A 288,358-nucleotide genomic window follows, 5' to 3' on the forward strand; every position below is an offset into this window, starting at 1 on the left:
GTAGAATAAACTATTAAAACAATGCACTTATTTTGCAGCCAGATTGTGGAGTATTTCATGCATAGCTGTTTTTGATTGCCTTCATTTTCTACCCACTCCATACAATCAAAGGTAAGGTACCTAAAATAGTTTAAAGCAGGTTACAGCTATATAAATGTCCTACAATTATGTTCTTTTAGTTTTCGAATTACTTTTTTTTGTCAGAATTATAGTACATTGTGTCACCAGTACAGTTAAAGAGCTATCAAGAGACATTCATATCACTCATATTATTTGATTGAGCCGTACAAAGCAAACACTGAATTAAGCAAATACAAAGAGAGATGAGAAGTGATGGGACATATTTTGTGGGATTAGTGGCTCCCTACTTTTTAAAAAACAGTTTTTCGTTCTTTTGGTGACGTCATATTGAAGATACATTGATCTTTTGATTACCCCCCTCCTGGGGGAATGGGGTCTTCCTTTAATAACAAAAAATAATATTGTGCCTACACTAGGGGGCACATTTACTAAGCTCAAGTGAAGGATTCGAAGTAAAAAAACTTTGAATTTCGAAGTTTTTTTTGGGTACTTCAATCATCGAATTGGCTACTTCGACCTTCGACTACGACTTTGATTCGTACGATTCGAACTAAAAAACGTTCGACTATTCGACCATTCGATAGTCGAAGTACTGTCTCTTTAAAAAAAAAACTTCGACCACCTACTTCGCCACTTAAAACCTACCGAGCACCAATGTTAGCCTATGGGGACCTTCCCCATAAGCTTTCTCACCAATTTCTGATCGAAGGAAAATCATTCGATCGATGGATTAAAATCCTTCAAATCGTTCGATCGAACAATTTTTCGTTCGATCGAAGTATTTGCGGTAAATCCTTCGACTTCGATATTCTTAGTCGAAGGATTTTACTTCGATGGTTGAATATCGAGGGTTAATTAATATTTGACCCTTAGTAAATGGGTCTCTAGGTGTAACCCAATCCCTTATGAATTAGTACGATGGTGGCAATAGATGATACATTATAATCTACTACACATAGAGGGAATAATGTCACTTTCTCCTAGTCTGTGCTTCTTCCAGTATTCTGTGGTTTTATTTAGACTAGTAATGCCTCACTTTTGGGTCAGCTGAGAATGACCAACCTACCGAATACAGGACGTGCATAGAAACTTCCCAGACATTTAGGGTTGCTGGCACTCAAAGAGCACTTTTGAGCAGAAAGCCTAATATTAGCAGTCTAAAACTACTGAAACCACAAAAAATAGAACATTAAAGTACATTACAAAAGTGCTTATAGGAGCCCATTTTTGGATTTAGCTTACCTTTAGAAGGGTGATTCAAATTCAAGTTAACTGTTCATATATTATAGAATGGCCAATTCTAAGCAATATTTTAAATTATTTGCCTTCTTCGTCGGACTCTTTCCAGCTTTCAAATGTGTGTCACTGACCCCATATAATAACAAATGCTCTGTAAGGCATTATATTAAGGGGGTTATTTACTAAACCTCAAAATTTATCTGGTCGAGATTTTTGGGACAAAAACTCGAATTTTTTTCCTTCAAGATTTATTATACTGAAAAAAGCCTGAATCCGAAAATCTGCCATCTCAGACCTGTCGAGGTCCTGTATAAGTCAATGGGAGAGGCACCTATCTCAATTTGAAGTTATCGTGGTCTGTACTGGGTTTAGCCCAAAACTCCAATAAATTTGGGGTTTTCAGACATAAATCCCCAAAAAATCGAGTGATTCTGGAAAAAAATCAGAAAAAAATTACAATTCAGGTTTTCCCTCGATCTTATTGTTTTTTTCTCTCGATCTGATTTATTTGAGTTATAATATTTATATCGCTCTCTACATCATACTAAAATGTTATTGAAATGTGAACAACAACTTTAAGAAAGGATCAGCAGCCTTCCTTCAGCATCTCCTCATTGTTTTACTCACTTTCTTTGCTCCTCTCAGTAGTGTTTTTATTCTTGTATTACTCCATAATCCATAATGTAGGCTATGTACAGCAGGGTCAGACTTTATCTAGCCTAGGAAAACAAAGCACACAGACTCTTATTCATAAGTTCACTGGAATCATAATTTATTACTATTATTGCTAGGGCCATTATGATAAATTGAAATATATTTTTGCAAGTAGAAATACATTGAAAATGCAAGAGATGATCAGCCTAAAGCAAATGTGGGTTTATCACAATCAGTGTGTTTGCATTACAGTATTTTATTCATGTGATAATCATCACAATCAGTGTGTTTGCATTATTTTATTCATGTGATAATCATCATAATCAGTGCTGAATGTTACTTAAGGCTGTTTGTATGCCGTTCTTGTGCTTTTACAGGTCACAATAACAATAAGCCAACCCTGCTGGTGTATGAGGAACAAAATATGTTATAGTTACACCAAGTCAATTAATGAGTTAAGGATTTGATATAGATTTACAAGTGACTATGATAAAATGCAGCACTGCTGTTTTGTAATAAAGATTTTATATTATTAACGTGTCTGCTCATGGGTCATGTTACCTAGAGGAAAACTATACATTGCAGATCTCTATAAAAATATGTTGCATAAAACAGCCTACATGTAAAACCCTGCTTCATAAATAAAAAAAATTCATTAAAATAGTAGTACACACCATTGGGTAATCCTAAATAGAGAATTGCTGCCCCCTGGGGCCATACAATTCACGGTGCACACAAACAAAACAAGGGCACACATAAAGTACGTTAGGTCACATGAGCCAATTACTGGACAAAGTTTCGCCTTTTGCTTCCACGTGTCTTATTGGTATAGTTAGAGCTGCAGTATTTCTGGTCAGGTGAGGCAGCACACAGAATATCATAAAATGGTGGCTCAAGGTAAAGATGTAAAAAAACACTTAGGGGTTATTTATTAAGCTCTGAATACCCGAAATCCGAAAAATTTGGATTTTTCGGACCTTAAAAAAAATCTGCATTTTTCGGGATTTAAGTCCAATGGTATGAAAATTCCAAATCCGAAAACCCGGCATCTCAAAGCTCTTTGGGTCCTGTATTAGTCAATGGGGTCCCAGTGTCTGCGCTGCTGTCAGTACTGATATCCAGGGCCAAGGCAACCCGGAAGCCCTCTTCGCCCCCTTGCGCGCAGGACTTCGAGTGTGCATGCGCACACGGCCGGAAGTGCGCATGCGTGCACGTCAGGAACTGCGTGTGGCATAAATTATAATGGATAAATAATCCTCCATGTTTGTTATGGGGTCCAAAGTAAGGTATTTTTGTTAATGAGGAGCAGGGACAGGTTGCTGGCCAATGGATTGCTGTAGCAATGCAAAACATACTTGTAAAGAAAGGACAAGGTTGGTTTTAATAGCATAAAAATCTCAACAATTACTGATCTACCTAGTCACTATGGAAAGACTCTAAAGACCCAAACCCAGCCAAAAGAAGGACATGCCTATGCTACACTTGAGTTCCTCATGGAGATTTTTCAATACACCTTATTGTTGCCCTTACAAAATTTGTCATTGGTTATTGTGTTAGTCAGTGTACTTTGTTTTACTCTAGGGTGATATGCTTTGCAAAGTTATAAAGCCAACATGAAACAGATGCTCTTCATTATAAGACCTATTGCCAACATTTCTCTGTATTGTTGAGGTGAGGTTGATGTGAATGTCTCCCATTGAAGAAATTGAGTTAGGCAGAGAGAATGGCTAAATAATAAGCAGCAGGGAGGAAAAGCTGTTTTTCCTTTTATTTTTCTTTGTCTCCTTCTTTTCTTTCATGTACCAACCATTTTGTATTCACACTCAAACATCTACAGCTTTCTCTTTCTCTATTAAATGTAAGAAAGAACATAATGCATAATAGTTTTGAGCTTCTGCTTTATGGTTTTGAAATGGAAAATCAAAATGATCTACTGCTAACCATTGATGCTATGATAGCATCAATGGTTAGCAGTAGATCATTTTGATTTTCCAATTCCAGCATTTCATTTAAACCACCACTGAGGTCCCTTGGCCAGATGAAACCATTCTAGGTATTTCTATGTTCCCCCCACCTCACCCTACCCATGGGTTTAGTTAATACGACCATAATATGAAAAAGCTAAGCCCAAAATGACATTATATAGTTTAGCATTTTATTTTTTTAAATTTAGTTTGTCTTGAGCATAGGAATATAAAAACAAGTCTATGTACCACCCAATAAAAAGGTATGGTCTCCTTCTAAAGAAAGCAGTTTTAAAGAAAAAACACATATTCAGGTAATTCTGAAATTGGGCTGGGAAAATGCTCGGTGATAAAGAATAATGGTAATTATAGCCAAAATGCAAAATTAAAGATTGAATGCTCTATTGATGGCGGCACTTACTGAAATCATGCCCATTCATATCATTATGTTTTCTGATGCAAATTCTTTAATAAAGGTTTATATTAACAATGTTATCACAATTTGCATAATTAAAAAGCTGATTGTAGAGTCCCTAGGCTTGATAAGTTGACTGCAATATAAAAAGAGGGCAAACTAATTAATTCAATTTGATTTGAAGTTAATAAATCCTCCATTGTATAATAAAAGGGGGAAATAGCATGGGCTTTATTTATTGTGACTGCTTTTTAATGTGCCAACTTATTTGTTCATTTTGTAAATTATGGTCATTTCATGTATTTATTTAGAACTATAATTGAATATGAAATCATTTCATGAATACAATGAAGTTGTTCTGTATATATTTGTGCAACATTTCAAGTAGACATGTTTTACAGAATCAAGTGCCTGGCTGGCAACATTTGGAAGCAGCTCCCGTTCTCTGACTCGAGGTGGATGTATTGGGTGTTCAGAGATCTATTATCCAGATTGCTTAGATTTAGGGGGTTCATAAAGAGATTTACTGCAATCCCACCCATTTCCATACAGTCCATTTTAAACAAAGAAATCAAAATGTTAAAAATTGCTTTTTTTGTGAGGCAAAATTATCCAATTGGGTTTATTAAAAGTTTAATGTATATAAGGTTTAATATTTTTTAGCAGACTTATGGTGATCTAAATTACAGAAAGGTTCCGTATCAAGAAAACTCCATGTCCCAACCATTCCAGATAGTAGGTCCTGTACCTGTATTAATAATTTGCAGTGATTACTTTTCTAGTGCACATTGCTTCTGTTACTGCCTAATACTACATTTATACTATTGTATGACTGTAGTGGGTATCTGAATCAGGCAACTAGGCGTGCTCTTTCCCCTGTACTACATGTGCTTTGCTGCTATCTATGGAAAGCACTTTTTGTGATCCAGATTGGTAGTGCATGCCCAGTGACAAAATTAGAAGAAGGGACACTGTCATAGGAAAAAAATGTTTTTTTCAAAATGCATCAGTTAATAGTGCTGCTCCAGCAGAATTCTGCACTGAAATCCATTTCTCAAAAGAGCAAACTGGTTTTTTTCATATTTAATTTTGAAATCTGACATGGGGCTAGACATATTGTCAGTTTCCCAGCTGCCCCAGTCATGTGACTTGTGCTCTGATAAACTTCAGTCATTCTTTACTGCTGTACTGCAGCTCCATAACACAAGATAACAGCTCCCTGGTAGATAGGAGAACAGCACTCAATAGTAAAATCCAGGTCCCATTGCAACACATTCAGTTTCATTGAGTAGGAGAAAGCAGTTCCATCCTAAAGTGCTGGCTCTTTCTGAAAGCACATGACCAAGTAAAATGACTTGAGATGGCTGCCTACACTCCAATATTACAACTAAAAAAAATACACTTGCTGGTTCAGGAATTCAATTTAATATTGTAGAGTGAATTATTTGCAGTGTAAATAGTGTAATTTAGAAATAAAAACGACATCATAAAAATCATGACAGAATCCCTTTAATGGTTCTCATCAGTTGCGGACCAAGCAGCTGAGTAGTATAATTCTGTAACACTACTCATGTCCATCACAATTATGTGGGAGCTGGTCCTGAGGGGAAAAATAAAGGTAAACATACATTTTTGCATTAGACAGTGCCCAAGCATTGCATGGTTTGTTTCTTCTGTAGTTCAAGTGAGGTCTCTTGAGTTTCAGTGCCTACCCTTCATTTCCATTTCCAACTTAAAAAAAATTAATGAAACCCAAAACATTGTTGCGATCATGCCAGATTAGAATAAAGGTGGTTTTATATAATTTGATGGGAGTACTGCAATAATCTATATGTGATTGTGGAGAGCACAATATATTGCATGCACCCAAAGATACATTTTCATCCATTGAACCAGTGCCAGAATTATTTTATTATTTTCATTTTCAGAAATGTCTTGGTCATACTTGCACTCCATATTTAGAATATTTAGTTAAATCGTACATCACACATCCCACCGAGCAGTGAACACTTCAAGCTAAAACAGGATTTCTACTGTATGCGTATTACCATTAAATGAGTATCATTAATCTCAACTGTAGTCAATGGGACATTTTTTTTCTTTACAATTAACTGAAAATGTATGAGCCAATAAGGCAGATGCTAAATTCTAGCTTCATTACATGGCTATTTACCTTCAAAAAATAATTTAAATGATTTAAAACAGAGCCTTTCAGAACAAGGGTATTTAATACGATTTAAAATTAATCATCATCGCCTACTTCATTTCACAACATAAGGACATATACAACTATATTTTCCATTTTTTGAACTTAAATTAAATATCATGATGTTAGTACTGACACAGAAGAAATTATTAGTATTTTAGAGTATTTTGAGATGCATATGTTACCGTTCTCTCTAAGCCCACATATATCAGCAGCTTTAAACGATACACAAACTGCACCCTACTGGAATAAATATTGCTTTAAAATGCTTTATTTTTAGATTTCATCTCATACAATTCCAGTTGAAGTGCTCACAATGCAGAATGGAGAAAATTGCTTTCATTCTATTCTGCTTCTTGTTCATTTCAGTAAATACCATGCCGTCTCACTTAAAAGGAGAACTGCAACTAAAGTTTGTGGTGATCTTTAAAGAAATTAGAATGAACTCTAGCACTTGTGTAAAGTCAGAAATATCTGTTATTTATGTAGCCACTGTGCTAGGTATTCTTGGTGCTGGCAGCTCAGTGGTTAATTTAACATGCAGAAGGCTTTTTCATTTTTTTTTTTTTTATACACCCCATACTGAGCTCTGGAGAGATGCAACAGCTTCCTCAAAGTCACTGCCGTCACATAAATTCTGTACACCAGGGACAGGTCCAATTGCACTTTTGGGAGTCAGGAAAGAATTCCCCCCACCCCTACGCAAAACAGAAAGGCTGCTATGAGGGTTTTTTTCACATTTCAATGAACCAACTCAAGATCTAAAAAAGTTGAGCTTGATGAGTTTTGTTCTTTTGTAACTTCATCTAATATGTATGTTTGTTACTACACTACTATGTACTCCATACCCTACCTTTTTGTATTGTAAACTGTTGATCATAAAAAGTGGTTAATACACCCAGGGGGCTGATTTATCAACGCTGGGCAAATTTGCCCATGGGCTGTTACCTATAGCAACCAATCAGTGACTAGCTTTTTTAAGCCAGCTGCAAGAAGAACAATGAATGCAGCAATCTGATTGGTTGCTATAGGTAACAGCCCATGGGCAAATTTGCCCAGTGTTGATAAATCAGCCCCCTTGAGTATAGATGTGCTTTGCCCCAGTATCTCTCAGAAATATGGTTTGCATTTGTGTTTTCCTTCCTTGTTCACGTTGGTTGTTGACCTTCAACAAGTGCCAAAAGACGACCAAGCAAGTCTCTTAAAGGCCAATTCATTAAAGGGGAACTAAAGTATAAAATAGAATAATGCTAGAAATGCTGCATTTTGTATATTAAACATAAACTTACTGCACCAGAAGCCTAATTAAACAAATGATTTATGTTTTCAAAGTTGGCCACAGGGGGTCATTGTCTTGTAACTTTGTTAAACATCTTTGCAAGACTAAGACTATGCACATGCTCAGTGTGTTCTGGGCTTCAGTTGGGAGGTTAAGCTTAGGGATCATCATAAATTATCAAAAAAGCACAAGTCAAATAATTTCTGCCATAGAAGTCAATACAACAAGACTGATTTATAAACAGAATATACAGACTGCACTGGGTCTGCGGATACAAATCTCTACACAGTCGCTGGCTGCTCTACAGGGAAACAAACAAAGCTGCTTGCGTTCTGGGAAGAAAAGTAAGGGGGCCTCCCCCTGCCATTTGATAGGATGATTGTTTCCAAGTATATTGGAGATAGATTTATTTTTCACTAAAGAAAGTCAAAATGGGATTTTATTTTTTTGCCTTTATATCCCCTTTAAGTGACATTCAAGTAGTTTAGCAAAAATTTTCAGAATTGCCTGACCACATTGCTCCATAGTACTGTGTCTTTCTAAGCAACATTGCATGCTGGACACTTGACACTAATTAAATGATGTATTAGGGATATACCCAGGCCATAGGTTGGTTCAGGGTTCAGCTAATTCCAAGTGTCCTTTACAAGATTCAGATTAAGTTGAGTCCTGAGTATTCAGCCAAACCAAATATGAAGTAATGTCATGTTACCTAAAAGTGCTGGAAAAATGTGCCCCTTTTTGGTTCAGAGATGATGCAGTTTTGTGCTTAAATGCGATGACAGTGGCGGAACTATCGGGGGAGCAGGGGGTGTGAGTGGGCCAGGGGCCGCACCCCCTCAGGGCCCCCTGGCAGCGCTGCACGCCACTAAATTCACCCTGGGAGCGTGCCGTATGGAGTGGGCGGGGCCCGGCTGCGCGTCACGCACCAGGGCCCCCCCTCTAGGAACGCTGCTGTGCGATGATGCTCATAAAAGTTCACTATCATCTAAATCTTGCAAAATGATGAATTCATAGAACCCTAGCAAATAGTGATGGGCGAATTTGCGCCGTTTCGCGGATTTCGCGCAAAATGGCGAAAAATTTGCGAAACTGCACCGCCATCTAGTTTTTGATGCCGGCGCCCGTTTTTGACGCTGGCACCCTTTTTTTTGACGCCCGTTTTGAAAAAAATTTTGACGGCGGGGAATTTTTTCTGGCAAATTTTCGCGGGCGTTTCGTGAATTTATTTGCTGGCGGCGAATCGTGCAAATTCGTCGCGAATTCGCGGCAAATATGAACATTTGGAGCAGATTACAGTGAAGCCCCAATGGGACACCAAGTGTCAGTAGAAAAGAACATTGCACAGTATAGCACCAAAACCCTACAACAATTCTGTCTGAATTAGTTTGGGAGCATAACATAGTAATCAAGCTATAATAAATATCACGAGTTCATGATCTGTAACCAGATTCTTTGTTTTATGGCAGAAGATTGTGGTCCCAAAACAGAAAATTTCTCAAAGTAAACTTACTGTACATATATTTTGAGAAAGGCGTTTAGAAACTCAGTACTCTTCTTCTAGCGATCTAAACAATTGTTGCTCAACCGCATTATGTTTATTTGTTACTGGACTATAAATCCCAGCATTAAAATATTATCAAGAGTTAAAGCATTAACATCCAGTGAAGATTCCACTTGGTCTGGCTCCATGTTATTTGATCCTGTAACTGGAGTTGGAGACATTAAACAATAGAATCCATATGCGAGATAACAGCAAGTTGATTTACAAGCTGGTAAGCAACATTTTCATTGGTGAATTACTTTGCATCTGTAATAAGATTTTTGGTCAGTTTTTTTAAAGAACTAATGGGTGCATAGGGACATTTTTATGAAGGGAGATGGATTTCTTTAAGTCTAAGTCTAGTTTTGCCAATATGTTGCATGTTTCTTCACAATAATATTAATCAGAAAACATGCAAGCCATGCAAGAGAAAATGAGAAAATGTATCAGTATATATTGATTCATTTTATTTATTTTTGTTTCATTATTTGAATGGAGTTCCCCTGTAAATAGGTGTTTTATGTTACTGCAGCTACCATTTGCTTTAATTATGGAAAAGCTGCATTTTTTTGGTACTTTGCTTTCTGTTTTGCCTGTAGAAAGCAGAGCTGAACTATCCAATAAAGATACTTGCAACATAAATCTAAACAGTTAATGCACCCACCAATCCATTACTTGGCAGTCATGCTATGCATCATGATTCATTTGTTCCTTTATCATCATGCGGGGAGAGTTCTCAATGTACAAATAAAGAAATAATAGTTGAACGTGGGCAGCGAATAAGAAACGTTTCAAACATTTCCTTTAGCCGACTGCAGACTCACAGTCACATGTCCAGTAAAATGTGTATTTTGTTTTCATCTGCTTGTAGATAAATTAAAAACATTTTCAGGACTATAGAGACAAATATTCTTATCCCATTGGCTGACATAAAAGCTTGAATGGTTATTACTCTCTTTACAATACTCCTAAGCAGCAAGAGGGTCAGAGGCAGAGCATAGAGCTCTTTCAAAGAACATGAATGGTTTAGCGTAATTAAAGGTTCAAAGAATGCTACATGTTTAGTAAACGATATAGCATTTACTGGTCATGTGTTTGAAAGCAAAGGTCTGATTGGTTGTTATGGGTTAATGGAACTGGGCAATTGTGTACCTTTTTTTATATTACTCCCATAAGACATTAATAGGGATAAGTAAGAAAAGGTACTACATCTGCGCAGGTGCAGTTACACATATCAGCCAATCAGCACACAACATCCGCTTGTTTAAAAGCAAATATCTAATTTGTTGCTCTGAGTTACTGCACTCGGGCAAATGTACAAGTTACATTGGAGTTTGCATCTCAACTTACATTGCATATATATCAGTAATCCAAGTATTCTTAATAGACTATATCAGTATTAACTAATCACCATGATTTTTTACTTACCATGCCACATTTTCCGCCAGAATTCCAGTGGCTGTGATCCAAACTGCATCTGCATCCGATATATCGTAATGAAATTGTGCAAGCAATTTTTTTGGGTGCTAGGTGCTACACCTATTGATGCTACCTGCTGTGGGAACCTTTTATTACTGCCATATTTAGGGTTCCAGTAGCTCCAGGGTTCCATAAGGTCAACAGGCATAATTTCTGCACAAAAAATGGAACAGACGCAATGGCTTAGTGCAACTATATGGAAGTGCAAAAAAATGTCTTTATTCAAGGGGTTATTTTTAAAAGTTAAAGTTTTCAATGGTAGTTTTCAGTAAAAATTTAATTTTTTGGTAAAAAAAAACCTTTTTATTTTTCAAGATTTATTATGCCACAAAGCTGGATAGCTTGAATTCAAAAATACTCCAGTTAAAGCCTGTAGCGGTCATGTAAAAGTCATGAGGTTTTTTGGCTGAAAACTCGATAAATTAGAGTATTACATTTCTTCACCCTCTTTACACTGATTCGATTCAAGTTTTTTCATAAATAAGACAACATTCGAGTTGTTAGTTTATTCGAGGCATAAAAAAGCCAAATAATTGGCATCAATAAGCACATTTGTGTTCTTTTTTTGCATGGCTGAACTTGTGGCTGCATTTCTAAATGACTCTTTTACGGACATGAACAAAGTTGATATTAAGCAGAAAGTGCAATTGCCCCCTAATCATGGTACGTTTTTAATCTTCTCCCCTGGTGATGGGAAAGTGACATTAGAAATCAGCAGAGAAGTTATAAATATGAATTTAAAACATTGGAAATGTCGGCAGCATTTAATTCCAGTAGCAGAAAATCCTACACTAGCAGCCACTGATAATGTTGTCTCCCTTAGCATCATCTAGTGACCAACATCTTGTTGCCGTTCATTTGTGGATTACTCATTCTGGATGTGCTTTTATCATTTTGCAGTGTATATGTTTTCATTCTGCATCTAGTGAAATCAATGTGGAGTCTGTAATTGCAAAAGTTTAATCATCTAGTACAGTCCCAGTTCAATATAATCTCTGGTCTAATCCTTTACTGAACACAACATCTAAGGGCTGCTTATCTGATATTCCATCTTGTAGGTTAAGCTTTATACCAATTAATTGAAGATAAAATGCCAATATTTAATACTACACACTGAAATGCAATACAGTTTCTAAACACATGACAAACCACTAACGTGTGTAACTGTACAAGTATGTATAGGATTAGTTATCTGGAAGATACAGTAAATACATATAACAGTATTTTCATAGTGTCTTTGTATACACTACCTTGTACTAAATAGCATACAGGGACATTACTACAGAGGAAGCAGATCCTGCCAGGGGGGCAGAAGTGTAGGGGGCCTAATTAATGAGCAATTTTAATATATCTTGGTAGATATGTATCAGTATTTTGGGCCTTAAATTGAATTTGCTATGGGGCCCAGTAACATCTAGTTACGCTACGGATAGTATAAAGAACATAAATGCATACTGGTGGAAAACCCCCTTTTCAGTGGTTCCATGAATGGTTCCATGAATGGGACATGTGCTGAACATACTTTTGCCTATTAGTCTACTTGAGGGATATGAGTTTTGTAGTTTCTTGCACTAATCAGGGCAAAAATTCAAAGGTATATACAAACCTGCCCCCCCCCCCTTAAGATGCAATCTTTGTTAGGCTTTGAGATAAGGAGCAGCTCATTTTGCAGAGGATTGGCAGTCACAGAAATACTTAAAGCTGAACGTTTCTTTGCATTGTAGTTTGTAGTTTCCTGTGGCTGCACTCCACTAAGTGTACTGACTACATGCCTCACGCCGGTGTGGGGATAATGTTCTCTTCCAAAGTGGTGCTGAACAAAGTGAGAATCTTGCCTCAGAAACCAGAAATTGTCTCTTCTAGTGCAGAGGGTGCAATTGCAAGAAACTGGCTACAGGATCGGGATCGGGTTCAGAGGGTGGTTGTTAATGGCACATTCTCTACTTGGAATAAGGTTCTTAGTGGGGTCCCTCAGGGCTCAGTATTGGGTCCACTTTTTCATTAATGAGGGGAGGGTATTGTAAGTAATGTATCAGTGTTTGCAGATGAAACAAAACCCAATTAATTCCATCCAGGATGTGGCATCTTTGCTGCAGGAGCTTGACAAACTGGCAATCTGGGTGGCTAAGTGGCAGATGAGATTCAATGTTGATAAATGTAAAGTCATGCACCAGAAATGTAAAAATATCCAATCCACTTATACCCTTAATGGGACTGAACTAGGCAAATCCATAATGAAAAAGGACCTTGGAGTCCCTCTGAGGAGTGGAGAGGCTTTTAAATGGGGTTTTAAGCAGTTAGGCAGGTTATACATAGACTTAAAAAGTTGAACTTGATGGACATGTGTCTTTTTTTCAACCTAACTTACTGTGATGCATCCCCCTCAACCTGCTCCAAGTTAAAGGGGTACAGGGCCGATCCTGCCATGAGACAAGGTGAGAACTTTACCTCAGGCAACATGGTGCGGGCAGTTTCCAGGGGCAGCAAAAAGACGCCTCTGGTAACTTTGAGAGCTGAATTTCCATATTATAATACAGAAATTCGGCTCTGCTTGTGCAGAGAGTGTAATGGCGATTAGTGCACTAGTGATGCAGCCCCTCCTGGTCCCGCTCCAACGCTAAACGTTGAAGTGCGGAGCGGGGGGGGTTGGCGTCAGTGGGGCTGCTGCTGTCTAAGGCATGAAACGCAGCTGAAGGGATGGCATCAGTAAGGATGTCTCAGGCAGCCTGGGCCCATGAAATCTGCTGTAAATGTGTGAAATGTGTGTTTCCAAAGAAGAATAAATTGGTTCCCCTCTTGCGCCTCTTCAGGCCTTCTTCTCTGCAACTGTACATACTCCTTTTAGGACATCACAGAGAACTACTTTTTCAGAACAAGGTACAGCAAAGAGAAGTGCTTATTATAGTTCAACCCTGTCATGTACTGTATGTGGCCAAATCTGCCCATGTAGCAGCTGCCTGAGTGTATGCAGCTTTAATGAATAAAGCTGCATAACAAAAACATTGAACCTTTTACTGACATTATTGCTAAAAGGATAATGATAGGATTTTGACAATGCTGCAGTGCTATCTCAAGGAACAGTTCCTAGGGGTGGCATTATTTTTTGATAGCAGTTCTAAACACTAACTGGAGTGCATTAAGTACTATGGCTGCTGTCATAGACATTGAGCAGCAACCTGATATTTTTACTGATGCATTAAATTGTGTTTTATGCTTCAATAGTATCTGGCTTTAGTAAAACAAAGCTATGCCTTTTATGTAGTGCTTCACATATGAATTCATCTTGTGCCACCTTGTGGCAGGTTCTGTAATCAGCAGGAATGTCTTGAACAGCACCCAAATGTAACATAATGCTGTTTGAGAAGGAACTGACAGATCATTGGTCAGATAGTCTACAATCATGGTAAGGCACATTTACCAACACTTCAAATAGACTACTATTTGGTCAGTAATCATATGCAATTTCCTATAAGTGTAGGAAGGTAAATACAGCTAAGAGATGGTCTTGTTTTAGAGTATGGATGGGGAGTTGTTTTCCTATCTAGGTCAAAGTATTCCCCTGATAGTTCAGTCACTTGTCAGGGGTGTTAGGGTTCCCTAGTCTGTAAAAAGGGAATTCACTATGTGCTTGCTGGAGGGTAGGGTTGGTGCCAGACAAGACTGAAGAACTCACTCTAGGAGTGAAGGGCAGGGTGATGGTAGCTAGTAGAGCAGCCGAATGCTCCAGCAAGGAGGCCAGAAGGGTTGGTACCCTGGTGTCACCTGCCAGTATACAGTAGGAATTTAAGAGTTAGGTGCAGTAATAAGAAATTCCTGGATTAAGGCATCACTGTGAGAATCTGCTAACGCTAGGACTAGTTCACCTATAAGTAAGTACTACCTCTAGGTGTCTGCACTGCTATGCCTGGGCAACATGATTAAGTGAATTACATTTTCTGAATCAGCAAAGTACCAAAGAGACTGTGTGACATATAGCAAAGAGCTATAATTTTGTGGCAAGAACCAATGGAGACCAAGTTATTGTGAAATCAAGTTCCACGTGTGAATACAGATTCGTTAACCCTTCCTCCACAAGTATAGCTAGGGCCTGTCTGAGTCCCATGTAACGCATCCTCTACAAGGAGTTGCAACTAGCCCAATTTGGGTAAGAACAAGGAAGGTACTAGGTACCAGTAAGCATACCTGTTAAATATGATAGATGGCTGAATGAATATATATCAACATGACTGATCATTATCTGCTCACATCACAAAATCAAATTCAGTATTAGGACTTTCTTTTAAATGTAAACACTTGGCAAAAAAAAGAAGCAACAGGGGTCTCTGCTTGTACATGGGGAGTGCAACATATGCCCTCTGGTGGTCATTTTGCATGTGAAATGTTAGAAACTGCTTGACTACAAAACAATAACTTGAAATCAGAATGTGTATGACACGTGCATACCTCCCTACGGTCCCATTTTTTGCAGGACAGTCCAAGGGGGAAATTTACTAAAGGGCGAAGTGGCTAACGAGTGACGTCACTTTGCCACTTCGCCGATTTACTAACGGGCGCTGGCATAAATTCACTAGTGAAGTAGACATATTCTAGCACTCAGTAACGTAACTAGAGGGGGGCGGGCCCTGGTGCATGACGCGCAGCCGGGCCCCCCTGCAATTTTCAGCCTGCATTTTAGTGGCGTGCGTGCTGCCGGGGGGCCCTGAGGAGGTGCGGGCCCTGACCCGCTCGCACCCCCTGCTCCCCCGGTAGTTCCGCCACTGCTAGCGCTACTTCGAACCCTAACACCAGACGAAGTTGCCCTCTGGCGATGGGACGTATCACGCTAATTCACTAACTTGCGGATTTTACTGAACGTTACCTCTTGTGCCAGACTTCGCCAGCTCAGCCCAGGCGAAGTGCAATAGAGTAGATAGGAGGATCTTCAAAAATAGTTACATTTTTTTCCCAAAGTCCCAAAAAACACTGGTGTCTTTTACATTTTTCAGGGTGATAGGCTGAAAAAGATCATTTTTTGGGGGTACCCTCCTTCCCCCCTACATTTCCTAACATATGGCACCTAAACTATACAGTGGGCACATGTGTAAGGCAATATAAGACCTCTATTTTATTTAATGAATGTTTCCCAGGCTTGTGTAGTGTAATGTAGTTTATGCTGCATATACGTCCATTGTACTTTAACTTGGCGCCGTATGCAAATGGGGCATCGCTAGCGTAACTTTGCTTTGCTTGACGAATTAACACTAGCGCAACTTCGCTGCCTTGCATCTCCCTGGGCGCATCTTCGGATTTTAGTGAATTTAAGTAGCCCTGGCAAAACTACGCCTGGCGAAGTGTGGAGAAGTGCGGCGAATCCGTCGTTATCATATTTTTGGAGCTTAGTGAATTTGCCCCCAAATTTGGACAGATCAGCCCACAGTCCTGGATTCTTATTAAAATATCCCGCATTTCTCTTTCATCTTCTGCACAGAAAAAAGGCCAGAAAAAGATACAATGCTTCTGAAACTTTTGGCTTATGGCAGAGAGTTCAGAATACTCAGCACCTGCACTTAGATACATTTGTAATTAATATGATAAGTAGTCCTTTTGGAGGAACTATGACTGCAAGAAGTGTGTTCAAACTTTATACAACCTGCCAAATTTTGTAATAGGTATTCCTCAAAAACCATCACTAACAACACACAGCTTCTAAAATTGTCTACTACGGATTCAAGAATTAAAAACCTCTTTGTTTGTTTCTCACATGTGCTGCATCCTGTGGATTCATCTGCATCTGCCATGAAGAGGAGATGGATGAAGATGGCAAAAGTCGCTCATTCCCACCGATTTCCCTAAACCACAGAGAATACAGCTGTACACCATCCTCCCCAAAAGTTCACCATTAGGTGACTAATAAATGCAAGTTACAACGTAAATGAGTGTTTCCTTTTTACGACACAGTTCCAAAATTTGATTCGATACAATTTTGCTCTTAATTTTTTTCTGCACTTGACCGTTAACCATTGAGACCTTAGCCAAGGGCCAAAAAGACAGTATAAACCTTATAAATAGTGATTAGCTTATAGGAAAATAAAAGCAAATGAAATGAGGAGTTTAAGAAATTGGATGAAAACTTGCAAACATTTATGAAGAAACTCTAGGAAAAAAATGAAACTTTATAATACTCCAATTAGCTATAAGGAATCATGGTTAGATGCAATAATGCTGGTATTGCCAACTACTAATATGCATTACCATAATCCTGGTTAACTGTAGCAACACCCCATGCCTTATAAACTGCATAAACTTTATCTGAAAATAGATAAATGGAATAGATATGATGTAGTAGCAGCTGCTCCCTTTCCTCCAATATTGTACTAAACTGTATAAATCACTGAGTGACCCTAAATGTGAAAGCCTATAGTGACAAACACAAAACACAGTTACTGAGTTGCCTCAATGCCTGTAACGCTATAGACAGTACACCAGGGGTGCCCAAAAGGTGGATCGGGATCTACCAGTAGAACTTTAGCTGGTGATCAGTAGATCTCAAGACACTGTCAACAAACAGCTTGTCTATATCACCCTCATATTTCATGATTTCAATTCAGATATTTATTATGTTAAGGTTACATAAGAATTAGTTGTTTGTTAAATATAACAATATACATTTTCTCATAAATCAATATATGCAAGTCGGACAGTGCTAACATTGATTTTATGGATGTAGATCAAAATGGGACAACATCACTAAAAGTACGCCTCACATTAGTAAAGTATGGGCACTCCTGCAGTATACAGTCATTGAGTGGACTGGATTATAACAAAGGGCATGTAGTGTTATACGCAGTATGGTATTATGGAGTGGCCCTAAATGTAAAAGAGCCTGAAGAGCTCCCACAGTGTGTAACTACTGAGTGGCCCTGATTGTGAGAGCATGTAAGGCTATACCCAGTATATAATCACTGAGTGACCCTATTGCAAAGGGCTGGCACTGTTGCAAACAGTACGATATTAGAGAGTTGACCTAAATGCATCAGGCACGTAGTTCTGTACACCTTATACAATTACTGGATAGCCCTGATTGTAAAGGCATAGTGTGGTGCTCTAAACCAGGGCAGCCATCAGGGGGGAGAGTTGTAGAGGGCCCAGAGGGTAAGGGGGCCCGGCCATGCCACACTTACTTGATTAGCTGGGCCCCCCATCTTTCTGAGAGCTGCTGACTTCGGGAAGGCATGGACGTTTAAGGGGCCCTGGCCACCAATTTTCTTATAATGGGGGGGGGCTGGCCACCAATTTTGGCCACCATTTTTTTTTCTCATGTGGGGTCCTAGCCACCAATATTTTTTAATGGGGGGCCCTGGCCACAAATGTTTTTTATGGGGGGCCTTGACCACCAATATCTTGCAATGGGTTTGCCATGCTATACACAGTGTGATATTATTGTGTACACATTATACAATCACTGGTTGGGCCTGATTGTTAGGACATGTCGTGCTATACACAGTATTTTTTACTGGGTGACCCTAATTGTAAGGTCCTGTGTATTATATACAGTATGATATTATTAAGTAGCTCTATAAAGATTGTACAATAACTGAATGGGCCTGGCTGTAAAGGGTTTGCCATGCTATACCCATTATGAAATTATTCAGTTAGCCTGCAACATTATACAATCATTGATTGGGCTGTATTATAAGGACATGTAGTGCTACACACAGTATACTTTCACTGAATGACCCTAATTGCAAGGTCTTGTGATATACAAAGCAAGATATTACTGAGTAGTTCCTAATAACCAGTCTGGTGTTACTATTATGGAATAACTAGTAGGTATAACTTGTAAGGTATCACTAGCATTAAGATACTACGTTTATGAAATCAGTATGATGTGTAACAATCCAGAAGGCAGCCCAGATTGTGACTGGCAACTGAAAAACCTGAGTATATTTAATCTTTCCTGCTATTTCAAGAACAACAATCCACATATTCTATCCCAACAATGAATATGCTTTAAAACCATACCTGGGATATAATTATTTCCTCTAAATCCATTGCTTAACCTCTGGGTGAAAGTGAAAAAGCGTCAGGACCAGAGACCTGTAACAAGATCTCCCCTCTCAGGGTGTGGCCAGCCTTGCAGGTAAGAGGTTAATTAGCTCAGCTGTGGCTTAATGGGAATCTGCATGATCCTGATCAAACCAGATATGGATAAAATTCCTTAGCCAATCTGAATCTGGAATACAGATCTGCAATCTGAACTGCCCCATGGGTATACTGTGGATACCTAGCTATTCACTAGCAGACTTACAGAGGCTTTCATCACCTACAACAAGGGAAATGCTCACAGTTAGCATGGAAGATAAACGGCTCTCTTACCAGACACCTCTGAGGATAACAACACTGAGGTTAGTGTGGAACAGGCTCTTCAGGTAATTGAGTAATTATTGCCTCCAGCTGAGTAGTGACCAGAGCCCGGCCAATCCGGCCAGGCGCCCTAGGCAACCTGGCTGGCCACGGCGCCAGCTGAATGTGCACTCGAGCATGCATGCGTGAAACTGAGTTGAGCACGCATGTGCCAAATGACGTGTGCGCATGCGTAGAAGAGCATTTACGCATAAACTAGCTGCAGCAGTCCGGGAGACACGGGACCGGACATGGGGTAGGCGACAGAGCAGGTATGTGCCTGGCACCCCCTCAGCTGTGCCCCCTATGCACGTGCCTACCCTGCCTCCCCCTATTTCCGGCCCTGGTAGTAACTGGCAATCACTGGACTTGCACAAGCCAGAAGGTTTTTTTTTATTTAAAACATGTATACATACACATATACACAAATATATAGTGTGGTATGTATATATAATGCAGTAGAAGAGTCTATAGAACCCATCTCAAAAATACAAAAAATCTTAAGATAAAATTAGACCAATGCGCCGCAGCCAGTATTCCTATAGATTCCTATGTAATGAAGCTGGCGCCTTTTAGTAGGCAGATTGGAAGGACATACCTGAGGGGGAATGTGGAACAGCCGCCTTCTCTGCGAGGGCTAGGGTAAAGATACACAGAACACCAGTGGCAGCCACAAAATGCCAAATTCCCTACCATAAACAATAGTGGTAGCCCGGCAAGCCAATATCACCACTTTCCATTACATAGCTGCGACCAGCAGCCGACACCAGTAGCCCATCACGCAAGCAGCAAGCAGATCCATTATCTGGTACAGTATCTTGCCTGTACCACTCAGTAGCCCCTTGTCCGGAAAACCTTAAAGTGATACTGACACTTGAAATTTTATTTTCAAAATATTAATCTACATTAAAAGTTACCTATAGGTCATGTTGATGTGTTTTTCTCTGATAGTTCTGCTTTTGCAGTTCCTAAGCCTGACTGTTTTCTCAACCTGACTGACCCTTCTTAACCTGTCAGTTAGAGTTTCTAATGCTAACAGACTACTACTGCACAAATATGGCAGCCCCCTCATAGAGGAACATGGGGGTAAAAAAGGTAATGTAAAAGCATCAGGCAAATACTTTTATGGCAAAATTATAAATAGCATTCAAAGATAATGTTATGATAGATACTAAAAAAGGTTATCTACTGATGTCAGTATCTCTTTAAAACCTGACTCCCCCTAATGGCCGACTTCTCATCGAGGCCCTAAGATTGGTTCAACAGAAAACAAGATAATTACTGCCTGAGGTCCAAGGCAGAAGACACCTGTGTAGGGGAGTGGGGAAGCTTTGAAGTTTTTGGGAGGGAATCAAGGAGAGGAGCATACCCATGCGTAGCTGATATGGCGATGGCCAGGGTAAATGTGCCCCCAGCTATGCCAATTTGTACTTTGGAGAATGGGAACAATATGTTTTTACAGCAGAGGAGTTCCACATGTACCTATACCATATACTAAGATGGCATAGGTACATAAACAATATTATGATTATATGGCAGGGTTCTGAGCTGTTATTGAAATAATTTGTTTCTACACTTGATACTAACTGATTTACCTTGTCCTTTACCATGAATTAGGAATTTTTAGACATTCACATTATTAGGGATGACCGTGGTTATATTTCTACCATGTTATTTCACAAAAAAACTGCTAGCAACAGTCTTCTCCTTTCTTAATCCATGCACCCTCCTAAATGCATTGCAGGCATTCCAAAGGGGCAATATTTGAGATTGAGACAAAATTGTTCCCTGGATGAGGACTTGAAAAGGGAAGTGTGTGACCTCTACTTGACATTTACAGCACAAGGCTACAGAGCTAGAACCCATTATAAAGCATACCAGTGGGCCCTGTCACAGATCAGGGACTAAGTACTACAAGCTCTGAGCAGGAACATTACTCGTTCACATTAAGCAGATAATAAAGACGCAAACAGAATAAGTATGACCTTTAACACTTAAGACCACACAATATGATCCATAAAAAGCAAACACTGGGATATCTTGTCTAAGGATCCTTTGGTTGGCCGCATGGTTAATTCTTATCCCTTATTCACTTATAGGAAAAACACCAGTATTGGGAACATGCTCACTGAAAGTCACTTTAGGAGGAGATCTGAAGGTAAGTGTTGTAAAAATCCAGGAAGTTATAGATGTGGCAATTGTGAGCAATGCACTTTCATTAAAAAATCCAATAAAAGTGCTGGAGGTGCTGGAGGGAAAATATGATGTGATTGGTGTAGCCGAAACATGGCTGATTGATTCACATGACAGGGCAGTTAATATCAGTGGCTATACTTTCTTTCGGAGGGACAGAGGCAATAGAAAAGGAGGAGGGGTATGTCTGTTTGTTAGGCAGGATTTAAAAGCTCATATAAAGGAGGAGGTTATTTTAGAAAATGAGGGTGCAGAAGTCTTGTAAAGAGTCCAGCAAATTAATTGTAGGAGTTTGCTATAGACCCCGTAATGTGAAGAGAAGGATGCTAAGCGCCTGATCCAAATAGAAAAGGCTGCTAATTTGGGTAAAGTAATGATAATGGGGGATTTTCATTAACCAGATATTGACTGGAGCAACAGCACTGCCAGGACAGTTAATGGGAACAAGTTTGTAAACTTGTTACATGACAATTTTATGGCACAAGTTGTTGAGGAGCCTACCAGAACAAATGCTATTCTGGATCTAGTGATCTCTAATGACCCAGAACATACGTAAATGTGCAAGTCATTGAACCCTTGAGAAATAGTGACCATAATGTTATATCATTTAATATCTGCTGCAAAAAAGAAATATATACTGTGGGGCATTAAGTTTTCAGCTAAAACACAGAACAGAAATGTTTGTCATTTAAAATGATATTAAATCATTACTCTTCTCAATTTATTCCCTTAAGGAGTAAATGTAGAAGCTCTAAGAATCACCCTATGTGGCTTAATATAGAAGGAAAGAAGTTAATAGGAAAGAAGAGAAAGGCATTTAAAAACAACAAGTCTGTTTGGACAGAAGCTGCATTTAATGAATATAAAAACTATAATAAATGTTGTAAATCAGCAATCCAGAAGGCAAAGAAAGGAAAAGAAGAGTGCATTGTGGCGGAGGCTAAGACTAACCCCAAAAAGTTTTTTAAATATATTAATAGTAAAAAGAAGCAGGTTGAGAGTGTTGCTCCATTACATAATGGTACTAGTATGGTTGTAACAGATACAGAAAAGGCAAATGTGCTAAATCAGTTCTTTTCTTCATTGTATACAATAGAGGAGTCTGATTTCCCAGGCTCACTTCATAGCTGCACTGATGGCTCAGTTCAATCTAGTCAGTGGCTGACTCAGGATATGATCCATAAAGCTTTAATAAAAAATAATGTAAACAAGGCTCCAGGGCCTGATGGCATACACCCCCAGGTTCTAAGAGAGCTTAGTTCAGTTTTAGACCAGCCCCTATTTCTGATTTTCTCAGATTCACTTTCATCTGGTATGTTACCTATGGATTGGAGAAAAGCTGATGTCATTCCATTATTTTAAAAGGGATTATGATCTCAGCCTGGCAATTATAGGCCTGTAAATTTGGCATCTGTGGTGGGCAAATTATTTGAAGGCTTGTTAAGGGATCACATTCAAAATTTTGTGAAGTCGTTTGCACGTGGTTAGGAAACTGGCTACAGGATCGGGTACAGAGGGTGGTTGTTAATGGGACATTCTCTACTTGGAGTAAGGTTCTTTGTGGGGTCCCTCAGGGCTCGGTATTGGGTCCACTTGAACTTGTTTATTAATGACTTAGGGGAGGGTATTGTAAGTAATGTATCAGTGTTTGCAGATGGCACCAAACTATCCAGCCCATTTAATTCCATCCAGGATGTGGCATCCTTGCAACACGATCTTGACAAACTGGCAATCTGAGCAGCTAAGTGGCAAATAAGATTCAATGTTGATAAATGTAAAGTCATGCACCTGGGATGTAAAAATATCCAAGCCACTTATACCCTTAATGGTACTGCACTAGGCAAATCCATTATGGAAAAGGATCTTGGAGTCCTTGTAGATGATAAACTTGGCTGTAGCAAGCAATGCCAGTCAGCAGCATCAAGGGCAAATAAGGTCTTGAGCTGTATTAAAAGGGGCATAGATTCATGACAGGAAGTGGTCATTCTTCCACTGTATAGAGCATTGGTAAAGCCCCATCTAGAATATGCCGTACCGTTTTGGTCTCCATCTCTCAAACAGGACATTACTGAATTAGAGAGGGTACAGAGAAGGGCAACTAAGCTGGTAAAAGGTATGGAAAATCTTAGCTATGAGGAAAGACTGGCCAAATTGGGAATGTTTAAGCTAGACAAGAGGCATTTAAGGGATGATATGATAACTATGTATAAATATATAAGGGGATCATATAATAATCTCTCTAATGCTTTATTTACCAGTAGCACAAGGTCACCCATTCCGATTAGAAGAAAAGTGTTTCCGCCTAAATATTCGGAAGGGGTTTTTTACAGAGAGCTGTGAAGATGTGGAATTCTCTCCCTGAATCAGTTGTACTGACTGATAAATTAGATAGCTTTAAGAAGGGGTTGGATGGCTTTTTAGCAAGTGAGGGAATACAGGGTTATGGGAGATAGCTCATAGTACAAGTTGATCCAGGGACTACTCCCTGGACTACTCCATTTTGGAGTCAGGAAGGAATTTTTCCCCCTCTGAGGCAAATTGGCTTCAGATGGGGTTTTTGCCTTCCTCTGGATCAACTGGCAGGTTGATGGACTTGATGGACTAGTGTCTTTTTTCTACCTAACTTACTATGTAACTATGCTACTTTTGGGCCTGACAAATTAAGGTTCAATATGAATCATTATACACGCTGTACAACCACTAATGGGCCGAATCTGAATCCTGCTGAAAAAGGCCGAATCCTGGCCGAGTCCCGAACCGAATCCTGGATTCGGTGCATCCCTAATTTAAAGAGAATACAGACAGTTCCTAACATCATTGCGCCCATGCCGAGCCCAGAGCACACTGACACCAAAAGCTCACACTCATTGCCTGTTTGTAGTTCCACTTTGCGTAAATTCTTCTTTGGATCTTAATACTTAAAACTCTCTATCTGAACTTTAACATAGAATCTGTTTTACCCCATGGAACCTTTTTATTAGACTTTTGTCAAACTTGCCAGCCCTGCCTGTTCCATTTACCCACTTTCCTGCTTTGTCTTACCTGCCTATGGCTAAAATGTGTAAACCAGTTTTCCAGTAACTATTAGGGTTGGACTGGCTGGAAAAAATTATGCTTGATGCCAATGTTATTAATAGGGAATATGCATAAAATTATAGGAATGCTGGCATTTTTTTCTAGAACAATTGGCAGCCCTAGTACCTATACTTTTCATGCCCCAGATCCTGCTTAAACCTCAGTCCACACTTTCAATCTTTGGGCCAATTTCCTTACAAGTAACATAGTAAAGGCATATATTAAGCAAATTAGCAAGCCCGCTGCTCCACAACCAGTCCTTGCACATGCTCTGTTAACAGCGGATTTCTTGAGCACAGGTCACATAGGGGCCTATTTATTATCCTGCGTAAAGCTAAATTAGCCGAAAAACTGTGTAAAAAGCTGTGTAAAATAAATGGCGAGTTTATCAAGCTGTGATATCTTTTACGCCACGGGAACTCCAGATTTACTTATAATTGCCTGCAAAATTAGGTTTTTTTTATTCATCCTATATGTCTCCTTTACTATCAATGAAGATGGCACAAACCATTTTAATCCACTAGATGGCAGCAAGGAAGTGTTCATTTCTTTGTGAATAAAAGTGGCAAGTGGTAGCTCCAAAATGATTGCACATAGAAGGAAATACTAAAATTGCTTCCTATAAATGCACTTCCCATAAAATGTGTTTCTGGAAATCAGGAGATATTTATTATGATGGAAGAAAGAACAGATGTGTAACTTGTCTGAGGGTTGTACATATACCAGAACCAAAAAAGCAATGCATCATATGCATTATATTGTCGTGGAAATTCACTTACCAGAACCCACTTGAGGAAAAAAAAAAGATTATTATTATCACATTAAATCACAAAGAGTCAGAACCCCAAACAAAGAAATCACAGAGTTTTTATAAACTTGGGAACCTTTGACATAAGAGCTTATGCCATAAAAAGGGTGTTATCATTGCAAGAGTATAAAGATATCTCTTCACAGCGCAGAAAAACAAAGAACTGCCCAAATAACCAATGAAATGGCTCTTGCTCAAGGTCAAGGAGATAATGACCAAGCTAGCTTGAGAAAAGAATCCATCCAAGTCAGGGGGCTCCCAGGGGAATCTACATAAACAGAATTGTATTTGTTCTCAATCTGATACATTTATGTAAGTATTTGACTTTTTGCTTCACTTACATTGCAGCCTTGATATTGAACAATCTCAGATTCTCATGCCTAATAAATATATTTAAAAACATGTTATAAAATGTTGTTACACATTTTAGTAAAATCTATTATGTCACAATATGTCTGCAATAACGATGAATATAAATGCAGGTATAACCCTATGGCCCCCATAGGAGACACCTAGTCCAATGCTGAAGGCATCACCAGGAACATAAGGCTTACCAGATACCCCCTGCAGCACTCCACTTTTTAGGGGTACCTGGTAAGCCTAATGTACCTGGTCTTGCTTCAGCATTGGACTGGGTGTCTGAGGCTCACCGGAGCCCTCTCAGGGGCTTCCTCACCCATTACTTACTCATAGGGATTGGGTCTAGGTTGATCAGCCCCACTGGGTTTTTCCTGGTGTCCTTCCCAGATGCTACATGCTTGTACCTATGGGCTGTGAAGAGCGGTTTGTGAGATAAGTATAGCCAATGCCTGGATGATGGTGATATTAATAGCACTGAGAGTGGTGCTGGCACATTGAGAAATACAGCAGTTCTGATTGACCGTAACGCTTTAAAATGTTGATATATTATCACATGTGATGCCAATATATATATATCATAATACACTCTCTGGTATTATCCCACAAAAGGGGTGGGGGATATATATTATCATCATTTTTGGAGTGTTGTGTTGAATGTAATACTTTGCACGTTAATAATGGGAGGCCTCCATCAGTTTTTAACCAATGATTTTTGTGGTTTAAAAAATAAAGCCAAGAGCACTAATAAAAATTATAGAATTTTTATTGGTAAACATTGGAGAATGACAATTTTTTGGATGCTGTTTCTTTGAACCAGTTGAAATGTTTTTTTTCTACAAAGGTTCCAACTAACAATGACACCAGTGCTGTGAGCATTCATATTTCTCAAACATTAAGGGTCAAAATGAAAATTAGAATTTTCTATTTTTTTTTTTTTTTGTCAAAACTCTCAAATTCGAATTGTGAATTATCCAAACTTGATTCTAGTTTTAAGTTGAATTTGAAATTATCATACTCTGGCCCTTTAAGAACTCAAATTCGACTATTTGCCACCTTAGACCTGCCGAATTGCTGTATAAGTCAATGGGAGAGGTCCAGGGATCAATTTGGTGATATTTGTAGCCTGACGTTCGAGTTTATTTTGGAGAAAAAAACTCAAATTGAGTTTTTTTTAATTTCGATTCAAGCTTTTCTAATTCTATTCAAATTCAATTCGGTTTTTTGGGTAGATTAAATTTGTCAGAGCTGAGAAAATTCGATTTTATTAATACATTTTGATTGGTCGAATTTCGAATTTATGGGAGTTTTTAAAAATCCATGATATTTCGAAATTTGACCCTTGATAAATGTGCCACTTTGGGGCAGATTTACTTAGCTCGAGTGAAGGATTAGAATAAAAAATACTTCGAATTTCAAAGTATTTTTTTGGCTACTTCGTCTATCGAATTGGCTAATTCAACCTTCGACTACGACTTCGATTCGAACTAAAAATCGTTCGACTATTCGACATTTCGATAGTCGAAGTACTGTCTCTTTAAAAAAAACTTCGACCACCTACTTCACCACCTAAAACCTATCGAGCACCAATTTTAGCCTATGGGGAAGGTCCCCATAGGCTTTCCTAGCTTTTTTTGATCGAAGGAAAATCGTTCGATTGATGGATTCAAATCGTTCGATTCGAAGGATTTAATTGTTTGACTGAACAATTTTTCCTTTGATCGTTCGATCGAAGGAAATTCGTTAAATCCTTCTACTTCGAGATTCAAAGTCGAAGGATTTTACTTAGGTGGTCGAATATCGAGGGTTAATTAACCCTCGATATGCGACCAATAGTAAATGTGCCCCTAAGTATACAGCTAAAAACTAAAAATGTATTTATTTGCAAGAGAGAATTCCTTTGACAGATTAGCATTTTAAGGGGCAACCATACTTTATATGTGTACGGTATATGCTTTGGCACTGTACCAATAGAAGACATCCTAAATTTGAATTATTTTCTTTTTAGTACAATTGCTCAACAATCAAGCTGGTGATAAATAAAGACAAGTCATGGGGCAACTTTGTCTCTAAGAGGAACTTCTTCATACAAACATATTCCAAAAAAGTATTTTGGTCTTTGCCTATTGCAAATGTAACCTGTATTCTGTGCCTTCTGCTTGATTGAGAGGCACAATCATGGGTACCATAGTGATAAGTAAGAAAAACATGCCGTGAGTGTATCTTGCATTTCCTTTTTGCACTTTTTTTGTATTTTTTGCACTAATGTACAGTTCACAAAGAAGATACAAATACAAAGTTAGTGAGCTAGGTTTAATTTGTTGTAGTAAGAAGATGTTTACATTTCGGTTGGTGTGCAGCTACAGAACCTAAGGACTTTGAGAACTCACAATTAAACCCATTGCAAAAGGTGTTACAGTGCCATTATTGAAAAAAACCCTTCCAATTAAATGAAACAACCAATACTATGTCTGTAAACACCAAAGAAATTAATCCAAAGGTTTTAAAAAAAAGAGATATTTGTCTGGTAAATCAATGGAAGCAGATTAAAGTCTATTTCAGCAACATAATCCTTTTTTTTTAAGCATCCTTTGAGTATTTTCCATATCGACCTGATTTTCCTTACACGTCTGTTTGCTTCCAGGCCATGTATCAATTCAATCTTTTATGTGCCGTCTCAAGCTCTTTATTCTCACTTTTGGTTTATTTATAACCCAAAACAATATGAAAATTATTCTAAACTCAATAATATCAACTCACCCATAGGAATATATTGATATTATAATAACAGCCTGTGCAAAATTACAGCTCATGCCTAGGAGGTCCTTTTACTCATTGTGACAATATTTTATTCATAGCAGCATTATTATGTTGATGGGAATATATGTAAGATGTAAAAAAAAAATCTAGAAATGCTATTGGACAAAAATCACAGGTTTAAACAATATGTGACAGTATTCGTCATTCTAGTAATTCCAGGTATTAGAATAACTGCATGTTTGTAATGGCCACTGTGTTATCCCACTTTTCTACACATTTTTGTTGAACATCATCATATATACTGATATTGATTAGAAGGCAACTGTAGTCTGTAGGTCCCTTCTTAGACATTGCTACTTTGTGAGAGCGTTTAAAATGATTCTGTCATCATTTTTATGATGTCGTTTTAAATACAAAAGTACACTTTGTACAATGCAAATTATTCATCCTATCATTTAAAAGTTTACTTTCGAACTAATAAATGTATATTTTGTAGCTTTAATAATGATTTATTGGCAGTTTATTAGGCATAACCTACCACAAAGAACGTTTTTAGCAGTGCACATGATTTCTGATTTGTTTTTTATGTACAGTGCTGAAACCTTCTTCAGACTTCAGGTAATTTGGGGCTAAATTTCACACTACCTCATACTGTATTTAAAGGGGAAGTAAAGTCTAAAAAAATAAGGCTAGAAATGTATTTTGTATACTAAACATAAACATGAAATTACTGCACCATAAGCCTAATTAAACAAATGATTTATGCTTTCAAAGTTGGCCATAGGGAGATCACCATCTTGTAACTTTGTTAACCATCTTTGCAAGACCAAGACTGTGCACATGCTCAGTGTGGTCTGGGCTGCTTAGGGATCTTCATAAATTATCAAAACAGCACAAGTCATATAATATCTGCCAGAAGCCGATTAATAATCAGAATATGCAGACTACACTGGGTCCTGTGTTGTCATGTAATCTAATATGGATTTTATAGTTTTTCCCCAAATAAATCCCCAAATAAAATCCCAGTTTATCTATTTAAATCTGGCTCCATGGTCTCTGTCCTTGCAGCTGGAGTTGGAAACAGTAAAAGGGGATGTAAAGTCAAAAATCCAATACAAATCTCTACACAGTCGTCGACTGCTCTACAGTCAACAAACAAAGCTGCTTGAGTTCTGCAGGGCTGGGAAGTAAGGCGGGGGCTCCCCCTGCTGTTCATGAGTATGATTGTTTCCCTGCCCAGCAGTTGGGGACCGTCTGACATTTCCTATCCATAGAAGTAAATGAAGGTGGACTTTCACTGCATACAGTCAGGTTTCTTATAAAAACTGTACACATTTTTTAATTAAGGTGTATTGGAGATCGGTTTCTTTTTCATTAAAGAAAGTAAAAATGGGATTTTATTTCTTGCCTTTACATGCCCTTTAATGACAGTACACGTGTAAGGGTATGAAGCCATGTTCTACAATATATTTGTATTTAATTACCTGTACTAGTCAGTAGGTGGCAGCAAAGGAAATGGAATAAGTACAATGCTATGTATAGTAATGAAAGTTTATATTCATTCACCTCTCAAAACGTGAATAAGGCTAATTTAGGGGAGTGATCTGAACCCCACAAGTGTGCTAGTGAACTGTAATTACAGGTTTGTGGTTGTATGAACAAGTTTGATTAATGCATCACAGATTATCTAAGGAGGTGGAGTCCTGAGAGGAACAGGAAGTGAGGTGTGGCTCCCTTCTACAGCACCTAAGGACAGTTTTGCAGTGGATGATCCAGGGTTTCCTGTCTGTGTGGTTTTGGCCGTGGAAAGACCTGTGGATCCAGAAGGAAGCATGGAAAGCTTGCTTAAAGCACCCAAGGAACTGTAAGCGCAGCCTTGCTGCATCATAGTGCATACCAGTGACATTTTGTATATAACAGTACATTGCTAGAGACATACTTCGCTGGGCTTGGAACTGCATACAGGGAAGCCTCGTGTAAAGAGAAGGACACATTACCTGTGGATTACAAATAGTATTGCGCAATACTTAAGGGTGCACCCCGAAGACAAAGACCGGGAAGGAACATTTAGGGGCAGCCAGGCTGCTTCGCGGACTGTGGGGGAATATTTAGCAGGAGCTAGTTTTAGGTTAGGCAGTATTACTGTTACTGTGTGATTTATACCTTGTTATCTGACTGTTTATACATGCCCAGTTATTTATCGTTTATTATTGTTCAGTAAACTTCACTGCTGGGTAAGAACCGTTGTCTGTGTGGCATCGTGTACCCTCTGAATCTGTGAGCCCACCCCTCGCCCCCGCTTTCACATGCATGCTGATGACAAAACAATGCTGGTCGTGTTGTTACAGTTTACACAAATTGATAAAGTAACCTTAAGAATGGTGCTTCACAGGCCCTTTATTTGGAAACCTCCAGGTCCCTAGCATCAGGGCCAGACTGGCCAGACAGGACACCGGGAAAAAACCTGGTGAGCCTCAGATCTTGTGGGCCCCACCATGCCAGACCTTCTCCCTGCCTGAACCTGTCACCACTGCCCTGAACCTCCTTTTCCTGGCCTGGTGGCGAAAGAAAAAAGGTACGCGTGCATGCGGGGCAGGCTGGAAGGTGGTTGCGGCAGGGGCTGGGAGCCCAGAGAGGTCTTTGCTTTAGGGGCTATGGGGGGTTTTCATGGAGGCAATGAAGAATATTGCCCATCACTAGCTGTGAGTAAGCACAAGTGTTGTATATTTATACCATAGTATGTTTTTTAGAAATTGCTATATATGGCACACTAGATACAGAAGGATGGGACTTATGAATTTTTATTAAGGTTATTAAGGAAAAAAACAAACAAACAAACAAACAGATGATCAATGAATAGCACAGTCCTCTGAAAAACACTATTTATCATGCTGTGTAAAACATCGCTGGTGATTTTGCCCATAGAAACCTTTGCTTTTGTTTTCTAATTTGTAGGTGCCTCATTAAATCTAATTGATTGGTTGCTATAGGCAACATCACAGGTAATGTTTTAATAGCCCTCCTTCCCCACCCGATGTCATCCATGTCATTGACTGCGTTATGTAGAAGTGTAGTTGGTGCTGGTGCTCTGTAAGTCATGTTGAAAGGATGGCACTTTTTGGTTATGTATTGCACAGGCATGGTTGTGTGCTCTGAAACTACTGATTTCCACTAATCCCATGGTTTTAAAAGGCACTCAATAAATCATTACTATTCATGTCACTATTTATGTTTATAAAATAGTTGATCCTGATACTTATATATATATATATATATCTGAAATTTCTCTTACAAATTGCATGGCACAGTGCACAAAAATTATAAGATATTACTGCAGTGACAATCAATTCTAGACTCCATAATTTTTTCTGTGCTTTACAGGAAAAGCTGTGAGCATGTTCTCTGCTACAAAATAACAAATTGATCCCTTTAGGGCATGAATAACGTTTTATATAAAAAGGCATCATTTTCATAAAAACCACCAATTAGCTGATAAAGTAGGGTTACCAGATCACTTGTAAATTCAGGGGCATGTCTAGAAAATTCACCTAGAGTGCCACATTGATTGTAATTTAAATGCAATCCAATGCAGCCCTGTAGCATGCATTTATTAAATGTGTCTCTGAATTTGGAAGTGATCTGTTAACCATATATAAAGGTTTTGTGGAAAAAAGAGAGCACATGAAAATATGTTAGGGCTGAACTGTGAGAGATATTGATAATTATGATCCATCCAAATGCTAGAGAGAGGCTGTCACACAAAGTGAATTGAACGGAAAGCCATATTTGCATCCTCTCAGTCCATCTTTACTATAGATACATTAATAAACATAACAACAATATTAAATAGGGATAAATGTGTACCATGTTTTGCTGTGCATTAATAGATTAGACAGATCTGATATACTTATTTATTAGGATTTATTTATTAGGATGCTACCTTACACAAACAGAGGCAATCTGAAGCAAACTCACTTGGGTTATAACTAAACCTCATTAGAAGCTGAAGGCAAGATAATGCCTAAACATATTTATGATTATCCAATTCCACTGAAAGTGCATTATTCTACATACATTTTTTGTGCCTGTTGTGAGTCATTTTTTTTTAACTTTATCCACATTTATATCTAATTAAACACATTGTCATAAAAAAAATATTCTCTGGTTTGGATTGTATTTATTTTATGAAAACAATAAACACATTTTAATAAATAATCCATTCTTATTTTTAGCCCCGATCTATGTATTTAATCCATATTTAGTCCAAATAAGGATCTTCTAAGGCGGGTATTTTACAATATGTTCCTGTATGTAAAGGAATATATAACCAGGCCCGGATTTGTGGAAAGGCCACCAAAGCCCGGGACTAGGGCGGCAGGATTTTAGGTGGTGACATGCTGCCTAACCACACACTACACTGGGGATTCACATGAGATACAATAGATTTTTTAATTTCCTGTGTGCAAATCCCCATTACTCCGGTTGATGAACAGCAGCAGGCCTAGGGGCGGCAACTAAGTAAATGCAGCCCTGTATACAGTATAACACTACATCTATGAAGGTAACCTATTGTTCCGAGCTAAGACATCTGTAGAAAGTTTCATAGCAGCCTGGGGTGGCCAGAAGGAGAAGGAAAGCCTGACAGAGAGAGACATGAGGGGGAGAGAGAACGAGACTAGGGAGCTGCAGGTGGGTCCAGAGAGCTGGAAGACACCATCAGAAGCAGTCCTTTGGATTGGGTTGGCACAGGAAAGCAAAATACTGTGCATGGAGAGAAAGAGATTGTGAGAGGAGTCCTGACTGGAGGAACAATTACCTGCAGGGGATCCCCGTCTGAGTATCCAAAGGGGCTTCTAGTCAAACTGCCCAAACTGTCCTGCTTGACTCACCTGAAGAGACCTGGAAGTGAGTATCATTATTTATAGTAAAAGAGCATTCACAGATTTAAGAGATTGTGTTTGAGATTGAGTTAATGGACTTTACATATTGAGTCAGACAGTTTGCTTCTGCAAAGTTAGTTAGTGAGACTTCACAAATCCTTTTCAAATATTTTGGTGATCCCTCACTCCACCTGTATTCAGGGTATCTCCAACAGAGTAGCAGCCCCGTCCAGCCACAAACCTTCCAAATCAGCTTCAAATAAACTCTGGAGACCCGCAGCAATTCAATGTGTCTTTATTTCACACAACATGTTTTGGATAAACATATCCTTCATCAGGTGTCACAAGCACCTGATGAAGGATATGTTTATCCGAAACATGTTGTGTGAAATAAAGACACATTTAATTGCTGTGTTTCTCCAGAGTTTATTTGAAGCTGATTTAGTTAGTGAGACCCTTATTGCCACCATGTTAGCAGTGTTGCTTGTATTAGCTGCCCTTTTCTTCTACGATGAAAAGTAATTTAGTTCACCAAAGTCTTTGTGTATTATTATTGTTCCTAGTGGGGCCACCCGTAGGTGCATTCTCTGATCCCACTAGGTGGAGGAACTGCTCTAATAAGTAGTAGGTACCCAGTATTTTCCAATACCACTGCAGAGTGGCTCAGGTTTGTCCTGTGCCATCAGGTAAGTGCCACACGTGGTGTGTAACGCCAACAGGGTTACACTTGCTTTACTGCTTTCTCCTCTGACCAGGTGCAACCACCCCAAGTCCATAGCTTAAAGGTACACACACCACGAATCACCAATTTCGGCAGTGCAAACAATATTTCTAAAAGCATTCAATCTTAATTTAAACATTCATTAAAAGACTCACTAGGGTTATATAAAGACTGTCTGGGTTGACCACAGACAGTTTTTTTTTAAAGGGGATCTTAACGTAAAATATTATATTGCAGGTACTGCTCATAAACTTAAAAATAAACATATTTGCAATGTACTTTAATTCGAAATTGTGTACCATTTTTAAAATAACTGATTCTGTGCAGCTGAATTCACTGTTCATCTCCTCCTCCTTCTAAAGTTGCGCACAGGAATCCTTCCCTGGCCGGCTTGAGCACTTGTCTGCATTCTAAAAGTGGGGTTGTTTCTCACTGAGATTAGTCTCAATGATAAATTAACAAATGAAACAACCTGCCCTTCATCATGTAGTCCAGCGCAGCAGTGTCCAATAGTTTTTTTTCTCTCCTGCTCGCAATTTCTAAATGAAGTACATTGCAAATATGTTTCTTTTAAGGTTTACAAGCAGTACATGCAATATTGTTTTTTTGTCTTTACATCATCCTTTAATGGATGTTGAAATAAAATTTGAAAGCTTTTAAGAACATTGATTGCGGTCTTCAAAGCTCCTGGGGTGCTCGGCCAAAAATTGGTGATTGGAAAATGGCTGAAAGATGAATCCTCCATAAGAAACTTGGCGAAATACTAAACTGATATCAAACCTTAATTTTCATATTTAAATTGTGATCTGTGAACAAGGTGCAGGTGCAGTTTTTTCAGAGCCAGTGGCACTTCACATGCTCAGTGTGCTCTAGGCTGCCATTTCTATAATCCATTAACGCATTAGCAGAAAGAAAAGATACATATGTCATTAAAGCTGATGCTTCAAACTGATTATTAATTCTGATGCATTGCTTTCTATGCTGGCAAGCTTGAATGAAGCATTTCATATTGTCTATATACTGTATATTGCACATTTGCCATAAGTTATGTAACTCACAGCAACCTAGTAAATGTGCTTTAAATCAGAAGAAAAGAAGATGGAGAGGACATATCATCACTGTTAAAGGGCTTTGGTGGCCTTATACTTGTATGGAAGTACAACATAAGGTTTGACAATTCTAGTAAAATGTTTGTTTTGCTTCGTCTCTCGTTTAATAAAAAAAAAAGCAACAACAATAAAGAAAACATAACCAGTTATGATTAGCAATAAAAAGAAAGAACATTATTTATCTTAGAGAATTATCACGTTCTTACTGCTGCTATATGTATTACAAAATGCTGCAAACGTAACACACTATTGCAAGTCCATGTTAATCTAACCTTGGCCTGCAGCTGAACGATATATTTGATGTATTCTACCTTTGAACAGAAATGACTCTATAAACCTGAGGAATCAAGGGGAAAAAAGCTGCACTGCCCATGATAAGCTTCATATCAGCAAGCTGAGAATTAAATGATTCAGAATATTTCAACACAAAATAGATACAGGAAGCATTATCAATTTTATGGCAGTATCATTTCGAGGAAGACATTTGCCACACTCTATCTAATTTAATAATGTGTCAGTTATAAGGAATGAGCTGCCTCTACTATTTAATTCTGAGAGCTTTTGCAAACCTATTTGTCCTTGATTATTATTACATGTCAATGAGAAATTCATAAATAGCAGAAGGGAGAAAAACTGAGATGTTTTGATAATCAATATTTAAGCAGAAGCAAGCGAGGTGGTTGTAAAATGAATCATTGGCTCTCTTTTCAGTTATTGGATTCATTACTGGTCTGTGGCTAGGCCAGTGCTAATACCTGTATCCCCTAACTTACATGACTTGTTCCCCATTCTTCCTGTCATCTGTTCTGGTTCCCTTGCCTGCCCAGAACCCTCTCCTTGGTTCTCTCTCTTTAAAGGGGACCCGTCAAGCAAAATGAACTTTAATTACACTATGTAAATTATTTGAATCTTGCTTCCTTCAGTCTCGGATTTCAAAATTATAGCAAGCAGGCAGCAGCCATTTTGTGCACAGTATTATTAAGGCAAGCCTTGCATTATCTCAGAATCTTGTTTGTGCACCAGAATGGGGGACCTGATGTCCATCCCCATGCCCTGGCTACACAATTAAACGGTGAAGAGAACGGGGGAATGTGTGGAGAGCAGTGACATCTAGGAAGTGCTGAATGGAAAGTGAAAGTAATTGTCTGCCCTTCTTCTATGCCCAGGGCATAGAGGAGGGGCAGACAATGTGATTGACAGCTGAGATTTTTAAATGCGCTTACAACAGCTAGGAATGCTTTAATAAAAATTAGAAATTGGATTTCATGTTTAATTTGAAAAGGACTTTTATTATATAGATGTTTGTGTCTGGGTGACAGGTCCACTTTAAAGCAGAAGGGAAGGCTTCGTGCACTTGAGGGTGCCAAATGATACCAGTTACCAGTGTATACCAGTGAGCACCACCGATCGATCCTCTTCCGGCTTCTTCTATCTGCAAATTGGCTAACATTCAACACCCCCAAGTGCACAAAGCCTTTCCTTCTCCTTTAAGACCTGGCGGCATCCGAGTAGCCAAGGGCTCCTCCTGACATGAAAGGCAGCTTTTAAATGCAGAAGTGTGAGCCATTAACGGAACCTTAGCATCTTTTCTGGTTTTTGGGATACCAAACATGAAAATTATAACCTAAAGCTTGGGTAAACATATGCATGTGTTTTGAGCTCATTTTTGAATATCTCCTAGGATGGTGCTTCATGGACTTTTAAAGTAAGAGGGGTTCACAAATTGTGGTAACTGCAAAGGAAAGGAATCTATTAGATTTTAACAGGATTCTACCCAAAGTTTGAAGGGAGCGTGTAAGGATATAAGAGACCAAAGTATCTGAGTTGAGTTACCTAAAGCCTTAACTATTTAGAGCTTTGAAAATTAGTAAGCCAATGTTAAATGAAGCCCTCCAGTGAGTACTGGAATACAATTACCATGTAACAACATTGCGGTTCTCTGGCATCCTGTATTATTTTTGGTCAGTGCAGAACTTTCTAAGCAAAGCCTTGCTAGATGCCATTGTAGTAATGGAACCAAGGCCAAGCGGAAACAAATGACTGGATTTATCTTGGTTTATACTCAGCAAGAATGTTTAATTCCTACAATATTCCTCATGTAGAAGAAATAGCATTTAGGGTTAGATGCCACCTGATATTTAAGAATTGAATAATAGGCCTCAGGTATACTCTACCTATTTCTATACCCATTTTCTGTTCTTCTTGACATTTTCTGATCACTCTGTCCACCTCTGTACTTTCGGTTTATATGGATTGAGTTTAAGATAGATACCACTCATCCACTTTTGCAGATAAGCTAGGCACGTGTTCTTTTAATGCAGACTGAAGAATAGCTATGTGCCATCTGCAAGGAAGTGATAACAATCCAAGATGCTGGATAATATAATATATATGAAGTGACAAGTGACATGTATATTACAAATAACACAGGGGAGAAGACAGGGTCTTGCGGTGCTTTGTTTGTTAGAGGTAATTTTGTAGAGAAATAAATTCCTGATAACATTTTTTATGAAATATGCCTATCAAAAAGAACTTCGCTAGCTGAATCAAATGCAACAAGAGAGTCCAGGAGAATCAGCATTCTCCTCATCATTCACAACATGTACCAGATATTGACATCCCTGTCATCAGCATTATGTGCTTTTCAGACCAAAGTCCTTATGTTACTTTGAAAGGATCATGGTAGAGAATTGTTTAAAGTACAGTTAAACCTTCCACACAAAGTTTTAATCAGTGAACAGCTTTTTTGAGTTATTTAAATACCTGCCACTCTGGTTGCTAAAAGGTTATTAGTATGGCTGCAGCATCTACTTAATCACTTAGGATTTCTTCTCTTTCTATAACCCACTCCGGCCGCTACCTCAGGAATTTGCTTTGGCTGTTGGCTACTGAAAATGCTCAGTTCTTCTCAGCTCATATCACTAAACAAACCCTCCAGTCTAGCAGCCAATGAAGAGTTGTCATTCCACATAAACTCTGCTCTAGCTTTCTGCTTTTTTTCTCTTCTGCTTTACTATTATGGGGCTCATTCCTAGCAAAACTGTTTTCAAAGTAAGTTCTGCCTGTGTAAGCCTGCATTTTTGATTGCATGAATCCTACAGTATAAATGTGCTCTTTGCAGTTGTAAATGTCACTGATGATGTGTCAGAGGGAAAATGGCCGCCGGGTGAAAGCTGCTATTTGTTTTAGGAAAATGTATTGACGCTGGCAGATGAAGGGGATGTATGCAGTACAAACAATGCCATTTAGGTGGGGAAGAGGTGCCCAACCTATATAGATAGTAGGAAAATATAGGCTTTACGTGTCCCGTCTAAATAGCTGTGTGAATGTCACTGGTTTTCAGACCTCACTGACATACCTCAAAGTTTGTCGAGGGTCTAGCCCATAATAGTTGTGTGTGTATATATATATATATGTGTGTGTGTTATGAAGCCAAGGAATTCAAATAAACATGGAGGGGAAATATCCTTCCCAGAGACCAATAAATAAGCACACACTGTAGCAGAGAGCACCAACAGGAATATCTGTTTAAAAATGATTTTCAGAGTCGGTTGGAGTGGACACCGAATGACGTGCACCTAACTACTAAATGGGAGATTTGAGTTCTTGGTGAGTGCTGGCTGAATTGTATTTTATCAATAAATAAGTAGTGATGGGCGAATTTGCGCCGTTTCGCTTCGCAAAACGGTGAAAAATTCGCGAAACTGCGCCGGCGTCTCGTTTTTGACGCCGGCGCCCGTTTTTGATGCCGGCGCCCGTTTTTTCTACGCCGGCGTCCATTTCTTCGGAAAAAATTTTTTTGACGCCGGTGAATTTTTGCCGCAAATTTATTTGCTGGCGGCGAAACGCGCAAATTCGCACCTGGCGAATAAATTCACCCATCACTATAAATAAGCAACAATGCTCTTCCCTATGGTCCTGTTTATTGGAAGACTATGTAGTTGTTTAGTAGTGCTGCACGGTGGCCTGTGCTTTCATGCAAGGTCATATGATGTATACCTTATTAATCTAGCATAAAAATGGCATTCCTTTGCTACAGGCTTTGCTTAGTCTGTCGATTTTCCCGAATTAATGTTCTGTTCAGTTGTGGTTGCAACTGTCTCATCTGCCATGTCACAATGGCACAATATTGGCCTAGGAGAAAGGGGGATCCTCTGATGGATGATGATACTGCCTGTTTATCAAGTTTTAGAAAAACTTTCATGCTTCAGGTCAAGTATCCCCCTTTCAGCTTTTAATCACACATTATGGTCATTACTCTGTATTCCAATATGTTTGGCTGCTGAGACCAGGTAGAACAGCAAAGCTCACAATAAACAATGATGCTTTTGTATCTGCTTCTGGCAGTGTCTGGAAGGCAAGCTTACTGGACTGGACTGCCAACAAACCTTTTGATCTGGTGAGCCTGGGAAACAATTGGGGAAGGAATGTTCCTGTAAAACTACAATTTACAATAATTTAGCTCCCCATTTGTATTTCTGTACACAGTCACTTCCTGGGGAAACCATGCATGGGTCAACACTCCAGAGAAGAAAGTCCTCGGAGGTCCACAGGTCTTTGTCACTACTGTGGCAACAATAACATTTTGTTGCAGCCTTGCTTTGACTTTAGACCACTCCCATGACTGGTTAGTTAAGAGTACCTTCTAGGTAACCAAAATACCCCTCGTTCTTTCCAAAATGGATCTGCGTACTTAACGCTTACAAACAGCTAATTTGCATTAAATTGCATTTCTGACAATGTCATAAAAGTGGTTTTCTTAATCTTAGGAAACAATTTTCCTCCACCTCCTCCAATCTTAGGAAACAACATAATTAGGTGGAACTTTGTCAGTGGGCTGAGTTTGCTAAGGATAATCTTATTCATGAAAGTATTCTCCTTGTCTATGGCCTTCATCCATCTGTCCTTCCTCCCATGTCTGTGAAAGTTAATGTACCCACTGCTGAATCCATCAATCCAAATTTCAAAGTCATCTGGCCAGAAGTTCACCAAGCTAAGTCTGTCTGCTTTTGCTGCTAGCAAACATTGTTGTGCATTCCCTCCTTTGCAAGTCAGGCTTGTAATTGGTTGTCTACTAAACAAATTGCTCAAATGCAAAGCATTTTTATTGCAGTAAACTGTGCCTATCATTCAATACTCCTTGGAGATGGATTATAAGAGGAAGCCTGGAGATGTGACATACTGTGGTTGAAGCAGAGTGCACTAAGACTGTGTTTATTAAACATATTTTGAATTTGTAGCACCAAGCTAGCTTTGGCATTCTGGACCTGCTGAAGCCCTTCTTGTGCAGTTGTATTGACTACATTGTGGATTGATATGTATTGATATACTTACCATCTGCTACTGACCTTTTGGCAGTTCTACAGCTGCCTTTTATTTCTGGCCTCTTTTATGGACACTGAAACTTGCCATCTAATATGTTTTAACTATATCTTAAGGTTTACTTAGCTGTTCACCTTGCTGTCCAAAAGTAGCTGCTTGTGCATCTTTACCTCAGGGTCTGATTCTGTTGCTGCTGTATACACTTGACCACAGACACCATTTAGGGCAATGGCACGCACAGGATATCTGTGGGTACATGTGGGTGACAAACCTTCCGAGAATACTTTGTTATTTTGAAACATTATAATGAAAGCATGTACTTTACATGCTGTGATCCTGAGTGGATTTGAGAAAATCCTTTATTATGCATTGTCTTGTGGTGTTTCTAATCCAGATCGGAAAGTATTTTAAAGAGATTTGTCTCTTGCCATTGTAAGGTCTCTAAGGGTTATTGACAGAAACAGCTGGGAGAACCTTGCAAGGAGTTTGTAAACCCCCCAAAAATAATCACTTTTAAATCCATAAGCAAATCGTGACAATGATGCTTCGTTGATTTGAAGGAACAAAGAGCATACCTTCAAAACACATCCAGTCTTCTTTAATTTTAGATAAATACATGTATAGTTTTCTTATATTTAACGAAAGCCAAGCTGCACATCGTACCATGTTTTGTTGATGCAGGACATTGTATTTTGTATCATGACTCACTAAGCAAAATGGTGACAGGTCTTAAAAGTATCTGTGATTCGGTAACCATAAAGTGATGACACATGGTTGTAGTAATGAGTTGTAGGAGAACGCCTTTGTGTTTACATTTGTGAAGGCCCAACACCCAAGTGAATCTGAACCCTAATTTGCCTATAGAAATCAAGGCAACGAAGGGCCAAATCCTGCTGAAAAAGGGCAAATCCCTAACGAATACTGGATTTTGTGCACCCTTATTTACATTTAACATACATCTATTATTTATTTATTTATTAATAATAGGATTCCATCTATCGATAGAAGTCTACAACACAACAGATTTTTTTCCGTAAGATCTGTGTGACCCACAATGCACTTTGCCTCAGCTTGTGTCAAACTGCAGGTTTAGTCAACAGCCCTTATCTATCACCTGCTCATGGTGTCCTACTCTTGCATTTGATATGGCAGCAAAGCAACCACAGGTGTAAGATGTAGTATCAGATAGATGCAGATGCTAATGAAATGACTCCCTGTACTTTCACTTATCTGAAAGTAACAAGCTCTCCTGTGTGCCGATATATTACATTTGTTCATTAAACCATCTGTAAACCACACGTTTTGTTAATTGTTGTTATCTTTATTGTTTTTATGAGACCATTGAAGGTCTTCAGTCACCAAAATGTGATACTTTATCTACGAGTAAGAACATTTTCAAACTTGGGATTTTATAATGGTCAGTTCCTGTTTCTTCAAGTCACCAGCCATTGTGTAGAACTCTGAAACATACAGAATTCATAAAACCATATAAAATGAAGCAAATATATTTTCTTTTGGGATCAGTAACATAAAACATCAGAAAGCATTCATGTACTATTAATAACTATGTTCACCTAGTCTGCACTTCGGAAAATAGTAGTAGTTTCAAAATAAAATTTGAATAGTGCCGAAAATAAATAATCTGCCAATACTGTACAGAAATAGTTTAAAAGTCTGGTTCATGATGTTACCAGCCTATTAAATTATACCACTTGTTTATTTTTTTAATTTCCAGGAATAAATATATTGTTATGCCATTTGAACCTGAACAGCAGCGTGGAAGCAAAATATCGATACATTATGACAATTATGTTCCACAAACAAAAATGCTATTTTAATTAACAGTATCCTGTATGTGTGAGTGTGTGTTTGTATAGAGCTGTGTGTGTGTGTAATAACTGAACAATTCCAAGTTACATCATTTTGGGTAATTGCAATAGGATTGCATTTGTGGTGGCATAGATTAGTTGTACTGTACATTATTTTGGCAACAGCAATTTATTTTGGTGTCACTGTTAGTGCTCCACAGTTAAGATATGACATTCTTTAAGAGGCTAATAAATTGCTTTTCTAACATAAAGTCATGTCTCTGTTCTGCGATCACTACGATGTTAAACTTTACAAAAAGAGCAGAGGAGAGGAGAGTAAATTGCTTTTTGCTTGTGCTATTATTCCACAGGGATTTGGTGAAAACATTTACTCCAGTCTGAAAGGATTTGAAGTCATTTAACTAACCATCAAACATGCAGAATGAATAAGTGTGCTGGCCCGTTTAAACTCCCCAATAATTAACACCATGGAAGTCAGTAAATCGAATGCTTCCGGAAAAGTTTTCAGCTGATTTAGAAGAATAAAGGAATTTCAAGGTGTGCGTGCGACTTGATGAAATGTTGAAGGAATAAATGGAATCGTCCTCTTTATCCAATAAAGAAGTAGAAATGTCCGTTTCACTTCTCTTTAAATTACAGCAGGTGCAAAGTCTCCTCTTTTTTTGGCCTATTTGATAATGTGTTTAATTGTCCATCTTTGACCTGTACAGCTCCGAAGGATTACATCAATGCCACCTTTGCTTTTACTTTCAACTTCTAAACATCGTCCTGTGCCTCTGTTCATTATTGCTCCATTCTGCAATTAAAAATGGAAATTTAGCAATTACTCTTATGAGACCTTATATTGTTTGAATTTTTTTTTAATTTGCTAGGCCTAGTTTTTGAGAGGAGAAATGTTGCCTTATATCAGCTGCTTTGAAAAGATATTCTCTAAAATACAACAGACTGGCCAGAAATTCTCCTTTGAAATAGAACCAAGGCCAGAAGCAACATATCAGATTTTATTGGTCATAATAACAATCCTGTTTCTGAAGCCAACACATCAGATAATTAGTGATTTATTCGGCAGGCGCAAATTCACAGTTGAATGAATTCGTGAAATTGCCGCAAAAAATTCATCGGCGAACAGTTAGTTAAAATATATTTGATGCCGGCAATTTTTCTCCGTTTCTTGAATTTCGCAGGAAATACGCAAATTTTTTGGCGAAGCGAAACAAGAGAAATTCACCCATCACTACAGATAATATTTTTTATCAGAAATAGGTTTTAGATAAAACAAGAAGTTGCACAAAGTGAACTTAACCCATTTATGAAAGCCACAAGTGCAATGGTGAATGGCTCATTATTCAACATCTTTTAGTGGCATTTGTTTGGCATCCATATGAGAAAACCAACACCAACAATTTGTAATAATGCCGAGGTGTACCTGTGAACTTTGTATAAACAAAAAAACATAAATCAACAAATAGTTTGGACAAACAGTAAAACAGAAGATTTTTCTATGCTATGCTATTATTCATCAAACAGCTTATGAATTGGTAAAACAAAATAAATGTAAAAATAAAAGGGAGGAGAGCGCATTAAAGGAATTGTTCAGTATAAAAACAAAAACTGGGTAAATAGATAGGCTTTGCAAAATAAAAAATGCTTCTAATATATTTAGTTAGCCAAAAATGTAACCTATAAAGGCTGGAGTGACTGAATGCCCAATGTTATAGCCAGAACACTACTTTGTGCTTTGCAGCTGTCTTGGTTTCCAAGTTTTTTTTTGTTTACCCAGTTTTTATTTTTACAATGAACTGTTCCTTTAAGGAAACGATAAATGATATCTGCCTGCTTACCTGTATAAAACTCCAGCGTTTTTGGAGCGTGCTTTTCATCTTATCACAATCCGTAAGTTGGGGGAATTTGCTGATCTTATCATCTACTACACAGCGTGTATCGTGCAAAAGATTTGTGCTCCCAAGAGTCCCCAGTTGTAAATATCCTTCTTTTGTATATCTTCCAAGCTAGAAATAAGTGCCACCAATCAGTTTATGCTTGTAATAATTTATGGTATAAAGAATAACACCAATGAAGATCAGCAGGAAATATTTATTTAACTGTAGAATAATTATTCATTGATCATCAGGTATATAATGTACAACTTTGTACATCTTTAAAAAGTCTACGTGTGTTGGTATTTTTGACATGGAAACTACTACGTGGTAAACAAATGCCTATAGGTTCACAATTACAAATTGATTTTTTTCCGCGCTGGTTCAAATGGTAACTAGTGTAGAAGTGTAGTTTACCAAATCAAAAGCTTGCACCATGGATCTGCATTGCATTTGAAACTTAGAAGTAGATTTAAGGAGTTATACAGGTGTGGGATCCGTTATCCCATAGACTCCATTTTATCCAAATAATGCAATTAAAAATTATTTATTTTTTCTCTGAAATAATAAAACAGTACATTGTTCTTGACCCAAACTAAGATATAAGAATACTTATTGGAAGCAAAACCAGCCTATTGGGTTTATTTAACGTTTATAATATTTTCTAGTAGACTGGGGGGCACATTTACTAAGCTCGAGTGAAGAATTCAAATGATAAAAAATTCGAATTTCAAAGTATTTTTTGGGTAAGTCAACCATCGAATGGGTCAAATTCGATCGAATTTGATTGAATCGAATGATTCGAATGATTTGAAGTAAAAATCATTCGACCAATTGACCATTCAATAGTCGAAGTACTGTCTCTTTAAAAAATACTTCGACTTCATACTTCGTCACTTTAAACCTACCGGGGTTCAATGTTAGCCTATGGGGACCTTCCCCAGCACTTTTCTAACATTTTTTTAATCGAAGAAAAACCTTTTACCGATCGCTTAAAATCATTCGAATCGTTCAATTCGAAGGATTTTATCTTCGATCAATCAAAGCATTTGCACTAAATCCGTCGAATTCGAGGGTTTATTAACTCTTGAAATTCGACCCTTGATAAATCTGCCCCTTAAGGTATGCAGATCCAAATTACGGAATTATCCGATATCCGCAAAACCCCAGATCCCAAGCATTCTGAATAACAGGTCACATACCTGTATAATAAAATACCTGTATAATAAATTTGCCCTGGAGCAGTATCCCGTAGCAACCAATCAGCGAGTAGCATTTACTGGTCACCAGCTTTAAAGCATTATTTGCTATGGGTTACTGCTCCTGGGAAAACTTAGTGGGGCTCATTTATAAACTTTGCGCAGGGCTGATTGGTTTGCACGGAGAATATGTTTGCCCTGTTATTGTGAATGTGTATAGGAGCTTTTGAAATATGTCCAAAATTGCAAATGGAGTTTGAATTATGCCACAACTTTGGTGGCGGAGAAAATATTCACAAACAGTTTTGCAAATTGTAAGTTACTGTCAACGCTATTTTCTTGCACAACAAAGTGGGCACACTCATGCAAACACCCGTCTCATTTGCAAGCCATTTGCGAAAATGTATTCACAATGTGAATTTGCAAAAACTGGAAAGACGGAAAAAGTGTTCAGGAAAAAGCATGTGCAGTACAAGCATTTGTGAATAAATATGCACTGCACAAACTTTATAAATGCCCCCAAGTGCCTTTATATTACATAAGGGGGATAGTGACAAATGTGTTAACCTGAATGGTACTGATGCTTTCACTAAATCTACAATACTGGATCTGCCACAAAAGGTTCAGCTCAATAATGAACCAAATGCTAATTTACATATGCACATTTAAGAAACCAGTAAACATAAAATTGTTGCATTCAGTTTGTCGAGAGCTTTAATGTTACACGATGCCGATTTAATGCTGGCATAATAATAATAACTATAATAGCAATGATAATAGTTTTAGTGTGATGGATGTTTTAGATGAGCATTTGTATTGTTGATGTGGAACTATAAAAAAATTAAAGCAAGGAAAAAAGCAAACGCACATGGAAATAGTTAAAACCCTAAATGTTGCTGCTTTTCCTGTTTCATAAAAATGTTGCAAAGTTATATTTTTTATTGAATGAATAAATCTGCTGCAGATGTGTTTGATAATTAGGTCTGATGCTAAAAATGCAAGGATAATATCACTTGAGTGATTTTATGAATGTTTGTACTTGATAAACAAGCCCCTTAGCTACACAGTTACCACAAGCTCATTATTCTAGAATTACCAAGTCTATTACTGTTCAATTGTGTAAATCTTCATCATTTTCTATATGTCGGTAAAACTGATGAACTGTAAACGATAAAACTAATAAAAAAAGATAGCAAACCTGAGGCCCCCATCCGTGGCATGGGTACATAATAGCTGTATGATTTTCTGGTGGGCCTTGGTCTAGACAAACATCTTTTGCTTTGTTGTTCCGGAGCTGTGGAGAGAAGGATCTCATTAAGGTTATGTATTTTGACATTGTAGGTGTGGGCCACTGGCCAGTGAAAAATGTCTTTGCAATGGGATAACATTATTTCCCTGCTCCGGTTTAGAGAAGATGAACTGATATCAAAATACAGGCATGGGATCCATTATCCAGAAACCTGTTATCCAGAAAGCCTTAAATTACAGAAGGGCTGTCTACCATAGACTCCATTTTAAAAATTATTCCCTTTTTCAACTGGAAAGATCCAGAAAACTACAGGTCCTGAGCATTCAGAATAACAGGTTCCATAATTGGACTGTACAGGTATAGGATTTTTTATCTGGAAAAAAGTTTGCCATCATCTAGTAACCCACAGTAACCATGATGAGTGTTTTCAAACAGCTGACGAGTAAACTCTACCTGTTGATTGTTGGTTGCCATGGGTTAACAGACAAGCAACACATTTTAGTCTGTTTATTATGTAAACCTTTTTGCATAATTGTGTAATATTGTATATGCAGCTATTAATATGCTCTTAAATAGAATTCTCTTCCAAAACGTCAACAAACTTAAATGAAAAGTTTTAAAACAAATTTTTAAAAGCACTAATAATGCCTCATTTTAATAATTTAAGAAAAACTATGGCAGCAGTTTTCCTTTCAAACATTATTAAAAGGGCATGGGCATAGCATGGTATATACTTCATTTTACTGTGTGTTATTTTACTAAATTGGGGTGGGAGAAATAATCAAGGAAAGTTATTATTACTACAGAATAGGCACCATGTTATCTTTAGTGAATAACAAAGTGAACATGTTATTGCACACTTGGACACTATTGACACTTTGCTTCCATACATGCTGCTCACAATTTGTATACATTCAACTTTCACTTATAAACTGTGTGCAACACAAAGTACAGGGCACACAAAGGGAGCCATTGAATTTACACCTACCTTAGTATGCAGAGCCTATGCAATAGAGATATAGAAATATAGTATTATATACATTAATAGTTGTTCCTGCATTGTGATTTACATCAAAGAATGTACCTAAGTGTAGGTAAGCAGCTGGAGGGGACTTATATTGGCAATGATATGATGCTGCCAGCTAACAGCAAACAATCAGTATCAACAACCTTCTCTAAGTTGTAACATACAATGAATGCCATTACCATTAAAAAAACAAAAATAAACACATATTTATAGGTATAATAACAAAAATAGAAGACGTTGTTATAATCAGTATCTTCATTACCTCCCCATATGCAACAGTATTATTGTAGCGTCTCATTTCTGGATAAACATTGTCAAGGTACCACTGGAAATTCTTGCATTTCAAGCTCTTTCTCAGTGCAATCCTTTCTGATACATCTCCGATATCAATCCCTGGATTCTGAAAGAGTTACATTAGAGGTGAACTATGATTAAAATAAAAATGGAATATAAGTTTCATCCCATGAAAAAATACGTTTTAAATATAATGAATTAAAGATCAATCATAAATATTTACTGGCCACTGCTCCTCCTGCTTGAGCCACAGTAGGGAGTGTAGCTTGAGCTTGTTTATTGATATTCATGTCTTTCTCTCTTGTCTGTATTCCCCAGCCCACCCCCATGATCCAGCTGTATGCAGGATCATTGTCCATTGTGCCTTGTTCAAGCTATCAATGTATTTTGTTATTGTTCTCGAGTTCTAGTTCCTGTCCTGATCCTAAGTTCTTGTTCCTGTGTAGTTTTTATTATGAAATTACATTGTATACATTTCAAATAATTCATCTACAATTTCACATTTTATTCTTGAACCAATAAATGTATTTTTTGCTGTAATATTGGTGTGTAGGCAGCCATCTCAGGTCATCATGTCTGATCCTGTACTTTCAGAAAGAGCCAGCACTTCACCATGGAACTGCTTTCCGATAAGCTATTGTTTCTCTTACTCAATGTAACTGGAGTCCTGATTTGGGATTTTTATTATTGTGTGCTCATATTTACCACTTGGTGGGACATGGGAGCATGTTTAGCAATGCAGGTGTCAGGTAGCTGTTATCTAATTACCTTCCCATTGTTCTGCTGATGGGCTTATGGAGGGGGGAAGGGATAGAATGATATCACATGCAGTGCAGTCAGTTTTAAAAATGAAATATAAAAACTTCTGTTTTCTGTTTTGAAAATCGATTTCAGTGCAGAATTTCGCTAGAGCAGTACTATTAACTCATGCATTTTGAAAAAAAACCACGTTTTCCTGTAGCAGAATCATGACATTCAGTTTATACACAGTATATTTATATATTATATAGCACTGTACCTCCATTGGTAAATTCCATGCAATATACACATGTGATTTGTAATCGTCCATCCAGACTTCAGCTACCCGTAATGCATTTCTTTTGGTGTAGAAATCCAGGTTATTAATGTACGGTTTCCGCTTACGTTCAATGTGAGCAACCCTGGAACATGGAAGAACCTCCATGCTTCCACCACATAACCATACCTATAGCAAGACAGAAAATGACATAATGTTAGTGGAGGGGTTCCCAATAAGTCATGAAGTCATTTTTAATGAAATGTTTGTTTCTGTTATACTGTACTTTGGATTTCTTGGAACAAACTATTATGGGTACAGGTATTAGGAATTATCCAGAATGCTCATCACCTGGGGTTTTCCAGACAAGTGGTCATTCCATAATTTGGATCTATTTATTATAAGATTAAACAGGTGTTTTCCCAAAATTCTTCAAAAGTTTTTTTTAAAATAACTATAAAGGTTAATTGGAAATTGTACTCAGAGTAACATACTGTATGAGTCTGGCTGTTAATTATAGCAATAGGTAAACAAAAGGCAGTTAAAGCAACTAAATTAAACAGTGGTTATTCCTCCACTGTTAATGTTATTTTTTTTTATAATTTATAATATTGCTTAGTTTAGAAAAGAGCACATCTACATCTACAGTATATACAGGGAGGCGCATTTATCAAACTTCCATAAAATCACCCAATCACAATTTATTATTAAAATCAAGTCGGACGAATTGAAAACTCTAATTGAATTTGAATGGAATTTTTTTTAAAAATTCAAATCTAATTTGGATAACCCCATAGTCGAATTTGAGAGTTTTGACTATAAAAAAAGTTTGAAAATTAGATTTCAAATTCTAATTTTCAATCCGACCCTTGATAAATCTACCCCATAATGTCTGCTTAAACTGACAATCTACTTGATACTATGCTGTAAACATCAGTCACAAAAGATTTTCTATCATTTCAACGAAAAATAACATGAACCCTCAGTGGCAAATTTACTTAGCTCCGAATTTGCGCCAGCGTTGCCTTAGACGCACTTCGCCAGAGCTGCGCAAATTCACTAAGATCCGAAGTTGCGCACAAGTTACTGATCATTTGCGAAGTTGTGCTAACGATGTTACGATCAGCGATTTGAACTATGCTAGTGATCGGAAATTTGCATACGCCGTGCAGTTAAAGTACAATGGCCGTATATGCAGCAGCAAACACATTACACTACACAAGGCCAGGGAACCTTAATAAATGTTTTCTAATGCCCTACACATGTGCCCACTGTATAGTTTAGGTGCCATATGTTATCAAATGTAAGGGGGAAGGAGGGTGCCCTAAAAACAAATATGCTCTTTTTCAGCCTATCACCCTTAAAAAAGCAAAAAGCACCAGCGTTTTTTGGGAAAATTTAAACTTTTTTTGGAGCAATCCCTATCTATACTATTGCACTTTGCCTGGTCTAAGGTGGCGAAGTAAAGTCTGGCGCAAGAGGTAACGAAAATTCGCAACTTAGTGAATTAGTGTAGTTACTGTACGTCCCTTCTCCAGAGTGCAACTTCGCCTGGCCTAAGGGTGCGAAGTAGCGCTTGAGTAGGTCCACTTCGCTAGCGAATTTACGCCAGCCTTAGCCACATTGCCCTTTAGTAAATTTGCCCCTCAGTGTTGTTTGGAGAATTTTTTTTTCTTTTTTGGCCTAAGGGTGCGAAGTAGCGCTTGAGTAGGTCCACTTCGCTAGCGAATTTACACCAGCCTTAGCCACATCGCCCTTTAGTAAATTTGCCCCTCAGTGTTGTTTGGAGAATTTTATAAAGAATCATTTTTTACCCTTTTCAATAAATATATCCCCCTCCCAAGTTTCTCTTATTTTTATGCAAACATTAGGATAAAGTACCAAATCCAAGCCTTCAATCCTGAAAACTGCATCAGCTTAAAAATATTGTTACCTGTTCTTTTGTATCACACGATTTAAAGGTTTCCGATTTAGTCTCTACAGTATCTCTGGATTTGGCCAAGAATGAATCCTACAAAAAGTGTTGGTATTAGGTTGAATCCAGGATTTACTGCATCTCTATCATTGAGGAAGAGACTGTTATATAGAGGCCCTGTCATCTCAGGGGTCATAGAGAATGAGTTAATTATAAAACAAATTTAGATGAATAATTCTGTCTCATTTAATGATCAATCTAGAGAAATATTCCTCAGACTATGAGTCCAGTATCCCTTGTGAGACTCACTTGAATTTGTTGAGGTTTAAGAGCACATCTTGGTCTCCAAATATTGGAGTAGCTTCTGCTACTGCTACATCTTCATAAAGCTTGTCTAAAGTAATCTTCTACACCAAAATGTTCAGAGTAGAAAGGTGAGTAGTATAGAAATTTGAAAAAGTTGGATGCTTTAATTTTAGGATTAGCCAATAAAATATGCTTTCAAAAATGTAGGTAATCGATGATTTTTAAGCGGGAAAAATAGGTCAACTTAATAATAAAGGGAAATAATAAGTTTGTTGACTTATAAAATGTTGATGGATTTTACATTCAGTGAGCAATTTCCTTCTGTTTTGAAGGTTGCAACGAATAACCATTCATATGCAAAGCAGCATGGTGTTGCTTATGGCTGAATTATTCATTAAGACTTGAAAATTGCCTTTTCGTAATATTAGGAAGACATTTATTTTATCAAACTGTGCCGTGCCATGAGAAAATCAAAGTTTAAAGTATGCTTGTATTATTCATCAAAGCCACTAGCTTATTTTACCCATAGATACTAACCAATCGCCCCTATGAGGATTACAGAATTTGATACATATATTCTCTTGCAGTTCACAGCCTCATAAATCACATACTGTATTGGGTATGAAGAGATCACAAGGAGGGGCAACAGATTTGCCATTTTAGGGTGAAGGGTGGGGAACACAGATCCAGGCCCTGATTTGTGGTGAGGCCTCAAAGGCCAGGGCCTGGTGGCAAAATTTTAGGGGTGCATCCTAAAGTGCATTGGGAACGCAGAGTTCACAGCTCTTTGGCGTATGCACGGGCACTCAAAGGCGGTGTGGGGGGGGGTGCGTTTGGACAGTGGGCACTAGGACCACGAGACCTTGGATGCCTCAAAGGAAATCTGGCCCTGCACAGTTCTACATTGATGTATATGGAACAAACTGGGTGGGAGCTGTTCTAGCACAGGTGGGGGAGCAGTATAGGAAGGAAAGGCAAGTTGCAGTTATATTGGATTCAGTTATTATAAAAATGAATAGGCCAATCTGTTGTAAGGAATCTACATGCTGAACTGTCTGCTGCTTGCCTGGAACTAAAATTCAACATTTGGTGGAATGAGGGGGCAGGTTAATGACAGGGGCTTGGGAAGAGCCAGTGGTATCTGTAAACACTGGTACCAATAACAATGTTAGAGGAAATGGGTAAGTTCTCAAGAATGATCTTAAAAACAGGGTAAAAATCTGAAGGTGAGATATGACCTATGGCACATGTTACACTAGGAAGGCAGCGGGAGAAGCTTCAGATGGGATTTTTCACTTTCCTTTGGATCAGCTAGCAGTTAGGCATATAAAGAAAAGGTTGAATTTGATGTGTGTTTATTGTTTCTGGGGGACTGGATTATCAAATACCACCAGGTCTGGACTAAGATTCAAAATAGCAATTTACAGCAGCCCCTCTGGCATTTGCCAGAACCCACAGATTGCCAGTCCGGGCCTGGATACCACACATATTTGTTATCACTGTGATTGCCCACTACATATGAAACACAGAATGTCCATATTCTGCAGATGATATTAGGTACTGGGAAGTGCAAACATATTGGGGGTCATTTATAAAGTTTGTGCAGCGCATATTTATTCACAAATGATTGTATTGCCCATGTTTTTTCCTGAACGCTAATATATTGCATTGCTCTGCCCGTCTTCCCAGTTTTTGCGAATTCACATTGTGAATAAATTTTCGTAAATGGCTTGCAAATGAGACGGTGTTTGCGTGAGTATGCCCACTGTGTGCGGTTGTTGTGCGCAAAAATAGCATTGATAATAACTTAAATTTGCAATTTACGAAACTGGTTTGCGAATATTTTCTCCACCACCAAAGTTGTGGCGTAATTCAAACGCAGAGTGTGCACATAATATTCGCAATTTGCATTTTTTTGCCATATTTAAAAAGCTCTTATAGATTTTTGCAGTTTGAAAACAAATTCACAATTCTGCACACTCTTATTCAGCTTTATAAATGTAACCACGCCCAGGGCAAATATGTACACTGTGTGAATCAATCTGACTTGAGCCCCAATATTTTATAAAAACTTGATAGATAAAACAGGAAAACTGTACTGCCGAGTACAGAAATAACGGACTACCATTTTAGTAATTTCATTTTGTGAGATATTGTCAAGAAAACATATTAGAGGGAAAGTGGATGACCGAGTAATTAGTAATCAGCAGTAAAATGTAGAAATGGTGGATTACTTATAGGTAAAATAGACTTTTTATAAATTACTTAAATCCATTATTCTGCCATAATTCATAAATAAAACCAAAGACTGTGTTTTTATGTCATGGTGCTGTAGAAATGATCCTGATACACAAAAAAGCAGCATTTGTCAAACTAAAGCTATGATTATAAAGATCTTAGCTCTGACAAGGCATTTGACCTTTTCTTCTTGCATTTGATGTCTTAGACCTGCTTGTAAAACTGTAGCTTTCAGGTATCTGTCACAAAAAAGAATGCAGCAGGATGAGAAGAGAGATTGACAAATGTTCTTGCAAGAGGTCAGGTAATTAGCTATTATTTATTATGACTTCTTTCATTATTGCGAAGAAAATCTGTATAAAATTGAATTCTGACATGTCGTGTCACGCCAGGACATAAATAATGATGTGCCAAGAACTTCATCAACTACATCAGATGTTTTTCAACTCAAAAGCAGTATTAGAGATGACTCATGTTCCAGTGTTTTTGTCTACTGAAACTTTACATCAGACAGGAATGTCTGCTAGCTTTTATTTTGGAAAGTCTACAGGTTGCATATTTTTGGTTTTAAAAAAATTAGATAACCTTTCCGAAAAACTGGAAAAAACAAAACCTTATCTGGGGAATCCCCAGATAATTTTTTTTTTTTACCAGTTTTTCTGTTTACATTTTTGGACTGCCTCTCCAGGTTGCAGTGGTGAACTTAAATAATGGGAGCACTTCAAACAGAGGTTGCATTAAGTATGACATGTCAGTGGACATTTCTATTCAGCAACCTTCCAATAAAATCAGACAAAAGACACCTTAATAACAAAGCATTCCATGAAAATACTTTTTTTTTACTGAAAGGGATACTGTCAATAGAGTTATAATTTTGACTCACTGTACCAGTTACATGAACACTTGTACCACCATACCAGGGGAACAGTAAATAAATTGTTCATTTTCGGGATATTGTCATACTTGTCACACAATAAATGCAATTAAATCATCATACATTAAAAAAAAAAAAATCAACAGCAAATTAAAGTACTGCCCCACCACTGTACATGTTAACAATTGGGGAAATGTTGTTCACATTCTTCAGTTTGTAGGTACCGTTCTCTGTAAAATGTTCACAGTGCCAATTCATTTAAATACTGCACTCAATGATTTAAAGTGAATATGTATGTTTAAATAGTTTTTAATCATGTTTGCAATGTTATGGGGTTATTTACTAAAATGTATCTCATTTTTTATTAAAAAAAAAAAACCATGACCAAACTCCCATGCCTGCTTTTAGCTTATTTACTAATAAAAAAAACTTGATTCAATCGGATCATGGAAAACTCCATAAAATCACTTCAATTTTAAGGCTTTTTCCTGAATTGCTTAAATTTATCGGGCATTTTTGCCAAATCGCTCAAATGTTTCAAATTGACTTATACAGGACTTTGACAGATCTGAGATGGCGGATTTTTGGATTCAAGTTTTTTGCAGGATCGGGGTGTAAAATTCAAGGTATTTTTTGGGTTTTAATAAATAACACCCTTAAGTTGGCCATAGACGAAAAACGATCGTATGAATCTCCGTTTCATACGAGTTTCGGGCCGTGTGTGGAGTGTCCTGACATTTGTTGTGCCAAGGCGATCGGTCGTTCAGACGATCGGACAGGTTAGAAAATTTCTGTCACCTGCCAATAATATCTCTGCTTATATTTCCGATCTGACGATATCAGTGAGGGACTGTCACCAGCTTTTGTTGGACATAACCTTCGTACGATTGCTGTCACGGTCACAACATCATCTGATCTGTTCTTTTACTACTTTATTTGATCTGAATGGTTAGTGGCAGGTCAGGAGATGGCACCAAATGATTGTTCCTCCGATATGAAGGTAAATCTGTATGTCTATGGCCAGCTTCAGAGTTTAAGTTTTGCTTAAAAACATTACACTACATTGTACTACCTCTTCAGTGCCAATGACATTGCCTCCAGCACAGAGCTCACTGTTGGGTATATAGATGACTTTTCTGAAATGAAATATTGTAAGGTCATAAGCACTGATTCCAGTTCAAAAACTCTATATTTACTCTATATCTATTCTATATTTACAATAACGATTCACAAGTTATGAGTGGTTATAACAAGATAAGTTGGAAGACTTCAAAGGAAGTTACCGGATTGAAAGAGTCAAGGCAGGAAGAAGGGGACTAGCGAAGAGGGTTTGAGTTAGAAGTGGAAATCTTATTGTGGATGGACTTTGTCTTGAGCAGAGTCTATGTGATTCAGTGATTCTGCTGAGGATGAATTTACAGTGCAGAAAGTATCGAATTTTCACTCCGCATCACTGGCTTGGATTTATTTTAAAATGCCTGAATTAATTTTGCAACAAGCAAAGCCTAACTTTTTTAAACAAACACTAGATAAAATAAAGCACTATGTGACTTTCAACATCCATTTGAGAAGTAAAGTGCATTAGGAAATGAATCTTCTATTTTATACTGAATGTTGTGACAAAAAGTTATGTGAAGGTCCTGCAATGTCACACAAAAAAAACTTGTTGTGACAATGTGATGCTGTGCATTGGTTGGATTTTTAAGGTAATTTATTAGAATCATTCATAGCCTGAAGATGCTCTTGTTCCTTAGTCTGTAGAAGACACATAGTAACATTTTAGGCAACTTTTCATTTTTTTTAACCTTATGTTTGCTTATTTCACTTTGAAACTTTTAAACCTTGCTATTATGTTTTTGAGAATCCTATCCTGCAGCACACTGACAATAAAATGTCTCATCTTCCAATCAAAGAACAATTAAGTGTGTTTGAGCATGACCCAAGTCATGTCTTGGGCTGTTTGATAGACAGTAGCTCCCAACAAAACCTTTACAAGAGCAGACCACACATTTTTCATTCCAGTTTTTCTTTTAGCATTAAACTGTACTTCAGTTTCCACAATCATTATCACTATTGCATAATACAGCATTTATCTTTTGTGTGTGTATGTATAACTCAATTTGTAAAGCTCTGTTAGGGAGCCACAGTAAAGTGCATAAAAGTACAATATATAAAAGTACACACACCAAGGACAAGTCACATAATAAATAAAATAAACATACACAGAGCTTAAGCACTATGTAGTAAGATACACAGTAGAAAGGAGTTCCCTGGCCGCAGAGCTTACAGGCTAAGTGGGTGGGTGGCTAACATACAGACACAAATTGGAGGGGAAAAGTGCACCAGGTAAAGGCATTGTCCAATAAGTAAGAGGACTAGACTAATGTTCTAGTGCATCAAAAAGTAGAATATTATGCCCATATGCAATAAAAGTCACTTAGTTTGCCCAGAAGCATTAACCCATAACAACCAATAAGATGTTTGCTTTTAAACAAGCAACCAGTAAATGCTACCTGCTGATTGGTTTCTATTGGTTACTTCTCCTGGGCAAAAGTGCTTTTTATTACATAGCCCCCATACTTTATATTGTTGAAGAGATTAGGACAGCACTCCTTACTGAGGAATTCAGGAATGGAATTACAAAGGTAAGGAGGAGCAAAATAGAAAGGTTAAAAATGAGAGGTGGAAGTAGATGTAGATGGTGTGAAAAGAAGGTGGCTCTGAGAGAGCCGGAGGAAACGGCCAGGAACACACTGTTGAACAAGTGAAGAAATGCAGTGAGGAGCAGAGGAGTGAAGGGCTTTGAATGTCAGCAGAAGCATTTTATATGACAGTCTTTGCTTAAGGATGCTAAGGATTTTAATTGGGGTTGGACAGGTTCCCTCTTAGAACAGATTAGTAGGATCCTAGTAGCAGAATTTAAGATTGATTGGAGGTGAGAGAGATGGGAGTCATGAAGACCAGTTAGTAGGAGATTGCAAAAGTCTAAACGGTATAGGATAAGGGCATCGATTAGTGTTTTGGTTATTAATTGTGAAAGACAGTGGCATATCTTGGCTATATTGCGGAGGTAGAAGCGGAAGGTTTTAGCAGTAGTATTAATATTATTAGAGAAAGAAAGAGACTAGTCAAAGATGACCCACAGGCACCATGCTGCATTAACCGGTTAATGGCCATGCCATCAATAGTAATGGTGAAAGGAAGAGATGGGCTAGGTTTAGGTGGGAAGACCATCAGCTCAGTTTTAACCAGGTTGAGCTTGAGGTGGCATTGGTTCATCCAGGAGAAGATAGTTAGTAGGCAGTTTGTGATCTGGGTCTGAAAGTCAGTGGTAAGTGCAGGAGTGTCTTAATATATCTAGATATCATCGGCATACAGGTGATATTTAAGACCAAATGAAGATATAAGGTCTCCAAAAGAGAGATTGTACAAGGAGAACAACAGAGGGCCAAGTACAGACCCCTTAGGCACTTCTCACTAAGCTGAACCAGAGGAGAGGATTTGTTAGCAAAAGTAATAGAGAAGGAGCAGTTAGAAAGGTAGGAATGCAGCTCAATCCTAGATACCAAGCAAATGGGGAATTTGCATTAGAATAGCATGGTCAACAGTATCGAAAGCAGAAGATAAGTCGAGGAGAATGAGAATAGAGTAATGTCCTTTGGCCTTAGCAGTCTGGAGATCATTTGCAACTCTACATAAGGCGGTCTCAGTGGAGTGTGCAAGTCAAAAGCCAGAGTGCATAGGGTCAAGCAGATTATTGGTGCAGAAAAAGTCACTAATATGAGAAAAGATAGCGGTAAGAGAGATAGGGCGGTAGCTAGACAAACAAGATGGGTCAACTGTAGCCTTTTTCAGAATGGGCTTGACACATGCATGTTTAAACAACAAGGGGAAAGTACCAGAATTTTGCGAGGAATAAAATATATGAGTAAGTGTTGGAGTAAGGACAGGAGCACTCAGTTTTAGTAGTGGTGATGGCATGGGATCAAGTGAGCAAGTTGTTGATGGAGAGGACAGGAGAAGCTTTCAGACTTCAGACTCAGTTATAGGATCAAAAGGGTTGAAAAGGAAAAGAGGGGATTTAGGAAGGTTAAGAATATATATATATATATATATATATATATATATAAATAATTGTGAAGAGGACCAGCACTCCGTTTCCAAAACTCAATAATTTATTGTAATATCACAGTGCCTCCAACGTTTCAGACCACTTATATATATATATATATATATATATATATATATATATATATATATATATATATATATATATATATATATATATATATATATATATATATATATATATATATATATATATATATATATATATATATATACACACACATACAGTATATATATATGAACGATGATGGCAATACCTTTTTCATAGGAAGAGACAGTGTAACATCAAGTAGGACTATACCTCTGTTTTATTCAGAGCAGGGTGCTTTTTTAATTATTCCGTTTAGCAGTGTTGTCTAGCTGATAGCCCTGATGTGTGGCCCCCACATGAAAGTCTGCCTGCTGTGACTGCTTGTGTAAAATTTAAAGGTATCAGTACTGAGATTAACTGGCCCCTGCTTTGTTTACACCTCAAATTCAGACTGTAATCTCCCTGCACTGTGCACACCTGTAATCCCCCTGCATTGTTTACATATCTATTGTTCATGCCCCTAAATCCCTGTACTGTTCCAACCTCATACCCAGACTGAAAGTGCCCACATTGTTCACCTGTTCAAACCTCATACAAACTGCTGTAGGGGCACCAGCACTGTGTATGTAGTATAGTATGAACTGTTCATCTTGGACCTGATAGGTTTTCCCAGTCTCCTGCTCTATTCTGCCTTCTCTATGTTCCCTGTATGTACCATACTCTGCCTTCCCTCTGCTCCATTTGTGTGACATACTCTGCCTTTCCTATTCTCCCTGTGTGTGCCATACTTTGCCATACTTTGCCTGCCCTGTGTGTGTGCCCTACTCTGCATACCCTATGCTCCCTGTATGTGCCATCATTTGCCTGCCTTGTGCTCCCTGTGTGTGCAATACTCTGCCTGCCCTATGCTCCCTGTGGGATGTGAGCCTGGTAGGGTTTCTTCTGTTAGCATTTGGATATTGCTGTTAAGGGCCCCTAAGGTGTTTAATCATGTGCTGGGGAGGAGGCCTATGGACTTCAGAGTTTTACTATGACTTAAAATGAGTGATATCCCTGCAGTGAGCACCAACCATTTGGTTTTTTGGTGTGCTACCACCGTTAATATTCACATGGTCTTAAAAATTCTTGTGATAACAGGGGTGTGGTTTAAAGTGGGTGTGGTTTAAAAACAGGGAGTGGTCAACACTGGCTTCCATTATTGGCCCTCCACCACGTAAAATCATGGCCCTCGGTACCACAGAAATTGGACAGCAATGCCATACTGCATGCAAACAAACAAAGTTCTTACTTTTGAAACCACACAGAGTGATCCACTGATCCACTGGCAGTATGAATATTTAAAAAACCTGCTTATTCTATAAGCAATAGAGTAAAAGAAAACTGAATATAAACATATAAGTGTTGTGGCACAGAATCATCCCTAGAGGAAAGCTGTCTCTCCCAGAATGCTCTGAGAAACAGCATGGAAAACACATGGACTGTGTTCACTAAGGTTAAAAAGTCAGTTAAGGTTTTGGAATAAATTAATAATTAATCATCATCTATGAGCTAAGGAAAGAAGACTGTGCGTAAACTATTTACTCTATTGCTTTGAGGCACTATAGAATAAGCAGGTTTTTGAAGGAACTTATCTCACCCATTATTCTTGAACACAGACCTGTATATGTGAGTAATTTGGAGTTTATGGGTATTTGTAGTAAGTTTCATTCTTAAAAAATGCTGGAATTCTTGTTCTTGTTTTGACAACATACTGTTATTAGCCATAAAGAACTGTATAGAGGAATATATCTGATTAGAAATCAAATATACACATTAAATATTATATTCTCTAATGATCTGAATTGTATTTAAAACGTTCTAGTTTTCTAGTTTTAATGAACAGTTACATCTATCACTTTACTGCATAATCAACATGTTTGTTTCTTATTGCTCTGCACAATGCACTGGTGTGGAACTTGATTAACCCGGACAAATGACTTTTGATGCTTCCTGATTACATTGTGCTGATGCTTTCTTCTCTTCTCAAATCATTTACATCCTTCCTAGAACTAATAAACTTTGGCTGACCCGAATATTCAAATATGCATTAGATTGCCAATCAAAAACATTCCACTCCAATGGATATATTGCTCATCATTATGTTGGCCTTTTGTGAGGAATATTTAATAAAAGCTCTTTAACGGGTAAAAAAGAGTGTATTTCATCTAGTTTAACGATGCACACAAAGGTGAGCGGTTTTGATATTGTTTATCCATAAAACTGGATAAAAGAAGGTCAGAGGAACCTATTGCACAAATGACTCAGAGAGCCTTTGTCCAAAACAGAATTAAAATTAATACATTGCTTATAGTTTTTCCTTTACCATTAAAGGAAAACTATACCCCCAAAATGAATACTTAAGCAACAGATAGTTTATATCAAATTGAATGACATATTAAAGAATCTTACCAAACTGGAATATATATTTACATAAATATTGCCCTTTTACATCTCTTGCCTTGAACCACCATTTCGTGACTCTATCTGTGCTGCCTCAGAGATCACCTGACCAGAAATACTACAACACTAACTGTAACAGGAAGAAGTGAGGAAGCAAAAGACAGAACTCTGTCTGTTAATTGGCTCATGTGACCTTATATGTGGTTTGCATGTGTGCACAGTGAATCTTACGATCTCAGGGGGCGGCCCTTGTTTTTTAAAATGGCAATTTTCTATTTATGATTACCCAATGACACATACTACTAAAAAAGTATATTATTATGATAATGGTTCATTTACATGAAGCAGGGTTATACACATGAGCTGTTTTACTCAGTATCTTTTAATAGAGACCTACATTGTTTGGGGGGTATAGTTTTCCTTTAATGCAGCGGTCCCTATAGCAATTACAGGTATGGGATCTGTTATCTGAAAACTTGGAAAAAATCAAGAAAGCTCAGAATTATTGGAAGACAGCTCTCCTAGATACAGTTTTATATCAAATAATTCAATTTTTTTTCTCTATAATGATAACACAATACCTTGTACAGGTATGGGACCTGTTATCCAGAATGCTCGGGACCTGGGGTTTTCAGGATAACGGATCTTTCCAATATTCCAATGTGGAATATGTTAAATATTTTTTACATATGAATGTACATATTTAATAAGGTTGTTTTTATAGAGCTCTACATCTATAATAAACACTGTATATTTAGGAGACATTATAATGTATCCACAAGGTAATTGGATGCACCTGCATGTGAAATATTTTTTTTGAACCTTAATTGAAATGTTCTCCCACTGTATACAGTTCTATGAAGAAGGGCAACGCTGCATAATATTTTCAGCAGAACAACACGTTATTTATTGATTTAATAATTATAACAACCTACTAATACAGTTCACACACTGCAGTTTTATTATTTCAATAAGGCCCATTGAGTCTGAAATTGCGTGCTTATACCTTGTATTCATCCTAACATCTTTGACATTAAACTAAAATTGGATTTTTTTTTTTACTGTATATATTGCAAATAGAGTACTTTATAGTTGTTAAAGCTTTTATTATATGCAGATACTAATTACCATGATCAAGTAAACATTTAATTTATTTCTAAATGCATAATTTGTAAATTGTAAATTTAGCAATCCACAGAATACTCTAATAAGAGTATGCATTTATCCAGGAGGTGGTCAAATTAAAACTATTCAGTACAGGCATAGGATTTATTGACCAGAAATCCATTATCCAGAAAGCTCCAATTTTTAAAAATTATTTCCTTTTTCTCTGTAATAATAAAACAGTACCTTGTACTTGATACTAATATGTTATTAATCCTTAATGGAGGCAAACAATCCTATTGGGTTTAATTAATGTTTAAATTATTTTTATCAGACTTAAGTTATGGAGATCCAAATTATACAAAGACCCCTTATTCAGAAAACCCCAAATCCCTAGACATCAGCTGATTCTAGGTATCAGCTAAAAGTGTATTTGTTTACTGTAAGGAGCATAAGGTTTTGCCCCAAAGCTAGAAAAAATATTTATTAAGTTATCTGATTAACTAAAAGAAATACATTTCCAAATAAGCACAGTAATCTTCAGCACTCTCTTGGTATACTGTTCCTTTGAGTAGTATTACGCACTCCAAAAGATCCCCTATTGTACAGACATGTGGAGTATGTTGGCCCTTGCTACTTGTTAATAAAAACAATAGGGAAAGGTATGAACTGAGCTTAGTTTGGTGCAGCTGGTTAAATTTCTGCACTTTACTTGTCAACCATATACAATGAATATAGACAGTAATTTAAATACAGTATGCATTCATCTACATATATAACAAATAAACATTGAACATTGATTAATCAAACATCAGTTGAGATACAGTATATACTATAGAAAGGACAAAGACATAATTTAAGTAATGAGGATTCATATGATGGTGAATCATAGTGATGGGCTAATTTGCGGTGAATTCCCGTGATTCACCGCCGGTGAATAAATTTGCAAAGCCGGCACAAAAATTTGCCGGGGTCCAAAAAAAATGGATGCCAGCAAATGTGCGCCAGCTTAAATAAGCACGGACATCGGCATAAAAAGCGGACCGTTTCGACATTTCGCAAATTTTTCGCGGCAAAGTCGCAAATTATTCGGCAAAGCGAAATGACACAGATTCGCCCATCACTAATCATACCCAAATAAAGCAAAAGATATTTACTTCAGAATCTTTTTTTTGCACTCAAATGGATCAGAAAACTGTCCACTTCTTCTGATCATGAATATTCTATTAAGTGAAGTATTATGACTGTGCAAATCAGTTGAAAAACAGTCAAGTGCAATGTACTGGCAGTTAATTCTCCTCAGTAACAAAGCTGTTCATATCCATATTGTACTGCTTTTGTTCATGAAAAACTTTGATTAAGTTCTCAGCAATTGAGCCGTGTTGATTCTTATGGGAAAATAGATCATCTTGCACAAAGAGTTTGAAAACATCTACATAATTAACATTTTGATTCAGTGGAGCGCCATTACAACAGTCCTGTGATTTTTGAGCTCATAAACAACATCTCAGATAATTGTTTTAATACTTTTAAAATGAATTTTAAATTGTGTGGTACAGGTTAGCAAAGCTCTATAATGTTCCATATTTTTATCATGCATAGTTTAAAGTGAAAATCAAGTTTAAACTGTATCCCCAACAATCATGCTCACGGATGGTAATAATGAAGAAAGAGTTCAGCAGTACAAGTACTGAACTGAAGCATCAGTGAGGGGTGCACCCTAGCAGAAGGTTGCAGAAAGTTTCTGTGAGCAGTGGCACACTTTCATTTCAGAAGGTTCTAATGGCTGTAATACCAATATTTTTAGCCATAGATACTGTCAATACACTAGACCTCAGAACTCCATAGTCTAAGGATCAAGCTTTATTAGACTGACACTATATACAGGTTTAGGAACGTTAACCATAATGCATGGGATCTAGTGTTTTTGGCATAAGGGATCTTTCTGTAATTAGGATCACCATACCTTATATCTGCTAAAAAACATTCAAACGTTAAACAAACCAACTAGGATTGTTTTGCTACTAGGGATGGGCGAAATTTTTTTTCGCTGTGGAAATGACGCTCATAGACATGTATGGCGTTGTGCGACAAAAAAAAAGATGCATGTAAAAAAGAATTTGCCGCGTGACAACATTTTTTTGTCGCCCATAGACTTTCTTTCTGAGGAGAAAGACCATACCTGCTTTTCTCTTTATTTGGCATGACCTCTTCCAAAGAAACATTCAGCATTATGGGCTTTTAAGTAATCTGTAGGACTGTGTTTAGAGGGGCGGGGGATGGGAGAGCAAGCATTACAGATACGTTCCCTCTAATCCAATTGTTCCTTAAAGTTGTATAATGAGAGTGCTGGGATAATTTGCTTAGTTCAGTATATGATATAAGCCACACACCCATGCACCAGGCTGATTTTAGTTGCAACACATGGATGAGCTGCATTTTTTGTTTATTGGTTCCAACGTTTCAGTTCCACACTGGAACTTTCATCACGGATCACTTTCGCGAGTAAGTGTGAAAACAAAACTATATTCAGTAACTACATTCTAATGAAAAAACTAAGAAAATATGGGATTGTTAAACTAAAAAGAACAGACAACATGTATTTTACAGGATGAGTTGTTTTTGATTTGACATGGAGCACAGGAAAATTGAGCCACCCAGTGCCAGGCCAAGTTAAAAGTGTGCCCAATGCAACCTTTGCTTAATCATACACACATCCTGCCCCCCTCGGGTGTGTGGTGATGATCCTATACCTAACCATAATCCTATAGGATCCTGAACTAGGGGTAGGCAGACAGAAGAGTTATGTACCTAGGGCCCCCATCCTTGTATCCTAGGTATGCCTTTACTGCCTACCCCTAGTTCTAGCCCTGGTATCACCACATTCTGCAGGAAAGCACTGCAGGCCAGTTTATTATTTCCTTACCCCTGCCTGGAGTAAAGGTTAGTGTCAAACCCAAACCCCAGAGCAGTGACTGGATTCCTATCTAGGTGTGCTGTTCTGCATATAACAGTCACCTTTGGCTTTGGGCCTGGTCCTCAGCTACTCAGGTGCCCTCGGGATTTACCGCATGAGAGTCCAGTACTCCATAGGGGCAGGGAAGGGCGACAAAGTATACTCTGGGAAAGGAGCTGGTAAGGTTTGAGCTAGACATAGTCAGACAGGCCGGGTCAGAACCAGATAACAGAACCAAAATCATGACACAAACTCAAGGTCAGGAACAAGCCGTAGTCAGAACCAGGAATAAACACAATAAAAGGGGTAAGCTTCCCACGTGCAGTACATACTGTATGGTGTTTGTGCGACTCTCTTTAAAGAATATATCTGCATTGTATTGACGTGTGCCGACCGTCTAGGAAGCTCTGCAGCACCAAAGCAGGCACATCATAGGAAAGGTGAGAGGTGTGTATCTACATACAGAACCAGGAAGTCACACAGGAGCAGTTAGCAGGAGTGTAAGGCAACAATTACAGGGAACAAGGCACCTACAACCAAGCACACTTGACCTTTACTTCAAGTCTGAATTTGTTTTGAGATGACCATATTTTTAGTACTCTATTGAAGAATGTGGAAAAAGAACGTTAACATTCTCTAGACTAGAATGCTTGCAAGAATTTGGCATTCTGTGTGATTATGTGTTATCCAGATGTCTTTAATATACTTCATATTTCAATTTTATGCATAGCACTGTGTCTTTGTTCTACAATCTTTACAGAATATGGCTCAGTGTGTCACACGGAAGTGCAGTAATAAGAAATGGGAAAGTATTTTTGGCTCTTGTAATTTTTACTGTGACTTAAATTATATCACAGCTTGCATCCATATGTGCTGAAGTGAGAACCTCTGATAATCTTGGAGATTTAAAAAGACATACAATATCATTCTGCTGAAATGTATAGGGCAATGGTAAAATCTACTAGCTTCCAAGTAATATATTCGAAAACATCATATCTCAGCTTTTTCATTTGGTTCCTAAACTGTTGAATGATCATTTTTACATTTACTATAAAAACAGTTTTGTGTTGTTTTTTTTCATGAAGAGTTTGATGTGCTTGAAGATGTAATATACAATTTCCCTTTAAAAGCCTAATTAGTTCACAACAATATTTTTTTTTTACTGTATATTTGTTAAATGGGAATCTAGGACCGCAGTGAAGATGGTGGCATTGCACTCAGAGAGAAAAATAGCCTGGGCTGGTGCATTTTTTAAAGGAAATAAGTGCCAGCCCGGGGTAAAAAGTGAGAGTTTATATTCTCTAAGGAGTTGATTTATTCACTATTTTGCAGCTTTCAAATGGGGACCACTGACCCCAACAGCCCATAAACTATTGCTCTGTAAGCATACAGGCTACAAGAGGGGAGGGCACTCACTTCTAAGAAAATAAATACAATTTTATTGTTGTTCTTATCTTTTATTAATTATCTTTCTTTTCAGACCCTTTGCGTAAAATATGGCAGTCTTTCCACTCAAACCACTACATGGTTATAGGTCATTTAAACCCTAGCAACTAGATAGCTGATGAAATTCCTAGGGAACTGGATAACAAAAAAAAGCTAATTAAAATAAAACCACAAATAATAAAAAGTGAAGACCATTTCCAAATTGTCGCAGAATATTACCGTCTAGATCATACTAAAAGTTAATTTAGGCAAACAATGCTTTTAAGTTACATAAATGTTTAGCCTCTAGAGTAATTCTATTTATACAGGTGAGATGATTTTGAGATGGTCATATGTGCAAAGGTTATGCAACCTCTAAATTAAAGAAGAGAATCAGCCAGAATGTTCACATTTTAAGAAACAGGGGCATTTTGACCACACCCAGCCCAGAATATGTCCCAGTTTACCAAAGCATACAACCATTCCCTGCACAGCTCTTTTACTTTTCTCTTCTTTATGTCCAGTTTAAACATGACACAACTTAAAGAGTTAGTACCTATTAATACAAGGGTTAGATTCATCAGAACCACCAGGTTATCAGCACTCACAGACTATGATGGATCTGCAGAGAGATCTTAGTAGCTTCTAGGTTATTCTAAAACAACTGGTCGTGCTGAGTAATCAGCTAAGTAATCACTGAAGATGTTTCACTACTCATCCGAGCAGCTTCTTCAGTTCAACTGACTGGTATGGGAAGTTTTCGGCATATAAACTCTTCCACTAATCCAATCACAATGGCAATTGTAACATTTCAGAGAGGTGACATCTGAAACTCACAGAGGTTTTTGCTTTGTAGTTACTGTGATAGAATTACCAAGGTATCATGCAACTCCTAGAAACAGGTGTTATTTGTGAGAGTTGCATGAATATATATGTGAAGTGTTCTTAAATGCCGGGGTAAAGATGTTAGAACAGCATTGCATATAGCAGACAAATTGTGTTGATGGCCATCTCTGTTAAGGGATGGTTTCTCCACCTTGACATGAATGACCTCTTTCACGCCTCATTCAAACCAGCGGCCCTCTTATCCAAGATTTGGACATTGTTATCTTCAAAGGAGTGTACCTTGTCTTTTAGATGTTGAATGACAGCTGAGTCTTACCCTGTAGAGTTCACCCTCCTATACTGAGCCATTAGCTTGGTGAAAAATTGTTTTGTCTCCCCAATGTATAGGTATGCACTCCTTGCTACACTGGACGGTGTATACTACATTGCTTTATTTTTCTTTAGGTGTTGGATCCTTTGGGTGTACCAGTTTTTGTCTCAGTGGGGCTCATTTATAAAGAGTGGGCAAATTTGCACCTGGGCAGTAAACCAGGGCAACCAATCAGATAATTGCTTTCACTGTTCAACCTGCAGCTGGCTGATAAAAGCTAATCACTGATTGGTCGCTATGGGTTACTGCCCAGGTGCAAATTTGCCCACTGTTTATAAATGAGCCCACAGTGTGTTGCTAAATTTGAAAATGCCCAGTCTGAGTAGCAACATGCTTTCAAAGCTCCTCTGAGATGTTTACACTCATTGTCTTTGTGTTGTCACACTTTCCTCAATGTGGTCACATGGTGCAATACATACGTCCATTAGATGCGCACCTAGAAGCTCACCAAGATGCAGGATTAGGCTAGTGTGTATAGTAAAATCCAAATGTATTGATTATTCCATTAAAATCATTATGTGGACACACATAAAGCAGGCAGAGGAGAGCATGGCTAGATGCGTTTCGTGTTAGTCATTTCCTCAGAAGCCCATTTAATGGAATAATCAATAAATTTAGATTTTACTATATACACTAGCCTAATCCTGCATCTTGGTGAGCTTCTAGGTGTGCATCCAATGGACGTATGTATTGCACCATGTGACCTGAGTGATTGGGGCTCTACCAGCTGTTGATTAAGCGCTCCCCAGTCTCCTGGTAATGGACTCTCTTTCATTGTGTTCTATTCTTTTTCCTCCTGTGGTGCAGAGTTATAATGACACCCAGCTTGTGTTCCAGTGGATGGTGGGAATCAAACAACAAATATTGATCCATATGAGTGGGTTTCCTGTATACTTCCATTTTCAAGTTACCCCCCTCTTGGATGGATATCAAACAGTCAAAAAAGGTTTTCGAAAAAGTTTGTTTTCGTGGACATCTTCCCCTGTGAACTTGATGGTATTGTCCTCTAAGTTAATGTGTTCTGTAAAGGCCACAACTTAATTTGATCTGCTTTTAACCCAAGTGTCATCTACATACCTGAAAAAGTAGCTTCTGAATCCACAGCTAGACATGAAATTCTGGTAAGCTAAGCCATATGCAAGCCATATGCAGCAGTACACAACCTCTATAACCTTGGCCAGCCAGCCAGCCAAATGTGCTGAAGTACTCTGTTTTTTTATGAACAAGTAAGACAAACAAGACTGTTGTGGGGAGTGCAGTGTTGTGGTTCAGGAGAGGTGTCACTCCAGGGGTTATGACAAATACATGGCCTTCATTCTTCCAGAATGTTCACTCTGGACATGAAAAGAGATTAATTTAGACACTGCATGTCCACAACTGAACTTATGCAGTCACTTAAACAAATATTTCAAGTTTTTGACATGCTGGGGAAAACTAACAACATCCTAGCTTAGTGCACTCATTTTCAGTGTCCATGGTCACAAAAAAAGGAATTTCCATAATATTATATCAAAAATTTTGTCATGGGATATATTTGAAATATATGAAAGATTGTCATTCCATTACGAATACCGGATGAAGAAACAAAGACTCTTAACTTCTCGTTTTTATTTTTCGTAACAGAATTTTTATTGAGTTTTTATTTTCCAGAATTACAATCTATGCATATTAAAGGGTGGTTCACCTTCAAACAACTAGTTGTTTTCAGAACAACGAAATAATGACTTTTTCCAATGACTTTCTATTTTCTATGTGTCACTGTTTTTCTAATATTGAAGTGTAAAGTGTAATTTCTCTCCTTCTGAAGCAGCTCTGGGAGGGAGGTCGCCGTCCCTGTAAACTGTTCTAAATGGATACATTTAATTGATACATTTCTTATCTTTGTCCCTGCTGAGCAGAATCTCTGGGTTTCATTACAGGCAGCTGCTAGAATTGATACAATAGTTGCTAATACTCCAGAGATGCTGCTGAGAAATGTATGAACTCAATGTTGTAAATGTATAACAGTTTAGAGTCTGCACCTGAATTACTGAGCTACTCAAACACCACAGGCAGGAACATTCAACTTTATACTTAGATTTTGGAAAAACAGTAAAAAATAAATAATGGAAAGTAATTGAAAAAAGTCTTTATTTCTGGGGAACAATCTGAAAACAACCGAAGTGAAAAACTGTTTAAAAGGTGAACAACCTCTTTAACACTGCATAATAAAAGGTCCAGTTTTGTAATTAAGGATTTTATAGCACAATGAGCCTATCAAGCAGATACATAGTCCTTACAATGTTTCAGTAATGGAAGCATCGGTGAATCTGGAGATCTTGAAACATAAATAAACAAAGTAAATGTAGAGTTATGTATAACTTTGCTTGAAGAGGTAGGATTAGAGAACAAAACTGAATGGAGCAAGCTGTTTTAGCTATTGGCTTAAACTGATGGATGGCTATTTGCTGTATACTGCGATGTGAAATTACAAGGAATCCTCCGGCACGAAAACCTACATATCTTGCTGATGAATTTCAAGTGGGATTATAACCTTACACACAATTTTCATTATACTGTATTTCATTAAGAGATGAATTTAATCCAAAATGATATCCATACATTTGTCAATGAACATGGGAAAGCCACCACAAATCATTAATAAATATGTTCTGCATGGCTAAACATGTTTGTAAGAAAGTATATTGCTTCTGAGCAGACATTTTCTCGGAATACAGAGAGAAGGGCATTCTAATGAAAACTGATTCAGACTACTGACATTTGAGGCAACATACAAAAAAAAAATCGATATATATATATATATATATATATAACAGCAGGCTAGCAAGGGTGAATGATTATGGGAGTTAGTATGAATCATTTGGTGCCATACTTCTAAATGACTCACATTTATTGCAGGTAAAAAACATTGTGCTGCCATTATTATTTCCTTCAAGTTTTCAGAAACATAAATGCATGCATTCATCAGGATAAATAAAACTAGAATGAATTGACCCTAAAGTGAGAAGAAAACAATATCATCAATCTTGGCTACTAATGCACAAGCAGAAATGTCTTTAACATACACAATTGAATTTCCATAAAAAGATATACTGTAGTAGTTCCAAATATAGCAATTCTTCTGGAAGGGGCTGTAACTGTTATGATTTATACCGTGCTCCATTGTACCTACACAGACCAAAGCTGCCATTGTAATGGTTGTGGTGGTATTATAAAGAGGGTAAATCACGAATCAACTAACAAAATGTATTTAACATTTTTCTTTGGACCACATTTATGAAGTTGTGTGAAATGTTTACACAAAAGCAATAACTGTACTTACTCCTGATTCCACACAATTCTAAAATCAACAGGCAGAATTTATTGCAAAGTTTAAAGTGGTGTCATATTTACACTAATTCAATCAAATCAAAATTCAATAAAAAACCTGGTGAAATCCATTAAAATGAGTAGAAGAAATTCAAAATACGACAAAGTATGGTCCGATTGGCAGGCATTCCGCAACCCAACTCAAATGTCTACCCCCTGATCGCAAAGTTGTTATCTAGGTGTAAAACAACACTATTTAGTACTATATAACAAAAGTGGACATACCTGATGACCTTGTTGACATTAAGGACCATTGTGTTTTGACCTTATTCCTATGGGTTTCCAGTATTCCAATTGACCCACTGGACCTGCATAATAGGACATTACTACTGTTGCCTCAACCTTTGTTTTATTCTTTATCTCGGATTATAGTGTTTTCTATGACCTGAATTGTAACTCTGATACAAGTATATTGTACAAAGATGCACAAAGTTGTAAAGAAAAGACCAATATTGTATAAATGCCTTTATTATATGCAAAATTGCTGCTTGAAATTAAGAGAAGTTATAAAAAAAAAATGAGTGGAAGAAATTCTTCTTCTCTTGTAGGTGGTGTAGAAAGTTGTCCAAGTGTATACTTATTTTGGCACAGCAACATTTTATACTTAGGGGGTTATTTACTAAACCTTGATTTTTTCTGGACAAGGTTATTGGGCAAAAACTCAAATTTTTAGAGGAAAGAAACCTTTAATTTTTCAAAATTTATTATACCCTGAAGCTGCTAAAAGTCCGAATCCAAAAATCCGCCATCTCAATCATGTCGAGGTCATGTAAAAGTCAATTGCAGATAGCAAAAATATAGATATTTTCCCATTTAAAGTATGTTTCTGCTCATCCAGCATCTTCAAATAAACTACCAAAAAATAAAGTATGCCTTGGTAGTCTGTTTGGTGCCATTTCTGGCATATGGTGTGAAAATTACCCTATTATATTTCTGTAACTGCACTATGGAGCAATTTAAGCAAGCTGATGTGGGAACCGTGGAGCTACCACCTGGTCCAAGACTAGATTACCATGAAGGCCCAGTAGGGCCCAATCCTCCTCCTGGCTTAGTCTCCCTGAGACTAACTTGGGGCTGGGGATCTGTGAATTTTCCTCCTCTGACTCCAGCTGCACATAGTATTCATGTACAGTGTTGAAATGACAATTTCTCAACTGAATTTACTGAAATGCAGGTGTGTGCAGTAGTGGAATGCATTGGGGTTACAACAAGGAATGGTGGGGGCCACTATGTGTATGTTCTGATGCATCCAGTACTTCTGTATTTTTGTAAAATTGGCATGGTATGTGGGGGTGCGGCCATTTCTTTTTTGCCAAGCTACACATAGCAGATCATTATTCCTCTACTTTTTTTAATTCCGCCATACTAATCCATGTGCCAAAAATGTCTTCATTGTCTGTTTTTAAGTCACTATTAAGGGAGAATGAAAATAAATCTTAACATGTGACCTCCAAACCCCGGTTTATATGGTTTATATTTTATCCAGAGGCCTTTATAGCGATGCGCTTCCCTCTGTAACTGACGATTTACTGGCCGCAAAATAACTACTGTATGTAATTCCCTTACTTTGCCTTCGTTAAAGCACATGAACATCTGTAAAACCTGTAATAGAGCTAGTCTAGTGATGGGTGAATCTGACCCATTTTGTGTCGCAGAAAATACGCAAAATGGCAAAAACTCGATGTAATGCATTGAAGTCTAGGGCCAACAAATTTTTTTTGATGCGCAAGGAGGCACAACAAAGTTTTTTCTCCCATTGGAAACCTTTCATTGTCCTTTACACATATTTAATAAGAAATTGGTAACAATCAATGCAGAACACAATGGAACTGATATGAACTGAATAAAAAGATTAATTGATTAAGCAAAAAAACATTAGGGAACTAGACGTGTCCCTCTTGTTGGCGTATAAACTGGGTAGTACTGAGAGACAAGTTTTGAGCCAACATAATTTCCATGTTGATAAACGGATTGAGCAGTATTATACTTTTACATCCAAGCTGTGCTCTGAAACTGCAAAATAGTGAATGTGCTATTAAAATGAATGGAGCTTTAACATACTGCAGTAACTGGTACTCTGTGACATCTCGAGGCCCATCTATATATTTTGCATTTTTTTATGGAGTTGACTTTGCAACAGATAAAACCCACCATTACATCTCTCATTTCATTGGGCATGGTATTTAAATGAGCTGCAGTCTGTGTCCGTTCTGGATCAGGCAAAAAAATGTTCTGTTAAATAGAAAATTTACATCAATTAAGTTCATTGGTTCAGTGCAAATGGCTTGCTATATATTTTACTCTAATGAACACTGCTATGTAGAATAATTCAGTCTGGAACATGTAATAAAAAGCAATAAAATGTGGTAACTTCTCATCTACAGTCTAAGGAGTATTCAAAATGTGCATTAAATCTAAGTCCAAATGCTTAAAACCCTATAAAAAAGCAACATTAACTAGAGGAATAAATCTCTCATCCCATGGATGCAGTATTAAATATAAGTATTGTTCTGGGATTTGTGGACAATTTTCTTCAGCTAGCCCTGACTGGTTTTTACTGAAACATCAGAAGGAAGCCATTCACTTTTAATCAAGACAGATGGGAAAATTGGCTTAAGTATGCTGCAGCAGACTGCACTTCTCCTAAAGACAATAAAATGATCTAGACCGCAGAAAGGCTTCAAGTCAAATGCCAAAAAGCCCAACACTGGTGATGTTTTCACAACGTGAAGAGTTAAGATAAATTTAGCCTTATTGATATTGTAGGTGAGCTGCATTCATCTTCGATTTGAGTCCCATCATTGCATTTCATGCTTCCTTTCTAAAAATATAAAGATGCCATCACAGTCAATCGATTTTTCAAAGTCCAGTTATTTTAGATGAGCAATGCAATTTCTTGCTGTTCTGCTCTTTTTTGAAATACAGGCAATATTTTGATTGTCAAAAATACATTTTGAATACATATAACAATTCAGATTGCGCTTTGTATATTTACAGGCTTTTATAATGAACCAATTATGGAAGCTGTGGTTTTTTTTGACTGATGGGGGAGGTGAGTCTTAATTTGTTAATGATATGACAATCACATTATCCATATCCTTAGCACCTGAGTGGAGGTATTTTAACAAAATAACCATAATTAGAAAAATATAGCCCTAACATAATTTTTTAAACACATTCTTTTTCAAACCCAATAGAAAATCACAGGTGTACTTGCTAATGTGCAACTTATAAGGATTTCTTTCTATATAGAGTACAGGCGATGAGTGATTTTTTCACCAGCTATGGATTCATGGCAAAATTCCATATTTCGCCATTTCAAATTTTATGGTGAAACTGCTGCAAAAATTTGCCACAACAAAGAAGTCTCAAAGGCAAAACAGTCGCCATAAGAAAAAGCACCCATTGACTTTAATTCATTTGGACAAAAAAGTCACCATAAGAAAAAGCACCCATTGACTTTAATTCATTTAGACAAAAAAGTCACCATAAGAAAAAACTCCCATTGACTTTAATGCATTTGGAGTGAAAAAAATTGTGGCCCGTGTAAAAGAAATGTTGACGCCCATTGACTTCAATGCATTTTCGCAAATTTTTCGCCGATTCGAGAATTTTTTTGCAGTTTCACAAATTTTTAGGTGAAGAAAAACGGGACAGATTCACTCATCACTATTGGCATTGTATTCCCTAATGTGTCTGTACGTGCTGTGATGTGTAGTAGGGCCATATTTATGTATTGAATGCAATGTATCTAAACCAATATAAATATTGCATTTTTGCAAAATTTAGTAGAGGTATGGGATCAGTTCCCATACCATCAGATCCAAACTAAGATATATTTAATCCTTATTGTAGGCAAAACCAGCCTATTTGATTTACATTTTCTAGTAGACTTACGGTATCAATACCCAAATTACAGAAAGATCAGTTATCCGGTAAACCCCAGTTCCTGAGCATTCTGGATACCAGGTCTCTGGATACCAGGTCTCATAAGTGTATGGGCTTGGTGGGTATGGGACTACTGGTCTCAGTTCTTACTTACCTGGACACCATCTGGTTATACTATGTATGCTTGACACATCAGCATTTAAATTGGCAGTTGTTCAGGGTTCTTGATTACTAAATTTATTAGTATTCCATAAAATAAGAAGTAGCTGAGCATGTTCTAAAATGGAATAGCATCTCTTTCCTCTGAGAATCTAGTGAACAGTCTTGAAAAATTAGCAGAAGGTAAGCTATATACAGTTGTTATATCATGTGGTGTGAACTATGTGCTCAACATCTCATTGGTAGACCACTTTACTATCACTGTCTAAACCATGTTATGAATGCAAAACTCTGGGCTACAATTATTTTATTTTATTTTAAGCTCCTATTTCTATATGTTAAGGTACCAGAGTGGTGCTTTTATTTGAGCTTCTGCTATACTCTGTATTCAATAGCTTGGTGTTTTCCTAAATAAAAAGAAGTAGAAGACTGAATAAAAAGCCTGATGAACATTTAATTGTTTGGCAAAGACTTATCTTTTTCTTCTGTCTCCAACATTTTCTTATCTAGGCTGTCAGATAATTGGCCATGGGCCAGGGATTCTCATTCATAGCAAGTCCTAGTGATTATACATAGAACTAAATGTAAGATACTGAGCACTCAGTACACACTACATGTGTTTTAATCTTCTGCTTACTGTTCAGCAAAGTCTCAGAGGAGAGAGATGCTATTTAATTTTAGAATGTGCTCGACTAATGTAAATGTGAGATGGATTATATAAGCAGTAACTGTATTCACATGTGTGCAGCGATGTCGAACCTAATCACTTAATGGCAGTAGCTCTTATAATAATGAGTTAAAGGGAAAATTCACCATACCAGATACCACTCAGAATGATATTATATTATAATAGTCAGAGACAGGTTTCACTTCGGCCTTTGATTAAATGAAAGATGAATAGAGAGAGAACAGAAATAAATTTAAAAAGAAAATACATTTTTCGTGGTGAAACGTGGTGACATATGACAATTATAAATAAGACCTGCTGCATACTTGTTTAGATTGCATCCATCTACAATACAGGTATAGGATCCTTATCCAGAAAACTCTGAATTACGGAAAGGCGGTCTCCCATAGACTCCATTTTTATTCAAATAATTACAATTCTAAAACATTAGTTCCTTTTTCCTTGTAGTAATGAGTGCCTTGTACTTGATTCCAACTAAGATGTGATAAAGCCTTATTGAACGCAAAACATACCTACTGGTATTGTAAATAGGTAACATTTCTAGGGGGTTGCATGCTATTTGTTATGCATAAACAACTGATGGGGCTGCAAAACATCAAAAGCCACCTCTTCTGGAGGAGTGCTTTTCCCAGGCCAAAGGTGGATAAGAAAGCCCAGATGTCTGGCCTTAGTAGGCAATAGGATTTTAGGGTAATTGTATTATACTGCTCATATCTATAAGCAGTAACCAAAACTTTATTCCAACATTGGGTTTAATTAATTTGAAATGATTGATTATAGACTTAAGGTATGGAGATCAAGCCCTTATCCAGAAAACCCCAGGTCCCAAGAATTCTGGATAACAAGGTCCCACCTTCTCTACTGTAAAGGGTAATGCAAGGTTGGACTTGACTTTTAAGCATTTGCAGTGAAAACCAAGATTCAGATTAGTATTACAGATGTAGGTTATTTAAATTACTACTGACTACAAATTACATATAATTTATTGTAGTGGAGTTTATTCAGTTGTGCTCCAGAGAACACCCACCCTCCCATTTTTTGTTTGGGATAAATAAACCTCTGGTTTATGGTAAAGTTAATGCATATATGCTGACAAGTTATGCTATAACCAGCTTCTTTTATTACTTGTGTATGTGCAATCTTGGTACATCTGATCAGGGTTGGACTGGCGACCAGGGAGACACCAGGAAAAAACCCAGTTGGCCCCCGGCCCAGAGCTGCGATTTTACCACCTGTAAAATGAAGAGCACACAAGCACACATGCTCGAAGGCATGGGGGGGGCAGTGCGCTCGCATGTGGTGATGCCCACGTGCTTGACGGTACACCAGGGGGGTTCAGAGGGTGGCCCTGGACAGCAGTCCCGGTGGGTCCCGGGCCTCCCAGTCTGACCCTGCATCTGATAACTATTGCATGCATCATTGCTTTTTGTACATGAGTGTCCAGACACAGGACATCAAGTAACTACTTGTGGTAAAGGTAAGGATGGTTTATTTCCATATGTGTGTGGCTGTGCCAAACAGGTAAAGTCTAATCACAATGCCAATAGTGCTAATTACTGAGCTGTGTGCTCCAGATGTTTTGACAGCTGCAAAGGGCTGCTGGGAAGCCATGACAAATTTAGAATGATTGCAGAAAAAATCACCCAATTGATAAAGAAATACTCCAGTGTTCAGTGTTTTAAATGCAAAAATGGTGCTATATCGTATATGTATAATTAGAAAAACATGCTTCTTAATTTTATCATTTGATATTTCTAAATACGTTCACCATCATGAATTTTTTTGAAGTGGACAGACAGCAGAGGAATGTACTATGGTATGCCAAACTGCCTTTGTATAATCAGAAATTCAGAACATGGAATCAAAATGTTGGCACATTCCGCCAACCCTTTCAGCTGTTACTCTGCTTGTAAAAGAATTTCTAATGATAAAACCTGTCACACCAGTAATATGTAAGTGCTAAATGTTAAAAGGCATTCGGGGTTTCAGCACCCAGTCACTGTCACTATGATCTCTAGCTTGACAGTTCCATAGCACTAACTATTTAAATTTATCTTTATTCTTTGTATCATAAAAAGCCTCTCTTGGCAGTTTTAAATAATCATGTCTGTTTTATAAGGCTATTTCCAGCAACACTGATTATTTATGCCATGCAAATTCAAAAAAATACAAATACTTACATACTATATTCTATCGGGGTTACTTACTAAAACTCAAGGTTTTTATTAAAACAAAGTAGACCAAACTCCAATACACAAATTGAAATCGTATTCATAATTCTTCTTGAAAAAACACCACCACAACAAAATCAAGCGTCAATTACAATAGTACGACTTCATCGAATTGTCTCTGCAAAAAAATGTATCAGATTATAGGACAAAAATCCAGACTTTATTGGATTATCCAGCACAGACACAACTTCAGGGACATCTGCCATTGATTTCTACATGACCTCAACAGGTTTGTGATGGAGTATTTTCGAATTTTTAGCAGCTTTGGGGTATAATCAATATCTAAAAATTTGAGTTTTTTTCCTTAAAATATTCAAGGTTTTCCCCTTAAATAAAGTAACCAGTTAAATGTGACATTTAATGAATGGGCCCCTATATGTGTGTGTGTGTGCATGGACATCATGTGAGCCTAAAGGCATAGTTCAATTTTAGATTTTAAGTATGATTTAGACTTTTAGTATGATGTAGACAGATATTCTGAGACAAGTTAGAAATTGGTATTTTTTAATTTGTATGTTTTTTTTTCAGTTATTTATCTTTTTGTTCAGTTTGGTATTTTAGCAGCTATCTGACATCTCTGCTCTAGTACAATAGGTATTTGGTCAGCACTTGTACCTTCCCATTCACTTCAATCTAGTCCCACAGTTTCCACCTCCAACTTGTTTGCCAAACTTTGCGTCATAGACATCACCATTCATGGATTTATTTTCTTTAAAACGTCTTTATTAAGACATGGGCTCTGACCCAAACAATTGACTGTTTGGGTCAGAGCCCATGTCTCAATGAAGGCATTTTAAAGAAAAGAAATCCATGAATGGTGCTGTCTATGATACAAAGTTTGGCAAACTCTGCCACTAGTAATTAAGTGGCATCAGGATCAAATACACACAGATGACAAGCATATTTAAATTTTCAACCACTATACAATCATATGATTCGATGAAACTCCCTTGATGGCAAGTGGTGCAGCTACTCTTAACCTGAAGTGGCAAATGTTTGAGCTGTCACCCTGAATGTACAGAACAATAAAATATGTCCATTTATGTGGATGTAAATAGAAGTCAACATATGTAAGAATATTACATTGTCACTTTTAAAAACAACATATGACCTGCCTACATTTATTGGGTCTAGGATGGTAAACTCCACTGTAAGCCACTTGGTTTACAATCTATCTCTGCAGAAATCTAACATCCATTCTTCTAATGCAAGGTTGCCCATGCTAGATTAGTGTAGGGTCCACTTTTAATGATGTTATTGCATTAGGGTCTCCCACCTCAGGTGTTATACTGCCATGGAAAATGCAACATCATTACATTAAACCGAGAGACAAAACATATCGCTTTATTGATCTAACTATTGATCCTGATCTAACTTTTGGGTACATTGCAGTGCTATCCAACTTTGTACATGTAGTGGGTAAAATCTTTCTTATACCACATGCTTAAAGGCCAGAATCTACTAAAATTATGATAAAAAAAAAAAAAAAACATGCTGCGACTTGCCTAGAAATGTAAATTCCACTGATCTCCAATGAACTGATGTGACTTTTGTACATTAATTGGTTACTAACTATTTATATGAGCGTGTTTTTTTAGAGAAACTTCAACCCATAGTTCCTGGGACCCAATCACTTGCAGGGTCGATTTTCTTTATAGTTATAGTTGTGTTTCAGTGATGTGATTGGTGAAAAAATATATATCCAACAAGCTCAACATTTTGTCCTAGCAAAACTTGTCCTACTTACCTCTTAGTTGATCATTTGTGGAGCTTGGACTAAAATTTTGGCAATAATCAATTATTTTTATGGGGATCCCTATATTAATAACTTGAATGAGGCCCCAATGTTTGATGGTTGCCCTGCTCACAGGCCTCCCTTTGGACTACCCTGTTGTAATGTATTGCAGCTCTTTCCCATGTCCCCAGCTTTCTGTAGAGTGACTTATTCCTAAATCCTTGTAATGAAAAACCCTAAAAGGTGCTTGTAAACTGCTGGAAAAAGAACATAATATTTTAGGGACAGAACCCCAGACTGGTGCCATTTTAGGTGAAATGGAGATAACTGTGTTCCTTATTTCAAACAGATAGCTGCAAATTTTCTAGAAGAAAACCAGTGTTACATGCCCAAAAGCTTGGAACAGAAATGAAACATAGTTTTACATTAACATCTGTTTAATGGCAAAATGACCTTGACGCTTAGAAATTATAGGCTCTTTTATCCCTTGGCTACAATACAGTGAAACATTTTTGTCCAAACAATAAAAGGAATGCTAAAGGCCCACTATTAATTCAAATTCAGTGGCACGGTAGTAATATAAGGTTACAGGAATTTCATTTTCATAAGAAGACATATTTTCTTCAGAAATTAGCTTTCTGAGAAAGGGTGCCTGTCCTATAATTAAGGCAAATATAAAGAACCATTAGAACCTTTCATGGCAGATCATGATTATCAAATCATTTTAGAAATGCCAGGTACAGTACGATTACACAATAAGAATTTAAAGTGAATTAAATAGAAAGTATTAACTTATTTTAGTGAGAGTCAATGAAACAACTCTTTACATATGAATTATAATATAATGAAATTTCTTAACTCTAAGCTGTAAAAGCACATACGTTTACAGTTCACCATCATAATATAAAACATGGTATGCAAATATAGCTTATATCTCTCACATTTAAGCAAATTTATATGCAATATTCCAAACATAGATTTGTTACACTGTGAAATAATACTGTTATAATTGTCTTGTTCTTTTTAGTCCATAAGCAATTGCTAAACTATAACATCCAGTATCATTTGGCTGCTAAAGTCAAAGTCACAGAAACTAAACACCAGATAATAGAGTATTTTTTTCCTCTATTGTGGGATTGGGGCATAGCACACCAAACCCTACAAAACACCAAATAATGATTTTCAGGTGACGGTTTATCATGTTGGATTTGCATCTCCTTCTATCTCTCCAGGTAGTGTGTTCGAGACCTGGTTGGCCATCCCAATTTCTGCTCAGTCTAAAGGTATTTCTTTTTGGTGCCAATTTGTAACATTGATTTTAGAAAAATGCCTCTATTTTGGCGGAAAATGGTGGCTCAGTAGGAGTAGCTGCTACAACAAGCTGTTGATGTCTTTTGTGCCCTAATACTGGAATGTTTTATTAAACCCTTTCCTTGTGGGTCAAATGGTGGTGGCTCTTTTTCTGCTATTTTGGAATTGAGTACAGTATATGGATATTTAATTTAAGAACATTGTGGTCATTCACTAGTGAAATTTGTAGATTATTTTGAAAACTGAAATGGTCTTTCATAATAGTACTATTTCAAACATTATATTGCTTTTAGTTGTCAAATGTTGCCCTTTATTCATTTAGATTCACATTGTTTCTATGATGATTTTCATTCATCCATGAGATACAGTATCTAGTAGAAATAAGTCTAAAGCAACTGGCCTTTGAGTGCTTACTAAATCTCAAACAATTGAATTTTGGAAATTAATTATAATTTGTGAGTTTTAGCACAATAAGGCATGCAACAATCCAGTCCCATACAGTGTAATGATGCATTTATGGGTCTTAATAATACAAAAAAATACCTTTTATTAAGACTTTACTTCTGTCATCTTGTGGACCTTTCTCAAGACTAACAGACAAGAATCAATAAACTCTCTAATTCTAATTCTAAAAGAATACTAGGTGAAGGAGAAGTTAGATGCTAAGTATAATCAATCTAGAAATATCAGAGCTACTTAGAAAAGCAGTGTAAATTTCCAGTTAGGATAGTAGAAGGTTAGTACCCTTGTCAAAGTGTTTAGAAAAACTTCTGCAGCAATGCCAATCCACTGCAAATAAGACTAGGCTGTACTGGCAGCTCACAAAAAACTCCAAAAAGTAGGAAACACTCTACTGTCAATCACAATGGAAAGAATGTTGTTAGCAATAAGTACTTCTATCATTTGGTTTATAGAAGGTTTCTCTGTATCTATAGCAATACACAGAGACAAACGTAAATTTCTGATTTGTCCCCTTTAGACCAAGCCATCAGCTTATCTGCCCATTTATGGGGCCGTAAAAGGGGCTAATCTGACTGATACCTGGTCAAAATCATCAAGATAACAATCAGGCAGGTTTAAAAATCCCTTTGGATGAGGAGTGCATTGTCATGCTGATGTTGTCTTCAGACTTGCTGAATTTTTTGTGTGTATGGATGCTAGGTTTTCATTTGGAGGGGTTGAACTTGATGGACTTTGTCTTTTTTCAACCCAATTTAATTATTTAACTACTATGTAACTATACAACAGTCTCTGTAGATCCCAACAGTCTATGTAGACCCCAATGTTGGCCCTAGGAAATCAGCCCAATTTAGCCTAGCCTAGTGTGACCAAATCAGGCCTGCTTAGCCAAACAGTCGGATAGATTCAGTTGTTTTCCAGGAATGACAGAAAGAAAAATGGTAACAAGTTTTATTTGTTTTTTTTTCAAGCTCATTTTCCTTGTACAATTCAATGAATAGGACTTGTATTGACCATACTGTTTGCCTATTGTTTTAAAAAAACAAAAAAAACATGGGTTTGTTCTTTCTTGAGCTAAAATGGGCAATCAGGGAGACTGAAGCTGCTCAATGTCTGGTGATAATGAGGCAGATAATTGGATTACCAATGCACTGATAATACCCCCGCATAATGGACAAAACACAGAGTAACTTCAGATTCCCTGTTTGCACTATTTATCTTGAGAAATAACAATAAAATACATTTTTCAGGATTAGCAAAAGGCAAAATGTATGTTCAACACTGGAACTGAAACAGCTTATTTTGACATATATATGAGATTTTGAGTGTCTCTAATCGGGCCTCAATACTATGTGACATAGAGGAATGAAGGTAGAAGGAAATCAGATGTCTGCTTTCAGACTAGGGACCAGTAAATATTACCTGCTTATTGTACCTTTTGTTACACATCCCTTTTAAGTGTGTTTTTATTTTTCAAGATTATGTAGCCTAATAAGAAAAAGTGCAAACATTTCCACTGTTTCCACAATTATTCCACCACTAAGAGGAAAAAAATAATTTGTTAGAGAAGGAATTAACTTATCTAATTAAATTGTACAGACAGAAAAAAGGGACAATGGAAAAAAAAGTGTTTGCCTAGCTATAAACATTCTTTTTCTAAGATCTTGCCATCAACAAAGAATTAGCAGAAATAATGCAATCAAAGAAGTTTTAATGTCTTCATTGATTAAATAAATCTCCAAGAGGCAGATCAAATGCAGATAATTAACCATGCGAAACACTAGTTAGAAGTAATCAGAAAATGCTTTCCCAAGGCAGTTTACATTCGCAACTGATGATAACGTGCACAGCTAATCACAAAGGTCATAATGATTTTATTATTAACTCTTAAAGGAACAGTTCCGTGTAAAAATAAAAACTGGGTAAATAGACAGGCTGTGCAAAATGAAAAATGTTTCTAATATAGTTAGCCAAAAATGTAATGTATAAAGGCTGGAGTGACTGGATGTCTAACATAACAGAACACTACTTCCTGTTTTTCAGCTCTCTAACTCTGAGTTAGTCAGTGACTTGAATGGAGCCACATGGGACACAACCACGGGGCACATTTACTTAGCTCGAGTGAAGGATTAGAAGGAAAAATACTTAGAATTTCGAAGTATTTTTTTGGCTACTTCGACCTTCGACTATGACTTCGAATAGAACGATTCGAACTAAAAATCGTTCGACTATTCGACCATTCGATAGCCGAAGTACTGTCTCTTTAAAAAAAACTTCGACCACCTACTTCGCCACCTAAAACCTACCGAGCACCAATATTAGCCTATGGGGAAGGTCCGATCGAACAAATTGCAGTAAATCCTTCGACTTCTATATTCAAAGTTGAAGGATTTAACTTTGATTGTCGAATATTGAGGGTTTATTAAACCTCGATATTCGACCCATAGTAAATGTGCCCCTAACTGTTCAGTGAGTTTGCAATTTATCCTCAGCATTCAGCTCAGATTCAAAAGCAACAGATATGAACCATGTGCCCCCCCTCAAGTCTCTGATTGGTTACTGCCTGGTAACCAGGGTAACCAGTCAGTGGAAACCAAGAGAGCTGAAAAGCAGGAAGTAGTGTTCTGGCTATTATGTTAGACATCCAGTCACTCCAGCCTTTATAAATTACATTTTTGGCTAACTAGTTATAGTGAAAACATTGTTTATTTTGCACAACCTATCTATTTACCCAGTTTTTATATTTATACTGAACAATTCCTTTAAACCTGCTTACAAAAAGAAAGTGTTACAACTAGCAAAAAACATCAGGGCGAATTTACTAAAACAGTGCATTGTACAAAGTTCAAAAAAACAGGTGCAAATTGTTATATTTTCTCTCCACAATGCATAATTATGGAGGGGCAATGATTTGAGTCTGATTTAATTGAGCAGTGGTAAGTACAGGGCAGCATGAATCTAGGATGTGGGTCTCCTCTTGCACATCCCTTACTTTTAAGGTCCAAGCAGGAGGCACTGCACCTTTTGCATTAACTTTCAATAGTTGTTAATTTAAAAAAAACACACATTTTTCGTGATTTTTGCATTTGGAGTTTAGTAAATAACCCCCTATGTGTTTTTAAAATTGCTACAGAGCCCATGTCTAATATCTAAATCTGTATATTGATCAGAATTTCTAAAATTGATATGACTGAAACTTTGTTAGATATGAATATTTTTGTATAAAACCATTGCATATGAAACGTTGAACGCTATTATATTTTTGAATCAAAATGATTTAGTTTCCTTTCAGATTCTATTTTGAATTACATTCATAATCTTGCTTAAATTGAAAATGAAATATTGCTCTAATAGGTATGACATATAACAGAGCGATTTCTTTTTTAACATATTCATGTGAATGAGCCAGTAATTTCCAGCACTGTATAACAACGACCTACACACAAGGAACACGTTTTTTAACATTGGTAATTTTTATTGAGCGGTAACTGCTCAGTAAAAAAAAATAAACACACAATGATTTGCCAATTTCTGCTGAGCTCTAACCCCTCATAGAACACAATGGTGTTCAACATATTCTTCTGCTTTGTTAAAACACTTTCCTGACATCAGAAAAGTATTAATAAATGTGAAAAAATTATTCAGGATCCACCAGTGTGAATTACAAAAAAAATTGCCTCACAATGGTTTAATACACATAAAAAAGTGACTTTTAAATTATTTACTGTATAGTACTTTCAAGACTGTACCTGCTGATATCCTAGACTAATATATGCTGTTATTCCAAGTACATTTGTTTTATTTTAGTTATCCAAGCAATGCTCACATACACATAGCGTTGCCACCCGGCTGGTATTTTACCGGCCTAGCTGGTAAAATACCTGCTAAGGCCGGGGCAGGTATTACAAATTTACCGGCAATGTAGCTGCCGGTAAATTTGTAATACCCCTTCTACCCGCCTTCTGACCATTGTGAAGTGGCTCCACCCCCTTTTACACCATGACCCGCCCCCTTTATGTCACAGCCTGTCCTTTTACATCACAGAGTACAGCAAAGGAATTCCAACGGCACACAGGACTGTGAGAAATCTTCAAAAATGTATTTCAATGCGGAGTGCGATGCAACGTTTCGGGGAGTAGAACCCCTTTGTCAAGCAAACCCATGACAAAGGGGTTCTACTCCCGAAACGTTGCATCGCACTCCGCATTGAAATACATTTTTGAAGATTTCTCACAGTTCTGTGTGCCGTTGGAATTCCTTTGCTGTACTCTGTTGTGGGGCTGCCGAACCTCTGCCAGTGAGCACCAGGCATATTGCTGTTATCTGTTGGGTGTGCGGGATCCTGCTTTGTTCCTAGCTTTTACATCACAGACCATCCCTTTTGTTCCCGTTCCCACCACGGGCTGGTGGAAATTTTATGAAAAGGTCGCAACCCTACATTCAACATTAGCTAAAAGAGAAATTTTCCTACGCATCTCCTTTTTGGCCATGGGACCTCCAGGCCCCCTCTGAGCCAGCAGCTATCAATTGTTGTTAGGGGGTGTATAATAATGTTCTGGGTGAATGATGGCCCCCACAGTGAGCACAGCCATTTTTTTGGTGCTACCACCAAGTTGGTCTTAAAAGTGGTAACATGGGTGTGGTTTAAAGTGGGTGTGGTTTAAAGCAGGGAGTGGCCAACACTGGCTTCCATTATCGGCCCTCCACCACACAAAACAGAAAAATTCAGTACGACAGTAGTTGGACGGCACTGATCTATGGTATTTGGATTTTCCTTATCTGTAACCTTTGTAACTTATCAGTTATTAGTGATGTAAGAAGTTGTCCATATAAAGCTGGTAACAAATGATGATTCTTTTAAGCTGTTTGTTAGACATTACAATTGTTGTGTGTTAAGCTGGCCATAGATGCAAAGATAAAGTTGTAAGAATCTTTGTTTTGTATGATATTCAGATCATGTGTGGGTAGTCCCCACATTTTTGTGCCATGGCGATCAATTGTTTAGTCGATCAGACAGGTTAGAAGACCAATGGAAAAAATGCTTAGAATTGTCCCTTCTATAACATACCAAAAATTAACTTAACAGTGAACCATTTCTATTATTTTACTTTTTACTTAAGGTGGGGCAGGTGATACACTTCACTTTAATAAATGTACTGCCTTTTCTACTTTCTACAATTAGTGGCAAAAAGAAGTACTAGAGCAGTGCCATACGATCCCATTAACACTGTAGAATTAAGCTCAACAAAAGATAATTGAACTTGGTGACAGAGGTTCTGAGAATTCAATCTCTGTGTAATAAAACATGAAAAGTTAAAAGACTAATTACATTGTCTTTAAGTCACTGCATTCAGATTCACATGCAGTAAATGTACAGAATTTACAGTAATGGCATATATTGCTAATTGCAATGCACACAAGCAAATTTTAAATGCACCATTAATTGTATGTTAAACTTCACTTTACAATTCTATAAAGACACCCAAACCATACAGTAAAATTCTTTACAGTTACATTTACTGTGCCTGTTGCAAGATTATTGCTCAGCTTCTCAGATTTAAAAATGTACTTTAGTACTTTCCCACTTACATTTTAAACCCCTGGGAGCTTAGCACCTGTACTGAGTTATAAATGAAGGCATAAGAAAGAATATATAAATGAATGTACTAGATAAAGTATAATGGCTTACTGCAACGTACATTTCACTGTGGCATGCTAGGAAGCCTCAGGAAGTTTTTTACGTTTTTATCAGCTGTCTTGGTTTTAAAAGTTTGAAAATGGCTTTGATGGGTGCAAGACATTTTCTATATGCTTACTACATCATCAAGCTCTTGCTCAAAGAGCATTCAGTGTAACAAATAATTGGTTAATTTGTGGAACACCAATGTAAAATGCATCACGTTTTTGCGCATCTTCATATGTTTGTACTAAAATACAGCAGAATTATGGGATGAAACAGGCAATCAGTTGCATTACCATTACAAAATCTGTGTATTTTGACATTTTGTCCCATAACATTTGAAGGCACTGTAGGCTTAGAATTCTTTAACATTCTGACATTAATATTTATAAGCTATCGAGCAATGTGAGAATACTAATGGAGAAGAAGCATGCAACATAGACATCTAATATTCTCCCAGCAGACACTCCTTATACAGAATCTTGTTACTCTGGCTGCCATAGAGAACTTTGAAGTTTATAAGCAGCTAGTCAGGGGCAGATTATATAGGTCATTTGAGCCATAACTTTCGGCCCATTACTCTAAAGGGCCATAGGAGAACATGCAATAACTACAACAAAATTATTCCAAAATCATGTGACACAAGAGAGAAAATAAGACCATGTATACATTGATGCAACTTTGCAGTTTGAGAGAAAGAGAGTGAAAGAGCACAAGCTAACTAGCAAACAAATTCAGCTATTCAGCTGTTATATCATATTTAGTTGGGCCTCCACAATCACTTGAATGTGGTAAACATATGATTTTTTGAAGTAGTTGTTGCTGAAACTATTTTCTGGTCCTCCAAAAATTCTGTATCTTTAATACACTACAAGATTAACTACATACAACCTAAAATTACTGATATTACTTAAAGAGGGGAAACAGTAGTTTTTTTCAAAAAAAATCCCCCGGCCAGCACTAGGCTACCCAGTGGCGTAACTAGACGTTACTGGGCCCAACAGCAAATTAATTTTAGGGCCCCAAACATATCCAGAGGTTGTCCTGTTTTACCAAAATGTATTGAAATTCTATATGAATTTGAGCCTCATGGGGCCCCCCTATACCTCCTGGGCCCCCTGCATCCGCAGGGTCTGCTTCCTCTGTAGTTATGCCCCTGAGGTAACCCACACTGGGAGGGAGCTCCCAGTACGAGTGGCCATGTTGGGGCACAGGCATGTGTATAATGAGTGAATGCCAACTTGCTTATTATGCACATGCACTATGTACAACACGGCCACTCCCACTGGGAACTCCCTGGCTGGCAGGGGTGAATTTTTTTAAAAAAAAACTACTGTTACCCCCCAACTGGAGTGTGTGCTCTATTAGCCTGCACCTTTGGTTGGGGATAATATTTTTGCCCAACAGGTGCTACGAATGTAGTAGAGAATTGTAGAATTATATCAAAATTACTTTATGAATACAACATTTTGATATAAAAAAGTAATTTATTTTACAAAAATAAAAAAATAAGAAAAAGAAAAGTTGCCAAACCTTAATACCAAGCTCAATATTCTCTCCCCCATATACATCCATTCCTGGATCTAGAAGACCAATTTCTCCAAAGAATTGTCTGTCCACCACAAAAGAGCATCCGATCATTGCTGGTGTCCTGTATCAAATGATTAACAAAACAAATAAATGTAAACAGTATTATAACCCAGTGTAAATATTAATGTATTTATGTTTATCTCTTAAGGGTGTGGTGTATATCATAATACTCGCTAAAAGTAAAAATGAGCCATGAGGCCTTAAAAACGCAATATGCATGTAAAATGTACAATGTAATAATCTAATGAAGAACATTACATTTTTAAGAATTTCAGGACATATTGCACTGTAGAATATTAGTTTTCAGACTTCCTTTGGTTCATAAAAAGGTTGTAAATATTTTTGTAAGCCTGTCTACAAAAATGTTAAAGAACAACTGAAACTAAAGGGCATATTTTTATGTGAAAGAGTACTTTCGACTGTTCATAAATATTTAAAATGCCATGTAATTTCAGAAAAGCGGATCAAACTAAAATCTTGTATAAATTCAGAATGTGGTCTTTAGGTTTTGAAGTTCTTTTTGAAGAGGGCAAGCAGGGTTTAACAAAAGAAAACAAACTATTTCACTGAAGTGACTTGTTTTAACATCAAAACAGAATTTACTGTGAATACAATTTTGACATGAAGTGATGTTGAGACATTCCGGGTTTTTACTGTACGAGTATCACTTTCAAACCTGGAGGTATTCTCACATTTGGAAAGTCGACTCTTGCCCCCAACCAATGAAGCTGTTATGGTACGATTCTCACAGCTGAAAACACTTTTTCATTTATGATTCAACCTATAAGTTGTTTACCCTACCTAAGTCTAATGTCATTGCAGCAGCTTCTGGAAAAGGGAGGTCAGAGTGTGATACTGGTTAATAAGGGGAAACTGGGGGAAACAATATTTTAATAGTGAGAATAGTACCAGGAACATTTTTAAAATGTTCTACCTTATGTACAGTAAGTGAAATGTTTTTATATTTTTATAGCATTTACCTCAGTTTTACAAAGTACTACTCCACTGAGACTCTGATATTCCAGCAAGAGTGAATAATTCCATGCCTCAAATGCTTTCCACCCCAAAAGGCAGGGCTATATTTATAAATAGGCAATTGGGGACCCATATATAGGGTGGTGCAGAGCTAACTGGTTCTTCAGCTTCATGTACTGTACTGTACTATGCATGTGCCAGAAGCCAAAGTTGGTGGTAAACGAAATACAGCCTTGCCAAAGGGGTACCCTTTGTTTCACACACTGACTTTTCATTGAACATGTAGCAGTCTAGATCCACCATAAAATACAAGTCTGAAATGCACAATTGTCAAAAAGAATTCATAGCAGATAGAGTCCTTTATCTCACATAGCCCAAACTACGATCCAGGTGCTGTTTAAAGGTAAATAATTCATTGCTGTAACTTTTTTTTTACAGTTTTTAGAATATTTTAAATAATGTATTCATGAGCGCCTGAACACTTTTTGCCTGGCTGAAACCAACAGTCACTGACAGATTTCATCTGGTATAAATGATTAATTTCAGACTGACTTTGCTATGCACAATTAAAAAAAAACAGAATGGGAGTTGTTTACAGTAGGAAAAAATATTAGGATAGGGAAGTATACAAATAAACTATTTATAATAGAAGGATTTGAAGTAAAAATCGTTCGACTATTCGACCATTCGATAGTCGAAGTACTGTCTCTTTAAAAAAAACTTCGACCCCCTAGTTCGCCATCTAAAAGCTACCGAAGTCAATGTTAGCCTATGGGGAAGGTCCCCATAGGCTTGGCTAACTTTTTTTGATTGAAGGATATTCCTTCGATCGTTGGATTTAAATCCTTCGAATCGTTCGATTCGAAGGATTTAATCATTCGATCGAAGGAATAATCCTTCGATCGTTCGATCATGCTATCTGCGCTAAATCCTTCGACTTCGATATTCGAAGTCGAAGGGTTTTAGTTCCTAGTCGAATATCGAGGGTTAATTAACCCTCGATATTCGACCCTTAGTGAATCGGCCCCTTAGAAAAATGCTGTAGAAGGTCCCCATAGGCTAACATAGCACTTCGGCGGCTTTAATTTGGCAAAGTATTGAAGTCGAAGTTTTTTATAAAGAGACAGTACCGTATATACTCAAGTATAAGCCGAGCTTTTCAGCATCCAAAATGTGCTGAAAAAGTCTACCTCGGCTTATACTCGAGTCAGCTGAGATTGCAGTCACTTTTAATCATTCCTATACCAATAGTTCGCTTGGGGAGAGACTGCAATATCACACAGCGCCCTCTGTTGGTTATATGAAAGAATAACAGTGCACCCTTTGTTGGTTATATGAAAGAATAACAGTGACTGCAATATCACACAGCGCCATCTGTTGGTTATATGAAAGAATAACAGTGACTGCAATATCACACAGCACCCTCTGTTGGTTATATGAAAGAATAACAGTGCGCCCTCTGTTGGTTATATGAAAGAATAACAGTGACTGCAATATCACACAGCGCCATCTGTTGGTTATATGAAAGAATAACAATGACTGCAATATCACACAGTGCCCTCTGTTGGTTATAGGAAAGAATAACAGTGACTGCAATATCACACAGCACCCTCTGTTGGTTATATGAAAGAATAATAGTGACTGCAATATCACACAGCGCCCTCTGTTGGTTATATGAAAGATTAACAGTGATGGCAATATCACACAGCACCCTCTGCACATGGTAGTGGGACAGTGGGACAATGCACACAGTAATCCGTTTGGCAATTCTCTGTCACCATCAACTTTGCAAAGAAGTCTGGTTGATCGCTGGGGGGGTCGCTTTGGCGGAATGTGTGCTGCTGGAAAACAGGGCTGTAGTTGTGTTTAGGCTTATACTCGAGTCAATAAGTTTTCCCAGTTTTCGTAGGTAAAATTAGGTACCTCGGCTTATACTCGGGTCGGCTTATACTCGAGTATATACGGTACTTAGATTATCGAATGGTCGAATAGAACGATTTTTACTTCTAATCAAAGTCGAAGTAAATTCGAAGTCGTAGTATCCTATTCAATGGTCGAAGTATCCAAAAATTACTTTGAATTTCGAATTTTTTTACTTCGAAAATTCCCTGGAATTCACTTTGACCCATAATGTTGAAATAATATATTTCTGTGATAAATAACGTAAAATGCAGCAAGCCAGTGGAGATATGCAGTGTGCATCTTGGATAACCAACCTAATCAGAAATGTTCTCTTCTTTAGGATTGGAGCCACTAACCTCTTAACATCAATTATTCCATTTTCCAAAAAAATTAAAACAAGTAAAGTGTATATTTAGTTAGATGTGTATAGAAATGGTCTTTACTGTCTGAACTTGTATTACAGTGGGTGGACTCCCAAATGAATGTTCACAGCTTACATTTTAAAGTGGGATTCTAAAAGTTCAATCAGAATTAATGAATCATTAGATTAGATAAGCTACATACAGGGAGGCAGATTTCAAATCTAGACTATATACTCTTGCCAGAACTATGTTTACTTCCCGATTAAGATGTGATCGCTCAAATCAAATGACTTTGACTAGCTTACTGTGTGAAGACATCTATACTTACTGTGGCTCTGTGTTGCTAATGCTTGCACTTGTTTACAAACTCCACTTGGCATGAAAAACATTAATTTGCAACTTCAGACATTGTGAAAGACAAAGAGTCCATTTACTTGCAAATATCACTGCTTAGAAATGTTTCCAAGACTGCAGCCAAGCACTGTGCAGTAGTCAATAAGTATGATATAAATGTTTCAGATATTTTCTTTTGTCATATAGATATGGCTTATATCTTTGATCCAGTTTTTCCATATTGTGATCTCCTGGAGGCTCCATACAGTTACATTTAATGATGTAGCTGATCAAATGTAATGGGACACAATTTATCATTGTAGCTTTGTTTCCTTTACCTAACTGCTAACCATTATACTACTTCCTCTTGTTAATCCTGTAGTGAATAAACAACAGGCTTCCAACTGATCATTTCATATTTTATAAATATAACTATAAATGTTGCTAGAATTCCAACCATTAGGCACAGCAGGGATATGGGGTTTTGTAAGGCATCCTTTTGAATACTTGGAATAAGTCTTCCATCATCAAGCATAAAACCCACTATAATAATGTATTTAAAACATGACTTTGCCATACATAATCTATTAGTTTCATAGTATTTTTTTTACAAGTACAACATGAAACTAACTGGGGATGGGAACTATTTGTCAGGCTCCCTCCAGTGATTACAATTCCTGAATTTATTACCTGTTTGAATTCTCCTTATCTCTGAAAAATTCAGTGGCCAAGTAGAACAAAAACTCAGAATTTACTAAATTGTGTATGTACATCTCCTGATGCAGATTCTGTATACGCTTGGCATCTGTAACCAGGCTGCATCTTGGCACTCTTCTTAATTCACTGTCTCCTATGCTAACAAAACCTTATCTCCAGTTCCACTTAATGTGGGGGTGCCGCAAAGCTCTGTACTTGGTCCACTGTTGTTCTCTCTGTACTCTGTCTTTGGGAGATCTCATCCGATCATTTGGCTTTAATTATCATCTGTATGCTGATGATACCCAAATATATTTATCCACCCCTTCATTAACAGCTGAAAGAGAGGCTCAAATCTCTAACTGCCTCCTAGCTATCTCAACTTGGATGAACCAGCGCCACCTCAAACTCAACCTAACAATAACTGAACTAATCATCTTTCCACCTAAGCCTGGTCCTACTCCCCTTTTTACTATCTCTATTGATGGCATGCTCATTAACCCTGTCAACTCAGCAAGCTGTCTGGGGGTAATCTTTGACTCCTCTCTCTCCTCTCTGATCACATCAACACCACTGTCAAAACCTGTCACTTTTTTTTTTACGCAATATTGCCAAAATCCGTCCCTTCCTTTCACCTGCTACGGCTTCCTATAAAAAAAAGAATAACTTATAAACTCCTCTTCATAACCTTCCACGCCCTTCATTCCTCTGCACCTAACTACATCTCATCTCTTGTTTCTAGCTGAAACCTCCGCTCCTCTCAGAGCAACAGATTGGTTGTTGCCCCCACTACTGCTGTTTCCCATATCAAACCCTTCTCTCTTGCTACTCCTTATATTTGGAATGCCATTCCTGAATCTCTGTGGAGAGAATCCTCCTTCAGTGTTTTTAAAACGAAACTCAAAGACTACCTCTGGGAGCACCTGGATAACACCTGAACTGGGAACTGGCACTTATATAACAGTGTAACAAACTGAAACCTACAGCACCTTAATACCCCTCTGAATTGTGTCTGTATGTTACCCTCCCATTTAGACTGCAAGCCCTATGGGGTAGGGTCCTCTAGGGTCCTTTTGATTCCTTGAAACTGAGCACTTAATCTTTATTGTAATTATATTTTATATTTATCTGAATTGTATTTTTAATAATGCACCTGTTGTAACGTTTTACTTCAATGACCCCTTGTTTGTTACTACTAATTTATTGTTTTGCTGTACAGTGCTTTGCCCTCAAGGAGTGCTATACAAATAAAAATATACATACATACATACATAAATACATACATACATACATGATCCTGGGCACCAGGCTAAAATGGCCATTGGGAAAAGGTTGAAGCTTGGTGTTTTTACTGTATACCCAAACTGGTGCATTTTTCAGTGAAGAGGGGTACAGGGCTGGACAACATGGTCAGGGATTGTAATCAACAGGCAATGGCTTACAAAAAAGCACATCCAATGAGTTTTCCTTTTCTGCACATGCCCATGGTCTTCTCTTCTGTGCTTCTCTGTCAATCACCTAAGCTTAGGGGCCAACTCACAAAATACTGTATATAAAGACTGTACATTAAAAGTCATGATGCAAGGATGATTAGTTATTAGTTCCGATTCTCATTACATGGCAACTCAGAATCCAGTGCAATTTGCATTTGAATATCATAATCAGCCCTGCCATTTCAGCTTCTATGACAGGCAAACCTAATTTTCTGCTTTGATGATTTAAAACAATCCCTTAGCTCAGAGCACACTAAGCATATATGTGTCATTGACACTCCTATCAAGATGCAAGATGGGGAGATCCTGTGCACAATTTCAAAGACCTGGATCACAAGGCTGCTGAACCTTCAAGCTGGTACAGTAAGTTCAGTATATAAAATATAGCATTTTTAGCCGTGTACAATTTTTAGGGTTTAGTTGTCTTTTAATTTTTACTGGTGTTTTACTTGTGTTATAAAATGTAATACTTACTTGCAAAAAAAAAACATGTCTTCAAATCAAGTATACATTTTTCATTTATAATTTGATCAAGATTGGCAGTTTTGGTACTGTCCCATCATCCAAAGTACTGCAGATCAATTGCAAAATTAATCTTAGTGAATGCATGCACTTGGTACATTTGAAGGTGTATCATGAATTCCATGGCCCTGGGTCATTCCTGGATATTCAGTACAGTGGGCCCACAAATAGTACTAGCCGATTCTGAAATACAGGTATGGGGCCTGTCATCCAGAATGCTCCGGACCTGGGGTTTTCCGGATAAGGGATCCATCATAATTTGGAGCTTAAGTCTACTAGAAAATCATGTAAACATGAATTAAACCCAATAGGCTGGTTTTGATTCTGATAAGGATTATTTGTATCTTAGTGCGGATCAAGTACAATGTACTGTTTTATTATTACAGAGGAAAAGGAAATAATTATTTAAAATTTGGATTATTTGAATAATATGGAGTCTATGTGATACAGCCATTCCGTCATTTAGAGTTTTCTGGATAACAGGGTTCCGGATAATCGATCCCATACCTGTACAGGGATTACCTTCAGTGCTGATTTTGCCACTTGATAGCAGCATGCATTACACCAAATGACTTCCTATATGTATATTGACTTTGACCAGATTCTCTCAATAACACTAGCAAAAAAAGCAAATTGCTGAGGTACTGGATAACATATTTTTTCATACAGCACCAAAGCCTTAAATGACTGCCATATTCTTGTAATATATTCTTTAAATAGTTCCAAACTGGATCTACAAAGTATTTAATAAATAATTGTTTTTAAACACAGGTTTAAATTGTAGCATACAGCAGTACTCTGGAAAAAGATACTGAATATAATAAAACTGTTGCCAATTTAGACTTATTTTTTCAAAAAACAGCAGTAATTAAGAATGAGCAATGGAGTGCACAGATATGACTAACTTGGAACACTGTATTAAATAAACTTCAGGACTCATTTGCAAGATGAGCGGTCATACTAAATATTTTGAGACAGGTCACAACACAATTTCGAGACTAACTACATGCTGTTAAGATCCTAATTAACAATATAGCTAATATAATTACAGCAAAGTTATGCTCTCCGATGCATTATAAATCGGTTGAGTTGCTATCTTGTGTGGTGAATTTTAAATTCAACCAATAGAAACCATGCATTACAATTTCTTACTGCAGAAATGTAACAGCTAACATGGGCTACACACATTTTGTATTTATTGCATGTGAAATCCATTCTCACTGATTCTTAAACCTTTCGATTTGGTACAATAATTTGAAAATATTCTTCGTAAAGTAGCAAATGGTGCAATGAAAAACTCATACTCTATTATCCTAATCTGTTTGAAGATGTAAAAGGAGGCCTTTGAGCTCAGTTTATTACTGAATGTTAGCCATAAATCTCATTTATGACACCACTGGCTTTCACTTTTAGCAATAATGCAGCTTTTGAAATTAAATTATAATTTTCATATACGAGAACATTTTTTTCTGTTGCTAAGCAGTAGTGAAACACATTCAGAGACAAACTAACAAACAAGTTCTGATATCAATGCCCACACTACCATACAATGAAAAAAGATCAAATGAGGTAAATATATATATCAATATTAAAGTACTTTCACTATAAATGACTGAATAGTTTTAGAATTTGCAAGACTTATTTCAAAACTAACATGACATAACTGACAAACATTGATTAACACATTCATGCAATGAGCCAGTGCAAAATGCTGTGTATAATGTGAACACAGTATTATTAGAGAGGGGTTTCTTCCTATGCCTGTTTTGTTGAAGGTGGTGATTTTCATGCTACAGCTTGCTTAGCAATAGTGGTTCCCCTGTTGCCTTGCCAGATACTGGTGGTATCCCCACATCTAAAGACAGGGTACCCAGGAGGGTGGTCACTGCTTGGGGCCTTGCTTAAACCTATTACTGGTGGTTCTGCCTGCCTTCCCACTTGAAACATGAGAACCCACAATGGTGGCTCTGCCTATAGCACGGGTGGTTCCAAAATCTGCTCCTGTTCTAGTTTCTACTCCTGCAGACCCCAGAAGGTGACCCCTTTCCAGCACATTTAAAAAAAGCTTTTAGGATCTTGTAATGCTCTATGTGATGACAAAGATACTTTAAGGTTAGTACCAGAGGTTCCTGGTGAATTTGTGTTTATCTGTCTTTTTTGATACTTTCTTTGCTACTTCTGCTTTGCCGTGTCTAAGAATCATTGCCTTGCCTCATCTGTATTTTATTCCTGCTCCAGTCTTCCCTGTTTGATGCCCCCCCCCCCCAAGTTTCCTGCTTTAGTATGCCCTATGCTATGCTTACTCTGCCCCACTCCAGTCTGTTCGTAGTTTCTTCTTTGAGCCCAAACTACCATTTGCTTTGAAGACTTACCCCTTTCCCCAATCTGAGTATCATGGATTTCCCCCAGTCCCCAAAATCCACTTCAGAAATCCCTTAAAGGAGACATGTAGGAAAAATGAAAAAACTCTAATTTTGTAGGCAATTATAAGTAATATATGGTGTTGCTTTTACATGGTGCTAAAAATCTATATTATCGCCCCTTTATTGGAGCTCCCTGTCCGTGTCAAATGAGGGGTAGGCGTGCCCTAACAGTCCCTGCCAGAAGTATAGTAGGAGAGGGACAGCCAATTACAGCCCTGCAGTCACACAAGCACAGACAGGCTTCAGTTCCCTATCAGGTCCTAATTGGTTTCTGTCCTACAGTGCAGTGAGCTGAGAGCTGCCAGCTCCCCTGCACAGCCTGGGAATTCAGAGAGTAGGAAGTGGAAGAGAAGGGAAGGATTATTAGGGTTTTGCAGAAATATTCACTAAATCAGTCTGAAACACTACTTTTTTAAGCACAATTTTTTTATATTTAAATGACTATAAGGCACTGGTACATTCTTATTTTTTACACAATATGTCTCCTTTAAAAAGGCATATAATAAAATATTCGGGAAAAAAAACTGTTTTACTTTTTGTTTGAAAAGAGTAAAATATATTTTTTAAAAATCTAGCTCAGAAGTAAATAATTTACTGCTAAAATCATAAAATAAAGATTGAAAAAAAAATTGAAAAGTAATTTGCTAAAGTCATCTTTCCTTACATGGACATTCTCTTCCATTCTTCTATCAAATGTGTTTAAACTATAAATATAAATCTTTTAACACATGTTTAATAAGTGCGAACCTTAATGCTGTGCTGTCCTCAAATATCCTACAATTATACTTCCACTATTCTCTCTGTATTTAACACAAAGTACTGTAAAACTTAAGAAATATCATCCTGAACACCTCAATAATTACTGTACATTTTTGCATACAGATGGAAAACTTTTTAACTATACATGTCTGTCCATGGAATTTATTTTCAAGAGATAATTTATACACTTTTTATTTAAAATATTAACATTAATTTTATGAATTGTTGTACTTTGGTGCACTGTGTGACTGTGTGATATATGTAACTGGGCCACATATCTAGTAACTTAGTTTGTGACTGAGCCAATAGGAATATAAAGTTTGCTTTACTTTCCCTATTTTAGTACGACAGATTAATCTGCTTGTAATAAAACTGACCTTACTGTTTGCTTGTATTAGGGAAATAGGACTGTAAGCTTCATTGGAGCAGAGACTAGTGACAATTTATACAATTTCTCTATACAGCACTGCATAATCTGATGGACCTACATAAATAATTACAAAAGATTCTAATTTGAGGTACAGTCAGCAAGCAACATAAGTTCAAAGCAATGGTGTGAAGATTTAGAGCTGAAGTGTGCATTACAATCATGAGTAAATCATGATTTACTTAACAAAGTTCAGTACTTTAGGTACTGTAAATCTCACAACCTAATATTTATAATCTATTTACCAGGACCAAGACTATTCCCCTTCTAACTCATCAGAAAGTAAAGTGAATAATTCCACCCACCAGTGGCCTCCTCCATCTATCCTGACCCCTCTCACCCTCTATGCACCTGCCTTCTTTCTCCACACTTCTCTTATTTAGCCAGGGTTTACATCATACCCTCCCTAGTGAAGGGACCCTCGTGGTTAACTTGGTTTTTCCACTGGAGCTTAAAAGAGGAGAGGCAGCCTTGGCAGCTGCTGGTGCCCTAACATTATCAAAACCTGTTAGGGGTTTTGATAACCCTGGTTGCAAGAGCCACAGCACTAAGCACATAATGTCCATAAGTGTTCTGGTAGCAAGGCAGCATTGTCCCTACTGTCCATGGGATGAGTGGCAAGAACTGCATCTGCCGGGGCTCCATGAATGACACGACAAGAATGGGGAAGTGGGGATGAAATCATTCCTGCCCCTCCTGAATAGACTGCTGCTGAATTCAGTCACTGCTGTATCCATTCAGAAAGAACCTGTGTTTGCAGCCTCTCATCCATGTGGCAGGGTAAAACATGGTAGCTTGCATCTGTGTATTGCACACTGGCCCATGATAGACAACTGACCGCTAAAATCTGTCCCAAGCTTTGGAAAGCCTTCTATTTAAGCATAATGTATATACAGTACTGAGCACATTAGTTTTTGCATAAACAAAAAAGCAATATCAAAAGACTACCTATATTACAATTTTTAATTCTAATTCTGTCTGTTTTTGAAGACACCGTCTTCCATACACCTTCAGCAAATAAAATATATTTAACATATTTAGCAACTTTAAATGTTTGTTATCTTTTTCTTGTACCCCCACTGTGTACTTAATATTGTAATGCAGCATCACATATACTGTAGATGTTCTACATCTTTTTATATCAGCTCCTAGCCAAGATTGTTATAATGGTTTACCTTGTAAGAACCTATGTAGTTTCTTGGAAATTAGGATTACATTTGAAATAGTTATATCTGATATGTGGTTGCCCACAGTTTCACTGAGGTCTTGCAAATAGGTTGTACTGAAAGCAAAAACATGACCATAATTGGCACCCATGATAGGCACTTAATGCTGGAACCAATTCAGGAAAACAATTAGCTTCAAAGAAAGTGTATGAGTAAGCGAACAGCATGAGAACAAAGTGGGAGGATGAAATCCCAGTCTTTTCGAGACACAGAGAGAACATCCAGATTACTCTACAGAGGCACCATTCATGTCCTATGGGAAAATTGTTGATGGTGTTATGTTTTCAGCACAACTAAGTTTCTATTGCAAAAATATGAATATAGTTACAAGGAACACTGAAGAGGATTCATAAGCTTCACAACAGCCCATACAGTGCCTTTAAAAAAACTTAAGACCCTTGACCAATTCTCTCATTTTACTGAATACTGCAATTTACTGTAATCCAAAATGAGTATTTTGAAAAATAATGGATAGTCTTAAAACATAGACATAAACACATGGTGGCATACAATTCCCTGATGGCCAATGGTGTAGAGTTTTGGGGAAAACAATTTAATAAAAGTAAAATTTTCCTGATTTCGTCCTTCTCCTCTAGTTTGGGTTTGCATTTTTCTGTATAGTCAGTATTGCAAATGTGCTTCTAGATTTTTCCACCAGGTTCCCAGTGTTAGGATTTTCTTATTCACAGTTTTGCTAGAATTCATACTAGTGGGACACACTAAAATGTGCCGGCCATGTATAGCAACCAAACCTGTAATTAAAAATAGCACACACAATTGGTTCCAAAAAAATGTGATGCTGGTGAACATTCTAAGGAAAATACTTGTATGCATGTATATGTAGTGGTATTTAAATTACAAGATGACAGATATTAATGATGCTTAATTTTCTCTGATGAGATGCACCTGCAAGGTTAATGGTAAAAAAAAGGCCAAATATTTGTTTTATTCAATTTTGCTCAGTATTGTGCAATGTCACTTTCTAGCCAAAGTTTCCTCTCAGACGTAATTAGTATGTTTTTGAAATTAGTGTACTAATAAAAGCCATGAAAAGTAATGAGCCTAAGCCATAGTAACAAGCAGGAGATCGATGGCAGAATTCAGTGCCAGGCATGTACTGCATGAGCTAAACATTATACATAAATAGGGAAGTAGACAAAATGCTAATAGATATACCTGAAGCAAAAATAATTCTGTTTTTAAATAAATCATAAGTCAAAGAAACTTTTGAATACAGGACAATTCTGTGGACCCACTGGAAAAACTTTTCTCTTTGTGTACAAATATTGGCTTTTTATCGTTTATAGCAGTTGGACAAATATTGCCTATAGCTGCCATTCATTTTTTAAAACAGGGAATTATTTATAGATGTTTGTTAATTGGCTGGGGCTTAAAAGCTCCTTGCTTTTTCACTGTAGCCCCTGAGTTAAAGGAAAGGGCACCATGGTCTTATTACTCAGTCACATTGTCTGCTGGAAGACTTGATTTTAAATGCTCTGCAAATTTAAAATGCTAATAGATAGTGTAGAAAGATAGTTATTCACAGGTGTTTGTTTGTTGGCTGGGGCTTAAAATCTGCCTGCTTTCTCACTAGAGTGCCTGAGTTAAGGGTAAGTGCACGGTCTTGTTACTCAGTCACACTGGTTACTGGGGGACTTGATTTTAAAGGCACTACAAACTTATATTCTCACAAACAGTGTAGGACTCACGTACGATGAGGGGCCTTGGCGTGACACGTGAGCTTACATAGTTTGGCCAAAGTGTGGTACTAACATCTCATGTTTTTTAATAATTATTTTTAAAAGCAAACCATGCGCTGGGAATTTTTCTCTTTTTTTTTTGATTACATTTTTAGGCCCTGCTTAAAAGTGTCATATTTTTGCACAACAACATTCCAATTTTCTTATATGGAATTTGCACTGCTACAAAAAATAAATGCTGGCTGAAATACTAAATATATATTTTATAAACCTGCACTATATTTGATCCAAATGACTATGTGGAATTATCCTTGGTGTGTCGTCATCGTGGGGATATCCAGATTTTTTAAAGACTGGCACCTAAGCATTTTAGATTCTTATGGTTGTGCGATCCTACTCGTTGGAACTATATATATATATATATATATATATATATATACTGTCGGTTCAGTGGACGCACTCCTTCCGGATTTGTTTCAATTGATGTTGGTGCGTTGGTCAAAGTGTAATACAATTCAGTAAGCAGGACCCGCACTCGTTCAAATTCAGTGAAATAAAAGTGTCTTTATTCACAGGTTCATTTTCCAACGTTTCGGTCCTCACTGGGACCTTTTTCATCCTTGAAAAAGGTCCCAGTGAGGACCGAAACGTTGGAAAATGAACCTGTGAATAAAGACACTTTTATTTCACTGAATTTGAACGAGTGCGGATCCTGCTTACTGAATTATATATATATATATATATATATATATATATATATATATATATATATATATATATTCAGTATGTAAATTTAATTAGCAGAACCAACAAAATAACACACAAAAGCATTAAATGCGTAAAAAAACAACACAGTTTACATATATATTTCAGATTTTATTTGATAAAAATGAATAAACTGTAGTTGCTTTAGTTCTGAGGGTTTAGAACTTGAGCACACCTTTATTTTGCTCCCTTTTCATGAACGCATACTTAATTACAGTACCAAGTGTTTTTTTCTCTGTGACCTAGCATATCTTGAAAAGCTATTTGGGAAAATTCATTTTCAAGTTTTCTTGCAAGAATAGCAGAGTAACTTTGAGCAGCTGTTGTTTGTAAGTTGGAGAGAGGCCACTCAACTATTGAATTCTAACAAAATGCAGCTGCCAGGTATTTCACATCTATAACAACTCAGTTATTTTATTGCCATCAAAAATATCTTACCTCAGCTGTCAAGATAATCGACTGTGTTAGGGAAGCTATTACTGTTTTGCCTGTTTCATATACAGTTTAATTTGATTGAATCCATTTTGTAAAGCTCAGAATACTGGCACTCATATTCTTATCTATTCTTTTTAATTATCTGTCTATTTAAAATGTGTATAATATCCTAATATCATATTGTATTGACACATTATATTTTTATTTTCACACTGAACAATTCCTTTAAAGAAATTATGGTACGCCATGTAATATGTGAAACAATTAAGTTGCAATTGGTTAAAAGAAAACTATATGGGCAAAAGGTTGCAAAAATAATTATTATTGGTGTATGCTATAAACCGCCTCGTATGAGTGTCGAGTATGAAGCCCAGCTACTCTTGCAGATACAAGCGGCTTCACAGCTGGGTCAAGTTGTTGCTATGGGTGACTTTATTAATTATCCAGACATTGACTGGGGTAATGGGGTTGCTAAGACAGAAAAAGCTAGTAGGTTTGTAAATATGCGGAATGACAACATTTTATTCCAGCTCATTGAAGAAACTATTAGGAATAACTCTCTTTTGGACCTTGTAATAACTAATAATACAGAACTCATCTCTAACATTTGTGTGGGTGAGCATTTAGGGAATAGTGATCATAAAGTGGTCTCCTTTGAGATTCTGTTGCAGAAGCAATTCTATAAGGAAGTAACTAAAACACTAAATTTCAGACTTGCAAACTTTGACAGTATAAGGGCATCTCTGCAACATATTAAGTGGGAAATGCTTTTCACAGGGTTAAACACGGAACAAAAATGGGAAGTCTTTAAAATGCTGCTTAATAAATAAACTTGTCAGTATATTCCCCTTGTAAGCAACGTCGTTGCAAAGCAAAACCTTTTTGGTTCAAAAGAAGCGTTGGTGTTGAGGTTGGTAAGAAAAGACGTGTTTTTAAGGCTTTCAAGTTAGCTGGGACAGCTGAATCATTTATAAGGTACAAGGTAGCCAATAAATCATGCAAAGAAGCTATAAGGCAAGTAAAATTGATATAGAAAAGGATATTGCAGCAAGCAGTAAAAAAAATCCAAAATTATTTTTTAAATATGTTAATAGTAAAAAAAATGAAGCAGGAAGGGATGGGACCCTTACTATCAGAGGGGGGGTCAGCTGGTTGATGAAAACAAAATAAAAGCGCAAATTCTGAACTCATATTTTTCATCTGTCTACACAAGTGAGGAACCCGTAAGTGAAGGTTTCCTTCTTAATAGTGCCAATTCTCGTAATACAACTAATGATTCATGGTTCACACATGAGGAAATTCAAAAGAGACTAGAACATGTTAAGATTAACAAAGGTCCGGGGCCAGATGGTATTCATCCCAGGGTAATTAGCAAGCTTAGCTCTGTGATTGCCAAACCTCTTTACTTAATTTTTCAGGATTCATTGAGCTCTGGCATAGTGCAGAGAGACTGGCGGATTGCTAATGTAGTGCCTCTCTTCAAAAAAAGGATCCCGTTCTTAGCCTCAAAACTATAGGCCAGTTAGTCTGTCAGTGGTAGGAAAGCTTTTTGAAGGGTTAATAAAGGATAAGATACTGGACTTCATAGCAAATCATAATACTATGAGTTTGTGCCAGCATGGTTTTATGCGTAATAGATCTTGTCAGACTAACTTAAGTTCTTTTTATGAGAAGGTAAATAGAGACCTCAATTCTGGGATGCTAAAGCATTTGATACAGTGCCACAAAAAAGGTTACTGGTTAAATTAAGGAATGTTGGCCTGGAACATAGTATTTGTACCTGGATAGAGAACTGGCTAAAAGATAGACTACAAAGAGTGGTGGTAAATGGAACATTTTCTAATTGGACCAGTGTTGTTAGTGGAGTACCGCAGGGCTCTGTACTAGGTCCCTTGCTTTTCAACTTGTTTATTAATGACCTGGAGGTGGGCATTGAAAGTACTGTTTCTATTTTTGCAGATGATACTAAATTGTGCAGAACTATAGGTTCCATGCAGGATGCTGCCACTTTGCAAAGTGATTTGTCTAAACTGGAAAACTGGGCAGCAAACTGGAAAATGAGGTTCAATGTTGATAAATGCAAGGTTATGCACTTTGGCAAAAATAATATAAATGCAAGTTATACACTAAATGGCAATGTGTTGGGAGTTTCCTTAAATGAAAAGGATCTAGGGGTCTTTGTAGATAACACGTTGTCTAATTCTGGGCAGTGTCATTCTGTGGCTACTAAAGCAAATAAAGTTCTGTCTTGCATAAAAAGGGCATCAACTCCAGGGATGAAAACATAATTATGCCTCTTTATAGGTCCCTGGTGAGGCCTCATGTGGAGTATGCAGTTCAGTTTTGGACTCCAGTCCTTAAGAGGGATATAAAAGTGCTGGAGAGAGTGCAGAGACATGCAACTAAATTGGTTAGGGGGATGGAAGACTTAAATTTTGCGGGTAGATTGTCAAGGTTGGGGTTGTTTTCTCTGGAAAAAAGGTGCTAGCGAGGGGACATGATTACACTTTACAAGTACATTAGAGGACATTATAGACAAATAGCAGGGGACCTTTTTACCCATAAAGTGGATCACCGTACCAGAGGCCAGCCCTTTAGACTAGAAGTAAAGAACTTTCATTTGAAGCAACATAGGGGGTTCTTCGGGTGATGTTGTGATGGCTGATTCAGTTAATGCCTTTAAGAATGGCTTGGATGATTTTTTGGACAGACATACTATCAAAGGCTATTGTGATACTAAACTCTATAGTTAGTATAGGTATGGGTTTATAGAATTTATGTAAAAGTAGGGAGGGGTGTGTGTATGGATGCTGGGTTTTCATTTGGAGGGGTTGAACTTGATGGACTTTTGTCTTTTTTCAACCCAATTTAACTATGTAACTATGTAACTATATCTCCAAACAATGTAGGTCTCTTTAAAAATACTGCATAAAACAGCTCATATCTAAAAGCCTTCTTCATGTAGATAAACAATTTTCATAACAATATTCTTTTTTTATAGTATGCACCATTGGGTAATCCTAAATATCAAATTGTCATTTTAAGAACTAAGGGCCACCCCCATGGATCCTATGATTCATGGTGCACACAAACAAGCCAAACAAACCATACTTGTTAGGTCACATGAGCCAATTAACAGACAAAGTTCTGTCTTTGCTCCCACATGTCTTTCTGTTACAGTTAAAGTTGCATTATTTCAAGTCAGGTGATTACAGAGATCGTCACAAAATGGTGGTTCAAGGTATGAGATGTAAAAGGGCAATATTTACTTAAAGGGGTTGTTCACCTTCAACCGAATACAGACCTATTCGACCCAAAAAAACTTTCTTTTGAATTTGGAAGTTTTTTCAATTCAAAATTCGACCCTTGATAAATATGCCCCATAGTTGATACATTTTTCAGCAGCATCTCTGAAGTATTAGCAACTATTACAGTATATCAAATATGAGGCAGATTTATTAAGGGTCAAATTGAAAATTCTAATTCAAGTTTTCATTTTTTTTATGGTCAAAACTCTGAAATCCGAATTGTGAATTATCCAAACTTGATTCGAATTTTAATTTTGAGATTTATTAAACTATGGCCCTTTAAAATTTTGAATTCGACTATTCGCCACCTAAGACTTGCTGAGTTCATGTAAAGTCAATGGAAGAAGTCCAGGGACCAATTTGGACACTTACTAGCCTTCCTGACATTCAAGATTTTTTCAGAGAAAAAAACTTAAATCAAGTTTAATTTTACTGGATTCAAATTCGATTTGAATTTTCGAGTCGGTAAAATTTATGCGAGTTTTAGATATTCCATTTTTTTTTTATTAAATAACCCTCTAATCAAATTTCTATTATGTTCATATCTAATAGAGTTAAAAACTCTCATGAATTCAACCTTTGATAAATGTGCCTCTAAATGTATTATTTAAGAACAGTTTTACAGGGTTGGCGACCCCCCCATCCCAGAGCTGCTTGAGAAGGTAAAAAATTAAACTTTACACTTCAATATTAGAAATTAGATAGTAATTGGAAAAATCTTTATTTCTGGTAAACTATCTGAAACTAACTGAATTGAAAAAGTGTTAAAAGGTTTACAATCCTTTAATATTCCAATTAATATGATATAAACTATCTGTTTTCATCTTTATTTATTTGCAGGGGGGATTCATTTGAATTTACTAATAGACACAAAAACATATACATTGTCAAATATATATACATTGTATGAATCATGGAGAGATTATTATTGATAAATTCAAAACTAATCCTTACAGTTATGGCCAAATAAACATGGATTAACCTTACAGACATTTCTGTATTTCTAATATGATTCTAATATCTAATATTAAAGGAGCATGTGCCAATATTCCTACATAAAACTGGTCAGATTATCAACACTCAAACACATTAAAATATATATGCATTTTGACAGAGGCATATTTATCAAAAATTTAAAGGGCATATTTATCAAGGGTCGAAATTTGAATTGAAAAAACTTCGAAATTCAAATTCAAAAAGACCAACCGAAATTAAGTCGATGTTTTTTATATGTCAAATAGGTCCATTTTCGATCAAATAGGTCCGTATTCGGTGGAATTTGAATTGTACGAAAATGTCACGACCGGCACCCAATACCAGAACAAGTGCCAAATACCCTGGTCTCGGCTCGGCTTCACCAGTAGTGTGACCACCGTTGGGCTTCGGGAGGAGCCCTCAGCTTACTTGGGTGCCACCTGGCCTTACGAGGGGTACAAGGCGAGTTTGTTCTGGCTAGGGGGCATGGCTGTTAGCAGAGTCTTTTTGGGCCGAAGGTCACGGTACAAAGGATTAGGCAGAATCGTAGTCAGGCAGGCTGGGTCGAGGCCGGCAGATAGCAAGGATCGTCAAACAGGCAAAGGGTCAAAACCGGGTGATCAATCAAGGGGTTAAACAGAAGATTTGTCGTAAGCAGGCAAGGGTCAGGATCCAGAAGTCAGAATAATCAAAATAGCCAGGCAGGGGTCACAACAAGAATCAAACAGGTTCAGAAGATAGCAGACAAAATAGCACAAGGCTCAGGAGCACCAGGAAATACAATCCTATCACGGGCACTGAATAAACACAGAAGTCCCTTTAAATACTTTTCAAATTTCGCACCACTGCGCGCTGACGTCATCACGTCAGTGCGCATGCGATACAAATCAAGACCCAGTGCGCGCCCCTAAAGGAACCGGCGCCTGCAGAGAAGCAGCAACTCGACGCGGCGGTTGTCCCTTCCGTCCCCCCACTAGACTACCAGGGTAGTACACAAAAAATAGCTTGAAATTCAAATTTTTTATTTCATTCGAAAATTCACCTCAACCTTTGATACATCTGCCCCACTTGATTGTGTCAAACTATGAAAAAACAACTTGAACACAGCCATATCATATTCTACCCATCATTTTCAATGAGTCAAAATTGGCATTGAAAATTAGCTTGAATTTTGAATGAACTGGAAAACTTTTATATAGCTAATTAACTAGCATACTAACATAGCTAGGTTCTTTTAACATTTAACATTCAGAAACTCCAACTTGAAGAAAACCTTGAAAAGCAGTAAAAACTTGACCTTGATTGTTAATAAAAATGCCTCAGAGAGTGCTGTCATTTACTGTATTTTGTCTTGAAGATTTTTTGACCTCTAACACCACAGCACTACTTATTTAATAATGGTTTTAGATTGCCTTTACATTATATGAAAAGTTTAATTTGCAAGTGGTTTCAGAGAGCTGAAATAGCTGAAATTAGGTTGGAAAGACTATTTCTCTGACCATATGGTATGAATTTACATTTACCTCATTGTTGCCACTGATGCCTGTAAATAATTGTCATGAACATTCAAAAAAAAAAAAAAAGAAATAACAGTACAAACAATTCTTTTATGGCTTGCTTTTATTTTGTAATAATAAGACATTGCCTTACTCTTGGGGGCCGATTCATGAAGCTCGAGTGAAGGATTCGAATGAAAAAAACTTCGAATTTCGAAGTATTTTTTGGGTACTTCGACCATCGAATTGGTTAAATTCGATCGAATTCGATCGAATTCGAACGATTCGAACGATTCGAAGTAAAAATCGTTCGACTATTCGACCATTCGATAATCGAAGTACTGTCTCTTTAAAAAATACTTCGACCACCTACTTCGGTAGATAAAACCTACCGAAGTCAATGTTAGCCTATGGGGAAGGTCCCCATAGGCTTGCCTGTGATTTTTTGATCGAAGGATTTTCCTTCGATCGTTGGATTAAAATCCTTCGAATCGTTCGATTCGAAGGATTTAATCATTCGATCGAACGAAAAATCCTTCGATCGATCGATCGCAGGATTTGCGCAAAATCGTTCGACTTCAATATTCGAAGTCGAACGATTTTAGTTCCCAGTCGAATATCGAGGGTTAATTAACCCTCGATATTCGACTCTTGATGAATCGGCCCCTTGATGTTGTCTAAACCAGCATAAATCCACATTGTTAACGAAACAATCATTTTAGATTATTGTAATGGTTAACTGTTTGTATTCAAGGAAAGGTGGATTCATTAATCAACCTCAGTGAATCTATTCACTATGTTTTTTCACCAGGCAGGTGCTCATTTTAGGAAAAAAATGTATTGTCCCTGGGATAAAAAATAGCACAGCAATATGGCTGTTATACTTACCTTTCCACAGTTGCTGTAGCAACAAATTACACAGAATATTCTACTCTTCTCCATAAGCTAAACAAAATAGTTTATGGGAAATAATGTAAAATGGTGCACAGTGCTCTGCTAGTCATCTCCGAACACTAGTTTTCTGGTTGCGGGTCTAGAACTCAAAGAAACTGGCTTCTAGTTTTGCGGTAATTCGAGTTCATTTGAGGTAAAAAAAAACCTCTAACATTGACCTTTGATAAATCAGCTCCTTAAAGGAGAAGGAAAGCTATGGAGGCATTTTATTGCCAATAGATTAGCTGCAATAGTTCAAGCTAGGATGCTATATTTATTCTGTAGAATGTTTTACTATACCTGAGTAAAAAGCTCTAGAAACTCTCTGTTTGTTTAGGAGCTGCAGTATTAACATGGTGTGACATCACTTCCTGCCTGAGTCTCTCCCTGCTCTGGGCTCAGATTACAGCAGAGAAGGGAGGGGGGGGAGAGGAGCAAACTGAGCATGCTCTTGCCCAGGGCAATGAGGTTTAAGCTGAAGGCAGGAAGTCTGATACAGAAGCCCATGTGTACACAATAGAAGGTAAGAAATGCTGTGTTTCTTTTGACAGGGGACTCAGAGCAGCACTACTTTGGGGGTTTACTGGTATATTTAGATAGACCTTTCTGATAAGGCTTACTTAGTTCTAACCTTTCCTTCTCCTTTAAAGTCTTTTAGACATTATTGGTATGAAAATGCCTCAGAACTTTATTTTTTTAACTTTGACTATAAAATAATTGAATATATCTAAATGAATCTTTATAGCTTGATTTTCAGCTTAAAGAATAGCATATGGTATAAACGTAGATTCTAAAATTAAAAAAAAAACTATAATGCAAAGACAGAGCAGAAAAAATTATAGGTTAATGTACTGTATGTTACAGGCTTCGTTCTGCCAATTTAAACAGTTAGATACTGTACTGAAAGGCACAAAATGTGGAAAATAAAATTAATATGTTCTTAGCAAGGTGGAGATAATTCTTTCCAGTTCAATTAAATCTATTAGAAATGTATTTTACTTTAAAATTTCAGGAACATTCAGGAATACATTTCCGAATAGACTTACTTCTGAGTTGCTGTTCTGTTTTTACAACAGATAAATTCTTACCAGACATTATAAAGATTTGGGTATAGATCATCCAGGGATCATAAATTTGATAGGGATCAAAGACCAATTTACAACTAATTCACATTGATCTACTAGGAAAGTGTATCCACAATTCAATTAATTTAATTCAATATCATACCTTACTGATATCATTGAATGAACTTGAAGAAACAAAAAAAAAAATCCCTATAGATTACGTTGGTATATCATACCAATGATTGGATCAGATTCAATTAAATTTGGATGAAATTGAGATGAAATTAAAAAAAAACAGCTCATGGTTTATCACGTCAAAACTCTTTTGAAGCCTATGGGAAAAACCTGGAACTAAATTTGGAGAAAAATGTTTTCTCCTTGAATTGAATCTCATCCATGAGTTTTCACTCATTCAAGATAACTTTTGCTCACTGAATTAAATCTGGCTTATTATGTGAAAGCAAATCCTGAAGGCTATGCCCAATGAAAAATATCGAACTGGTCTATTAAATTGATTTGACATGGAAAAATCCTGCAAGGTTTGTATCTATGTGATAATACTGCCTCATAGTTTTATACAGGATTTTTATTTTTAAAATTTTCATATAGTTAATGAAAACAAGGACATGGATTTGTTAAGAAAGTGAAATAATGAGACAATATAAGAACAATGCAAATATTTGAAAAAGTAAGAATTCTTTGATCCCATGAGGCACCACTGAGGTCCCTGCATCTCCTGTACCTCTTGTATTATGCCCCAGAATAGGGTGTAGGAACATGTGGATATAAAGTATGCAAGTAGGATACACTGAAAGATCCAAGGATACATTGAATGATCTTTCCCTAATATGCCAATCTTGAGGGCCAAATGATTAGATCACAACAAAGGGAATGAAGGCTGTCAGTGTGAGGACCACACCAATGAGCCAGGTATTGGTCAGACAGGCCTTCTGCAGTGTCCTATTCATGGGCACATAAACTGCCAACTTGGTAGGGGTCCAATTGGCAGTTTAAATCTGCCCATGTATGGACACCTTAAGGCAAGGTAGCTCTGATACTTCCAAGGAGAAATGGCTGACAAACAAGAAGTTAAGTAATCTGTGCTATGTTTAGGTGAGGGAAGTTAAATCTGAGTATCATCGGAATAGAAGTGCTATTGGAACATATAAATAGATTCACTGGTCAACAGCATAATAAGGGGGCTAAATCAAAGCAAAGGTGATTCTGAAAGAGTAATATGAATAAAAAGTATAAAACCAGGACTGGGGTGATGTCACAGAGGCCAGGAGAATGGAAAGATTGTAGATGGGAAGACTGGATGATCAGCGTCAAAAGTTGCTGAAACAATAAGGAAAAGTGGCATTTGCATATTTAAAGCCTTTGGTGAATCATATTGAAGCATTTTCTGTGGAGTTGTTGCTGAAAGCCAGACTGTAGGGGTTTAAGTAAACCATAATCATAAAGAAAACAGGCTAGTCAGTTATTTACTAACCATTAAAATTGAGAGATATGAAAAGCAAGGAGAAGAAACACTGGTTAGCAAGACTGGAGGCATGAATAGTTTTCAGCATTGTATTGATCAGTGAATTTGGAGGGTAAGAATCCAGTCAAATGGGGAAAGACTGAATAGATTAATATCATTGCTATATTTCAACTGTTCTTCATGCAGAATATCTCTGTTGAAAACCAGAATTTACAAACTGAAGCAAATATTAATAATGGAAGAATCCTATTGATCTTACAATAATTCTTGTGAGACTATAACTTTGATTCAGAAGCAGTTCATCTATAAATTAAGAAAGAGTGAATTTTATTTATTTATTTTTGGTTTGAAATACAGTATTTGAATTGAGTTGCAGGGCTAAAAAGAACACAAGATTTTTATATGGAATTTAATATTAAGGTAATATATTTTCAGATCAGAAGGCTTCTGTGGGATCATTTCTATATGCCAGGGTGATATAATAAAAGCTGTAAGTGAAAAGATACATCACATCTTATAATCGACCAACTTGAAGGGAGGATGCTTATTGCTGCAAAAAAAAAGATTAATTTCATCTGGTAAGCAGGTACAAACTGGTGGCAGATAATTAACTTAATACTACTGTGGTTCTGCAAAGCTTATATTAAAGGGCATGTAGCTACTCTCCAGCTCATTTGCCCCTGCACTAAGGCCACACACATGTACAAAATGATCTAGAGCTCAGCTTGCTACCTATGTAGATTGCTCAGATTGTAATGTGAAGTAGGATCAAGGGACGTGCTGACAGATCTCACTCATTATGCACATGCATGTGCCCCAACATGGCATGGCACAGGGAGCTTTTCCTGGGGAGTTTTTTCTTAAAAAACACTATTGTTTCCCTCATCCAGATTGTGGCTCTATTAGCCTGTGCCTCCCGTCATGGAAACAATTTCCTACAAATAATCAAAAGCCATCGATTTTTCATCTAAAGTAAAATATTGTAAACTCTCCATCAAACCTTCTTGTCAAATCTGCCACTATCTGAGACTTGGAATTTGAAGGTTTGTTCCAGTATGCTTAATGATTTGAACATGACTAAGAAATTGAATGCTTCTTCTATTGTCTAAATCCCATCTTATGAGGATTATACAAAACAGATATTAATAACGCATCATGATTCCCACAAAGGATATCATTTCATTCTTTTTATTTTTCCTACATAATGAGCCAGAACACAGCAGATGTGACATCAATGGTATTGTGACAGCCATTTGTCTTTCTTTCTGTAGTTATTGAAACCAATTATATGAACATATGAAAGTTAAGACACAACAGACTTTATTTAATCTCGAACAATTCCAAACTCTTTCCTTGTTGCATTCACAAACTATAGAAGTCAATTACAAGGTCAGTTATAACTGCAACTGCACTGTGCCAGTGGAAGTTCACAAGTCAGATTGTGTTACAATTTCCTGCACTGTGGGTCTAGGGGTATCTATGTACAGGCTATGAGTAGCATAGGTGAAATACAGCCTACTTCTTTAACTGTATTAGTAACTCTCTGCTTGGGGCAGTACTTCACAGCGTAAGGTCTTTGAACTGAAAATGATGGGTAATAAATATTATTTAGCTGTGTTCAAGTTGTTTATTCATGTTTTTACACAACCTAGCTTTTGACATTTGAGGTGTTTTAATAAACAAGCAGTCAAGTTAATAAACAATCAACATTTCAAGTTTTTTCAAATAAGAAAAAAAGATGAAAAGTCCATTTATGCTAACTCAACCTTCCCAAATATATGCATCATATCAAAGACACATTTTGTGTTTTCGTAGCAATTTTGGTGAGATCAGCAGAATTTGTACTTATACAGTACTTTAATTAGCCTTGAAGTGTTCACATAACTGCTCTGTAATTCCTGTATTTGGGTTATTCGGCAGGATCAAAAAAAGTTATCTATTTTATGTATGAAACACCATAAAATCCATTTCTTTACAACATCATCTATTATATCACTAGCAGTATAACATTAATTAGTTATTCATCATGATAATGCTGTAAAACAATAAGTTGCACTAAAAATTTTAGCAAAAGGTTTAAATAAAAGTTTAAATAAAATCAATATAAAAACTTAAAGCATAATCTCATTGTATGAGCTGGAGGGAGTATTTCTTTCCATTTCCTGTACACGGCTTTCTTTGCCAAATCACAAAGATCTATTAGCTAATTGAAAATTCCAGATGAGACATTCACTCTACAATATGCATCAGACAGTTTATCAAAGCTCAAAATCTCTGAAGTTAAGTATTCAAAGTTTAAACATAACAAAATACAACTCCAATATCTATTTATTATATCATGATTGCAGCTGCAAAATAGATCTCCACAATTTCCACAATCTCCACAATTTCTCTTCACATTTGTATACTTTATATTATTGGGTTTGGGTTTATCAGGCCCGGATTTGCGGAAATGCCACATAGGTCCGGGCCTAGGACGGCATCAATTAAGGGGCGGCATGCCGCCCAGCCGCACAAGCAGATTTTTGTCGGAGAACTAGCACCGATCGGCTAGTGCTCCGAAACCAAGCTAAGAGGATGCTCATGCGCGCTACTTTGAGAGAAGGAAGGGGTGACGGAAGACGCCGGCCTCTTAGTGAGTGAGAGGGGGCGACGGAGGACAATCCTATGAAAATGGTAACAGCCACAATGATAGTAGTAGGATTGTTCTTTTGTTCCAGCATTGCAAATGTATTATAAGAGAATAGAAAGCTGCTTTGATATTTGACTCTGTAAAGTAGAGGCATATATTAAGCAGAAATCATTTTAAAAAACCTCAAAACTCAAATGTGAAAGGATTCTATAAAAAAATGTTTTTACCTAAAAATAATGCTCATAGGATAGTGAATTATAGCTGCCCCAGATAATGTGATTACATTTAAAAGGATGCTATTAACTAGAAATAATTGTTTTTTTACACCTAAATCTGTGCCAAATGTTTAGTGAAAGTTTAAAAAAAATATATATATGATTTTTAGAATATATAGACAGTTTTACTGTTATGTAATAGAATTGATTTCATACTACTTCGTTTGAGTAATGGTAGATGGGGAGATTCCTTGGATGAAAAAAAACATTCTGGAAAAAACCCATTTCCCAGCTGTCGGATAGCAGAGGTGGAGATCCCTGTAAGCATGCAGAGGAAGTGAAACCATGTGAATGTACATTGCACCGTGACATCACATTTGCCATTGTTACATACACGTGTGGGTGGGAACTAACAGGTCTGGTGCCTAAGGCAGCACTGGACCTAAATATGATACAGCAGGCAGATAGAAGCTACAATGCTACCATCTGTTCTCCCATGTCTTTGCACTGATGACACATGGAGCAGACATCAGTGTGAAAATCTGAAACTGCATTTTGATCTCCCCATAACAGCCATTTCCACTTTTAATTTGTAGTTTCCTGTCTTTGCACCAAGAGGAACTGTGTCTGCCTTGGTGCAGATCAAGTGGATTTCAATGTGAATACAGAAGAGTATGCAATTTAGTGCCAAAATTTGCTCTGTGTGTCTGCACCCAGGCTAATGCAGTGCCCGGGCCTGAAGGGGCTTGACAGCTCTGAAGCCGTGCCGCCTCCTTCTGAAATCCCGAAGAGCCGAAATGCGGAAATGCCAAAAAGTCTAACAGCCAAAGTCCCAAAGCAGCTAAAAGACATGAAGCCACGAAAATAGCCGAAGCCGAAGTCTGTAAGTGCTGAAAAGACCCAAAGTCACAGAAACAGTCGAAATTCGAAGTCCTGAAGCTCTGAAAAGACCAGCAGTCACAAAATCAGCCGAAATTTAAGTCCTGAAGTGGTGAAAAGACCCGAGGTGAAAAGTTACGAAAGGAGGCAAAGTTGAAGTCCTGAAGCCACGAGTTAAATTCCTCTGAACACCAATGTGTGTTTTTTATTATTTTAAATCCCTGGCCACCAGTGTAATATATTAATACTCTATAGGCCCCTGCCACCAATGTTTTTTTAAAAAATATTCTTTGGGGCCCCAATTTTAACTTGTAAGGGGAGCTCTGGCACCAAAGCTGTTTTAAAAAATGATGTTTGGGGCCCCAATTTTTTTTTTTACTCGTAAGGGGGGCCCTGGCACCAATGCTTTTTTTAAACTTCTAGGGGGACCCTAGTCCCCATCAGCTTTTTATAACTTGTTGTGTGGGGGGTTACCTTTTTTAGCGCTGATGTCTGTGTAGTCTTTTAACTGTGATGTGGAGTTGGCAGGATCTGGGGTGGGTCTTGGGGGCGAGGTGGGCAGGGCCCAGGGGCCCCAGAAATGTTGTTATTCAGGGCCCTGTGATTTCTAACAGTGGCCCTGATTGGTGCAGATACAGTTGTGACTGGAGACAGGCTAAGAATCAGCCCTGTGTGGCACTAGCCTTAAAGACATGCTGATACATGCACCAACAGTTTGCTTGAAACTTGAAAATAGAGAGAGAGATGTAAACAGTCATGTAGGCACCAAGAGACAGAGGGAGCAATACCCTAAACAGCCAGTCTTAAGGACATTGTTTATATAACCCAAGCAGATAACATGTATTATTAATTCATAAAATAAATTATGAATTTATTTATAAATTATAAAACAGAGCAACTGTTTAAGTTAGCACATGATATGAATGGAATTAAGAAAAGTGTCAGTATCACAGGGGATAGGATAGGAAAAGGGAAAAAATTGCAAAAATTAGATGGCAATTAAAGATTGAGACATCAATATTGGTCATGTGATCTTTGCGACCACAATAGACAAAAAACAACCACTTTTGTTAGAGAGGTCTTGTTCTCATGAATACAGCATATAGACTCATGAAGTGAACATTGTAAACAGAGACAATTTTAGTTAGATTTTGATTTCAATGATGGCAAAATCTTAGAATACATTAGGGCTAATTACTGTATATCATTATTGGCATAGCTATTAAGTTTCTTTCATATTTTGGTTCCATTAAATTGCTTATCCCCTCATATCACTTGCTAATTTTCTCATTGCTTTGGAGGTTAGGGAGAAATTTTTTTTTTCCTTCCACTATGCAAAACTTTAATTTATTTGTAATGTGATGTGGACTGAGCCAGTGGTAACACTTTTACAGTCTTTCCCAAAGAAGTGTAGTCACTCACTATAATACTCCTTAGATGCCATAATATGTAAAGCTTATTATCACCCAACAATAGATGCTACAAAGAACAATTTAGATAATTGCAAAGCTGGCTGAATAATTCATTGCTATTTGACAAGAAACTGGAAACTGGGAAGATGTAAAGTAGAGCACAGCAATCTCTTAACACAAACTAATCATTATTAGATTTGCCATGGAAACCTCTTTGATATAAAAGAGAACAACAGATTTTAATTCTTCAAGTTACATTGAGTTCCAAGTATATTAAATACTAAGATATGGGTGGTTTTCATATAAAATGCCTGCAGCTTGCTAATAATAGGGTCATATCAGAACATGACTAACTTAAAGGACCCTGCTTGTTGAATATTATATCCTTGAGCGGAAGTAACTGTCCTATTAATAATGATCTGAGTCTAAGGATATATATATATATATATAAATACCCATCACTAAACCTATCACTAAACTTCAGACCAAATTATGTGGATATATTGGATATTTATATAGGTACATCCCAACTGTCTTTGTTTTAATAGCCTATAAATGTCCAAGAACTCTGACGTGGACAGTAAACCCAGAAGGGACCATAAGTTATGTTATGCATATTTAGCAGTCGTTACGAAATCAGATATTTTTAAATATAGCATTAGCACAGTATAACTGGTTACAGAATATGTAAACTTTTTTAATGGAAGATGACATAAAACCGCAAGGTGTGCAATCATCAGAAATTATCTTAAGCCAAAACCCTTTTTTTTTTTTTTTTGCATCTTCACTTTTTTGACTATTCCCCTCCTTTGCTGTATTGAAAGGTTTTATGATTAGAGCCCTAGCTGCCATGTGCATGATCCCTAAAATGCACCACTGCAGAACAAGTTGGCTTTAGTCACAAAACTCAACTACACGTAGAACAAGATAATGTAATGCAGTGAATGCGAAGGTGTTTACAGCTTATTTAGTCTGTCTTTAATTAACCGTCACCTTTTGTGTAAACAAAGTATATTTAACTCCTAATTAAGCCTCTGTTTAATATTCAGTGCAGAACAGCTTCTGAAGCACGCTGAATTGGATTTTAGTATCACGCAATATAAACTGAGCTGATCTGTAGAAATGCAATCTGAATATGCTGAACAGTTTAATTAACCTTTAGATACTGTAAATTTTTAAAAAATGCTTTTTTTTACTAATGCTTTTTTACTAACCTGATTGGTAAGGATGGATCTCCTGCATCCCACCAGTCTTTCGGTGGACTAATATACATACACCAGAGCTGCCAGCTGTATCCATGTGCAGAGTTTTCATATCTCTGCACTTCAAATGTGTCCTGCTTAATATTGTCTATTGATGGTAAAATCACCCGTTTCCGGTCTTCTTGTATCCGAGAAAGAACTGGTTCGGCCCTTTAAAAACAAACGTTATAGAAATACAAATTATTATATACCATTTACAGTCATATTGTTATAGCCATTAAATGTTTAATTTGCATTGCGATGTTTTACTCTGTGGACCAGTGAAGAATTATAGGGAAATTGTGTATTAACAATCCTTTTAACTGCTGTAACATCTAAATATAGAAATGATAGAAAGAAATGAACTTTTATGAGGAAAGGAATTAGCATTTTTCTTACATTTGTTCCAATTTGTTATACAAAGAAGGCAATGTGAATTTTACTATAAAGGAGCAATATGTCCTCTTTTCACATTTGTTAATTCGATAGAGCTTGTGCTGAAAACACTTTTTGCCTATTTGCCTATTCAGGGCAAAACCTGAATTGAAACTAAAGTAACATTCTTCCGGGTTGTCTGCATAATTTACCGGTAAACTGTAAGGCCCTATTAACTGAACTAATATTAAAAAGGGTGTAACTCTTCTTCAGTTATGCATTCATCTTATCTTTTTCTTAAAGTTCTATGAATATGAATATTTTGGTGGAGTGTGGAGTACAGAGCAAGCAGAAAAACAACAACATTTATTATAAGAATTTAAGGCTGAAGTATGTGTTTCTATTGTCATCATCCAGTTAAAAATAATAAATACCACTACTACTACCATTTGGGGCAATTTCATCAACTACCACTGAACAGCCATGAAATATAATCCAGCAAATCATCAGTGGTCAGAGCAATTATCACTTACTAAAAAATTAATGGAGAAGTAAACCCTAAAAATAATATGGCTAAAAATGTCACATTGTATATACTGTACTTATTGCACCAGCCTAAAGTTCAAACTGCTCAATAGCAGCAATGATCCAGGAGTTCAAACTTGTCACAGGGGGGCACCACCTTGGAAAGTGCCTGCGACATTCACATGCTCTGTTGGGTCTGAGCAGCTCTTAAGAAGCTAATCTTAGGGGTCATCTCAAATTATCAAGCAGAAAATTAGGTTGGCCTGTAATATAAGCTGATGCTATAAGACTATTTTTTTTATTAAATTCTGATGCTAGTCACTGGCTTCTGTGCTGCCATGTAGTGATTATTGGTATTAATTACTAATCAGCCTTATATTTTGACATTTATATTCTATGTGTACTTTATATTGTGAGTGGGTCCCTAAGCTCAGTAAGTGACATCAGCACAGCGAATCAGTAGAACAGAAGATGGGGAGCTACTGGGGCATCTTCAGAGGCACAGGACTTCCCTGCTAAAGGGCTGTGGTTGCCGTGGGCCTGTACAAAGGCCAAAGCATAATGTACAACTTTACTAGCCTACTTTGTTAATTACTCTTTAGTTCTCCTTCAAAGTTGGGATGCACAAAAGGTAATTTTAGCCTGAGATTGCAATGATAACATATGTGTTTTGAGGCAGAAAATACAGCTGCTTTCAGCCATATCCCCTTTAAAGGGATCCTGTCATCGGAAAACATGTTTTTTTCAAAAGCATCAGTTACTAGTGCTACTCCAGCAGAATTCTGCAATAAAATCCATTTCTCAAAAGAGCAAACAGATTTTTTTATATTCAATTTTGAAATCTGAAATGGGGCTAGACATTTTGTCAATTTCCCAGCTGCCCCAAGTCATGTGACTTGTGCCTGCACTTTAGGAGAGAAATGCTTTCTGGCAGGCTGCTGTTTTTCCTTCTCAATGTTACTGAATGTGTCTCAGTGGGACATGGGTTTTTACTATTGAATGTTGTTCTTAAGCTCCCCATAGACGCGACAATTCTTCTTGCCGAACGACCAATTTTAGGGAAGCCCGAACAATCCTTCGAAATTATCGTGCGGTTAGTGGTATTCGAACGATCGTTCATCTTACGATTTTTCGACCGACATCTGTCAGGAAATTGATTGGCCAGGTCAAAAAATCTTTGTCGGTCCCAGTGCAATCTATCTATGTTTGCAGGGCCAAGCAGGCAGCTCCCCTTTGTTTTCCTGGCAAATTGGTCTTTTTAGTTGATGGTAAATTCGTACGATCGTTCTGAGAAGATCGTGGTCTCACGATCAGGATCTGATCTTTTAAAAATCTCAACATCTATGGCCAGCTTTAGATCTACAAGGGAGCTGTTATCTTGTTTTAGGGAGCTGTTATCTGGTTACCTACCCATTGATCTTTTGTTTGGCTGCTGGGGGGAAAAAGGGAGGGGGTAATATCACTCCAACTTGCAGTACAGCAGTAAAGAGTGATTGAAGTTTATCAGAGCACAAGTCACATGACTTGGGGCAGCTGGGAAATTTACAATATGTCTAGCCCCATGTCAGATTTCAAAATTGAATATAAAAAAATCTGTTTGCTCTTTTGAGAAATGGATTTCAGTGCAAAATTCTGCTGGAGCAGCACTATTAACTGATTCATTTTGAAAAAAATTTTTTTTCGCGTGACAGTATCCCTTTAACCCCTTTTAGCTTACAAATGTTATTTTCCATCTAGTTGGTTAAACTTCACTTCTGATTCAGGAATATATTTATAAGTATCAGTCTTGTTGTGCTAGAAAACAACAAAAGCTAAACATGCTGAATATGAACCTAACATCTCATTTGGATTTATGTATCACTCATGCCTTAGTGTTTTTCCTTTGTTCTATTCGCCCCATTATCTTGTCAAGGCTGGAGTCTGGAAATACAAAGCCAAATATTCTATTTCTCCAAAGAAATATAAAACCCAACAAAAAGCAAATTGATGCAATACATTTTTATTGCATATTATTTTCAATTTAAACATATTTGTACTCTGCAAACGCATTCATTTAGCTGGAAATATTTGCTAATTCACTTCAGATTTGGCACCCAGATTCTTCCCCATCATAAAATGAAAACAAATTGTTTCTTTATCTTCCTCATTGTTTGATGAAGGTACAGTATTGACAGGAAAACTAAGATTTTGTTAGAAACATCAAATGATACGCTCTACATATGATACACATTACCCCCCCTCCATATAACACTTTGCTTTCAGTTTTCTTTATTTTTATTCTAGTTATTTTTGTCGTGGTATTCCTACCTTGCTCATACAGGTATGGGATGCCTTATCTGGAAACTGTTATCCAGAAAGCTCCAAATATAGCCATCTCCCATAGAGCCCATTATGTATTTTTTTAAATGATTTCCTTTTTCTCTGTAGTAATAAAACAGTTCATTGCACTTGATCCTAAATAAGATGCATTAATCTATATTGGTGGCAAAATAATCCTATTGGATTTATTTCATGTGTAAATGATTTTAGCAGACACATGTACAAAAAGATCCCTTATCTGGAAAGTCCCAGGTCTCAAGCATTCTGGAAAGTCCCAGGTCTCAAGCATTTTGTATAAAAGATCCCAGACCTGTATTATGATTTTACATAAATTGATGTCTGCAACTGATTCTTCTTTTATAATGCCATAAAGTCATAATGGAAAAATGTCCTGATCCCAACTGGAGGTTGACAGATTAGTTACTGCAGTTCATTGTTTCACTATGGGTAATGCTTATGCACATTTCATATATTCATATTTTATTTTATGTTCTATGAGTGCATATTCTTTGGTTAGTTGATTGTTTTAAAATAATAATGCCTTTTAAATTGACAGTATAAAATATTTTTGCAGTATTATAACAATTTGTATTTGTTCTGCTTATACTAATGGGTTAATTAAAGGATAAATGAAAAACCCTAATTTTGTAGGCATTAATAAGTAATATATGGTGTTGCTTTTACATGGTGCTAAAAAATAATATTATCTTTAAAAATAGCCCCTTTATTAGAGCTCCCTATAGATGTTTTCTGGTCCCTGTCTGTGTTTCAAATGAGTGGTGGGCATGTCCTAACGGTGTATGCCAGAAGCACAGTTAAAGGGGGACAGCCAATCACAGCCCTGAAGTCATACAAGCACAGACAGGCTTCGGTTCCCTATCAGGTCCTGTTAGTCGCTGATTGGTTCCTGTCCTACAGTGCAGTGTGCTGACTGCCACCAGCTCCCCTGCACAGCCTGGGAAATCAGGGGGGAGGAAGTGGAAGAGAAGGGAGGGATTATTAGGATTATTGACATTTTCAATAAATCATAATACATTTTTAGCAGAATTCTTCTATATATAAATGAATATAATGCAATGGTACATTCTTATTTATTATTTTTTTTCACAAAATGTCTCCTTTAACTATAAGCAGGTCCGGCCAGGCCTAGGGAGGCAAAATATGAGGGGCGGCATGCCGCCCAGCCACTTTCTGAGGAGCACTGGGAATGCACAGCTCCCCAGTGCTTATGAATTTAGCCATTTCATTAAAGGACCAGTAACATCAAAAAAAAAATTTGTTGGTAAACTACGAAAAAAAAACGCCAAGACAAATTAAAAAGCCTTTATTAAGAAATAACTTACCGAAACTCCACTTCAGCTTCTCTTCAGAAAAGGCGACAGGGCGACCAATCCATAGTGCGGCGCTGGATTGCTCCTTCCTGGCTAGCTCCCATATTCTACTGACAGCATGTGAAGGAGGTGGGCCTGCAGGCAGTTGTAGCAAAAGTTCTCCTGGCAATCCAAACAGTATGAGCTGGCCAGTTGCCCTTGTCACAAGAGGAACACCGCGGCTCAGACTTGCAAGGAGGGCGCCCTGCGAAGGAGGCCGGAGGAAGAACACAAAGCCAACCTGTCCGTCCTCTCCTCCTTGCAGAGCAGCTCTGGAGACGAACCTTTATTCTCCTCATCCCCCAGCAAGATACCATATATCTGCCAAGCAGTGCACACAGAGAAAGGAGACACAGGACAGACATCTCACACTCCTCAGCCTCACTGATGTCCTTTCCGTAACCCCATCGCTACCAGCTAGCGACTTTAATAGCACATCCCTATCTGATAAGAAACTCTTAGCGGGCAGGAGGGACACAGATCTCTAATGAGGGGCATTAGGAAGGGGCAAACTCTCTATCTCCCAATCACCCCTTCATGTCTGATTGCTGAGCTTTCAGGGACCCTGCCAGCCAGAGCCCCTGCGTATTATTCTTATTATTAGTGCAGGCGATGGAAGAACTTACTACTTTTGTATCCAAGTCATTTGATCACAAGATCAAGGAGAAAGAGATGATCACTTACCAGGAGGTGCTGGAAAGCAGCCCGGTGCGGGGCAAGGAGTCTGGCTCCAGACTCCTTGCCCCCGCGCCACTGGATGATCCCATATAGAAAAACTGCCATTTTAAGTACTACAGCTTGCCCTTTGGCTCAGTTGGGTTGTGCATATAGTTAGATTACATTAGCCAATAAATGAACAGAGCTTTGTATTTTACTCTAACAATTCTTGCTTCTTAGTTAGAACCTGAGTTAGTTAGATCATGAGTAAAAAAAGCAGACAGAACAACATGGTGGCACAAGGTGAAAGATGTAAAACTGCATATGTATAACAGAGAAAAGTAGGGACTGGACAGCCTTCCAATGTAGTCTGAATTTCTTTATTGAAGCGCTACATGTTTCGGACCACAACGGTCCTTCCTCGGGTGCGTGTTACAAATAGTTTAATTACAGTGACCTTTTTAAACCCTGTTCACCTCCAATCAGCCCCAAGTGTTTCCTCAGCTCATTCTAGTGGCCAGAGGACAGAATACAAGAACTTCATTACACATGGATGCTATTGCACAATTCTACAATCTATGCAAATGCAATACACCAAACTGTAGCTTCTAGTCTTTACAATGTTTTATATAGTATAAATAAATAGTCTACTTGGTGTCGTGTGTCTCATCAATCTGTTCATGTTTTTCAAATCTCTTTTGTCCTTATATTGAAGGTTTCGTTTTCATTTTCATGCTGTAATAAATCTACAATTAGTTACAAATTTACGCTGAACCATTTTCACATTTCAGAAAAAGCATTTATAAGAAGCACTTAAGGCTCCAGGCCTCATTCATACCCTGTGGTTCTATCGTATTCAACCTGTCTATCCAATTTGCTTCACATCTTAATAAAATGTTTTTCCTATCCCCACCTTGTGATGGCTTTTGTATCTGTTCCAAACCATCCACCTTAAGCTAGCGGCGTTATGTTTGGCTGTATGAAAGTGCCTCCCTACCAGGGTGTGGTTTTTCTTTTCAGTGTGGTTGTAAGCGCTGATTGATCTTTTATGTTCCCCAATTCTTACTTTCACATTACGAGATGTTTGCCCCACATACAATATTCCACAAGGACATTTTAGAGCATAGACAACCCAGTCTGAGTTACAGGTGGAGTGCTGTTTTATAGGGATCTTAAGGCCACTATGGGGATTATAGAATTGCAACTGCTGCAGTTAAGGCAAGGTCAGGTCCCATTTTTTGGGGTACTTAAAAATCTGGTTGTGTTCTTTTGTGTACATACATCTGCTTTTACAAGAAAATTTGAAATATTTTTGCCTCTTCTATAGGAGAAAAGCATATTTTCTTTAAACAATTTCCCTAATGTATGGTCATGTCCCAGGATAGACCAGTGTCTATTCACAACTTGTTCAATATTTTTGCTGAGTGACCCATACTCAGTTACAAAAAAGGTATTCTTTTGCCCATATTTTGATTTTTGCTTGTTTGGCCCTCTTACGCCGCTGAACCGATCTTGCTCCCGGTAACCTCGCCTCTTTGTCTCTCCTAAAAAAGATCTCTGGGTTTGCCGGGGATCCCTTAGCGCTGTATTCCCAACTGGAGCTCTCCAGCACATCCGTATCACTTTCACCGCTGCGGAGGGGAGGAGTCCAGTTTCGATGATGCGGCTGCGGTGCGCTGGTTCCTCTATGGTGTCTCGGCAGTCCAAACCTCTCAGTGTGCATTTGCTGCCGTGGAGATTCACCTTGCCAGCTGTATATCAAGCCACATGTGTAATCACGGGTATCTCTTTCAAATTTCTTAATCTTTCGTGCTATCACGTCTCTCTTCAATTTCTCGATGTTGATGGAGATATCTTTTAATGTTTTTTCAAAATCTGATGTATTTGGAGTTTTCTGTCTCGCAGTCTCCTTTAGGATGGCAATGTCTTGCTTTATTTTTTGGATTTCAGGTTGTAAATACTCCACTGTTAGAACCATGGCATCAAGGCTTGCCTTATTCCAGATGCCTTCCCATTTTGCCATTAATTCTTTGTTATTAATACATCCTAAGGTGGTTAGTCTTATCCTTAATCCACAAGGAATTCTTTTGGTTTTTATATATTCCACCGGGGTTGAGCTGTGAGATGTCAAGTTCAGTTCTTTCTTTGATAAATTTAGTAATTGGTTATAAAAGTCTTTATCATTGTTTGATCCAAATAAGGATAGTGTGATATCTGCTGAGGCTAATACCTCAGCAATTTCTGCTTCAGAATATGCAATATGTGACCCTTCTTGGGACATTTCAGGCTTTTTGTTGTAATGTGGATCTCAGGAGTGGGGTTTAGTGATACAATAAGCAATGAATTCCTTATTAATCCACTTGTTTAAATTCCTTTAAATATATGTATATAACAATTTGAGAAGTGTACTTAATACTATAGTAATACATTATAACCATAACTGTGTGCTTTTCATTTAAACAATCTACAAACATTTACAAAATACATTTAAAAAATTGTGTTTTAAAATGTTTAACACCTAAAGATATTGGCTTCAGAACCCATTTTCAATTTCAAGTTTACTAGACCTGCAACTCTTTCTTCTTCTCACACACTTCAATGAACTTTGCCAATTCCATTATAGTGTATCCTTTTGGTTTAAACACCACAGTGCATCCACGGCACCAGGAAATATTAATATTTTTTTTTATATTTTCTATTTACCAGCATTCACACCTTTTGTGGTGTTAAATGAAAATGTTTGACAAACAAACATAGCAAACAATTTGACTTTATAGATGTTTTCCTGTCCACTCAAAAATCAAAAAGCAGCTACAAATACTGTACCCTCTAAAAGGTATGTTTTATAATGCTGCTTTTCAAGCATTTGTGTGTTTTATAATGCTGCTGTTCAAGCATTACATTGCATAAATGACATGCCACTTCCTATTTGTATTAAATCTGGCCCTTGCACAAGGCTACAGCAAGGTTGTACAGGAATTCAATGAGACAAAATTAGGTCATTGTCTCAACCTTTTAGACTTTAAATTATAAGGCTCTTGTCTGAACCAGAAAGTTTATTAATGAAGCAGCAAGGATTAAAAAAAAAAAAGAATCATAATAATGCATTCAGACCTCGTATGAGAATGCAGCTGAAATATGGCAAACTGTAATTTTTTTTTATACTTACATTTTTTTATTATTTGAAATAAACCAAACAAGCATATTGACATTGCTTATCAACTTTGCTAATCTTCTTCAGTTAAGTACCTAGTACCAATTTCTCATAAGATAGCGACATGAAAAATAAACATCTCTTATGGTACCTATACCGAAGATACTTTAGTATGAAAAAGGGTATACTATTAAGGGGAAATAAAGAGGAATAAAGAAAAAAAAAGGGCGGGGGGGGGGAGATTAAAAAAGATAACAACGAACAAGGGGTCTGAAATAAATCAAAATATGTCCATCTATTAATCTTACTTAAATGCACCTTATACTCTATTCCAGGGAACATAATGTTTAGTCTTTTAGATGAAAGTCCAAGTTTTAGTGGCAAACTGTAGTCTTAAACATTTTCTGGCATATAGCAGTGACTTGCTCAGCTGTCAGAAGGTGTGTGGTCATTCTGAGACTTCCTTTTAGATTGTGCCATTGTTCAGCATGTATATCTGGTATGGATGCACATCTTGAGGTCAATGCTTGAGGAAGTCACACATGGGAATTTTGTTGAGTTGCCCAAAACTGCTGTGATGCACAAAGATAGGAAGACTGCTCTGTAATTGACTTTAATAAGTTAAGCCAAGTCTACAATTGTGTAAAATAAGGGTGTAATTGTCAGTTGAAAGAAGCATAAATATGTATAAATCAGTGTGATTAGCTCTTTGATCTTAGTTGCCTCTGTGCTCTAAGTGGTATTAATCCACATAAAAGAACTACAATGCCACATAAATACACTGTTTATTTAACAACAAATGAAATGTTACACTTTTTAATAAAAAAATACAACATTTCTGACTGTGTCTTATTGGGACCTGTTATCCAGAATTTCTGAGACCTGGGGTTTGCCAGATAATGGATCATTCTGTAATTTGGATCTACATTCTTTGTTTACTTGAAAATTAGGTAAACATTAAATAAACCCAATAGGCTGGCTTTGCTTCAATTGAGGATTAATTTTATCTTAGTCAGGGTCAAGTACAAGCTACTGTTTTATTATTACAGAGAAAAAGGAAATCATTTTAAAAAAATTGGATTATTGGGATTGGGAGTCTTTGGGAGATGGCCTTTCAGTAACTCAAGAAGAGCTTTCTTGAAAACATGTTTCCTGATAACAGATCCAATACCTGTACCTCCACTGAAGGTGGTTCACAACTAACTGTGGCTGCAGTAAGGTCCTTGCAGTAAATCAGTAGGAAATGATCTACCATTGAGTCACCATTCTGAAGCTTTGAGTAATTTGGCACACGTAAAGTTCTCCGCAAAGTAAATACCATATATACTTGAGTATAAGCCGAGTTTTTCAGCATCCAAAATGTGCTGAAAAAGTCTACCTCGCCTTATACTCGAGTCAGTGGGCAGTAGCTGAGACTGCAGTCACTTTTAATCATTCCTATACCAACAGTTCGCTTGGGGAGAGACTGCAATATCACACAGCACCCTCTGTTGGTTATATGAAAGAATAACAGTGCGCCATCTGTTGGTTATATAAAAGAATAACAGTGATTGCAATATCACACAGCGCCATCTGTTGCTTATATGAAAGAATAACAGTGACTGCAATATCACACAGCACCCTCTGTTGGTTATATGAAAGAATAACAATGTGCCCTCTGTTGGTTATATGAAAGAATAACAGTGACTGCAATATCACACAGCGCGATCTGTTGGTTATATGAAAGAATAACAGTGTGCCCTCTGTTGGTTATATGAAAGAATAACAGTGACTGCAATATCACACAGCACCCTCTGTTGGTTATATGAAAGATTAACATTGACTGCAATATCACACAGCTCCCTCTGTTGGTTATATGAAAGAATATCAGTGACTGCAAGATCACATAGTGCCCTCTGTTGGTTATATGAAGGATTAACAGTGATGGCAATATCACAGCGCCCTCTGTTGGTTATACAAAAGATTAACAGTGATGGCAATATCAAACAGCACCCTCTGCACATGGTAGTGGGACAGTGGGACAATGCACACAGCAATTCTCTGTCACCATCAACTTTGCAAAGAAGTCAGTTTGATCGCTGGGGGGGTCGCTTTGGCGGAATGTGCGATGCTGGGAGACAGGGCTGTAGTTGTGTCTAGGCTTATACTCGAGTCAATAAGTTTTCCCAGTTTTTGTAGGTAAAATTAGGTACCTCGGCTTATACTCGAGTATATACGGGACAAGCAAAGTGAGGTTAAAGTTTAGTGATCAGTGCCCATGCAATTATAGACAATGAAGTGGAAAAAGACATGTAAGAAGTCCAGTAACATCAAGGAAGTACAGAAATGCAAGTGAGAGTGATTGCTATGCCTGAGGCATAGAGGCATGGAAAGGCAATTTATGATAGATAGTGGAGATTTTTAAAAGAGCTTATTGCAGGTATGGATGATTTAATAAAAAAAGAATGTGTTTCATGCTTAATTTGAAAAGAACTTTATTATACAGTTTTTAGTCTGGGTGACAGGTCCCCTTTAAGATGCTTTCCATTTTTTCCCAAGTTTGGGCAATGATTTAGCTAAATATTTTTACAAATCATAAAGATTGCTTGTATAGTTTAAGGGGCAGATTTATCAAAGGTCGAAGTGAAAATTTGAATTTAAAACATTTGAATTTCGAGCTAATTTTTGAGTACTTCGATTAGGGAATAGTCCAAATTTGATTCTAATTCTAAAAAAAGTCTTGTATTAGCAGTTTTCACTGATTTACAGTATATCATTTCTCCCCTGTAGGAGTTGGAAGCTGCAAGGGAGAATGGGTTCTCTATTTAAAGGAGAATTGAACCCATTTTTAAAAAACCGAGTACCCCCCACCCCAGGTAGACTTCCCTCCTCCCACCAGGCTAACTGCCCCCCGGGAAAATGTCCCATACTTTATACTAACCCCTCGGCACGGATTCTGTCAACAGAGTTCCACACATCCATCGTCCGGGTCCTCGGTAAGCTAACCCGGTGATCGGTATTTCTGCGCATGCGCAGTTGGAGCAGTTTGCCGGTTTGCGACAACTCTGCATGCGCGGAATTACACGGAAATTGCCGAACTCCCAGTCAGCTTACCATGGACCCGGAAGATGGATGCGTGAAATTCCGCTGGCAGAATCTGCGCCTCGGGGTAAGTATAAAGTATAGGGCATTGTCCTGGGGGGGGGCAGTTAGCCTGGGGGGAGGAGGGAGGGAGGTCTACCTTGGGTGGGGGTACTCGTTTTTTTAAAAATCGGTTGAATTCTCCTTTAAAGGATATTATGGTCTGGCCCTGGAAGCTATAGTGTTCAGGAGGGAACATGCAGTCCATTCCAATGGTCCAGTTCACATGTTGGTGTGCACTTTCCAAATGAAGGCTGTACTGTGCAAAATGATTTAATCATACTTAAGTGTTAGAAAGTTCTCTCAGAGCAGGGCACAGAACAGGAGAGGTTACCTGTCTGTGTTAAGAACTACCAGAGGGGCTGAGGGCGCTGCCTGCCACTGCAAGGAGTAGAGGGAGACGTGACCAGGTAATTTAAGTTCTACCAGAAGGTGAGCCAGGCCAGAAGATGGATAATTTGTGTCCCTGGATAGGAGAGTAAAAGGGGCTTAGTGAGTAGCCCGAATATGTGAGTGTGAAAGCCAACCTTTATGGTGAGAACCCCAGTGTGGTGAAAAGTTTGAATGCGTGAAGCTGAAACGGTGATGAACTGTATGCTGTGACTTTATGTTGGAAAAAGTCCTGAATAAAACAGTGTTGTTTGCCTGAAGACGCTGTGTCCCTGTCTTTATGCTCCTGATCCTCTGCTTATCTGCCTACCATAGCTATTTTCTCTAAAAAATTACATGTACAGGCAGCCAGCTTGTCACATTTCTCACTTGTAAATTGACAGTTTAGTTGCTAATGAAAATCAGTTTTAGAAAGATCATTTGCAAAGGTCAATTTAGCAAAGATTATTGAAAATGTTATACTATACAATTAAGGACCTATGGGAAGTTAAATTTATATTAATTTTCATATCCATGCTGATAGCAACTTTGCACAAACAAGAGGAAAAATCTGGAAATATTAGACTAGTGCGTGTACACTGTCAGTTAGCAGTTCGTTATTTTTTCCTGCCAGTAGATGTTAGTATTCACGTAGTTGTGTGTTCTCAAAGTTTTCTTGAAACCTGTGCATTGTGGGAAGAGTCTCCAGGATCTGATGCTATATCCTTTTTCCTGATTATTGTAAGAATAAAGTAAGAGAATAAAGTATGAGCCATGCACGCAGCATCATCTTGATTGGTAAAAGTCCTGACTGTCACTGCACCTCCAGATTATCAACATACTCTGCTAACAGGTAACTATGCCTGCTCTGAAAAGTGCATAAATGGCATCAACCCCCTAACCTTAATCTTTGATTACCCCACTGTCCACTTCTTTGAGTCCTGACAGACCCCAGGATACTGTATTAAAAAAGGGATTTGACCGTAAACCAACCAACATACTTTTGTTTTGTTTTTAAACCTCTAGTTCTGTGCTCACAGTCCAGCATTCTTTGTTATTTATTGATGATCGATGGTTTAAAACACACTTCTTGCGGCTTCATTGGCTTGTGATGCTTTCATCTAAAAATTAGCAAAGTACACTCCACGGAGCACTTCAGAACAACACAAGCATCTCAAAGAAGACAACAAAAGACTGGCTAATTGGGGAATGCAATACAACTAATTAAAGAAGAAAATATGGGCACTTACTGAAAATTTGTTATTAAAATAAAAGCCACCCAACATAAAACACAAATTCTCAAGTTGTTATTCTAATTAACAATATCATTAAAAAAATTGCAGTCTTCTACAAGAATACATAAAACCATAGTGGTTATTGAGCAACTTTACTATCTAACTTTGACTGTCACTAGAATCATAGCAGACAATCTAGCAATATTTTCTGTCATCAGTAAGCATTTGGGTACTTATGGCACACATTTAATAATGTAGAGCTATATAGATGCTAGATGCTTTACCCAATACACGATTTTCGATATAAAGCTATACATGCTTTACCCAATACACATTTTTTGATTTACTAATACTCTTTGGTTGCTGGTTCTTTTCTGCAAATATATATATATATATATATAAAACAAGAATTATACGCTTGCACTCCGAACCAGTCTTCCATTAGTGAGGGTGCAGGGTCAAAGCATTATGTATAGTTCAAAAGGGCCCGCACTTCACGATTAGTGAACCATCAATATTTTATTTCTCAAACTCCTCTTTGATTTGATTATTTCTCAAATATATATATGTATATGTATATGTATATATATATATATATATATATATATATATATATATATATATATATATATATATATACACATATAATACACAAGAGCTATGAATATCCTGTAAATTATACCATTATAAATATTGCTTAGTGAAGTTATCAGTTATAATGGATGCTTATTAATGTAATTTCTGTCACATGACTCACTTAAACTTGTGTATTATAATAAATAATTAATTACTAAAGATGAAATACAACAAGCAATCAAACCATTTATGAATAATATCAGTTTGAAGTGGTTGAACTGGCAGATATATTATACATCTTAAAAACAAGGTTAGAGAGACTGTTTAGCAAGGGAAGAATACAGGGATACTGAAATTAACTCAGCACAAATTTGATCCAGGAACTGTTCCAAATATCATTTTTTCTGCGATCTGATCAAATCAAGATTTTAAATTAATAAATGAGCTAAAATCAGGCATGGGAGTTTAGTCGTGGTTTTTTTTTTTAAATAAAATATGAGATCAATTTGAATTTTAGTAAATTACCCCCTAAGTATGGGGTCCCTCTGCTACTTTAGGTCATCACTTGGTTATCCATGAAGTTTCCCATGTACAGTTTATATAATTTAGATATGTATTAGCAACTGCAATGAAAGTTCAGTTTGTGTACAATGTCTCTTTAAATATTTTTTTTCATTCTATTTATTTTGTCATACCTCTCAATTGTCCCGTTTTTAGAGGGACAGTCCCTCTAGACAGCTCAACCCGCAGTCCCTCGTTTGTACTGGAAAGTCCCATTTCTCTGCACCGAACAGGCAGAAAAAGAAACAATGTTTCAAACTTAATTGCCTTTTGGCAGAGAGGCCAGAACAGCCACAGCAGAAGATAAGATACTTTTGTAACAATTTTGACATAGGCAAATGAGTAATTGTAACAATATGAGATAACATGTCCCTTGGGAAAAGTTAGACTCACAGCTTAAAGGGCAATTCACCTTCATTAGCAAAACTGTAATAACTGAAAAAAAAACACAGAAATTTGTTCAAACTTTCATAACCTGCCAAATTTTGTAAAATGAACATGGTAATTAGGGGGTGTGGCCACAAAAATGGGCATGGTCAAAAAAATCACTGCGCTACGGGCGCCAACTTCCCTCTTTTTATTCCCAAAATATAATACTGCACACTGTATATAACTAACTAAGCTAAATAACTTGAAAAACATTTTGTTCATTTTTTCATGATGTGCGAGTATTTATTAACCTACCAGCCAGCAGTGAATTCTACATGGGCATCAAAAAAGCCAGTGACTTGTCCTGTAGCGACTTTCCAGCCTTCTAGCCGTGCACGAATCAGCCCTTCCCTTTTCTGATTTCGGACCACTTTAACTAAACCTGGATATCTCTTGTGAACGTATTCTTCCAAAGGCCCCTTTAACTCTTCTGTGGAAAAAAACAAATGTAAAAAAATGAGATCACATTTTAAGTCAATTGGTATAAAAGTTCTTAAATTTATGTACTATTTGCTCTTTCTTTGTTGCCTCAGTTAAACCAGAAAGTAAAAGATATTTTCCTTTTTTTTTTATGCGGCTCTTTTACAAAAATATTTATCATTGATTATTATTAATTGTTCAGCGACTCTTCACTCCCAAATACTTTAAAAGGATACTGAAATACAAATTTTCCATAAATAAATGTTATGACAACTTTCTTTTGCTAAGTTTGTTCAGGCTGACTGCTGAAATGATTGGAAAAGCAGAAAATTTTTTTTATTTTAAAGTAATTTAAATATAATGTACTGTTTGCCTGCACTGGTACAACTGATATTTTTGCTTCAGAAACACTACTATAGTTTATATACATAAGCTGCGATATAGCCATGGGGCAGTCATTCAAAGTGCAGGTTACAAAGCAGATAATAGATGCACTGTAGAATCCCATTGTATTCTATTACATACAGTAGCTTATCTGTTATCTGTACCTTTTGTACTTTTTAACCTTAATGGCTGCTCCCATGGCTCCACAGTAGCCTATTTACAAAAACTATAGTTGTCTTTCTAAAGCAAACACATAACTTTAACCAATGCACAGCAAGAGTATATTACTTTAAAACATTTTAATTTTTTGATGTCAGTGTTCCTTTAAGTGAGTTGTGCCTGGAAGTATAGGCAACTGTGCAATTGTGAGCTGATATCCTGCAGAATAGCTTCAGATTTGTGATTCAGTTTTATCCTGTACCTCATCTGATAGCATCCATCTCTAGGACCCCAGTGCATCCCGCTGCAGAATATTAATGGAATGTTATTATCTCACACAGAATGTCACATAGAATTAAGTGACAAGAGTGGCATATTTTTCTGTGTCTGTCTTGACAGCTCTGAACATATAATGCCCTTGTCTGAATGAAACCCCGGACCCCAGACTTGCAAGACAGCAATATGAAACAGAACTATAATTATAATAGAAAATAATGACCCTCTTGCTCTTTCAATTTCCATTTCTGTTTTGGTAACAATGCAAGTCTATCAATATGCTTACTTATTTGATAGTAACTGGCTAATTTATTTGCTGTCATAATAAAAAAGCAAGAAAACTGCAATATTTATAGGGGGGGGATGTAATAAATATTAAATATGCTACTTTTCTAGTAACCAATAGCAACCAGCAGATAGCATTTACTGGTAGTCCTGATAGTGTTTATAATCTATAATTAAACTGTTTAATGTTGTTGTTTTTCTAAAACAGCAATGTACTAATGTGACTATTACCATGTTTAAAAATTTTAAATTTTCTAATATTAATATTAATATTTCTTAATTCAGTACAGATCCTGTCACCTCATTAAGAGTATCAGTTACTGAAATCCTTATGGTGGTCACATTTTTGGATTTCGTAGTAGAGTTCTGAGCAAAGTAAAATTTTGTGAAAACTTCTTTTAAATCTCAGGGGGGAAAAGTGTGTAAAGAAAAGTGGTAAAAAATACTTTGCAGTGGTTTTATAAATGATCTAAATAGTACAATTATGTGAAATAGCAGTTTTCTATTTTAGTTTAATTAACACATGGCATGGTTTGGAGGAAAACGGTTATTTCCATTAAAATAAAGGTGTTAACTTTGAATATTCCATACTGCAGTTATTTTTACATTCAATTTTGAAATATTTGGGTAGAAACATTTTTAGATATTTAATGTGACATGGATAAAAAAAATTGCAGTCAGTGTAATGAATATAAAACTCCACTCTATAAAACCAGCTTAGAAGTATGGGAAGCACATTTGTGCAAACGTTTGAAGCTGTGGCCTTGCTAAGAAGAAATATCATGCAACTGGCAGAGCCTAGAATAATGATCAGCATCTGTTTAATGTTCATCATTTACTGGATGACATCATATTGGTAAGAGAATGTAATATACTTGAACGTTACCAGAATACTTTAATCCAAAGAGTTTAAAGTCAGCTGATGGGCACCAGCTAGATATTTGGGGGTGGAAAGATCACATTTCATATATGTTTAGGACCACAGATGTGTCTTGCAAACAAACTTCTTTATCAACTCCCAGGCTTATTGGTGATATCAGTAGTATCTCAATTGAACATACATGAGGGGGCAGATTTATAAAGGGTCGAATTTCGAAGTAAAAAATACTTCGAAATTCGACCATCAAATTAAAATACTTCGACTTCGAATATCGAAGTCGAAGGAATTTTTACAGAATTTGGCAATCGAACGATTTCAGCAATCGATCGAAGGATTTTCCTTCGACCTCTAAAGACTTAGAAAACTGCTCTAGAAAGTCCCCATAGGCTAACATAGCACTTCGGCAGGTTTCATTTGGCGAAGTATTGAAGTCGAAATTTCTTTAAAGAGATAGTACTTTGATTATAGAATGGTCGAATATTCGAACGATTTTTACTTCGAATCGAAGTCAAAGTAAATTCGAAGTCGTAGAATCCTATTCGATGGTCGAAGTATCCAAAAAATTATTTCGAATTTTTTTACTTCGAAAATTCCCTCGAATTCGCTTTGACCCTTGATAAATCTGCCCCGAGGTATTTTCTAGCACATGTAAAGGTATTCAGATTGCACAGTTACCCTCACACAAGGGAATTTCACTCCTCCCTTCCACCTGGTGATCCTCTCCCCAGTAAAGCCAATCTCACAATTGGGTATTGGGGCACCCTACCTGGTCCTGAGCTCACCCACTCATGCCCCTACGCTAGCAGCTCAATCACCATGGGGTCCTACTCACTGAAGCATTCCATGAGCCTACTTTTTGCTCCTGAAGTGACAACCTGGCACCATGCCCAGACCCAGTCTTGTACCCACCTGACCACTAGGTGGAAACCAGGAAAAGAGCCCTGAGCCCATGTGTTCTTCCTTTTTATATTTTCAAACACTGAATTGCCATTGCATCACTTTTACCATGGAAAGAGAAATAATCACCCAGGGCTTCTGAGGACCACCTTGGGGGTCGAAACTATAAGGAAAACTGCCTGGGAAGAATTACAGCTAACTTTAGGGGCCGATTCACTAACTTCGAGTGAAGGATTCGAAGTAAAAAAACTTAGAATTTCGAAGTGTTTTTTGGGATACTTCGACCATCGAATGGGCTACTACGACCTTCGACTACGACTTCGAATCGAACTATTCGAACTAAAAATCGTTCGACCATTCGACCATTCGATAGTCAAAGTACTGTCTCTTTAAGAAAAAACTTCGACCCCCTAGTTCGCCATCTAAAACCTACCGAACTCAATGTTAGCCTATGGGGAAGGTCCCCATAGGCTTTCCTAAGTTTTTTTGATCGAAGGATATTCCTTCGTTTGTTGGTTTAAAATCCTTCGATCGAAGGAATAATCCTTCGATCGTTCGATCGCACTATTTGCGCTAAAATCCTTAATTCCCAGTCGAATATCGAGGGTTAATTAACCCTCGATATTCGACCCTTTGTGAATCGGCCCCTAAGTGTCTCTACAAATACATTTAACCTTTTTTGTGATTAATATAAATAGTATCTGGATGTCAAAATGATAATGTTATAATGAAAGTTTACATAAAATTGCAAATGGTATAAAATGGAACTGTATCGAGCAAGCACGCACATGGAACTACACTTATACACATCACATTCTAAAAATTGTTAGGACAGAACAGTACAAAACAGTGTGACTATTCTAAGTAAAAAATACAAATGGTATGTTCCTCTATATATTTAATGTAAAGGTAAGTAAAATCATCCTTGAACTCCAAGATAAGATCATTCTCTGATCTTATTCACTGTGTACATGCTTTCCCTAGCAGAATTTCCATTAAATGTAGCTTAATTGCCATTTTTCCTAACTACCTTTATTAATGCTTTCTCAGCTAAATAACTAGAAATATAAACTTTATATATACTAGAAATATAAACTTTTAATTGTGTACTCACATCAAAAAGTTGGTTAAAGCCAGGAAGCTAAGTCAAGCGTTACATACCCTAAAATCGGAAAGTGCCTATTAGATTGAGTCTTCTTCTGCTTTAGAAAACTGCTATTAGAAAGCATTTTCTATTGTACTTGCTCACAATATCAATTTCCCTCAGGTGCCAGATCCATCTATTTAGAAGCACAAGGGGAAAATTCAATTTGAAAGCAGGAGCTTCACATCTAGGATGGATATCATTGTTATAATTTTCCATGTGTATGTGTTCTGCCAGGATTTCTGGTTTGCAGAGGATGCTACTGCCCTTGAGGTTCTTTTTGTTGTCTAATTGAATGCTTTCAGATAGTATTCACTACATTTTAAAGTAACTTATGACTGTAAAGAAAACTAAATGTCTTTAGAATCAACCCTACAGGCTGAAAAAGGTCATAAAAAACTCAACTAATTTCCTGCCAAAAAAGTGATAAATTGATGTCGAGAGCTGTATTCCCACTATTTCTCTGCAATACTTCATTGCTTACTCTGCATATTTTATGAAAAGGTTTATATATAAAAATAGTATTCATACAGGTAAACAAAGCGCACTGGTATCTTTCCAAATATAATCTTTAAGTTTTATAACCTTGTGTCATTCACAAAATCTATGTAATTGGTTCTTCCCAATAAGACTATTGTTATGTTTGTATAACCCCATCTTGGCTACCCCCTGAGCCATAGGATATACATCATTCATATCTTACCATCCAGGAACTGAATCCCCTTTGCTAAAATAAAGGGTACTGGGAATTTCTCTCGATGGCCATGCCTCTACCTAGTGGGATCCGGCGATACACCTATACGTGGCTCCACTAGGAAACAAATTATTAACCACACCGTTAAAGTAAAACAAATAGAATTTTTTATAACTAGCAGATTAAAACACAATTACATATCAATAACCCTTGCCCTTGAGATCCCGTATGGTAGTCCAATCCTGGCACAGTCCTTAACATGCAAAGTCCCACACATCACTCCTGGTGGATACAGAGAATCACAGTTCCTTTTCCCAAAAAGCTCTTAACTTTCCCCCGGTAGCGCTACCTGTCCAAATACCTCTCCTGTTGGACAGAGATAGTTTCACCCATGTAGCAGGCACATGGACAGCACCTGTCCTCACCAAGGGGACACACGCTAGAGCCTTTCAATACCCTCCATCAGGCAGACTCATCGGGGGCACACACAGAACTGGTACAGGCATCCACATAGTATCCAATCTTCAAGCCAAACACACAAAGCTTGCTTTAATCTTCAGGGTACATCTCCCAGCACTATCCATAGTGTGAGCACAACAAACCCCCTTTACTCCTCAAAACACAGCTCTCAGCACTATGTGATGGGATTAATTTTGATGACCAGATGCAATAGTGTTAATTGTAATGCATCACTATAAGGCTCTGTTATGTTGCGGTGTGGTACGTTTGTCTTTGCACATTCGCTGAGGTGCGCATGTATGTGTGCATACATATGCATGTGACAGATGTGAGTCCACGTTTGGTGCCAAAACCTTGATAAGGACGCCAATGGAAGTAAACAGTATTTGGTAATATTGCTAGATCCAGTTCTTGTACTGGTGATTCTCAGCTTCTGGCTTGTCTTATTCCTTGGACTTCTTATATACTTGATCACTGCTTGCCTTATAACTTCTGCCTGTAACCCGACTACGATTGAACTCAGCCTACCCCTGACATCGACCTGTTTTTGACTTTGACTGAACTTAGCCTGCCCCTGACCTTGGCCCATCATTGACCATGTTAATAATGAAAGTGGTCCTCAACACAGTCCTGAAGTGTGTCTTCTTTATTAAAGCTCCGCCTGCAAATATGACAGTTGCACAGTTAAAGTGGATGTCACTTGGCATGCAGTTGCAAATTCACTGGAATTCTATCTACATAGATACAAACTTACATAGTTACATAGTTAAATCGGGTTGAAAAAAGACAAAGTCCATCAAGTTCAACCCCTCCAAATGAAAACCCAGCATCCACACACACCCCTCCATACTTTCACATAAATTATATATACCCATACCTTTACTAACTATATAGCGTTTAGTATCACCTATAGTTCTGCACAATTTAATATCATATAAAAATATAAACAGTACTTTCAATGCCCACCTCCAGGTCATTAATAAACAAGTTGAAAAGCAAGGGACCTAGTACAGAGCCCGGTGGTACTCCACTACCAACACTGGTCCAATTAGAAAATGTTCCATTTACCACCACTCTTTGTAGTCTATCTTTTAGCCAGTTCTCTATCCAGGTAAAAATACTATGTTCCAGGCCAACATTCCTTAAATTAACCAGAAACCTTTTGTATGGCACTGTATCAAATGCTTTAGCAAAGTCTAAGTAAATCACATCCACTACCATCCCAGAATCGAGGTCCCTGCTTACCTTCTCATAAAAAGTTTGTCTGGCAAGATCTATTACGCATAAAACCATGATGGCACACACTCATAGTATTATGATTTGCTATAAATTCCAGTATCTTATCCTTTATTAACCCTTTAAAAAGATTTCCTACCACTGACGTCAGACTAACTGGCCTATAGTTTTGATGCTGAGAATGGGATCCTTTTTTGAATAGAGGCACCACATTAGCAATTCGCCAGTCTCTCAACACTATGCCAGACCTCAATAAATCCTGAAAAATTATAAATTATTATAATAAGAGGTTTGGCAATCACAGAGCTAAGCTTGCTAAGTTCACCCTGGGATGAATACCATCTGGCCCGGACCTTTGTTTATCTTAACATGTTCTAGTCTCTTTTGAATTTCCTCATGTGTGAACCATGCGTCATTAGTTGTATTACTAGAATTGGGACTATTAAGAAGGAAACCTTAATTAACTGGTAGACAGACGAAAAATATGAATTCAGAATCTGTTCTTTTGTTTTCATCAACCAACTGACCCCCCTCTGATACTAAAGGTCCCATCCCTTCCTGCTTCATTTTTTTACTATTAACATATTTAAAAAAATAATTTTGGATTCTTTTTACTGCTTGCTGCAATATCCTTTTCCATATCAATTTTAGCTTGCCTTATAGCTTCTTTGCATAATTTATCTAGGTAAATCTTCATCTAGGTAGGACGTTGAATAAAGCAATGTCCATTCAATGGGAATGTGATCTATAATGGGAAAATTTTAATTTTCTAAGTAAACAGCCCTAAACATGAGAGCACATTAGGAAAACTCAGTGGGGTTCATTTATAACATTATAACAGTGGGCAAATTACCACCTTGGCAGTAAAACATAGTGACCAATCAGTGATAAAAACAGAGCAAATACATTTTTATGTTTCATTCTGACATTCAACAAGGAGGCAAGCCATTTACTTATACAGGTATGGACCTTGTTATCGAGAATCCTCGGACCTGGGGTTTTCCAGATAAAGGATCTTTCTTTAATTTGGATCTTCATAACTTAAGTATACTAGAAAATCAAATAAACCAAATAAGCTGATTTTTCTTCCAATAAGGATTAATTACATCTTAATTAGATCTTAAGTAGAACAGCTGATATCATGCACTTTGTGCACCCAGTGTGCCACAGCCCTAACTGCTTAGTATACGCAATTATTATATTATTATTATTACTATACTTGCTGTCTAAGGCAGCTTCTGTTCAACTTTGAAAAGAGGCAGGCATATCTCGGACAGGTAGAATACACTGTTCAAAAAATGCAATTCGATGCAATTCGATTTCGACTTTTTCAGGCAAATTCACTAAAGGGAGAATTTTCGGCAGTAACCAGTTCGCCATACTCCACGCCACTTCACCAGGAGAAAATTCGTTACCACTATGCTAATTCACTAAAATGTGGAAGTTGTATCTCAACAGCTGGCTGGGCAAGCATTTCATAGCGAATGTTCGTTAGTGTTCATTTATGCCTAGCGAAACTTGGATAGCACTCCTACACTTAGGTTAATTTAAAAAGGGCAGGTACCTTAAGCCGTATGGACAACTTTATTAGTAATGTTGATGCAAATGCTTGAAGTGACCACTTTTTTCAAACACAATATGGCATAGGCTACAAGCTTATGACCTCCTCAGTGAGGATCTTTGAAACGCAACGCTTGAGTTTGTATGTGCTGCATGAGAGAAATTGCCTCTGTCGATAAAACCGAGGAAAGCAGCAAAAGGGTTTAAAAGGGATCTTGGAATGGAATTCTGTGTAAAGACTAAACTCTGTCTTAATATTGAATAAATGAGAATGCTGTTGTAAACTGTGAGTTAAACTGTTTGCAGGTTTTTGTTACTGTGTTAGATTACACATACAGCATACCTTTCTTATTTAATGCTTGTTGTTATCGGTGTATATCATATTCTTATTTGCACTCAAGGTGCCTTGGAAACCATTAGGTGTAGTCACTGCATATGTAAGTACTCTCTCTACTCTCTCTACCAATAATCATGCCTTAGAACATAGTGCCAGGAAAGGATTACACCGATACAAGGTTTTTACAGCTTGCAATTATATTGTACATGTGTGCAAGATAAAGAGAGAACAATCTGGTAAAATTTAAAGCTATGTTAAAAGAAATGGCAATGCACCTGAGATTATTCTTTGTTTATTTTTGATAATGGATGAAAATAAAGCCAAGTGCATAGTTATTAACAGAGTAAAATTTTTCACAAAAGTATATACCAATTACACATTTGTGTGAACAAGTATTCACCCAATGTAGTGGCTCTTCGATAAATATACCCGGTCACCGTAAATACATAAGATATCTGCTGCATCTGTAGCAAAGAGTCTGGAAACTGTCTTCTGTTGCCATTTTCAGGTAACGAAAAGTAGCATGTGACACAACTTGTGATGTGTGATTAAAAATGTGGATGTGTTACAGTTTTGATTGCATCTCTCCAAATTACATTAGCATAGGATTTATTATATGCTGTGTGTGTAAAGCGAGCCCTGAAGTAATACCAACCCAAGGCAGGTATCAATCTCAATGCATTTTGCATCTGTGCATCCTACACTTTGCCCAATGCATCAACAACAAAACAGCCAGAGCCAACAGTAAGTTTGGTACCATTTTGTGTACACTTTGTTTCTATGAAAGTACTGCCTGTTGATACACAGTATTGGTAGGATGTATGATATCCGGTAGCTTGGGACCTTGTATTTTCATAATTCTGGACACCCTACCTTAAGGCTACTAAAAACATTAAAATCATAAAAATACAATACCTACAATAGCTTTGCACCCGATATGGATTTTTGCTAGCCTAGTTATCATCAAGTACCGGTGATTGACTTATTATTTCAGATAAAAAGTAATAAGTAAAAAATTAGAAACGTATATAGAACACACATGTCATTGTCATATTTTGGAGCTTTTTGTATAACAGGTTTCCAGATATCAGATTGCCTTTATATATATTTATTTGTGCATTCAATTTACTTTAAACGAAAAAATGGCTACATTTGATAAGTTTACCAAAGTGTCTGGCATTTAGATGCCCCAAAATGAAGTTAGCGCATACAAACAGTCCCGTGGGTAACTTCAGCTAATGAAAAATCAACACATTGACTGCATTTTTGTGGGGTAAAACACAGAAATATATGTTTACCCCCCAAAACCCATATATTTTTGGAAAGTACACATTCTACAGAATCTAAAATGGGTACCCATGCCTTTCTGCTCCAAACTACTGAGTCGCAAGGCTTTCCCACAATTGTCGGTTTTGGTGAGATATCTGAAAATTGCCTCAAAGCTTCAACTTCCCAGCACCATATCACCCATGTGTCATTAGGTACTAAGAAAAAGCACCCTAAATATGATTGCCAGGGTTCCTCTGAACATTTTGGTGGCCATTGTTCATAAGTTTACCAAAGTATCTGGCATTTAGAGGCCCCAAAATGAAGTTAGCGCATACAAACAGTCCCGTGGGTAACTTCAGCTAATGAAAGATCAACAAATTGACTGCATTTTTGTGGGGTAAAAAACAAATTGAGTGTTAATTCAGATTCTCCCTCGGTAGTTCAGCTTTACTTTAACTCTCTAAAGGGGTGCCCTAGTTTATTCAGGAAAAATTAGCTAACCTTCTACCCTGCAGAATATTGCAGTAGTAAGATAGGAAGCACAGTGTGTCTGCTGTTCATCTTGTTTCCAGCTAATGAGCTCGATTTCTTTTGCTTCTTCTAGAACAATTGGGCAGTATTGTATAATAACCTTTAACTGGAGAACAAGAGGCAAAATAATCTTCTTGTCAATTAGTAAAAAATCAAACATGGCATGGTGTACATTTTGCAAATAAAAATAAGCAACTGTGTCTGAATAAAGAATTTAATTGCTGGTGTTCTCAAAGGCAAACTGTAAAGCTCTGAATAAAGAATTACTGCAGCAACAAGTCATTCTGACAATTAAATGCATAGAATGGTTTTTAAATACAACGTTTAATGTTTGCTTTGCATAAAGTCACAATGCAATAAAGTAAAATATAATGAGTAGTGCTGTCTTTTCCAATAAAACTTCAGTGCCACTAAACGTATTTTTAAAATTCATTTGCATACTGTGCCTCATTGAAAATGTTTAACAAAAAATAGTATACAGTACTTATTGACAGAACCACTCGTAGTGCACATATAGGAGCAAACCTTTTGGTGAAGTTTTTTTCCTCAGAATTCCAACTAACAGCACACCTGGACAACAGAGCATGCACCGCAACTTGGTGTGCATTTTACCAGTGCAGGCCAATGTGCATCTGAGGTAGTAAACTGAGCACAAATTGCAGTGCAATTTTCCTTAATGCATTAACAAATATTTATTTCGGCAATGGGCACAGAGTTACAATCCTAGATTTGCACCTGTGTTTTACTTGGTGCAAAACAGTCACATGTAAAGGCATAGAATGTAAAGGGAACCCTGAAGTAATTTGATAGATCCACTGCTCCTTATACATCAACTTAAAGAAGGCAGGACAGTAAGATTAGCTTTAAAGGAGAAGTAAAGCCTAACTAAAGAAGTAGCTAGAAATGATGCACATTAAAGGAGATCTAAACCCTAAAAACAAACAGCTAAAAATGCCATATTTTATATACTGAAGTTATTGTAGCAGCCTAAAGTTTCAGTTTCGTAATAGCAACAATGATCCAGGACTTCATACTTATCACAGGGGGTCAGCCATCTTGAAAAGTGTCTGCGACACTCACATGCTCAGTGGGCTCTGAGCAGCTGTTGAGAAGCTAAGCTTAGGGGTCTTTACAAATTATCAAGCAGAAAATGTGGTTTGTCTGTAATATAAGCTGAAACTACATGGCTGATTATTAAATTCTGATACTAATTGCACTGATTTCTCTGCTGCCATGTAGTAATTAACTGTATTAATTACTAATCAGCCTTATATTGTGACATTTCTATTCTATGTGTACTGTATATTGTGAGTTGGACCTTAAGCTCAGTAAGTGACAGCAGCACAGAGCATGTGCAGTGAATCAACAGAAAGGAAGATGGGGAGCTACTGGGGCTCCTTTGGAGACCCAGATCTTCCCTGCTAAAGAATTGTGGTTGCCTTGGGCTGGTACAGAAGCACACAACTTAAATTGTCTTCTGCCTACCCCTAGCCAGGTTTGCACTCCTCAGTCTTACTCCTCTCCTTCCCACCCCTCCATCGTTCTCCCCTCCCTCCTGTCATCATCCCCTCCATCGCTCTACCTCCTGTCACCCTCCCCTCTGTCGTTCTCCCCTCCCTCCTGTCACTCTCCCTCCCCTCAGTCAAGTTCTCCTCCCTCCCCTCTCCTCCGTTGCATTCTTCTAGGGTTGTCTAGGGAACCTGGCCCTGGTACTTGTACTCGAGAAGAGCTATTTTGGCTTTCTAAATCTAGCAGACATCATTTTGATGGTGAGTCATGGAAGTGATGCCATCTGGATTAATAAAATTTTCAGTGCAATTGTGTCCAATTTGTGACATAGTACAAGCACAACTGCAGACATTTCGATTTATAGTCTGAAACTGTGTGAGATACATCTCCCCCAGGCAAAAGCAATTATACACGGGGTCATTGTTGGTGAAAAGCATGGCGATTGCATCTGATATAGCCACTTTGCACAATGCACTTGTGGGTTGTAAATGACCTCTTTGCACTTATTGCTGGCTTAAGGCAATTGTTAGGTACACAACTACCTTGAATCCTGCAAGCTGCAACAGACGCAAGGTTAAATGCATGCAAGCACATTATGTATACCATATAAAAACTGTAAAAAATATCTTTCTGGGCCTGATTTTCAGTCCTCATCAGGGAATAAACATTCTGGGTGACTATACCTTTCCATTAATCTCAGTGGCAAGGCTTTTTTTTGCAAGTAAGCATCCCTGCTTCATTGTCTCATATACGTCATTAAAGCATCATATACTTTTATTGTGTTACATGTAATGCAGTTTTGGCTATTCTTGCAGAGCACAGGCCTCTCTAAGGTGGCTCTTGCATACAGTAAAGGCACAGAAGGTTGTAACCTTGGAACACGACATATGGAAGACTTTTTCATAAACATTTAAACTTTATTGCGGTCACTCCTTCTTAACAGGTAACCTACAGTACAATTCCTTCTACTCAGCTTGCCCTGACATAGACTACTGTCAATTGCTCTATCACTGCCAAATTAGCCACCACATTCCCTGTTCCTGTTTGCTTTATTCACTTTTCACTACCAACAATCTCACACTTCACAGTTTAACTTAGGACTCACTGCCACCTTGTGGTCAAACTGATTATACATTAACCATTAACATAACTCGCATTTTGCCTTCTTACACTCCTCCCTGTCAATCACCATCACTTTCATATCATGTTTTTACTATACCTTAACGCTGGTTAAGTTAACGTTAAGGTATAATGAAATCTGAAATCTGCAAATTTTGACCAGCTAGTCAAAAATTCGCCACAAGGTGTATTTCACGTTGTGCAAAATAAAAAAAAAGACGCACAGAAAAACAAGCACATCAACACAATAAATGTCTTCTTAAATACGCAACTATTTATGTATTGCCAAGGCTTAATTTTATGGCTTGCTTACAATTGATTGTTTTCACAAATGGTGCAAATTTCAGATGATTCTTAAATTATTCAAGATAAGGCACTTAAGACAGAATAGTAGTTTTAGTAATAAGCAATACTCCTTTAAGTATTAGCATCTAGTATAAAAGGCCCTCGTTTTAATATCCAAGGAACTTGGATCTACCTTGACCTTACGTAACTGGATATGACTATTACTAATCATTTTTTCTAAATGGAGCTTCTGACTGTTATACTCCGGGCCAGATTTCAAGCCACAGGATCAGGCCTGGACTGGCAATCTGTGGGTTCTGGCAAATGCCAAAGGGGCTGCTATGAGGTGCCATAGAAAGTCAGTATTCAGTGGGCTGGTGAGGGCTGTTTGGGCCTCTGTGTGGGCTGATTGGGCCTCTATGTACCTGAAATGGCAGGGCCTATTTTAATTCTCAGTCCTGCCTGCACAGGATCATTGAAACATCCATCCTTCTCCTTCAAAACATGGTTGCCACTACACATTTTAACACTAGGGGGACACCACCTCCACCAGTTCATATTTGGGAATGACTACACCTGTCTATGTTTCAGATCAAAAAGGAATTCTGAAGAAAAAAATTACCATTGTCAAAAAAGAGTTATTTATAATAAAAACTACAAACCAAATGAAACCTTTAACTTAATATACTTTAGATAAACCTTCATAATGAAAGAATTCTAGCTTGTAAGTATTCAGCAAGTAACAGTTTTTCACAGACAGAGGTTGATCAATCTCATCCATGTTTCAATTTGCAAAATTTAGCTTATTGCAAGTTAATGGAAATCCAAGCGTGAATCAGTTACAACATGTCTGTGAATTGATTTAAATGACAAGCTCAATGATGCATAAACATACAAACATTAGCAAAAGGATTCACTCTCTTAATGGTAAGCAGCTGATACAATTGAGATAATCACCCCGTTGATCTTGTTTTTTTATACTAGATTTCTCTTGTCTCTTGAAAAGCCAGCAGTTATATTTCCAGGTAGCTTGTACTGAAATATTTTCAGTATTTTAAATCATCACCAAAAGAAAAACCCTTTGAACCTAAGAATAGATTTTATAATACATTGTTTTGTTTACCCAAAGGCCAGCGTTACATGGAAACACTGCAGCACTACAGCAAAACAAAAGCCTTTCTTCTTATTGAAAATATTATGGCAGAGCATCAAAGAAACACCTTATTGTACCCTTAGAGAAACTATCATTTATTCCATTCCTAGGGGGAAAATAGATTGAAGTTGTAGGAATATGCAGGTTAAAATGTGTTTTAAAGGAGAAGGAAAGGCATTTTTACTAGGCTGTACCAAAAGTTAGGCACCCTCAAGCAATTGTATCTACGTATATGACACCCGGGACTGGTGCTCCTATCAGGAGAAAACTGCACCAGCCTGGGGTTATTCCAGCAAGCACCATAGGGCTCCTTCGTTTTTATTCAGATTTCCCAGGGCAGACACCTGCGCAGTAGAACGAAATAGCCTGCTTTTTCTTTAAAGTTCTGCTTTGCTCTCTACTAAGTTTGCTCAGCTGCAGCAGAAAGAAGAAGCAGGAAGACGATCTATCTGTGGTGCTTGTTGGAATAACCCCGGGCTGGTGCTGTTTTCTGCTAATAGGAGCACCGGCCCTGAGTTTCAGTTAAGTAAATACAAGCACTTGGGGTTGCCTAATGTTTGGCACCCCCAGGTATACTGTAAGATTGCTTTTCTTCTCCTTTAAAGTATAAAGTATAGTTTTTTTTGAATTTTCAAACAAATGTTTTCAAGAATCAGTATGATATAAAATTGTGACCAAATTAACTTATGCCATAAGCATTCATTTTCAATCCTTTGCAATGACAAAAATCAAAAAAGCTTAAAAGGGTTGTTTACCTTTGATGTAGAGAGTGATATTCGGAGACATTTTGCAATTGGTTTTCATTTTTTATTATTTGTGGCTTTTGGAGTTATTTAGCTTTTTATTCAGTAGCTCTCCAGTTTGCAATTTCAGCAATCTGGTTGCTAGGGTACAAATTACCCTAGTAACCATGCATTTATTTGAATGAGAGACTGGAATATGAATAGATGTCCTAAATAGAAAGATGAGTAATAAAAAGTAGCAACAACGATACATTTGTAGCCTTAAAGAGCATTTGTTTTTAAGATGGGGTCAGTGACCCCCATTTGAAATCTGAAAAAAGGAGTCTAAAGAAGAAGGCAAATAATAGCAAACTATAAAACATAAACAATGAAGACCAATTGAAAAGTTACGACATTCTATAACATACTAAAAGTTAATTTGAAGGTGAACCACCCCTTTATGGGCAGTCTCTCAAAGACAGGAAATTGAAATAATTTGATAACTATCATTGTCTCAGTTAGAAAAAAAACAAAAATAGTGTTTTTGAACCTGTTTTACATGAAAAATGATTTGAAAGGCAGAGTATGTTTATATTCGATTTTTTTCAATGATGTCATATCAAGCTTCCTTGGAAACAGCAGGTACCTTAGCGAGTACCGGTAATTTATATTTTTTGTTCATATTCCCCATGCTGAGCGTACAGGTTTGTCTAGATGACTAGGTTTGTGGATTAAATAAAAAACTTCATTCCCCCCACAGCATCATCTTTGGCAAAGGAGAAGCTAAATGAACAGTGAGGATAAGTCATGGTATACATTATATTCAGTCTGTGCTTCCCCCTTCCTCATTCTCAACAGACCATGGAGATATTGACTAAATTGTCAAAGGTTTTAAATGACTGGAAACCAGCAGTGAGTCAATATAAGCCCAGCATGATTCATTTCACCTCCAAAGCAGGACAGCATTTGTGTTCACAGTATCATCCTTGCAATGTTAATTCTTGCTGAAATTTATTGTGCGTGTCTAGCGTAAAACTGCAAAATTAGTTTCAAACAGCTAAAAGATATTGTTGCCCAAGATTAGAAAAAATGTCACCAATCTTCTGAGGGTGGACGCTGAGAGCTGGAGATGCAAAAGTCAAATACTAGGATACTAAAGAAACATCCTGCTACCACCAAATACCATTCCTTGCATAAATAAAGAATAAGCCAATTTCCCAAAACATTATTAAACTATGTGTAGGAGGGTAAAGGTTTTGCTAACCTTTAGGTCCTTTGTTCCTCTGGGCATAATTTAGACACCTAGAGTGGGTCCTCAGCAGGTCCAGACTGAGAATTACAATACGCCCTGGCATTTCAGGTACACAGAGGCCCAAACAGCCCCCACCAGCCCACTAAATACAGACTTTCTATGGCATCTTATAGCAGCCCCTCTGGCATTTGCCAGAACCCACAGATTGCCAGTCTGGGCCTGGTCCTCAGTTACACAAGGGAAGCTGTGTCCTTTGAAAAAATATTCTGCTGGCAGTTTAGTGACTGGCCAGTAGATGTCCCTATATAAAAGGGTAAAGGTTTTCCTATACCCCAAGGAATGTGTTAACCAGCTAGGCTGGGTCCTTAGCCAGCTAGGCTGGGTCCTTTTTCCCAGAGGGGAGTAGTTCCTCAGCGGTTATAAAAGGGGATGTTGCAATGTGTTCTGCCTCTGTCCAGGCACCCATTGGAAGTGGGGTGTTGCTGCTAGGGCCTTGGGTGGAGGTAGGCCTCAGTATAGGTGAAGACAGTGTCAGGTCAGAAACTTTAATAGGACACTATAGGAGTGACAGATAAGTTCAGGAAAGTTAGTGAGCAGCCAAGGCTTCAACGAGGAGTTAGTGAAGGGTTAGCAACCTGTGGTGACATTGCCGCCTGGTTAGGGGCTTAAGTGGTTAAGCTCAGGGATCCTTGGAGTGTAAAACCAGCTTTGAAGTTGCCTTCAATGGGGAATGTGCACCAAAGGCAGGAAAGGAGGGTCAATTCACAAAGCTGACTAACAAAGGATCAGACAGTATCTGTGAGTAATACAGTTGTGTGTAAATGACCTGCTGCCACTACTTGCTTCATAAAGTGCACCAGCAGTTCAATAAATGTTCTGCTGTTTTAAAGAACCACTGGCGCCCAAAGTTTATTTGATCAAGAGTGAATGCTGTGTGTGCTTATACCAAGTGTTAATCCCTTTCTCCATACCCTAAGCGAGGGCCCCATCTGAAGATAGAGTCTAATTATATCATGCCTACCGGGAGTTGCTGGGAGTTGGACCCCTTGCCCGGGTACCGAAACCAGTGGATAGTAACCCAAGGGAAGGTTTAGGAAGACCCTGACCCATCCACCTGTTACATATGTAAAAAATAATCTAGAACTATACTTCAGCAGTTTTCCTTTGTTATGTTTTAACAAGCCCCTAATATAAAATATGCTCCTGGAAGCTTCCGGCACTACCCCAGTTCTCACAAACTTTGTTTAAGGTGCTCCGGAAGACTGGCACGCGTCCTTTCCTCTAGGTAATCTATAGCCTTCTATTATTACTTCTGATCCGTTTTTTTGACTCTTGCCTGTTTCTGACCTAAGGGTAGTGCTAGCAGCCTACGAGCTTCTATTCCATACAGTCCGTAACACTTTGGATTTGATTATGAAATGAAGATATGTCTTTAGGTTTTCTAGTGCAGTGTCTAGTGCAATGAGGAACTTATGCAAATGATGGGGTTTCCAGACCCTGGCAACCAGGATGGCTGTTGTAGGGTTTGCTCTTGTTCACAGTTTCTGGGAGAAAATGAAAACCTCTAAAAAAACCATAGAAATGTGTACTATATGTACTGTGCAAGCCACACTAAGCTACTACTCTGGCAATGGCTGGTTAGTAGAGTTATAAGCTGCCATGTTTGTGGGCTGTTTTGGGCCATTACAGGCTATGCAGAACTTGAAAAAATGAAGTAGCACACTGTAAAAAATACTATTTATTGAGTCATTTAAAAGGTTAGGTAGCTGGAGTGCACGTTTTTTTATTTTGCACAGCCTATCTATTTACCCGGTTTTTATTTTTATACTGAACAATTCCATAAATAAGCCCCATATAAAGACATGTAGCTTGAATTGACAATAATGGCAGAATGACTTATACTTTCACCTGCTGTCAACCATGGATATATATGCTAAGGCCTCTGAGACACAGAATTAGACAACTCTGACATTCTGGGATTTTTTTTTTTAAAAAAACAAGGGCGTTGCCATTTATAGCTGAACTATAGGGTATGAAATGAAAATGATTCACTATTATTGCATTACATACATATAATAAATATCCAGTCTTTGGACAACTAGAAGGTCCATAAAAATTATATGAACACAATGAAGGACATACCTCCATAACGCCTCAACAATCTGAAGAATTAATTTATTATATTACTGTTGACATTACCTTCATCGCTGTTGTCATCCACTAGGATTATCTCCTTCAACAGATGGACCGGTGTGTGGTTCACTGCACTGTGCACTGATCTTAGAATCACAGACAGGGCTTCATTGACAAAGATGAAAATTATTGAAATCTGAGGCAGCTCCTTGGAATATGTCAGTGTATTGCACCTTAAATATAGAACAATAGACAATTTAGCAAATGTTTGCAAATACCAATATCTTGGCTGAGAGAAAGTAAATGATTATGACATTAGTTTACACACTGATCTAAAAAGTGTCTATAAAGAAGTGGCACTTCCATTGTATTTTAGTATTTAGCCATGGAGTGCTCCCACAACCTTTCCTTTTTGCATTCTGTATTGCAGCAGATCTATTCTGTTAGAAGTTCAGTAGCTATGCAGCTATGCTGCAGGCCAGGCTTCCATGTTGTTGTAGCACCCCCACACCCGTCCCTTTAAATGGTGGCCCCATGCCTTTGGAAATGGGTGTTGGACTGGGCAGTCTCTCTCTCTTAAAAGCCCCAAGCGGGGGATAATTAATCTCAATGCTATAGTCTAGGTTATCTCTCTCCTTTGAAAGCTAATGGAGGGGGAAGACTAAGCCCTATGATTTAAACCAATGCCCAAGTCGGGAGACCTTTATTTTCTTTATGTGACGGGGGACCAGGGAATGTGCATTGATCAATCTCTCTTCTTTTTCTCTATATCTGTAGTTAATTTGGCTAGATCAGTAGCACTTCCATTTGTATTTTAGTATTTAGCCATGAATTGCTCCCACAACCTTTCCTTTTTGTATAAAGAATAATGTTTTATCACTGAACTACTCTAAGGTGATTCTAGTATAATCTACATGGCAATGACTTGACAGTGTCATGCTGCATACAGATGTATCTTGAGTACAGAAGCACATACAGTATGTGCATCAAGAGCAACCATAAACAACTCAAATGACATTGCCCATTAAAACTTTATTATGATTTTTTTCAGTCCCTGTTTTCCCTGATTAGAAAAGTACAGTTTCTGATAGTAATCACATTAGTAATATTATCTCCTACTTTGGAAAAATTAGAGTGTCCCAAAAATGTATTTTTACCACATTTCTTTAATTGTTTCTTAACATTTTTCAGCTAAGATAGACCAAGACTGAAATAACCCCAATGGCAAGTGCAAGAGGCTTTATCAGTGAATTGCTGGCTGAAAACATCTGGTATAACTGCTTGTTATAGAAATGCAGTGTTAGTCTTTGGGGAGTAAAATTTAAAAGGAATTCACGTAATCTTGTTTTCACTGAAATTGTTACTCCAGAGCTGGGAAAAAGAGGGCTGTTCAAAGTGTTGCATTCTAGGACTGAAACATCAGTTAAAAATGAAGATAACTATCTTGAATATAAAGTTGAAAGAATAATTGATGCCCAGAGATTGAGTCTGGTGACTAAACCAATGCCCCCCTCCTTTACCCCTTCATTTCTAGTAACAACTGTAGATAGCATCTTATTAACATCAACTTAAAATACAATTAACATCACAGTCATTGTTGCTCAGCTAAAATTAACTTTTAGTTTGACAACCAGTGGATTCCTAAATCTGGCCATGAACAGACAGTTTATAGATGTGATTGTATTACTTTTTATTCAAACAGTGTGTTCATCTGTCCTTGTACTTCACCTCCTTCCAAAAGGTTATTCAAAAGGAAAATCAGGTCTAATGGCCAATCCTATGTGTGTGTTTAAGACTGCTGTTCCACCAGGTATTCACAACCCATGGTCCAATGTAGCAGGACATTTTGGTCAGGTAAATGCAATTTAGCCAGTCACATGTGGTTAACTGATGCAAGTATCAAAGTAACTGAGTAATTGGCCAGGTATTGGAAAAGTTGGCTTGTGTGTGATAGGGTTATAACATTTTACAATTGGTCGTTACATTTATTTATTAATGTATTTACTAATGTGGAGAGGCTGAGGGAGTGTTTGTGTGTATCTGGTTATTGAACTTTTTTAACCTTTTAGACCTTCAGTTTTCAATTAAACTAGCAAACCTAGAGAGAAGGCTGTAAGGTTTTTAGTCAGGCTCTCTACTACTGTATAATACAAACCACCACCTGCTTGTTTTGAACACTGACCCTAGCAATGTCTGCCAAACTCAAGAGCTACAAACACAATACATGAATAAACTTTCAAGCAAAATCTACGACCCTCTTAAAAATATCTTGCAGTTGACTGATTGCATTAAATACATGTTGAATGGTAATGTCCCTCACAGATAAATATACTTTAATCTCCTAAACAGGATATTCACAACTATAACCCAGTTTACTATCTAGTTCTTATTTTTACTGGATATTTTATGGCAAAGATTTCCAAGGAATAAAGTTGGACTTTATACACATCACTTTAAAACAGAGTGTCTTCTGAAATGTAGTCTATAAATATTATAATGAAATTTTGCGAAGCCTGATGTGACTAGACAAGTGGAAAAACAAAGCAATAAGCTAAATAAACATGATGTTATGTACTGTATAACAGCTGGGTTATGTTTTTGAATTTCAAGTGAATCAGCAATTTTTGGAAGGGAGATCAATTATGTGCTAAAATAAATGTCTTTCCTAGTAGAAGATGACTATCCAATTTCTGTGGATCCTATTGATCAATCAGCTTTATTACAACCCGTAACAATAAATCCTAAATCTACTGTTCATTGCACCAAGAGAGCATCTAATGTTTATTGACTTAACAGCACTAGAGCAGTGATGGGAATATTCTATATACCAGTTCATTGTAATACTGGCTGCTTTGTAATGCATCAACATCCCATTAATCAATAAAAGATATTTGTATGATCTGTTTATCTGTTATTAAATAATTCTAATTTTCATTAATTACTTATAACATAACATATATATGTATATATATATATATATATATATATATATATATATATATATATATATATATATATATATATATATATATTTATATAACATAAATGCATTGGTATTGTTTTGCATTGCTATTGCTTGCTACAGCTAAGTTTAGTTTACACAAGTACCCCTAGATTCTTCAAGTTTCATAAAGGAATTGTCTAGTCCCGTTGAGGTTATATGGATCAAACATATTTGTGCATAACCTACCATTGAATCTCAACTGCTACTTAACTGCTCAGTTGTTGCACAATGTGTTTATAACCTGTAACTTTGGCACATCCTTTATGGATTCAAGTACAGTATATTATGGAACAAATCTGATATTACAAAAAGAAAAGAGCTGGCAGGTTTCCAGTATTGTTGCCTTTTGTATAGCTTCCCCAAACCTGCGAAGATTTGTTAAAGGGGAACTAAAGCATAACTAAAGAAGTAGGGCAAATGTTGTACATTATGTTTTTGGCTTCTGTACCTGCCCAAGTCATCCACAGCTCTTTAGCTCTTTAGAATTTCCGGCAAAATTCACAAACAATCATGAAATTCAAACGTTTTCACAAAAAAACTCATAAAATTCGAACGTTTTCATGAAAAAATTTAGCAATTCGACCATTTTCACGAAAAAAAAACAGAAAAACGTGAAATTCTAAATTTTTCACGAAAAAATAGAGCAATAAGAACGTTTTCACAATAAAATCGAGCCATTTGAACCTTTTCACGAAAAAATCGAGCAATTCGAAAATTTAAACAAAAAAATCGGAAATTGATGCTGGCGAATTTTCACCCACAAATTTATTAGCTGGTGGCGAAACTCGGGAATTTGCCACAAATTCGTGCCAGGCCAATTTATTCGCCCCTCACTATAAATAATATGAATAAATACAAGGTGACCCTTTTATTAATGTATTACAAACTAATAGCAGGGCATAAATGTAACTAAACATACATATCTTAGTGACATCTAAAGATTAGTCTTAATATTACACCATTTTGTGTTGAATAATTGTCAGATGAAGACTTGTTTCAAAGACTAATCTAATTTAGCCCCTATAATATTCCAATGTAGGTAGTCCAAACCTAGTTTCTTGAGTTTTTCAAAAATCTAAGTTGCCTACAGCTAACTTCAGTATCCATTATTGATAAACCATGGAAGGTAGTGCAATCTCATTAAAGATACATTTATGACATCGACTTACTTCTTTTTTGAATTATTTAAACTGAAGCACATAATTAGCAAGCCCTATAACGGAAATGTTGGGTGTTACTTTTATTTCTAGATAACTGTATATTTCCAATGCATCTGGATTGCCTCTTTATAGAGTATGGTCCTTAAGGGGCCTGTCGAAATAGCTTGATAGCAATTTTCCAAGGTATTAGCAAAGTGCAAAATGCATGTAAATTCTTAAGCTCCTCTGTAACTGGCAGAACTGGTGATCTTTGCTACATGTAATTTAGCAGGTGAGACTGGAATTCTGAGGGGTAGACTAATGCTGCATTATAGGTAAAAACATGGTGATCTCCATCAACATTTTGCATTTGCATGTCTTTGATAAATGAGTCTTTATGTCACAATTAGTCAGATCAATGGCCGAGATTATCTTCAACTGGCTTATTTATAGGCATATTCTCTTGATTTTTTTTCCTACCAAGCATTATACAATATTATAATTCCTCTGATTTTCTCTCACTAATTACTGCAAGTCTACAGTTACTACAATACTTAGTAGATCTACAATTATGTAATGTATTGAATCTAGTCTTGTTAGAATATGTTTATCAGAATATAATACAGGATGACAATGTTTTGGTAATACTGTTACATACTGTAGAAATAACATGTAGCCTACTCTAGATACTTAACACTGTGCTTACCACTGATTTACTGGCACCCAGTGGATGATTTTACTTTACATTATTGTAATGAACATTAAACATACATTTGCTGAATCACACTATCATTTATAAGACATGGCTCTGATGAAAAAAAGAAATTTCTACATGTCATCTTTTTACTATGACTGCGTGAAGTGGATGTTAGATATATTGTGACCTTGCGTGCCTTTTGTAAGCATTTGTTTCCAAATGATCAGACTTAAAGGATTCGTAAAAGTTGAATCACTGGGTGGTGCCCAATTTTTTGTCACCTACCAGAAATTCTAGTTGCTTACTTCAGGATGGTTCAGGTAGAGGATTCTAGGGCACAGGAAAAGTATGGCAATGTAGCAGTGAAAAGAAAAGTACCTCAAGCCACTGCGTTTTTGGAGGAGGAGTGCCAGGTTAGGATCTGAAGTTCCCAGTGGTTTTACCTTTTTGTGTCCTTTAAAATTAGTCAAACATGGTGAAGATTTATTAAACTTCAAACAGGAGAATCCCAAAGCATTCTTAGCAGTTAAATTTTTTAGCGCATTTTCTAAACACTTTCCTGTCAGGAAAGTGTTCAATCTGTTGACACATTTATTTATTAGCATATCAGTCTGTCAGTTTGTAATAATGTATTTGCTTTGAGAAGTCAAATTCGATGCTGTTCTATAGTGTTTTAGAGCTGAGTGGTAGAGCTCGGTTGTAACAGGCAGTCCATTAAAATGACCCATCCCTTACTTCAGAATAAACCTAGTGCAAATAACCTAAGTAAAACAACAGTATTTCCCGACAAATACGGTAAGGAAGGAGTAAGGAAAGTTGACTTTAATGATTAAAACACTGGAATTCTTCTTTTACAATAAATTATCACTATCAATGCTGGTGGGTATGATACTATGATTACATTTAATACATTAATATATACATTTAATATAAATATAATTGTTACAAAAAAAAAATCTGTGGAACTTTATTAAATTACTTTACTGATTGCCAATGTTGGTCCGGTACATAGTAAACAAATAGGTAAAACAAGGATATAGAAATTATATCACTGCATTATCACCCTCCCAGCTCTTGACGCTCTCATGACTCACCATGACTCCCCCATGTCTTAAATTCCATCATGAAACACTTGATCAAGGTCACATAAATATCTTAATACTGAATATAGTTTCCCTCAGTTAAAATAGATCCTACAATGTGGCCCCTTAAATTAATATTAATTAAAAAACAAGTATAAAGACAATTTTCATTTAATTTAACTGGGCTAAGTTTGCCCAAATACCTAATCCAAAAGACTTCCCTTTGGAACTTTTTGGACCTATCAGCTCCCCTTGATAAAGGTGGAATACAGTCAAACCCAATAAATCTAAACTGAGGTAACCTACTGTATGACCCATTTCTAGAAAATGCTTAGCGACAGGTTTTAAAGTTTTGCCATAGCGATATACTGCACTGATATATGCCCATCAATATGGGTTCTCAGCGTTAGATCTGTCTTGATAATGTATAAACCACATGGGCAAAACACCATATATCACCAAATCACTATTTCTGTCACACCTACCAAGTTAAGCATATTCCATCATGGTTGAAAATGGCCCCACAATAGGGAGACTAAATACTGAGTTTAACATGGGTGAATGTTTTGTGCATCCACAAACAGGTGAACTTATTTAGATAGAATGACCTGTATTAAAACATTTGTGATATAGATGGTGATTTACACATGTGGCTTATCATACATTGGCATACATTCTAATGTGAAGAACCTGTATTGATGGGCAAAGATCAGCTATCAGTATAGCGTTTTGTAATGGCAAAACTTCAAAATCTGTTGCTAAACTTTTCCAGAAATGGGTCATAGATTGTCTCAATTTTGATTTTTTTTTACTGTTTTCAACCTTCCACAAGGGGAGGTAATTGATTCCAAAAGCTTCTCCAAAAGGCAGCCTTTTGGATTACAGGGTTGGGTACACTTATGGGCCTATGTATATAGCTTCATTTGTTCCGTTTTTTTGGGGGGAGGAAACAAATTTTTCGAAAAAAACTCAATTTTTCTAGATGTATTGTCACAAAGCTGCTAAAAATCTAAACTCAAAAATATTCCAGCTAAAACCTGTCGAGCCCAGGTAGAAGTCAATGGCAAATATCCATTTAACTATTGGAAGATGTGCTGGGTTTCGCATGATAATCCGAAAAAGTCAGGTTTTCAGGAGAAAACTCGAAAACATTTATACGATTTTGCCGAGACTTTTCCTGCACCAACTTTTTTGAGGTAATTTTTTCATAAATGAGTTTAATTCGTAGATGGGAGTTGTGTCGACTTTGTTTTATTGAAAAAAATATACATACATTTGAGTTTTAGTAAATACTCCCCTTAGCCCAGGTGTATTAAATGAAAATTTTCTTTCTATACCTATTTTTAAATGAATGTTAATTCAAGGGTGAGATTGGAGAATCTATTTACACTGATTTGAAAATATTTTCATTTTTATGTGACCTGAACTGTTTCCACCTGTTTCATGACAGTGATGGAATTTTAAGAGTAACAAGAGGTGGGCTGGTCATGATGCAGTGATCTCATTTCCTTATCTAAGATGTGACTATATATTTGTTTATTTTGTTTGTTTTTTGTCTTGATAAAGGTTCAATAACTGGACTGAAACATTGGCAATCTGTAAAGTAATTTAAAGGGAAACTATTGTGAAAGTTTAATATAAGCTTCATCATACTGAAAAATAAATTTTCTAAATATAATCAATTAAAAATTCTGTAACGGTTCTGTCTTCTTGCAGGAGTTGGATGTCAGATTTTCATTGATAGTTAAATTCAATATATCTTTTTTGGGGGGGCTCCTTGTTCTAGAAGATGTGTTAGCTCTCACTCAAATAACTGACTCTAGGACAAAATAATCTAACAAAATAATTGACTTTGGAACAAATCCTGCATGTAGAGAGGGAATATTTGTGGTGATTTTATAATAAATAATACATCTTCTAGGCAAAGAGGGCCCCCCATAGGCTGCATTGGACATAACTGTCATTCAAAATCAGCCTCCAAACCCCTGCATGAAGAGGTGCTGAAATGGGGAGAGTGAGAATTAACTTGATTATTTCAGAAATGGTTCAGAATTTTTAATTGATTATATGTAGTAATTTTCGTATTTGAGTATGATGCAGCATATATTTCATTTTCATGATAGTTCCCCTTTAATAAAGTGATTTTACTTAAGCAGTCCCTGGAGTACCACAGATTGTAACAACTTCATATGAATGTAGTATTCTGTAGAGCATCCTTATACACAAGCTGTACAAATAGAATTTTCATTAGACATACTAGTGCTGAAAATAAAATTACACTTACTTAGTGGGTCTATAATCTGGTATAGACCTGTCCAGTGAAATCTTGTCACTAAGGTAGACATTGTAGCCATACTTTTCATGTGGTCCTTTGGCTTTCTCTTCTTCAGCTGGAGAAAGTGTTGCGGGAAGCCCGCCTTTTCCTCTGCCCCCATAACCTTCAATAAGACCAAGTGATTTGGATAAACCTATCCGACATAAAAACAAAAATAATAATCAAGATTAAGCTATTATTCTGGGCCTTATTAATAGTGGAAATTAGTATGTAGAATATGTTCATACACTACATACACATGAGCCATGGATTGCAAATGATTATAAACTGACTTTTCAGCTATAATTGATATATAATAATAATGACAATATAGCCCCTGTACAATGCTTTGGTCAAGCTAAAAGATCTTTCTGAAAAGCCAGTCCTATTTAAATAGGAATTGAGCCCTTTAATTGGGTTTGCTGGTGAGATGTGCCATTTGTTACTCTCTGAAATCAAAGAGTAATAGATATATAGTTAAAAATGTACCCCTATTGTAAAAATATGAGCATTTTTAGAAGTGAACTTTAATATGGTTGTTTAATAGAGATGTCGCGAACTGTTCGCCGGCGAACTTGTTCGCGCGAACATCGGGTGTTCGCGCTCGCCGGAAGTTCGCGAACGTCGCGCGACGTTCGCCATTTTGGGTTCGCCATTGTTGGCGCTTTTTTTTGCCCTCTCACCCCAGACCAGCAGGTACATGGCAGCCAATCAGGAAGCTCTCCCCTGGACCACTCCCCTTCCCTATAAAAACCGAAGCCCTGCAGCGTTTTTTCACTCTGCCTGTGTGTGCTGAAGAGATAGTGTAGGGAGAGAGCTGCTGCCTGTTGGTGATTTCAGGGACAGTTGAAAGTTTGCTGGCTAGTAATCGTTTTGATACTGCTCTGTTATTGGAGGGACAGAAGTCTGCAGGGGTTTGAGGGACATTTTAGCTTAGGTAGCTTTGCTGGCTAGTAATCTACCTTCTACTGCAGTGCTCTGTATGTAGCTGCAGTGGGCAGCTGTCCTGCTTCTGATCTCATCTGCTGACTGCTGCAATAACAGTAGTCCTTGTAAGGACTGCTTTTATTTATTTTTTTGTTGTTTTACTACTACTACTACTACTACTATAAGAGCCCAGTGCTATTAGTCTAGCAGTGTTGGGGAGTGGGACTGGTGTGCTAATCTGCTGCTCCTAGTAGTTCAGCAGCACCAACTTTAATTTTTTTTTTTAATATTCATTTTTTTTTATTTTACTTTTTTTTATTTTACTACCGCTGTAGTAGTGTATAAGTTGACCTTTTAGGCATTATTTGCCCTGTAGGCATTATTTGCACAGTGTTTTCTTCAACCCGCCATCTAGCTGTGTGACCTTGTTCACATTCTGTCTAAATATCCATAATATTACCGTCTCCAGAAAAAACACCGGAGTGACTTTTTTCAAGCAGCCATAATATATTTTACGTAATCCGTATCCACCGCTGTAGTAGTGTATACGTTGACCTTGTAGGCATTATTTGCACACTGTTTTCTTCAACCCGCCATCTAGCTGTGTGACCTTGTTCACATTCTGTCTAAATATCCATAATATTACCGTCTCCAGAAAAAACACCGGAGTGACTTTTTTCAAGCAGCCATAATATATTTTACGTAATCCGTATCCACCGCTGTAGTAGTGTATACGTTGACCTTGTAGGCATTATTTGCACAGTGTTTTCTTCAACCCGCCATCTAGCTGTGTGACCTTGTTCACATTCTGTCTAAATATCCATAATATTACCGTCTCCAGAAAAAACACCGGAGTGACTTTTTTCAAGCAGCCATAATATATTTTACGTAATCCGTATCCACCGCTGTAGTAGTGTATACGTTGACCTTGTAGGCATTATTTGCACAGTGTTTTCTTCAACCCGCCATCTAGCTGTGTGACCTTGTTCACATTCTGTCTAAATATCCATAATATTACCGTCTCCAGAAAAAACACCGGAGTGACTTTTTTCAAGCAGCCATAATATATTTTACGTAATCCGTATCCACCGCTGTAGTAGTGTATACGTTGACCTTGTAGGCATTATTTGCACAGTGTTTTCTTCAACCCGCCATCTAGCTGTGTGACCTTGTTCACATTCTGTCTAAATATCCATAATATTACCGTCTCCAGAAAAAACACCGGAGTGACTTTTTTCAAGCAGCCATAATATATTTTACGTAATCCGTATCCACCGCTGTAGTAGTGTATACGTTGACCTTGTAGGCATTATTTGCACAGTGTTTTCTTCAACCCGCCATCTAGCTGTGTGACCTTGTTCACATTCTGTCTAAATATCCATAATATTACCGTCTCCAGAAAAAACACCGGAGTGACTTTTTTCAAGCAGCCATAATATATTTTACGTAATCCGTATCCACCGCTGTAGTAGTGTATACGTTGACCTTGTAGGCATTATTTGCACACTGTTTTCTTCAACCCGCCATCTAGCTGTGTGACCTTGTTCACATTCTGTCTAAATATCCATAATATTACCGTCTCCAGAAAAAACACCGGAGTGACTTTTTTCAAGCAGCCATAATATATTTTACGTAATCCGTATCCACCGCTGTAGTAGTGTATACGTTGACCTTGTAGGCATTATTTGCACAGTGTTTTCTTCAACCCGCCATCTAGCTGTGTGACCTTGTTCACATTCTGTCTAAATATCCATAATATTACCGTCTCCAGAAAAAACACCGGAGTGACTTTTTTCAAGCAGCCATAATATATTTTACGTAATCCGTATCCACCGCTGTAGTAGTGTATACGTTGACCTTGTAGGCATTATTTGCACAGTGTTTTCTTCAACCCGCCATCTAGCTGTGTGACCTTGTTCACATTCTGTCTAAATATCCATAATATTACCGTCTCCAGAAAAAACACCGGAGTGACTTTTTTCAAGCAGCCATAATATATTTTACGTAATCCGTATCCACCGCTGTAGTAGTGTATACGTTGACCTTGTAGGCATTATTTGCACAGTGTTTTCTTCAACCCGCCATCTAGCTGTGTGACCTTGTTCACATTCTGTCTAAATATCCATAATATTACCGTCTCCAGAAAAAACACCGGAGTGACTTTTTTCAAGCAGCCATAATATATTTTACGTAATCCGTATCCACCGCTGTAGTAGTGTATACGTTGACCTTGTAGGCATTATTTGCACACTGTTTTCTTCAACCCGCCATCTAGCTGTGTGACCTTGTTCACATTCTGTCTAAATATCCATAATATTACCGTCTCCAGAAAAAACACCGGAGTGACTTTTTTCAAGCAGCCATAATATATTTTACGTAATCCGTATCCACCGCTGTAGTAGTGTATACGTTGACCTTGTAGGCATTATTTGCACAGTGTTTTCTTCAACCCGCCATCTAGCTGTGTGACCTTGTTCACATTCTGTCTAAATATCCATAATATTACCGTCTCCAGAAAAAACACCGGAGTGACTTTTTTCAAGCAGCCATAATATATTTTACGTAATCCGTATCCACCGCTGTAGTAGTGTATACGTTGACCTTGTAGGCATTATTTGCACACTGTTTTCTTCAACCCGCCATCTAGCTGTGTGACCTTGTTCACATTCTGTCTAAATATCCATAATATTACCGTCTCCAGAAAAAACACCGGAGTGACTTTTTTCAAGCAGCCATAATATATTTTACGTAATCCGTATCCACCGCTGTAGTAGTGTATACGTTGACCTTGTAGGCATTATTTGCACAGTGTTTTCTTCAACCCGCCATCTAGCTGTGTGTATTATCGTTTCCAGAAAAACCAACTGAGTTTTTGTTGTTGTTGTTGTTTTTTAAAAAATAATGCCAGGCAAAGGCAGGCCGCCACGCAGAGGCCGTGCTAGGGGCCGTGCTGCTATGCAATCCTGTGGCCCTAGCAAATTGCCCAGTTTTAAAAAGCCAATGACCCTGAACTCCCAAAATGCTGAAGAGGTAGTTGACTGGCTTACACAGCACACCCCATCCTCTACCGTTTCTAACTTTACCACAACATCCTCCTCATCCTCCACTGCTATGGCCACCCCACGTAACACTTCCTCCACCACCGGTGCCCCTTCTTCACTGGGGTCAGAGGAGTTATTTTCCCATGAGTTTCTTGAACTGAGTAATGCGCAACCATTATTGCCAGAAGAAGATGAAGGAGATGAGGACCTTACACCAGATTTAATTCTGGCAGAGAACATGACAGCGATGGACATAATGAGTGATGAGGAGGAGGTCCCCGCTGCTGCTTCCTTCTGTGATGTGTCAGAAGAAATTGATGCATCTGAGGAGAATGATGATGAGGAGATTGATGTTTTGTGGGTGCCTAGTAGAAGAGAGCAAGAGGAGGGTAGTTCAGATGGAGAGACGGAGAGTCAGAGAGGCAGTAGGAGAATAAGACTTAGAAGAAGCAGGGAGGACAGCCCGCAGGGATCAGTAGGGCAACAACATGTATCGGCACCTGTGTTCAGCCGGCCAACGCACCCGCCATTGCCGCCAATGCCGCCAACTTCTACTGTTACCGCCAGATCGCACACTTCCAAAAAGTCAGCAGTGTGGGATTTTTTTAATGTGTGTGCCTCTGACAAAAGCATTGTAATTTGCAGTCAGAAACTGAGCCTTGGTAAGCCCAACAGCCACATAGGTACAACTTCTATGCGAAGGCACATGAGCGGCAAGCACAAAGCACTTTGGGAGCAACACCTCAAAGGCAACAGGCAAACTAAAAGCCACACTCCTTCTGGTCCAGCATCTTACTGCTCTACCTCTGCTCTCCTTGACCCGTCTGAACCACCCTCCACTCCGCCTTCCACCTTGACCACCTGTTCCCATTCCCAGTCATCTGCCACCAGCCAAGTTTCTGTGAAGGCCATGTTTGAGCGTAAGAAGCCAATGTCTGACTGTCACCCCCTTGCCCGGCGTCTGACAGCTGGCTTGTCTGCACTCTTAGCCCGCCAGCTTTTACCATACCAGCTGGTGGACTCTGAGGCCTTCCGCAAATTTGTAGCAATTGTACCAACATGTGCAGAGCCAAGTTACCGCATCTCTGTCACTTAGTGTTGGGCCAAAGGTCCATATGACTACTGACGCATGGTCCTCCAAGCATGGTCAGGGCAGGTATGTCACCTACACTGCCCACTGGGTGAACTTGGTAATGGCTGGGAAGCAGGGAATGGGTAGCTCAACAACAACAGTGGAGTTGGTGTCACCGCCACGGATTGCACGCGGTTCTGCCACCACCTCTACTCCTCCATCGCTCTCTACCTCGTCTTCTTCTTCTTCTTACTCTGCTGCTGGGTCCTCCTTCTCCTCCTCCACACCTGTGCACCCCCAGCTCCCCCTAGGCTATTCGACGTGCCAGGTACGCCGTTGTCACGCTGTCTTGGGGATGACGTGCCTGGAAAGCAAAAATCATACCGGATCTGTACTCCTGTCATCTCTGCAGTCACAGGCCGATCGGTGGCTGACCCCACACCAACTGCAGATCGGAAAAGTGGTGTGTGACAATGGAAGCAATCTGTTGGCAGCGTTGAGACTAGGCAATTTAACACATGTGCCCTGCATGGCACATGTGTTAAATTTAATAGTCCAACGTTTTGTCTCCAAGTACCCAGGATTCCAGGACGTTCTCACCCAGTCCAGAAAGGTGTCGGCCCATTTCAGATGTTCCTACACAGCCATGGCACGCCTTGCTGACATTCAGCAGCGCTACAACATGCCAGTCAGGCGTTTGATTTCTGACAGCCAGACTCGCTGGAATTCAACGCTCCTTATGTTGGAACGTCTGCTGCAACAACAAAGGGCCGTCAACGAGTACCTTTTTGAACTGGGTGGTAGGACTGGATCTGCACAGCTGGGGATTTTTTTCCCCCGTTACTGGGTGCTTATGCGCGATGCCTGCAGGCTCATGCGACCTTTTGAAGAGGTGACAAATATGGTCAGTCGCACCGAAGGCACCATCAGCGACCTAATACCCTTCGCTTTATTCCTGGAGCGTGCCGTGCGACGAGTGACAGATGAGGCTGTAGACCAGCGTGACGAGGAGCTGGAAGCGCACGATTTCTGGTCGGAATCACCAGAACGAACCCAGGCACCTGCTGCAACGCAGGGAGAGGTGCCAGAAGTGGAGTCAGAGGAGGAAGGTGGCTTTGTGGAGGAGGAGGAGGAGGACCAACAGGAGCAGGCTTCCCAGGGGGCTAGTGGTGACCTTTTGGGGACCCCTGGTCTTGTACGTGGCTGGGGGGAGGAGACCGTGGATGATGCAGTCCTTGATAATGAGGAAGCGGAGATGGATAGCTCTGCATCCAACCTTGTGAGAATGGGGTCTTTCATGCTGTCATGCCTGTTGAAGGACCCCCGTATCAAGAGGCTTAAGGAGAAGGACCTGTACTGGGTCGCAACGCTACTAGACCCTCGGTACAAGCATAAAGTGTCAGAAATGTTACCAACATACCACAAGTCCGAAAAGATGCGGCATTTACAAACCAGCCTGCAAAACATGTTGTACAATGCTTTTAAGGGTGATGTCACTTCAGGAACTCATCAACATTCCAGGGGCAGAGGTGCCAGTAATCCTGCCACGAGCACACCTGCAAGGACAAAGCCCTTTGGCCAGTCTGTAACGTCAGACATGCAAATGTTTTTCTGTCCAAGGCAGCGCCACAACCCTTCTGGATCCACCCTCAAAGAACGCCTCGACCGGCAGGTAGCGGACTACCTGGCATTAACTGCAGATATCGACACTCTGAGGAGCGATGAACCCCTGGACTACTGGGTGCGCAGGCTTGATCTGTGGCCAGAGCTGTCACAATTTGCCATGAACCTCTTGTCTTGCCCAGCCTCAAGTGTGCTCTCAGAAAGGACCTTCAGTGCAGCAGGAGGGATTGTAACTGAGAAGAGAACTCGCCTAGGTCACAAAAGTGTCGATTACCTGACCTTTATTAAAATGAATGAGGGGTGGATCTCGGAGGGTTACTGCATGCCGGAAGACTTGTTCTGACTTCTATGCAGCTGTCCTTCTCTTCAAGCCTCATGACTCCACACACAGCTGTCCTTTAGCGTCCTCCTCCTCCCTCCGCCACCGTTACAAACTAGGGTGCAAACCCTACTGGTTTAATTTTTTCTGGCCTCTGTGCTTCAGTGGCTGCAACCAAAAAAACTGGGCAAACAATGTCTACAAGGTCAACGTATGGCAAAAAATGACTATTTTCAGCATTTATATGGCATATTTTTTCTGGCAACTGTGCTTCAGTGGCTGCGTCCAAAAAAATGCATATTTTCTGCATTTATATGGCATAATTTTTCTGGCCTCTGTGCTTCAGTGGCTGCAACCAAAAAAATGCATATTTTCAGCATTTATATGGCATAATTTTTCTGGCCTCTGTGCTTCAGTGGCTGCAACCAAAAAAATTTATATTTTCAGCATTTATATGGCATAATTTTTCTGGCCTCTGTGCTTCAGTGGCTGCAACCAAAAAAATGCATATTTTCAGCATTTATATGGCATAATTTTTCTGGCCTCTGTGCTTCAGTGGCTGAAACCAAAAAAATGCATATTTTCAGCATTTATATGGCATAATTTTTCTGGCAACTGTGCTTCAGTGGCTGCGACCAAAAAAATGACTATTTTCAGCATTTATATGGCATATTTTTTCTGGCCTCTGTGCTTCAACGACGTTGACCTTGTAGGCATTGTTTGCCCAGTTTTTTGGCCGCAGCCACTGAAGCACAGAGGCCAGAAAAAATATGCCATATAAATGCTGAAAATAGTCATTTTTTGCCATACGTTGACTCAACGTATATGGCAAAAAATGACTATTTTCAGCATTTATATGGCATATTTTTTCTGGCAACTGTGCTTCAGTGGCTGCGACCAAAAAAACTGGGCAAACAATGCCTACAAGGTCAACGTATGGCAAAAAATGACTATTTTCAGCATTTATATGGCATATTTTTTCTGGCAACTGTGCTTCAGTGGCTGCAACCAAAAAAACTGGGCAAACAATGTCTACAAGGTCAACGTATGGCGAAAAATGACTATTTTCAGCATTTATATGGCATATTTTTTCTGGCAACTGTGCTTCAGTGGCTGCGTCCAAAAAAACTGGGCAAACAATGCCTACAAGGTCAACGTATGGCAGTTGTTTAAAGAGAACAGTAGATTACTAGCCAGCAAAGCTACCTAAGCTAAAATGTCCCTCAAATCCCTGCAGACTTCTGTCCCTCCAATACAGAGCAGTATCAAGCAGATTACTAGCCAGCAAACTTACTATCATCTGTCCCTGAAATCACTAACAGCTCTCCCCCTACACTATCTCTTCCAAGCACACACAGGCAGATTTTTCAGATACATTTTTGCCCTTGATCCCCCTCTGGCATGCCACTGTCCAGGTCGTTGCACCCTTTAAACAACTTTAAAATCATTTTTCTGGCCAGAAATTTTTTTTTTAGATGTTAAAGTTCGCCTTCCCATTGAAGTCTATGGGGTTCGCGAACCGTTCGCGAACCGCTCGCGTTTTTGCGCAAGTTCGCGAATATGTTCGCGAACTTTTTTTCCGACGTTCGCTACATCCCTATTGTTTAACTCCTCAGTGACTTATAGTATCCTTATATTTTACAATAGACGGTACATTATTCACTATATATATATATATATATATATATATATATATATATATACAGTATATCTTTCTTCGATCTGTCACTCATTGCTCTGATTTCCATCTCGTTTACTTTCATCATCAAGGTGATTTTATATGTGATTTCTGTTGGGAACATTCCTTGCCATGTGAAAGAACAAGGTTTATGTGAAAAAGGCTGATTTATGGCAATGATTCCTGTAAGGCTAGATCCAATTAATTGGCTCACTTTTATTCTGCTTTTATCAGTAATTATGTTATTGCTTTTCTAACATTTAGACATCAGAAAAATAAATTGGGTACAGTAAGTATCAAAATCACAATAATTCCACACAGTTATCTAATTAATCAAATCTAATTCTCCTTTGTTCTTTATACATTTCTTAAGTTCCCAGATATATTAACATCCTGTAATCTGCAAAGAGGTGAAAGGAGCAATTAAATAAATAAAGTTTATCTTTATTTCTGCTTTTCTGCTTCAGATTTTTCTTCACTGGCTGTTAATGACTTTTGGCACAGCAAGTTGCCTATTTGCAGAACAGTTAATTATTCAAGCTAGCTCTCCCTCAGTAACATCCATGGACACCTACAGCTCTGGACTCAAATAAGCACATCACTGAAAAGTAGTAAACTATAGTTTTTTTCTCTTTCTTTGTAAGGCCTACATTGCCAGTTGATACTTCACTGCAATAAATGTTTCTGGCCCAATTCTGTAGCATCCCTCTAGAGATATATATAAATAACAATGTGTATCGAGAATATTATATAATAATAACAACCTACCTGCCATTGTAGTTTACATGAACCCTCACCCTTGTCCTTTTTTTTTGTTGCTTGACATTTCTTTTATTGCTGTGGTACTGAACATACTATGCATCATTATGGTAAAATATATATTTCAGATGTGTATTGCACTAAAGCACAAAAAGTCTGATTGTGGTCTCCTTCTTTTACACTTTGCATACTGCATGGGGCATTGCGTTGTCCTCATTTAGGTGGTTATTTATTTTAAAACTCAAAAAAAGAAGATTTTTTTTTTTTTACTATAAAATCCCAATTTTTAGTGGAAAAAAACCCCTCTAATTTTTAAAGATTTATTATACCCCAAGGATGCAAAAAGTCTGAATCCACAAATACTCCATCTTCAACCTGTCAAGGTCAATGTAGAAGTCAATGGCAGAGGTCCTATTTGCAATTTGAAGATATTATGGTCTATGCTGGGTTTCGTACGATAATCCAAACATTTTGGGCTTTTCTGCAGATTCCATGAAAAATTCTGACTTTTCGGAGTGTCAAATCGGAAAAAAAATGGATTTTTCACTCGACAATCTGAAAAAATCACGGTTTGCATGCAACAATCTGAAAAAGTTGCGGTTTTCACCGATCCAATTTTTTTCGTAGTTTTTTAATGATAAATAAGGTTCATTATGGATTCTAGTTTGGTTGAACATTGTTTATTTAAAATATCAGAAAAAAAAATCTGATTTTGATAAATAACCCTCTTAGTATTATTTTGTTATCCCCACAGTTTGCTTCTTTTTTTGTCATGAACGGGTTTATCTTTTATCTGGTTTATATTGTTTTTAGATAAGCAAATACACTGGTGTTTTCATGATTTGATTTTATGCAAAGTGACGCCTTCTGTAATACGAAGGTATTTACTTGTCTCATGCCATACACACAGAACTGCCTAGATACCATAAATGAGAGTTTTAATTCTCCCATAAGGCATCATGGGCGGAGATATGCAAATCACTCCTTTGTGTCCCTTTGGCCAACTATGCATCCAGAACCACTGGTTTATAGCACAGATACAGCCTAATGGTTCAGAGCCATATATACAAACTTGCAGACAACCTGTTTTGATCTTGTTAGTTTCATCAGTGCAAGATATTGGAACAAGGCTTCTGAGGGGTAGGACTTGGACTTGATTCAGTTTGTAATATCTTATTAATGCATCAGGACATTTTGCATTTACTGTGTTAAAATGTGTCCAGTACACATTTCAGTGTATCCCAGTTTGGTAATTAGTGTGTATTGTTATTACTTCTTTACAGCAAGGCTTTTCAGAATAAGTGGATACAAATACAATACATAACAGTTTGCACATACAGATAAACATTTCACCAAAAACGATGCAGAGTTACAATTGCATGTTGTTCCGAGACAATGGGAGAATGTAGTTAAATATGCAAGTGCAAAACTTTGGGAATAAAAATGCATGTCTCAATGTAATATTCTTCATTTGGCATTTATTGCATTGCAAATCTTAATTGTGCATTGCGAATCTTTAACACCTGTGCTGGATTTTCTTAAACTATTTTGTGGCAAAAAAGTTTTGCAATTGCGAATTTTTATTACGTACACACGAACATAAAAACCCCTATTAATTTAATTATGTATTCATCAGGGAATGTGCCATACACTGTATATCAAGCATGACATCCTCTTGCTATTGGATTTTGGTGTCAGTATACCAATAATCAGCTACACAAATCAACGTAGGGCATGACTAATGGATGAACTGATAAACACATAAACTGATACAAAGGGGTCCGTTTACTAAAGTGCGGTAAATCTGACTTTAAGTTTCCACATGTTATCGCGGAGAATATTTTTACGCCAGAATATTCGCATCGACTAAGTTTACTAAACAGCGATACGCTCAGAAGTCATTGCGATCACTTGCGGTAACTACGTTAAGGAACCAGCTTAAGTTAGAGGTAATTTTAGCGAGTTGCGAATTTTCTGGCGAAAAATTGTTTTTGCGAATATTTATGCTATAAAATAGTCTTGTCTTATGGGATATTTCCTGCCCCTTGAGAATTTTCTGGCGAAAAAAATACTTTTACGCTACTACATAGGTGGCGGTAAAAGTTTGCGAATATTTTGGCGTTAATTTTGTCTTTAGCACATTTCGCTGTTTAGTAAACCAGGCGTTAATGTGTACCTAGCGTTATTTTCAGCGAATGCGATAACTGGCGCACAATTATTCTTGCGCAAGAAAATTTGCAAATTTATATTTACCGCAGGTTAGTAAACTGGCGATAACATATTTGGCGAAAATTGTGCGAATATTTTTAACGCACTTTAGTAAACGGACCCCAAAGTATCAGGGTGTCTGATCACTGCATTGAGGAAGTAAAGTGAAGCAGAGTGAGGTGCTACAGCTGGGCCTGATTAGCCTCAGGTGACTTATCAGTTGCCCTTAAAACCCAGGCAAGTCAGGAGCTTTGATTGAGAGAGACAAAGAGAGAGGTCTGGCATCCTGATGTGCACAGTCACCTTCATGGAGGTCTGTAATCATGCTGCCTTTTTGTTGTTCTCAAACTCATATTGCTGCTGAAAGCCATTTTTGTTGTTTTTGAAACAAAACTGCCTTTATTTTTACTTGTTTGCTGTTGGCTGAAATAAAAGCCAATTTTTCTTTAAGAGACTTTTGCTGTCCTCACACTCACACAAGCTCGAGTGAATAATTTGAATGAAAAAAAATTCTAAGTATTTTTTTGGGTACTTCGACCATCGAATTGGTCAAATTCAATCGAATTGAATGATTCGAATGATTCAGAGTAAAAATCGTTTGACTATTATACAATTCGATAATCGAAGAAAAAAATACTTAAAATTCATACTTCGCCACTTTAAACCTACCAAGGTGCAATGTTTTCTACGTTTTTTTTGGTCGAATAAAAATCGTTCGATCGGTTAAAATCGTTCAAATCGTTCGATTTTTATTTTGTCTGTGGGTTCTTGCATGTTCTTTCAAGTTAAGATCTTCCCCAGAATCAGAGGTTGTAACTAATTTCATATTCATATTGAGAAGTCTATGGAACAGTAGACAAACTGGTGGCTATATTCCCTTGGAGGGACAGATCTGGCCTTAGGCCTTCAGATGGACATCCCTGCTGTAAAACTTAATAGAAAATAATAGAGAAAGGAGAAATGTTTAAATTCCTTTGTCTTTATTATTTTATTTATACTGAATTTTTACCATATGGTATTTTTCACTTTTATTAGATGTTTACAAAATATAGGCAGTCTAGCTTTTACATCATTTTTTCAAAGTGTTGGATAATATTAGCATAAACATAAAGTAAATTCTGTTAGCTTAAATGTATTTATCCTATTAGAGTAGCAGGCAATGTACATGCAATGGTATGCTCAACTAGATTAACATTAGCACTACATTATGTTAACCATTATATGCAACATTATCTATGCTATAATATTCAGTGCTCACTGCTGCCTAATTTAGAAAACATTAATGGCTGCTAAGCAAAATTGCAAGATTATTTTGATAATAAAACCTGCTTTAAAGTCATAGGCTTGCATGTTACAACCTTTTTTAAAAAAGTTACAATATTTGTTATTAAAAACTTAAGACTGAAACAAAAACAAATAGAGACTAGTTTTAAATGTACACTATATTTAATAACTTATGGAAACAACTGCTTTATCCCTTGTCTCATCATAGACTTTTTAGTTTTCATAGCAAACTACACTGAACAATTAATTAATAATTAATTAATAACGATTAATAAGAACCCTTTGTCATCAAGCCATATAATACATTAGTGTATGGATTTGATTAGATTAAATGTTTCTCAGGGCAGAAATTCAGATATAAATTACCAACACCAAGCACAAATCCATTGTGCCCTGCCAGTCATTTAACAAACAACACAGTTAGGGGCACATTTACTTAGCTCGAGTGAAGGATTAGAATGAAAAATACTTCGAATTTCGAAGTATTTTTTTGGCTACTTCGACTTTCGACTACGACTTCGAATCAAACGAATCGTTCGACTATTTGACCATTCGATAGTCGAAGTACTGTCTCTTTAAAAAAAATTCGACCACCTACTTCGCCACCTAAAACCTACCGAGCACCAATGTTAGCCAATGGGGAAGGTCCCCATAAGCTTTCCTTGCTTTTTTTGATCAAAGGAAAATCATTCGATCGACAAACGAAATTCGATAAATCCTTCGACTTCGATATTCAAAAGTCGAAGGATTTAACTTCGATGGTCGAATATTGAGGGTTAATTAACCCTTGATATTCGGCCCATATTAAATGTGCCACTTAGAGTCATAGTTATATAATGCTTCAGGACCTGGCTGACAGAAGAACAGCAATTATCTTATTAGAGACGAAGAATATTGTCAGGGCGTGACAGCTCTTACAGGAGCTGAATTCAGGACCAAGGAGGAAGCAGCACTGTTGACAGGTAGGCACAATGCAATTCGTGGTACACAGGGGCTAAAGAAGCTCAAAGTCGTCATCCAGGCAGAGGTCAGAGGCAGGCAGCAATCAGCATAGCCAGGAACAAAGCAGAGGAGTCAGGAACTAGGTTTAATTCAATTGGCAAAATATAGCGTACCCCGGAACTTGCAAAAGCAAGACCTATACTCTGGCTTTGAACCCAGGTCCTCAGCATCTATCTATTTTACATTTTGGTTCCAAAACATGGTTTGATTACATAGCCAAGCTGGCACCACGTCCCACCTGATGACTATGGGCACCGCCATCTTGGATGTTGTACTGAAGAGGAAGGAAGCACCATCAGGCACTCCTTACAAATATTAGCCACACATACATCAGCAAGTCAAAGCTCTAAGCCATGGATCCCCAAACGTTTTAACCCGTGAGTCACATTCAAATGTAAAAACAAGTTGGAGAGTACATAAGCATGCAAAAAGTTCCTGGGGTTCCAAATCTGTTTGGCAGTACACCTAGTTTTTATGCAACTAAAACTTCCTTCCAAGCCTGGAATTCAAAAATAAGCTCCTGTTTTGAGGCCAGTGGGAGCAACATCCAAGGGGTTGGAGAGCAACATGTTGCTCACGAGCCACTGGTTGGGGATAACTGCTCTAAGCCAATGTGAACGTCCAGTTTGCTTTAGTTAACTCAAATTCAAAAAGGTATAATACCAAATAATAGGGCCAAATTCAATTAGATGATAAAGATTTATCTCCTAATTAAATTGCAGATTGTACCATAAAAACTTATCACTGTTTATCACATTTAATAGACTTTAGGTATAAAGATCAAAATTACAGAAATTACAGAAAGATCCCTTTTCCAGAAAACCCCAAAGCCCAAGTATTTTGGATAATAGATCCTGTACCTATACATAACATATGAGAGAAAATAAAAAAAAATACACAAAATAATTATAGGTTAAAAAGTGTTTATTTATATGAATTACAGGTTAATAAGTGATTTCTTACTGTTCCGTTAGAAGAATATTCTTGCTGTCATTCAGCTATACATGCTGCTCTGTTGTTATGATTGAAGCCATGGATTTAGCATTGTAGCGACACCCAGAACTCACTTTTACCAGTTAATATTTGTTATGCAAGATGAATATATATTTATAATTTCCATATGAAAAAAATCTGCACTGCAAATGGGAGTCCTGCAAAAATGCAATGGTTGTAGGAAATATTCTTAATGCTATGAAAGCTTCCTGGCACTTAAAATATACATTTTTTCATTAACCATGAGCACCTTAGTAATAACCTCAGACTTTCTATTTAAACTTGGCAATGATTCACCATAATAGCTAATAACTGATATTATTCCAATCATTTAGTAACACAAAAGATATTAAATTCAAATACAGTAAGTACTTTCTTTATTTAGTTTGTATAATTATCTCTTAAGGTCACTGAGGTTATATCATAATCTGATGGAATGCCTTAGTTCTCTGTTCTCTAATTAAAACCAATTGTCACATGGGGGAGTTCAATTTCTCAGTGTGGCATCTAGCCTGCTGTGGGAGCAAGGTACAGTAATAGAATTAATGAGTCAGCAGATAAAGTGGAAAATGAGTAAAAAAAAACCCCCACCTCAAACGTCTTGTTTTTGTATTTGGCTCAGGCCTGAGAGTATATTTCTTACTAATAATACCCCTTAATAATACCCCTGCTTTCCCAAATATGATACTCCTCTTGGCCAGAATGCCCATGCCAAATATGAGTTATATACCATATGTACACTTTTGTGCCTTCTCATCTTTGGGATAAGTGCAAATTTACTCTCTTTAAAGCACCATTGACAGACTGAAGTTTAACTGATTTAGAAGCAACACAGACTACAGTAATACCAAACTCTGGTTCTCAAGTTGTTTTATATTTATATGATTTATAGATATCTATTTAATAAAAAGGTTGGCAAGTCAAAATGACTAAGCTACTAACTAAATCAACTTTTAATCTATTAGGTTCCCTTCGGCATACCCCCAGCTATCAAGGGTCTAAATAACATTAGTAGTTTAACATCGCATATACAGAATCTAGTAGAATTAAGTCTAAGGAAACAGGACATTTAGTTTCTCTTTTAAACATTTCACCATTTATCACAGTGTCTTCCCCAGTTCAACGGAAGTGGTAGGGAATTCCTTGGCATTTAAACCCTTAAGGGTAATAAAGTCACAGATATCCAATCACAGTTCCATTGAACTTCTGTAAGGTGTTGGCTAAAACTCACAGATGTGCGAAAGTGTGATCCATTTACAATGGTACCATTATTTTCATTGGGACAGGTATTAATCTTTAAATGTACATGATTGGAAGTGTGAATTGTTGTGAAGCCGCCGGGGTAAGGATGTCAAAGCGGCATTGTAGGTTGATGACAAGTGATGTCGCAGGCCCCCGCCTATGTTCAGGGATGGTTTTTCCATTTTGGCATCAATGGCCTCTTTCACAGCTCTTTCAAACCATCTGTCCTCTCTATCCAGAATGTGCACATTGTTGTCCTCAAAGGAGTGCCCCAAACTATAGGCGAGACACAGGCGAACCCATGGAACAGCCATGGTTTTCTCTATAAAAGTCTTCCATGTGCTTGAAGTAAGTAGTATTAAGGCATTTTTTTAAAGTAGGTGAAACTCCAATTGTTTGACTTGTTGTGTATGGCTAAACAGAGCAGCTAAGCCATTGTACATTACTTTTATATACGATAAGGGGTTATGAATATGATTATTTTCTAGACTTTACAGTATTAAATAACGTAATAAATAAAGTGACAATACAGAAAGAATAAAATAAATTCAATACTTGACATTTACAGGAATATGTATTTAAGTTCAACATTTAAAAAGCCAAGTATAAATTATTGTTATAAATTTATTTTGTATTTATTCAGTGGTACAGAAAACACATTGGAGTAAATGTTTTGTTGCACAATGTGGATTACCATGGTAACCTATTATACAAATGAAGTAGCCTTGAATTACTGTAACAGTACCATTATTATGGTTGACATTAATATCCCGCTCTGTTTTTATTATTTTAGTTTATTGAAGCGCTAACATAATATAAAATAAATAAAAAAAATTGTAATCTCTATTATTCAAATAAAGTAGCCTTGAATTATTGTTGGTCTGCCATTGTTATGGTTGATCTTAAAGCTCTGCTCTTTTTTCAGTTTTTAATTTATTGAAGAGTTAACACAATAATAATATAACATAAAACCAAATACAAAAAAAAACATTTTTAAACTCTATTATACAAACGAGGTAGCATTGATATAGTTCACTTTAATCCTCTGCTTTGGGTTTTTTTTTTATGAGTTAGCATAAAAATATAAAATAAAAGTAAATCTATTGAACTCAACATGTAAAACTTGAACAGTTAGAAAATAAAAATTTCCCAACAAAACATAAGACTGATATGCAGAAATCACTGAATTATAGGAAAGGCCATCTCCTACAGAGCCCATAATTCTAGTCAGATTTCCCCTTTTTCTCTTTAACAATAAATTAGTACGTAATTAGTAATAGAAAATAAATCGTATTTTTCATACTGTGTAATGCTTTGAAGGGGGTTATTTATTAAGAGTCAAGTCAAGGTTTTTTCTACCTCGAATAAACTCATAAGTTAAACAAACTCAAATGTTTGATTATTTATGAAAATATCAGAATTTAAAAATTGATTAAATGCAATCGGGGAAAAAAATTGAATACCTCATATTTATTGAGTTTATCAGGGAAAAAAAACCTGGAATACCTCGAATGTATCAAGTTTTTCAGCAGAAACCAGCATAAAACACCTGAAAACACAAAGGCAAAAAACATGTTCCAATGGTTAAAGGGACCTTTGCCATTGACTTTTACATGAATTGGACAGGTTTCAGCTGGAGTAGTTTTGGATTCGGACTTTTAGAAGCTTCAGGGCATATTCAATTTTGAAAAATTAGTTTTAGTTTTATAGTGAAACTCACCTCAAAAAACTCACATTTTTCAAGAAAACAGAACTTGACCTTAAATAAGTAACCCCCTTAATGTGCAAATTAAAATTATGAATATATTAAATGTATTATTTGGCTTGCTCTGAGTAACAGAGTGACTTTAAAGGAGAAGGAAAACTACGGAGGCATTTTATTGCCAATAGACTAGCTGCAATAGTGCAAGCTAAAATGCTATATTTATTCTGTAGAATGTTTTACCAAAAAGCTCTAGAAACTCTCTGTTTGTTTAGGATAGGAGCTGCAGTATTACCATGGTGTGACATCACTTCCTGCCTGAGTCTCTCCATGCTCTGATTACAGCAGAGTAGGGAGGGGGGAGGAAGAGGAGCAAACTGAGCATGCTCTTGTCCAGGGCAATGAGGTTTAAGTTGAAGGCAGGAAGTCTGATACAGAAGTCCATGTGTACACAATGGAAGGAAAGAAATGCAGTGTTTCTTTAGACAGGGGACTCAGAGCAGCACTACTTTGGGGGTTTACTGATATATTTAGATGGACCTTTCTGATAAGGCTAACTTAGTTTTAACCTTTCCTTCTCCTTTAACATTAACTCTTAGTTTAGAAATACATTATGCAGCGACATTTTCAGAATCAAACAAACAGCAAGTGACTACATTGCAAGGGAACACAAACAAGTGCATGTCTGTCAAATAAGACCAGAGTGACTGCCGATGGCAGATTTGATTGTTAACACCTTGTCCTTGACAATTATGGCAGTGTGCCTATGTTATTAAAACATGTTTAAGACATATTTTGACATGGAATAGAAAAATTGTCATATTTCCAGCACAGTGGATGAGTAAACAAAGACATTTATTATGGAAATAATTAAAAAGAACTAAAAAGAAGAGCATAGATTGAACTAGAAACAAATACAGTTTGAGATAGACAGGATGTGTAATTCAGTGCCTTTAAAATAATCTATATAATAGACCACACTCTCTAATAATCTTAATTTATTCAAGTAATGTAAATTTTAATGGGGTTACAACAGCAGCCATATTGTCAGGTTTTTTTAAATAGATAACCTGCAAGTAGTCTGAGTACCATTTAAAGGAAGTCCGTAATTAATGTGTTATTTAGGCCAGTTTTGCTTATTTTTTACCATGGTTTACCATAGCATTATTAGTGATCCAGCACAATAATTATTATGAATAGAGCCATTATGATAAAAGTGAAAGTGACTTTTACAGAAATTCTAGCTAGCTGCTGGCCTGCATCAACACATAAGTGACCTCACCTAAGTGAAACTCTGTGATGACTCTATGATTCAGTAGTTCAGCCATTGTATAATTAAACAATCGGACTAGGCTGGCAGGACTACTATTACACACACTTGTAGATTTGTGTGGCCACATGAACTGCCATCCCCACTGCAAAACTCTGTAGTTGCAGTGTGGGGGGGGGGTGGACAAACAGTTGGGGAGGGAGCAGGGGCCAGTGAACTGAAATGGACATGTCATGAGAGGAATATACAAAGTATGCATTTCAAACCAGGAATTTGTAGAGCAAGCACTCAAATGAAAGCAAATTGTCTTCATTTGAGTGCCTGCTCTACAAATTCTTGGTATGTCATGTGAGGAAGCCCAACAATGTCCCTGAGTTTAATCTGTCTTGTAGGTAGGAATAGGCTAATGTTGATGTGCAGTTCTGATCAACATTACTGGAAGCATTTAGTTGGGGAGCACACACTTTACTGAATGCGAAGGTTCACACACTTTTTCCACACACAACTATGCAATTCTGGATCATTTTCTTCAATAAATACAATAAATGAACCATCGTTTTTGACTCTTGTATAAATGGGTCCTTATTTCCAGTTTTCTAAAACAGAACATGTTTTAAATCATACTTGCCCAAACATATTCTATTTTAAAGCTTCACAAAATTTTGTGCACCATACACACACTTTTTTAATTTTGTTAAAGAAAACAATTCACTTTGACAGTGTCTTTCTTTTTTTCAATCAGTTACAGAATGGGTATGATCCTTTGGCTGTCATATGGTATATTTTTGTATAATCAACTAAGCAGTATATCACTATTTACTTTTGTGAAATAAGATCTGATAAAAAAAAAAGAATTACAGACAAAAAAGCACCAGATGAAGAACATTTTTTAACTGGAGATTTAACAGCATGAAACAGGTCTATCATACTGCAATAACAGAAATAGAAATTGTTTTGCTGCTGGCAGATCACAGGGAAATTGGTAATGATTTTACAGCAATGAATTCAATTCTACTGTCTATATAAAATGCTTGCTTTTATTTCCACTGTCTGTCTCAGAATAGGAACCAACTTGTTGTACAGTTTGCAGTCTGCATAGAAATCTGCATTTTGATTAGTCTTAACCTTGAACTTATGTATAAGTAAATAAATAAATAACCACCTAGCAGGACACAGCTTGCGTATTTGTATAACTTTCTGTTATACTTTACTTATGTGAAGATGTGAATAGTTCATTGGACATGATTTATATATATATATATATATATATATATATATATATATATATATATATATATATATATACACAGTATATATATATTTATATATATATATATATATATATATATATATATATAAAAAGTTAGTAACATCGAAAAAACGCTGTGACTATTCGCCCATTCGATAGTCGAAGTACTTTCTCTTTTAAAAATCATTAGACTGCCTACTTCGCCAGATTTAACCTACCGAATTGTTTAAAAGCCTATGGGAAAGTCCCATAGGCTTTTTCTCTAAGTTTTTGATCAAATAAAAAGGCATTCAATCGATCATTCAATCAAATGAAAATCCTTCGATTGAATATTCGATCGCTCGACTATTCGCTGGGTCAATATTCGCCCATTCGACTATTCGCCAGCTCATAAATTCGCCCGAATTCTATTCCCTAGTCGAATTTCGAGGGATTTAACCCCTCGAAATTCAACCCTTGATACATCTGCCCCTCTATGTCATTAAAATTTCTTTAAGCACAACTGAGTTCCCTATAGGAATAAATACAAATCATAATCTTTATTGAGACAATGGGGGTGAAGTGTGTTTAATTTGTTAATCCACCACACCTCGCTCTGCTTTAATCATAACTCCCGATCGCCTCCTCTTTTTAATGGAGGTATCGTTTCTAGTACCATGAACCGTAACTGATCACTAGTTTGTCCATGTTCTTTAAAATGCCTAGAAAGTGGTAGTGCTAGATTGCCAAATTTTATGGTAGATTTATGTTAGGAAATTTGCGATTTAACTTTACAGTTTCCCCAACATACAGCTTGCCACATGGGCATACAATTACATATACCACAAATTGTGACAAACAGGTACGGTAGCCCCTAATCTGAATCCTAACCCCTCATCATGAGGTATGGAGGTGTACAGGCTGGCCAGCATGACATCCTGCCCATCCTGTATATTTGGACTATCCAGTCTTTCCAAAAAATGTCCACTATCCCTAACATAAGAATCCTGTGCAAATATACTGACAACTGGCAAAATATGGAATTAACCCCCAAAAAAATCGGGCGACCTGGAGGATGGACAGGATCCTTATGGATCTTGGATAATGTGTATAAAGTTGGTGTACGTGGGAATGTCACCGTAAGATATGTTTTCAAAAATCACATTGTTATTGACCTTATTTGTTAACATCTGTTAAATTTTTTCTGAAATTTCTATAATGGGATCCCCATCTAATCTTTTATAAACAGCCTCAACAACTGATGCCCCCCCCCAGCTTTGCGCCCTAGGCACCTGCCTACTCTGCCTACCCCTAGTTTCGGCCCTGATAACTTTCAGAAAAACACAAAAAGACTATTAAGAGTTCTTAAGGACATACTGTAACCCAAAATAAGGAATCCCCACCATAGTACTTGCGGTAGCTGGAACATATATTTTTTCCAAAAATATGCTCCTCATGTTGGAAACCAATCTCTTTTTTCTTGGTACTCTTAGAGGCCTATTTATTATGCTGTATAAAAAGAAATTCATAGAAAAAAATGGTGTAAAAAGCTAGGTATAATAAATGGCAAATGTATCAGTTTTGTTTAGCTATAAGAATCCACAGTTATAATATGTATAACTATCCAATGAGATGCACAATAACATCACAGAATCTCCTAAATTACATTGTCTCTGTGGGAGCAAGATAGCATATCATCAGTATGTTTCCAAGATCAGTCAAGAGAAACAAGTCTTCACCGTACTGTCCATATGTTGCTAAAAGCACATCTTTTGCTGTGAAGTGGTTTAGATCAGCTAATTTATATTTTCTGGTTTGGGAATTCTCCTTCCTTCTCTCTAAAACATTGCAGCTGAACAGGCTGTACTCTTTAAAATGGTACCCATGAGCCAAGAAAACTGTGTACCCAGCTTATTTTAACTCCAATATGGCAGAGGTAATTATCCCCTATAATGTTTCACTGTAATTAAAATCCCTGCAGTGATAAATTTAAATCTATGAAGAATTATATAGAGTACTACTATCCATTAGCTACCCAATGATCCAACTATCCAAGGGTCCATTTTCAGTTTATAATGAAAAGTATATGGATTATTTTAAATTAAGCAGAACAATGATTAAAATCAACCTATATTTCATGTTGAATACAGATATATTTTGACAATTTAACAAGAGATAGCTGAACTATGTATATAACCAGATACTAACATTCTGAGCTGGACAACAGATTAGTACATATGGTGCCAAAGTGCACACCAAAATGCCTCAACCAGGTAACCATGCTTCAAGGCACTATGACAGTACCAGAGCAGCATTTTCTAAAATGCATGCCCATAGTAATTAGACATTTGGTACACAATCAGTGTTGCACTTGCTTAATTGCAAATAGCAGTCTTTCTAATTCCCTGCATTATTTCCTTCTTTTCCACTTTCTTTTTACTTTATTCTTTCTCTCACTTGCTTTCCTCTTCTCACTACAACAACCCTCCACTGTAAGCTCCTCCTTTTCTTTCCCTCCCCCTACATCCCAATTTTCCTATGTGTTCAGTTCCCTTCCCCTTTTACTTTATATACCCTGTTCTGATATATTCTTTCATATTGCTTTCATATTGCTTTTTATTACCCATGCAATTCAGTGGTACACAATGGGGCAGATTCACTAACTTCGAGTGAAGGATTCGAATGAAAAAAATTCGAATTTCGAAGTATTTTTTGGGGTACTTCGACCATCGAATTGGTTAAATTCGTTCGAATTCGAACGATTCGAAGTAAAAATCGTTCGACCATTCGATAGTCGAAGTACTTTCCCTTTAAAAAAAACTTTGACCCCCTATTTCGGCAGATAAAACCTACCGAAGTCAATGTTAGCCTATGGGGAAGGTCCCCATAGGCTTGCTAACCTTTTTTTGATCGAAGGATTTTCCTTCGATCGTTGGATTAAAATCGTTCGAATCGTTCGATTCGAAGGATTTAATCGTTCGATCGAACGAAAAATCCTTCGATCGTTCGATCGAACGTTTAGCGCTAAATCCTTCGACTTTGATATTCGAAGTCGAAGGATTTCAATTCGAGGGTCGAATTTCGAAGTATTTTTAACTTCGAAATTCGACCCTTAGTGAATCTGCCCCAATGTGTATATATAATATTATAGCGCTGCATGCACCATTTGCTTCTGGAGCCCCCAATCTTTTCTTCCAACAAGAATTGTCAGTTTTATAAATGAACATCCAGTTAGGGGGCTGGAGTGTTTGTGAAGGTGAGAAGCTTGAGAAACGCTTCACACATTGCACTTTATTTCAGCATAAATACAATAGTCTGCTTTATAATTCCAGTTGATAGAATTTCAGAACATTTGAAATATACTGTTGCATTGTTTGGCTAGGGGATACATCACTTGGTTTGTTCAGGTAAACTTTCAACAGTGCACTTGGCTAATATTGTGGCCCTTTCAATCATTTTGCCATCAAGGAAAATTTTGCATCATTAGATGGTGAATAAGGGGAACTGTCAAACAATGACACAATGACTCTACCATGCAATCACGTAAACAAGCCCCCCTCTCCTTCCTATAGTTTCTGCATGATGTTCATATTATGGGGGTTCATTTAATAACAGGGAAGGGTCATTTAATTAACAAACTTCTCCCATAATTGTGCTGAAAATCCCTTTCCTTTGATCAAGTGTAAGATTAAAGTTTTTTTGATATAAATGTACTTTACTGTTTAGTACAACAAAACAGACCACAATTTTAATACATGTCCTATTTCTTGGGTTTATATTGCACGTAGGCATACAGTACATCTAAATACACCAGCAATTGCATTTTATATTTAAATCTATGGCAGGCTGCATGGACCAATTTCGGTCACTTTTTTTCTGCAGTGCTGAAAATCAAGGTGGGCCAAACAACCAAAATCAACTCTCTTGTGTCAATAGCCTTATAAAATATATAGCTTCTCTAGATCATTATTTAAATATAATATAACATAACTATTTTTGTGTTCTTGATGCATTTTGACTTGGTTACTAATACTGTTACTAATAACATTTGGGAATGTGCATTGATCAATCCCCTTATTTGTGTGGTCTAATTGTGTGGGTAAAATGCCCACATAAGGATCTTCAATAATATACTGTATAACCATACTTTAAATAGACTTGGAATGCTCCATAAACCCTCTGTTTCCTAAAACAAACAATATGTTAAAAATATTTTTATTTTGAAATGTAAAAATGTATATAATATAAAGATTTGCAAACGTCTATATATCAATTATCTGTATTTTTATGTTTCTCTATTTATAAAATGATAGATAGGTAAATAGGTAGATCACCTCTAAGTTTATAGCCTTTGTTAATCATTGTGTAAAAATAAGTGATTTATATTTTATAACTAGTATAGTAAATGTTGCTTGTTAACATTGGATCTGTCCATGTACTGAGGTTTGCATGACTAGTTCAGTTTATTTAGAGAGATGAGCTTTTCTATTTAAGCTCTGAGGAACATTTTGTGAAGTGAGTCCCTTGAGTTATTAAGGTAGATTTTATTATATATAAAAAATAAACTAAAAAAGAGCTACAGAGGTTTTGTATAGAGAAGAGCTATTGTCATTATATTAACTATTATTATTATTATTATACTTCTGTCTATTATAGATTTTTTCTGGGTTCAATGGAGTCGCCCTCCTTATTTAAGAAATTACTTTGGAAGTGCTCTGGAAGAGAATCACTGAACAAGTAATGATCATTTGAACACTACTATAGACACTGAACTGTGAACTGTTAAAACTTGATATATTGGTGTCTATTATAAACCATAAAATATTTTAGCCAAGGCAAAATGAATCAAAGCCATGAACAGGTAAAGCACAATATTTCTTTGTTGCACCAATGACCTCAATTCATTCAGGTAAATAAAAAAATATTATACATAAAAATATTATATACAGTATATATATATATATATATATATATATATATATATATATATATATAGGTATGGGACCTGTTATCTAGAATGCTCAGGACCTGGGGTTGTCCAGATAAGAGATCTTTCTGTAATTTGGCGCTTCATACCTTGTCATCTAGAAAATCATGTAAACATTAAATAAACCCAATAGGCTGGTTCTGTTTCCAATACGGATGAATTATATCTTAGTTTGAATCAAGTACAAGTTATTGTTTTATTATTACAGAGAAAAAGATCATCAATTTTAAAAATCTGAATTATTTGATTATAATGGAGTCTATGGGAGGCGGCCTTTCCATAATTTGGAGCTTTCTGGATAATGGGTTTCCAAATAATGGATCCCATACCTGTATATGTTAACCAAGTCAATGCAACCCAAAAAAATATAATGCTGTATTTGATCTATAATGTCTAAAAACTGACTTGAGACCTCAACTTTCTCTGGTATAGCAAATTCTATGGAATGAGCTAACATCTGAACAGAGGGAAGATCGGTTGAGATATTTACATGGTCACAAAGTTAATCTGGGTTGCAAAAGTCCATCAAGTTCAACTAGTGCATATATGTCCACATACACACACACACACACATATATATATATATACTGAATATATACAAACCTATTAGGGATGCACCGAATCCACTTTTTTGGATTCGGCCGAACCCCCGAATCCTTTGTGAAAGATTCGGCCGCATAACGAACCGAATCCGAACCCTAATTTTCGTCCGAATCCGAATCCTGCTGAAAAAGGCCGAATCCCGGACCGAATCCTGGATTCGGTGCATCCCTAAAACCTATACATAGATATATATAGAATCACAGATGGCAAAATCAGTTCCTCAAGTCTAAAGGGGTTGCCTTCTCATGTCCCCTCAAAAGCACCATTGACAACCTTGACAATCTTTCTTTTACCAATCTAGTTGCACGTCTTTGATTTGTCTCCAGTTAATTAATATCAATCTTAAGGACTTGGGGCCCAAAATTTCCTAATAAAGGTAAGGCCTTATTGGGGATTTAACATGAGACAAAATTATGTTTTTATTCATCAAGTTAATACACTTTGTAATGCAAAACAGTATTTATTTACTTTAGTTTCCAGAGTGACAGAGTTATACAGTTTGTTATACAGGCAAATCTCCAATTCTTCTTAATGAAACACACAATTATTTAGGGGTCATTTACTAACAATCAAATTAAATTAGTGAGCCAGCAATAAAAGCACAGTATACTTTCTGCCTTACCTTTTGCCTGAACATTGTAAAGCTGGTAATAGACATGTACAAGACATGTACAAGATCAGACCATGTAAGGTCATCTTAAAGGGGTTCACCTTAGAATTAACTTTTAGTATAATGTAGAGAGTGATATTCTGAGACAATATACCAATTTTTTTATTTTTTGTTTTTTTTTTTGCATTATTTAGTATTTTATTCAGCAGCTCTACATTTTTCAGATTTCAGCAATCTGGTTGCTAGGTCCAAATTACCCAACCATGCATTGTTTTGAATAAGACACTGGAATATGAATAGGAGAGGACTGAATAGAAAGCCAAGTAATTAAAAAGTAGCAATAACAATACATTTGTAGCCTTACAGAGCATTTGTTTTTTTTAGATGGGATCCGTGCCCACCATTTGAAAGCTGGGAAAAGTCAGAAGAGGAAGGCAAAAAATGTATAATCTATAAAAAATAAAAAATGAAGGCCAGTTGAAAAGTTGCTTAGAATAAGCTATTCTATAACATAATAAAGGTTTTTTTAAGGCTTTGGTAAGAAAGAGCTTTTAGAAATACTGGAAATGGCAGTAAACTGTGTAAAATATGGTACTGTAAGGACTTCCGAAAAATGAATGTTCCATGCAAAGTTGAATTAATTGCTTTCTTTCAGGAAAATTGAAATTGATTTTATAAGAGGGGGAATTCAAATACGAAGCTGCTGTTGCAAAAACAATGGGTCTATACAAATTTGCCATTCAGTCTGAGCAAACATTTTATAAAAAATGTATCAAGTAAATAGCCAAGGTGAAATAATAACTCATCAATAAATGTTATTACTGATCCTAACAAAGTAGAAGAGACATTTGCAACAATGCTTTGGCCAGCAAACATTTTTGCAACTCCAAGCAAGAATATTGGCATATGTTGCATCGGTCCTCCCCCCTCTCCCCCTGGTTATGTAAGAAGCTGTAAAGGCACCATATTAAGAACAAATCGGCAAACTGGACACCTTTGTTCTTCTATAAAGGGCAGTTGTAGTATATTGTATAGGAGTTTTTCTAACATGGTACAGCAATATATATGCTATCGCAGAGCTAAAAACTCCTTAACTGTTATGTGGTTTCTCCTTCCCATTGACTCCAATGCAATTTGGAAAATGTTGCCATTTCACGAATTTTCTGCCGTTATGAGAATTTCCTAGCAAAGCTAAATGTGTCATTACTGTAGATGTTGCGGCTTTTAGCTCTACTGAATACCAAATATGATTGTAATATAGAATCAATTAGTCTGTCTAGTTGTGACTAGTTATGGGCTAGTCTGTGCCGCGAAATTCACGAAACCGCAAAAAATTAGCAAAACGCATTGAAGTCAATGGGCGTCAAAATAATTTTGTGAGTAAAATTTTTATGTGTGTCTATTTGGTCCAAATACATTAAAGTCAATTGGCCTCCAAATAATTTTGATGCGCGACAATTTTTATGCATGCGCCAAATTTGACGAGACAGATTTTTTTCGCTAGTGAATTGTCTCCGCAGTTTCATGAATTATTTTGCTTGTAGCGAAAAGTGGAAATTCATCACAAATTTGTGTCTAGTGAATTTATTCGCCCATCACAAGTTGTGACATTTTTATTATTACATGGAAAAAACTTTTTCCAGTTGTATAGTGTGTGGGGGGTTGGTCATGTAGAATGTAATAATAACATCTGAAACTATACTTTATATATACTATTAAATACTTGGAAACTAAACGTGTAATGAATACATAGATGCGTTATTACATATAGATTCTGAAACAATCAGAACTATGCATGATTCATTTATATTAGCCACGGCAAAATATTGAATCCAGGTTAATGCATGCAGAATCTGAACAATGGTGTATAAATTGTTGCTCAATTATTAGTTGTTTGGAGAAAACAAAAAGCCAGTCACTGGACTCAAAAGATAAGGCATACAATAAGCAAATCAAAACAGACCCAAGACAACTTGGATAAAAAGACCATTATGTTTACTTTGTTCAACGTTTTGTTCAAAAGGAAGCTTTCCTCAGGAGGCAAAGGATTTTTATTATAGAACAGAAGTTACTTCAGCAAAGCAGAATATTTAAAAGCAAGTGTTTAAGCTCTGGTGTTTTGTATTAAGTAGGTCAGTTTCGTAGCAAGAGATTCAGCTGGGTTTTAAATCAAAACGAAGTATTATCTACTAAAATAGCCTGACTATTTTTAATTTCCTAGTTACTGAATTAATTTAGACGTTAATTAAAATACATTTAACATTCCAATTAGTAATACATGACTATATGTATGTGCTTTTATAACCATGTTCTCTGCAATAAGGATTGAATTGGATTTCAATTGTTTGGTAGCATGATTTATACATTTACTTTGAATGTTTTTTTTAGAATTTGCCAATCCAACACCTCCATACAAATAATATAAACATATGTACAGCATTTCATTAGTTTGTGGACCTACCAATAAAAAGGCATCACTGCCCTGCAGTCTGGCAGAGGGTATTCTTTACATGGCATAATCAGTAAAACACCCTACCTTGCATATTTTATACTTTTAAAACCTTTTCAAAGGGATTATCAAAGCTAATGGCAGTTGGACATAGTAAGAAGCTAATAACAGGTGACTTGGGAATTAATTATTCCAGGCTCATTATCTTTCCGAGGATTGAAGACTGCATGACTAGCTGTAATCCTGATGGAATGTTATGCCTATAATAACACTGGTGGTTGACAGAGCCAAAGGCTTGGTACACATGACCAACTGTTGGAAAGCGACCCTAGTGATGGCACAATGGGCACAATGCATTAGTGCTGTTGCTGGTGGCAGCTCAAAACAAAGACCTCCAGCTGGACCCAGGTTTGATGCCTGATTGTAGGTGTGTCTTAGTCAAGTTACTGGGTGTGATATTTTGTCATATATTCTGGATATTAATGCTTGGTAGTTTTAACTTTGGCTTGTGTATTTATTTTTGCTTATGCCTTTGGATAAAGTGCTGTTGGACCTTTGCCAGTTCTATCTTGTTTCTTAGTGCCTGTTTCCTCCATAGTCCCAACTTTCTTGTCTTTTACAATCTTGTGGCCCTGACACCTTCTTCCTCCTTTTTTTATATTGGGAAGCACTCATGCACTTACTTTCCCTGCCTAAGGGGCAAGTGCTTTAACAATGGTTTCACTGCCAAGATTGAAACAAGTGGCAGTTCCATCAAATCTTTTGATGACTACAGTTTATTTAGAGACACTTGTAAATATCACAATCTGTCTTAAAGGTTGGGTTTATATCTGTAATCAAGTGCAGCCTTTTTTACCACTCAAATTTGTGTATTTTAGTCTTTTCTGAACCCTTACATTTAGGGACATGAAAAACGTATGTCTATACTACCTGTATTTATAATAATCATGAACTATGACCTTTTAAATATAATGACTAAAAATGATTTATCAGGCAACATGCTAATTTGCAAGATTTTAGAAATAATCATAAAGTACTTTCAAGTTGTAATTTCAAGTTTAGCAGGAATTAAGGTTATGTTGACTTTAAAAACAAAACTAGCATTTTATTAGCAAAAGCAGGTATTTTTTAAATCAACATTTTCAATACAAAATTTTGCAATTCTGATAAACTTCAGTTTTTCTGATTGCTGCATTATATGAATATTGAGCTTTGCTTGGTTCCTTAGTGACTACAGAAAATATTCCAGTAATTGCTTCACATTTTCTAAGCATTTCTAAATTCATAATAGACTCTGCGGTGTTCTATTAATTTAAAATACATAACATTTTTGCCATCTGTAATTCCAATCTCTTCTGCATTCACATTACATTTTCTTATAGCTTCAATGTGACCTTGCCTAGTATATGTCACAAAAAGAATTTACAAAATCCATATCGGTCATAAAAATAGGCCTTTTGTCTATACTGCACTTCAGTTTAGTTGGACCAAGATAACTAATTGGATTACCCATAGTTTTTCTAACAATGCATTATTGGTCAGGAAAAAATTGTAGTAAATCCAACTTTGGTCTGATGGTGAATCAATGACTTGAGGATCAAAATATAATATAAAAATTTTTTATGCATGGCGCCTAACTGAACTGTAGGTAAAGGTTCACACAGTCAGTGTAAAAATAATGCATAGTCACATTTACCAAACCCTTCAGTAACAATGTGATTAGGGCAGTGGGAGCATTCGCTAAGCTTCTATATGCTCAGTAGTATTCCAGTGTACTGAAGAACTGTGCAAGATTGCTTTATTCACAGACAATGTCTTGCTTATTATATCTAACACACTCATCTGGGGAAGCCTGAACAGTTTTGCAAAGAGGAACATGCAAACATTACAGGGTTCAGATGTGTAAAGCTGACAAAGACCTAGCCATATAGACTCAATGCTGGTATTGCTGCCGAAGGTGCACCTACTAAATACTTAATGAAGGGGTATATACAAATGCTGACAGTTTTTTGATTTTTTTTTTCATTATAAATATTTTAAATCAGTTTGAAAATCTGTTTTCACATGAAAGAGTCTATTTCAGTGTAAAAAAAAAATCCACTGTGATTCCAATTACAATACTTGTAATGTAAGCACTGTATTTACATGTGATGTTAAAACAGACATTAATATGCATTGTGCATTTGCAGTTGTATTACATTTATTGCATCTTACTGAATACTGCTCGGTGTCCTGGTAGGTAGCCCAGATCTTTTGCTCTGCTACAGAATAAAATTTGGTTAATTGTATGGCATAGTGAACTTTTGTTGCTACTGTCTTGGCAGCTGTGACTTTTTTATTGAGGGGTGATCAATTTAAACATGAAATTATCATTAACTTTTATTACACCAAATAAAACAGTGAGTTTATTTAAACTCTGGTCTTTGTTATATCGTTCAGTCTCTGACTATCCTGCAACCAGTGGTGTAAATATAGAGGTAGCATAGTGATGAGCTGGTCCTACTTTGAGTGCTTGATTCTTGGTTGATGTAAATCTATATAAAGGCACACATATTCATGCTCAAGTACAGTCCAATCCTTAGAAATCATATTTCATAATTCACTCTATTCTGTCCACACGCCAAGCCATCTTTACAGATTTTTAAATGACAAAGTGGCAGTAGATCTTATTCTCATCTCTCAGTTTGTCTTAATTATCTTTCCCTTTTATATAGCCATCCTAAATCAGCCCCTTAGCCAGTGTTAGAATTGTAATGCATGTTATCATTTCACTGCCCATGATTTGCAGTGGAAGCAGAATTATTCAATGCACTGAAGCTTTTAAGTCTAATGTAGTCTCTTTCAATTTAGCGTTCTTGCTATGGCAAATTCTAAAGCATCTAAAAATGCAGGGAAAAAAAAGATAATGGAATAAAATATCAACCTGGAATAAAATATCTTACACAATACATTAAAGTAGAATTTTATTCTAAATCTACCAATGACAAATATACACTCCAAGGGAATCTAAAACCTAAAAAATAAACGGATGTAAACTTCCCTGAGCCCTTTTTGCAGTTTATTTCAGATAATATCAGGCTTTTAACTCAACAGCTTCATCTGGAAGGCAGAAATTCATCAACTCTATTTTTAATTGCAGCAGCGCTATAGATATTTTGGGTACTTTTCCAGCTGTTGTCACGGGTAGACCACTGCTACATGCCACTCACCCTAAGCTGGGCCTGCACACAATAATGTAGCCTCCAAGCTCAACTATGAATCTCAACACATTCACTCTCACAAACAGGCGTGGCTGCCAGCGGTTCTTAGCCAGGATCAGTAGATTTATTGGAGAAATAACATAGATAAGAGACACTTTCGTTTTACACCTAATATTTAAAGGTTTTAATTTATATTCACATCCCACACCAAGTTAATACATAGGGGTACATTAGATTTAGATTTTAATAAATAAAAAAATCACCACTTTCTATTCATTCCTATGGGATTTTGAGAAGCATATTTATCAAATGGTAAGTTTTAATTTTCACCCATTGATAAATATGCTTCCAAAAACCCATAGGAATTAATAGAACTTTTTTTCATATATTAAAATCTAAACTCTCATTTTGATAAATCTACCCCATAGGGGCAAATTCACTAAAGCGCAAAGCGACTAACGCTAGCGCAAATTCGCCAGTGTGATGTAATTTTGGGGGTACCCTCCTTCCCCCCTACATTTCCTAACATATGGCACCTAAACTATACAGTGGGCACATGTATAGGGCAAAATAACAACTTTATTTCATTTTATGAAGCTTTCCCTGGCTTGTGTAGTGTAATGTATTTGCTGCTACATATACGTCCATTGTACTTTAACTTGGAGCCGTATGCAAATTAGGCATCGCTAGCACAACTTCGCTTTGCATGACGAATTAACAGTAGCGCAAATTAGCGGCGCCCTGGCGAAACTTCACCTGGCGAAGTGCGAAGTCAACGCTGGCGCAACTTCGGAGGTAAGTAAATTTGCCCCATAGAGTATTAAGTCACATCCGGTGCTGGTTCTACTGACTTGAGTCACTTATGGAACTAACCAGCGCTAAGTCTCCTAGATGGAGCAGAAAGCTGCTCTTATTAGCTTACACAGTCTATCTAACACTATTCTATAACCTGCCAATAGCTTTACCTCATTCACAGCGTTTCTTAACCCCCAAACTACACTAAGGATCCAGTTATCATATCTATTTACTCTTTCCTAAGGCCTTTCTCCAGCTCAGGCTCCTACTGAGGCTTTCTGCCTCAAGCTCTCCAGCACCATCCACCCTCCCACAGATCGGTCAGATTGGGAATTACCTGATTTATGGTTTCCTCCCCCCAGTATCCCATGTGCACAAGCAGAGAGGCATCCAGTGTCGTCAGCAGAGCTGTGTGTGCTGCAATTTCCTTGGATGACACCAGATAAAAGTTGACAACTCTGCCTCTGGGCCTATTGGGAATATCTCCACAGGGCATAGGATAGTTAACTTCATCCCCTATACTGACTATTCAGGAAGTGGATAGACTATAAGTCCCTATAGGGGTATGAGCAACCTCAGATATTTGTTGCTATGGGTTACTAGAAAAATAGAAAACTTAATTCCATTTACATTACTCTCTTAGAGGTGTGGTATGGTGACAAAAAGGTCCCCAGTTTCCTGGGGAAAAGTGATTGATGGAATGTATGTTGGGCCACGGATTCTCAGATATTGTTACTGAGGTGAGACCAGTAGTGCTCTTAGCAGAGAAACACTATGGGGCAAATTCACTAAGAATCGTAGTTGCGCCAGGTGCAAATTCGCCGCACTTCGCCGCACTTCGCCACACTTCGCCAGGCGTAGTTTCGCCAGCGCTCCGCAAATTCACTAAAATCCGAAGTTGCGCACAGTAGTAGCGTAAGTTTGCGAAGTTGCGCTAGCATTAATTCGCCAAGCGAAGCGAAGTTTCGCTAGCGATGGTTAAATTGCATACGGTGCCAAAGTCAAATTTCAATGGAGGAATACGTATCAGCACTACAAATGCCTATAAAACCTTCAAAACATCAAATAAAAATTTTATTTTGCCCTACACATGTGCCCACTGTATAGTTAAGTTGCCATGAGTTTGGAAAATGTAGGGGGGAAGGAGGGGAGCCCCAAAATTTTTTTCGATCTTTTTCAGCCTATCACCCATAATATAGAAAACACGCCAGCGTTTTTTGGGACTTAGAAAAGAATTTCACTTTTTTTGAAGCAATCCCTATCTACTCTATTGCGCTTCGCCTGGTCTGAGGTGGTGAAGGAAGTCTAGTGTAAAAGGTCGCGTTCAGAAAAATGCGCGCGTTAGTGAATTTGTGTAGTTTCGTTCGTTGCGCAAATCCGCCAGGCGTAAGGGTGCGAAGTTACACTAGCGAAATTACGCCAGCGTCCGTTAGTGAATTTGCGAAGTAACGAAAATGCCCGACGTTAGCGAATTGATGCTAGCGTTCGGCGCTTCGACGCTAAGTGAATTTGCCCCTTTGTCTCTCTGCAAGGTTTTTGTAATCGATGATCCGGGACTTGTCTTACTGGGAACCCGCAAGAGTAGGGTGGGGCGGATTCCCAAATCCGTAGGCCTAGGCCTATTTAGTACACCTGATGCTGAGCAGCAGTGCTGAATGTGTGTGAGACAAACTTCTGGTGTTCTCAGCTTCAGAAGAGAAAGAAAAGCATGACATGGGCAGGGACAAATACCTGCCTTTTCCACCCAAACTGGCCTAGGAATAACCAACTCGCTCACCATACATTTTATTTGTTGGAGTCTTTATGTCCACAGCTTTATTGCACAACAGATCATTTAACAATAGATAACACATATATCAATAACTGTTATATTAACAACATTATAAACATACAAATATGACAGTGAAATACCATTAACATTTTATCCTCTGCAAGGCCCCTGGCAATGGACCCAATTAGGTACATGCAATCGTTAAACCACCAGCCGCTTGTGCCTTCTAGCATGATGGGTACGCAGGACTGCATGCTACCCCCAATACAACATACCCTCCCAGAGACCACCGCTCTTAGAGAGGAACACCACCAACCAAGTTCTATTAACCAACTTGGTAAAACTCCACTTAATTAACTCTCCCCATTGCCAGGGACCCGCCGCCCGGCTGTGACAACGGGCTATTCCCTCTCATAACCTCTTGGTTAGTCAGCTCAATACTCACCATTCCACATCAACTTATCCTGTGCCCCACTACCCAGGCCACAATTGTGACAACTAGCACAAAGGGAAATACTAGGGAGGGAGGGTGGGACTCCTTTTCTCCTTCCAAAATGGATGCCCTCCTTAGCAGTTAGTGCTATACATCCCCTTATAACTCCACCCCCCAACTATGTCACTAACCCCCTACTAATCCCCTGCCAGGCAGCTTTGTCCCGCCCCTGTCATGCACCCTTTGCCAGCATGCACTGTCCTGGGGTTTCACTTGACATGGGCAGGGACAAATACCTGCCTTTTCCACCCAAACTGGCCTAGGAATAACCAACTCGCTCACCATACATTTTATTTGTTGGAGTCTTTATGTCCACAGCTTTATTGCACAACAGATCATTTAACAATAGATAACACATATATCAATAACTGTTATATTAACAACATTATAAACATACAAATATGACAGTGAAATACCATTAACATTTTATCCTCTGCAAGGCCCCTGGCAATGGACCCAATTAGGTACATGCAATCGTTAAACCACCAGCCGCTTGTGCCTTCTAGCATGATGGGTACGCAGGACTGCATGCTACCCCCAATACAACATACCCTCCCAGAGACCACCGCTCTTAGAGAGGAACACCACCAACCAAGTTCTATTAACCAACTTGGTAAAACTCCACTTAATTAACTCTCCCCATTGCCAGGGACCCGCCACAGTATGAGGGACTTGCACACCTTCAATCCCTCATACCCCTCCACACCTGAATGGCCACCTCCACCCCTTCTCTAAGGCCATAGTTAAAAACCTCGAGGCCCAGGCCGTTCAAGTGTACCCCGTCAGGTCTGTAATACTTGGGGTCTCTTTCCAACATTACATGCCTAACTACTATTCCTCCCGCCTTATGCACAAACTTCGTCATAGCTGCATTAATTTTTGCCCTTGTCCTCTGCACCGCTTTTAGGTCTCTAGCCCCCCTCCACACCAACCTGGGGACTATCTGGGACCATATCACCACTAGTCTAGGGGCCATAGCCCGGATTCTTACCAAATCCTGCTTCATCCTCCCAATGAGGTCCCTCATTGGGATCTTGCCCACATCGTTGCCCCCTGCGTGTAACACTAAAACATCTGGGGGGCCCTCTTGACGGAACTTGTCCTCTATCCAGGCCCTGATCTGCAACCATGACAAACCTCTTTTCCCATGCCATTGCACTTCCACTGCATCCGCTGGGAGCCAGAACCGCCTACCCTTTTCACGTAACCCTGCACGTTGTTCCGCCCAAAAAATGTAGGAATGTCCCATTACCCACACCATACATCGCCTTGAACCTGTAAGGAAAACAATAACAGGAAAAGAAACACAATGAATAAACACCTACCAGCTACCCCACCTTACAACATCCCACTGGTCCCAGTGGGCAGTAAACACGTAAATTGTTGTAACTGTTTATTGTCCCTGTCGCCCCCTGCGACCCCCTAAACCAAGTGGGGTCTAACGTACAATTGAAATCGTCTAGATTCCCACCTCCCTAACCTGCGAATTGTAGCGTCATCTAGCCCACACCTGGCCGCCTCCGTTGCCGCCCCAATACGAAATGAGTGTGAGCTGTATTCCTTGTCCACCAGCCCCAGACCCGTGAGGCACTTCCGCAACACCGCTATGAACTGGAACCGCGACATGACTGACTCGTCTGCATGTACCAATAATGATGTTCTTGAGGACTTCCGAACCCCTAGATAATTGGCGAAACACCGCACTGGACACAACCTACAACCTGCCACACTATGCAGCCGCGCCAACAAACCCTTGCCCCCCTTATCAGTTTTCGATTCGAATATCCTGACCTGAAGTTCCCCCCCACACAGCTCCACATGCCTAAATTGCACGCCCCCCTCTTCACTTTTCTTTGTGCTAACCAGCTCCCCTATGCGAAATGCCCCAAAAAATGCCAAGGAGAAAGCAAACTGAAAAAGTGCCACCTCGTAGTCTGAAGCGCAAACCTTGTCTAGCTGCCCAAAGAGTCCTTCCAAGATGCTAAGTGTGATTGGCCTGCGCGTGTCTTTCCTTTGCTGGCCCCTCCTCAAACCCTTCGCAACCTGCCGAACCACAAAGCTCTTAGTCACGTCCCCGCAACCTTGCATCTTAAACATAAAAGACAGGGCTGCCAACACTCTGCCAATGCCTGTTCTCGAACGGTGCTCTGTACCGTGCAAATATAAGAACCACAATGTTAAGTCCTCCCTTTCCACCGCACCCAGAGGGCCCTGCACATACCTTTCGAGCTCTGCCCACTGCTGCCAAACACTACTATAAGCTACCCAGGTAGATGGCGCCAAAGAATTTTTTACACAACCTGCCAGGTATCGAACGGGATCCTCCATAGGAAGTCTGGGAAAGGGGTGGGGGCCTCGGCTGCCCTCGGAGCCAACTGCCTGAACCGTTCCAGCTGAAAACGAGAGATAGCATCGGCTATATCATTCGTAACTCCTGGCACATGTGTGGCCCTGAACCAAATATTCTGATCTAGACATTTGAGTACCAACACCCTTAACAGGTTGACCACTGGTGGGGAGGAGGCAGATAAATTGTTAATAGCCGAAACCACTGACATGTTGTCCGAGTGGAAATTGACCGCTTTATTAGCCAGCTCCTTCCCCCACACCACTACTGCCAACACGATTGGGAATAGCTCCAGGCACGCTAAGTTCTTTATAAGCTGCCCTTCCTGCCACTCCCGTGGCCACTCCCCCATGCACCATTGTCCTTGAAAGAAGGCACCAAAACCGAACGCACCGGCTGCGTCTGTAAACAATTCCAACTCCCCGTTGTCCTGACTGTCCCCTAGCCAAAATGAACATCCATTGTACTTATCCAGAAACCTCTGCCACACTACCAGGTCTGCCTTGTGTTGTTTATTCAGCCGCACAAAGTGGTGCGGCTTCTCCACCCCTGCTGTAGCTTGGGCTAGCCTCCGGCAAAAAACCCTCCCCATGGGCATTATGCGGCAAGCGAAATTTAATTTCCCCAGGAGTGATTGCAGTTGCCTAAGTGTCACCTTCTTTTGCTGTAATGCGAAATTTAGCACTAGCTTTAAATCTACAATCTTTTCTTGGGGTAGTCTGCACTGCATTTTGTCTGAATCAATCTCAATCCCCAGGAATTTGAGGATGCGTGAGGGGCCTTCTGTTTTTTCCATAGCCACGGGAACTCCAAACCTGCGAAACACTGATAGTAGGACCTGAAGTATAATCCTACACTCCTCCGTCCCCGGCTTGCCAACACATAGAAAATCGTCCAGGTAGTGAATGACTGCCCTGGATCCAGTTTCTAACCTCACCACCCACTCCAAAAAGGAGCTGAAAGCTTCGAAATGGGCACACGAAATAGAGCAGCCCATTGGTACACATCTATCCATATAAATCTTGCCCTCAAATTTACACCCTAGCAAATGCTGGCAATCTGGGTGTACTGGCAAGAGACGAAAGGCCGACTCGATGTCGACCTTCGCCATAAGGGCACCCCGGCCGCAGGTCCTCACCAGGCGCACTGCCACATCAAAGGAGGTGTATGTTACATGAGCCGTCTCCTCATCTATCCCATCGTTGACTGAGGAGCCATGTGGATGAGACAGATGATGTATCAGGCGAAATTTGCCTGCCTCCTTTTTGGGCACCACGCCTAGCGGTGACAGGCGCAGGTTTGGCACGGGTGGAACCATAAATGGTCCGGCCATTCTGCCCAATTCTACCTCTGTAGCCAATTTTTTCCTAATTACCTCCGGGTGCTCCGAAGCTGATCTCAAATTCCTGCAATCTTGCCCCCCCGCCCCACTCTGAAATGGAATACAAAACCCAACCAAAAACCCCTCCCTGATTAACTCGGCCTTCTTTCTATCAGGGTATATTGCCAGCCAGGGTGACATCTCATTTACCCTGACTGGACTCCTCCCTTTTTCCAAAACCCTCTCCTGGCTTTGCGCCTCCTGGCCTTTGTCTTTTATAACATCTAGTGACAGGGTGATTGGCCCCCCCACAACCGGAGCATTCATGCTTGAACTTGCAATTCCCCCCCCATTTGCACTGACTTTCATTATATTGCCAGCACACTCCCTTTTTCGGGGTAGCCGGCGATCCCGCACTGGTGGGCCCGCCGGCGCCTGCTGGAAAGGGATTCTGACCTAGACTAGAAAAAGCTGGAGTATGCTGGGCTTTCTGAGCCGTCATCAGCCTCAGCCACAGGGCTATGTCCCTGTGGTCCCACTTTAAGGACTGCCACACCGACATGCGCTGACGAAACTGCTCGTCATATTTAAGCCATGCGGTTCCCCCGTAGACCCTATGCGCTTCCCAAATCGTGTCCAGGTAACAAAACAGACCCGAACAACTCTCAGGTGACTTTTCCCCTATAACGCTACCCAGAATAGCAAATGCCTGCAGCCAATTCCCAAATGTTCTGGGGATCAGCCTGTATCTCCTCCTATCCTCATCCTCCTCCTTACGGTGCTCTTTCCCTTTTTCCCATTTTTCTATGTTAAATCTTTCAAGGGGAAGTAATGTGAAGATGTCAATGTATTCCTTCTTCCAAATTTTTTCCCTCGTCTCAGGTTTTAGGTGAGCTCCCAGGGGGCCTTCAAAGCACACATATGTGTTGCCCTTTGCCGCGTCTGATATCGGTAGTGGCTTAGCCGCCTCGTCCTTTTTGGGGGCCTCTCCCTCCTTACGCTCCGACCCCCCCGTGGCTGGCGGTGTACCTGACTCTACCACCCCGGTGCTCCCCCCTGCCGTCAGGGGCATTCCCCCTGATGCAACTGTGGGTAGTTCCCCTATGGGCCTTGCCCCTGTCGGGACCTGCACTGCCGGTGCTGAGGGGGGGGTGTTTGGTGTGTTCCCTCCCCCCCATTTTGCCCATAGCTCCTGCATTCCCTTCATAAACCCAGCAAAGTCATTCTCACCACTGGGCCCGGAGGCCGGTGCTGTTCGGAGTGCTTCCATGATGCTGTCTGTGGTGGCTGTTGCTCTGTGTCCTGATGACCCGTCTGATGTGCCTGGCGCTTCTCCTGCTGTACCCAGACCGCTGCTCCAGTCTTGTCCTGATGATCCCTGTAGAGGCAACAGGAGAGAGGAAACCCCCCCGGCCCAGCAACCCCCAACAGAGGGCGCCCCCATATTCGCTGGTGGGGGCCCCCCTCTCCCCCCAGCACAGCCCGTTACCGAGCTGGCCGCGCCTCTATCCTCTTCTCTGTGCCTGGAAGTAGATCCCTCGCGTCCCTGCTGGGGTCCACCGCTCCGTTGCGCCGCACCCTGTGGAGACAAACAACGTGAAAAACCCCCCCCATCCCTGTCGCCCCCAGCCGGGGGTGCTGCCATACTCACGCGCGAACTCCCTCCTGGCTCCCCAGCAAGGTCCGTTCCTGAAGTGGCTGCCCTTCCCCCATGTCCTCCACGCTGTGCTGCAGGCTCCCTCTGTCTCCTCTCACTCTCCCTGTCAGTGCTTCTGCGGTCCGTCTGCCTCTGCCCTGCCTGTGTTGTCTCCCCTCTCGAGCTGCTGCTTCCCCTCCTGGCTGCCGACTCCCTCCTGCTGCGACCCGGACTGCTCCCTGCTGTGGCCCCGCCTCTTACAACCGGACTGCGATCGGCGCCATCTTGACTGCCTGCTCCCAGCCGCATCCCTGCTCTGCTCCTCCGTCCTGCTCCCTGGCCTCTGCACGGCATCCTCCCCCCTTGCTGCTTCTTACCCGTGCCTCTCCTGTCAGCAGCCGACGCTCCCACACTGCTTCCCGGACCTGCGACTGGGGGGGAGGGGCTCCTCATCCGTCTTCTCTGACTCGACCTGCTGCTCACTGCTGGGCTCAATCTTTCAGGGGGCCGTGTTCTCCTCCTGCTGGCTGCCTGTCGGGCTGTGGGCGCGGGTTGCGCTGCAAGCTGCTGCCGGACCCAATCATCCCCCTGCTCACTTGCCTGAGCTCTGATCCTCGCCAGGAGCTCCTTTAGTGCTGCCATCTCAGGTAATCCTACACTCTCTGCCTTGCTACCTTACTACTCCTTTTCTCCTTCCAAAATGGATGCCCTCCTTAGCAGTTAGTGCTATACATCCCCTTATAACTCCACCCCCCAACTATGTCACTAACCCCCTACTAATCCCCTGCCAGGCAGCTTTGTCCCGCCCCTGTCATGCACCCTTTGCCAGCATGCACTGTCCTGGGGTTTCACTTTTGTTTTGTGTTAACCAGAAGGTTGGATTTTCTGTTGAACTGCGATTTTTCGGTCACCTTCCCCCTGCGAGGGGAACTTTCTGCAGCCACTGGAAAATAAACGCGGGCAGGAAGCCCTTAAACCGATCCTGGTGTGTGAAGTCGCCTCTTTTGCAGCCTACCAGCAAGTGAACCCCCACAATGGTTAATGTTACTAAATGCTTTGGTACTTTTTTAATTAGCAGTATAAAACTCAATAATACTGCTTATCTCAGAAACTACTAATGATAGAAAATTAGAGTAAATTGCAAAATTGCTTAGCAAACCACATCATCATTATTTTTAGATCCAATTCAATGGCTTATTAATGAAGGGGTAGGCTCAAGCAATTGCTTGCAAAGGTGTTAAAAATGACACCAATTAGAGCTGCATGCGGTGTTTCCAGCTGTCCTATGTGCAATGCAAAATGTTCAGTGTGCAATTATCATGCCTTTTGTTGGCACATCTGCTACAAGGTTCAAATAACAGCACTAAGGAGTACAAGGTATTCCTGTCCTTAATGCTTCTTTTTACATCAGAATTTTACACTCAGCTTCGCAAAGAAACATTACCAAGCTACAAAATATTACAAGCAATATAAATATGCATGATTTTCTATGGTGAGCCATGGTACTAAAGTGGCAATGTTTGGTGAATTTCTTTTTTTCTTCCCATTTGTTGATGTTTTCATTCTCATGAGAATCATTTACCCAACTTAATATACAGGAAAGAACTACATTTTAACTGTTGTTTCCTAACTGTACTATCATAACAGGAGTTTGTATCTTTCACAGATATAATTTAATCCTACAATATTTTACTTTTATTATACTAGCCACCGTAGTGCCAAAACAACTGTGTTTACAACATAAACACCTGCTGACAAATCAACACTGCAATATTCAAGTAAAATAACAGATTAAATAAAGTAGTAAAAAGAACAAATCAGCCAATATTCTGCCCAGTATTTGACAGACAGTAGTCATGCAAAAGTCATGTCTGAAATAGTAGTGACAGTCACCCCTTGATATCGTCAGATAGGCAATACATGCAGAGATATTATTGTTAGCTGACAAAAATGTTCTAACCTGTCTGACTGACTTAACGACCAAATGCCATGGCACGAAAAATGTCAGGACGATCCACACAGGGTCCGAAAATCATAAGAACCTTTGTTTCATACGACTGCATCTTTGTGTCTATGGCCAACTTAATATGTCCATGTGTTGTCTTTGCAGTGCTTTGGCTGCAGCTATTATAAGCAAGATCCCATATAGTTTAGACACTAGAATTTGAGATATAAACTGTAAAAAACACAATGCATCTTTTTCATTTCATATATTTCTAGTGCACTGAGTAAATATTATAGTGTGTTCTTATGGGACTGTAATATATGACTACTATGAAAAGAAATGGCCAGTTATATAAATCCACTTTTGTTTTTTAAAATGAATATATATATATATATATATATATATATATATTTGTATTATACCGTTACCAGGGGCATTTCTGCCATTAGGCAAGGTAAGAACATTGCCTCAGGCGGCAGTGCCCCAAGTTACCAAGTGAGGCAAAAACTTGAAAATCCCAAATTTGCATATTTATTAAAAAACTCAAAGCAGTGAAATCACATTCTACCCATTGTTTTCAATCAGGCAGCGAAACGTTAAATTAATCCTCTAAACTTGAATTAAAAAAATGGCTTGAGCACAGCTTGAGTTTTGAAATTTCAACTCCTCTTGCCTTCTACACGAACTTTCAGGCGGCAATTTTTTTTAGTCAAGCTTTTGAGTTTTTAGCGCTTCATAAATCTTGAAAATTTGAGTTTCAGAAACCTACATTTTACTGCAAGAAAAAAAAATATATAAAAAGACGAAATAACACTCTTTTATTTTTTCCTACCAAAGTGCTATTCTTAGTTAATTGGGTAAGGATTGTTATTAGTAGACTTCTCTGATGATAATTGCACTTTCATAAATAAATCTTATTTAACACATTGACTGCAAATATATGGAATATGTCCTGAAACTGTAGTTTTGAAGTAGCAGTTAACTCTTTCAGTCTTACAATATTCTAACCGTATACTAGAAAAAGTGAACTTTTCAATTATTTTTCTATTATGTATTCTAATATGTAAGTTTTTACAAATACATTGGTTTTATTATCCTCCATCTGTAATTTAGCTCACCAGCCTTCTAAACTGTCCAGATTGATACATTATGTTATACAACAGCAGAATATTCAGCAACTGCTCTGTTACAGACTTTAGTAGCTTGATCATTAGGGGCTACAGTTAAAACTATAGCTAGATATGTACCAACTAATCTTTAACATTATAGAAAGTCAGTGATTTTTCCCTACAAAGTTCATACTGGGGAACTTGAGAAAGGGAAAACTAAACTAACTAATGTTTAAACGTTGTTCTTCCAAAAGCAGGAAAAATTGAAATAAATGATACATTTTGGGTTGCATTTATTAATGACAAACACGACTGGTGATGTTGCCCATAGCAACCAATAAGATCTTTGCTTTTGTTTTCTAACATGTACAGTAGGTGACCCGTTCACGTCTAATTGCTGATCGATTGCAGTGGACAACATTACTGGTGATATGTGTCTCTAGTTAATAAATACAGCCAGGTGTGTACTGCCTCTTTAAAGGGATTGTTCACCTTTAAATTAACTTTTAGTAAGATGTAGAGAGTGATGTACTTATACAATTTGCATTCAGTTTCCATTTTTTTATTATTTGTGGGTTTTGAGTTGTTTAGCTTTTTATGCAGCAGCTCTCCAGTCTGCAATTTCAGCAGTCAAGTTGCTAGGGCCCACATTACTTAAGCAACCATGCATTGCTTTGAATAAGAGACTAGAATATAAATAAGAGAGGGCTGAATAGAAAAATAAGTAATAAAAGGTAGTAGTAACAATTCCTTTGTAGCCTTACAAACCATTTCTTTTTTAGATGGGGTCAGTGACCCCCATTTGAAAACTAGGAAGAGTCAGAAGAAAAAGTCAAATAATTCAAAAACTATAAAAAATGATGACCAATTGAAAAATTGCTTAGAATTACCCATTTTATGGCATACTAAATCTTAAAGGTGAATCAACCAGTGCCATCATACAACACTGGATAGTATGATGAAAGGGGAAAAAGGGAGCAAATTTTTTTTTTAAGCATCCAAATAGAAATAGATGAATATGTAGGCAGATATGGATGATTTTCTATAACACATTTTAATAAATATTTTAAATAAAGACTTTAATTGCCCTTTAAATCAATCAGCCTTTAGGTACAAGGAAAACTGATCAGTTATCACAATGTTAAAGGAATTGTTTAGGATAAAAATAAAAACTAGGTAAATAGATTGTTTGTGCTAAATGAAAAATGCTTGTAATACGTACCGAACGCTGGCGAAATTATGCCAGCGAAATTGCGCACAGCAGTTCAAAGTTACGATAAATTTCGCCTGGCGTTAGAGTGCGAAGTTGCGCCTGAGTCTATCTCCTTGGCAAAATTCCGCCAGCGAATTTACACCAGCTACCATTAGTAAATCTGCAAAGTGCTGAAATGAGCGTCACGCTGGGGAATTTTCGCCAGCGTTAGCCACTTTGCCCTTTAGTAAATTTCCCCCTGTATCTCTTCAAGAAAAAACTAAGAGCCTACCTTTTGGAGCACTAGAACATTAGCCTAGTCCTGTCCCTCCTGACTATGCCTTACCTTGTGCACTTTTTCATCTCCAATTTATAACTGTATGTTAGCCTCCCATCCACTTAGACTGTAAGCTCTACAGGGCAGGGACCTCCTTCCCACTATGTTTCTTACGACATATCTCTTAAGCTCTTTGTCCTATGATTCTGTATATATTTATTATGAGATTTGTCCCCCTATGTATACTTTTATATATATTGTACTTGTATGCACTGTACAGCAGGCCCGGACTGGCAATCTGTCTTTTCGGGCAATTGCCCGAGGGGCCGCTATATAGTTGTTCAAGTGGGCCGCTCGCAAGTTAATTAAGATGGGGCCGAAAACCGCGACTGCTCCTTTAAGTGCGCACAGCAGGGCGGAACCGGAACAGAACCAGAAGCAGTGGCAGCGCAGGCCAGCTCCGCAATGCTCCTGCACGGTAGGCTCCTGAGCTACCCGTCCGCGTATTCATTGCCTTCTGCAGTCAGCGGTGGAGAGAAGCAGCAGCCGCAGCACGGAACTGTACCCACAGCACAGGTATGCGCTTGACTGCCGGAGCAGGAAAAACCGTCATTGCTGCACGCCTGGTGCCTTCTTGCCCCACGACATAAAAAGTGACGGGCTGCTCAGAAAGCCAGTGTCAAGGCACTTAGTGTATTATTATAGGGGGAGGTGGGGGTTACTGTAAAGCGCTGCCTGCATGCAGCAGGGGAGAGGGCTGAGCGCACAGCAGGCACCGACTTTATCCTGCGGCTCCTTGGCATAGGGACTGGTGCCTGTAAGTTATGCCTCTTTGGCTTTCAAGTTTACGGTGATTTACTTGTGTTTCTGCAGCCCATTCTGGCTGGCTGAGCAGAAGACAAAGACATGGACTCCGTTAGTGTCCAAGTTGGCAGTTGCTGGATTGTCTTGGATGAGAGATTCATCGGGCACATTGGTGCAATTATTCCCATCTCGTCCCAATTGGGTGGGGGGGACCTGAAATCTATCAGCAAGTGGAGCAGGATTGATGCAGTATTTGGGCTTTTCTTAATCCAGCCATTAATTCATAATTTTTTACCCTACAGGCAGATGAGGTCCAGGTGCAAGCAATCGGTTCCCTGTTTTATTCTGTACCAATGTTGGTAAAACGGAGGCCATCGGTTGTGCCAACCTTCTAAGCAGCTGAGGCTGTCTGTACCCCTTGTCTGATAAACAGGACCACTGTATACGCAATGTGTATATGTATACTGTACCCTACCAGAGACCGAACTCGTTTTCAGGATTGCCACGAGTACATTCAAAGCAGGCCAAAACCTGGAACTGCAGCTATGCCATGGCCTCCTCAGGGTGGCTCAGAGTAAAAGCCAAGGGAATATCTACTCAAACTTGAAGCCATAGGAACAAATTAAAGGACAGTCCATCTTGCGGTGCTGCCTAACTAGCGTTGATTATTTTCTGTTCTGACTCCTTAAAATATTTTTTAAACATTCTTAACGGATTACTTTCTATGTTTCATGTGTCTAGTTCTGGGGGTATTATACATGGTATTCCCGCTCTGTGACCATATAAAGGCACAAGGATGCAGGCTAAGTTATACAGGGAACTCTGAGTATCACTCATGTATTATAAGGGATAATGTACCCCCTAATGTAAATGATAAGGATATTAGAAGTCACTGAGGGGTTGTTCTGTGACCAATTAAAGGCACAAGGCTGCAGAATCTTTAACATATTTTACATTAATTACACTTAAGTGAGAAAAGCAGCTCTTTATGCACATAATTGTTTGCAGTTTTACTCCAATATATAGTATGAGTGGATGATTACAATACCTGTGTGTTTACATATGGGCTGCTTTGAGTTTTTTTTGCCCGGGCTGCTTTTTACTTCCAGTCCGGCCCTGCTGTACAGTGCTGTAGCTCCTTAACATCCTCTGTTTAGCTCCTTAACATACACTCTGCTGCTGCTCCAGTCTCCAACCAACAAATCTGAATAGATCCTCTGTTAGTTACATTATATTCTGCATTTACTTACAACTCAACAGAATTTTTACACTGCAAAACAAAGACATCAGAACTGCTGTCACATACTACACCAGCCCACCCCACACATCATGTTGTAGTTATATGCTCTATAAAATCCAACCACAAAACCATTTATTCTGCTCACCCACCACTTCTCTTTATACAGTATTAACTACTTCACATATTAGATGAAAACAGCCAAGGTTAAAGCACCTTTATATTTAAATGGGTGTATGTTTCTTTAAGTTATAAACATCACTTTTAATGTCAGAACATGCTTTTTGCAAGTATATAATTTAATGCTCAATGTTTAACAAAGTCCAGTACTTGTAGATTATAACACACTATTGGGCTATATGAGTTAATTAGAAGTTGTGTCCAGCCAGCCTGAGACACAGTGGAAGAAATGGCTAAAACTGCAAGTTTAGTGAGTTACCATCATAAGTGCAGGACTAAATATAAAACAGGAAATAATTATTTTAGGGTATTAAAAATTCAATCACTGATGGTATTATAGAATTAAACCCAAGGCTATAGTGTGGACACTGAACTATTTATTGTTTGGAGTCTGTCTTTAAATGCAGGAAAGCTAAGCATCCAACAGAATTAATTATATGCTCCATTGTGTTACAAATCTGTAAATCAAGTTTATTTTTAATAAATGTTACTGTATGTTAAGTACTCTGACATCTTTGTATGTAAGTATTAGGGTTGTGTTATGCCTAGCAGGATACACTCTCACGTATATAGAAATTTCACAGTGTGTTTAGTGCTTACAAAGTACTTAAAAGCTTTTGGTATAATGCTCAAGTGAGAGTGGGTGGTTTTATTATACTGTATTACACTGTAAAAAATTAACTAATACAAACTGGGTAATATGAAGGCAAGGAGCCAGTTGGGGAAATTACTTCCGCACACCAAGTACTGCCCAGGCCAGTATATAAGATGCTTTCTGTGGAGCACTTGGCAGTATATTTAAAAATACCCTGCAGAAACTCATTCAGAAATGCAAAGACTGTCCAACATAGATGTGTGGTTAAAAAAAAAAACTATTGAAAATAATGCTTCTACAGATCCCAATTTAATGAGAGCTAAGAAACATTGGTCTGATGCTGGCATGCTCCAGTCTCCAGGTATTTACAATAGCAATATCCTGGCACTGATTGAAACAAAAAAAACCAGACTCCCAATACCTTTGCCACTGTCATTGCAGGCATTGCTAGATATGTATTAATTCTGGGCATTGAGGTGTTTTCTATTCATATCAATGACAGTAGGTAATTGATACATCATTATCCAATAGCCTTAGTCTTCTAAATATATAGACTCAAACTAGGATGCCAAAGCAGTCCCTAAATATATTATACACTATTTTTCAAACTCAGGTTATTTTTTCAATGTCATTGCCTTACCCAAAAATATGATTGTAGATATTTGAACATATTAGGTTCACAAATGGGTTAACAGCATTGATGCTTATGCACAATAGAGCTCATTCATGACTGGGATGTCAGTGTTTGAACAAAACAGACACAATACGCCTTTTTTTTTTTGCCAACTAATAAATAAGACATACAGTAAAGGGTAATTTACAATTTCAAGTGCAGTGGCCAAAGCACAAATTCAAGAGAAATCTGCTATGTTTTCCCCAGAATTCTAGCTTTGTTGTGGTTGCAAGATAGATTCACACCTGATGAATTTGTGCCGATGCATCAAAATGAAAGCAGTTGTGCTTGCATTTTGAAACGGTGCGCCCAAATTTTTTGATGCAAGTGCACTGCATATTATTGATGTACATGCTGAGGAAACACCCAGAAGCTCCTCTGCATCAATAGGTGCAACTACTCTCAATTCGGAACAGATGGCAAGAAAGGCTGAGCAGTGCAACCATACACATATGCAATTTGTACAGAAATTACAATTTAGAAAACAATGAAAAATATCAATAAACATTGTTGGGTGTTGTTGGGTGGAGACCCCTTTAGAAGTTTAGAAGGTCATTAGCTTAGCTTAAGGCATTCCTATGAAAATGATTAATTTTTCAACAATTTCAAATAAGTCATCATTCTTGGCATGAAGTTCGAAAATGCTGGATTAAAAAGGTGGCCTATCCCTTAGTTATCTATTAGCTATCCATTATTATATTTTCTATTAATTTACAGTGTAATGCAGCAGGTGTTAAAAACAGGATGAGAGCTGTTGCTTAGGAAAAGATCTGTGTTAGAGAGCTTGTTAGTGCTTTATCTGTATCATGAGGACAGGGCATCTGATTTTGCTGGTGGAGGGAAAGTGAGCAGGCAGGAGAGTAATATGCCAAAACCTAGTGCTGAGTAGTCTCCTATGGTATTCTTTAGTATTGTATTCCAGTCAACTTTAAATTCCATAGAAATGGAGGAGTTTAGAATGAACTGTAAATGAGATTCCAGAGTGGATATAGTTAGAGCATCACAGTTTGGCATGATTGTTTAATTCTTTCATGATAGGAGGACATTGTAAAATATGTTGACACATAGACAATTCACCAAGTATCAACAAGGTCTTGATGCCATGTTGTAGCAAAGTTCTGCAGGCAATCATTCCCAAAATGGATGCAAGTTTACTTTCCTGCTTTTGGCAAATGAGTGCCTGTATTACAGCTTTCCATGCCCATAATTAGTACACACAGTGTCCAACTGGACCATTGGGACACCGGGAAGAAAATTGGTGGGCCCCACCAGCCCAGTCCCACTCCCCATGGCTGCCAGAGCCACTACTTGACTGTGCTGCTTCCTGACCTCACCCCGCCCCAATTGGAGCCATATGAAAAAGGTATACACTTGAGGTGGAAGGGTATTAGCAGTTGGGGAAGGGGTGGCTGGGGGCTGTTGTGCAGGCCCCTGATGCAGCCCTGACTTCCCAGTCTGACCCTGAGTACACAATAATAAATGTAATTTTATTATCACATACAGCATATGCACATACAGTATGCACAAATTAAATAAGAGTTTTGATGACATACTGTACATAGGGGGAATGTAATAAAGGTCATTAGTGGAATAAGGTATTTGCTATGTGAAAATGTATTCCTTTGCACAAAATTGTTTGCGCAAATAAAATTTAGCGTTTGCAAACCCGAAAAATATTTAACAACCTTATAAGAAAGATTGCAAACTTTTGCAATCTTTACATTTCTTGCTGAAAAATTGATGTTTCCAAAAAATACGTCACCTTAAATGTGTAATAAAATGTAATACAGCTACAGGATCCGTTATCAGGAAACCAATTATCCAGAAAGCACTGAATTACGGAAAGGCCATCTCCCATCGACTCCATTTTATCCTAATCCAAATTTTTAAATATCATTTTTCTCTGAAATAATAAAACAGTACCTTGTACATTATTCAAACTAAGATATAAGTTATGGGTTTATTTAATGTTTACATGATTTTCAAGTAAACTTAAGGTATGATGATCCAAATTACAGAAAGCTGCATTATCTGGAAAAGCCCAGGTCCAGAACATTCTGTATAACAAATTCCATACTTGTAGTTGGCTAATGAAGAATATTACATTGCGAAATGCAATTTCTTTTATTCCATTTATGACTTGTATTCCATTCCCCTACTAAAGCTAATTTAAAGGTAAACTACCCCTTTAAGTAGTCAAAGGAGGCAAACTGCTCCAAGGTATTTTACATGGAAGTGATAAGAATGCAGACAGAGTCAGTTTTGAAATATATTTCAAACCTTTGAGTTTATAATTATTCCATAGTTTCAGAAGTCAATGTCCACAACGCATATTGCAGTGCTATAAAATGTGTGTGCAATATAATATTGCAAAGGCTAATTCCTTTATTACAACTTCTGCAGTAGCACAGTTGCATTCTATGGTCTATAGTGAGTTGGCACAAATGGTTTTCATTCTTTTATTTCTGTCCCAGATAATAAGTTCTTTTCCTGTAGGATTATACTCCTGTGCATTAATTCTACCAGTGTTTTCTATAACATTTTAGTTAAACTCTCTGTCGCATTAGGTTCTTTTTAAACAAGAACAGTGTTTTCTCAATTAAAGTGATATCCCTCTATTGCCAATAATAACACGGTGACAGTACCTTGTTACCTGTGCCATATGAATGCATTTCCTAAACCTATTTGCAAGTTATTATAAAAATATGTTACTTCAACAACATTATTTTTTAACAGTGTAAATTACAATAAATTAAATATCATTAAAATAACTAGTTACTGTTACCTAAAGTATTACTTTGGGCAATGGAAATAGTAAAACTATAAATATTAATCAGATTATTAAAGCTAGCCTTGTTTTGCACTAGAAGGTGCTCAGCTAGAAGGTGTCGTCCCTGTGGGTAAACTGAAGACACTGTAATATACTGTAGGATTCATGAAAGATGTCTACTGCAATTATCATGACAAGGTGCACTGAATGAAGTTGCCTGACCTAATTTTCCTGTAAACAGAACCACAATATGCAAATGCAGCTGGACTAAAAGATAAAATGCTGTTGGTTATTTAAGCGCATGCTTAATAATTTATTTGCCCTTTGTCTAAAGCAAAAGAAGATTCTAGCTCTGTAGTGCTCTCTTTACATAAATATAATCATTTAATCATATAAAGGTGGGCAAACGTGTTTAAAAAAAGATCTGTGGTGATTTATAGGAGGTGATCTTGTACTATGCTGTGTAAAATTAAATTCACTGAAAAAACAGCTGTGTAAAAGTGTGCGTGATTTTACACCATGCAAACGCCAAATTTGCCACCGTTATTTTACATTAATTCCGACGGAAGTCACTCTAAGAAAAAATGTATAACAATTTTATGCAGTTCTTTACACTTTTTTTTTTTACAAGGAGAAGCCGGGCGATGTGTGATGTATTATGCCACAGTTTTGTACACAGAATAATAAATATGCCCCTGAAGATTTTCAGTAATTTTAAAGTATAATTCCTTAAAGGGGCAGCATACACAGTTTCTCAACATGAGCTCAATGAGCAGGGCTTTTGCTAAACATAACTTCTGCCTATTGTTTTTACTTAATTTTTCTGCCAAAGCACTGTTTGCATGGGAAACCCTAGAAAACCTCACGTAAGCCCTGTGTATAATGAGCCTGTGGGTCCAACAAACACAGGACGAATATCTTTTGTACCTGTGTCTCTTCCATACTTCTTAATCTGCACATGCCAAATGTGGTGTATTGGCAGATTTGATTTTCAAACATGGTCCATCTACAAATTGACGATACCTAAGGATGCCACCTTTTCTAAAATGTTTACAGGCCTACAGGGTGCTGATATTAAGGAGGGCAACTACACTGCAGGTAAGTTTGTAATAACAGCCCCGTCTTGGCAGGTTGGTAACCGTAACAAATCCCATATTACATAGATATCCAGAGGAATTGTCAACCAGACATACACATACTGAAAATCTAATTTAGGGTTTACTCATACAGAGTTCCCTGTTTCCCTTAAAATACAACACAAACTTGATCAATTCAAGTTTTCCGGTTAATGGAACAGTGTTTTAAAGTAATGAAAATATCACGTACTGTTGCTTCAGAAACACTACTATAGTTATATATACTCAACAAAACCAATTAGGACCGCTCCAACTCACCACCACTTAGCTGCTTCCCTTTGATGTCGGGTGCTCAGTCCGCAGTGTCCCCACTGCCACAAATGTATACACCAACAGATGAACGACACTCCGATAAAAAACAGGCTTTTTATTGCTGGGCAATGTGGAAATACATAGGCCTTACGCGTTTCGGGAACACCTTCCCTTAATCATAGCCTATTGCCCAGCAATAAAAAGCCTGTTTTTTATCGGAGTGCCGTTCATCTGTTGGTGTATAGTTATATATATATATATATATATATATATATATATATATATATATATATATATATATATATATATATATATATATATATATATAAACACTGTGTAGCATTGGCTGAAATTGAAAAAAGGCTATATGGCACAGGTTAAATAGTGGATAACAGATAACACCATTATGTTCTACAGAGCTTATCTGCTATCTGCTGTGTAACCTGAGCCTTTTCTCCTTTGAATGGCTGCCCCCATTGCTACACAGCAACTAATTTATAGTGTTTCTGAAGCAAACACAGCAGTTTTACCAGTGCATTCTATTTTTATTACTTTAAAACATTTTAATTTTTGATGTTACTGTTCCTTTAACCCCAACTTCACTGATTCTTTTTTTTCCATTCTAGTTTTTTCTTTAATTAGCAGGGGCTATCCTGAGGCAGCTTGATGTTGCTGCTGCCCCCTCCCTCCCTATAATTGCGCTTCCTGCACTAGAAGAGCTGGATTTCAGTTTTTTGCCACCCCTGGTGCCTAGTGGGGCGCTGCTGCCTGAGGCGAGTTTCTCAACACAGCACAGCACCCCTGTAAATTAGAAACCATTCGAGTTCTGATTTCGGTCGAGGTCTAAAAAAGCTCACATAACTCTAAAATTCGACCTTTGATAAATAATTGCTGATGTGCAATGTAGTATGAAACACAGTAGTAGGGGTACCTGCCCCACACAGCTTACAATCCTTTAACATTTAAAGGAGAATTAAAGATCAACAAGTCTAGACACATTCCACCACATGTTTTGGGATTCTGTACCAGCCAAAGACTCAACACTTTCACTGTTAAGACCGTGTCTCCAAATATGCCCCCAGTAGCTCCTCATCTTCTTCTCTGCTGACCCACTGCACAAGCTCTGGACTGCTGTCAGTGGCCTGAACTTAAAAGAACTGTAACTTCAAAAAATGAAATGATTTTAAAACAATGAAAATATAATGCAGTGTTGTTCTGCACTGGTAAAACTGCTGTGTTTGTCTCAGAAGCACTTCTATTGTTTATATAAATAAGCTGCTGTGTAGCAATGGATGCAGCCATTAAAAGGTTTTCTCAGGTTACATAGCAGATAGCAGATACGCTCTGTAGAACATAATGTTATTAAGTGTTACCCACTATTTAACCTGTGCCATATATTATTTTTTATTTTCTGCCATTGCTACACAGCAGTTTGTTTATATAAACTATATAAGGGGCCCGCCCATTCATTAGTACGAGTGAAGGAATAGAAGAAAAAACACTTCAAATTTCGAAGTGTTTTTTTGGCTACTTCAACCATCGAATGGGCTACTTTGACCTTCGACTACGACTTTGAATCGAACGACTATTCGACCATTCGATAGTCGAAGTACTGTCACTTTAAGAAAAAACTTTGACCCCCTAGTTCGCCACTTAAAAGCTACCGAAGTCAATGTTAGCCTATGGGGAAGGTCCCCATAGGCTTGGCTATCCTTTTTTGGTCGAAGGATAATCCTTCGATTGATGGATTAAAATCCTTCGAATCTTTCGATTATTCCTTCGTTCGATCGAACGAATTGCGCAAAATCCTTCGACTACGATATTTGAACTCAAAGGATTTTAATTCCCCAGTCGAATATCGAGGGTATATCAACCCTCGATATTCGACCCTTAATACATCTGCCCCTAAATGTTTCTGGAGCAAACAGATCAGTTTTACCAGTGCAGGGCAACAGTACATGATGTTTTCATTACTTTAAAACACTTTCATTTTTTAGTGATACTGTTTCTTTAAGGACTAACTCACAATACACCACACAAACTCAATTTAACATTTAAGATACAGGGCTCATTAGTAATGAACTCATATTCAAATTATATGGCTGCTTAGATACCAGCAAGAGAAATGGTATCAGGACCTGGGGTTTTCCAGATAAGAAATATTTCCATAATTTGGATCTCCATACCTTAAGTCAAATAAAATATCATATAGACATTAATTAAACCCAACAAGATTGTTTTGCCTCCAATAGTTGGGATCAAGTACAATGTACTGTTTTATTATTACAGAGAAAAGGTAATCATTTTTAAAAATCTGAATTATTATTTTAAAATAGAGTCTATGAGAGATGGCCTACCTGTAATTCTAAGCTTTCTGGATAACGGGTTTCTGGATAAAGATCCCTTACCTGTATTATTCTACCCTGAAGCTTCAACTTCTATGACAGGTGTCATCTACCCTTCTACTAATGTTTTAATGATTTTTGATGGCCCCCTAGGCATAGTTTCTCAGCAGAAGCCTTTTACATTGTAAGTTCTTTTGGTCAGGGTATTCTGTGGCTCCTGTATAGGTTATTGGTTGGTTTTGTATGTGTTCTTGTATGTTTAATGTATACACCTTTAGGGCCCTGTAGGGTTAATAGGCCCTATAGAGAGTTAATCTTTTCATTCTTTCTATGGGTTATTGGGTAAGAGACCCTGTAGCAGAATAACCTTTAGCATTATTGGCTGAGAGGTGTAATGACACTCCCTTGCTACACTGCTATATAGTGTGTGTAGGGAGTGGCCACTTCCTCTTTGGCCTGTGGATGGTGATCCAGCTGGGTGTGCTCAGGGAAGCCTGGGTACAGCTAGGCCCAGAAAGGCCCATGTTCTTTGGAGAAGAAGTTGGGGACCAGGAAACCCCATGAATGAGGAATAGATATACTAGGGCAGACTTGTCATAGTCTCTCTAGGAGAGAAAGGCAGAGAGGTTAGAGAGAAAGAGCAGCTGAAGCTCCAACAAGGATTTGCAGTAAGGGTGTAGCTTCCCAGAGGCTCTGTGTGTTGCCTCCAGTCAGGGACCTCAGTGACGAGAGACTGTAGGGTAGAAGCTGCTTTCCTGACAACTTCCAGGAGGGAATGTGTTTGAATTCTGCAAATGCCTAATGGAGATCTTTTCTTTGTAAGAAATGCCTAATGCCTGCAGCTCTGTGTGAGTAAATGTTACTATTGCCTCAGCTCCTGTGTGAGTACTAAACCTGTGATCACTTGCCTTGTGCATAGTTAATAACCGTTTCCTGTTTTACTGCAAGAACCTCCTGGCGCCCATCTTTTGTATGTTTTGTGTGCACAGTAGCCTGAGGGATATAGTTGCACTACACCATAGAGGGAACACTTCCATATGGTGAAGGCCCTGACCCTGTTGTGTAAGTCGCATGTAGCAATGCTCTACCCTGCTAGTGGGTATTTGACGAAATACCGCCAAATAGGTGCTACACACCCATAAACTGTACAACGCTTTGGAATATGTGTTTATAAACACATGTTATAAAATAAAGCATTTCTTTAAAAAATTCTGTAGGATTTTTTAGCCAATAGATTTGCTAGCAGTGCTATGTTACTATATGTAGATTTTTGTTATCTTACGGGACTTCTTGTCCTATTTATTAGGCCTAACTATTGTAGTTACGACATGGTTTAAATGAAAAAAAGATCAAATACAGATAAAAGGCAGACACAGAGGCCCTCATTTAAACAGCCGCAGTAATGCATGGCAACTAGTTGGTGAAAACAGGGGTAATTAAGAATTTGGAAAATGGTTCATCGGTGTGAATTTGCCATTCAATAAGGAGTCCTTGTGTTAGGGGGTTATTTACTAAAACTCAAAATTTTCTGGTCCAGCTTTTTGGGGCAAAAACACAAATTTTCCATTGGAAAAAAAACTCACATTTTTTTTAGATTTATTATACCCTGATGCTACAGAAAGTCTGAATCTGAATATCCGCCATATCAGACCTGTAGACGTCATGTATAAGTCAATGGGAGATATCCTTAACCCAATTTGAAGATATCATGGTTTGTGCTGGGTTTAGCCTGATAATCTGAAAAATTAAGGGTTTTGGGGCAAAAACTCAAAAAAATTAGGCAATTCAAGAAATTTTTTTAAAAACATTACATGATTCAGGGTTTTGCTCGATTTTATAGAGTTTTTTCCCAAACCATTTAGTTCAAGTTATTTTATTGATAAATGAGGCAGAATCGGGGAAGGAGTTTGGCTGAGCTTTCGAGTTTTAGTAAATATCACCCTTAGTGTGACTACAGAACTAACCTGGCAATTACCTTTGAATATTCGATTACTGTATAGTAAGTTTAACCAAAGCAATGGAATAATTGAGAGCTGATTCATCTAAGCTTCCAAAGAACACAAGTAATATATCAAGTGGCAACAGATGACATTAGACATTACATCAGCAGTATCTGCAAGTGTTTTATTGCATTTTATATGAAGAGATTCAATACTTTGTACTCCATCTAGTCAACTATAAAAGAGATGTATGAAGGTAAGGGTCACATTCTCCATCACCATCATTAGACTTTTGCTTAGTAATTGGTCTTCAACTTTGTCAAGTAATCGAATGTAAGTAGTCATATGTCTTTTCATGTGTGCATGTAAATATGATTACAAGGCATGAATCATGTTGAGAAGTTCTGTAACAATCACATTTTACATGATGCTTGTGTGATATCACCCCCCCCCCCCCCGAATGCACACAGTCAAACTTCTTATTGCTCTTGCAGCTCATTTATCAACACTGGCCAAGTAACTCATAATGATAAGTTTGTGATTAGATTTTTTAGACAGCGGGGGGTAGAACATTGAAAGCAAACATGTCATTGGGTGCTATGGGTTACTGCCCAGCATTAATAAATGAGCCCTAAATGAGCCAAAAGGGTTGCACAAAGAGAAAAAAAAACATTTTATATAAATCTGTCACTAACAGCAACAGCAAGTAGAAAGAGATTTAACATGAGACCATCAAGAAATAATTCTATAGATTGTTATGGGAGATACCACACATGAGCACAGCAACCCAAACCTGCACCCTAGATTATATCAGAGGACTGTAACACTTCCATATTTTTTTAACATTCTACTATAAAAAAAAGATGTCCACTAATGAAAAATCGACCTTTCACAGCGTGCCATAATGTTTACAGTTTAAAGAAGAAAACTGAGAGGTTTGTGCAAGACTCTAGTTCACAGAAGGGGTAATAGGAAGAGGGTTGTAGGGGCAACTATGGCTTATTTATGACAAGGTCTAGTGGTAGAGAGACCTTCATGGAAGCTAGGGAATGGCCAGTAAAAGGAGTATCATAATATGTTCTTTATCAATATTTACATTACACAAATAAAAAGGTAGAAAAAAGCTTTGTGTGACTCTTTAATATTCAGCTGGCAGAATCCTAAGTTTAAACCTAATACGGAAGCACCGAAAAAATCTTGGAAAGATTCAGCTTAGTGATAAAACCCAGACAGAAAATGGAATATTAATAAGCAGACACTTTAAAGGTATATTGGCCTCCTGGTGAACTTACATTGCATTCACTGCTTTTAAGTACATCGCTTAACAATTAGCTTTCACATTAGACATTTATCTCAAAGCCGTCACATATCCTCTTCATGTAAAACAGAAACAGTAAGCTAATGCCTTTGTGCTAAGAGCATTTCTTTTCACAGATAAATGATTTGACAATAACGTGGCCACTTTATGTCACTTTACAAGCAATTTCTTAAGGTAAATACTGTAACACTCTTGACATAATGCAGCTGGCGGAGAAGGCTCCCTAGTATGAGCAATAACTATCTAAAGAACGCACTGCTTTCCATCTTTTTCACAGCTGGAGGATAAAAAGCCCACAATCAACAGGTGTCTCTGATCTGCTGTGTTCTGAGATCCTGAGCAAAGGCAGAGAGGGATGTTGTGACTCAAATCTTTATGCTCAGAAGAGCAAGGCACGGCCCCACTGGTCAGTAGTCTATTAAGAAACCATCTCAGACCATGTCCTTAAAGATTTCAACATACCTACATCCTTAAATATCCCGAAACCAGAATGCAATAAATAATCTTCCTGCATAAAAAGAGTATAAAGAGGTAGCTTTTAGGGCTAGCCAACAACATAGGTGTTACTCTGTTATCAAGCAAAGTGACTGCCAATGATTTAGCACCTACATTTCAGCACAGTAGTACTACGGGACTATCAATGTGCCTCCTGCTTCCCTGCCTGTTTTGATGACAAGGAAAGGTTAAACACAAGAAATGTGTAATTATAATTCTGAAAGATCAACAACATATACAAATTTCTAGCAGAAATCCTCCAATCAGCTAAAACTGAAACTATCCCAGTGACTATACTGACAAACTGAATAAAGGACAGGATTTATCTGCAGAAAAGCTCTGGCAAGTTCTTTATTAAAAAACATTATTTAAACCTTTACAAGTCTCAGAATGAAGTGTCATAATAAAACTGGCCAATGGATTATGCAAAAATGAATACAAAACAATCCTTCTCTTAAAAGATATGAGAGCACAAAGAACGAAGAGACCCAGGTAAGGACTTATAAATATGTAACTGACTTCGCATTTCTGAATTAAGAAGCTTGCTAGAGCTTGTTTTAATCATATATTCTGTAGCCATCATCACAATGTACTTATTGGGCATCAGGGAAATTACTTTTTTTGCCTTTCTCTCTAAGGAATCAGTCGGATCTCTGGTCTACAGCCTATATGAGATGTGGGCTACAACGATTAAATAACTGATTCTGTGCAAGAACTTGAACTTTAAACTAATAACAGACCTGGTGAATGGATCCTTTCTTAAACAAAAGCACTTTACCTGCAAATGCATCTTCCTACTGTAAATAGAAATATTTTTTTGTCTCCAGGATGAGGTAATAAGTGGAAATGGCTATACAGTGCATAGATCCTATATATTAAACCAAGAGAGAGTCTAAAAGTCAATCTAAAATAATCATAAAAAACCTTATGAAACACTGGAACAATATATATTCTCTGCTATGCTGACGGTATTTGGACAGTCAGATGAGATGACACAATATGCCTGAGGAAACCACCTTTTCTGCTAGAGACTACCACTGCTAGTTGGTTAACAGGCAGGATATGCAGGAAGGTTTCTGAAGCATCATTTTTAAAAGGTTACACTCCCCCCTCACCATTTATAACAAATGTTCCTCCTTGTCCTGTACCAGACCTGAGAAAGCAGAGAATTCCAGTATAAATTACAATCCAGCCTCATATTCTGGGATTTTTACTACTGTAAGTGTTTTTAGATGGGTGGTCATGCATTCTGTAAACAGAGAAGTAGCTCTTAATAGTTTCCTGCATCACAAACTATAAGTAAAAGGAGATTGTGGTTGGCTTAATGGTAATAGAAAGGAATCTGGAGCTATACCCCTCCACAAACTATACTAATAGTCCCGAATGGTAACTTAAATGTCCCCTGGGACCAAATATATAGTTGCCAGTAGGCCACAGATTATTAAACCAAAGCAACACTGAACTTGCCATTTTGTTTTTTTTCCCATTGCTTTTCACCAAACATTATTAATTCGGATGTCAGCCACTGTACAAGCAATGGGCATTTAACAATAAACGTTAACCACCAAACAGCTAAACGTTGGCATAGCTGTAAGAATTGTAAATTGGACATTTAGCCACAATGTTAACCGCTTACAAAATGGTAACATAAAAAAGTAGGAAAGAGAATACACGACAAATCATAAAAGGAGGGGAAGGAAGGGGCAACAACATGAAAACTGGTTGTACAATTGGTTGTAGAAAGAAAAAAGTAGGAGGGTGAATGGGAAATGATTACAGGAAAGTAAAGGGATTGAGATGAGACTAGCCCATAATTCCCCAAGCAACCAATTTGGAGCAGTATAGAAGCTAAAAAGGAAGGCAATGAGATACTAAAAAGGGAACTCTGGAGTCATGCTGTTCTTTCTTAAAGGGGACATTTTATATAACCTTCATATTCAGATATATTACACATCCTTCCTCAAAACATGTAATGATGCAGAAAGGAAAACGTTTTGAAAGCATTTTACCTCCTAGAACTGTCATTATATCAGAGCTGCATAGAGAACCTCTCTGCTCAGTGTCTAGGCTGAAATGAAGAGTGTGAGAGTCTGTTCATTCTCTCACAGGAAGTGGTCACAGCACTGACTGACAGGCTGAACTCTGGCGCTGTAGCAGCCAAACCCCTTCCCTCTGTCCTGTGTGTCCCAGCCTGCACATAACTGTCTTATGCTGCTGCCTGATCATTCACTTATAATTATCTATCTTACATGGTCAACATAAATCAATAGATGTGAAGGTTAATACAAACTGTAATAGTAGTATTTTATTTTATTTAAAGTACAACTGTGTTCCACAGCAAATAGACCAGTCACAAATGTACCTGCCCAACTGGACATAATCTATAGTCCATAATATATTGTTATACACTATCCATCTGCCTGCCTCTATGACATTGTAAAAGTTATACAGTGTACATTAGTATTTACTGGTATGATATTCCAGAACAGCAGCTGTAGGTTTGTTTTCCTTCATATTGATATATGATTAGGTCCAGGGAGTTGCAAGGTAAAATGCAGCTGTTGTGGAACAATTTATGATCCGGTGCAGGGAGTTGCAAGGGGAAATGCAGCAGTTATTGAACAGTTTATGCTCAGGTGCAGAGAGTTGCAAGGTAAAATGAAGCTGTTCTGGAACAATTTATGATCAGGTGCATTGATTTGCAAGGAGAAATGCAGCTGTTGTGGAACAATTTATGATCAGGTGCAGGGAGTTGCAAGGTAAAATGCAGCTGTTGTGGAACAGTTTATGCTCAGGTGCAGGGAGTTGCAAGGTAAAATGCAGCTGTTCTGGGACAATTTATGATCAGGTGCAGGGAGTTGCAAGGGGAAATACAGCTGTTGTGGAACAGTTTATGCTCAGGTGCAGGGAGTTGCAAGGAGAAATGCAGCTGTTGTGAAATGACTATGGTACTTACACTAACTGCTCATACACATTGCCCTCACAAAAGAATAAAATACTGTAAGCAGCAGACTATATATTATATAAGTTTGCTTTTCTTTCTTTTCCACAATTATTGCAGGGCAAGAGAAAGGAACAAGCAGTGAAGGGAGGGGGAATCGTGGAATAAAAGGTAATTATATATAACTGTAATACTGGTGAATGATAAATTGATTTGGAGGGTTTGCAATCCAAGATTTAAAGAGAATAACTTTGAGTCTTGTCTTCTGTATAATGAAGCACAAAGGTAGGAAATAACTGTAGATCTCCTATTAATACTTAAACTGGTAGTTTGGGCCTTATAGTGCACTTACTGTTTAATTACTGTACGTGATGCAGTGTAAAAGATGTTGGGGCAGATTTACTAAGCTCGAGTGAATAGTTTGAATGAAGTATTTTTTTGGGTAATTCGACCATCGAATTGGTCAAATTCGATCGAATCGAATGATTCGAACGATTGAAAGTAAAAATCCTACTATCATTCAACCATTCGATAATCAAAGTACTGTCTCTTTAAAAAATCCTTTTGACTTAATACTTTGCCAAATAAAAGTTACCGAGTTGAATGTTAGCCTATGGGGACATTGTAGATAGGTTTTGGGCACTTTTTATGATAATAAAATAAAAATAAAAATAAAAATTGTTCAATTTGAAGGATTTTACTTCGAGGGTCGGATTTGAGGGTTTTTTAACCCTCGAAATTCGACCCTTGATAAATCTGCCCTGTGATGTACAACACAAGCAGTGAATTATCATTATGCTACCAGGGCTGGATTACCATAGTGGGCCCCCCTAAGCCCACTGTCATTTGTCGCCCATGTTCCGTCCCCTTTATTCGTGCAAATTTTTATCATCTGGACCGGAGCAATGGGGATTGCGCATGGGAAATTAAAAAAAATATTGTATCTTCAGCGCATCCCCAGTGTTTTTGAACCAAAGTAGGTGTGGTTGGGCAGCATGCCGCCCCCCTAAAATCCTGCCGCCCTAGACCCGGGCCTAGGTGGGCTTTCCACATATCCAGGCCTGTATGCTACCTTAATATAAAAAAAGAAAAGCAGTAAAAAAGCACTTACACATATGTATACTCACACATACAATCATATATATAAGTACACAATAACAGGAAACTACTAACATCCCCCTTACAGTCTTAAACTGGACATGTTTGCTTGGTAAGGTCACAAAACAAGTTGATTTGGCCATACATGTTCTGGGCCAAACAAGTCTGGTCCCCAGATCATACCATGGGCCAACATAGACCTGCACTATGACAAGCATAGGTTAAAGGTGGCCATACACCGGCTGCTCATATATGAAGGCTGGAAAGAGTTGATGTCACAGACAGAAGAAAGTCAAATGGGTTCCATATGCTTGTGATTCTCTTTTCTTTCCTCTCATCAGATTGGCTAAGGCTTTCCTTCCCTGACCAAGTGAGCTCCACTGGGATTGGAGATGCAGCCAAGAAATTCACTTTTTTAACCTCCATTCCCAGTACAATTTATTTCTACAGAAAAAGGAAGTGATTAACAAAGTTGGAAAGAAAAGAGGCAATTAGAAGATGGATTAAGCAAAAACACTATGGCCAGTATGATTGTAGAAGTCAGTGCCAGTGGTATAGGTTAGTGCTGAGCTGCTGCAATACAGGCCAGGAAGAAACATTTCATACTCATACAATCCTTGCTATAGGACCTAAGGCATTGACCATAACTAGAGATTTCATTCATCCCAGGTGGCACCTTTTACAGCATGGTATCCACTGGTTTTGTCCAAACATTGTATCAGTTTTAAAATTCCAGATTGCTTCACTCATTCCTACAGAAAATGACAAGGGAATGGTTTTGAAGGGAAGAAGGGAAATATTTTACAGTGAACTGAAACTATGTTTAGATGGCAGTTTGCCTAGAAAAAATGTTTTACGCACATGCTTAGCATTCTGGACCCGGCCATTAATACTCTTTTTTAGTCTCATTTTAGATGCTGTTGCATTAATTATTAACTATGAGCTTATGGTTCAGCTCACCCAGTTTAGGAGACAATATAAACTCTCTCTGCATTAACACTAGATGCTTTCAACCAATGGTATAGAGTAGGCCATGGTTATGTGAAAGGGCAAACTGCGATGAAAAGTCCACTGGCAATTTTTGGAGCATTAGATGTATGTACAAACAATTAAAGCCTATAAAAATGTAGGCTAGAAGTACTGTATGTTTGGCTTTGACATAATGCCCAATGACTCTGAAGTTGTAGGCAGCACCACGCCATCTTTCTTATCATGGACAATCCAAGGCTCAAGGCATATACATGCTCACTGTACTCTGGAATATTGTTGCTAAGCTAAGGTTAGGGATCTTCCTAAATCACTCATTAGGAGACAGTGATGTGATATGTGTCTAAACTTTAACACATAACAGAAACAAGTTTGATCAGATAATAACTAGTGATTGGCGAATTTATTTGCCAGCCACGAATTTGCCCGTTTTGCCAGCAGCGAATAAATTTGTGAAGTTGCTGCGAAAATTTGCTGGCGTCCAAAAAATGTTGATGCTGGCGGCAGTTCTGACGTCGGCATCAAAATCGCTGTTTCGCAAATTTCGCTGGAAATTTGTGAAATTCGTGCCGAAGCGAAATGGGACAAATTCACCCATCACTGTTAATAACGTGTTAAATGGGATGTTCATCTTTAAGTTAACTTTCAGAACGCGGTAGAAAGTTATATTCTGAGACAATTTGCAATTGGTTTTCATTTTTTATTATTTGTGGTTTTTGAGTTATTTAAGCAATCTGGCTGCTAGGGTCCAAAGTTCCCTAGCAACCATGCACTGATTTGAATGTCCAAAAAGACATTACTCTGTCTGCAGCTCATAGATTGTGTAGCAAACCTGTTAAAACATAAATTTGTCACATCAACCCTTGTACAATGGGTATACATACTTTTTCACATGCAAAATGGCTCATTCGCAACTACTTAAGATTTCTGTTTTCACACTGCAGAGAAATGAATGTAGGCACACAGTATATACTCTAAATGAAATTCTAATTAACATGTGCACAATACAAGAGGGGAGGTGGCAATTCTACATCCGTATGAGTACTAACCTATTCTCAGGCATTTCTAGCCCATTCTTGTAGACTAAAGGGGTTATTCATCAAAGGTTGAGTTTGTGAGGTTTGTGAGTTTTTTTCTACTTTGAATTAACTCACAACTCAATGTTTGCTTATTTATGAAAAACTCAATTGAATGCAGTTGGGGAGGAAAACTTAAATACTCGAATTAATCAAGTTAAAAAAAGAAAAAAAACCTTGAATGCCTAGAATTGATCGAGTTTTCGAGCAAAACCCATCGTAAAAAAAACAGAAACTCATGTAGGCAAAAACATCTTCAAATAGTTCAAGGCAACTCTGCCATTGACTTCTACATGACCTTGACAGGTTTTAGCTGGAGCATTTTCGGGCTTTTTGCAGCTATGGGGCATAATAAATCTTGAAAAATGTTTTTTTTTAATCACTAAAAATTTTTGTTTTTAGTTAAACTACCCTGGAAAAAACTAGAAATTTTCCAGGAAAAACACAACTTGACCTTTAATAAATAACCCCCTTAGTGTCTTCTGTAGACTACACCAGTGATCTCCAACCTGCAACCCCTTGGGTGTTGCTCCCAGTGGCCTCAAAGCAGGTGTTTATTTTTCAATTCCAGGCTTGGCAGGCAGGTTTGGTTGCATAAAAAATAGGTGTAATGCCAACTGAACCTCCTCTATGCTGCCAGACCACATAGGAGCTATCCAATAGCCAATCACAGCTCTTATTTGGCAACCAGAGGAACATTTACATTTGAATGTGGCTCACATGTATAAAAGGTTGGGGACCCCCGGAGTCCCGGACTACACAGATGTAGACAAAATAATCAAAGGAAAGGATGATCTGACTATGATGTATCTAACATTAGTATTTTCAAGCATATTGAGCAGATCACATCTTTAATGTCATATCACACTAGTAATTTTTGAAGCTAAGAATATTACTAAGCAAAATAATTCCATAGGTTTTTTGTGAGACATTTTTGTTCCTTAAAAACAATTAAGCAAGCTGTAAGACTTCGGCCCATACAAGGTTCACATATGAAATTCATCTTATTTTTAACGTATCTCTGCAATTGTTTTACATGAATTTTAGTTTTTAAGGATGATGATAATGATGTGATGAAATCAACCAGTTTTATTTGTGCCTAGATAAAAATAAGGAATGTCACTCATATTTTAAGCTCATCTGAAACTAGCATTTGTACCCACAAGCATTCGGATCTGCGGTTTTGCAGTTGTGTATAGTGAGGGGTGAATTTCTCCCGTTTCGTTTTGCAGAAAAATTTTCGAAACAGCGAAAAATTTGTGAAACTTAAAAATTGCTGCCCGCGTCAATTTTGGACGTGCGTTCAAAAATTTGCTTGCATTAATTTTTCCGCTGGCGTTAGTCAACAGGCGTCCGAATAGTGTTAACGAGTGTTGATTTTGACGCAAGCAACTTTTCAGACACACGTCCAAAATTTTTTGACGCAGGTGATTTTTCACGGCAGTTTTGCGTATTTATTCGCCAGCAGTGAAACACGGAAATTCATGAAAAATCCGAATTTTAAAAAATCACAAATTTTTCGGAATTTATTAAACCCGAGGGTGGAAAAGTCAGAAACAGAAAATCCGGCATCTCAGACCTGTTGAGGTTGCATATAAGACAATGGGTGAAGTCCGAATGATTTTTTCTGGGTTTTTGGCAAAATTCTGAGTTTTCGGGTGAAAAATCCGAAAAAAATTCGGATTTTTTTCCGCAAACAAAATTTTCCCGTGCTGATTCGGTCAGAGTTTTTTTCAAAAAATATTGAGATAAATTCGTAAAAATAACCCCCTTAGAGATTTAATACCATACAGTTATGTGCTAGGCAGCAGCATATATCTTTGGGTGTGTGGTTGTGTCTGACATGGAAATCAAATTACACGTATGGGACCTATTATGCAGAATACTCAGAACCTGGGGTTTTCTGGATAGGGATCATACTAAAAGTTAATTTAAAGGTGAACAACCTCTTTAAGTACTAAAAAGTAATTTAAACATTAATTAAATCAAAAAGGATTGTTCTGCCACCAATAAGGATTCATTATATCTTAGTTTGGATCAAGTACAAGGTACTGTTTTATTATTACAGAGAAATCATTTTTTAAAGTTGAAATATTTGATTAAAATGGAGTCTTAGGCCTTCCCATAATCCAGAGCTTTCTGGGTAATTAATTTCTAGATAAAAGTTCCAATAGCATTTGGTGAAGAGTGATTGATAAGAAGACCTGGAATCAGCATTGTAACTACTAGCTAGGTGCTTTTGTGAAGGCTCAATGTTAGGCCAACTTCAAGGTGTGCATGTATTCTAGATTGGCTTGAATATTTATTTTTTCAAATTCTTGTCCTGGGAAATTATTTGTTAAGAATACAGAGTGTTATATTGAGGGCTGTTTTCTACATTGTAACTATTTACAGTGGAGGCTTATTCCCTATAGTATCACAATTCCACGTAGTACCCTGCAAAATGATGCAATAAAACATTACACAATAATGTAATAGAACGGATTAGTCTGGTGAAATACAATTCATTGTTTAGCAGCATCTGTTCAAGTCATTTAAGATTCATATAGTTACAGCAGATGCAAATTGGTATACGCATGTATAGAAATAATGCAGGTCTGAAAATGTCTATAAAAGAAACACTAAGCTCGATGGAAAAAATATATATTTTTGGATAGGAGGTAGTCATATGCTTTCTGCTGGACATCAGCCTTATGCAATTAAAGTTATGTTCTTCCAAATCCTAGCTTACCTCCTTGGCACCCCTACTCCTAATGTCCCCTCTTACCGTTGATGCTACAAACATGTTCATTGAGGTACTTGGTTATTTGTCCTGGGCACACTAAGGAAAAAGATACACCACAGTGCCAGAAACTGACAATTTTATATATTGCCATTAATACTCTTTTAAAATATATATTATTCTTTTTTTTATTGGAAAGGAATTACAGCACAGTTCCAGTTCCAGTTCTTATCCTTACACTGACTCAAAACTATTCTTTTTAATTAAATCCCTGGAATACTGCCTTTCATGTGGAAATGTTAACCTATGTTATTTGTAGATAACTGCAATTTATTTAAAAAAATCAAATTTTTCATACTTGGGTGAATAGGATCAACCCGCAAACTCGAATTGAATTCAAATCAAATTTGATTTGAGTTTTTTCTCTGAAAAAAACTTGATTTTCAGGAAGACAACAAACAACTCCAAATTGACCCCAGGATGTCCAACATAGGCTAAAACAGCAAATCCTTAAAGGGACAGTGTATGATAAATTTAGAAAATCTAATTTTTTTAAAAAAACTCGAATTGAATTCCCAATTTTGCCATAAAAAAATTGAAAATTAGAATTTTCACTTTGACTCTTGATACATCTTCCCCTTAAATTGTAAATAAATCTCAATGGACTGTATTACCACCAATTAAGAAGTATGCAGCATATTACCATCAAGTACAATGTACTGTATTATTATTGTTACCGGGGGGAAAGGAGATATTAAAAAAACATGAATTATTGGCTCAAATTGAAGTCTTTGTAAGATGGCCTGCTTTCTGAATATCACGTTTCCTGAAACTGCATATTTATAGAGTTTGTCTCCAAATACATGTTACTTGGACAATTTAAAATTGCTGATGCAGAGCTGAGGGAAAGTATGCTGCACTACAGGTATGGGACAGAATGCTTTGGAGCTGGGGTTTTCCGGATAACATCTTTCCGTAATTAGGATCTTCATATCTTAAAGGACAAGGAAAGGTAAAAAATAAATAAAGCTGTATGATAAGGCTAGTAGACTAAATACTTACAGAGCTAAATTAATCCGGTGTCCCTGGTGTCTAGCAGTAGTCGCAATGGACGAAATTTGATTATATTGCGCATGCTTTAGCAGCTCTGCTGTCCCCTCCTATTATGACGTGCTTGCAAGTTGAAGGTATTGAGCGCGACATAATCTATGACTGGGGATTGAGATGGGGGAGTGGATTTTTCGCATTTAGCAATAGCAATAGCAAAAATTAGGAAAAGGAAGCCTCTATTCCATTATCAAGATGGCGGTCGTGTTCTGCAAACCGAGCAGTGAAGATGAAGTGCAACATTCTACTTTATTATACCCATTGGTGAGCTCAAACTTTAGCGATCTTACCCACCTATATAAGAACTTTAGAGGGAGGTATTTGAAATGTTTGGCTTTCCTTCTCCTTTAAGTCTACTAGAAAATCATGTAAGCATTTAATAAACCCAATAGGTTGGTTTTGCTTCCAATAAGTATTTATAATATCTTAGTTTCGATCAAGTACAAGGTACTGTTTGACTATTACAGTTGGATAAAATGGGGTCTATGGGAGACAGCCTTTCCATAATTTGGACTTTCTGTATAACAGGATAATGGATCTCATACCTGTATTTGACGCTTTGGCAGAAGTAGTCATAGATCAAGAGCAAACAGGTTCTCCTCTATCACTCAAACAATGTCTTAGCAGAACTGCTACTATGCTATCAAAGCTAATGCAGGGAGAACCCAGAGGATGTTTATATATTTTCTAATAAAACTTCAATGTGAATGGGACCAAGCACATGGCCTCCTATTTTCCAAGTCTATCAAAGGGGCTTAATCACTTTATGTTCTACTAAATCTGTCAGGGCCTTTACTGATTAATGCATGAATATGGGTATAATGTATATTTTCAGAATCTTTAATAAGAATACAGACTTGATCCTACTATTTATATCTGCTAAAGTCTCTTCCAAGATGTGTATTATTTTAAAAGATAACATCAGGGTGCTAAAGGAAAGAGCTGAACAATGAAAAAGACCAATAATAAGAATGACTCTACCACAGTATATTCAATCAGTATATTGGTCCTTTCACTGACTAAGTGTTTAATATTAGAACAGATAACAACAGCATGCTTCTATTAGCATAAAGGCTAGTGATCACAAAAGATTCATATCCACTAAAGGTATGGTACCATTGATTATTCCAGAGAATGGAACAGCCTTATAATCAATCATTTTGACCATCTTACAGTAAGTTTTTAAAACAGATCCATGGACCATACATTAAGGAAGACCAAAAGTGACATCAAATTAGAGAAAATGCATGTTTAGGTGCAGGGCTTTTACAGCTTGAGGAGACAACATGGGTCAGTTGTATAGTTAGGTTCAATCCCTCATGTCTTTCTCAGTCTCTGTAGTGGGTTATTCCTACTTAACAACATATCAATAAAATTATAGAATTAGGACTTCCAGCTTCCAATGATCTAATTGCTGGGGCTGCCCTTAAAGTGGACCTGTCACCCAGACACAAAAAGCTGTATAATAAAAGTCCTTTTCAAATTAAACATGAAATCCAATTTCTATTTTTTATTTAAGCATTCATAGCTGTTGTAAACTCATTTAAAAATCTCAGCTGTCAATCAAATATTGTCTGCCCCTCCTCTATGCCCGTGGCATAGAGGCGGGGCAGACAATTACTTTCACTTTCAATTCAGCACTTCCTACATGTCACTGCCCCCCACACATCCCCCCTTTCTCTTTACCATATAACTGTGTGGGGATGGACATCTGTTCCCCATTCTGGTGCACAAACAAGATTCTGAGATGATACAAGACTTGTCTTAATAACAGTGTCCCCAAAATGGCTCCTGCCTACTTGTTATAATTATGAATTCCCAGACTGAAGGGAACCAGATTCAAATAATTTATAAAGTGTAATTAAAGTTCATTTTGCTTGACTAACATGATAAAACAGGATTTTGAATAAATTTTTTTGGCGACAGGTCCCCTTTAAGGCATATCTTTATAGGGTGCCAATGTATAAGAAGTCATTATTGCTTATGACCTATAAGTCTGAGGTCAATACTTCATTTTAAGCATTGTTACATACAACATATCTATAGCCTTTACTGTGAACATAAAAAGTACTAATATACCCTAAGACATATGATGTAATGTTCAAATTGAGACTAATAATGGAAGATTGTTATATATGTAACTAATGTAATTGATTTAAAAAAAAATTGAAATACAAAAAAAACAAAAGAAGACATTATTGCAATACAGTAGTATAATACTGCACAGCCTTAAGTTCTGGAAATATTTCCCTAATTCACAAGCCCAAAAGTAAAGTCTTTCCCAAAGGTCTCTATGACAGTTGAGGAAATACCACAAACATTACAACAACGATAAAGATCATCATTATAATGCTACAATTATTTTCAGGGGAAAACATTTTTGCTGAACACGTAATTTCATTGATATTATGACTGCCAATTATGGTACAGGTATAGGATCCATTATCCAGAAAGCTCCAAATTACAGAAAATCCATCTCCCATAGTTTCCATTATAATCAAATAATTTTTTGTTTGAAAAGTATTTCCTTTTTCTCCAATAATAAAACAGTCCCTTGTACTTGATCCCAACTAATATACAGTATAATTAATCCTTATTGGAAGCAAAACCAGCCTTTTGTTTGCATGATTTTCTAGTAGGCTTGAAGAATGAAGATCCAAATTACAGAAAGATCCATTATCCGGAAAACCTCAGATCCCCCGCATTCTGGATAACAGGTCCCATGCCTACCGTAATGTACAGTATATATTTGCATAAATGCTAGCATATTCTGTCTCTCTGGAATTTTTTTTTTTTTGAGATTAATGTCATTAAGATCAGTGAATCTTTATACTAAAGTTTATGTCCTTCTTCATCCTTATTATAAAGCAAACAATTGTAATGTCAGCTGGAAAAAAAAATACTTTTTTTCTTTCATGTTAAATGATATTCTTAACTGCATGTCATAACAGCAATTATCTTTATTGTATCTTGTGTGTAACATCACTTGTGTATATGCCTTACTGACAGGTGTTCAAGAATAGTAATCTTTTCCTCAATAGTTCAATTCAAAGTTATATAATTTATTGTAAAGGTACAGTGTAACCTGCATAAGAAACGGACAAACAGAGTGCCTACCATTGAGCTGCCTGTAGACTATGTCCTCTAGAAGAGCGAGTCTTTTCAGCACGGCTTCCTGAATCGGGCTACTTGCATGACTTGTAAAGTTGGTCACTTCTGCCCTGGGATGGACCTCATGGAAAGATTCCCCACCTGTCACAGTGATTGGTCTGCACTTGGCCAAAAACAGTACAAATCCAGCTACTGCAATCAGGTTTAATGCCAACAAGATTTTGACTCTTCGCAGAGAAGCCATCAAACTCCTCTGTCTTTAACCTTCACTCTTTTGAACGTAGGAAATATCTTGTAACGTTTGCAGCGTCTTTGAGAGTTAGTAAATAAGAAGCCAACATCCCTGGCAAAGACTCCTGTCCTAGAATGCTTACAGAGCCCAGTATATACAGTGGAAGAGTGTGATAACCTATTGCAAAGAAAAAAGTTCAGAGCACTGCAGGTGTTAGGAGAGGGCAGAGCATCCTCAAACACAGAGAGCAGGTCTCATATCTAGAATCCAACCTCGGTGCAGCCAATCAAAGCGGCGGGAGCCTGTTAAAATATTTGTCTAGAACCAACTGTAGCATCAGCATGTCTAGATGGAAAAGCAAGGAATGTTTACAAACTGGGTAGCAATCAGGAGGCAAGTGCATGTAAAAAAGAGGAGATTAGAGTGTCCCTTCTGTATTACATTCAAATGACAGAATCAGTCAATCAGCCGCCTTCATGTATTGATACTTTTTTACAGTCCCATCCTATACATTTATATTGTGCATGACCCAATCCAGTAAACCTGCCAGCATTTCTATACTTATTTCTATACTTATATACAGAGTGGCTCTTGGGAAAAACAATAACAGGATTTTAGTTTAAGCAAAGCAGTCAGACACTGCAAGACACGACTCAGTTAGGAATTGGCTCAAACACACTTCCCTTGCTATTAAGCGATAGAAAGGTGCATGCAAAGTTTTCCTGTGACTGCAGCACGGCCATGTAAATAATGATGTAAATAATAAGTAGTGCCCTTGTAAGTGTGCCAGGAGCCTTCGCAACTAATCGCCCTCAGTCGCTGTGGCGTGTTGATTCCAGGAGCTGACAGCAAGTGGGAATGTGGGAAGTGACTCGTGGCTGCAGGGGAATTGACAATGCGGCAAATGCTGTCGGTGCTGACCGTGCTCCTGCCGATCGAAAGTCCATATATCACCCTAAGCAGAGCAGCTCTCTGGATCAGAATCCCACCTCATCCCGCCTTACTCCAGGCAGCTCAGTAGCAGCAGTGCTTTGCTAGCAGCAGTCACAAGGGGCTGAGAGAAGCAGAAGGAAGAGTCTCAGGTGACAGCGATGATCGTGCTGCTTCCCTCCTGCTGCTTTGAGGCTGCTCTCTTTGTGCTCCCATTACTCCTTGCTCAGTCAGTATTTCTCCTCAGCAGATACATCCTCTCGTGTGCTGCTGCTGCTGCTGCCTGAATCCCCTCGTTCACATGCCAACAAGAAAGCTGCAAGGAAAACGCGGTCTGGAGGAGACTAAGGAGCAGCATCAGCAACGAAAGGAGAATCCTGGACTCACACAAGGGATGGCTGTCCTTCTCCTCTCTCTCACACACACAAACACACACAAATCAGTATTCTGGCAAACCACAGAAATGCAGCTGCTACAACAAAAGTAACAGCTCCACTGTCAGAGAGGGCATATTTAAAGGGATCAGTCATAAATGGCCCCTGCTTGTTCCCATAGTCTTGTAAAAATATTCACTATATTGTTTGCTAATGGCATGCATAAATACAAGACAGGAGAGACGCTAGTGTGTAGCTATACTGTATTTTATATGCTTGGATATTATTGCAGTTCCTGCACCAAGCAAAAAGCTGTTTAGAAACTGGCAAATCAGTAACCAAAATATGAATATAACCATTTCCCTCTGCTTTACAATCTACAAAAACAATCGACTTTTACTCAACTACTTATCCATTTACAAACAGTAGAAACACTAGAACTAAAAGTGTAGTAACACAGTAACCCTTCGCACTCACCCAAACAGAGGCGTAACTACAGAGGAAACTGCGGGTCATAAGACCTGTTATCCAGAATGCTCGGGACCTGGGGGTTTTCAGATAATGGATCTTTACTTAATTTGGATCTTCATGCCTTAAGCCAACTAGAAAATCATGTAAACATGACATAAACCCAATAGGCTGGTTTTGCTTCCAATAAGGATTAATTATATCTTATTTGGGATCGAGTTCAAGGTACTGTTTTATTATTACAGAGAAAAAGGAAATCATTTTTGAAAATGTGGATTATTTGGATAAAATGGAGTCTAAGGGAAATGGCCTTTCTGTAATTCAGAGCTTTCTGGATAACAGGTTTGCAGATAATGAATTTTATATCTGTATTGGTAAAACAGGGCAACCTCTGGATATGTTGGAGATCCTAAAATTAATTTGTGTTAGGGTCCAGTAACATCTACTTATGCTACTGCACCCACATACTACAACTGGACAAATAGGCCTTTTGTTACAATCCCCCATTACACAGGTCCTAACAGCCTCCACAGGCCCAGAAACTAGTGCTATGGCAGCTTACAGTAGCCCCTTCGCATTTGCTTGAATATATAGATTGCCAGTCTGGCCCTGCTGATGCCAGACCCAGATGTGTGGGCACGAGGCAGGCCACAAAGGCCCAGGCCTAGGCCAGCAAAGTTAGTGGGTGGGATTCCACCATCTGAAATGGGGAAAGGTGCTGGGGATCAGCAACAGGGGAGCAACAGAGAGTAGGTGAGGGAGATATGAGCATGAGGGGATTTTTGAGCAGAGGGGTGCAAGCAGGAGGGATGCGTGAGCAGGTGTGGTGCAAACCGGAGTGGAGCAAGTGACTTGTGGCACACCAGAGTCAAATCCAGTCTTGGCTGGTGCACCTGTTTTAATAAAATTGGTGACACTTTTTATTTAACAGTAGTCTGAAGAAACAAGGTGCCCCAGAATAAATTGTAAATGACTCACCAAATAGTAAATGTGGTCTGGGTGCACCAGCCCCAGACCCTCAGCTTTAGGGAGCGGTATAACAAAGGTATGAAGAAGAATCTGGGCCAAACTGACGGATCCACAGGACCAGAGAAAATTAGTTAAAAAATATATTTTATATATACTTCCATATCTCCATCTGCCCTACGCGTTTCGCACCCACTTGGGGCACTTAGTCATGAACTAATTTTCTCTGGTCCTGTGGATCCATCTGAGTGCTGGTTGGCCCTGCTTCTTCTTCAACACTTTATATTTGACCCAAGACTGGAGGAGCAATGACCGCATCAATGAACCAAAGTGGTCCTCAATCCGACAGGATTTTTAAACCTAGAAGAAAATTTGTTCGTACAGCACCAGTAGTGTAAAATGCTTTTATTGAAGATTCACATGGCAAACAACCTGTTCCGCAACGTTTCAGGCCCTTAAGGCCTTTTATCAAGCTCTATAATTTTAGTACAACCCCTTATATAAGGGAAATTTTCGCCCTCTACTGGTTGTAAATTAGTAATAGCAACAAGTTACATAGATATTGTAACAATTGCAATTGAGCACCATCTGCTGGTTATATATAAACACTAAAACAAGTTGCATACATACTGTTACTTAGTAGTTCAACTCAATTGGTTTTGTGGTAAGTTCTTTGTAGGTCAAAGACCAATCACTTATGTACCTTATCTGTAAAAAAATAAAATATTCAAAATACAGATTAAAATCTAGATAAAAACAAACCTAGCGAAAAATAGCTTGTAGATCGTATTCCCTGTTCAACCCATGTGGGGAAAGTGTCCCCAGTTTCCTGATCCATTGTGCTTCTTTTTTCAATAAGGATTTAATACGATCTCCACCTCGTCTTGGTAAAGGTACATGATCCACTATCTGAAATTTCAATTGGTGTATCCCATGTCCAGCCTCTAAGAAATGGGCAACGACTGCTTGTTCCGTTTTTTTTTGTTCTTTTTTTATGACCCCTGATTCTCTAATGGGGCGTGAGGTTTGCCCTACATACAGTAACCCACAGGGACAGTTAATGCTGTATACCACAAAACTTGTGGCACAAGTATAGTAACCCCGTATTTTAAACAAGGTACCCTGTCAGGGATGATGGACCACTCCCTCTTTCTGGCAATTGGAACAGCAGTTACACCCAAGGCATGGGAAAGCTCCACTTTTTACTGCCTGTAGTGTCCCTTGTTTCGTCTTCTGACTCCCCAAATCTGACTTTACTATTACTGAGGCTATAGTTCTATATTTCTTATAGGAAATGATAGGCGGATATTTGAAACTAGTGACATTGGGCAGGACTTCCTTTAAAATTTTCCAATGTTTTTTAACAATGTCAGCAACATTGTGAGACAAGGTGTTAAACTTGGAGACAAAGGTAATACGATCTTGCCGTTGAGTTGCCCGGCCTGATTTCTCACTTTTATCAATTCTCTCTATCTCGTTACGTTGTTCTTTTAACATGCTATTTGGATAGCCCAGTTGATCAAATTTGTCCTGCATTTCAGATAATCTCTGATTAAGTAATGACTTGTCCTTAACTATACATTTAACCCTACTAAACTATGATTTTGGGACGGATTTTTTAACCTGAAGTGGATGGAAGGAATCAAAATGTAGTAGGGTATTTCTGTCAGTGGGCTTGACATACAAATCCACTGTCAGAGACCCACCACATCTAGACACCATTGTATCCAATGCATTCCGGACTAGACGCAAAAGTGAATTTGATACAGGGTAATGCAGAATTGATCTCTCCTACAAACTTTTCAAGGGCCCAATGTGGCCCCATCCAGATAGCAAACACATCATCGATGAAGCAAAACCATTTATGGCAATACTTAGTTAACCATTTATTGCTGTAAATATATTGTTCCTTAAATCTGTTCATGAAAATGATTGCGTAGGACGGGGCCACATTTGATCCTATCACCGTGACCCGTATTTGCATGTAGTATTGATCATGAAACAGGAAGAAATTATTGTAAAGAATTAATTTGAGACATTGCACAATGAATTTTTTCAGAGCATTATCAATAGCTGGGTCTTGGTCCAACTCGAGGCAGATAGAGGTGTATAGGCTCTCCACATTAAGTGTGACCAAAAATGTGTCCTCCTTTAAATCTACACATGAATTTATCTTTTCTAGAAAGTCTCCTGTATCTTTAAGGTAAGACTTATGTGATGTGATCCACAAATATCGAAATCGATGATAAAAGAGAGCCCATACAGGATACGACACGATAGGGCGCCCGGCGGGATTGTCCAAATTCTTATGAATCTTGGGTAAGGCATAGAAAACAGGCACAATAGGATGCTCTACTTCCAAGAAGGCTGCCAATGCCCCATCGATAACCTTAAACTCTAAGGCAGTTTTAACTCGAACATTGATTTTTTTGGTGGATCTGGGGGAGGGGACTGTGATCTAGGGCTTTGTATGTTGTCAAATCTGACAACTGGCGTTTTATTTCGTCCACATAGAACTTTTTGTCCATGATCACAAGTGCCCCTCCCTTATCTGCAGGTTTAATAACCAAATTGTAATTTTTGTTAATTCTTGTAAATAGGGATGGGCTAATTTTTTCACCTTGTTTTGCCTCGGAAATGATGCCCATAGACTTGTATGGTGTTGTGCGAAAAAAAAAAATTCGCCGCGCAAGAACATTTTTTTGACACTCATAGACTTTAATAGGTGTCGGCGACATTTCACCGGCGGCGAATTTTTGGCGAAACGAAATGGGTCAAATTCGCCCATCCCTACTTGTAAAGCATCCAATTGTGCCTTATTAAGATTATAGTGTGTCAGTTTACATTCCCCTTTTCTATATTTGTTTTCAAGTACTGAAATATCTTTAGTTACATTATTGATAAATGTTTCAACAAACACATTATCCAAATCAGGCATATATTTACTAGGCAATTTCAATCCCAATGGACCCCCATTAAAAGTCCCAATGGGGTCCAAAATATCAATGTCATTTTTGTCCTGAAAATGAAAATGTGCCTTTAACTTAATAGTTCTGAAAAATCGATAGAATTCCAGATCTAATTCAAAGAAATCAGGTTTAGTGGTCAATCCATAGGATAAACCCTTTTCAAGTACCTGGGTTTGCAGGGCCGTCAAGAGGGATGAAGAAACGTTCACCACTATTTGCGTCCCCTCTTGTAATACCCCTTGTTTCTTTGTTTTTTTATGTTTTCGTCCTCCCCGCTTTCTCTTCTGGATAAATCCGATGCCTGAGATGTTTCTAAAAAAGACAAGGTGGTAGATGCTGAGGTAGATCTGGAGCGTATGGTAGCATTATGAGATTGGGTTTGCCGTGGTGGATGTTCCAGATTGGATTGTGTCCGGTGTCCATCACGTCCTCCAGCGCATGTGAACTCACCTGGAGGAGTGGACCATCTGCATACGCTCCCTGTGGTATAATCGATTACGTCTCTTTGAAACTTTTGACGTTTGCGCGTCTGCACCTCGATGCGGAATTGTCCAGGTGCTCCGTTAGTTATCCGTTAACTTACTACGAAACCAATTGAGTTGAACTACTAAGTAACAGTATTTATGCAACTTGTCTTAATGTTTATATATAACCAGCATTTATACTGGGGGACTTTAGCTGATTATTGAGGATTTTTAAACCTCCCCGATTGATATCTGGGCAATTTTCAGTCAGATATTGGTTGGGAAAGCCTGTCGGAGGGCCCCATACATTAGCCAATAAATTGCTGCCTTGGTCTGTCAGCAGTTGTATCTGCCCGCGTATGGCCACCTTTAAACTTGTATTAGATGTATTAGGGAAAAATAGTGAATGCAGGCTTGAGGATAGGATGTTCAGGTGGGAGATAGAAAAGTCCAGCAATCATGCCTGAGGTGGGGGCAGGCAGCAAAGAGATACATTCAGCATACTGGCCAGAGGCAAGGGCAGGTGGCAAGCAGATAAGCAAAATCAAGCTGGATTAAAGTCAGGCAACAAACAGAGTCAAATGATAAAAGCAGAGTAATTCACTGATAGAAATTGCAAATACAGATACTCAGATACAACAAGGTCACTGTGTAGTTGCTTAATAATTAAAGCCAGGAAGGATCAGTGTTCTGTAGTCCATGATTTGTCAGATTGCCTGTAACTGGCCTTCAGTGATAAAATAGTATTTCAGATGAAAATGTTCTACTGATGTTATGTACAGGGTCGGACTGGGCCGCCGGCACAGACCTGAACCCTTGACTCCTTCTCCTCACCTCCCACCCTGAGCCTGGTAGCGTCCCTAACGTGACGGATAAATGTAATCTCGCATGCGGGGGGAGGGGCAAGGGGAGAGAAGACTTTGCGGCTGGGCCCCCAGGTTATTCTGCTTAAGTCAAGAGAATAGGTGGGTTGTGATGAGGCATTAGCCAACATTTCTCCTTGAATCGATAATCAGAAATGCCACTTGGGCACTTTTAGCAGCTTTAAATGTTTCTAATCGTTTCTTACATGTAGGGGCACATTTACTAAGCTCGAGTGAAGGATTTGAATGAAAAAAACTTCGAATTTCTAAGGTTTTTTTTGGCTACTTCGACCATCAAATTGGCTACTTCGACCTTCGACTACGACTTTGACTTCGAATCGAACGTTTCGAACTAAAAAATTTTCGACTATTCGATAGTTCGACTTCGAATAGATTTTTCCTTCGAACGAATTGCGGTAAATCCTTTGACTTCAATATTCGAAGTCGAAGGATTTTACTTCGATGGTCGAATATCGAGGGTTAATTAACTCTGGATATTCGACCCTTAGTAAATGTGCCCCCAATCTACACAAACACCCACAGTCCTTGCCATAGAACAGGAATTCATAGATGTGGTTGCACCCTACACCAAAACTGAGGTGGAAGATTCTACAAATCTGTGTGGCAATGAGTTAGACCAATAAAATCAATATAGGAGATTTGCAGGCATAAATAGTGGCCTATTTTCAAAGGCTCATAATAAAGGCTTTGAATACGGTAAAATAATTGCTGTGGCAACACTTTCTTATTCTCATCTGTCCTTCATTGTACAGATCTGTAGCTTCAGAGAAAACTGGCTGTCTGATGGCTTATTCGATAGCAAAAATGTCTAGGAACATATTAGAAGGACTGCATACTGTGCTCACTATTGTTGCCCCTGCGGGAACCTTTAGTGCTTGCTAACTACTGGTAAAGGGGAACATGGCAGGGTTCACCTTCAAGTTGACATTTAGTATGTTATAGAATATCATATTTGTTTTTATTGGTCTTCATTTTAATTTTTTTATAGTTTTTTTTAATTACTTGCCTGGTTGCTAGGGTCCAATTTACCCTAGCAACCAGAAACCAGAGTGTATTACTACATACTAATCAATAACTGCAATTTCTTAAGAGCAAGGCTCACTCCACCAATTGTATTATATTGTATGTGTTATTTACATGATACCTAATCTTATGCTAAAGGAACATTGTCTGTTGGATAAACTGGTGGATCCAATGTATTTTTTTGCTCTTATAAGACATACGGTATTATCAATGGGTAATGATTGCCAGAAGGTCCCAATAATGGGATGCTGAGTGTTGATGCTATATTAATATTAAATAATAAATCATAAAAATCTCATAAACAAGGTTCAGTGGCAATCAAGCCCTCAGTTTCCTGAGTACTATATTTTAAGAAACACGTGTACATCTGCCTCCTGTTGGTAATGTGCCAGATATACCAGATGGAACAACTGCATCATGTGTAATTTCATATTGCATATAAATCCAAGGCCCTTTTTAAAATAGAATTTCACAATTCAAACCTCTGTTCTGATTTGCAGCCTTACAAAAGGCTGTAATTATTGCTCTGCAAAGCACTTCTCACCAATCCAATGCAATTTCTCATTCTGTAAATATGGAAACAAGGATCCACTGACTGATGCAGCGATTATACATCATTCATATCAGTTCCTGTCCAAGTTAATCTTATCAGGAGACAACTAACCTTCCTGGATGCTTTTGGAGTATTGATTGAGACCAGAGGAGCTGGAGCAAATCCATGCAAACATGGGGAGAACAGACAAAATACTGCCCCGCCATGTTGCCCACATGACATCACTAAGAAACATATTTTTAATGAAAGCACATATTTTGACACAGAGTGCTGGATTTCTGGTGAGGAGGCAAGTGCATTTTATTTAGAGGGAGACTATTGCTCTCTGCAAATATTTTTTTTATATTCAGTACAAATCTGGCTTTTTCTACAAATAATTTATGTGCAAAGAAATGCTTCAAACCACACAGCCTTGCAAATGGAAATCAATGCAAACAGTCCCGCAGTGATACAAATGGTCATGCAAAATTCTTTCTTTTATATTTGTTGTTCATATTTATGTATGGAAGGGAGAATCCTGGCACCTGCACCTTGCGTGGAGTGGAAGTGAAAAAACATTTGCCAAGAAAATAGCTGTATTTTTCAGAGTTACAATACATTGTACACATTTATAGAATATGGGGAAATGGTTTGTTTTAAAGTTTGATATTTTATTTTTAATCATTTGTGGCAAGTGCAAGGTAAGTGTAAATTATATTTGAATATGTGTACAGTATATGTGTACAGTCATTTCCTTTTCTTTGTGTTACTGTAATTATTTTACAGTGATCAATGGTAGGGATTAAAGGTTATAAAAGTGGTGTTTGCTATGTGTGCCAGGTTTGACTGGGATCAAGTGAATAAATCCAAGAAACTTGTGACAAAGGGGTTTTATCCCAAAACGTTGCATGCTGCAATAAAACTTAAAGCAAGGGCTCACCCTGCCAGCATTACCTTGTGTGCCAGTGATTTCTTTGTGCCATATTGGAAGTGAGGTTGCCAATACCTCCATCACAGTGCACCAGGGAGACGTACTACTTGGAGGGCCAGGGTGTGCGAGTGCATTCGGAAACTTCACCTTTAATTTATACTAATTAATAAAATCACAGAGGTACTAATTTGTCCATTAGTGAATGACACCTATTGTTTTAAGAACCATAGAGATTTACCTTTTGCTTATTACTTAATTACATGTGCAGTGACATTTTTTTTAACTAAGGGGCTTCTGGGAGATAAGAATAAAAGGCTCCAATGATAAACAGAACTATGGGAAAACAAAAACGCCATGCTGAAAACAATGGACAAACAACATCATGTGAGTCTACGTGCATATTTATGCTTTTGTAAAGAACCAAAAGAATGCCCTGTGTGCCCTTGACCTTATATTACACTTCAATATGTACAATAAATAGGTTAATCCGTATAGATACACAATGAAAAAAGCAATTGAAAATGAAATCAACATAATACAATAACTAATTTCATCAGTAAATACAGATTGGCAAAGACCTGTGAAAGTACAGTACTTGAAAGTACTGTATACTTCAAAGAATAATCACATTGCAAAAAGCAATACCTACAAAATCCATAAAACTTTCTTTGTATGTTGACTAGTATTGATGAAATGAAGTATATAAAAAGCTGAATTACAGTTATAACAAAAATTCAGCTCATCGTCAGGTCTTCAAGCGACGACAGTACTTAATGGTTTTATAAATGAAGCATAATATGCACTTTCCATGTAAATGAGAATTTATTTTATATTCGTATATTATCCAACAGAATGCAGAAAAAAATACAGATAATAATTTATTGATACCAGAGAATTGTCTTTTGGAATTAGCATGGTTTATAGTTTACATGCATATTTTAGTTTGGATATTACATTTACATTGATTGCACAGAAAATAGCCTACGCTTGCCAACAGTTGCTGTTTACTTCTCACTAATATTTCAGTTGTGCTATTAAAAATGTGTTGACACTGCATTATGTCTCCAATTTTTAGTTTCGCACAGACTAAATGTATATGCACTGCAGAATCTAATCAGTAATATGTTTGAAATTATGGCTCTGCCACCGACATGGTATAACTCTGATAAATGACAGGATTCTCCAGTTGACAGTTTAAAGTCTCAGGAAACATTCAAGCATTTTAATAAATTTATTCACACACTGATATTTACAGTATATTTATCATTTCAATGATATGCTTTATAATTTCAGTGTTGTAATAGCTGTTAGAGGACAGTACCATGCCATAGAAAAACAAATATTTGGTCACAGCCTACCAGTGTACTGAGACTGAAGTTATCCAGTTCTTACATGGACAACAAATTCAGACGTTCAAGGAGTCTAGACTTCTTTCCTTTTGAGAGAGGTTGAAATCAAGTTTTTCCATAGTGCTTGTATGGGCAAGCAAGTCAGCCACACACATTTAAAGGGATCCTGTCATCGGAAAACATGTTTTTTCAAAATGAATCAGTTAATAGTACTACCCCAGCAGAATTCTGCACTGAAATCCATTTCTCAAAAGAGCAAACAGATCTTTTTATATTCAATTTTGACATGGGGCTAGACATTTTGTCAATTTCCCAGCTGCCCCTGGTCATGTGACTTGTGCCTGTACTTTAGGAGAGAAATGCTTTCTGGCAGGTTGCTGTTTTTCCTTCTCAATGTAACTGAATGTGTCTCAGTGGGACATGGGTTTTTACTATTGAGTGTTGTTCTTAGATCTGCCAGGCAGCTGTTATCTTGTGTTAGGGAGCTGTTATCTGGTTACCTTCCCATTGTTCTTTTGTTTGGCTGTTGGGGGGGGGAAAAGGGAGTAAAGTACAGCAGTACAGCAGTACAGCAGTAAAGAGTGATTGAAGTTTATCAGAGCACAAGTCACATGACTTGGGGCAGCTGGGAAATTGACAATATGTCTAGCCCCATGTCAGATTTCAAAATTGAATATAAAAAAATCTGCTCTTTTGAGAAATGGATTTCAGCGCAAAATTTTGCTGGAGAAGAACTATTAACCGATTCATTTTGAAATAAAAAAAAATTTCCCATGACAGTATCCCTTTAAGCAGTAAAAGGCCTAAAGGAAGCCAAACATTGCCTGAGTCAAGTGGCTGGAGTCATATAGGAAATAGTAAGTAAGAAAGCCAATATCAAGAGTAGGTATAGCTTTAAGATTGGCGAGTAAAAGGTGAAGTACAGCATAGGGCTTTTATCAATTCGCAAAACAAATTGTAGAAAATGAACATGCAGAAGGCACACGTGCAGATCTATGCTATGATCTCTGTGATCGCAGTATCTCTTTTCCACTAACAAACAATATTTAGTGATGGGCGAATTTATTCACTAGGCGGGAATTCCCGCAATTCGCTGCCGGCGAATAAATTTGCGAAACCGACGTGAAAATTAGCGTAACGCCAGCGTCAAAAAAACGGATGCCAGCATCAAAAACAGACTCCGGCGTCAAAAACAAGACACTGGCGCAGTTTTCTGAATTTTTCCCCCCAAATTCACCCATCACTAACAATATTATTATGGGAGCTCTAGTCAAAAACCAAAAATCATATCTACAAGACAAGCAATAGATGCAATGGATGGGGATGGGATTAGTAATAAACAAAACAGAATGCAATGCAAAACTAAAAACAGAATGTAGGACAAGGAGCATAGGACCCCAAAGTGAACACAGTAATCACATAAATCAGAAATGTAGGGGACTATTTATTAAACCTCAAAGTTTTCTGGTTGAGTTTTTAAAAGGGAAACTTTAATTTTTAGAGGAAACAAAAAAACCTTGAATTTTTTGAGATTTAATATACCCCAAAGATGCTAAAAATTCTGAATCTGAAAATACTTCAGCTAAAACCTGCCAAGGTCATGTAGAAGTCAATGGCAGAGGTCCCTAGAGATGATTCTTGACATTGTGATCCATGATGGGTTTTGTCCGATAATCTAAGTTGTGGCGACAATTCGATAATGTTGAGTTTTTTGTAGCATTAATTTGAAAAAGTTGCTCAATTCGAATTGACACACAATTTTGTCGCCAGGTTTTTTTGCCCTGACTTTTTTTGGCTAATTTCTTGGTAAATGAGTTAAATTTGTGGATGGGACTTAGGTCGACTTTGTTTTAATAAAACAATTAAATAAATGCGAGTTTTAAAAAATATCCCCCATAATGAGGTAGAGGAGAAAATTGGCAGGGCTATAATGGACGAAGGTTCTGTGGAAAGGTGGCAAGCAGTGAGCTGCATCTGGTTCTTAATGCCATGCTCTTCCAAGTGATAAATCTAAGTGAACATATAACTATAAACATATTTGGCACCATAATGATACAGTTATGTAATCACTATGCAACAGACTTCAAATCAAATTTGACTTGACTTGAATTAAAAAGTCTTGTCTTTTTCTATAATTAATGGCTTATTGATGGTATGCATACATTTGATATGCCTCGGTTTTATGCTGAAGCTGCTTGAGAAAACAAAATTTAAAAAGAGCATATGTTAAAGTATTGACTCTTTTTTTACATTAACTATTGATGAGAATAATAAACATTCATGAAGTATTAATAATTCCTGAATATTCATATGAGCTGAGGGCCATTTCATCAAAAAAATGCACAGAGTAGAGGAGGGGCCTGTAATAAATTGGATAGATGAAAAGATACTTTTATATATACAAAATATTTGTAACCAGCGCCGATCCTGGGACTGCTGCCTCATGAGGAGCGGAGTGGAGCCAAATTTCCGTGTTAAAATCTGGAAATTTGGCTCTTAAAGTTACAAGAGGTGGCTTTTTGCTGCCCTTTGCAACGGGCTGCTCGCTGCCGCCTGAGGCAAGAACCTCACCTTGCTTCATGGCAGGAGCGGCCCTCTTTGTAACTCAGTATTTTTTCAACTTTTTGGTACCCAGTCACACATTTTGGAACATTACTTGGAAGAGAAGTAAAAAAAATGTGTTGTCTATAGCACTCTGGGTGAGCAGCCCTCTCTCCACTTATTTTCAGGAATCTTTTTTGTAGTCATAAAAGTGTATCTACCCTCTAACATTTATGAAATAACATGGTTGTACAACTGATTACTGCCAATGTATGCTGTAAATTGGTATATAATTTTTAAGGTTACATTTAGAAGTGTTATTACTTGGAAAATAAAATCCTAGTCTAAGGCTTTGGGCCAATTACAAAAGGCAAATAAAAAACAGTGGATAAAAACTCAAACTCCCGCTGAAAGAAAAACTCAGTTGTATAATTTTTACTAGTAAATGTTTTTCTGATAAAACCTAAGATATTGCAAACTGTGTTTGAAACCTTTCAAGTGAGTTCCTTATTCAAGAATATTGGCACTTGAAAATGTGCCTATGTCATCTCCAAGACAGTATTTCCTGGAAATTGCATTTTTGTGAAAACTGTCAATTTTTTTAGGTAATGAAGCAAGAAAAATCCAGTGTGACACTGTATGTAAGGTGTCATATACATACATGTGTTGTTATTGTTCTCGTACAACAGTGGTCATTATCTTTTTTTTTTAAAGTTTTATTTATTGCTAGTGCATGGTTCCATAAACTGTGCTATACAATTATTATGCAATAATAAAGGCAATTATACAGAACTCATTGCTCTAGTGATTTTTTCTTTTCAACCCTGGGAAAACATTCACTAGATGGGCAGATAGATAAGAAAGTAGAGAAAGGAAGAAAGTGAAGATTTTTAAGAGGGAGAACTGGCATGGAAGGCATACATTCATTACATCACAATAAAGTAGATTCTTAATACAAATATATATATATATATATCAATATCCAGAGATGTTGGATGATTCCCTTTAGCTACATGTCCTTAGAGCCACAGTCTCATGCCCTGACGTGTGTTTCAAATGCCCATTTTTAATCCGACCCAGATAGCCAATCAAGCAAGGGTTGAGATGAGTCCTGTTTCCTATTTGAGTATGACTCGTTTTTATAGTATCCACAGTGTCCAGATAGCGGCAAATTTACTCTAGTTTAGTAGACTTGTTCCAGAATAGGTAGTGCTTCTTCCACAAGAGTTATCCAAAAGGCAATCGTGGGTGGATGTTCCTCTTTCCACTTGATAGCAATAGCCTTCTTGGCATAAAAAGTAAAAAGGTAAGCAGTGTTTTTTCTGTATGAGAAGTGGTTGTATCTGAGAGGAGTGGTCATTATCTTTATACATTTAATAGTTTTGGATACCAGCATCTCACATTAGATTATATTTAGATGAGGATGTCATATAAATATGTCTGCTGGGCCCTTGAACAGGCAGGGAGCCATAAACATCAATTGAAGAGCTACATGCATCTGAGATAATTAACTGTTGATTAACAATTTGGAATTATAAGTTTTATAATTTGCTGCATGTCAAATTAGACTTAGCAGTCAACCTTTGATGTCAACTGACTAATGTTCGTATTAGTTACACAGTGATTCTAATCCTGTTGCTTCGCCTAAACAATAACTATTAAGGGCAGATTTATAAAAATGTAAGTTTCGATTTTAATAATTAAAAACTCACCCACGTTCTATTCATTCCTATGGGATTTTTGGAAGCATATTTCAAATGGTGAGTTCTTACTTTCACCCATTGAAAAATACTTCAGAAAGGGCCCTTGAGAAAGTGGGAGCAACCCCCAAAATGTTGTGTGGAGATCTCAAGAAAACACCCTAAGGGTTTTAGCACATTTGCTGTTGTGAGTGCCGTCTGATTTTCTTTTAGTATATATGGACTTTTGAAACATTGTGTAGCAGGGTTTCCAGATCGTGCACCTCCATTCATTCCACACAGAACTGAGGATTTTAAGTCATAATAAATCTGCCTTTAGTATAATTTAGACATGATTTCAGTCTTTTAGATCAAAAATGGTTTGCAGTTGGTCCTCATTTTTATTTTATGTGAATTAACCTAAAGATGTTTCTTTGAATAAAAGAAAAGGGCAGAATAAATTAAAGGAGACATGTAGGATAAATGAAAAAACCCTAATTTTGTAGGCAATTATAAATAATATATGGTGTTGCTTTTACACGGTGTTAAAAATGTATATTATATATGAACTCCAACTTAAAAGTTTATAAGAGACGCTATTTCTGTTATACACCAGATGTTAACTCACACAAATCAAAAATGTGATTGAAATATTTTTTACTTTTCAGAGTGTAATCACTCCTGAAAAATAATGGCAACAACTTGACTTACCTGATGTTATTTAACAGGGTCTGTGTTAAATCCATGCCAGTGCTACCGTATATACTCGTGTATAAGCCGACCCGTGTATAAGCCGAGGTACCTAATTTACCTAAGAAAACTGGAAAAATGTATTGACTCGTGTATAAGCCTAGGGGCCCCATGTCAGATTTCAAGATGTGAATGTGCCAATGAGGTGCTGCACCTAGGAAAGCAGAAAAAAGGTACCGCGGCCCCAACACACCTCCCTCTCCCATAGCGCAGGACTGTCTGTGTGATCCCATAGCGCAGGACTGTCTGGACCTGAGAGCCTTGCAGCTCTGATAAAACATTTGTCAAATCTGGCGACATTGCACCTGTGTCAGGCTCATTTAGGTTATATTTTTGTTGGACCACTTTGCACTTACTTAATATTGAGCATGTTCCTGGCACTGGGTCTCTTTCATCCAAAAGATAACTGTAGCTTTTTAGATTTAAAGTTTAATAACATTAGCATAAAGTAATATTGTTTTTTGGAAGGGGCTGGGGTTTTAACCCATAACATTTATCACTATGATTTGGTACATTTGCAACATACCTCCCTCTCCCATAGCGCAGTACTGTCTGTATGATCGCCGCCCGGAGCAGGTCCAGGAGCTCCGGGCGGCGCGTCCTTCCCTGCCGGCGTTCGCTCCCAAAATGGCGGCGCCCATGGCCGCCACGTGGGTAGCGGCCATGGGCGCCGCCATTTTGGGAGCGAACGCCGGCAGGGAAGGACGCGCCGCCCGGAGCTCCTGGACCTGCTCCGGGCGGCGACACAGTCAGTCACAGACAGTCCTGCTGGGGCCGCGGAAGGAGCGTATCTACGTATGACCCGCGTATAAGCCGAGGTTGAGTTTTTCAGCACATTTTGGGTGCTGAAAAACTCGGCTTATACGCGAGTATATACGGTATATATGTTATGATTCTGCCAACATGCAGCATGGCAAGCTCAAAGTCACCGGCACTTATTATAGTGGAACAGGGAAATTAAAGTCATGATCTTTCAGCTGCCATCCCTACAGCTGGAAGGCTTTGACTGTGACATCCCTGCTTTATAGACATTTAAGATGCTATACTCTTTGAATAAAACGTACACTCGACTGCATTTAAATAAATTAAAATTGTGTGCAAAGAAATTGTCACTTTGCCTTTGTGACCTTGTTCTGGACTTAGTTTGTTGTAAGAGTACAATTTGCTTTTGGGGAATCTTTTTGCATAGCCAAAATTCAAAGAATACCTGCAGATATTTTGAATTTATCATCCAATACTACTAAGCAAGGTAAAGTTTATTTCACTATATAAAGTTTATTTCACTGGAAAAAATGTATAGATTTTGTAATAGGAACTATTTTTTTTATCCAAAGCTTCAAAAATCTATGTTGGGAGGGAGTAGGATATGATGTGCAAGAAATAAAGTACACTATGCAGAATTTTCTTTTATTATATTGGCCAATGGCCATCCCAAACCAGTAAATGTTCATTTGTGTCTGTTTCTCAAAACCTGTGGATAAGGTTAACAATTTCTTAAGGCTTTATGTATATATTTGTACTCTGTCTCTTGATACCAATACACCTAGGTGTGTTATACTTGTGACTTTTACAGATTTAGGCTAGTGCCAGATGATGTATTATAGCAACCTTATCATGATGATTCTTGTGATTCACATTAGAAAACCTTTTCACTTTAATGAAGGAAGTAGAAAAGGAGGCATAGTACACAAAGGAGCTGATTCAGAAAATCCTCAAAAAAAGAGTAAAAAAAATCCAAGTCCCACTGCACTCCTTCAGTCACACTGAGTAGAAACAATAGCATGTCTGAAAGTAGTTCTATCATGAAGTGCTGGCTCTTTCTGAAAGCACATGACCAGGCAAAATGATGGGAGATGACTGCCTACAGACCAATATTACAACTAAAAAAATACACTTGTTGGTTTAGGAATAGCATTTTATATGGTAGAGTAAATTATCTACAGTGTAAACAGTGCAATTTAGAAATAAAAAACGGCTCCATAAAAATCATGGCAGTATCCCTTTAAATCAAAAAGTAATGTTGCAACATGCAACTTAATATTAAATAATATAATGGCTACTTTTTTTAGCCTCACTTGGTCAACATTCCAACTCCGATTAACTTTATCTTGCAGTACACCTATATTGTAGGTTTTTTGTTTTACAAGCTGTAACTGGTCTGGGCTTCTTTCCATATAGCAGAATGTTGGCAGAGGTTTTTCTTTTTCCTCTTCATTCTTAAACTCACAAGCACTGCAGCATTGTTTCAGGCTTTTAACTAAAAAACGCACACACAGAAAAATATTTCATCCTGCAAGATAAAGGGTAAAGTAGCAATAACTTGAAGAGGGGGCATTGCATTGAAGTTGATTCCTTTTGGTAATAAATCTACGAGCTCAAGACAATCTAGGTCTAAACAGTAAAGGAATTTAATCAATACAGCACACAGCAACAATATTAACAACTTCAATGGCCACCTGGTATTTTCTGGATAATTGATATTTCTGAAATTTCTTCATACCTTAAGTCTACTAGAAAATCATGTAAACATTAAATAAACCCCATAGGCTGGTTTTGCTTCCAATAAGGATTTATTACATCTTAGTTTGGATCAAGTACAAAGTGCTGTTTTATTATTACAGAGAAAAAGAAAATATTTAAACATTTAGATTATTTGGATAAAATCGAGACTATTATGAGAGAAGGCCTTTCTGTAATTTCGGAGCATTCTGGATAATGGGTTTCTGGATAACGGATCCCATACTTGTTTATGTGTGTGTGTATATAGATAGATAGATAGATAGATAGATAGATAGATAGACAAATACAAGAGTCCTCTGCACTCAACCCATTATCAATATATTTAAGACAAAGACATTTTGTTCATACTGCTACTAAAAAATGCCATAGACTTTAAACAAAACAGGGATTGTTTGTCCATATATTGCAATATATTTAAGCTGGCCAACTACGTCAAAGTCATCCCATATCTGGCCAGTCCTACGCTCAATTGTCATCTGATTCATTAAGAATTCTATTGCTTCATTATACATTTTACAAAGGGACTAAGTTTTACCTGCAACTTACTAGCTGCTTTCAAAGTAAAACTCCCAAACTTGGCTGCCCTTTTATTAGACACCAGTGGGATCACCTGACTATAGCTGGGAAGGGTGGGAGCTACAACATGGAGCTGGTCACTGCTCCTGTATAAACTATAACAAACAAGGGAAAATTGTGCTCACCACTAATTTTTAAAACCATTAGTCGGGGGTGCAATGAGGCTGTGACCACAAAATACATATAGACAAATACAAGAGTCCTCTGCACTCAAGCCATTATCAATATATTTAAAGGAGAAGGAAAGGTTAAAACTAAGTAAGCCTTATCAAAAAGGTCCATCTAAATATACCAGTAAACCCCCAATGTAATGTTGCTCTGAGTCCCCTGTCAAAAGAAATACTGCATTTCTTTCCTTCTATTGTGTACACATGGGCTTCTGTATCAGACTTCCTGCCTTCAGCTTAAACCTCATTGCCCTGGGCAAGAGCATGCTCAGTTTGCTCCTCTCCCCCCACTCCTCCCTTCTCTACTGTAATTTGAGCCCAGAGCAGGGAGAGACTCAGGCAGGAAGTGATGTCACACCACATTAATACTGCAGCTCCTATTCTAAACAAACAGAGAGTTTCTAGAGCTTTTTACTCAGGTATGGTAAAACATTCTACAGAATAAATATAGCATTCTATCTTGCAGCTAATCTATTGGCAATAAAATGCCTCCATAGCTTTCCTTCTCCTTTAAGACAAAGACAATTTGTGCATACTGCTACTTAAAATTGCCTTAGACTTTAAACAAAGCAGGGATTGTTTGTCCATATATTGCAATATATTTAAGCTGGCCATATATATATATACATACATATATATATATACACACACACACACACACACAAATATATTTTCCCCCTCGGTTTTGGAAGAATAGCTTTGACTGAGTTTTAGACAGATAAATTACCCTTTTAGTGCGTTTTTAGTTACATTTTTTCGATGACAGATTTTTTCTTCCAGTTATGCAATAAAGAAATGATTTTACAAAGGAACAATCTTCTGGTGCATTCTCAGACACAGAGACATAGTTTATTGCTTGATTCAGTATGGGTCAATGTGCTGCTGTGTAGGTTACTTTAGCAAGAGGAACTTAGAATTTATTGCCAAACGAAGGCCAATTTGTCCTTCTGCTGTTCTTAGTACTTATGTTTCAAAAGTTATTTTCCTTAAACTTCTTTCCAAATAGATCATTGTGTCCCAGACAGTTTCAAATTAATTGTTTTTTTCTTAATATCTCTTGTCAAATGTTTATTCCTTCATCATACTCAATACATCAAAAAGTGCTGTATATGTGTACACTCACTACACAGTAGATCACTACACAGTAGATCATTGTGGTTGTGTCCGGCTAGTGACCAGGCTTAGACAAAAAACTTACATTCTAATATTTTCAATATTTTCAATGCCATCACAGGTACATTCTGACTCATTATTGTGAATGAATGTGATTTAATACATATACTTTTGGCAGAGCAATTGCGTGTGGAATTTACATTGCATATATTACATTAAATTAGAAATAAATATTAGTCATGCTGGTTTGCTTAATTATAGCAGTACTATCTGCTCTACATGAGCTGTATAAACTGTAGGTATATTTATGTTTTTGTTCAGTATAAATAACGAAATAATTGCACAGATTTTCTATTCTTAATTGGGGGGCATGGCATGTTTTTAAAACAACAATATATTGCTCATATTTCTCACTGGTATTTTCTGCGTTGCACTAGGTATCTTTGAAAAAATTCAGCTAGAATCAGTTTCAATTTATAGAGTATGGTTGCTAAATTAGGCTGCAGTTGGGGAGTAGGCATGGAAAGGTTGAACTACATAGTTACATAGTTACATAGTTAGTTAGTTAAATAGTTAAATTGGGTTGAAAAAAGACAAAGTCCATCAAGTTCCAAATGAAAACCCAGCATCCATACACACACCCCTCCCTACTTTTAATTAAATTCTAAATACCCATACCTATACTAACTATAGAGTTTAGTATAACAATAGCCTTTGATATTATGTCTGTGAAAAAAATCATCCAAGCCATTCTTAAAGGCATTAACTGAATCAGCCATCACAACATCACCCGGCAGTGCATTCCACAACCTCACTGTCCTGACTGTGAAGAACCCCCAACGTTGCTTCAAATGAAAGTTCTTTTCTTCTAGTCTAAAGGGGTGGCCTCTGGTACGGTGATCCTCTTTATGGGTAAAAAGGTCCCCTGCCATTTGTCTATAATGTCCTCTAATGTACTTGTAAAGTGTAATCATGTCCCCTCGCAAGCGCCTTTTTTCCAGAGAAAACAACCCCAACCTTGACAGTCTACCCTCATAATTTAAGTCTTCCGTCCCTCTAACCAATTTAGTTGCACGTCTCTGCACTCTCTCCAGCTCATTTATATCCCTCTTAAGGACTGGAGTTCAAAACTGAACTGCATACTCCAGATGAGGCCTTACCAGGGACCTATAAAGAGGCATAATTATGTTTTCATCCCTTGAGTTAATGCCCTTTTTTATGCAAGACAGAACTTTATTTGCTTTAGTAGCCACAGAATGACACTGCCAGAATTAGACAACGTGTTATCTACAAAGACCCCTAGATCCTTTTCATTTAAGGAAACTCCCAACACATTGCCATTTAGTGTATAACTTGCATTTATATTATTTTTGCCAAAGTGCATAACCTTGCATTTATCAACATTGAACCTCATTTTCCAGTTTGCTGCCCAGTTTTCCAGTTTAGACAAATCACTTTGCAAAGTGGCAGCATCCTGCATGGAACCTATAGTTCTGCACAATTTAGTATCATCTGCAAAAATAGAAACAGTACTTTCAATGCCCACCTCCAGGTCATTAATAAACAAGTTGAAAAGCAAGGGACCTAGTACAGAGCCCTGCGGTACTCCACTAACAACACTGGTCCAATTAGAAAATGTTCCATTTACCACCACTCTTTGTAGTCTATCTTTTAGCCAGTTCTCTATCCAGGTACAAATACTATGTTCCAGGCCAACATTCCTTAATTTAACCAGTAACCTTTTGTGTGGCACTGTATCAAATGCTTTAGCAAAGTCTAAGTAAATCACATCCACTGCCATCCCAGAATCGAGGTCTCTACTTACATTCTCGTAAAAAGAAATTAAGTTAGTCTGGCAAGATCTATTACGCATAAAACCATGCTGGCACAAACTCATATTATTATGATTTGCTATGAAGTCCAGTATCTTATCCTTTATTAACCCTTCGAAAAGCTTTCCTACCACTGACGTCAGACTAACTGGCCTATAGTTTTGAGGCTGAGAACGGGATCCTTTTTTGAATAGAGGCACCACATTAGCAATTCGCCAGTCTCTCGGCACTATGCCAGATCTCAATGAATCCTGAAAAATTAAGTAAAGAGGTTTGGCAATCACAGAGCTAAGCTCGCTAATTACCCTGGGATGAATACCATCTGGCCCTGGACCTTTGTTAATCTTAACATGTTCAAGTCTCTTTTGAATTTCTTCATGTGTGAACCATGCATCATTAGTTGTATTACTAGAATTGGGACTGTTAAGAAGGAAACCTTCACTTACTGGTTCCTCATTTGTGTAGACAGATGAAAAATATGAGTTCAGAATCTGCGCTTTTATTTTGTTTTCATCAACCAGCTGACCCCCCCTCTGATAGTAAGGGTCCCACCCCTTCCTGCTTCATTTTTTTACTATTAACATATTTAAAAAATAATTTTGGATTTTTTTTACTGTTTGCTGCAATATCCTTTTCTATAGCAATTTTAGCTTGCCTTATAGCTTCTTTGCATGATTTATTGGCCTCCTTGTACCTTATAAATGTTTCGGCTGTACCAGCTAACTTGAATGACTTAAAAGCACGTCTTTTCTTACCCACCTCAACACCAACGCTTCTATTGAACCAACTACAATTATACCTGATGCCCCACACAAATATGTTCCTTATTTATCTTATAAGCTTTGAAAAAGTGTTATTGTTGGATAGTTTTCTTGCTCATGGCACAAAGAGAATTTGCCTTTAAAATATCTCCTGGCAGAGCATTGCACCTCTTAAATATTTAAAGGGATACTATCATAATTTTGATGCTGTGATATTTACTGCAATAATATACTGTTTACCTTGGTGATTGTAACAGCTGAAATGTTATTTGCAAACTATTTTGTAATTTAAGTTTTAATAAGGGTGTATGGGTTGCAGAGCCAGAACCAGGGGTAGGCAGAGGGAGTGGCTGTATAGATTGCAACAGCATGGAAGGCACAACTTGGAGGAGGTCAGTCATAGGTGCTGGGGTTATGAGTGTGTGAGCGACCAGCAGGGAATCAGTGGGGAATTGTGAGTGATCCACAGTGGCAGCGTCGGGGGCTTGTGAGCAACTAGCAGAGGAGACTGATGCACATCGCTGCTCATTATGCACAATTCTGTGGTTGCATAGACAGCCAGAACTTCATCATGCAAGTACTTCAGACATCCACTGCCTCATCTATTCAATTCTTACCTCTTTCTCATTATTGACAAAAGCTTTTGCCACATTCCCCTGCTGGGTGCTATTTAGACATCTGCCACCCGAAGGTGCATATTCAGCAGCAAAAAGGATTTCTGAGCTACCTCATCCTCCAGGCAGGTCCTGTTTTAATATATCCTTTAAAATATATCCTGTATATACATTATTTGGAGCTAGTCCCAATGCCTCTGACTGTATTTGACATATTTGGGGTGTCAGAACCCACTGCCTCTCCCTCTATAATGTATTTAGGATGTGGGAGTATTGTTCTTGTAAGTCTGTATGATTATTTCCAAGTGTAGGGATGGTGTTTACTGTACAAGACAATTCAGAGTAGCTGAAGCTAATGGCATATGGGCAGTGTCGGACTGGGACACCAGGGGCCCACCCAAAAACCTTTGACTAGGGGCCCACCAATTAATCTTAGACCAGGGACCCACTCTCAGTACTATAATTTGATTTTTATAAAATGATTTTCCTTCAATCACAAATTGCCTAGAAAGCCTATGGGGACCTTCCCCATAGGTAGGTTTTAGGTGGCGAAGTAGGTGGTCGAAGTTTTTTCGAAGAGACAGTACTTCGACTATCGAATGGTCGAATAGTCAAACGATTTATAGTTTGAATCGTTCGCGTCAAAGTCGTGGTCGAAGGTCGAAGTAGTCAATTCGATGGTCGAAGTAGCCAAAAAAATTCTTCGAAAATCAAAGTATTTTTCCTTCTAATCCTTCACTCGAGCTAAGTAAATGTGCCCAAGGTGTTTCATCAGCCAGCCATCACCAGAACATACTTTTAACCCAGAGCAGTGGTAGTGCAGACAGCTGAATCCTACAGACCATCAGTAAGAGTTGTTATCTTGTTACCCGTGTATAGGGGGGGATGGATTACTGACATCAATGTGCAGGTCAGCAGTATAGAAATAATGTAGCTTATCAAACCACTGATTAGAGATGAAAATGTTGAAATTTAAAAAAATTATTCAAATTTTAAAAATCAATTAACGTTTAAAAAACAGATTTCAGTCCAGCTTTATAACTGAGGAGCACTATTAATTGATGCATTTAAAAAATAAATAAATAAAAAATGTTGTAGGTAAACCAAAAACTGGAGAGACAAGTCGATTATGCAGGTAATACTATACAATAACATTTTTTTATTTACTAAACTCTAAGGGGGGAATTCGCAAAAGCGGAGAAAGCATTTTTTGGAGTAAAAGTGGTCTAAATACAATGTACATTTACTATATCGTCAAACATAAGTGTGCCAAAATTCTGATGAGCTCTATCTCAGTTTTCATCTTTTGATGAAAGAAAGACAGTTATCACACACTTTTTTTAATTTGTCTTGTAACAAATAAAAACTGTGAAAACTGTGATATTTTTTATTGGAGTAATACCCACTGTAACACCTTCTCCCTTTGCATTACTTTGCTAGTATATGCTGAATTAATGTGTCAATATTAGAGGTTTGAGTGAATGTATCTTATAAAGCTTTATTCAAAGGGGAAATAAAGGCCCCATGCCCCCTCTCCAATTGTATCACCGACTCTGACAAATCTGTGCTCCCATAGCATGTTCAGAACTACAGAGCTGCTCTGAAGTGTTTAGCTGTGTCCTTTCTGTTCCCAACATGCATCTGGCTAATCAGCAAGCAGCACAAGCATACTGGGAGCCAAATTGTGATTTTAGGCTATTGCGCATGTTCCTAGTTGAGATAAATGCTGAAAATGCAGATTATGTTGCCAAAGGTCCCCACCTATGCAGCTCTGGATGCACTACTGGGAACAGTTTTATGCAAGTGTAACTGATGTTAGTGGGTTGGCAGTATAGAGGATCTGTGCGCTAGTACTAAAATGAAAAATCTGCCATGAGGTTTTACTTCTCCTTTAACAGGAGACAACACCTAATGGATATGTAGGGCAGTGATAAATGTATCCCCATTTCCTTTGCATTCCCTAAGAATTGGGCACAAAAGTGACCCTTAGTTTAAGGAAGGGAGCAATTCCCCATTTCTGGGTCACAGTATGACCCCTAGCTATCCCAGGTTTGACAACTAAATGGCACTGTGTAACAATATATAATGAATGATATAATGACTGTGCCTACAGTTTCAGTGTTTTTGCCAGGGGTTTTGGGAAGCCCTTATTAGTGCAGGACTAGTAAGAGGAGAGATATAAGGGATTAGATCCAAAGGGCATTGTTAACTTGTTAGGGAACCAGAGCCAGGGTACAGGTGACCCCAGAGGAACCAGGGGAAATTTTGTGTAGACTGACATTCCCCTCTCAAGTACTACAAGAGGGAAGACTCTGCTATTGGTCACTATTGTGAGTATACACCAACTACTGTTCAATGAATAATATCTTTATTGTTGCTCTATTCTCCCATGTGTATCTGTTTAAATAAATCAGTTCTATTTTTAAGTTGCCAGAACCACTGAAGCCCATTCTTTTATAATGCTGCAGATTACAGTGTGTTATACCCTGCCTCCACATTGTTGCAAGGGATCATCCCCTGAGAAATAAATGTCTCATCCAGAGCAAATATTGGGGTAAAGCTACAAGTTAGAGTAACATTGCCACTCATTTTACTATAGCCTTGTATATATAACTCATGTGCTACTGCACCCATCTATTGTGAGATGATAAATTAACTATTTTCTTATATTAGCCTTTAAAGAGGCAGGGAATCTCTTTCTCTGAAAGGCACATTCATTAGTTTAAGGCACCTGATGGTACATGGGTGTTTATGCCTTTGCAAAAGGTATAAAGTTATAATACACAAAAGCCGTGAATATCCTATAAATGATATCCTTATAATACACAAAAGCTATGAATATCTTGTAAATTATATCCTTATAAATGGTAAGTTCTGATGTCATCAGTTATAAACGGTGAGTTCTGATGTAATTTCTGTCACATGACTCACTGAACCTTGTGTATTATAATAAATAAAGTAACCCCTGTTGCAAAATATGAGGCTATTAGAAGTCACCTCGGAGTACTTCTAATATCCTTATATTTTACAAGAGGGGGTACTTTATTCACTTTATAATGCACCACCTAATACAATTTGGGCAATAGAACAAAGTCAGCGCTTATAATTTGTTTCCTGTAAGACTATATTTTCCAGGAATATTTCCTGCTCTGCTATTGCAGAGGGAACCAATGTGAGGTAGGAACTACCTGATTCACCAGTTCCGTGTGCAGGATTAAGAGAATGTTCTCGTTGTCTTTCAGGTTGTAATCTTTTTCCTAATGGTAAACTTATTAAAAATTGTTGATATGCCACTGCAAATTAATTTTATACAGTCCTATGCTGAGCACCAAAAAAACCTCATACTTTGTCTGTGTTTATGCACTCAAATCTGTCCTTCAAATGCATGTCCAACACATTAAAAAATACTGCAGGAAATCCAACAAATCCATCTCTTATATTGTCCCATTATCACCACACTTCCCTCTTAAATGTTCCAGGCATCTGTATCAAATATTTTTAAGAAGATTTATATGTGCTTTTCTATTTAAGTACCTGAAAGCCTGAATGTCCAGGTTACAAAGCTGTTTTCTTTTTAAAATAAAATGTAATATTGATTTACTTCTACAGAAAAGATTTCTGCAATAGAATAATAATAAATTGCCAAAGGCTGTCATTTAGAAATAAATATAATCTACACAAGAGAAAACTTTAGTTCCATAGCAACACATTTATAATTCAACAGTCCCAAGTGGTCAGTTTGCCTTTTTTTAATTCTTGTTCTCCTCTAAAATAGCTGCATCTTCAGTATGTAAAGTTCCGAGTTTTATTGTAAAGGTTTGGAAATTCCTAAATATAGCTACCGTGTCAAGTCTATCGTATGAATAAGAGGTGAGAAATATCTTTAGTCACTATTCTTTCCTCTTCTCTTTCTGAGCTTGAGGCAATGATTAGATTACACAGTTACAAACTAGTTGGCTTTTCTTGTGCAAAGAATAGGCACAGAGTCACTGATATTCCAAAAACTGTAGAATTTGCAGTTAAAATGTGGTGAAAAATATAAAGTTAAAAAAAATTCTTTCCATGCTAAGAAGTATTTATCAAAGTACTAGAACTTCTTGTAATTGTTTTTACACTTCCTGTTACCAGTATGGTCCTTTCCTTACTCAAGCCTTTAAAATTTGTTTTGAATCTTGTACTGCACGTCTAGTTTTTATATTCTCTCTTATCCTACTTATTCTAATATAACACAGTTCACTATACACTACATATAGATAATCATCTGTATAACAAGATCTTTTCAGAGTAGTGGAAAAATATAGCACTATAGAAAGTTATGACTTTTTTATGTTTTTCTTCTCTGTTCAAAGCAACTAAGCCCAATGGTACTTATCTCCTTACTCTTATATCTCATTATAGCCTTCCCAGTACGTCTACATCATATGTATTTATAGAACCTTATCTTCTGCCTAGTGTTACACCACACTTTTGAAATATCCTACTTCCCAACATAATGTGGCACTACTTTACTTTAATAGAACTTTAATAGAAAACATCTGTCAAGGAAAGATTTCCAGCAGTTCAACAGACAGCTCCATTGTAACCATTAAAGCAATATGGCTGCTTCAGTAAAGTAGCACACAGTTTCAAACATGTGACAAAATCATTATTCTTTTTGCCCATAATTGACCAATCTTTCCCAGCATTCCATCATAATAGTACTATCCAAAATTTGATACAAATCTTTTCACCTGATTCAAGCAGTGCAAACCAGTATTGAAAAGCTTGCATGTTGTATCCATTATGTAAGGGGTGTTTGTGTATATATATATATATATATATATATATATATATATATATATATATATATATATATATATATATATATATGTAGGGATGTGAAAATCGTTGACACCCTTACACTTTACAGACAGGCACATCCCTAGTAATATGGACACCTCAGTGGGTCCTTATGGGGACCTTGTGCTTATGTAACCCCTGTAGTTCTCACAGTGTACACCAGATGGCACTGTGCCAGAGTATAAAAGGTTTAGGAACCATGTGCTCTGGGTCCATTGCTTTAGCCCAACCAAGCAGGCTGGAAGAGAATGGGTGATGCTGACCCTAGGCGCCTTGGCACTAGTAATTAGACAGCTATACTCGTTTATAGATCACTCTAGGAGTGATAGAGAGGTTATTTAGTTGAGCAGCTCAAGGCTCTGCCAAGGAGATTAGAGGGATTAAGATCCCAGGGTATTACTGACCCAGAGTAAGGAACCAAGTGTTGAGATAGGGATGTCAGGAGTTCCCCATGTCTGCCACTGGAAGATATCCTGAAAACTGGGCAATACCCATCACATGCTGTCAACTTACTCTCTGCTGTATATTCCCTAGCCTGTGGGGATTCAGCCTATACGTGCTGTGAGTATATGCTTCATTTATGCTGCTGTGTATGTTCTATGCTCCATTGTGGATCAATGTGCTGACTGATCTATGTGCTATTGTTCAATAAACACAGTTATATGTTCAACCGTTAAAGAACTACTGGCGCCGATCATTGTGCTATCGCACCCAATTACAGTTACACTACACCCTGCCTCCACCGCGTTGCGAGGGCTTACCCTTGAGAAAGAGAGCTCATCGGTGGTCTCAGCCCACAAAGGAAAGTAGATAAAACTGCCTTAGCACAAGTCAGTTTATTATAGCGCCACATATATATATATATATATATATATATATATATATAGGGCCGCCATCAGGGGGGCACAGGGGGTATAAGTGTACCGGGCCCAGCAGTGCTGAACTTTTCGAAAGAGCCGGGCCCCCCTTGACAGCATGGAAGCCGTGCCGCCTCCTTCCGAAGTCCCTAACAGCCGAAATGCAGACAAAGCCGAACAGACGAAGCCACGAAAATAGCCGAAGCCAAAGTCCCAAATCTGTGAAAAGACCCGAAGTCACAAAATCAGCAGAAATGAATGTCCTGCAGTGCCAAAAAGAGATAATTCTGTGCTATTATTATGTCAGTTCTGCGAGTGGAATTAAGATTGATACATAGTACTGTTATCCTAGTGGTTTGTAAAAATTGTATTAAGTTTTGTACACAAATGCAATGGTGTTGCGATTTAATGATAGGGAATACATATTTGTTACTATGGCACTCTAAATTCACATTTCTTTAAGATGTGTGTCGGTGACTTCATTTCCAGTTATGCTCTATGTGTGTATAAAGCATTGTTTTTAACAACAGGTGGGATCTTGATAACGGTCCAAGACCCAGACCGAAATGTCGATCCTTGCTTTATGCTTTTAAGATTTTGATTATAAATTAATAACTATTTAAATAAATCCGGTGTGCACTGCTTACAGCTATAGACATGTATATCTATATATATATCTATATATATATATATATATATATATATATATATATATATATATATATATATATATATATGTTTAAATACAGAGTTAAAGATATAATCTAAACAATAGGATATAAAACAGCTGAGCTACATGTCCATGTGTTATTTATTACTGAGATGGAAATGGGCAGTGCCGGATGAAAAAAACTCAATCCAGATGGCCAGTATAATAAAACTGAAGTTTTGATTGTATCTGGAAAATAATTAAAATAACTCACGTTTGAACACAGTCAATGAGTAAAAAGTAAAATGGAATGCCTACTACTTATCCTGACAGCTCACGGTATATCAGAAATTGTGGCTGGCTTGATGGGGAAGTATACAGGTGTTACTCTGTGACTAATGGCTAAGTAGCAATTATAGCACTGTAATCATTTATAGGATTGCACAATTCTAGTAAGGTTTAATATGCAATTGCATATTCATTTCATCATGTGCCATTTGTGAAAATGGTGTGTAATGAGGTGAGAGTTTGTGGACTGTGATCAAATTATACTACAATTAACATTGCATTCATAGCCTGACTCCAGATGACAAAATAGGGACAAAAGAATGAACATACCAAGCATTACACAATAACCAGAGCAAAATTACGGAAGAATAATTGGAGACAAAGAGATTTTATTAGCCAAAACAATGATATTATGAGACAAAATGATAATTATACCATTGGACTAAAAACTAACACAATTACAAAGGAAACATGCAAAATAGAATATAAGATATGTACAGATAACAAGCCATAAATGTATGTGAGTTAATTGGTACATGTTTACACGCAGGCTTGTGTTGCTATTAGTGATTGCAGGGGGTAGAACCTGTTTATTATGCATCATGGTGTGCGTGGGGGGGGTTATTAATGCAGTCACCTATGGAAACCAATCAGACAAATGTAAATGCAACTTCACCAACACAGTGATAATAGCTAATATCTGATTTGGTTTGTATGGGTTATTCCACTGGAGCATTTGCAACATGTTAGTAAATGTAGAGAGGGGTAACAGAAAACTTTTGATACCAAAATGTCACAATTAGTGATACACTGATTCAGTTCAGGAGCAGTCAAGACAAGATAAGTGATTTGGTGGGTTGTAAAGGCAAATGCTATTGATATTATGGTCCAGATGCAGTTCATGAGCATATTATCACACTTGATAAAGCAGTTTAATGAGTAACATAACACATTTTTCAGCATGAAAATCTTTCAAGATGATGCCCCATCCTGGGCCACCTTAGTAGACCAGGAGGGAGTTTCCAAGGTGTCAGGAACCAGGGGCCACTACAGACCACTAAGAGCCCCTGGCTCTTTAAGGGCTTAGTGAGTTAGACATTTTATTAATCAGATTTTAATTATATTTACTATAATCTATTAATTCTATTTAATTGATTAAATAGATCCTTGCCTGTCTACTGCTTCCCTTATATATCATGCCAGAAAAAGGCGACATCCCTCACCCCTGCATACTCAGTAGACCACACAGACACCATTCCACCGTTATTCTGAATACATGCAAATCAGGTGTTCTATAGGTATGAACCAAAGTTTTGGCTTGTATGCATACCTAATAGGAATTGCCTTTAGGAGGGATGAGCAACATATTTCACCATGTTTTGCCACAAAAAAATGCTCTTTGGGGGAAATGTAATAAAATTTGTAAAGAGAACAAGTTTGTGCATAATAAGGTTATATGTCATTAGGCTTTTATTGCATTGCGAATCTTAATTGTGCATTGCGAAACTTTAACACCTGCTTGAAGGTGAAGTATACTTTTGGAGCAAACGATAAAACTTTTTTTATTAAGAAGTTTTATTACATACACTGCACACTATAAAATTCACAATCCTACTGTCGTGTTGCATGAAAAAAAACCCATGTGATTTTCAGTGTAGCCAAATGGGTCCGGTTTTCCCATCACTAATTGCCATCACGACACTCTTTCATTGCTCATGTGATCAAACATGTATAAAAACTTCATATTACTTTATTTCTCACAAGCTCCAAAAATGTCACATATACAATTAAATATATTTTGCAGTAATAATGTATGAAACAGCTTGTATAGATTTCCTTCATAGTTGTGTAGCTATGGAAATTTTCTTAATTTTCCACAATTATTTTTGCATTTGTCTCAGCTGAGTTATGGATTTCCTTCTCACGCTAACAAGGTTTTTTGGAGTTTTTTTACAGCTCAAACAACACCTTATCTCAGCCCCAAGGTACTGTACAATTACAGATACACATGACTTTTTTAATTACCTAACCTACAGTTTTGCACTGATGTGAGAAACCCACAGTGACAAAGAACATTTGATCGTTAATGAGGTGTGTGCAACCCATTAAGTATTCATACGCTTCCATTTGTTTGCAGTCACAATATCACAGAACACTCACTTGATGGTAAATTTGCAGTCACTTTTAATGACATTCATTGGCAAAGAAAATAGTGGAAGCCAAATGAGATGTATTTAACAACAAGATGTGTAATCAATAAACAAGCAAAACAGAAGAAAATCTAAACTAAGAAGTTAATGAAGAAATAAAAATAAAAAGTGTTTTACCAGCATGGCAATGCAAATCATATTGTAGGCTAGGCTGTTCATATAAGTAACTGTAAAAGAACTGTTTTTTTTTTCTCGGTTGGGATGCCTATTATAAACCACTTTGGTCTCTGACTTTTTGATATTGACTTGAATAATAGGGATTCTCAGGCCACATTTACTAAATAAAGTGAATATTTAAATGCAGAATAAAAAAACACCATTACTTAAAAGTTGCTTTGCTTAAATGCTCATGTTACTTTCCTAGCTCCTCTCTATTTTCAATATATATTACAATATATTGAAAGAGAATTGTTATATAATATTGTTCTATAGGCAGTTTTTAACATATTTTTACTTGCCAACCAAATAACTGTATTCACTGAGGATGTGTAACATGTTTACCAAAGAATGAGCAGGCAGTTCACCAAAAGAGTTCTTTAGTGCTTTGTTCACTTGTAATGGATTTTGAGTGCCTTCCTCAAGCGAACACTGGTGAAGCAAGTTAAAAACACTCTTTATTCATGTATTAAAAGTTGAACTCAAAAACAGTGTCTGCAAGTTTTGAATGTCAGATGTAAACTTAAGGTGGCCATACATGGGCCAATAGACCGACCAAGACAGCAGCTTATTGGCCAGCATACGGGGCCCTCAGACGGGCTTCCCCCGACTGATATCTGGCCGAAAATCAGTTGGATGTTGATTGGGCAGGTTTAAAAATCCCGTCAGATCCCAGTGCTTCCCCTGCATACCCAGTGTTGTGATTCGATCCTGGGGACCTAAGGCACATGATCGGATCAGCCTGATATTGCCCACTCAATTGAGGCAAGATCTGCTCATTTGGGACCTCTCCAAATGAGTACATTCACACATGTATAACCACCTTTAGTCATAGACTCCTTTAGTCTATCCTTTAATTGGGGGGGGAGGTTATTGAATTCATTTTTTTTTAATTTAAATAGTTGTAGCAAGTAGATGTTACATATTAAAGAGTGTACAGTGAAATACGTGTCTGTTTTACATTCAAAAAATTAACAGTTCTGTTATAACAATATCTTCACAACAATAGCTGCATAAGGGGGAAGGGTAAGAAATGTGTTTGTCATTGACATGTGTAAATAATACCAACAACTGAGACCTAGAGAGTTCTGCTTAATTATATTAAATATTGGTCACACATTTTGAGTAAGAATTTAAAGAATATAATGTAGGCCTATACGTGGTTACGTTAAGGGTTGGGAATGGGGTTGGATGTTTTCCCAATAAATTCTTTCCAGATTAACCAAACAGTGATATAGTCTAGATACTGTAGTTATAATGTAATGAAGCTTCGATTTCTTCCATATGACAGATATCAGTCACAATTTGATACCAATGTTCTATTTTAGGTAGGTCTTTAGTCTATCCTTTAGTGTCATTTCATTTTGCTATGTTCAAACCTGCTACACATGAGTCCTAAAAGTGACATTTCTATAAAACATCCTTCTGGCAACCCTGGAGAAGAATTGTAAATAACCCACTATGGCAAAAACTCCACATCCAAGTGGTTCCACTACATGGGGGCTGGTATACAACATACAGGGCTCACTAGAAATCAAACTACATGCATGAACAATAAAATAATGGCTTAGTCTGGATAGTAATAAAAAGCAAGCAGAAAAAGGCACACTTAAGGCTGCAAATTATTCCTAGTTATAAAGCTACTGCACAATTATCTACCCAACTCACAGAGGTCTTGCATAGTTTGTTTGCATCCGTTCCATATGAGGTACCTCTACCCTAGTAACTCATATTTGAATTATGATTCTGTTCAGTTCATGTAATAATATACACTCAACAGTTTCACAGTTGCTTTCACTGAGCAGGAGATAAGCCAGTGGAACAGAAACCTGAATCCAATACAGCAGATTTACTTTATACTGCATTCTCCTGAGATTACTGTTGTATGATTTTATAGTTTGCATATATTTTTTCATGTTAAACATAACTGATTTTCTAGTGCACAGACTTACTGTAAAATGCGCGTGTCACTATTTTAGGATTTGGCTTTTGAAGGATACTAATTATGCATGTGGATTATCATCAACCACCCAAAGCCTGGTGTTCAAATAAGGGTCCAGTATAGCCAGGAAAACTTTTCTTCAGATTGTAGAATAACATTGGTTAAGTATATCATGCCGCATTTAATGACAGTTAACTTTAGAATGTATTTAGCCCTTGGTTTGTGAGACTGGTGTTTTCTGTGAACAGTGCAATAACCCAGCTGCTTTGCAACAGTACATTATTCGATGCAAATGCTGAATATATACAACAATGGGTATGTGGCTACATTTCTCAATACATTTATATTGATTTAAATTTATGGGGTTTATTCTGTGGGATGAAACTGACATTTTGTTTATTGAATCCATAAGCAAAGACCCTTGGCATATCATGCATGCAAGAGAAAATGCCAAAAGAATAATAAAAAAGGCATGTCTTTTATTGGCAGAATAGCAACAATGTATTGCCTCTTTTTGGGATTGTTAAATCTTAAAGGTTAAATCATTTACTACTTACAGATGGAGCAGAATGCCTTTACACTTCACATCAGTTAGCAAAAAATATTTAGCAACCCTGTTAAGTCACATCTGTTCATTGGAAACAAATTAGCACTAAAAATTCAGATGAATTAGCTTTTGCTCTGCCTGTGTGTCCTCTGCAGCAACTGTGAATGATAAAGATATAAATATGCAGAACCAATACTACATTAGTATTGTATGTGTGCGTCTGTATGTGTGCATGCACTCCTGAAAGTATGAGCTTCTTTATTAACACAATTAAAGAAAGTAACATTTCAAAAAAAATGTCACGTCAGACATATATTATGCATTGCTTCAACAGGATTGCTTTAATAGTAAGATGAATTGTTCATGGATAATAACGACTCTATGAATTTTCTTTGCTTGTGTGCCTTTCTCCATTGTGGCTTTGCATCTTGTCTGATGAGATCGTGGCCTTTAATATTTTCCAGTCATATTTGCATAGTTACTGTACCTATGTTGAAGACATACATCTATGCATGTGAACCACAAAAGATTATTCAAACAGTATAGCTAAGGAGAAATGAATTACAAACCAAAGACTGACAGATCCTACTGTCCTACTGCATATTGTCTTCAAGGTTTCTTCTTGAATGTCATTGGGGCTCATTTATAAACCGCGCAAGGCAGATTCGCAAAAAGTGTGGTGTAAACAGAACTGCGACTTTTTTTTCAAAATGCAAATGTCTATAAGAGCTTTTTAAATATGTCAAAAATTGCAAATTGCAAATATTTATGTGCACACACTGAATTATGCCACAACTTTGGTGGCAGAAAAAATATTCGCCAAACAGTTTTGCAAATTGCGAATTTAAGTTACTGTCAACGCTATTTTCGCACACAACAACCTCGCACAGTGGTCACACTCACGCAAAACCCACCTCATTTGCGAAAAAGCATTCTCATTTCGAATTAGCAAAAACCAGAAAGACGGGCACAGCAGTACAATTTTTTAGCGTTCAGGAAAAAACGCTAATAAATATGCGCTGCACAAACTTTGTAAATGACCCCCATTGTCTATTATTATTATACCTTACTGTACTAGTGTTATGGATCTTGAAGGAAAGTAAACAAAGACATTTGACCAATAAGGGCAGTGTCACATGGGTATATTTTTGGGTGGTCTGCCACATACTGTACTTTTCCCCTACTGAAAATACAACCTAAATGGGGTTATGTAATAAACAGCAACAAAGGGCAGATTTATCAAAATGTGAGTTTAGAGCTTAATAGATAAACACTCACCAATGTTCTATTCATTTTAGAACCATATTTATCAAACAGTAAGTACTAGCTGTGTCACCCATTAATAAATACCCATAGAAATTAATAGATTGTGGGTGAGTTTAATTTATTAAACTCTAAACTCATATTCTGATAAATCTGACCCCAAGTTTGCCCAGGTGCAGTAACCTATAGCAACCAGCAGGTAGCATACACTGGTCACCTGTTTAAAAGTAAACATCTTATTTGTCATTGGTTACCGCTCTTTGGCAAACTTAGTGCCTTATATTACATATGGGGGGAAAATGTCCAAACTGAGTTTTGAATCCATGTGCATTGTTGACAGTCATTACATGGAAGGAGTTCCGTTTGCCTATATTTTGCATATATTCTTTATGAAAAATGTTAAAAATTAGAATAACAGTACAGGTATGGAATCTGTTATCTGAAAAGCCATTGTACAGAAAGCTCAGAATTACGGGAATCTCTCATAGGCTCTGTTTTTCTCAAATAATTCAAATTTTTAAAAAATTATTTCCTTTTTGTCTGTAATAATAAAACAATACCTTGTACTTGATCCCAACTAAGATACAAATAATTTTTATATATATATATATTTATATATATATATATATATATATATATATATATATATATATATATATATATATATATATATATAATGTTTATTTTTATAGATAACCTACATGCTGGGTGATATTCATATCAGAACTGTTTCTTCTGGGTAAAGATTTAGTTAAATATTTAGTGTGGCATATTTGTGTGTATTTAGTTTTACATGAAAAAAAGGTGTACATTTGGCCTAAAATAAAGCAGCTATTTATGAAGCTGTGACTTTTATTCTATTTCTGAGATCCCCTTTGGTATAGATTCTGTATGGAAAGACTCTAGTGTGCTATTTATAATACGGCATACACCAGAGTTGCAGCACAGTTTACTCCAAAAGATTCATTTATCAAAGCATATGCATTAAAATTGCCATTATTTTTACCGTAGAAGCAACATTTTCCCCAGAATTCCAATAAAATACAGTATGAGATGTTATCCAGAATGCTCAGGGGTTTTCCAGATAACAGATTATTCAGATTTTTTATCTTGATAGATTAATTTTACTAGAAAATCACATAAACATTGAATAAACCCAGTAGGCTTTCATTATATCTTAGTCTGGATCAAGAGTACAAGGTACTGTTTTATTATTACAGAGAAAAGAAAATTGGATTATTTGGATAATATAGAGTCTATGGGAGTCTATTTGGAGCTTTCTGTATAATTTCTGTATAATGGGTTTCTGGATAATGGATCCAATACCTCTAGTGTGTGCCTACTAACTGGTGAATTGCTCGCAAGTTGTGTTGTGTTTTGTATGTGTTTAATAATGCCCATGGGGTGCAAAGTGTGGCATTGCTGATGCAACATCCCTTATAAAAATGTCAGTGTTCTATGAAATTGTTGCAAGTCAATTGGTTGTGCAGGTGCAACCTGCAGAGGGAACCCTAGAAATTCCACTTTCTATAACAGATTTTATATCCAGACATGAAGTTTGTCTGTGTGCCCTGCACCCTGTGTCTTGTTCAGAAAAAAATGAATCCACCAGCCCCAGCATATTGGTGCAATTCCATTTTACAATTTCCAGCTCATTTGGTGCTTGTGATCATAAATGAGCCTTGAAAAGAGAAATCAGTTGAAGCGTACAGGAGTAAACTGTCACAGATTTAGAAAATTTAGCAGACGTATGACAGTTTCTATTACTAGTGGCTTTGCAGTGACTTTATAGTTTTTTACATGGCAATTACATCTCTTTTTTACACGTTTACTTGTATGTCCCGAGATGAAGTAAAATGTAATCTTTTCATAGATATAAGATTCTAGAATTGTGCTATTTGCATTTATACATTTTAAAACCTATTATATTCTCAAGAAATGATTTGTTTACACAGTTATGCCCACGGCTGCCACAGTTTTCCTTCTGGGAGCATCTTCTCTGGCCCACATGTCTTGCTTAGCCTGGGGACAAACATCTGCACAGTGCACTATTCTTGGCTAAAGGCCTATGAGGGCTTGCTTCAATTTGTGCATGGATATTGACATCATGGATGGAGGGGGACAGAGTAGTCACTACCCAACGGGTTAGTATACTGGGGGGCAGATTTATCAAGGGTAGAATTTTGAGTTCTTGGGAATTTAGTAAAAACTCCCATAAACTCCCATGAACACGAAATTCGAAAAAAAAGACCAATGGAAAATTAGAAAAAAATAGAATTTTTCAAATTCGGGTGAATGGAATTGACCCGCAAACTGAAATTGAATCTAATTTGATTCAAGTTTTTTTCTCCAAAAAAACCCTTCGATTTTCAGGAAGGCTGCAAACAACTCTAAATTGATCCCAGGACGTCCCCCATAGGCTAAAACAGCAATCTGGCAGGTTTAAGGTGGCGAATAGTCGAATTTGAATTCTTAAAGAGCCAATACATGATCAATTTGGAAAATCGAATTTGATTTTTTTAAAAAAACTCGAATCAAATTTTTAGGGGCAGATTTATCAAAGGTCGAAGTGAATTTTCGAATGAAAAAAATTAAAATTTCAAGCTATTTTTTGTTTTTTTGTGTACTTCAACTAGGGAATAGTCCAAATTAGATTCGAGTTTGAAAAAAATTCGAAAAAATGAATATCGAAATTTATCATGTACTGTCTCTTTAAAAATTCGACTTCAACCATTCACCATCTAAAACCAGCCGAATTGCTGTTTTAGCCTGTGGGGGACCTCTTAGAGTCTATTTGGAGTCAATTGGATTCGATTGAATGCGCTATTCCTTCGATTCGTATGATTTGAATTCGGCAGAATACGGATCTATTCGATCGAAAATGGGTCTATTCGACCAAAAAAAAACAACTAGACTTAATTTCGGTTGGTCTTTTTCAATTCAAATTTCGAAGTTTTTTCAATTCGAAATTTGACCCCTGATAAATATGCCCCTAACTGTTCCCTAGTCGAATTTCACTACAAACAAAAACGAAAATTCAAATTTGAAATTCGTATTCGAAAATTTTAATTTTCACTTTGACCCTTGAGAAATCTGCCCCTGAGCGTTCGCTTGAACTGTGAATACCAGTGCAGCAAAACTATGTATATGTTCATACAAAATAAAAGCATGTGCAAATGTTGGAACCATAAATGACAAACATTTTCATTATCCCTATTCTTTGTGTTTCCAAATAAACTTGCTGCGGTTTATAACTCACGTTGCAGTATTTGTACACTTTCAAGTTTGCAATAAAAATCACATATAAGTATAAAAAAAGGATTTTGTAAAGTAACCAAATGTTCCACAGCACCTACCAAGGTTATTGTTTTTATTTCCAAGACATCAGGAGTTTCCCTCCAAGCAAAAGTCATTCAAGGACAATACGTACCTTAGCCAGGAACATGCCTTCTAATAATCAATCATTAATTGATTTGCCCTTCTAAATAGGCAATTGCACATGTCAGTTGTGATACCTCAGAATTAATAGTCTTTGCCTCTATTTTAATAAATGTTCTATATCACACTGTTGTGTTTATTTGCATGCTGAAACATTACACTGGTGGGCCATACAACATATTGTTGTTACAGACATAATTATTATTATTATTATTATTATTATTAATAATAATAATAATGATAATGATAATAATAATAATAATAATAATTAAAACCAAATATAATAGTAGGGTCACACCTTTTAGCTTTAAAACTCTGGAAGGGGGGTGGGCAATGACATCACAGGGATGAGGAGGTGACATCACTTGGTAACATGGTTGATGTCAGGGATATGGCTGTGATATCAGGATGGGCAGTATGGTCAAAACCAGCCAGACAGTCCAACCAAATCTTGGCTTGATTGGCCAGTTAAAGTGGACCTGTCATTCAGAAACACAAATCTGTATAATAAAAGTATTTTTCAAATTAAACATGAAATCCAATTTATATTTTTTATTAAAACATTCATAGCTGTTGTAAGCTCATTTAAAAATCTCAGCTGTCAATCAAATAGTGTCTGCCCCTCCTCTATGCCCTGGGCATAGAGGCGGGCAGAAAATTACTTTCACTTTCCATTCAGCACTTCCTAGATGTCACTGCTGTCCCCACATTCCCCTGTGCTCTTTACCATTTACAGTAATTGTTTAGCCAGGGCATGGGGATGGACATCGGGTCCCCCATTCTGGTGCACAAACAAGATTCTGAGATGATACAAGGCTTGCCTTAATAACAGTGTCCACAAAATGGCTCCTGCCTGCTTGCTATAATTTTGAAATCCCAGCCTGAAGGAAGCAAGATTCAAATAATTTATATAGTGTAAGTAAAGTTCATTTTGCTTGACTAACGTGATAAAATAGGATTTTGAACAATTTTTTTGGGCTGAAGATAAGCTTGTGATGTTAATACAAAACACTGGCACATGTTTCTTTCACATGTTAATAAATCAGTTGAAATGGAAATTACTTGAAACAGAGCATGCAATTTTGTGGTAACTTTTGGCAGGCACTTAAAAAGATGTAACAATTAATGGAAGCCCAAATCAGCATCCAAAGTATCATTCTATCATGAGCTTCAGATGTAAAGAACAATTTATTAATATGAAGTTCAGTCTAATGAAATTAAAGAGATATTTGGATCAGTGGGATCATCACTGCGAGATCATGAAAATCTATCTGTTTTTACATATGCTGCATTATTATGTGTAAGAATGAATTTTGACAATCCCATTGACCACAGCAATTATACCTATACTTATGACAAATTGCCTCATGTAGCTTTTAGAAGCTGAATTATAACTCCCTAAGCGCAATGCGACAGCAAGCCCACAGTATATATCAAAATGACTGGAAATAGCTAAACACAAATAAATAAATGTAATGCTGAGCAATCATTTGTTCTTTATTCATTTAAAAAAAATGCATTTTGGCTAAAAATGTGTCGCACAGATGAATGTCTTAGCTGCACCGATGTGACCTTATCTCAAGATGACATTGCTTGCTGACAAACCGAAATCAACCCCATATCCCTGTCGCCATAGAAACAATACAGGCAGGTTAAAATCTGGATTTGTAGAGGGATAAAAACAATAATGTTTAAAATCTTTACAATCTAATGGTTTATGGGAGAGGTGGGGAGGTGGAGTGCACACTATAACCACTGATTCAGAACATCAGAGAAACAAATGTATATATTTCTGTTTTTCTTTGCCCAGGGGTATGGCAGATCTCAGGAGGTTAATTTATTTATAACGTGATATTTGACCTGCTCCAAAGTGCTGAACTGTAAAATAAAAGGAAGAAAACCTTACAGTTTGTTATAGCAACACCTGTTAAGACCAAAATAGTAACTCCCCAGACAAGCTTCTCTGCTGTTCACTGACTTACTTCCCAGATGGTGCCTCATTACATTACTTCAGGACCAATAAACTGCAGTTATGAAAATTCAAAATAAACCATTTTGAAGGACAAGACCTACGAATAACTAAAATGTGATAATAAGTAAACTACCTACAGGATATTTACTTTCTATTTTGCACTGGCAAGGGCAGCGAGCATACAGATGGAGCAATCATGAGTGATGTTTCTAGTCCAACATTACATAGTTACATAGTTAAGTCGGGTTGAAAAAAGACCAAGTTCAACCCCTCCAAATGAAACCCAGCATCCATATATACATACACTCACACCGACTCCTCCATACACTCACAAAAACTATACATACCAACATCTATACTAATTGTAGTGTAACCCGCCCTGCTGGTCAGCCGTCTAATCATACCTCCAGATGCGCTGACCGGCGGGTTCGGGGTAAGGCGCCACAGGTGCATTCTCTTCCAGTGCATAGGCACACAGCGATTACGCCTTTGTCGTGCCTTGTTTAGGCGCATGCGCATCAGGCAGATACGTGCCCAGCACATGCGCACCTTGTACTTCCTCCCAAAACTGGTGCCTGAGTCCTATTGGACGCTGATTGTTCCCCTCATTGTCCATCTCTGATTCCCTTCTGCCATTGGTCCATTTTGCCTTCCCTTTCCCCTCCTTGCCCAAGCTGGCTTCTGTTTGTTCAGTTCCTGCCCAAGCTGGCTTCTGTTTGTTCAGTTCCTGCTTAAGCTCTACACGTATTGTTATTCTGGTTTTCAACGCCTAACACTATCTCGTGTTTGCTAATTCTGGTTTGACTCCTGCCTGGTTACCGACTCTTATTCAGCTGCCTTTCCCGAACCTTGCCTGGCCTGATTTTACCTTTCGCTTTCTCGTTGTCTGTACTACTGGTATACTCAACGTGTTCATGTTCCCTCATTGATTCTGCAGCAGAAAGTCTGGAGCCCCAAAAGGGTTCCTTGTTAACTAGCATTACATGTGGATTTTAGTATCACAATAGCCTTTGATATTATGCCTGTCCAATAAATCATACAACCCCCTCTTAAAAGCATCAGCCATCACAACATCACCCGGCAGTGCATTCTACAACCTTACTGTCCTCATTGTGAAGAACCACCTACATTGCTTCAAGTTAAAGTTCTGTTCCTCTAGTCTAAAGGGGTGGCCTCTGGTCAAATGAGTAATTTTATGGAAAAAAAGATCTGCTATCTGTCTATATTGCCCTCTCACAAGCGTCTTTTTCCTGAGAGAACAACCCAAACCATTACAGTGCACACTCACAAATAATGTATGGCTCCTGGATACTCTGGTAATTTGTTAGGTTGAGATGTCTCCAGGATTCTTCTTTGAACTGCTGAAATGCAGACATACTGTACAATACCATGTTCTACATATATGTTGTAACAAGTGGAGATGCTCACATAGTTTTATTCCAGAAATGGTAAAGAGGTATTAATAGCTAATGTGCTTACTTTTCTGCATCATTTGTAAACTGTGCAAGATAAGTAAAAGCCCACAAGCATAACTGCTATGATAATGTATAGAAAGCAAAGTCTGTTTTTGAATTTACCCAATTTCGGTAAATTCGGTATGATATTATGCCTGTCCAATAAATCATCCAACCCCCTCCTGGTATTAATATTCTATGGGCCTCTCACTCTCTCCCTCTCTTTCTCTCTCATCTCTCCCAATTACTGGGAAACGTATGGGCTTCTGATTAGAAAGCAATTATCGTGATGCTAAATTATTTAATTTCCTTGGGGGTTACAGTGTAATCAAAAAGAGAATTTTCTATTCCACGGGAACAAACAGTGCTCCAAGTAAGGAAGGCAACATTGCCCTCTGGAATCTAATCCCTTCTATACTTCTTGGTGGAGCTGCTTATCTAGGTAGCCCTATGCTGGCTTTCTTTCCTAGAGAGACCGGTGACAGAATCTAGCTATCCCTTACTAGTCCAGAACTAATGATGGCTCCACAGGTGACTCCAATCTACTTGTCTCAGACAAAACCCTCTGGCAAAAAGCCCTGAGACCTCATGGGTCAGTCAATATATATTATTATACAGTTCTAGCTAGTGGCCAACCGAAGGATAGTGAGGGGTCATGCTGTAAACCAGGAAGGGAAGAGCTACTCCCTCAATTAAGCTGGCCATAGATGCAAAGATCCGATCGTACGAATCATCGTACGATCGGACTTTCCCATCTCCCGACCAGCCACTAACCATTCAGTTCAAAGTCTTACCAGTCAGATTAGTTAAAGAACAGATCAGCAATGTTCTGCCCCTGACAGCAATCGTGCGATATCTATGTCCAACCAAAGCTAGTGACAGTCTCCCACTGAAAATCGTACGATCGGCAATACACGCAGAGATATTATCGGCAGCCGACAGAAATTTTCTAACCTGTCCGATCGACCAAACGACCGATCTCCGCCGGACGAAAAATGTTGGGACTCTCCACACACGGTCCGAAAATCGTACGAATCCTCGATTCGTACGATCAGATCTTTGCGTCTATGGCCAGCTTTAGACTAAGGGCCCCTGTAGTGGCCAAACCTTAGGGGGAATTCACTGTAAATGGGGAATACATTTATCAGTCTCCTACACTTATTACAAGAGAAATTAAAATGTACTGTATGTCCAGATGTGGACTACAGCTCCTAGTAGCCTGTGTGTGACTCTCTGTGGTGTGCAAAAGTGATACTCTTCCCCACTCTCTCTTGAGTTGGCTCTTTGCTGATGGTAGTTTATTATGCTTTGTTTGTTCATGCTGCATATGCAGTTGTATTCTTTTGACAATTCAGTACTAATTTTGCCATCATCATACTGACTTTGAGGGGCCGATTTACTAGCATTCCGATTTCTATTTTTTTTCCACAAATCTCTAAAAATTTGACATTTATTAAGTGTAATAACCACAAAATCCTCCTTGACAGTAAAAGCTGTCAAGGTCCTATAGAAGTCAGTGGGAGATGCGCTGAGCATATTGGACCATTTTTAATCTTTAGGAGGTTTTCGATTTTTTTCTGTTAGTACTTTTTATATTCAGATCATTAAATCATTTTCATGACATTCATGATTTTAGAGAATATGCGTTTAATCAAACCACTGTGATTCGACCATTGATACATGGGCCTCTGAGTGTTCTGGATAATTGGACCATAAGCAGGCACAGATACATTTGTGCTGTAGTCAGTGCACCAGGCTGAGCTGAAGATGACAAACCAAGTAAAGGTGGCCATACACGGGCCGATAAAAGCTGCCGACAGACCGTGTCGGCAGCTTATTGGCCCGTGTATGGGGCCCCCCGACGGGCTTCACCGATCGAGATCTGGCCGAAAGTTGGCCAGATCTCGATCGGATGGGACAAAAAATCCCGTCGGATCGCGGCCGCATCTATTCGTTGATGCGGTCCCGCGATCCGACCGCCCGTTAGGCATCGTTAGGATCCGATCGTTGGGCCCTAGGGCCCACTAACGGATCAGCCCGATATTGCCCACCTCAAGGTGGGCATATCGGAGGGAGATCCGCTCGTTTGGTGACATCGCCAAACGAGCGGATCTCTCCATGTTAGGGATGTCGCGGACTGTTCGCCCGCAAACTAATTCGCGCGAACATCGACCGTTCGCGTCCGCCGAATGTTCGCGAACGTCGCGCGACGTTCGCCAATTGGGTTAGCCTTAGCTGGCGCTTATTTTTTAACTCTCACCCCAGACCAGCAGATACATGGCAGCCAATCAGGAAGCTCTCCCTCCTGGACCACCCCCACACCCCCTGGACCACTCCCCTTCCATATATAAACTGAAGCCCTGCAGCGTTTTTTCATTCTGCCTGTGTGTGCTTGGAAGAGCTAGTGTAGGGAGAGAGCTGTTTAGTGATTTGAGGGACAGTTGATAGTAACTTTGCTGGCTAGTAATCTACTTGATACTGCTCTGTATTGTAGGGACAGAACTCTGCAGGGATTTGAGGGACAGTGAGTTTAGGTTAGTTAGCTTTGCTGACTAGTAATCTACCTTCTACTGCAGTGCTCTGTATGTAGCTGCTGTGGGCACTGCTTCTGATCTCATCTGCTGACTGCTGCCTGTAACCCAATAGTCCTTGTAAGGACTGCTTTTATTTTCTTTTTTGTTTTTTTACTTTGCTACTGTAAGAGCCCAGTGCTATTAGTCTAGCTGTGTTGGGGAGTGGGACTGGTGTGCTGCTCCTCCTAGTAGTTCACCACTACCAGCACCAACCAGAGTCAAAATTGTTACAAAGTATCTTATTTGCACCTGTTAGCTGTTCTGAGCTCTCTGCCAAAAGCTAATTAAGTTAGAAACTGTTTTTTTTCTGGCTGTTCAGTTCAGAGAAAAGAGGGACTGGTGTGCTGCTCCTCCTAGTAGTTCACCACTACCAGCACCAACCAGAGTCAAAATTGTTACAAAGTATCTTATTTGCACCTGTTAGCTGTTCTGAGCTCTCTGCCAAAAGCTAATTAAGTTAGAAACTGTTTTTTTTCTGGCTGTTCAGTGCAGAGAAAAGAGGGACTTTCCAGTACAAAAGAGGGACAGGGGGTTGAGTGGTCAAAAGAGGGACAGTTGGGAGGTATGCAAGTGCCACCTAGCTGTGTGAGCTTTTTTACATTCTGTCTAAATAACAATAATAATTCCGTGTCCGTAAACATCACCTGAGTGATGTTTTTACAGCAGCAATAATATATTCCGTATCCACTACTGTATACGTTGCCCTTGCAGGCATTGTTTGCCCAGTCTTTAACCAAGTGCCACCTAGCTGTGTGAGCTTTTTCACATTCCGTGTCCAGAAACATCACCTGAGTGACGTAGTGTGATTTCTGCCCTTTACAGCACAAAACGCAGCGCTGTGTCAACAATGTATTTTTCAGATACATTTTTGCCCTTGATCCCCCTCTGGCATGCCACTGTCCAGGTCGTTGCACCCTTTAAACAACTTTAAAATCATTTTTCTGGCCAGAAATGTCTTTTCTAGCTTTTAAATTCGCCTTCCCATTGAAGTCTATGGGGTTCGCGACGTTCGCGAACCGTTCGCGAACCGTTCGCATTTTTGACGCAAGTTCGCGAATATGTTCGCGAACATTTTTTCCGACGTTCGCTACATCCCTACTCCATGTATGGCCACCTTTAGTATTTGGTGTCTTTAAAGGGGTAGGTAACCTTCCAGATAACATTTAATAAGTTGTAGAATTCTCAATTCATAGGAAACTTTCAATTTGTCTTCGGAATTATTTAATTCTTGTCTGACTGCAGCTTTCAAAATGGGTTACTTAACCAGGCATCCAAAAATCGATTGCTCCATGAGGTTGCAATCTTATTGTTATTTTTACTTTTTATTACTTATCTTTATATGTGGGATCTCTCTATTAATATTCCAGTCTCTCATTCAAATCACTGCCTGGTTGGTAAATTTGACCCTAGTAACCAGCTCCAATTCCAAACCGGAAAACTGCTGAACAAAAATAACACCAATAATACAAAATGAACACCAGTTGAAAATTGCTTCACAATATTGCTCACGACTGGATCATTCTAAACATTAATTTAAAAGTGAACAACCCCTTTAAAGAACAAGCAAAGCCTTATTTACTGAGTGGTGCTAATATCACAGGATTGCACCTGCATATCAGGTAGAGCGCATAAACATATTTAACATGGTATTTTATAGTGTCTCTTTAATGTAAGAGGTTACTCTATATCCAGATTCAGCATATCATTTTTATACACTGTAGTGACTGTTAAGTATATAAGTACTGACAATGTTCTGAAAAATGTTCTTTCTTTCCTTTTTTCTGTTAGCTTCCTGTAGAAAGTTTTCAGAAAGTTCCTGAATAAGTTGATTTCTGAGCTTTATTGAATAAAATGGTGTATTTTTGCTTCACCTTCTTTCTTTTAAGCCGTTTAAGTAGAACATACAGTATTGTCAAGAAATTCTCCTAATCCTGTTTGGATAATCATTCACGCAGGTAAATTTAGTGACTGCTGATTTTTTTGGTTTTGCTTTATCAAGATGTGCTTTAAACCTCCACTAAAGAACAAAACCAAATCTGAAGTATTGTTTTTCAGGCTCTTGGATTTTCTGTCTTTTCTATGCTTTAAGAACCTCATAAAAAATTTTCTGGCGACTGCTTTGCTTATAAATTAATTCTACTCTAGAACATGATGGTTGTCTTTTAATTATACTTTGCATCTGTGTGTAGACATTACATAACAAATACATTAAATCTAATATTTATGGAATCTTTTTAACATAGGAATGTTCAGAATATTTGTACTTTAGGCATGAAAGTATAAGTCGCCATTTTATTCATGAAACTTTATAGCCTTATAAACCAAACTATTCAGTTACAGCACATCCAGCTTCAAACTTGGCCGGTGGGACACTGGTAGTGATGATGGATTCGCAGCAAACATCCATACTTCGCCACCTGCAAATTTTTTCTCGTAAATGTGACAAAAATTTGGCGCGAAAAAAATTACAAAAAAGTCGCCATAAGAAAAAAATGGCCATTGACTTTTGTGCATTTGGAGTGAGAAAAAATTGTAGGACGTGTAAAAATTGTTGCGAGTAAAAAAATGTTTGATGCCCATTGACTTCAATGCGTTTTGCTAATTTTTCTCCATTTCACAAATTTTTCACTGTGATTTTTTTTCAGAGTTTTGCTAATTTTTCGGTGAAGCAAAACAGAACAGATTTGCTCATCGCTAGACACCAGAAGAAAACCAGCCCAGACCTGCCATTTAACCTGCCTGGAGATACAACTTCACCAGACGCAGGGAGAGAAATTATTTGGAGCAGGTCAGGTACAGTTGGGGAGGAAGGAGCGATGCTGCGGAGCCCCACTAACCTCAGTTGACACCTCTACTACTCTACTTATCATTCAATACACATAGAATAACCATAAAACATTGGGGCAGTGTACCCCTTTTCCACATTAGTTCAATGAACGTGCTGAACGTACTTTTTTGCCTAATATTTTAATCACAAAAATCTGTGGTTTCAGTTATTTCTTGAGCTAACAGGCAAGAAATCAGTAACCAAAACAACAGTGCATACCAAGGAACGTAGGAAGGCTCTTAAATTAAAGAAAGAAATTGGCAACAATTTAGATGCATATATTTCATTATTGTTACGCAGTTAATTAAGGTTAAGAAAAGTTCCTTCATGTTCACCCTTCTCACTATCTCACTGGCCCACATTAGAAAAAAAGCACTCCTCTTTATAAATATATAGAAAAGTTCTTAGGACCCGGACTGACACAACCACATTTCCGAAATATTGTTGTAGTAGATAGGGATGAGCAAACGTCACTTACAGTTTCATAGTGAAATTTGTGTTATTTCCAGACTTGAAAATGTGCACAAATCCACCCTAGAATTTTGCTATGCATCTTCTGTTGCCAAAAAAACCCATGGTCTTTTCTGTGGGAAAAAATGCAGGAAAAATGCCACTTGCCTTTCCCCATCAGCCAATAAGTTCAGTGCCCTACCTTTAAAGAACTGTCTGGGTGCCATGTTTGACTTGCAACATTAGAGAGACTGTTTTTTAATGAAAAACAAATGTAGCATAGTTCAAAGAAGCTTGCCAAGGTAGGGCAATGTTTATGCTATTACACAGCGAAAAACACCTTAACTGCAAAGTAGCTTGCCTTCCCTTTGAGACTGTCGACAAGGTTATAAAGAATGTCGACAAGGTTGTACACAATCCAGCAGCAACCAGTGTCAGCTCCAGCCTTGTCAGGCAGGCTTCCAACTGCACCTCCCATTAACTCTACGGTGGAGCCCAAGCTCCCGTTCCCTGAGAGGTTCTGGGGAGCCCGAAGTAGTTTTTTTTTGCTTTTTGGAAGGCCTGCAAGCTCCACTTGAGCTTCCTATCCCACTCCTACCCTATAGAGGAGTCAAGGGTTAATTTTGTGATGACTTTATTACAAGGGGATCCCCAGATTTAGGCTTTCAGCCTATGCCCCAGTGACCCAGCCCATCTTTCTTTGGAGGCCTTCTTCAAGGCAACGGGCATCATTTATGATGATCTCGACTGCACAGCCTCTGCCAAAGCAGCTATATGTAACCTCAGGCAAGGCAAGCGGCAGGTCGCAGATTACTGTATGGAATACCATAGCTGGTAGAGACTAGATGGAATGATACTGCTTTAAGAAGTAAGTTCACGGTGGGTTTGGCTCAGCTATCAAAGATACTGTAGCCTTGTTAACATCCCTTTGCAGTCTTCCCTAGACTCCCTCATGCATCTGTCCATCCAGATTGATAGGAGGCATATGGAGAGATGTCGAGAGGTTATAGTTACCATGACCTCTTCTAACACATCCCCAGATTTGGCCCCTAGGCCTCCTCTTTCTGCCCCTAGACCATCTGAGGAACCCACGCAATTCGGTTCATCCCATCTGTCTTGTTAGGAGAAGGGTCGTAGGCGGGCTGATGGGTTATGATTATATTGTGGAGATAAAAGACATTTGCACAACACCTGTCCCATGAGGCCAGGAAACAGCAGAACCTAAACAGGTCTGGGAAGTCCTGTTTGGGGTTTGCCATTTCTACTCCCCAAAAATTTTCTTCTTCTTCTTCTTCTTCTTAAACACAGGTCTGAAACAAAAGGACATTCCTTGTCTTGTGCAGCAACGGTGTGGTTTAAAAGAAATAAAGATCAACCTGCAAATCAAACAGGACTGAATAAATATGATAGTTTGTGCAACAGAAGTTGCATCCCCGAACACAATGCAAAATACAATTTATTGTCAATGTCATATCATAAAGGATTATCAAAAGCAGGCACATTTACCCTAGTGCACTATCCCATAGCAAACAATCAAATATTTGCTTTTATTAATCATCATGCTGCATTCTGAAGAAATTTGATTTACAATGGTGCAAATTCACTCTGCCTCAATTAAGTCAGCCATATATCCATCCTGAGGAACAAAGTACTTAAAAAATATTACAAACAGGGAAAACAGGGCAAAATTGTGATATTTGTATTTCAGGAAAATTATTTAACATGAAATACTGTTACTTTCCTTCTGCACAGTGTAATACTATGGGCACATAGAGAAATTGAAAAAAAATATATATGTTGCTTTGTCGTTGGCAGTAGCTGTTTGCATTATTAAATTTTATCATCCACCCGCTGGCAAAGCATTTAGTATTCCTGCCATTTAGATGATGATAATAATAAAGTGTTAGTTAAGGAGTACACACCCAAAATAAATAACAACAGTGAGAAGTCAGTTCAAGGTAGTCCATCCTTTCGTAAAATGTAAAAATAAAACATGAAATAAAACCTGAAAATACAACACAGTTTTCATTAATATGGTCAGCAGCAAAGAGATAGAAGATCAAGCATAGCATAAATATTTATTATATAGTGAATAAAGTAGTGAATGTAAGGATATTTTAAGTCAACAAGGCGTTCCATGACCATATACAGCTCGTGGAACTCCAAGGTTACTTCTTATATCCTCATATCTTTCAACAAGGCATATTTTATTTATTATAATACACAAGTTTTAGTGAGTCATGTGACAAAACTGACATCACTAAGCTGGATATATAACAGATGACAAGAGCTGTTTATAATGATATCATTTAAAGGATAGTCATGGCTTTTGTGTATTATATATTTATTATCAGTACCTGTAAAAGAGCATTTCAGGAAATAGGAATTCTAAAAGAAACCAATATACTTGTATAGAAGGCTGAAATATATATAAAAATAAAAAGCTAAAACTGCCATTTTCCAAAAAAAGGTTAATGTCACCTTTTTACATTCATCTACAAATTCATTTTCCTCTCTGTTAATATTCAGCTGTCAGTACTGGGGCCGTACTGACACAACTGATGGATGAACACACCGTATGAACTATTAAAAGACTGACCTTCAAAGGTAGAGATACATACAAGTTAGTCTATTAAAAAGTGAGAAAAGGAGAGTAATTATTGAAAAAGAGTAGCTATAAAGAAAAACATAATTCCTTAAAGCAGATTTGATCTGATTTTTGTATTCATTTTAAGCCATAGAAGAAATGAGACCTTTTGCAGTTTAACATTGGTAAAGTCTCCTTTTTGAATACGTGAATTGCTTATTTTTCTTCCATAATGTGTTTACATATCATAAATTAAGGTGCTTGGAGAACAAAAAGCATCTGTCTCCATGTTGGACTTTAACTAAGATAATAAGTAACATTTAGGGGCAAATTCACCAAGGGTCGATTATCGAGGGTTAATTAACCCTCGATATTCGACTGGGAATTAAAATCCTTCGACTTCGAATATCGAAGTCGAAGGATTTTAGCGCAAAAACTTCGATCGAACGATCGAAGGAATAATCGTTCGATCGAATGATTCAAAGGATTTTAATCCAACAATCGAAGGATTATCCTTCGACCAAAAAAAACTTCCCCATAGGCTAACATTGGGTTCGGTAGGTTTTAGATTGCGAACTAGGGGGTCAAAGTTTTTTCTTAAAGAGACAATACTTCGACTATCGAATGGTCGAATAGTCGAACGATTTTTAGTTCGAATCCTTCGATTTGAAGTCGAAGTCGTAGTCGAAGGTCGAAGTAGGCCATTCGATGGTCGAAGTAGACCAAAAAACACTTCGAAATTCGACGTTTTTTTACTTTGAATCCTTCACTCGAAGTTAATGAATTGGCCCCTAAATCTTAAGGGCAGATTTATCAAGGGTCGAATTTTGAAGGGTTAAAAAACCCTTGAATTCGACCCTCAAAGTAAAATCCTTCGAACTCGAATATCGAATTCAAAGGATTTTAGTGCAAAATTTTTAATTGAACGCTCAAATAAAAATAGTTCGATCAAACGATAAAATCCTTTGAATCAAATAATTTTAAGCGATCGATCTAAGGATTTTTATTCGACCCAAAAAAAGTTAGAAAAGTGCTGGGGAAGGTCCCCTTAGGCTAACATTGGACTTCGGTAGGTTTAAAGTGGCGAAGTATGAAGTCAAAGTTTTTTTTAAAGAGACAGTACTTCGGTTATTGAATGGTCGATTAGTCGAAGGATTTTTACTTCGAATCATTCGAATCATTAGAACCCAAAAAATTACTTCGAAATTCGAATATTTTTTCAATCGAATTATTCACTTGAGCTTAGTAAATCTGCCCCTAAGTATTGAAAATGGCGGTGTATCCGGAAATAGTCATATAAAATAGGTTATAAACTAGCAGAAATTTCTTTTTTTTACAAAAGCAGCAGGTTTTTTGTATCTCTCTTGATCCCTATTTGACACAACCCACATCAACAAGGCTTTTGTTAAATGGATGCTGAGGTCACATGTTCACTTTAATATCAGTTTCTCACTTTGAAAAAATAAGAGAAGCAGACAGTGGTCATCTATTCCAGAAATCATTGTGTTTGCTATTGAGTAGCACCAATGAATTATTTCTTCATAAGTGCTTCTGCTACTGGACTGAATTATGGGATGTACTCCTAGTGCTCCCCTTCATTGCCAGTTATATTTGATGATATTCTCTCTTTGTTCCATCTGTGTTTGGCTTTAGTTGAATGGAACAGGCTGGCAATGAATAAACATAATAATGAAACTGGCAGAAGTAGTGTGGGCTTGCTCTTATAAAGCAGAGGCAGTAACTGCACATAAAGTTACCAGAGCATAAGCCTACTGCCTTGTGCACCTCAAGACAAACACAGAAGGGGCTGAATGTATCTTGTTAATGAGGGAGATGGGAAAACATCCATCACACTCTGATTTAAGTGATATGCCAATGGGGAGTAAGATTTTTCTCATCTGCTTCAGGGAGATTCAGTGAGTTCTGGCACTAACATTGTATTTCATTGTTATACCTACACTTCAATAAATGTATTTTAAAACATATGTAGACTGTAATGTATTTTTAGAGTTTCAGAAGTGGTTCTGTTTTGGTTTTTATACCAGGCTCATATATTGATATCACACATCATATCATATGTGGGTTTAAATGACCAATGTACTCACTTTGAATCTCATCTTACACTTAGCTGCTCAAATTGCCACTTTGTTCAGATCCTACTGCAAGGTTGCTAAATGCTGGATAGAATGGCATCAATCCAAAAATTGCAACTTTCCTGTAAGACATATGTCAGGTACACTGGAAGACAAAGTGGTTTACAGTCTAAAAAGTCTGTGATTGTGCTAAAGTTTGTGCTTTCGAGCACAAATCTAGTAGTTGTGTTTGTTACGGAAGAGTGTTATCTGATCAAGCGAATAACTGAGAATAACTTTTGTCTTCCAGGTACATAATTTTTTTCCCCCAAAGTATAAATAAAGCTAGATCTCAGAACAAGGACTAATATTGTTTTCAATGAAATCAATAAGAAAACACGTTATTCAAACAAATTCAAGAGGTAATACTTGAAAGAAAATGATTGTTTTTTTAAACACTGTTTTTACTAGTGATGGGCGAATCTGTGGCATTTCGATTTGCCAAAAAATGTGTGAATTTACAGAGAAATTAGTGAAACGGTGAAAAATTCACAAAATGAATTAAAGTCAATGGGCATCAAAATAATTTTGACGTGCGACAATTTTTTTCGTCGCAGCAGATTTTTCACCGGTGAATTTTTGCAGCAGTTTCGCGAATTTATTTGCTGGCGGTGAAACATGGAAATTCGCCATGAATCCATGCCTGGCATATTTGTTTGCCCATCACTATTTTGTACAGTTTTATAAATCTTTATTAATTTGTAACACTTTTATTGAATTTTAACAATAATTAACTTATTGTACACACCTATTTTATTTTGTACACACCTATACAGTTAATAAGAAGTGTTAAAAATGTGTAACATCTTTTGCTATTTTTGTCATTAAAATCACAGTTTTCTCTATGCCTACAAATAGGTTAATTTGTTTGATAACACTGCTTTCATTTTCTCATTTAGACTACAATAACAAAAAACATACATTATATTATGAGTAGGCAAAAACTATGTATAGCACAAGACCTATTTATTGTACTTCTATTGAAAAGAGAGTGTTTACTATCCATTCAATATCAATATATGGGCTTTTGATGTCTTTTGGAAAGGTAAAGTCAAGGAAGTCTCAAAAGCAAGTTAGGGACAGTTTTTTTTTAAATGAAGGGAAATTAACCTCTAGTAATAACTAGGATATATTTCTATTATATTCCATTAACTTGGATTTAGGATGTCATCAATAAGGTGCAGATTTATCAAGGGTCAAATTGAAAATTCTAAATTAGAATTTTCCAGTTTTTTTATGGTCAAAACTGTCAAATTCGACAAGGGAGTTATCCAAATTACAAAATTTCAAAAAACTTGAATTTTGAGATTTATTATACTCTGCCCCTTTAGAAATTCAAATTCGACTATTCGCCACCTTAAACCTGGCGAATTGCTGTATAAGTCAATGTGAGTTATCCAGGGATCAATTTGGAGTTGTTTGCAGCCTTCCTGACATTCGAGATTTTTTCTCAGTAAAAAACATGAATTGAGTTTCTAAAATTCAAATCGAATTTATCATTTTCTGGTCCATCCTATTCACCCAAGTTTCACAAATTAAATTTTTATAATAAATTTCAGTTGGTCGAATTTTGAGTTCATGGGAGTTTAAAAAAACTCACATGAATTTGAGATTTGACCTTTGATAAATGGGCCTCTAAATGAAGGGCAAATCAACCCTGAAATAAAAATTTGCCTAATTAAATAAAACATACTTCTAAGCAACTTTCCAATATACTTTTATTAAAAATGTTCAGTGCTTTTAAAGTTATTTGTGAAAACAATTGCTATTGAAAGCAGCATTTGTCTAGCTCCTGCTTGTTACTTTATAGACAATGTTGCAAAAGTCTTGGTTCCCCAGCAAAGACAGGTCACTTAATCAGCTGCTTCTTTTACATTGTATCAACAGTCTGAGGCACCAGGGCAGAGAATATACAGGGAGAGACAAACACTGCTTTCAATAGCAATACATATACAAATAACTTAAAAAACATAGACATTTTATAATGAATGTATATTGCAAATTTGCTTAGAATTGTGCTTTCTTTTACTAGGCAAATTTTTATTTTGGAGTTGACATGCCCTTTAAGTAGTTACCTGGATTATAGCAGCATTTTAAGATTGTGGAATGTGTTATGGTATTATAACCACTTAAAAAGGTTAGTTTTTACTTAACTTTCATAGGACTATAAAGTGCATACATGAAAATAAAGTGCATCAAAAGCTTAATAGTAACTTGTAGAATTGGGTTTTTGCCATTCAAGTTTTTTCTTAAATAAGATACCATTCGAGTTACGAGTTCATTTGAAAAAACTCTAACATTTGACCGTTGATAAATAACCCCCTTCATGTATACACCAATAAAGTTTAACAAACAAGCAGATCTCCATAGGAAGAATTTAAAAACATTATTCAATTCCATTTACTTCCATGGTAGTGTAAGGAATGGTTTCTATTCAAAATGACTATTCATTCCCTTAGATATTATTGTCTTTAATTTAAAAATCCAGTTTGATTCTAATCTGAACAGTGGTTAGATTAACTAAATTTTTCACTTTTCATTTACTGTATCAATCCCAAACATTTTAAAATTCTGAACAGTTCCACCATGTTCAGCCACAAAATGTTTAAGTATTGGACTATCCTCTTCTTTTTTAGCAATACTC

At 37.7% G+C, this 288,358-nt stretch overlaps 2 protein-coding genes across 6 annotated transcripts; both read right to left on the reverse strand.

Annotated features, from left to right (window-relative positions):
- Positions 1-41,772: 41,772 nt before the first annotated feature.
- Positions 41,773-232,244, reverse strand: galnt17.L (polypeptide N-acetylgalactosaminyltransferase 17 L homeolog). The gene is made up of 11 exons (XM_018246941.2): positions 231,862-232,244; positions 159,956-160,139; positions 151,816-151,982; positions 133,301-133,475; positions 118,329-118,526; positions 88,643-88,760; positions 48,961-49,146; positions 47,911-48,048; positions 46,571-46,666; positions 44,138-44,305; positions 41,773-43,092 (listed from the first exon to the last, which is right to left on the reverse strand). The coding sequence occupies exons 1-11, from the start codon at positions 232,097-232,099 to the stop codon at positions 42,964-42,966; spliced, it is 1,797 nt and encodes a 598-aa protein (XP_018102430.1). The 5' UTR covers positions 232,100-232,244; the 3' UTR covers positions 41,773-42,963.
- LOC121400005 (translation initiation factor IF-2-like) lies at positions 194,769-201,393 on the reverse strand. Of its 5 annotated transcripts, XR_005965469.1 has the most exons (4): positions 200,140-201,393; positions 197,542-197,634; positions 195,848-196,516; positions 194,769-195,078 (listed from the first exon to the last, which is right to left on the reverse strand). XR_005965469.1 is itself a non-coding variant. In XM_041582262.1 (3 exons), the coding sequence occupies exons 1-3, from the start codon at positions 201,185-201,187 to the stop codon at positions 195,924-195,926; spliced, it is 1,734 nt and encodes a 577-aa protein (XP_041438196.1). In that variant the 5' UTR covers positions 201,188-201,393; the 3' UTR covers positions 195,540-195,923. The 5 variants fall into 5 exon arrangements, 3 of the variants coding, with proteins under 3 accessions (XP_041438195.1, XP_041438196.1, XP_041438197.1); XM_041582262.1 differs by lacking the exon at positions 194,769-195,078 and having other exon boundaries at positions 195,540-196,516; XR_005965468.1 differs by lacking the exon at positions 194,769-195,078 and having other exon boundaries at positions 195,531-196,516; positions 197,542-201,393.
- Positions 232,245-288,358: the final 56,114 nt, after the last annotated feature.

Source organism: Xenopus laevis, chromosome 2L (assembly GCF_017654675.1).
Source record: "Xenopus laevis strain J_2021 chromosome 2L, Xenopus_laevis_v10.1, whole genome shotgun sequence".
Taxonomy (NCBI): Eukaryota; Metazoa; Chordata; class Amphibia; order Anura; family Pipidae; genus Xenopus; species Xenopus laevis.

What these genes read in the sequence shown, in the direction of transcription:
- galnt17.L (XM_018246941.2), bottom strand. Translation starts at nt 232,099, where the DNA reads ATGGCTTCTCTGCGAAGAGTCAAAATCTTGTTGGCATTAAACCTGATT. An exon ending in ATATTGAGCTTGGTATTAAG is followed by an intron (nt 49,147 to 88,642) that starts GTTTGGCAACTT and finishes GTCTTGCTATAG; the next exon opens with GTATGGTTATGTGGTGGAAG. An exon ending in AACGCTGGAGTTTTATACAG is followed by an intron (nt 43,093 to 44,137) that starts GTAAGCAGGCAG and finishes TTTTAATTGCAG; the next exon opens with AATGGAGCAATAATGAACAG.
- LOC121400005 (XM_041582261.1), bottom strand. Translation starts at nt 201,187, where the DNA reads ATGGCAGCACTAAAGGAGCTCCTGGCGAGGATCAGAGCTCAGGCAAGT. An exon ending in ACCGGCCTCCGGGCCCAGTG is followed by an intron (nt 197,635 to 200,139) that starts GTGAGAATGACT and finishes TCTCGTTTTCAG; the next exon opens with CTGGAACGGTTCAGGCAGTT.